This window comes from Phycodurus eques, chromosome 1 (assembly GCF_024500275.1).
Source record: "Phycodurus eques isolate BA_2022a chromosome 1, UOR_Pequ_1.1, whole genome shotgun sequence".
Taxonomy (NCBI): domain Eukaryota; kingdom Metazoa; phylum Chordata; class Actinopteri; order Syngnathiformes; family Syngnathidae; genus Phycodurus; species Phycodurus eques.
This window is the reverse complement of record NC_084525.1, coordinates 43,488,394-43,776,751: the sequence shown is the minus strand read 5'-3', so window position 1 is coordinate 43,776,751 and position 288,358 is coordinate 43,488,394. Positions and strand designations below refer to the sequence as shown.

The window sequence follows — 288,358 nt, the reverse complement described above, 5'->3', positions numbered from 1 at the left end:
CAGAAAATAAAAACCCATTGAGAGTGAGCGCTTTTTCTATAGGGGGATCTGGCCAAAAAGGCTGGGCACAATTCACGTCATAACAATACAATGTATACATAAAGCAATTACGAACAAAAAACTAGAAACTCGATAGACTACCATTCACGCAGAGTGTAGCGCAGTAACTACTAATCAAATGTACAAAATGCGACCATAACAAAATAACAGCAGTCTTGCATTTGACAACACAATGAGGAAGGTTTGCAAAGTCAATGTGCAAAGAAAAGTGCTACTGTGAGTTGACAGGGTATAGGGAAACTAGGGATGCAGTGGCTAAAATGACAATGACAAAGTGGCCTTCATAAACAACTACGATCCCTACAGAATTCAAACATCTTTCACCGCTTGACTGTGTATGAAGACAAGAAGAAGAAAAAAAACCAGACTGTTTCACTTAATGACCCAGAAAAGTTGACAGCTTGCTTACTTTGGCTAAAAAAAAAAAAAAAAAGCCTTGATTTTGCCTAACGTTACTCTGAAGGCTAGATAGGAGTTAGCATGGCGGGACGCAACTGCCATTTCAGTCATCAAAGAATCCTTCATTTCTGATGTGTATGCACATTTAATATACCTCTGCAACAATCGACTGATATCCAATATAAATTATAAATCTGTGTTACTTACAAGCACTAAACTAAAATGTAAATTATGATGATTTACGTATAATCTGATGATTATACGTAAATGTGTATGGCTTGTATATTTAGTATATATGTAACCACCCTATGACTGATTACAGCTACCAATGTTTGTAACTCTGTTACGGTGATGATAAATATTGAAAAAATAATAGTAAATTAATAGTAAATATCCCAATCCCAGCTATAATCGGGCAGGAAGCGGGGTACACCCTGAACAACCATTCGCACTCACATTCACACCTATGAGCAATTTAGAGTTTTCAATGAACCTACCATGCATGTTTTTGGGATGTGGGAGGAAACCGGAGTGCCCGAAGAAAACCCACACAGGCACAGGGAGAACATGCAAACTCCACACAGCCGGGATTGAAACCACGGTCCTCAGAACTGTGATGCAGACGCTCTAACCAGTCGTCCACCGTGCTGCTGATTTATATCAATTTAACATAATCATTGGAGATGGACTAGCAGAAAACCCTTCTGACAGTTTTTGTCTTGTTTACTATTGCTTTCTAAGTCATTTATCTATGGGAAAACCTACTTGGTATGAGAAAGGTTAGCTCAGCAACGAACAACAAAGAGTAGTTCACTCAAGGGCAATTTAGTTTAATAGTAAGGACTTTGTTCGTTTCACCTCTGGAATTCTATAATGGCCAAACACAATGACCACAGAGTCAACACAATTCATGCTCAAAACGATGTCATAATTGACTAAAGCATTGAAAAGTAATTTTTTAGTCTTACCTGGGAAAGGTAATCCCATGAGATCTAGCTATGAGTGTAAATCAATTGGTACATCTCCATGCAACAGATGATGCATCTTCACCGATCACTCCACTTTGCCACATCCAATATGGCGCCAACATTGCCGACGTACTATTTAGCGCTCAAGGCAGCTTTTACCTATATACGTTATGTCTATGGTCTGGTCTGCTCCTATTTCGCGCTCAAGGCGGCATTTAACGAGCTGAAATGACTCTATGTCCAATCATATACATCAAGTGTGTCTTGCAAGTCATCAAAGCAGGAGTGACATCACTGGACAATAAAGTCAGTTCTCATCTCTCTGCGTCTCAGCTCAGGCAGGAATTTCCCAGCATGCCCTGAGGGCTCAGGGGTCAGCAGGTGCACGACATCAATGGACACTGTGGCCTTCAATACTTACACGGAGTTCTTCACGCACGCCCATGCCATTTGTCACTTCCTCCAGTCTGAAGCCTGGCACAACCGAGCTGAGAACACCATGCACAGGTAAGGGTGTAGGGGAGTAGTAACGATTGAACTACAGGTGCAACAATTAATAATCGACAGCTAATTGATTATCAAATTAATTTACTACTTTGATACTTGATTTTTAGAGACCTTGTTCAACTTAAAATTGTTAAAATCCTCAAAATTTCAGCTTCTCAACCGTGAATATTCTCCGATTTCTGTAGTCATTCATGAAAGCAGACTGATTATTGTTGTGAGTAATCAAAATGATATGTGGAAAAATCTGCTTTTACTTTGGAAAAAAATGATCTGAAATGATTTTCTGACATTTTACGGCCCAAACCAGTAACTCATAATCAAATTATGTGTGTGCCTTTTCTGCACTTTCCATTTGAAATAATGTCCTATTTTTGACTTAAAGGGATGGATTTTTAAGTTTTTTTTAAATCCGATAAATCGAAAAAAAATTATCAAAAGATTAATCGATGATTGAAATCATTAGTTGCAGTGCTAATTTGGACACATGATATTGACAACTAGTGATACGATGAATTGTGTCGAGGCTTCGGAGCGTGTCAAGAAATCCAGGATGTGTTCAGGAGTGTGTATTGAGATGTGATTTGACATCGGCAGTGTCCGTAGCTGTGAATGTGAGTTTGAAGGGTTGTTTGTCTATACTGCGTGTGGCTGGCGACCAGTCCAGGTGTACCCTGCCTCCCGCCTGACGTCAGCTGAGCTACGCACCAGCACACCCGCGACCCTAGTGAGGATAAGTGGTTTAGAAAATGGATAGATAGATAACGTGTTACTGAAAAAAAAAAAAAAATGCAGTTAGTATTGCTGTTTATTAATAATGCCATTAGTCCCATCACTGGTTATGGGCGAATGACACCACTGATGGTGTGTGAAGGCTCACTGGTAGAGGAAGTGGTGTGTCCGCAGATTTGTTTTTTTTTAACAGACCTGCAAAGTTTGTTAGTAGCCATTTTGGAGCTTTGCCATTTCCCGTGCCAAAGACAACTGTTTATTTGTGGAGTCTCCCCCCCCCAAAAAAAACAAAAAAACAAGGGGGTGTTTCCCTTGTATGGCAACACTATGAGTAGCTCTATCTAAATAAGACAGTATTACAAATAATATGCCTTTATGTTGTGATATGTTACTTACTCCTATAATTCACAAGTTTCTTTCATTCCACTTTTTGTTATGCTCCAATTCAGTTTTGGAGTTTAGTTCTGTGACTTTATCAAAAAAAAAATTCTTCTCAGAAAAAAAATAATTGTTTCATTTAGAACTGTCGTGATAACTTGTAGAACGGAACATTGGCAGAATTGTTTAATATCAGGATAATAAGTAAAAATGTTCTTTCTTTTTAAAAACAAAACAAAAAAAAAGACGTGCAGGGATAGCCTGCAGAACTGACCATTGGAAGAATATTTCGTTCTGAGTAAAATAAATTAAAATTAAATAAAATATTAATTGAGGGACAGGTGCGTGTATGCAAGCCTATACAGACTTGCTGCTGCCTGAGTACCAAGGATTTTCTCCAAAGCCTGGGACATTATTTCCAAACAAGAGAAACACAGTTAAATAACAGTAGCGAAAATATTGTTTCTTCATTTAAAAACAGAGAAAACAATTAAGTCTCAGCGCTCATGAGCACACAATCAATGTGTCATCTTATGAAAACAAGTAGTTTTTATTTCAGTGATTATTCCCATGTGGACAGTGACACTGTTGCAAGACAGCCAAAAGGCTGTCACAAATAGTTCAAATGACAAACATGTTTTGGCAAGCAGCGGGATTTGTGTGCACATGAAGCCTCAATAAATGAACCTTTTTTTTTAACCAATTGGTTGGAAAATTTCAAGGCTTCATCTGGCCATCACCACTGAACGGGACACACACTAATGACTGAGAGGGCCTGTTGAGGCATTCGAGCAGTGTTGCCAAGTTTGACTGTGTGTGTGTGTGTTTGTGTGTGTGCGCATCTGTATGTAGGCTAACGGAGAGTTCTGAAGGTGTTGTCGAACAGCTTGAGTCCACAAAACAGATGGCTGAGAAGCTTATAGAGGCCCAGAGTACTGCCTTGCAGGTGCAGAAGGAGGTCCTGGATAGTGGGGAAGAGCTTAAAGTCACCCTGAGAGACTCGACCCACGGCAAGAGCAAAACACACACACACACACACCTGGTTGAACAATGTTTTGTCACACTGCCACTTCCAGGATGTTGTAGACAGAATGTGATACATCAACACCATTCAGTTGTACCTTCAAGTTGGAACCCCCAAAAGGTGTACAAATTGAGTTGAGTTGAATCAGAATTATCCTGAGCGAAAATACACTCTAAAGTTCAAACCCTTTGGAGTTGGATGTGCCATCATGCATCACCATTTCAAACAGTAAGGGACTCCTCTATCACATCCATAGCACATCTCACCACTGTCCTACAGCTCTCATACATGTCTCCACTCCACTACTCTTTCCCATAACTTAATTGTATGACTCATCAACCTTATTTCTCTAAAGCAGTGATTCCCAACCTTTTTTGTCTTGTGTACCTCCTGAACCTCTTTGTCATACCACGAGTACCCCCTCACTCATACTTGATTATTCTCCAAAAGTAGAACGTAACGCAACGGATTATTAACGCCTTAATTTGAAGATTTAATTCCCAGGTATTGTCTCCTTGTTTAACTCTTATTAAACATAAAAATAAATATATTCCCTTGAAAATAAATACAAACTCAAAATAAGTAATAAACCTGCCTTTGTTATGTATAACTCTTAAGCATTTAAACTTTGACTATCAGGAATAACATCCAGACTCAGTATAGCAGTTTAAAGGTACCATATTTTACCAAAGCAACTTTTTCTAGTATTCGGGATGTTATATTGTCTCTATGGTGCCTCAGTAAACATTTGAAATATGAATGAAAATTGTACACTCATTCTAGGGTTCCAACGTTTTTCTGCCTTGAGGCGTGAAATCAGGTCATTCGAATTTCTCAAGCTTATCTATGTCACTAGTGAAGATCTCTGCCTACCTCTCCTCTCCTGAGCCAGCGCTGTCAACATAACAAACACGTGCGCTCTCACAAGTGGGTCTTCTACACGGAGGCAACCAATCAGAGGAAAGGTCTTAGCCAAATATGGACAAAGCGGATACAAAACTGGGTCAAAGAGAAGTAGCTGTCAGATGGGCCTTTTCTGGCCAAGCGTATGACAAAACCAAGGTGTTTTTTTTTTTTTTAAATGAACTTGACACTTTTATACTGTCGATGTTAAAGAGTGTCTCTATGGAGGTCTAAATAGTCAAAATATGGGCCCTTTAACCTTCTTTTTTAAATTATCAGTAATCTGATCTTTAGTGAGACACTTGAGCTTGCTTGTCTTTCATAAGCATGAATAGTTCTGGGGTCAGTGTGGACAAAGCTGTTCTCGACATTCAGCCTGTTCCTCTGGTTGGTTCTAATGTGTGTCAAAGCTCAGAAGGTCACCTCACACATAAGTAGAACCAAAAGGTAAAAGTTCAGTCAGTGCATGTTTTCTCAGTTCAGGATACTCCTCCACATCACACCAAAACTCAAGTCAATGTCTCCCCAGCATCTACCATTTTCAGCCCCCAGTCGAATTATAAGTTGCAGGAAGGTTGTTGCGGCCCTCAATCACAGTAAATGGGTGCCTCCCCCAATCCAGTCTTTCTGACTTTTCTTCAATGTCCTGAAAATACTAGCTGAAATCAGTGCAGAATTTGAACAGATGTACCTGCACCTTTTTGACCATTGGACCCCTGGCACCATCAGTGGTGACAAGATGGGCATCAAGTAGTGGGAAAGGGCTCACGTCTCCCTCATCACATTTCCTCTCCCATAGTTTGAGCTTTTTTGTGACTCTTAACTTTGTCAGACAGTTTCAGGATGTGTGACCCTGCAGTGATAAGTTGAGCTTATTAAATTTGGTAAACATATCAGAGAGATATGCCAGATGCACCACCCACTTGGCATCCTCACACACCACAGCAAGACGATGCAGATGGTTTGTCAAAAACATAAAAACCTCACTACGAAGTTCATGAAGTCTCTGTCATGTTTCCTCACGAGACAGCCAGCGGACTTCTGTGCTTCTAGCTGTTTGTGGTCTGTGCTGCTCTCATGACAGAGTTTCAAACAGTCTGTGATTCAATGGCCGGGATTGGATGCCATTTACTGCATCATCTTCGCAGCATTATCCATAACAGTTGATGCATCATACACTGCATCCATTCAATGTCAGGATTTACCTTTTTTACGTGTTCAAACAGTGCCCTCACACTTCCCGTCATTGCAGCCGCGTCATCAGTACAGAAGTGGCTGCAGGTTTTCCACTGCAGATCATGTTCTTTGAAAAAGCTGTCTATAACCTGGGGCACTTCTTCCCTGGTTCTCTTTCTCGGCTGCCTTTTGCAAACTAAAATATGCTTGTTTATGTCTTACACAGCTTTGTCACGAACGAAGGCCAGGAGCTGAGCATTTCCACTCACAACTGTCATTTCATCCAGCTGCAAAGCGAACTGACTGGCTTGTTTTATTTTGTTCACCACTTTTCCAATAATATTCATCGACATGTCATCAATCCAATGGGGCACTGTGTTGTTCGACAGGGAAACTTTCTTTAGTGCTTCGGCTGCTTTCTTGTCAATCATAATTTCAGCTATAACAGTCGCTTTAAGGAGAATGACGCTGCAAAAGAAATGCTGAGGCTGCGGTGGGTCCACAGTGAATCCATATCAAATATAGTTTTCAGTGTACTGCCTTGGTTTGGGTAGCGTTTCTTGGCAGGCTCCTCTGAACTCTCTCCTGAATCCAGAGCAACTGGATGTTCCATCCATCCATCCAGTTCCTTCCGCTTATCCAAGGTTGCGCCGTGGGGGCAGCAGCTTAAGCAGGGAGGCCCAGACTTCCGTCTCCCCAGCCAATTCTTCCAGCGCTTCCGAGGGGATCCCGAGGCGTTCCCAGGCCAGCCGAGAAACATAGCCTCTCCAGCGTGTCCTGGGTCGTACCTGGGGCCTCCTTCCGGTGGGACGTCCCTGGAACACCTGCCTGTCGATCTCCCGCTCCATTCTTCCTTCACTTGTGAATAAGACCCTGAGATACTTGAATTCCTCCACTTGGGGCAGGACTCTTCTCTGACCCAGAGAGGGCACTCCACCCTTTTCTGACTGAGGACTGTGGCCTCAGATTTGGTGTTGATTTTCATCCCAGCTGCTTCGCACTCAGCTGCGAACCCAGCAGGGCTTCAAATCACCACGAAAGACGGTAATAAAAAAGGGTTTTCCTCTATCGAAGAACCCACTGCTTTCCTGAAATCCACATCCGCTTTATAATTCTACTTCCACGGCTGGGCGGCCTTTGGTCGGGCTAAATAGCTAACGGCTAGCGTCAGCACCGTTGTTATCACAGACCTTTTGACGGCCCGCCTCGCTGCAAAAAATATGAGTTTTGACGTGTTAATGTCCCATTTTCAGACTTGTGTTTGACTATGGTTGTTATAAGATGCCTTTGGGACGTTCTACTTTCCTTCCATTTGTACAAATGCAGCTGGACCAGTGAGACTGATTTTGTGTGTCAATTTGGAGTAAGTTTTATTATTTGTTTAAATGACAACAATGCCAAGAAGTGAAAAGAGGGTTACTTTTAGTCTTGCGGGACCAAAGAAGGTATGGGAGTGGCTCAGTTGGTAGGTATGCATAAAAACTGGAACCTATACAGATGTGTGCTGCTTCTGTTGTTAATTTTTTTTTTTGTCTGTTTTTTTCCCTCCCACTTCCATACCCATTCCCACAGGGCATTGTCGCTCTTCATTCGCCTACAAGTAGGTGACTAATGTCTAAAACATTCACACCACAAAACTAGGGCTGCAAGTTTGTGTCATGGAACATCAAGGGTGTGGATAACAGCGTGGGACAAAGTGTTTTCACACACAGCTTAAAAGGGATGTTTATTTGATCCAACAAACTCACCTTAAGAGTTCTGAGGTTGCTCACCTTAAGAGATCCTGGATGGGTCACGTGTTCCATTCAAAGTTCTCCGCCCGGCTTTATTATTGGCAAAAATACATATTTTGATCCTACAAAATCCGAATGGCTGCTTCATCGCCGTTTCAGGCAAGCTGTTTGATATTCCAGTCATCCTGGTGAGCGTCTGTGCTCCTGTGTGGGATGCTGACCAATTTATTTCCCACCTTTTCTTTTCTCTTCCTGACATAGATTCCCATTACCCGATCGTAGGCGGTGATTTTAACCTCATCCAGGATCCTGTTTTGGATAGGTCCTTTCCTAATTCCTTCATCTAATTCCGCCAACACACTGAAAGCATTTGCTGACAAACTTGGCCTAAGTCATCCTTGGAGGTTCCGCCATCCATCCAACAAAGTTTTTTCATTCTGTGCTATTCAGACTACTGCCATGAAATCTTGCCGTATCTCTGGCAGACAGTGGCAACACTACACGACATGTATTCCGATACCACCCATCCTTTATCTTGTCAAATCAAGCACGGTCGGAGAGGCGCAACCGGAGAACATATTACTGGTCAATACGACCGGATACACTCATTACCATGGCGATGACAATAATAATGTGCCGCACCACTGTATTGTGTCGGGGGGAAAAAAGAACAAAATGAGGGAAAATGTGGTCATCACCGGTGCTCGGGAGAGGCCGTTCATTCAAGGATTGCTGGAGGTATGTTCACATACTTTTAATATGATACAGCTCCCAAGCAGGCAACAAAACGAAATGTAACCTAGCAAGCTAGTGCTAGCACTAACGGTTATATGTAAACATGCCGGCATTCTGTCGAATCGAGCTCTAAAACGTCAGTAAACATTGGTTCGTGCGCATTAATACATTTTGACAACGGCAACCATGAGAGGTGATGCACCGGTCAAAATTTGCAATCCTGTTGGTCGACGTCAAGGTGCGCTGTCGGAGAGTTGTCGTTGATATGTCACACTACACGGAAGATATAAAAAGAAATCAAGCATGCTAGACTTTTCATTTTGCTGGGCTATCGTTGGGCCAAATCGTTGCTCATGGATTATGTTAAAAGAAATTTTGTCGTTCCATGAAATCGGCTGCGATAGTTAATCGGGCCAATATTGGGGCTAAAATCCTGTATTCTGATCTATGCAAAAACACTAGTAAGTATCCCACTTCGGTTGACATAAAATTCCTTTTTTTTTTTGTCCACCCCAAAAATTCCAAACTCCATTGTTCCAAATACCCAATGCTAATTCTCTTACTTTCTAATGAATGACTAACATTTTAAACATCCAAAGTGTACGTGAGGGGGCAAGCTATTTTGTTTGCCGCTGGGCTAAGAAAAGCAGGGACGGGTAGCATGATCTGGCTATCTAGAACTGATACACAATTTGTCATTGCCCCTACACCCGCTCTTTATGACAAACGCCTTAAAGGGCTAGGCTGAATATGAGCTTCTCTCAACAGCAAGGGTGGGGGCAAAGCTGCTAAAGTCCAAGCAACATTACTTTGAAACGGGAGACAAAGCTGGAAGACTTCTTGCTCATCAGGCCAGAACTACAGCCCTCTGGTGACAAAGTCCTAGGATAAAATCATCGTCAGGTGCAGTAGTTCGACCCTGTTGTTGATTGATACTTTTAGAGTTTTATTCAAACCTGTACAACCCAGAAATTTGGGAGAGCCACAAACTCCTGGAGAGACTTACTTACCCTAAGGTTAACACAGACTTGGCTGACAGAATGGGGGTTCCGATCATGATATTGGAAGTATGAGAGGCAGTTGGACAGCTACAGACTAGCAAATCGCAGGGCCCTGATGGGTTTATGATAGAATTCTATAAAACCTACTCAGATCTCGTAATTCCCCTTCTGGTAAATGCCTATAACGGAGCTTTTTCTACCGGTAACTTCCCAACTTTGACTGAGGCCAATATCTCCCTTTTGTTAAAAAAAAGATAAAGATCCTCTTGATTGGAGCAACTGTAGGCCCATGAGCTTGTTAAATGTAGACCAAAAAAATTCTCTTTAAGGTCTTAGCCATATGTCTGGAACAAGCCTTCCCCGCCCAAATTGCAGTAGGCCAGATGGGTTCATGGCGGGACGGAACTCCTCGTTTAATACCAGATTACTTATTATTATTGGTTTCCCTAATCCGGACATGTCTGAGGTTGTTATTTCGTTGGATGCAGAGAAAGTGTTTGATAGGGCCGAGTGGAAATATTGGTTCTACATCTTACAAAACTCACTGACATCTGCAGGGTCTTTTCCAGAATAAGTCAGACCCCTATGGCGATGAGGCATTTTTCATCCCTGTAATTACAAGGGACAGAAAGTTAGTCAAAGAAATATGGCACAAAAACAGTAAAACTACAAACTTATGTGAATCTATCAAACCATTGTCTCCAATTATCTCTGCGTGACTAGCTCTTTTCAGTCTCAGGTCACTGGGTAATAAATCAATGTTGATTAATGATATCATCACAACCTATGATCTGCTATTAAATGAAACATGGTTAACAGAAAGTAGCTGCAATACAATTTGTAAATGAGGCAACACCAGCAAAGTTTAGTTTTATGAACAAGTGTCAAATATGGAAAAAAAGGTGGTGGTATTGCTGTTATTTTTAAGTCATGAATTCCTTCTGTTTTTTAAGTTAAAGGTGATCCAAAGGTTATTGTTTTAATAATTGATAGACCTCCGAGATATAATTAGAAAATTTATGGAGGATTTTACAGAACTGCTGTCAGTTATTTGTACTGACTACAACTACTATGTCATAACGGGAGACTTTAAAATTCATGTTGACAATAGCATGGAAAAAAATATCTAAAGAACTCTCTGCTATACTGGACAGATTTGACCTCTCTTAACATATTAAGAGTCCAACCCACACTTAAGGTCACATCTTAGACCTGGTCATCTCGCAGGGTGTTGAAATTCTCTTAGTTGACATTAAGGATATGGCTATTTCTGACCATTTTTGTATATTCTTTGAATTACAGATTCTCCCAAAAGTTCAGACAACCTCTATGTCCACTAAGAAAATGAGAGTACTGCCACGAGGTTTATGGAGACCATAGCTGTGCCACAATCTCGGAATGCTGAGATAGTTTAACTTTTGCATAATTTCACCTGGAAATTAAATGTCATGAATGCTGTCGCTCCTATTAAAACTAAAATAATCTTGAGGCGACCTAGAACACTGTGGAGGAGCACAATGATGGTGAAGACATCTAAATCAAAGTGTTGGAAAGCAGAACGTAAGTGAAGAAAAACTAAACTCCAAATTGACTATGACCTCTGCAGACAAAGTCTTTGTAATTTTAACCAAGAGTTAGTCAGGGCTAGAGAGCAACACGTTTCTGAACTCTTCAGTAAGACCTTCAACAATACTCGCACTCTGTTAGCTGTGGTTGACAAGCTCACAACCCCCCTCCGAATCAGATAGCTCCAGAACTCCTAACAACAGATAAATGCAATGAATTTGCTTGTTATTTTAGTGAAAAAATACAGTCCATCATCTTAAATATCAGCACAAATCAGCCAAGGGATAAAATGACCCTACATCTGAAGCCACCCAGGAAAAACTCTAGTCCCATGTCAGAATTTGATCCAGTTGAGCAAAAAACATTAAACGCCATTGTCAACAACAACGCTGTCTAGCGAGCGCCTGCCTCACCTCTTCTCTGAAAACTGCACAACACAACAGCTTCCACCACATGGTTCTCTGCTCTGCCTTTGTCTTTTTCATCTTCTTCACCACCAGAGTCATCTTACACACCACCATCCTATGCTGTCTGGCTACACTCTCCCTACCACAACCTCACAGTCACTGATCTCCTTCAGAATACATCATATGCACTCGATTCTGCTCAGCTCTCTTTGCTTCTACCTCCACACTTGTAGCTCACCATATGTTCCTGCCACTTCTGGAAAAATAATAGTTCACTTCAGCCATTTTATCCTTTTGGAAAAGTGTACCACCATCTGTCCCTCTAAGTTCCTGTCCTGGATCCTAAATCTGCCTATCACTTCTTCATTACTCGTTATCAATATGTATGTTAAAATCTGACCAAATTACTATTCGCTCTCTGCCTGTGATGCTCTGAGAATGTCTTGATCTTCTAGTTTAAATCCCACCTGAGTGGTGAAATCACTACTAAATTAAACATAACGTACATTTCATTTCAAGATTCATCCTCATCACTTAATCTGAAACTTCACCTCCAGGGTATTCTTAAATGGTAAATGGACAGCACTTATATAGTGCTTTATCTACACCATCACAGTGCCCAAAGCACTTTACAAAGCTTCACATTCACCCACTCACACACACATTCATACACCAATGGGGGACTGCTGCCATGCAAGGTGCTGCCGGCCCACTGGGTGCAAATTAGGGTTCAGTGTCCTGCCCAAGAACACTTCGACATGCGGAAAGTCGCAGCCGGGATTTGAACCAACGGCCCTTCGGTCACTGGACAACCCCCTCTGCCTACTGAGCCATAGCCGCCCCCTTAACACACTGTTCCTTCAGGATAACCCAACTCCATGTCTCTTCCTTTCTAGACCATGGTAAAATAATTTTAACCTTTCTCCCTGCGCTTCTAGTTTTATTGCCCTTCACCCTGCTTTCCTGGACACACCTTTGTCCAAATCTCCATGTCAACCAACTCCCTCTGTTTTCCTGTTATAGTCCCAACATTCAAAGTCCCTACTTTCAGTTTTAGATTTTGTTTTCTTCTTCTCTCTGTCTATGGACACACTTCACTTCTTTCCTTCGTCTTCGATCCACAGTAACTGAAATTCCATTGAAATTCCACCATGACTGCTTTTATTTTGGTAGTTTTCTACTTCCTGTTTTGGCTCTATTGCTTTGGGCTTATTAGGAATCTTAACCAGCTTTTTGTGTACAAAGTACTTTTATTTGGGTTTTGTGTGACTCACCAGTGCCATGTAGGCTACTGGGTTAGCTTGCAACGTTTTGCATGACATTGGTGGTTGATTTCATTTTTTACTATACTTATGTGACTGTTAATGGTAAAACGTGTGGTTTATTAGCCCTCCTCATTTGTCATTAAAGGAGCTCTTTAATGTGAACTTTGGCACTTTTTTCATAGTTCTGGACTTAAAAACAGTCTGCAAAAAGAATTCCTATCAAAAAAGTTTCAGTATTTTCTGAAGGTTTTTAACAAAGCTTGGCCCGCCCACATTTCGGTCGAAACCCTACTTGACTTAAACGCAGAAGCAGGTCTTATTTCCCCATACAAGTTAATGTACTCTGTTGGCTCACAAGCAAACCTAGGGCGCCTATATTCAAAGTCTGGATGTTTTTATTAGACAATAACGAGTGAAAATAGTGAGGTTAAATAAATGTGTAGGCTTGTTTTGTTGCAATCGATCGCTGAAATGCACCTTGTTGAGACCATCCACTTCCGTTAAGTAATTCATTTCCGCCTATATTCACTGATTTTATGAGCGGTTTCTTGGGATGATTGCGTCACTCACCTTTGAAAAACATTTTTGGAAGATGACATAACACAGGCGTTAGCGTTTATAAAGTTTTCGTATCATCGGTGATATGTTACCGCGGACCTTGGTGGGGACTGCTGGTTGTCATCACGTCGAACACGTGGCATTACGCCGCCAGTTGTGTGAGATCTAGACTGGTGTAGCTGAGGAGAAGGAACAGAAAAGATTGACTTTATATACGCAAGCCTAAGTCATTTGTCTGAGCTTTTTTCTGAAGGTTTAACATCTGTTTTTTGCCCCTATAAGGAGTGGAATTTTCTGGCACCTTCCACCCTACCCCCTACTCAGAGTATAAGATAGTCAGCACCCCTTTGTTTAGGCAGACACATGGTTGCACCATTCCGGAAACGATCTGTCTCCAACGTGTTATTACTTCATGCCAATAAAAGACAGACAACTGTCCATTTGGTCTCCTGGAACTTCATTGGCTTTTCCTCACATAAAATAACTCACAATTGGTTGGTAAAAATATTTTTGGCTCCCCAACTTTAACCGTTTTTATGTGAGAGACTGGTGCAATGGCAGGCGCCAAGATGGCGCCGAGATGGCGCCTACCAGTGTGGTCGCCTAGATGGCGCCTATATGGCGCCTACCAGTGTGGTCGCCTCGGTATGGTGGCGACCACACACACGGTATGGTGGCGACCACCACACTCGGTATGGCGCCTACCAGTGTGGTCGCCTCGGTAACGCGCTCTCTAGTATTGTCTTTGTTTTTGTGTTTTTCGTCCTTCTTTGGAGACCTTACACGACTCACTTACACAAGGGGAGACCTACTAACCATCAAGGAGGCTACTTCGGACTTTCTGTCACCAAATTTCGAATATCCGCTGAGTGTTTTCCCCCCCGAGTTACTCACCGGAGCGGCGTCCGCGGTTTTCGGCGCATGGAGACGGAAGCGGCGCCACAGAGGGAAGCGAGCCGGCATTCACGTGAAACTCCGCAAGAGAGGACACAGATCGGCGTTCCCGTCGATCCACCTCGTGAATGTACGCTCCCTACCCAACAAAATGGACGAGGTTCATCTTCTGTTAAAGACCAGTAAAGACTTCGGACGTTCCGCAGCCATGTGCTTCACGGAGACCTGGCTTTGCGACGCTGTACCCGATGGGCGGAAAAAAAAAAGCGAGCGAACCAAAGGGCGGCGGGATATGCCTCCATATCAACGAAAAATGGTGTACGGACGTCACGGTGCTCAGTACACACTGCAGTCCACATTTGGAGTCGCTATTCTTAAACTGTAAACCATTCTACTCGCCATGTGAGTTCGCATCGTTCATACTGGCTGCAGCCTACATCCCGCCTCAAGCTAACACGAACGCCGCATTGCTAACGCTCGCCGAACAAGTCAACGAAATTGAAAAAAAACACCCGGACTCACCCCTCATTATTCTCGGGGACTTTAACAAAGCTAAACTCAACCACAAACTCCTTAAATACAAGCAGCACATCGACTTTCCTACCAGGGAAAATAATACTTTAGATCACTGCTACACTACGGAAAAAACGCATACCGTGCTATACCTCGTGCAGCCCTGGGCTCGTCTGATCACTGCTTACTTCACTTAATACCGACGTACAGGCAAGAACTTAAATGTGCAAAGCCTACAGTGAAAACAGTCAAAAAGTGGACCAATGAAGCCAAGATGGAACTTCAAAGCTGTTTAGACTGCACAGACTGGAGTGTCTTTGAAAATTCAGCTGGCAGCCTGGATGAATACGGACACTGTCAGATCCTATATCAGTTTCTGTGAAGAGGTTTGTGTACCAACAAAATCATTTCGCACATTCAACAACAACAACAAGCCGTGGTTCACTGCTAAACTTAAGCAGCTTCGCCAAGCTAAGGAGGACGCATATCAGAGCGGGGACAGGGCCCTGTATAATCGAGCTAGAAACCAGCTTACTAAAGAAATTAACATTGCAAAGAGGATCTATGCAGCAAAGTTGGAAAAACAGTTTAGCGCAAACGACTCTAAATCAGTCTGGCATGCATTCCAATCGCTGACTAATTACAAGCGACGATCCCCCCAAGCTGAGAAAAATAGCACACTAGCCAACGACTTGAATACCTTCTACTGCAGATTTGAAAAGGACAGTTTCACACCACACACCCACCCGGCCGCACCCGCGACCACAACCACACCTCTGACTTCTGCGTTAACCATCCATGAACATGATGTGAGACGCATCTTCAAACAACAGAAGATTAACAAAGCGGCAGGCCCGGACCATGTGTCCCCATCCTGCCTCAAAGTCTGCGCGGACCAGCTCGTTCCAGTCTTCACTCAGATCTTCAACAGATCGTTGGAAATGTGCGAAGTTCCATCCTGTTTCAAACGCTCCACCATCATTCCAGTCCCCAAGAAACCTGCAATCTTGGGTCTGAATGACTACAGGCCTGTCGCTTTGACATCTGTGGTCATGAAGTCCTTTGAACGTCTCGTGCTGGACCACCTCAAGAGTGTCACAGGCCCCCTGCAGTTTGTCTACCAAGCGAACAGGTCTGCGGATGATGCAGTCAACATGGGACTGCACTTCATCCTAGAACACCTCGACAGTGCAGGGACCTACGCGAGGATCCTGTTTGTGGACTTCAGCTCAGCGTTCAACACCATCATCCCTGAACTCCTTTCAACCAAGCTTCTCCAGCTCAGCGTCTCACCTGCCATCTGCCAGTGGATTTACAGCTTTCTGACGGGCAGGACACAGCAGGTCAGTCTGAGGGAGGCCACCTCATCCACACGCAGCATCAGCACTGGGGCGCCCCAAGATTGTGTCCTCTCTCTACACGAACGACTGCACCTCAGCGAACCAGACTGTCAAACTCCTGAAGTTTGCAGATGACACCACTGTCATCGGCCTCATCAAGGACGGTGACGAGTCTGCATATCGACAGGAAGCGGAGCGGCTGGAGCTGTGGTGCGGCCGACACAACCTGGAGCTGAACACGCTCAAGACTGTAGAGATGATCGTGGACTTCAGGAGGCATCCTTCGCCACAGCTGCCCCTCACGTTGTCCAGCTGCCTTGTGTCAACCGTCGAGACCTTCAAGTTCCTGGGAATTACAATCTCTCAGGACCTGAAGTGGGCGACCAACATCAACTCCGTCCTCAAAAAGGCCCAGCAGAGGATGTACTTCCTGCGGCTTCTGAGAAAGCACGGCCTGCCACCGGAGCTGCTGAGACAGTTCTACACAGCGGTCATCGAATCAGTCCTGTGTTCTTCCATCACAGTCTGGTTTGGTGCTGGTACAAAAAAGGACAAACTCCGACTGCAACGGACAATCAAAACTGCTGAAAGGATTGTCGGTACCCCCCTACCCACCATTGAGGACTTGCACGCTGCCAGAACTAAGACAAGGGCTTGCAAAATCCTCTCGGACCGTCTGCACCCCGGTCACCAGCTCTTCCAGCTCCTTCCCTCAGGTAGGCGCTACCGATCAACGCAAACTAGAACTAGTAGACATTCCAACAGCTTCTTCCCTCTTGCGATCAACTTCTTAAACACCTAACCTATAATTCCATTACAATAAGCTGGCAATTTTTTGACTTGAGTTCGTTGTCACATTTCTGTAGGGCCAATTATGTATTACTCGTGCACTCACTGTAGTTGTCTTTCCATGCTGCACTATTTGCATATACTGGCCACTCATGCCATAGTAGCATCTGCTCCATTTGCACACTGATTGAGGAGTATCTGTAACATTTGCACAACCAACATTGTCCCAGATGATCGCACTACTTGTCACTTTAAACCGCATACACTCCTTGAAGTCTCAGCGCCCTTTGCACAATGGTCATTGCACCGGACTATTGCAATATTAGTCATTCGAACTGCTCAAAGTGCTAGAGGACTCTGGATCTTTTTGCACAATTGTTTTTTGTCAATGTCTTTATGTCTCCAAAGTGTTCTGTAAATTGACTGTCTGTTGTACTAGAGCGGCTCCAACTACCGGAGACAAATTCCTTGTGTGTTTTGGACATACTTGGCAAATAAAGATGATTCTGATTCTGATATGATTGCTTGGCTGTGACGAGGATGTCTCGCGGCCTCTGCGCTGTATTTACCATTTAAATCAGTGAGACCCTAATGAATTCGCGATTTTTCTCAGCGTATTAATTCATTTTGCTTTAGCTCTTGTTTTCATGTCAGAGTGCAAAGCAACGGTATGATTCCTTGGGTTCATGAGGCTTGCAAGGATGTTTAGCAATCACCGCCGTGTTTGTATATTTTAACTGACGTGAGTGCATATGAAGAGGGAAGTCCTTGACGTCCATAAAATCTAAAATATTATCTGGATTGTTGTAATATTTTCAAATGTTGAAGCTGCCATGAGTAGAGATGTCCACGCACATTGTGGTGATTATTGGTGACACTTTTGGGATATTAAGCCATTGACAGTATATGACTGCAATATAAGGTTGAACAAAGCGGCATTTGGAAACTCCTACAAGCTGTCTTTTTTTTCTGAAAAGTTGTAATTTTTTTAGGTGAGCAGATTCCACCCAACAGCTACAATATATAAAATATGACTAAATACTGCCATGTTATTGTACAGTACTCCCCAGTCCATCCATCCATCCATCCATCCATTTTCCTCTGCTTATCTGAGGTCGGGTGGCAGGGGAAGTAGCTTGAGCAGGAAGGCCCAGACTTCCCTTTCTCCAGCCACTTCATCCAGCTCTTCCGAGGGGATCCCGAGGCGTTCCCAGGCCAGCCGATAGACGTGTCCTGGGTCGTCCCCGGAGTCATTCCCGGACACCTCACCAGGGATGCATCCTAATCAGATGCCCCAGCCACCTCATCTCAATGCGGAGGAGCAGTGGCTCTACTCTGAGCCCCTCCCGGATGACCGAGCTTCTCAACCTCTCTCTAAGGGAGAGCCCGGACACCCTGCGGAGGAAGCTCATTTCGGCCGCTTGTATGCGGGATCTTGTTCTTTCGGTAACGACGCACAGCTCGTGACCATAGGTGAGGGTAGGAACGTAGATCAACCGGTAAAATGAGACTTTTCGGCTTAGCTGCTCCTTCATTACAACGGACCGATACAAAGTCACTGCAGACACAGCATCGCTCCACCTGTCGATCTCCCGTTCCATTCTCCCCTCACTCGTGAACAAGACCCCAAGATATTTGAACTCCTCCACTTGGGGTAAGATCTCATCCCTGATCTGGAGAGGGCACTCCACCCTTTTCCGACTGAAGACCATGGTCTCAGATTTGGAGGTGCTGATTCTCATCCCAGCCGCTTCACAGTCTGCTGGGAACTGCTCCAGAGAGAGTTGGAGATCATGGCTTGATGAAGCCAACAGAACCACATCATCTGCAAAAAGCAGAGATGCAATACTGATGCCACCAAACTACCCCCTCTATGGCTCGGCTGCGCCCAGAAATTCTGACCATAATAGTTATGAACAGAATTGGTGACAAAGTGCAGCCTTGAGGGAGTCCAACACTCACCGGAAACGAGTCCGACTTACTGTCAACAATACGGACCAAACTCTGACACTGGGCGTACAGGAACCGAACAGCCCGTATCAGGGGGTTCGGTACCCCATACTCCCGAAGCATCCCCCACAGGACTCCCCAAGGGACATTGTTGAACGCCTTCTCCAAGTCCACAAAACACATGTAGACTGGTTGGGCGAACTCCCATGCACCCTCGAGGACCCTGGTGTAGAGCTGGTCCACTGTTCCACGACCAGGACGAAGACCACACTGCTCCTCCTGAATCTCGAATCGTCGACTTCTGGACGGACCCTCCTCTCCAGCACCCCTGAATAGACCTTACCAGGGAGGCTGAGGAGTGTGATCCCCCTGTAGTTGGAACACACCCTCTGGTCCTCCTTCTTAAAAAGGGGGACCACCACCCCAGTCTGCCAATCCAGAGGCACTGTCCCCGATGTCCACGTGATGTTGCAGAGGCGTGTCAACCAGGACAGCCCCACAACATCCAGAGCCTTTAGAAACTCCGGGCGAATCTCATCCACCCCCGGGGCCTTGCCACCGAGGAGCTTTTTAGCCACCTTGGTGACCTCAACCCGAGAGATAGGAGGGCCTCAGAGACCCCAGACTCTGCTTCCTCATGGGAAGTTGAGTCGGTGGAATTGAGGAGGTTTTCGAAGTATTCTCCCCACCGGCTCACAACGTCCCGTCGTCCCTCCCTCTACACAGTGTTGATTGTGCACTGCTTCCCCTTCCTGAGATGGTGGACCAGAATTTCCACGCAGCCGTCCCGAAGTCTTTCTCCATGGCCTCATCGACCACCAAAGCCGCATTCCGCTTGGCCAGCCGGTACCCATCTGCTGCCTCAGGAATCCAACAGGACAAAATGGCCCGATAGGACTCCTCCTTCAGCTTGACTGCATCCCTTACCGCTGGCGTCCACCAACGGGTTCGGGGATTGCCGCCACAACAGGCACCTACTACCTTACGGCCACAGTTCGGGTCGGCCGCCTCTGCAATCGAGGCGCGGAACATGGTCCTTGGTCCATGGTCCTTTCGGACTCTATGTCCCCTGGGAAATGGGTGAAGTTCTGCCGGAGGTGGGAGTTGAACCTCCTTCTGATGGGTGATTCTGTCGGACTTCCCCAGCAGACCCTCACAATACGTTTGGGCCTGCCAGGTCGGACCGGCATCTTCCCCCACCAACAGCGCCAATTCACCACCAGGTGGTGATCGGTTGACAGCTCTGCCTCTCTCTTCACCCGAGTGTCCAAGACATGCGGCCACAAGTCCGATGACACAACCACAAAGTTGATCATCGAACTGCGACCTAGCGTGTCCTGGTGCCAAGTGCACGTGTAGACACCCTTATGCTTGAACATGGTGTTCGTTATGGACAATCCATGGTGAGCAGAGAAGTCCAATAACAGAACACCACTCAGGTTCATTCCTCCCAATCACGCTCTTCCAGGTCTGACTGTCATTTCCCACATGAGCATTGCAGTCCCCCAGCAGAACGATGGAGTCCCTGGCGGGAACGCTCTCTAGCACCCACTCCAAGGACTCCAAACTCCCACCCCCTCCAAGGTACTCTGAACTGCTGTTTGGTGCATAGGCACAAACAACAGTCAGGACCCATCCCCCCACCCGAAGGCGGAGGGAGGCTACCTTCTCGTCCACCGGGGTGAACCCCAATGTACAGGCGCCAAGCTGGGGAGAAGTAAATTTAACTGCACCTGCTCTTCGCCTCTCAGCGTGGGCAACTCCAGAGTGGAAGAGAGTCCAACCCCTCTCAAGAGGACTGCTACCAGAGCCCAAGCCGTGTGTGGAGGCGAGCCCGACTATATCTAGTCGGAACTTACCAACCTCACAGACCAACTCGGGCTCCTTCCCAGCCAAAGAGGTGACATTCCACGTCCCTAGAGCCATCTTCTGTAGCCGGGGATCGGATCGGCAAGGTCCCCACCTTCAGCCACCGCCCAGCTCACATTTGAACCCGACCCCTATGGCCCCTCCCAAAGGTGGTGAGCCCATTGGAAGGGGGACCCACGTTACCCTTTCCGGCTGTCCCCGGCTGGGCCCCATGGGTGCAGGCCCGGCCACCAGGCGCTCGCCTTTGAGTCCCACCTCCAGGCCTAGCTCCAGAGGGGGGCCCCGGTGACCAGTGTCTGGGCAAGAGAAACCTATTTCCATTTATTGTATTTATCATAGAGGTTTTTGGAGCCATTCTTTGTCTGGTCCCTCACTTAGAACTCGTTTGCCATGGGTGACCCTACCGGGGGTGTGAAGCCCCAGACAACTTAGCTCCTTGGATCAGTGGGACACACAAACCCCTCCACCACGATAAGGTGACGGCTCAAGGAGGGCCACACCCCCAGTCGTTTTTTTGTTTTTCTTTCCCCTCAAAAGTTGTAATTATGGAAGTGGGAGGTATTCCACCCATCCATCCATCCATTTTCTGAGCCGCTTCTCCTCACTAGGGTCGCGGGCGTGCTGGAGCCTATCCCAGCTGTCATCGGGCAGGAGGCGGGGTACACCCTGAACTGGTTGCCAGCCAATCGCAGGGCACATACAAACAAACAATCATTCGCACTCACATTCACACCTACGGGCAATTTAGAGTCTCCAATTAATGCATGTTTTTGGGATGTGGGAGGAAACCGGAGTGCCCGGAGAAAATCCACGCAGGCACGGGGAGAACATGTAAACTCCACACAGGCGGGGCCGGGGATTGAACCCGGGTCCTCAGAACTGTGTGGCTGACACTCTAACCAGTCGTCCACCGTGCCGCCTATTCCACCCAACAGCGATAATATATAAAATATGACTAATTACTTCCACTTTATCGTATAGTTCATTCTTTTTTCCACACTGGCTATGTAGTGAATTTGGTCTCCACTTCTGCCAGTGATGTCACACAAAGACGGGGATTGGGTGGGGTGGGGGTAAATTTTCATGTCAAAGGTGTGTTCCAAAGGCAATTCATTATTTACCAGTTTCCCCAAAATGGATTTATATTATTGGCCATGACTGTCAGTTTCATTTTCTTGAGCAAAAAAACACATAAAATCAACTTGTTACGGAAATATGGACCATTAAGACACCATGTCTCCTTTAAGGTTAACTGAATGTACATGTTTTGTCTTGTTTTTAACAATTGTTGGGATGAGATAGATTAATACTAACCAGTTAACATCTTTTTACTTGTGTGATAACACTGATTGATGATTTTTTTTAGCTGATTTAGGAACATTTTGACGTGCTGAGCCCAAATTTTACAATGCTTTTGCTCAGTCAGGTCAACCTTTAGAACTATGGCCACGTTTTTGTTTACATTTACACGTAATTTTGCTTTAGAGGTTCAAATAAACGGAGATACAGCTCAGAAATTTGAACAATGACGTAACACTCAATTTACCAGTACTTTTATCAATTCTACTATTCAATTAATGGTAAGCAAAGTTTGTAACGTTTGATTAATTAATTAACAACTTGGCATAAAAAACAGACCTGAACAAGAGAAACAGATGTCATTTACGGATTTAGCAATTAAAAATTGTCCCAAATCAGTTGAAAAAATAGAAGATATATATATATATATATATATATATATATATATATATATTTATAATCCAGTGTAATTAATAATGTTACAAAGTAACTTAACAATAATAAACATTTTATGATTTTACATTTGATGATTTTACATAGAAAAGAATCCAGCAAAATGTTGAACTTCGTGGTACCACTGCGTCTTCTGTCCGCTAGAGGCCACTTTCCGATGTCTCGCAGCTCAATGTCACATGACATCCACAGGTCTTCGGTCAATGTTCTCCGAGCTGAGCAGTGTCTCTAAGGAGCAGCAGGTGGCGCTCTCTGAACTCTTTAGCAGAGTTTCCTTCCTGCAGAATTTCCTGATGATGGAGGCACACAGTGTCACTTCTTGTTTGTACAATGCTGCCGCCCTCTGTGCCTCCTTCCTTCTCACCTCCAGCCAGCGGTCCTCCAGAGCCAGGTTGGGTGTTTTTATAGTCATATTGCCAACTAGTGGCCTGGCATGCATATGCTCTTGTACATGGTTGCAGGTTGGCGTTGATGGGTCTGGTGTGTTTGAACTTCTATTTGGAGAGGAAGATCTACCAATTTGTGACAACATCTGATCATCCTGAACACAAACACATGGTGAGTGTGTCTCCTGATGTGTGCCCATGCGTGTGTAACCAGCGATTTGCGTGTGCAGGAGATGGTGAGTGTTTATGTCGCCGTGTTGAGGAGGTGCATGATGGTCATCGCAGTGCTGCTTCTGCTCTGGGTGTGTGCGCACTACATGGACCCCAGCCAGCAAAGTCTTCTGGTCCTGCAGCAGCTCCAAGATACACAATGTCGCCTGCAGGAGGCGCTGCAGCAAGCAGGTCAGTCTGTGAACTACACAGTGGTCCCCAACCAATAAACATATCAACAACATAACATAAAAGAGGCCTCGCGACGCCACTACGTCACGGCACTAGTAAACAACAGTGGCCAATTCAGGAACTAACAGACTTTGTCAACAGCATTTTAAGTAACAACTGGAAACTATTTTTGGACACGTACTGTCCAGACGGTCCGTTACTTCCGATATCCGTTAAATTGAGGTTCCACTGTATATATTAAAAAGAATTAGTTCCCTAAGTATATTTTTAAACATTCTAACTGAAGAAGTATTTGGGGGTCACTATTGATGTTAGGCCTGTCACGATATTTTTTTTAAGACGATATATTTTCCGAAAAACTATCACGAGAAACAATTAGGTTTTTTTTCTGCCTCTGAAATCATAAAAAATAAGGCCCGCACATGAGTTTCAAGACTACTGTATGTCGTTGGTCCGCTTAAGACGAGCCCTTCACCAGTCAGTCAAATACATGTTGGTGTTCACTGTAGTCAACTGCTGGCTGAATAACTTGTGCCACTGAGGTTACGCTTAACTCATTTACTGCCAGCAGTTTCCTGAGCAGGGAACCCCTAGACTGCCAGGCATTTTCAAGCAATTTCACTCATTTTTCAAGCCCCACAGAACATTGTGTACTATGACTATGTAAACACCAAAACCAACAAAAGAAAGATCAGAGACTCTCTTCTGTCATCAGAAAAAAGTTTGTCTCTATCTTATACCGTTCTTTAGTAATCAGCAGTCAAATATAGGCTAGTTTCAGCCAAATCTGTTTCTGAAGGGGGAAAAAAACTGAAAAAACAGCCTTTTTGTAAAAGCAGACACATCAAGCAGAACATTTTTTTTTCTTTTATGAAAATCTCAAACATCTGAACATAAAACAACACTGATAAAGTACTTTTGACAGAAAAATATTTTATTTACAAGTATAACTATGTACAGAATTTACATTAGACAAAAATGCATGAACAAATGGGGCTCCCACACTTGCACTTTCTTCCTCCACCATTTGCTCAATAGTCCAGGTTTTTATTACCTTGCGCATAAAATCTAGCTAAATTTTATCCACATCTGGATTTTATTCTTTGATGGTGGTGATTGGGATTTTGTGTGGTTGTCATTGTCCTTGAAACCAGTCCCTACTTCTGCTCGAAGCACAACCTGTGCAGTTTAGAAATATAACTATTACTATAAAAATACTTTGTTGAAAATGCTGTAGTGGGACGTGGAGAAAAAAAATTTGTTTGCACTGCGTACTGGAATAGGAGTCGAACGTCTGCTGGATGCATAACCTGTAAGTTTTAAAAAATACATACGATTACGAGAGAATACTTATTGATGACATGTTTCGCAAAGGTATATATAAAAATAAAAAAACGAATTTTCTTCGTCACAATCCTAAAAGACGTTCAACTCGCGGGTGTTGAATTACTGAGTTGGAAATGGAAAATTCAAATCAGTACTGGCAACAGATGCGACATTGTAATGTGAACTAGTGAGACGAAATGATGTTTATGTAACAAGGATTAAAGGAGGGTGTTTGCTCGCTAAATGTAATTAACGCAAGCTGCAAACGAGTTACCTTCGTCTCCCCTCCGGATGAAGCTCAGCCGCTTCCAGGCAGAGGGAATTCACTCATCGCGATTCTGGATCCCATTTACTCAAATCCTGGTCGGCAGACGATCAGCTGGCAAGCGTTCGAGAGCATCTCCCCATATGGCCCGGCATTTTCGGTGATATCTAAACTAAAAAGGGAGCGGCTCGGAGCGTCATCCTTTATTCCCCCGCATGATCTAAGGCGTCATTCCTGTCGGTTGCAGGAATATTTTTCCTGTCTTGGCGCAATAAATTTCTAGTACCGAAAACTTTTTTTTTTTTTTTTTTTTTATAAAAATATATTTTTCATTTCGCCTGCTCTCTTTTCCGCCATCATGCTTGCCTCTTTTCATTGTCTTCTTTGTCCTCTTCAATTTGAGGGTGGGACGTTCACATCAAGGCATTGTTGCCCTCTACAGGGTGCCATGCCTCATTGCAGTTATCCAGAGGCTTGACGACATACATAAACTGGACAAGATCCTCCCCGACCCATCCCCGTTAAAAAATGCCATTGACGTCTTTAGATGGAATTGACAGGGAATAGCTTGATTCTGAATGACGTCTTTGAACGGCATTAGCAGAGAATGAGTTAATAAACAGTTAACTTTCCCGTGTTTGTATTAATTGGGGACGAACGCAACAACTCAAAGAGAGGCGCTGACATTTTAAAAGACTTCGCTGTGGTGAAGTGAGCTGTTTAGCTCTTTAGCTCGTGGGTTAGCGAACATAATAAACAGTTAACTTCCCCATGTGTGTTAATTGGGGACTCAGACAACTGACCAAAGCACTGCCTTTTTAAATGATGTTGTCGCTGTTTAGCTCTGAAATTAATTAGCTCGTGGGTAAGCTTGCTAGCTCATGGGCTAACTTGTTAGCTCACGAGTTAGCGAACATAATAAACAGTTAACTTTCCCGTGTGTTGGTTAATTGGGGACCAACACACACACAACATCTTGGAGCAAAGCGCTGTCGTTTTACGCGACATCGTAACTCACGCGCTAGCTTGTTAGCTCCCGGGCTAGCTAAACAGTTAACTTTCCCTTAAATGTCTCTGCTGTGTGAATCTATGCACCGCACGAGGAGCAAGGCTGTGGAGTACTGGATGGAACTTATACGGCCAAGAGTGTACCGGTCCGCCGGCGTTCCATCAGACCATTAGTGGCTAATGACACAGCCATCCGACTCTTTGTCGGCTCACTGTGTGAGCCGCATGCTGACTCACCACAACGACAATTTAGCGAGTCCAGAAACTCTTATCGTGTCCATTTTATTTATCAAACGATAAGTCGATATTGTAATTATCGTGACAGGCCTAGTTGGTGTGTTTGCTATTCCTGGCAGAATATAAAACACACACAATCACCCACATGAAAATTATTTTGCTGTTGTTTGTGTTTGCACTTTAAAGTTTGTTTTTGCCTGGTTCCACTTTTTTTCGCAGCAGGATGATAAAAATTTGTGGTCACGTTTGTTGTATTTCCACCAATGTAGTTTAGCATTGTGTGACCATCTATCCATCCATATTCTTCCGCTTATCCAAGGTCGGGTCACGGGGGCAGTAGCTTTAGCAGGGACGCCCAGACTTCCTTCTCCCCAGCCACTTCATCTAGCTCTTCCGGCGGGATCCCGGGACATTTCGAGGCCAGCCGGAAGACATAGTCTCTCCAGCTTGTCCTGCGTCGTCCCCGGGGTCTCCTCCCGGGTGGGAAGTGCCCGGAACACTTCACCAGGTAGCGCCCAGGTGCCTTCCGAATCAGATGCCTGAGCCACCTCATCTGGCTTCTACAATGCGGAGCTCCTCTCTCGGTTGACCGAGTTTCTCACCCTATCTCTAAGGGAGAGCCCGGACACCCTACAGAGAAACTCATTTCGGCTGCTTGTATCCAGCATCTTGTTCTTTCGGTCACGACCCACAGCTCGTGACCATTGGTGAGGGTAGGAACGTAGATCAACCGGTAAATTGAGAGCCTCGCCTTTCGGCTTAGCTCCTTCTTAATCACAACTGATCGAGACAAAGTCTGCATCCCTGCAGACACTGTACCGACCCGCCAATCGATCTCTCGTTCCATTCTTCCCTCACTCGTGAACAAGACCACAAGATACTTGAACTCCTCCACTTGGGGCAGGATCTCATCCCCGACCTGGTAAGGGCACACCACCCTTTTCCGACTGAAGGCCATGGTCTCACATTTGGAGGTGGTGATTTTCATCCAAACCGCTTCACACTCTGCTGCGAACTGCTACAGTGTGCATTGGAGATCACGGCTTGATGAAGCCATCAGAACCACATCATCTGCAAAAAGCAGAGATGCAATACTGAGGCCACCAAACCGGACCTCCTCTATGGCTCAGCTGCACCTAGAAATTCTGTACATAAAAGTAATGAACAGAATTGGTGACAAAGGGCAGCCTTGGCGGAGTCTAACCCTCACCGGAAATGAGTCCGACTTACAGCCGGCAATGTGGCCCAAACTCTGACTCCGGTCGTACAGGGACCGAACAGCCCGTATCAGTGGGTTCGGTACCCCATAATCCCAAAGCACCCCCCACAGGACTCCGCGAAGGACACAGTCGAACGCCATCTCCAAGTCCACAAAACACATGTAGACTGGTTGGGTGAACTCCCATGTACCCTCAAGGACCCTGCCGAGGGTGTAGAGCTGGTCCACTGTTCCACGACCAGGACGAAAACCACACTGCTCCTCCTGAATCTCAGATTCGACTTCCCGGTGGACCCTGCTCTCCAGCACGCCTGAATAGACCTTACCAGGGAGGCTGAGGGGTGTGATCCCCCTATAGTTGGAACACACACTCCGGTCCCCCTTCTTAAAAAGGGGGACCAGCACCCCAGTCTGTCAATCCAGAGGCACTGTCCCCGATGTCCCTGCGATGTTGCAGAGGCGTGTCAACCAGCACAGCCCTATTACATCCAGAGCCTTTAGGAACTCCAGGCGAATCTCATCCACCCCCGGGGCCTTGCCACCAAGGAGCTTTTTAACCTCGGTGACCCCAACCCCAGCGATAGGATAGCCTTCCTCATGGGAAAGCATGTCGGTGGAATTTAGGAGGTCTTCGACGTATTCTCCCCACCGACTCACAACGTACCGAGTCGAGGTCAGCAGCGCCCCATCCTCACAATACACCTTGTTGATGGTGCACTGCTTTCCTCTCCTGAGACCCCGGATGGTGTACCAGAAGTTCCTCAAAGCCATCCGGAGGTCATGGCCTCACCGAACTCCTCACATGCGCGTGTTTTTGCATCAGCGACCACCAAAGCTGCATTCTGCATGGCCAGCCATTACCCATCAGCCCCGGTGACCCGTGTCCGGGCAAAGGAAACCTAAATCCATTTATAATATTCATCATAGGGGTCTTTTGCCGTGCTTTGTCTGGCCTCTCGCCTAGGACCTGTTTGCCATGGACACCTACCAGGGGCGTGAAGCCCCAGACACCTTAGCTCCTAGGATCATTGGGACACAAACCCCTCCACCACGATAAGGTGACGGCTCCAGGAGGGGGCATTGTGTGACACTTGAGACAAACCATTGTGCTTTTGTCCCAATACGCTTGCCGTCAGGGTCAGACTTAATCCGAAAACTAAAGTATTTCCAAAAGCCAGATCTGAAGGATGTTGGAGGAGCTTAGATTTCAGGTACAATTAAGGCATTAGCCATGTTATAGACATGTAGCTGTCTCAGCAGCTAGGTCTGAATGAATGTGGGAGGGGCAGTTTAGTGAACCTACGCTCCACAATGAGCAGTCAAACGCAGATCCTTACCGTCAGAAGTAAATATAAAATTGCATCTTGTTTGATACAGTGGTCTCAGTTCGGTACGCCACTATATTGAATACGATGATACAGAGGAGTGTATTGTTGCACCCCTGCTGTATACAAATACATGGTTGTTCTTTTGTGAGCCAGACATCCAGAAAGTATAGTGTTTGTGTCCACAGAAAGTTTTGGGCGATTGAAGAAGACTGACGACCGTCAACTCGAAGTGAAGGTGAGAAGTGGCCAGAGGTCAAAAGTATGTAAAAACCCAACAGGAAGTGAAGCATGGCTGTTGGTTTTAGGGAAGACGAAGAGAGACAAAGAAGAAAGACAGAAGTAAAGAAGAAGAGAGCAACACGTCGGTGTCTCCAAGCACAGAAACCTCTGACCTCTCACACCTGTCAATCATTGGTCAGTTTAAAAACACCCACTTGATAATTTAGAAACCCTCTTTTGTTCGTGGGCTGAGCCACAACCAAGGTGTGTGTGTGCATGTGCGTATGTGTGCATACAGGTTGGAGTTCTGATCATCTCACAAGTCCGCTGGTCACAACGGTGACAGACACCTCAGTGGAGCCTGTCATTACTCATGATTCCTCAGTGACTCCAGGCCGACGCCCTCGCCGGCGCTCTGCCTTTTCCTTCTCCTCCCCTCTAATGTACAGCATCCTGGTGGAGGACAAGCAGTGTGACCAAGTCCAACCTCGTTACAACCTCAGGAGCAGAAGATCTCAGGACCTCTGAGTTGAACTTTATTTTGTATTCTTCACATCATTTTTTAAATCATCAAATTCAATAAAACTGATTATAATTCTTAAATTTTTTTAAAACTCTGTTTAAAATGTCAAATTATCTCTTTTGAATACTCGATGGTGTAATCAAAGAAATTCATGAATTGAGTTGAAAGTCACCAAGTTAATTAGTGATTCAGTAAACATGATCGGAATGCCACTGTAACACACAAGTCAATGACGTCACAGTCAGTTTCATGAAATAAACTCACAAATACCAACCTAGCCTGACAAAAGGCTAATGCACACACTCGTAACAATATGGATAGAAACAAATACAAGAGCAACATCTAGCTTGATTTTCCCCAACTACAGTACTGTAGTTATAAAGAGCACCGCAAAGAATTCTGGGATGCAGCCAGGATCTGCCGGCCTACACACAGAGACTGTCACTGTGGAACCTGCCTCATGCTTTAGGCAGGAAATCACCCGTTTATACTATGTCTGCATGGCCTGTTGTTCACGGAACTCAAGCAGAGCACGCCTGCCTTTTATAGGCATGTGCTCATGTACTGTGTAGATGGCGGCCTCAAGTGGACAAATAGAATAACTCCCTTGCTGACATTGAAGTGCACACGACACGTGGACAAAATTGTTGGAAACTGTTAATGAAAGAAACCCCCACAGTGGTCACAGAAATAACTTGAATCTGGCAGAAGTAATAATAAATACAAATTTAATGAAAAACAACCAATGAAAATCAGACATTGCTTTTGAATTGTAGTTCAACATAATTATTTTAAAAAACAAACTCATGAAACAGGCTGAGAAAATAATAATGGTACCCCTAGAAAAGTGAAAATAATTTTAAAATATGGACATGTTCAAACAAGGTGTGTCCTCTAATTAGCATCACAGGTGTCTTCAAACTTGTAATCAGTCAGTCGGCCTACTGAAAAGGTGACAAGTAATCACTGTGCTGTTTGGTGACATAGTGTGTACCACACTAAACATGGACCAGAGGAAGGGAAGTCGAGAGTTGCCTCAGGAGATTAGAAAGAAAAGTATAGACAAGCATGATAAAGGTAAAAGCTATAAGACTATCTCCAAGCAGCTTGATGTTCCTGTGACTATTTTTCAGAAATGTAAAATCCACGGGATTGTAGCCAACCTCCCTGGACCTGGCTGCAGGAGAAAAATTGATGACAAATTGAGCCCAGAACAACCGCCAAAGAAATTAAAGGTGAACTACAAGGTCAAATTACATCAGTGTCAGATTGCACCATCTGTCATTGTTTGAGCCAAAGTGGACGACCAAGGAGGCCACCACTGTTGAAAATAAAGCATAAAAAAGGAGGACTGGAATTGGCCAAACTGCATGTCGAAAAGCCACAAGACTTCTGGGAGAATATCCTATGGACAGATAAGACAAAATTGGAAGTTTTTGGCAGATCACATCAGCTCTATGTTCACAGATGCAAAAATGAAGCATACCAAGAAAAGAACACTGTCCCTACTGTGAAACATGGAGGAGGCTCTGTTATGTTCTGGGGCTGGTTTGCTACACCTGGCACAGGGTTTCTTGAATCTGTGCAGGCTATAATGAAATCTAGAGACTATCAAGGTATCCCTTGAGCGAAATGTGCTGCCCAGTGACAGAAAGCTCGGTCTCAGTTGCAGGTCATGGGTCTTGCAACAGGATAATGACCCAAAACACACAGCAAAAAACACCAAAGAATGACTGAGAGCAAAACATTGGACTATTCCAAACTGACCTTCTATGAGAAAATCCTATTGAACATCTGTGGAAGGAGCAGAAACATACCGTCTGGAGAAAACACCCTTAAAACCTAAGACAAATGGAGCGGTTTGCTCATGACGAGTGCGCCGAAATACCTGCTGAGAGGTGCAGAAGTCTCATTGAAAGTTACAAAAATCGTTTTGATTGTGGTGATTGCCTCAATAGGTTGTGCAGCAAAATATTAAGTTCAGGGTACCATCATTTTGTGCAGGCCTATTTCATTAGTTTAAATAATTCTGTTAAACTACAATTCAAAACCAATATCTGGTTTCATTGGCTTAAAGAAGCATTACATTTTGCTGATCCTAGCAGTGTCACATTCTCTATTATTTGCTTCTTTTTAGCTGACCAAAATCTCATTTACTGTTAATGAATTTTTCGATGACCTCTATATTGAAGTGTTTGTTTTAACTTCAAATCCACACACTGGAGCATTTGAATCAGTATTCAGAACGGCTCTTTTTACTGTTTCCACTTGTTTAAACCTGGTGTAAGTAACTATGTTTTTTAAAACATTTCACCCAAGGCACTACTAGAGGAGATGACCCAATGAACCGAACCGCACCGAACAATGCATGCACGAACACAGCAATAATAGGTAATGACTCACTGTCTGCTTGGTACTGCCTGGGATATTCCCACATGAGCATTGTTTATCCATAATGCCTGGGTGTACCCCGCCTCTCAGCTAAAGTCAGCTGGGTTAGGCTATAGCATACCCACAACCTTTGTGAGGATAAGCGGTAGAGTGAATGGATGGATATTTTCTCTGCTTTGTGGAAACGATTAGAACGGCTATATATATATATATTAGAAATGTCTGTAGTAATAGTAACTGTATAGTAGTACTAGTACTAATAGTAATAGTACTGTAAATGTCCCACAAACAATTATCCTAAAACACTCTTCTTCTTCTTCTTTTAATCCTAAAACACTATCATTTCAAAATTCTTACATTGCCCTTAAAAAAAAAACATAGCTTACAGAGGATTTGATTTAGAAAAAAAATGCAAAAAGTGTGCATGTTCATGACCATGGGGCAAAGACTCTTGTATCTTCCACTAACTACCCAGGCTAATTTTAGAGTAATCCTTGCTGAATACACTGGAACTGTCTCCGCTTCAAACTTCTTTGACTCCGTTGTGATTTGTTTGGTTGGACACCGTTTACTTCCCCAACAACATACGGCACTGCACAGTTACAGGTTAGGTTCTTATTGGCACACTTGGTCATGACGCTCATGAACTGGCCATATTGATGACATAAAACATACAATAACAAATGAACACATAACTGAAAAGGAACAGGATATGCACTGATGAGCACTCGTTTGGTTCTTACTGGCACGCTGTAAAAGACAAGCCACATTAGCCTCCTGGTTAATTAGCTAACCAGCAAGTGCATTGAGCAACGTCCCTAACTCACCACATGACCAGTGGTGGGTAGAGTAGTCAAAAATTGGACTCGAGTACTGTTACTTTAGGTAATATTACTCTAGTAAAAGTTAAAAGTATTCCTCAAAATAATTGTAACTACTCAATGAATAAACTATTCAATTACTGAGTTACTGGTGAATAACTTCTGATAAACACTCCGATGTCCTCCCACATCCCAAAAACATGCGTGGTAGGTTGATTGAAGACTCTAAATTGCCCGTAGGTGTGAATGTGAGTGCGAATGGTTTGTTTGTTTCGATGTGCCCTGCGATTGGCTGGCGACTGGTTCAGGGTGTACCCAGCCTCCCGCCCGAAGATGGCTGGGATACCCTAGTGAGGATCAGCAGTACAGAAAATGGATGGATGTTGCTGACTGGCTATTACCCTCAAAATACTGGCATTTCATTTCCCCATTGTTGCCACCCATTCAGTCCACACTTGTTACGAGGTGCAGCTTTCACCCTACATTCTAAAAAATATGAGGAAAAAGTTGTTGCTTGAATGGTCTTTTTTATAATGAGGACTTAAAAAAAAAAACAGGATTTTTGTCCAAACAAAAACACGCAACACAGTATGACAGGAAGGGTGGTGAAAGGACATTAATAACTTTGCATTCCTAGCAGCTCTGGCTGACTATATTTCCAAAATATTTCATTTTATCTAGTCTTAAATTACGAAACAAAATAAATTCTATAAGAGTATGATCGCACAGTGTTTGAACTAAAACATCCATCCATCCATCTTCTACCGCTTATCCGAGGTATGGTCGCGGGGGCAGTAGCTTTAAGGACGCCCAGACTTCCCTTTCCCCAGCCACTTCATCCATCACTTCCGGGGGGATCCCGAGGCATTCCCAGGCCAGCTGAAGGACGTAGTCTCTCCAGCGTGTCCTGGGTCGTCCACGGGGTCTCCTCCCGGTGGAACGTGCCTGGAACACCTCACAAGGGAGGCGTCCGGGAGGCAGCCGAATCAGATGCCCCAGCCACCTCATCTGGCTCCTCTCCATGTGGAGGAGCAGCGGCTGTACTCTGAAATCCTCCCGGATGACCGAGCTTCTCACCCTCTCTCTAAGGGAGAGCCCGGACACCCTGCGGAGGAAACTAATTTCGGCCGCTTGTATCCGGGATCTTGTTCTTTCGGTCACGACCCACAGCTCGTGACCATAGGTGAGTGTAGGAACGTAGATCCACTGGTAAATCAAGAGCTTCGCCTGAGCTCCTTCTTTAGCACAACGGATTGATACAAGGTCCGCATCACTGCAGACGCTCCACCGATCCGCCTGTCGATCTCTTGTTCCATTCTTCCCTCACTCGTGAACAAGACCCCAAGATACTTGAACTCCTCCACTTTGGGCAGGATCTCATGCCTGTAGAGGGCACGCCACCCTTTTCCGCTTGAGGACCATGGTTTCAGATTTGGAGGTGCTGATTGACTGTTGTGATCACAAAAGTGGAAATACTACTAATTGTAGCCTGTTGAACACAATGCTGTGAGAAACTATTTTACACTAGTTCTAATCTGCTACCTCTCTCTCTCGTTACATTACAACACACTGATTTTGATAGAAATTACTGGCTGCATACTGACACACCGCTGCATACTTTTTGTTTGATACATCTCATTACAGATACACGCCCAGATCTCCTTACAAACATATAGTTGCATAACACTTGGTCGCACGGACACAACAAATGCACAAAATATAAACACCAGGTATGTTCGGAAATTCAGTCCGACGCTCTCACCGTGCCCCAAGATTGTGGTACACAGAGACAGAGCGAGCTCCATTTTCTGTAACTTTATTTATGAACGTATTGGCTATTGGCAGGGATATGTCAGTAACTATAAACTATGCTTATAGAAAGGTCTGGGTCTGTATCTGTAATGGGATGTATCGAACAAAAGTGTATGCAGTGTTGTGTATGCATACAGCCAGTAATTTATTCAGGTAAAGGCAAAGCAACATCAGTTCTCTTTCAGTAACTGTGTAGAGAGTAGAGAGTAATTGCCTCTTTACAGAACAATTGTGACAAGTTGGTGAAGAATGGTGAAAAAACGAGCCAGCCCTTTGTGCATGCAAATTAGAAAAGCCAAATTTCTGGGCTGTTCACACCTGAGTTGGGATATTAGTTCAAACTAATCCAGCCACTCGGCTCCTCCGGAGGCATTATAGGTAGAAAAGACAAATGTCTGGGCTTTGGGTATTCTAGTGTTAAAGTTACTAGTAGTGCGATAATCTGGGACAATGTCGATTGTGCAAATGTTGCTGATGCTACTCAGGCACATGAGTGGCCAGTATTGGTCAACAACAGATATGCAAATAGTGCAGCGTGGCGAGACTACTACAGTGAGTGCACGGCTAATGTATAATTGGCCCGACAGAAATGTGACAACAAACTCAAAGACAAAATTGGCAGCATGCTGCAATGGAATTGTAAGTTAGCTGCTTAAGAAGTTGATGGCAAGAGGGAAGAAGCTGTTGGAATGTCTGCTAGTTCTAGTTTGTATTGTTTGGGAGCTCCGGGTCCAAGAGGATTTTGCATTCTCTTGTCCTAGTTCCAAGTCCTCAAGGGTGGGTAGGGGCGTACTGACATCTTTTCAGCAGTTTTTATTTTAATTGTCCGTTGCAGTTTGTCCTTTTTTTGTAGCAGCACCAAACCTTATGGAAGAACACAGGACTGATTCAATAACTGCCATGTAGAACTGCCTCAACAGCTCCTGTGGCAGGCCGTGCTTCCTCAGAAACCGCAGGAAGTACATCCTGTGCTGGGCCTTTTTGAGGATGGAGTTGATGTTGATCTCCCACTTCAGGTCCCGAGAGACTGTAATTCCCAGGAACTTGAAGGTCTCGACGGTTGACACAGATCAGTTGGACAGCGTGAGGGGCAGCTGTGGCGAAGGATGCCTCCTGAAGTCCACGATCATCTCTACAGTCTTGAGCGTGTTCAGCTCCAGGTTGCATCGGCCGCACCACAGCTCCAGCCGCTCCACTTCCTGTTGATACTGAAGGGAATATAGAATACTTTATATTCTAATATGTAATTCTAACTAGTTTGGAAGAGAATGTGTATTGGAGTATAGGAGTATACTGCAGGAAGGCCCCCAGCGGGGGGTATGTGGCCCTCATCAGGGGGTATTTGGAGACAGATGGCAAAGAAGAAAGGAACTGCGGGGAGCCACTATAAACATTGAATGCAGGAGACATCGGCAGGCGACGTCTGGACCCAGATCAAATAGTCATCATTTGGCCGAATAACGATGACGTCAGATTACGGACCAATCAGACGACAGCGATTCCACACCGGCCTGTTTGAAACATTGTATAAATCTGGGGGAGAGTCAGATAGTTTTGTTCTACTACTGTATCTGCTAAGAATAAGTTAGGGTAGTTACGAACCCAGAGCTCTGCAAAATGTATAGACTCCTCTGTCAGGAATAAATTGGTTGCTTTTTATACATTGTTGTGAACGACGTTCTTTCACGAAAACGAACACGTTTGGAACCACGGAAGTTGGGAGATTTTAAAACACAGGTTCCTTCAAATGGTGACCCCGACGTGATCCTGAAGGAACAATAGATAAAAAGACAGAGGAGCGGACAGGAATTCAGTTGGACTGCAAATCTCCCCGGTGCACCGAAATAAAAAAGGTGAGCGGAAGCCTGTTTGAGTATATCACGAATTCTGCGCATTGGAAATTACGAAATTTGGGAGACTTGTGGTACAGTTGTTTTGTTGTCTATAGTTAATAAGACGTTGTGTTGTTAAAATTGCATAATTAAAGTCAGGGTAACGGAGGACCTGACGTCAGGGTAACAAGGGACCTGACAGACCAGGATCAGAGAAAATCCTGGAAGTAGGGTAACAAGGTACCTACTTGTCCCGTCGTAGACTGACTTGAAATCGGACGCGGTTTCAAATTGTAACGTTTCGGTAGACGTTGGGGATTTTGGGACCCCCAAAAACCGATTTAGAATAAGATGAGTGTGCCACCAAAACTCGGGGTTGTGAATTGGACAGTCGAGTGTCGAGGTAATGAATGTGATATGTGTCGGATTTGTGGATTGAAAGAGAAAGGCAGAACAAGAAACCAACAGGATTAAGAAGTGTGTGGAAAAGAAAAAGGAATGCAAGTTGTTTCACTTAACAGAGAGGTTATTCTGAAAGGAAAAAGATGAAGGAAAAGTTGGATGCTGCAGGGTGGAGAGAGAATTGAAAGTTGAATAAGAAAAAAGAAGAGTGAAAAATTGAGAAGAAAACTTATGAGATTTGTCTGGTGTGCCCTGCCATGGCAGCTGTTACAGCTGTTCAGAAAAAAAAGAGCGACAAATTCCCCCGCTAAATACAATTTACGGACCTTTCCGAAAACGGCCCCAGTAACGTCACCGCATTCAAAGAGGTGGGTAAATATACAAATTGACTTTAAAAAAATGTTGAGTTTTTACAGAAGCGGCTTCCCGGACTGGCTGCTGTTGGTGTAATTTGGATCCAGGGGCTGAAAAGTTTGACGGACGGCATGAGCCTGGCGTGTGGTGACATCGTGAGACTGATACGCGCCTGTTGCATTTCGGTTCACCAATCGGATGATATTTTGACACGGTCGGGTCTGAATAATGTCGAACCTGAAATTGTATTTGCCCCTTTTGCTCCTATAGTGTTTGCAGTCATCCGCGACATGTTCCCGTCCTCTTCCCCAACGGTGCCGAAGCTTCTGGACGTCAAACCTCTCATGGATCCCAGTTCTCACTTCGAAAATTGTATAACTATTTGGACAGATGAGACCGGGTCACATCCCTCCCGTTTAAGGGAGGCAAATGTTATTTATTGAATAGCTTTACTTGACACCTTGCCGGTGGAAGTTAGGACTGAACTTATTAAAGATCCTGACCTTATGGAAGGGGAAGATAGTTATTTTAATCGTCATGTGTCACACCATTTGAAACTTTTTGTCGACAGACAACACAAATCATCAGACGAGGTAAAAGATATGCAGGAACAACTTTTGAAGTTGCAATTAGCCCAAGCCTGTAAATTGGCCACTGACAACAAACAAGAAGAAAAAAAGGACAGAAAAATGGAAGCAGAGAAACAGATGTGGATGGCGCAGGGGTCCACGAGGAGACGAGGCGAAAGTCGTGACAGGGGATTCACCAAAGGGGGCAGGGGAAGCCCTTGCCGACCTCCAACGGACCAAGCGTGCTTCAATTGAGTGGAACCCGGAGAGGCCACACCTCAAAGAGGAGGCTACAAAGCTTCACGAGGGAGAGTTGGGCGCGGCCCGGCAACAGCGTCCGCAGCAGGCTCCACAGCAACAAGAGCCATCTCGCCAGTACTACTGCGATGAGGACTGGTCTGAATGCCCAATGAGCCTGGAGCCAGGGGACGGAGGAAAGACGGAGCCTCTGAACCCGTTAAGGGAAGACAACCACCTGAATGAGCTGTGCAGGGGTGCCCATGAGTCTGCCGATTACGACACCATTAAAGACTGAAATTGCTGGACAGACACATGAACATCAGTTTGTCCTCATGAAAAAAGGGCTCCAGTGAACCTGATGGGCAGAGATCTGCTTTATCAAGACCAGGGCTACCATCCTTTGTAGCCCGGATGTACTGACGATACGGTTCCCCGATGGGACCATGATGAACTGTGGACAGAAGTTGTCCTCCGGATGGAACATGATACAACATGAACTTCCGGAAACAACTGCTGACATATATTGCGCCCGACTAAAACCTGAAACAAAGGAGGGAGGCGGAGTTTACTCGGCCTTCCTGCGGTGGAAGCCCTGAATCGACTCTCTTGCCCCCTATCGTCCTCCAAGTGACCCACTCCATCTCACACGGTTTTATGATAAAAATGACGATTTTGTTTATAGGGAAGCTTTTGAGTCGATACAGGAAGAAAATTGGAGGCTCAATAGTACAGGAATTTACATAGGGAAACAAGGTGTGGTGGCTGCGTCCACCTTGGCACCAGAGCAGAGTGAGTGGTTTATGATAAACTTGACATCTTTTCCACACATCACTTGCCACTAGCATTAGGTCATAAAGCCAGAGAACTGGGACCCATGGTGAGAAAATGCCATTTGGCAAATGATTGGCAACAAGATCAAATACCCAATGTGTTGTACTCTCCTAGTACTGAATGTTTTTGCATTCAAGGTACCATGGTGGACGGAGGGGTGTTGGAGCATGTGACTTTAGCGCGATTCCATGGCAGAGAACTCTCGGACCATGAGGACGCCGCACAGCTGTGGAGCTCGCTGCCGGACTCACTGTGGTCCGAGGGGTCTGTGTACATCCGTGACTCCGGTAACATTCGAGGTAAACCCAACTGCTTTTGTTAACGTGCCGTAGTATCTTTGTAAGCAAGAGGCCATAGAAGATATCACTGAAACCCAAATTCTGAAATCCCAACGCTTTGGTCCATAAATGATGTTATGAAACCCTCCGCTCAAGCTGCGGAACTGCTGGCCATGTGCAGGGCACTAGAGTTATCTGAAGGTCAGTGTGTTACAATTTATTCTGATTCGGCGTATGTGGTAGGATGTTTGTTTGTTGATCTGGCTGCATGGAGGCGACAGGGTTTTGTTACGACCACTGGTGACCCAGTGGCCCACGCAGAGCTGATTCAACGACTGAGTGAGGCTATTGATAGGCCGGTGGAGGTGGCTGTGGTCAAGTGTCCAGGACAGGCGAAAGCGGGCACTCTGGTAGCCCGGGGGAATGGCGCAGCGGATGCGGCGGCGAAAGAAATAGCAGGCTATCGAAAGGATGATGAAGGAGGAGGCGCCAAAGGAAGACAAGCGTAAGTGGCAAGAGACAGGTGCTGAGTATAATGACAAGGAGAAGCTGTGGTTTGTATGATGACAAGGAGAACCTAGGAGACTGATGTTACCTACAGGAAAGTTATGTGTCAATGCTGAACAAGCTGTGCTTTTGGTGGCACCCTGATCGTCTGTGTAAGGTAAAAGATTTTTGTGTTTTTTTTGTGATATATGTCAAGATTTCAGTGTTTGCCCTACAACGAAGAGGGAATTGACACACTGAGATGGGCCAAGGCCCGAATTTATGTGGTGGTAATGGACCGAACCGACAATGGTGGTCCCAGTCCAAAGCATAAGGTACTTATTAATAATTGTCGGCACTTTTTCCGGATGGCCCAAAGGCTATCCTTGTGCAAAAGAAAACGTGCCGTCTGTCGACAAAGCGCTGGTTAACCATTATATTTCGACGTATGAGTTTCCACTAGTCATCAGATCGGACAAGTGATTCTACTTGTCCCAAACATGTCCTGCGCAGGCCTCTATTGTAAAAAAAAAAAAACGTGGACTAAATGTCAATGGTATAAATATTCAGTGCGATACGTTTTATAAATTGTGTACACAATATAAAGTAAACCTTAGAACTTTGATGAATGAAATTATATGACTATATATGTAAAAAGTTATAAAGTGCTTCGAAGGGTACCCATTATATTTATTAACTAAATAAATAAGGCATACATATTGTATGTATAAATAGGTATGCATATGATATTCTGGAAGATAAATTAAATAATAGATAAATTCAGGCGTGTACCCGGCGGATGGGATCAAGCCAGAGTAGCATCGTGACTTTCTTTTCCCGGGTCAGCAGAGCGGACCAGAGCGGCTCTGCGTGCCTGGGATAAAAGCCTGAAAACAGTACGGGAGGGTTTTGGTGTAAGAAAACGCTTCGGAGTTTGAATAAATGACGTCCAAGTTGCTATCTGAGCTGGTGAATGGGATTTGATATATTGCTTAGAGAGTGGCGGCACGGTGTACGACTGGTTAGAGGGTCAGCCTCACAGTTCTGAGGACTGAGGTTCAATCAGCGGCCCCGCCTGTGTGGAGTTTGCATGTTCTCCCAGTGCCTGCGTGGCTTTTCTCCGGTTTCCTCCCACATCCCAATAACATGCATGGTAGATTAATTGGAGACTCTAAATTGCACGTAAGTGTGAATGTGAGTGCGAATGGTTGTTTGTTTGTAGGTGCCCTATTGGCTAGCAACCAGTTCAGGGTGTACCCCGCCTCCTGCCCGATGACAGCTGGGATAGGCTCCAGCACGCCCGCGACCCTAGTGAGGAGAAGCGGCTCAGAAAATGGATGAGTGCTTAAAAGAGCACTTGAAGTGAGGGTGCACCAAATGGTTTATGACAGGACACAGGCGTCCTCAGCTGGGGGATGGGGGCAGCTTTATGACAGGCGTGTGTGAGTTTTACGAGTTTATGGTATTGCAAAGGCCAAGGAGATTTACAATAGGATCGTTTAATTAATGATATGGATAGAAGCCTGGTCTGTAGTGGTTTAGGTGTTATGGTTCAACCAATAAGTGTGCTGTGTTCAGTTTTGTCTGTGTGGTGTATGTGAGAGGACATTCACTCCTGGGTCCAGGTTAATGTTATTGTCTGTGAAGTCTCGCTTGTCATGTCATGTTAATTGTTTATGTTTTGTGTTTGTGTCGTCTTAATTAAAAGCAGAAATGGAGCACTACTGAGCTGGCTGACAGGAGTAGTGAAGGATGTGATCACGTGAAAGAGACTATAGACCTTTAGTTACCAAGGACCGTGTGACTGACTAGAGAATACGGTCTACAGACTGTTGAATGACTGATTTGTTGAAATAACATTATTTTACAGGACGCCCAGGAGGATGGAGCTTGATAGTGTTATTGTTGTATTGCAGGATGTTGGTGTGCTGACTTAACGCTGATTTTATGTGATTCTTGGTTTAATGACATTTACACTTTTGTGAGACAAATTAACAATTGGTTGGGGAATAATATCAATGTTGGGTGACAATTGCCGACTTGTCCCTTCTCTGGAGTATGTATACAGGAATGATGTAGTCAATTGGCACGGGTATCGTTTGCAGAGTAGTGATTAATTTAATGTTTGCAGGTCTGGTCAGGGGCCTCTCCGACGGAAGGAGACGACCTGCTGATTTGTGTATGGGGTTGTGTGTGGATACTGTGTTTTGGTGTAAAATTAGTCATTTAACATAGTGGGAAATATGTACATCCTGTATGTCTGGTCAAAGGTTATAATAATGACTCTGGTGATCTCCCTGATTATAGTTACAGGAATCTATTTTGGAATGCCTTCAATACAAGGAGAACGAGTAACAAAGAGGGCCGTGAAGCCAACAGGGGCCCTAGAATTACACATTGGGGGAAAAGACGGTATACCAATTTGAATTGTGTAAGGTGGTAAATTGTGCACGCTGGGGCGACCCGGCGGGATACGATATTTACTTGTGCGCTTTGAGTACAGGACATGCAGGAGCTGGCCGGTATCCGGTGAACCGTAGGTTCAAAGCGAACCAGCAGGTGGATTTGTGTTACAGTTGCAAGCAGGTGATTACCCACTCGAAACCGGGATACTGGGAGCCGACGAAGAATAGAAATTGGCGGTGGAAGGACAGGATCAAATTGGAAAGGGGTAGTATGCACTCGGTTACCCCGGGGGACAGACATCCCGTACTGTTGACCTTGGGTATAGATGTCTCGGGGGCCGATCCCCTAGGACAGATTATTATTAATTGACTACGTCCGACACAAAGTTCATCTTGTCCGATAATGAGAAAATTTGCAAAAGTACCAGTATAAAAAAAAATGCAGATCCAGTGGTTTTTCGAACCTCCAAAGTTACGAGATATGACCTGAATAATGAATTAATCTAGGTAATTATTGGTTTAAGGAAATTACTATGGAAGGTAGGGACGCAGTCAAAATCTATCAAAAAGACTGTCTTGTTTGTGCTACGATGAATAACCTCAATTGGATTGTAAACCCTGTGGTCCAGGAGAATTATACTGCTGCAACTAAGTTCAAATTGACCTGTGCCTACCAGCTGATGACTAATGACAACCTGGAGGGTGAGTGCCAGCACTTGGATCAGGTTTATCCTCTGACGAAGGTGAAAGGTGCTCCCCTCTATGATGTCAATATGGTCCCTTCCCTTCCCTGTATCACACAAAATAAGAGTAAGGTAACTTTGGGCCCAAATAACAAACTTTCCCGATCAATGGGCCACCTAGATCCACAGTTTTGTAATTTCACGCCTTTCATTGAATATTATGATGCGGCCCGATTAAGTAAGATGAGGTCTGATTTGTGGTGGATGTGTGGAGGTGGTTTGTTGTGGGACTTCCTACCCGGGGAATGGACAGGCACTTGTGCGTTGGTCTCTATGATAGCTCCCACAGTGATTAAGCCCCTCTCTGAGCAGGAACTCACTCAAATGGCGGATTTCACATGGGAGCGTGACTGGTGTGGGGAAGCTTGAACTGTTTCCGCCGTATGGTCAGTGGCTTTAATGTGGGCGGAAATGCTTGGGAAGAAGGTGAAGACCCCACCTACCTGGATGCCATTGGAATTCCCAGAGGTGTCCCGGATGAGTATAAAGCTCGCTGCCAAATTTCCGCAGGACTTGAGTGTATTTTTTTATATGGGTAACTCCGAATAAAAATGTTGATTTCATAAATTACCACCATTACCAAATTCAAAGATTGGTGAATTTCACCTCCCAACTAGCGGAGGGCATCCATGAGCAACTATCAGCTACATCTCTCATGGCATTCCAAAATAGGTGGGTCCTGGATAGTATGTTACCGGAATAAGGGGGTGCCTGCTCTCGAATTAAAGGACATTGCTGTACAATGATCCCCAATAACACGGCGCCGAACGGAAAGATCACCAGAGCCATGAAAGGTTTGCAAGCCATGTCTGTTAAACTTAAATCAATGTCTGGAGTGGAGGACAACCCCTTCTACAGCCTGCTTAATAGGATGTTTGGTAAATGGAGAGGTCTCATACTGCCGTTGGCAACAACAACCATAATTTTCATGGATGTGCTTGCTATTTGTGGATGTTGTATTATCCCTTGTCTCAGGAACCTGGTTCTCAGAATTGTCCTCAAGACCTTTGTGGGTAAGGACCCCTACGGCCAATATCAGCTGCTGTGCCTGGACGAGGACAGCGTGGCCATGGAATCGCTCGCTCCATTGAACGATACCGGTATATCCTCTGAATTGTTTAGTTTTGATGTGCTTAGAATAGAATAATGAGTATTGTAGTGAAATAGTTAGTAGGTATAGAGGTTGTTGATCTTCTGATTATCAGAAGATCAACTTGGGGGATTGAAGGGAATATAGAATACTTTATATTCTAGTATGTAATTCTAACTAGTTTGGAAGAGAATGTGTATTGGAGTATAGGAGTATACTGCAGGAAGGCCCCCAGCGGGGGGTATGTGGCCCTCATCAGGGGGTATTTGGAGACAGATGGCAAAGAAGAAAGGAACTGCGGGGAGCCACTATAAACATTGAATGCAGGAGACATCGGCAGGCGACGTCTGGACCTAGATCAAATAGTCATCATTTGGCCGAACAACGATGACGTCAGATTACGGACCAATCAGACGACAGCGATTCCACACCGGCCTGTTTGAAACATTGTATAATTCTGGGGGAGAGTCAGATAGTTTTGTTCTACTACTGTATCTGCTAAGAATAAGTTAGGGTAGTTACGAACCCAGAGCTCTGCAAAATGTATAGACTCCTCTGTCAGGAATAAATTGGTTGCTTTTTATACATTGTTGTGAACGACGTTCTTTCACGAAAACGAACACGCTTGGAACCGCGGAAGTTAGGAGATTTTAAAACACAGGTTCCTTCAAAACGCAGACCCGTCACCATCTTTGATGAGGCCGATGACTGTGGTGTCGTCTACAAACTTCAGGAGTTTGACAGCCGGGTGTGTTGAGGTGCAGTCGTTCATGTAGAGAGACAAGAGCAGCGGAGAGAGGACACAACTTTGGGGCGCCCAGTGCTGGTGATGCGTGTAGATGAGGTGGTGTCCCCCAGCCTCACCTGCTGTGTCCTGCCCGTCAGGAAGCTGTAAATCCACTGGCAGATGGCAGGCGTCACGCATTTAAGTTATTGCCTGTATGTTGGTATTAAGTGAATTAAGCAGTGATCAGACGAGCCCAGAGCTGCACGAGGTATGGACCGGTGTGCGTTACTTAGCGTAGCATAGCAGTGTTCTAAATTGTTATTTTCCCTGGTAGGACAGTCAATGTGCTGCTTGTGTTTAGGGAGTTCGTGGTTGAGTTTAGCTTTGTTACAGTCCCCAAGACTAATGATGGGTGAAACTGAGTGCTTTTTTTCAAATTCGTTTACTTGTTCAGCGAGCATTAGCAGTGCAGCATTCGTGTTAGCTTGAAGAGGAATGTAAACACCGGTGAGAATGAAAGATGTGAACTCACGAGGCGAGTAATGGCTTACAGTTCAAAAAACAGCGACTCTTAATCCGGGCTGCAGTGTGTGCTGAGCTCCGTCACGTCGGTAAACCATTTCTCGTTGATATAGAAGCATATCCGGCCACCTTTTGTTTTCCCCGATAACTGCATGATGCAGTCTGCCCAGTGTAAATGGAAACCCAGAAGCATTACGGCGCCATCGGGGACGCGTTCACTAAGTCATGTCTCCGTAAAGCACAGGGCGGCGGAACGTCCGAAGTCTTTACTGGTCTTTGTCAAAATATGAAGCTCGTCCATTTTGTTGGGTAGGGAGTGTGATTCACGAGGTGGATCGACGGGAACGCCAATCTATATCCTCCCTTGAGGAGCTTCACTTGGATGCCGGAGCGCTTCCCCCTTCGTCTCCATGTGCCATAGACCACAGGCCACCCCCACCACCACCACATAGCTCGATAAAGACCAAAAAAAGAGCTTGCTGTTCTCCACAAGATGCCTGGCTAAGCAAATTGGACACACTGGAGTGAGTTATGGAACAACAAGAAAATACACATTGAAGAATACATTAAACCAGGGCTGTCAAACTCAAATCGCACAGGGGGCCAAAACTCAAAGCACACAGGTCACGGGCCGAACAGGATAAAGATTTATTGAGCAGACTAAAACTTTTTGAACATGAATATGTATTGAAACAGTTGGGATGCAATATTATTGAAAAAATAAATCAACTTTAACTTAAATGACTTAAAATAAGTTGTACTGCATAAACATATCTTGTCAAAATTATACATTCAAAATAGGCATGTGCACTTTGCAAAATTATTAAAAAAAAAAAAAGGTGCTTTGGAGTAAAACTAAAAATGAAAACTTGAAATTTTCATATGCAATTTTGGCCGAGGTGGATACTTGGCATATTTTATTTTCATTGATGTTTGGGGTAAGGTTATTTGCTGTTGAGACTCTCAGGATTGATCGCAAGTGTTCATCTGTGAAACGACTCCTGTGTGATGTTTTATTCATCTTCGTCACAGAGAACAGTTGCTCGCACACATACTGTATGTGCTTCAAAATAAAGACAGCGTTTGAGCTATATTCAAACGGAGCTGGAGCATTGCTTCAGGTATGAAGTGAGTGAACTGTGCAGGCCCCACAGTGTCGGACTTTGCCTTTAGTGCCCCATTATGCTGCAGTTGTATCAGCTCCATCGGAATCTGTAGTTTATTTGTACAGCCTTTAATCACAAGAGTCTCAAAAGGGCTTCACAGGCCCACAGTTGGCAATGATTGACGATATCGCCTAACCTTAACCACCCAATCGGGCAAGGAAAAACTCAAAACGCCATTTGGGGAAAAAAGAAACCTTGAGAAGTAACCGCAGATGGGGGAGATCCTCCTTCCAGGAGGACCAGGCTGCAATAGATGTAGAGTGGGCAACATCTATCACATAATCTGGTGCTGTACAATGTTAATTATGATGGCAAGATCCTATACAACAGACATGTCAAGCTCCTGGCCCGCGGGCTGGATGGAAGCATGAAATTGGCCTGCACAACGTCATGACCCAAAGGTGCACATAATTCCACGAGCAGCATCTTGATACAAATTACTGGCCGCACGCTTACACAACATACATACACTTTTGTCTGATACATCCCATTACAGATACACACCCAGTTCTTCTTATAGACATAGTTGCATTACTCTTAGTCACACTGACACAACAGCCGCATAAAATATCAACTGATGGTACGTTGGGAAATTCACTCCGGGCGCGCTCTCCGTACCCCGGAACGTTGGGAAACCGGGGCGTTGTTGGAGTGTGCCGTTCGATACATGCAAAACTGACACATTCAATATGGCAGCTGGACTGACATATCCCTGCTAATAGCCAACATGTTCATTAGTAAAGTTATAGAAAATGGAGCGCGCTCTGTCTCTTGAGTACCGCAATCCCGTAGGAGCGTCGTACTGAATTTCCGAACGTACCCCGAGACCGAAGCAAAGCTAGAATTGGTCTGAGACTGCACAACGTCACGACAGGCAGCAGTCTTTGGCTTACAAAAGACGAGGACTATAAACTGAAACCGAACAAAGAAAAGTCACGGCACGGGTTTAGCCTGCTCACCATTCAAACCTCTATTACCCGTTTTTTTTATTCTGGTCGAGGTGATTCTTAAATGATTAGGCCGGATGAAAGGTCTTCGAAAATACTGAGTCAAACAATAAGGTTGTTCTGCTCAGTCCTCCCCCCTGAGTTACTCACGGGGGGCTGCGGTCTTGGGCGCATGGAGGCGTAGGTGACGAAGGGGGAAGCGCGCCAGCATCCAAGTGAAGCTCCGCAAGAAAGTATACAGATTGGCGTTCCTGTCGATCCACCTTGTGAATCTACGCTCTCTACCCAACAAAATAGACGAGCTTCATCTTCTGACAAAGACCGGTAAAGACTTCGGACGTTCCGCCGCCCTGTACTTTACGGAAACTTGGCTTTGTCAGGCTGTCCCCGATGGCGCCGTAATGCTTCCGGGCTTCCATCTACACCGGGCAAATTGTGTCCTGGAGTTATCGGGGAAAACAAAAGGCGGCAGGATATGCTTCTATATCAATGGAAAATGGTGTACTGACGTGACGGAGCTCAGCACACACTGCAGCGCGTATTTAGAGTCGCTGTTTTTGAACTGTAAGCCATTCTACTCGCCGCGTGAGTTCGCATCTTTCATTCTCCCCGGTGTTTACATTCCGCCTCAAGCTAAAATGAACGCCGCACTGCTAATGCTCGCTGAACAAGTAAACGAAATTGAAAAAAAAGCACCCAGACTCACCCCTCATTATTCTCGGGGACTTTAACAAAGCTAAATTCAACCACGAACTCCCTAAATACAAGCAGCACATCAACTGTCCTACCAGGGAAAGTAACATATTAGACCACTGCTATACTACGCTAAATAACGCATACCTTGTGCAGCCCTGGGCTCGTCTGATCACTGCGTATTTCACTTCATACCAACACACAGGAAAGAACTTAAATGCGCGACGCCTACGGTGAAAACAGTGAAAAAGTGGACCAACGAAGCAAAGACAGAACTTCAAAGCTGTTTAGACTGCACAGACTGGAGCGTCTTTGAAAAGTCTGGATGAATGTACGGCCACTGTCACATCCTACATCAGTTTATGTGAAGAGGAGTGTGTACCAACAAAGTCATCTCGCACATTCAATAACAACAAACCGTGGTTCACTGTCAAACTTAAGCAACTTCGCCAGTTTAAAGAGGACGCATATCAAAGTGATTGCCCTCAAAGTGGTACCCCGCTACCCACCCTTGAGGACTTGCACGCTGCCAGAACTAAAACAAGAGCATGGAAAATCCTCTTGGACCCTCCACATGCTGGTCACCACCTCTTGCAGCTTCTTCCCTTAGGTAGGCACTATCAAACATCCATCCATCCATCCATTTTCTGAGCCGCTTCTCCTCACTAGGGTCGCGGGCGTGCTGGAGCCTATCCCAGCTGTCATCGGGCAGGAGGCGGGGTACACCCTGAACTGGTTGGCAGCCAATCGCAGGGCACATACAAACAAACAACCATTCACACTCACATTCACACCTACGGGCAATAGAGTTTTCAATTAACGTGCATGTTTGTTGGATGCGGGAGGAAACCGGAGTGCCCGGAGAAAACCCACGCAGGCACGGGGAGAACATGCAAACTCCACACAGGCGGGGCCGGGGATTGAACCCCGCTCCTCAGAACTGTGAGGCTGACGCTCTAACCAGTCGGCCACTGTGCCAATCACTATCAAACAATGCAAACTAAAAAAAGGCAGACATTCCAACAGCTTCTTCCCTCTTGCCATTAACTACTTAAGCAGTTAACTTAAAATTCAACATGCAACATGCTGCCAATTTTGTCTTGAGTTCGTTGTCTTTGTCGGGCCAATTATACATTACTCGTGCACTCACTAGTCGTCTCGCCACGCTACACTATTTGCATATCTGTTGTTAACCAATACTGGCCACTCGTGTGCCGGAGTAGTATCTGCAACATTTGCGCAATCGACACTGTACACAACAAATAATTGTACCGGCATTACCACATTACTGGTAACCTTTTATTGCTCAGTGACTGTGTTTCTTATGTCTTTATGTCTCAAAAGTATTCTGTCAATTGACTGTCAGTTGTCGTACTAGAGCGGCTCAAACTACTGGAAACATGTACATTGGTTGCACATGATTAAAATGTGTTAAAATTTAAAAAAATTTTAGGAGGGGTAAATTATGTAATTTTAACACATTTTAATCATGTGCAACCCATGTACATGTTCAAATTGAGTAAATTCAAAGGACTCTTTTTATCAGTCTGCACAGGTGCAGCAGCAGCCAGTTGTTGGGAGCATAATTGCATCAGAGACCCTGGGGATGCCGGAGGAGACGGGGACGTGGACGAATAATAATAATAATAAATTGAGTCATCAAAAAGGACTCAAAGTTGTTGATATCCTCTTTGATATGCTTCTAAAATACCATACATACATTGACGCATGAACCTTTATCTCACAGGGCTGAGTGTAGGTTACTGTATGGACACATTTGTTATGAATTCTAAAAATAGCTAACCTTGTGAGTTGATCAGTCAGCCACATGTGAGAGCAGTGTCACCCATGATCGCAACGATTCTGTCCTCGAAAGGGGTGAGGCCCTCCGCGCGGGTTCTTCCGCCTTTTTTTTGTCCACACTTTGGCAGTGGGCAGCTGTTCTCCGCTTCATATCCACCTTAATGTCTGACCAGTCCCAGTGTCACCTCTTTCGCGTGTTGTTAACGCCGGAGGACAGCGTGCCAAGAGGATTTTCTTGCGCACCTCTACTTCATCGAGCAACTTCACATTCAGAAAAATTATTTTTCTTCATTACCTTGTTCATTGTCCTTTTCACCTGATCATGCAGAGCTTGGGATCTCAGGTGCAGGGTTCATTTAAATATGATTTGACTATTTAAATGTCGGCGTGGACAGGGAGGGAGGAGTCGGCTACAACATGTGCGCTCATTTCCACCTAGGTCTTTTCGCGGTCTCAGACTGGCCGGACTCTGGATTTTCTGTTGAGACCGGTCGTGACCAGCACTGATATGCTGTTCTTGAATTTCATTGTTATAATAAGAAGCATTTGGTAAAACAACAAAACTAGCTTTATTCTCGCATTTCATTTTTAAATACTTTCAAAGATGTATTTTTGCAAGAATTGGATTTTAAAAAATTTAGATTTTTGAATGTTGCGCTTTGAAAGATCGGTTGACAGCTTTGGATGGCCTGGGAACGCCTCAGGATCCCTCCGTTAGAGCTGGATGAGGTGGCTGGGGAGAGGGAAGTCTGGGCATCCCTGCTAAAGCTACTGCCCCCGCAACCCGACCTCGGATAAGCGGTAGAAAATGGATGGATGGATGGACAATTCAATCTTGTCATGGTTTTTTTAAACTGATATATATTTTATTTTTTTGTTATTGGTCTTTTCAGTCTCGGTTTGTTTCGATCTTGATCTTGTCTCGGTCTCCACTCCCAAAAGTCTTGGTCTAGTTGGTCTTGGTCTCATTGAGTTCTGGTTTCGGGCAACTCTTGGTCTTGAGCACAACACTACATTTTTATGTTATGGTTGGCGGGCAGGCATTAAATATCCAACGCAGTGCCAAACAAAATTTTTTATTTAGGTATTAAAATGTAAAGCAATTTTTTTCTGAATATCAACAATGTACCAATTGACAGAAAAGCAAAACTACAAACTTATCTCTCTGTAGCATGAGTAAGCTCCCCTCCTGCTTCCTCCTTATTCACATATAATGCATAGAAATGTTTACACAGTAGCTTTTGCAAAACTACAATCCTGTGTCCAAATAGATCTGTTGGTCCCTTAAACAGAAAAGATAACAAAAACTTAAATGCATGTAATGACAAAATGTATCACAAAGCCAAGCAGGTTACTGCACTTAAGCGGGTTTCACACGTACCGATAATTAGGCCAAATTTGCCCGCTTCCTCCAATCAAAGTCCACAAAGCCCCCATTCTCTGTCTGTAAAATGTTATCCTTAGCAAATATCCTGTAGTGTGGTAAGTGTTCAAGTGGTTTTTCTTCCGATCTGCTTGGAAAACGGTCAGCCCCGCTGTGAACGTTTGAACCAATTTGCTGTATACGCTTTCAAATCCTTGTGTGGTCAATACAACTTAGGGCTGCATGATTATGGCCAAAATGCTAATCGTGATTATTTTGATCAATATTGTAATCACGGTTATGAATCACAATTATTCATGTTAGAAAATACGTCTATTTTGAATGCATTGCTTTTCAACAAACAGTAAATATTTCAGTGCAAAATTAAACCTTAAAATGTGTTATAATAGAATAATCAATACAAAAATTACATTTACTCAATAGATTTTAAATTTACCAATATGCTTGCCCTGACTCCAAAACCAAGTCCGGACAACGAATGTTGATCCCTTTCGAGGCAGTAGCTCCTTGCTCCTCATCTCCAATTTTTGCTGTACTTTCTTCTCTCAACATGACTCTCACTCCTCAGTGAATGACTTTAGGACTCCGTTGCAGGGTGTGCTTGTTTGCCCCAAGCTTGCCCTGACTCCAAAACCAAGTCCGGACAACGAATGTTGATCCCTTTCGAGGCAGTAGCTCCTTGCTCCTCATCTCCAATTTTTGCTGTACTTTCTTCTCTCAACATGACTCTCACTCCTCAGTGAATGACTTTAGGACTCCGTTGCAGGGTGTGCTTGTTTGCCCCAAGCCCCCCCCCCCCCCCCCCGCACAAACCACCCCGTCGATAATGAGCGTCTGATAGGGACACTCAGTCTACCCCACTTTGCCCACCCACCATTGACAATTAGCTTCCGACTCAGTCGCCACCAACCCCACCTTGGCCAGTGTGCGATTAGCTTCCGTAAAGTCCCTCGACACGTCTCATTTTGTCAACATCAGTAAAGATGTTACAAATCGGTACGTGTGTAACTCGCTTCAGCAACGCGGTTTGATACATGGAACTGTGACTCCCTCCGCTACAAATATTAGCAATTTAGCAAACAACACAGAAATACACCCACAACATACTTTGCTTCCATTCATATCTAATGGCATGCTCAAATTTTTAACCAAAGTGAGTATCAGAAAAGGCACAACAAAATCCACACCATAAAAATTCTAAATATTTGCTCCCAAGTTTTTTTTTTATAATTTCCTCCAACTGTGTATCACAGATCATCAATCCAGATAAACGTATTTACAACAGTAGTCTCATTTTAAATGAGAGCTTCATCAGGCAAATCTCCCAGTTTGACAGGGACAGAGGCATAGATTTGATTTTCTTTAAAGAGCCTTTGTGCCTTTGATTTGGTTTAGTGGCTTGTATGCCCTTCATATTTGACATCGTCATAAATCTGGAAACGCGTCATTAGATGAGCACACAGTACTAATAACTACGGTCATATGGGCCCAATGCCTGTGAGACAACTTGGAATAACATGGGTGACCCATGGATTAAAAAGCCACATCATTGAATTCATACACTCCCTATTTTAGTTCAAGATGGGACACGGGGAATACAAATCATCGCAAACGAGTGTTCTGAACTAATGACATCAAGCAACTAGACTGCTGCTGCTCCTGCTGGTAAAAAAAAGAAAAAGGAAAGAGGAAGAGATGGGTGGGTGGGAAAAAAAGTGCTCACAAGTGCTTTAGATTGCAAATTCTTTTTTTTTTTTAGCAATGCTATTCTGTCATCTGGCAAAGGATGAACTCTCCGAAACTAATTAAAAAATGAGAGCAGAAACATTCAAACAAAAAATCATCTTCATGACAGCAAGAGTTACTTCCTAAAAAAATATGAAGCATGTGCAACAAGTGCTTTTGCCATGGCAAACGGGCGGAGGATCGTGAGATAGCGTGAAAACGAGCTGCACTCACGCTCCCCTTCCGCACTGAGCTGAAGCCAACACAAGTGGGAGCACACTGACATGGACTCTGTTGCAGCAGCCACCTGTCCGCTGAGGGCCCGCTGCCAACCTTCAAAGGACGTCTTGACACAACAACCTGGAACCCTCTTACCATGACATACACGCCATCAAGTCATGCAAACACCTGAAGGTCTTTCACTTCAGTCCACGGTGATGCCTTTTTCTCGCAGCTCCTCTGTCACGCGCACCAGGTAAGTGGGATCTGGGTAACCAAAACTGGAAGGGAAGAAAAAATAATCATCATTCTGGGGCTGCACGAATATGGCCAAGATAATAATCACAATGACTTTGATCAAAATTGTACTCACGATTATTAATCATGATTATTCCTCATGTTAGGGATAAACCTTTACTTTGATTGCACATGTCAACAAACTATGTAAACAGATTTCAGTTGAAAATGAATCCTTAAATAAGAATAAATTATGGACAATTAAGAATGCAGTTGTAAATGGCAAAGAACGGGACAGCTGTGATTTCCTTCTGTATTTACTCCCGGCGTTTTTCACTGCGGTCAGGCCAGCCTCCAATCAAGGCAGCCGCTGCAGTGATTGTTTATAGAACTATGCATTCCAGAAAACGCCGCCTCTCCGTCAACGTGCTTCCAGGGCCAACTTCAAAATAATGCCCTCACATATTAATAATACCTTGGACATCAATGCCATTTTAGGCTTATGTTTTGAAGTTGGCACCGGAGCACGTTGCTGGCGTGTTACTGGAATGCTTAGTAAGAAGAATCGCTGTGGTGGCTAGCTTGACTTAGAACTTTTCAACTGCAGGCTGGCAGGACCACAGTCAATATTAATAGTGTATTTAATGCCACTTTGGAGAAATAATTGCACGAGGTGATCACATTCCTTGTCCAGCGTTTTGCGGTCTTTCTGCCGTTTTTTTTCAGATGGCTGCACAGTATGGGCTGAAATATGTGCCAGCAGGAATGGAATTAGAAGCATTTATATTTGAATTTGAATTGCTTTACCTGAATTTTTCTTTTTAAAAACTAAACGAATTTGAAAATTTGAATTTTGTTTAATTTGAAAAATTGCATTTAAAACTTAATCTGAATAGTATAATTTGAAATTGAATTGAACTGAAGTCCAATAAACTTGTGAATGTAAGATTATTGTCCGCAATGAAAATTCAAATTATATATTTTCACATTCAGTTTGATCATTTCAGATTCCCTTATAAAAAGGTGCTTCCTTTCGAACATAGGCGCCATTGTAAAGTTTAACTTGTTCAAAACTGTGTGGCCAAATTTTAGCCTTTGATTTTAACAGGTTGGTCTTTGATGGAAAACATGAACGTCCCAAAAAATGGACAAGGGTGCATAAAGGCTATAGTCACATCCTCAAAAACAAAAGTGCTGATTTGCCAAAGAGGACATCTGCTTATCGCCGATCGATCGCTATTCCTACAGTACCCACGTCTGTTGCAGTTAATTTGAAATTGAATTCGTCGAACTGCATCGGAAAAGAATGAATGAATGTGACAATACGTAATTTTTATTTTCATTGCGGATCCAATAATCTTACATTCACTTTCAAGTTTACTGGACTTCAGTGTCAACTAATAAATTCAATTTCAAATTACACTATTCAGATTCAGTTTTTAAATGCAACGTTTCGAATTAAACACGACAAATTGAAATAGTTTTCAAATTAGGTTTTTTCAAGCAATTATTCAAGTTTAGCAATTTAAATATAAATGATTCAAATTCAGTTCCTGCTGGCACACATTTCAGCCCGTAGAACAGATTAGGTGTGTTACCTTGCATGGCTGACAACTCTGCTGCACTCTTTAACATTGGGCTTCTTGTTTAAAGTCTCTTGCTTGGAATCAAAACATGTCCAGAAAATGGATGTCGATTCCCTTTCTGAAGCACTAGTTCCAATCTTTGCTGTACTTGCTTCTCTAGGCATGATTCACTGCCCGCCCTGCTCGCTTGTTTAGGGCGCTCAATGAAGCGTTGGTCCCCTGGTGGCTGCCTGACTATGTTGAGAAAGCGCTTCATATGCCACAGGGTCCACATTTTAAAGATAAAAAAAATTCCAATGTTCAGGCTCATGGCAGCTAAAATCGCATTCACAATCAAAATTTGATTAATTGTACATTCATTTGCATCATCATCCTCTATGCTGCCATGAAAAATTTGCCCCCAAATCAAATTTCTATTTATTGCATCATTTCCCCACTTTAATGTTCAAGATCAAACAAGTGTAAACATCAGATAAAGATAACCCAAGTGAGTATAAAATGCAGTTTTTAAAATGGTGATTTTATTTATTAAGGGGGAAAAAAAAATAAAGCTACCTGGTCCTGTGTCAAAAAAATAATTATCACCATTGTTGAATCGTTATTTCAGACATGCAAACACTAAAGGAATGAAAAAGGTGACATTGTAGGGTGGGTCTGGGGATTCCCCCGGGCCCTCGCAGATAATTGTTTATTTATTTTTTTAAACATAAATTAAGCAATCTGGAAGACTCCGAAGCGTATATATTTAAGATTTAAATTAAATTTGCCTAATTTCTTTGCTTTTTTGTTTTGGCCTCCAACTTGAGCCAGGCCCATCTCATGCATGATGCCTGCTTCAAGCATCCTCCTCTTTAAGCAATCTCATTCTGGAAAAGAATTGACCAAAATCCTTGCCTGTTACACTTCATTTTTCACTATTACCAACTTCAAAGGCTAATCCCAAACAAATCCTCCAGGAAAATATTAAGTACAACATTTTTCAGTTTTTATTGGCCATTTCTGAATTTGAAGTTAGTTCATTCTGTATTGCGACATAATCCCAAACATCGCTCCCTCGCTTAATACATTTAACATTAACATCCGTAAACTAATTAGATAATTGTAGGCGCATTTCCTAATTAATACAAGATGTACTAGTGGATCAGCTCTTGTCACAAATGTTACGAGTGCTTTGCGGTTCCGCTGCGACTGCAACCAGGTCCATGACCCGCAGCTCCTCAACGCGAAAATACAAAAAGACCAGTGCAACAAATACGACACTGGCTGATCTGATGAGCAAAAATGTTGCTTAAATGTAGCAATAGAGGATTTCTGCTCCAGAGGTGGGTAGAGTAGCCAAACATTGTACTTAAGTAAGAGTACTGTTACTTAATAATGTGACTCAAGTCAAAAGTAGTCCTCCAAAAAAGTACACAGTGAAATAATTATTCAAGTACTGAGTAAATAGCACAAACAAATAACAAAAAAAAAAATAAAAAAAAATAATTAGGGGGCGGGGGGGGGGAACATTCGAATGATTCCCAAGACTCTGGGGAGAATATTCTATGGACTGATGAGACAAGTGTTAGCGAGGCTGCTTTGTTCCTTCAAGACCTGGACAACTTGCTGTGATTGATGGAACCATGATTTCTGCTCTTTACCAGAAAATCCTGAAGGAGAACATTCGACCATCAGTTCATAACCTCAAGCTGAAGCACACTTTGGTCCGTAGGAAGACAATGATCCAAAACAAACCGGCAAGTCAAATTCTGTATGGCTTTAAAAAAATAAAATTAAAGTGAAGGTTTTGGAGTGGCCTAGTCAAAGTCTGGACTTTGAATCCAATTGAAATGCTGTGATATGACTTTAAAAGGGCCATGCTCGAAATCCCTCTCGTGTTGCTGAATTTCTGCCAAAACATCTCCAGGTGCCAGTTATAGAAAACGCTTGCTTTCAGTTGTTGCTGCAGAAAGTGGCACAACCAGATATTATATTAAAGGGGAAATTACTTTTTCACAGGACCAGGGAGCTTTGAATAGGGTTTTTTCCCCTTCATAAATGAAATTACCATTTTAAAAAAATGATTTTACGCTCACTTGGGTTATCTTTTACATTTACATTTGTTTGATGATCTTAAACATTAAAGTAGGGAAAATATGCAAAAGAATAACCCCCCAAAAATTGAGAAGGGGGAAAATACTTTTTCGCGGCACTGTATTGTGTGCTGTGATTGGCCAGTATGCCTTTGCAGCGTGTGGTTTAGCGAAGATTCTACTGAGCCAGGGGTGTCAAACTCATTTTTGTCGCAGAGTAGATCGTAGTTAAGGTTTCCTTCGGGGGGCCATTATGCGTGTGAACCCTGATAAATGCATATTACAGACAACTAGTTTTGAAAATCAGAAGCCAGTAAAAACCTGTTGGTTCAACTATTATTCAATTTATTTCAAATACGGGCTTGTTAACAAAAGATGCTTGCAATATCTCAACGGTATTAAAAGAAGACAATTTACAACTTTTATATTTTAGCAAAAAACATTAAGGCACGTGATTTGCTTGCACAGGCCAAATAAAATGATGTGCCGGGCTGGATCTTGCCTTGAGTTTGACACCTGCGGTCTACTGCATTTATCAGTGGTATCAGTTCACAAAAGACAGATGTTGCTTCGTACCAGTGGGGCCCGCCCCATATTGAGGTCTTGTGATGGATGTCATTCCAGGTGATGACATTTTGCAAGCCTGTCGTCATGGAGGTACCGATCGTGAAGGTAAGGCGCTGTTCAAAGGCCCGGCGCAGCAGGCCTAGCACACGGTTCCCGTCGGGGCTGTCGGGGAGGTAGGCCAAACGGTCTGTTCCTGGGTACCGCACGCCCGGGTTGGGATGCTCTGGCTGTTGGCATCAAGATTTCACAACATGCTCCATAAATAACATCTGGGCCGTGTGGCTAACACACAAAAAGTAAAACTATAGATGAAGCTGGAAGCAAGCAATTCACATCCCTCACACTCGGGCTGTGCTATGACACACACACACACACATCTATTGTTTTGATTGATATTGCATGACTATTCATTGATTTTAAAACTTGAGTTTTAATTGAACAACAAAAACTCAACTGTAAAACTATAATCCAAGATTTCTGTCTCTCCGACTGCTGGATTTCAGCATTACAATAAAGCCTAGGTCGCGTCAATGGCTGTGCCTATTGTCCCCGTCTCCCCACCCATCGCGGATGAATATACAAAGTGTAATAAAGCTGTTGAAAGTCGCGAGCCGCGAGGTAAATAAAAGTCCCCCCCAAACCATTCAAATAATGTATATTATAAAGTATACATATTATTGTGTTTTACAACAATACTTAACTACATACATACTACTTTTTCCCAAAATGTACGCGGGAGAATACATGTGTACCTCTTAGCAGCTCTAGCACTTACAGCAGTTCGAATGACTAATCTCGCAATAGTCCGGTGCAATGACCATTGTGCATAGGGCGCCGAGACTTCAAGGAGTGTATGCGGTTTAAAGTGACGTGTAGTGCGATAATCTGGGCCAATGTTGATTGTGCAAATGTTGCAGATACTCCTCAGTCAGTGTGCAAATGGAGCAGATGCTGCTCTGGCATAACTGTATGTATAAAATACATACATACAATAACAAATAACTGTATCACACTCCTCCTGTTCATGTAGCAACCCACTTCTTCCTTAACTAATAATCGTTCACTTTGGTAGAGGTTCATCTTGGTCTCATCAGTCCATAAAAGCTTGTTCCAAAACTTTTGTGGCTCATCTCTGTACTTCTTTGCAACATCCAATCTGGCCTTCCGATTCTTTTTGCTGATGAGTGGTTCGCATCTTCTGATATGCCTTGTATATTTATTCTCTCGAAGTGTTTGGACAGTGGATTGTGATACATTCACCCCTGCTCTGTGGAGGTTGGTAGTGATGTCACTGACCGTTGTCTTTGGGTGTTTCTTCACAGCTCTCACAATGTTTCTGTCATCGACTGCTCTTAATACCCTTGGCCGACCTGTTCGATGTCTGTTGCTCAGTCCACCAGTAGTTTCTTTCTTTTTCAGGACATTCCAAATTGTTGTATCGGCTATGCCCAATGTTTGTGCAATAACTCTTCATCGCTTTTCCCTCTTCGCTCAGCTTCAAAAGGGTTTACTTTTCTCCAATAGACAGCTCTCTGGCCTCATCTTCTGTCTTTTTTGTGTGTACATTCAAAACTACAACAAAACATCTGCAATTTACTGCACGGTGTTTTCTAAAGTTATGAGTGAGCTGAAATATCCACATTTGGGCAGACAGTGGCAGACAATACTACAATACATGAAAGCTGTTGTTTTTGTTCGTATAAATGTAAACACGATTAGCGCGCCGTTGCCTTCATGGTAACGACAACCTTCCCAAAATGTTTGTCAAAACTAACTATTTTTAGTTCAAAACGGCAAATTTCTGATTTGCATGTATGGTAAGTCAATTAGGCAGCACGGTGGACGACTGGTTAGAGCGTCAACCTCGCAGTTCTGAGGACCCGGGTTCAATCCCCGGCCCCGACTGTGTGGAGTTTGCATGTTCTCCCCGTTCCTGCGTGGGTTTTCTCCGGGGCACTCCGATTTCCTCCCACATCCCAAAAACATGCATTAATTGGAGACTCTAAATTGCCCGTAGGCATGACTGTGAGTGTGAATGGTTGTTTGTTTCTATGTGCTCTGCGATTGGCTGGCAACCAGTTCAGGGTGTACCCCGCCTCCTGCCCGATGACAGCTGGGATAGGCTCCAGCACGCCCGCAACCCTAGTGAGGAGAAGCGGCTCAGAAAATGGATGGATGGATGGATGGATGGTAAGTCAATTAGGTTAGTTCCACACACACATTGCCTTTTAGTTCATGGGTTTGATATTGATACTGGTTATGAAGAACCCCGAGCCAAATGTTCATTTTAGTCTATGCTGCAGGCTGCTAAGAAAATGGATGGTCATAATTTTTACACCCTTTATTTAAACCATGCAAACTTCTTTGACCGAGCCCTCTAAAAGAATTTGAATCGAGAATCGTTTGGAACCGGAATCTGGCCCGGAATCGTTCCAATTCAAATGATGCCCAACCCTAATCATCACATGATTGACTGTGTAATTCCCACCCCTAAGGTGCACCACCATGTTTTTCTATCAAGGAGAGTTTGTGTACTCACCGTCTGTAAACCAGGAGGGAAACTGTAGATGATGCAGATACACCCATAGCCCTCATGACCCGGTAGCTGCAGGGCGGGATCCCGCTCAACAATCATGGTGCCATTGGCAGGCTGGTTACCTATTAGCTGGCCGTAAACAAGACGACACACAGGGCAGGCCCTCTTCACCTTGAACGCTTGATCCAGGCAGCAGCGGCAGAAGGAGTGGCCGCACTTCTCCAAGGTGGTCTTGTCTACAATGTCACCCATGCAGATGGAGCAAGAAGTGTTGTCATCAGCCTCGCTGTGGGAAGTTGTTCCACAGTCTTTCCGGTGGGCTGCCTCGTGAACCACGGAGAAGGCCTCTTCGTCCGCAGCCTTCCGGAACTTCTGCTGCTGCTGTCGCTGGGAGCGGCGGGGCTGGGGGGGCGGCTGGAGCAAGTTCCCCTCGCCGTTTGGCTCCAGGACCCCCACGCAGGGCAGCAGGGCCCGCTTCCTTTTGGGGCCACCTTCCTGCTTGCTCATCTCCTTGCGGGCACAGCGGCACAGATCGATGAAGGCTTTACGTGTCTCACTGGAAACGGGTGCATCCGACACGCTGGCGAGCCTGGCGCCTGGCACCGGCTGAAGCCTCACGGCGCAGCAGCCCCCTCTCTCACCACGCCGGACGATGCCAGCGTTCATGCCCTGCTCGTGCTGGAAGTCGAGGAGCCAGGGCCTGCCTGCAGCGGCCAGGTAATCCCACACAGCCTGTGACACCAGCACCTCATCACTCCCCTGGCCAGCACGCACGCTCATCTCATCAGATGAAACTGCAGACACACAAGTCAAACAAAATTAAGTGTCACAACAAGAACAATTGTTCAGCACACGCTGCATTTGGAACCAACAGTCGTCAGGGCTTATCACCACGTCACATTTTCGGGGCTGTGCGTGGCGCCACGTAATAAACAATCGACACGCAACATCGAGCTGCGGTCAGCTGATCATTAATGGAAGAGGCTGTTAACAATAGGTAATCCAATGGCGTCACAACACAGAGACTAGACAGTGTGGTTACCCTGTGAGCCCATAAATCCCCTCAATGGCAACGCAGGCGTCCAGGGGGTGAGAAAAGGCGAGCAAGACGAGATGACTGTGCGGAGAAGCCAATGTTATCCCAGCTGCTCGGCGGTCCCCCATTCTCCGACGGGAGATTCAGCAATTTTGCGACATCGGTTTTTACGTCGATTTGTTTCCTGGCGAAATTTAACAATTTAAAAAAATAATAACTTTTATCTCCCCTCGTCTTATGCTTGCTAGCTGAGCTCCCCCGTCATTTGTTTTGAACCTAAAGCTAGCAGCGAGCCTTGTTAGCAGCTTGGACAGGGAGGAGGAGGAAGAAGAGCAAAGGGCAGTATGGTGGTGCGGCTTAAAAAGCAGGTTGCCTCGTCGTCTCACGACATTGCAACCAAAGCGAGCACTTCAGCAATCCGGCAAATGCTTCCCAAAAATGGAGATCGTCACTTCTCTTAGTAATGTCCTTCGATTTTTTCCCCCACCGACTGCCCTGACGATGTTACACCTCGCCCCAGCTACATACATTAGTTTTTCTTTTGTTTAAAAAAAATATTTGTAGTCTCTTGTTTTCTCTGTTGTAACTAAAAAGGCAGTGCCTCTGAAGAGCGGCCAGCCACAGAATACAAATGAAAATGTAACCCGGAAGTTCGTCAGTGTTGACGTGATTGGCTGGAGGGACGGGTTTTCCGTGAGAGCTAGAAACGACAAATGGCACACTTTATGACAGTACTGTATGAACCTAATGACGTGAATGTACTGCAATTGCCGCGTATCTAAACCACCAATAAAAACACGTTTTATTATTTTATTCTCCCCCCCCCCCCCCTCATTCCAAACATTTCCACAATTCCTGATTTGCACACCCTCCAGTCCCAAAACACACACGCACACTCATTAGACATTCATTAGATTATAATTTTTTTGTTGTTGTGCCATCTAGGAACACGTAATCAGTCTTTTATCAGAGTTGCACAAAGCAAAGTTGGATTGGCATCAGTCTGATGGATCCAAACTTTTTAAGATGACCAAACACAGATAATATGTGTTCTAAATTAGACTGCATATCACACTAAAGGCTACTAAGTGTGCTCGCGAGGATAAGAAGTTCGGGAAATGGATTGATGTTTCTGTCAGCCGAATCTGTACATCTGCTCTTTCAGTTTCTCGTTTAAGAAGTTGCCTATTGGCATCATCATCTTTGTTTGACGTTTTAAGCCTTTTTTTTACTTCCCATTGTAGTGGTTACTGTTTCTTACACAGTAACAGGACTGAGAACAAGAATCAGTTTCCTCTGCATCAATGGGAAAGTGAGTCAGTTCAGTGGACGACTGGTTAGAGCGTCAGCCTCACAGTTCTGAGGACCCGGGTTCAATCCCCGGCCCCGCCTGTGTGGAATTTGCATGTTCTCCCCGTGCCTGTGTGAGTTTTCTCCGGGCACTCCGGTTTCCTCCCACATCCCAAAAACATGCATTAATTGGTGACTCTAAATTGCCCGTAGGTGTGACTGTGAGTGCGAATGGTTGTTTGTTTCTATGTGCTCTGCGATTGGCTGGCAACCAGTTCAGGGTGTACCCCGCCTCCTGCCCGATGATAGCTGGGATAGGCTCCAGCACTCCTGCGACCTTTGTGAGGGTAAGCGGCTCAGAAAATGGATGGATGGATGAATACAAATGGTTTGTGCAAAAATTTTCAATCAGGGTTTCGAACAAATCACAGTACAGACAGCACTGATCAAAGTTTCAAACAATATTTGAATTAACATGAACAAGAGAAAACTCTTTCCTCGCCTTACTGGATCTGGGTGCAACCTTTGATACGTTAGACCACAATATTCTTTTAATCGTTGTATTATGTTGAAAAAAAATTACCTTGATTATGTTGCGGGTCATTTTGACCCGTACTGTGTAAATCCACTTCAAACAGTCAAAAAACAGGTCTAACCAATTACAACTTTATTTTAGATTGTATCAACATTCAGAAAAGAGACGGGGTACACCCTGAACTGGTTGCCATCCAATCGCAGGGCACATAGAAACAGACAACCATTCGCACTCACAGTCATGCCTATGGGCAATTTAGAGTCTCCAATGAATGCATGTTTTTGGGATGTGGGAGGAAACCGGAGTGCCCGGAGAAAACCCACGCAGGCACGGGGAGAACATGCAAACTCCACACAGGCGGGGCCGGGGATTGAACCCCGGTCCTCAGAACTGTGAGGCAGACGCTCTAACCAGTCGTCCACCGTGCCGCTAAAAAAATAAATAAAATTCACACACACACACACACACACACACACACACACACACACACACACACACACACACACACACACACACACACACACACACACACACACACACACACACACACACACACACACACACACACACACACACACACACACACACACACACACACACACACACACACACACACATTTTCTGAGCCGCTTCTCCTCACGAGGGTCGCGCTGGAGCCTATCCCAGCTGTCATCGGGCAGGTGGCGGGGTACACCCTGAACTGGTTGCCAGCCAATCGCAGGGCACATACAAACAAACAACCATTTGCACTCACAGTCACACCTACGGGCAATTTAGAGACTCCAATTAATGCATGTTTTTTGGGATGTGGGAGGAAACCGGAGTGCCCGGAGAAAACCCACGCAGGCACGGGGAGAACATGCAAACTCCACACAGGCGGGGACGGGGATTGAACCCGGGTCCCCAGAAATGCGAGGCTGACGCTCTAACCAGTCGTACACCGTGCCGCTATATATATATTTATATATATATATAAATTATATATGTATAAATCCATCCATCCATCCATTTTCTGAGCCGCTTATCCTCACTAGGGTCGCAGGCGTGCTGGAGCCTATCCCAGCTGTCATCGGGCAGGAGGCGGGGTACACCCTGAACTGGTTGCCATCCAATCGCAGGGCACATACAAACAGACAACCATTCGCACTCACAGTCATGCCTACGGGCAATTTAGAGTCTCCAATGAATGCATGTTTTTGGGATGTGGGAGGAAACCGGAGTGCCCGGAGAAAACCCACGCAGGCACGGGGAGAACATGCAAACTCCACACAGTCGGGGCCGGGGATTGAACCCGGGTCCTCAGAACTGTGAGGCTGACGCTCTAACCAGTCGTACACCGTGCCGCTATATATATATTTATATATATATATATATATATATATAAATTATATATGTATAAATGTTAAATGTAAATATATTAAATATATGTCTAAATGTTAAATATATATGTAAATGTAAATACTAAATCTAAATGTTAAATACATCCATCCATCCATTATCTGAGCCGCTTATCCTCACAAGGGTCACGGGAGTGCCGGAGCCTATGCCAGATATCTTCCGGCAGGAGGCGGGGTACAGCCTGAACCGGTCGCCAGCCAATCGCATGGTACATGGAAACAAACAACCATTCGCACACACATTCACACTTACAGGCAATTTAGAGTCTTCAATGAACCTAGCATGCGTGTTTTGGGGATGTGGGAGGAAACCGGAGTGCCCAGAGAAAAAGCAACGCAGGCACGGGGATAACATGCAAACTCCACATAGGCGAGGCTGGGATTATTACAATAAGGCAAAACAAATTATTTGTTCATGCAGAAAAAATTATTTACACTGCTCAAGCACATGTTGATGTACAAATTTAAGATTAAAATAAAATTTGCCCAATTTTTTTTCCTTTTTTGTTTTGGTCTCCAACTTGAGCCAGGCCCATCTCCACCTGCACCTGATGCCTGCTTCAAGATGTACCACATGAATAGCATCCTCCTCTTTAAGCACTCTCATTCTGGAAAAGAATTGACTAAAATCATTCTCTGTTTCACTTAATTTTTCACTATTACCAACTTCAAAGGCTAATTCCAAATGCATCCTCCAAAAAATATTAAATACAATATTTTTCTGTTTTTATTGGCCATTCCTGAATTTGAAGTTAGTTCATTCTGTGTTGTGACATAATCCCTAACATCGCTCCGTCGCTTAATACATTGAACATTAACATTCGTAAACTAATTAGATAATTGTTGGCTTGTGTCCTAATTAATACAAGATGTACTAGCGGATCAGCCCTTGTCGCCGATGTTACGTGTGCTTCGCGGTTCCGTTGTGACCACAACCAGGGCCACGACCCACAGCACCTCAACATATACATATACAAATATAAAAGACCAGTGCAACAACTACGACACCGGCTGATCTGATGAACAAAAATATTGCTTAAACGTAAGAGTAGCAATAGAGGATGTCCGCTTCAGAGGTGGGTAGAGTAGCCAAATATTGTACTCAAGTAAGAGTACTGTTAATTGACAATAATGTGACTCAAGTAAAAGTAAAAAGTCCTCCAAATAATTACTTGAGTAAAAGGTACACAGTGATATAATTACGCAAGTACTCAGTAAATAGTGAGTAACTTCTGTTTTTTTCCCCAGCACAAGTAATTAAAGTCTATTGTGCTTCTATCAAACTTATTAGAGAATGAACACCATATTACATGCATGTTAGTCAACTCGTGTACTGAGTTCCTGAGCCGGCACATCGAGGAAGGGTGAGCCCAGCCTTATCTCCTAATATTAACACGTTAGGTTTGGAGCGTATATTGGTCAAATAAAATAATTAATTTAGGAGAAAAGAATAAGCCAGAAGCGACGCTTGCGTTACTTCCTGTTTACCGTAATTTTAAATTTAATTGTTACACCCTGAACTGGTTGCCAGCCAATCGCAGGGCACATACAAACAAACAACCATTCGCACACACATTCACACCTACGAGCAAATTAGAGTCTCCAATTCATGCATGTTTTTGGGATGTGGGAGGAAACCAGAGTTCCCAGAGAAAACCCACGCAGGCACGGGTAGAACATGCAAACTCCACACAGGTGGGGCCGGGGATTGAACCCAGGTCCTCAGAACTGTGAGGCTGATGCTCTAACCATTCGGCACCGTGCTGCCAGATATAACTACAAAAAGAAAATAACACTAATGGTAAAAGAAAGAAAGAGAAATTTAGGCGTACGAAAATAGAAAAGAGGACATCATGTGTGTGGTTGCTGGGCTAAAATAAATGAGTGTGTGAGCGTTTAATGCGTTAAGTCAGAGCGAGAAAAGGCAAAGTTGGGATTTCGTGTGAAGCTAGTTATTTCCCCAAAACTATGAGGCACTGATGTTGACCATCATAGTAAGGATTGGAGTGTCGACTCACGAACGCAGATCAGCTGGTCTTTGGGGAGTGGTCTTCCTTTCCCGCTGAGGCTCCGCAAACCGATCATGGCTAGGAAAAGCGATCGAACCCGCATGGCCGGCTTCTTCGATCGAAAACTTTGATGGAGGAGTGGGGTTATCAAGTGGTTGGGAGTCCCTGTGGCACCTCGGTTTGTGGAGCGCATGTCCGCTACAAGTTCACGGATTGATCAAGTATGTCCTCAGTTTGTGGCTGAGAGTTCCCCTTCCGTTATGGTGGAGTCACCTACTGATGCGTCATCTCTCCTTGTTCCTAGCGATCCCAGCACACGAGAACCCATTATACTGCACCCAGCCCGTTATTCTGGGGAACTTGGCTTGTGTGCACAGTTTATTCATCAGTGCACCTTTGTGTTTGACCAGCAACCGTCCACATACGCACAGGATAGATCCAAGGTCGCGTTCATTATGAGTTTACTTACAGCCAAAGCTGCGGCATGGGCGATAGCAATGAGCAATACTAAACCTGCAGTTCGGGCGTCACGTGACACCTTTTTAACCGAGATGCGCAGAGTTTTTGATCATACCGTTAAAGGTAAAGTAGCTGGTAGTAGGTTGCTGGATTTTGCGCAAGGGGATTTGCCGGTGGCAGAATATTCTGTTTCCTTCCGCATTCTTGCTGCTGAAAGCAGTTATGATGATGTTGCCCTGAGTGGCATTTTTTGCCGGGGACTGAATGCTCGAGCTATGGACGAGGTGGCCGCTCGAGACAAGTCATCGGGGCTGGAAGAACTGGTCGCACTTGCCATCAGTCTTGACATCCGGCTGCGTGAGCGGGAGAGAGAATGCGCAGCTGAATCCTGGGACTCGTCACTCGCTGCCGCCCCGTCGGGGAGATCTGTGGACAAAGTGGACGTCTTACCCCCTTTTGACGCCTTGTCCCTTACTCGGTCCTCTCCAGTGGGGTAACCCATGCAGCTTGGAGGGGGCTGACTGACTCGTGCTGAATGGGACAGACAGATGAGACAGCGCCTGTGTCTGTACTGCTCCCTGCCTGGAATAAGGTATCCGCCCACCCTAAGAGACTGCTTCCAAAAACTATTAATGCTTCAATTCCTTATGGAAGAGTGTCATCTACTCGTCTGTCATCGGGCCACACCATTAGTCCCAATACGCCTTGAGTACGCCGCTGTTGCTGAGACCAATCGTGGGGTTAGTGGTTCGTCCCCTAAGCGTATGCAACTGCAGGGACAAATTCTCCTTTGGTGTTCACAGGATAAATATCACCACATTCTTTGACTATGGAGCTGATAACAACTTTGTGGATATTTCTATAGTTAAAACATTAATTTATCCTTTGTTTAATTTGGAGGTTCCCAAGGAATGTTTCTGACCTTGATGGGCGCCCTCTGGCGGTGGTCACTCATCGTACTGATACCGTATCGCTTAAAATGTCGGGCAAACACCACAAAACCATACGCTTGATTGTGATGCCCTTACATTGCACGCCGGTAATTTTAGGTCTCCCATGATTGAAACTTCATAATCCACATATTAATTGGGAGAAACGGGGTATTGAAAATTGGAGTGTTTTTTGTCATGCTAACTGCCTTCATTCCACGAGTAGCTGTCAGTCGCCTTCTAACGAGGTGATTGATCAGATTAATCTGGTCAATGTACCTACCGAGTACCTTCACTTGCGAAAGGTCTTTAGCAAGGATGGGGCTCAGTCACTTCCGCCACGATTGACGATTGACCTTATATCGGGCTCACCATTACCTAATGCTAAACTGTACCAAGTTTGTCAACCTGAACAGAAAGCCCTCAAGGAGTATATCTCTTTGTCTTTGGCTTTGGGCCTCTTTCGTACCTCATCTTCCGACTATTTTTACGAAACTCGACCTGCACAATGCATACCACCTGGTGAGAATTAGGGAAGAAGATGAGTGGAAAACCACATTTAACACCCCATTGGGTCACTTTGAATGTCCTGTTATGCCATTCGGGTTGACTAATGCACCGGCTGTTTTTCAGAGTTTAATTAACGATGTCCTCCGTGACATGATCAACCGTTTTTGTTTTGTCTATCTGGATGACATTTTGATTTTTTTCCAGAAACCGCTGTGAACACATTCTGCACATCCGCCTTGTTGAAAACCGATTGTATGGAAAAGCGGAGAAGTGTGAATTCCATTCTAACTCTGTTTGTTTTTTGGGGTTCATCCTGGTGAATGGCCAATTTAGAGCCGATTCAGCCAAAATACAGGCTGTGGTGGATTGGCCTACTCCTGCATCAAGGAAGCAACTGCAGAGATTTCTGGGTTTCACCAACTTCTACAGGCGATTTATTCACAACCTCAGTAGTAAGGCGGAACCTCTAACGAACCTTACATCCTCAAAAGTCCTTTTTGGGTGGACCTGTAATGCTGAATCGGCCTTTGATACACGTAAGCGAGTGTGTACTAGTGCGCCCATTCTGATTTACCCTAACTCTGAATTGCAATTTTTTGTTGAGGTTGACCCTTCGGATTCAGGAGTGGGGGAGTGTCCCAGAGATCCCTGGTCGACGGAAGACTCCACCCCTGCGCTTTCTTCTCGCGTCGCCTCAGTCCGGCTGAGCGGAATTATGATGTGGGTAATAGGGAGCTGCTGGACATCGTCCTCGCGCTGCAGGAGTGGAGGCAATGGCTGAGGGGTGAAGGAACCTGAATTTTATAATCACCTATTACTCTCGAGGTTCCATTCGTGCTCGTTTTCGTGAAAGAACTACAATTATAACGACGTGTTAAAAGTCAACCAATTTATTCCTGACAGAGGAGTCTATACATTTTACAGAGCTCTGGGTCAGCAGCTACGCTTATCCTAGCCTCAGCAGAGACAGCGCAGACTGAACAAAGCTATCTGTTCTTGCCCCCGACTTATACAATGTTTGAAAGCGGAAGTATGGAATCGCTGTCGTCTGATTGGTCAATGGTCCCATCTGACGTCATCATTGCTCTGCAGAATGATGACCATTTGCCGCTGGCTCCAGGCGCCGTCTCCACAGTCTTGCATCTCATGTTTACAGTGACACCCCACAGCCATTGTCTTCTCCAAGATCGGTTCTTTGTGGCCTCCACATGGACCCTGCTGGGAGATTTCCTGCAACACACTCCCGCACCCTTATCTGATTTCCATTTTATACTATACTGAAATAAACACCCTTGTTTACCCCCAGACCAGTTACACCATAAAACCCTATATATCCTTTAATCCCCCTATTGATCTCTGGTAATCAGAGATCAACATCCTCTAAACATGCAGCCAAGTTCACTACAATACTCAATAAAGCCTAAACTAAATACAGCAAATATCCCAAAAACTTAAGAAGAGGATACAAAGGCGTTGTTCAACGGAGGGAGCGCACGCATAGTCTCCACGCCCTCTTTCAGTGGCAGCTACAGATATCGGCCGTGGGGGTCCTTCCCTTAAAAGGCCTTGAGAGCAATCCTGAGGACAAGACTCCTGAGAAAATGAATAATACACCCCCCACACCAGTCACGCTCCCAGGTGAAATCCGCTATATGGTTGATTTGGAGCTGAGAGAGAGGCTTGATCACTGGGGGGGTTATCATAGAAACCAATGCACAAGTGCCTGTCCATCCACTGGGTCGCAAGTCCCACAACAGACCATCACCACACATCCACCACAATCAAACAGCTCGTCTTCTCTGTCGCAGAGGCCCAGCTGACAAGACCTGCAAACAAACCCTTACATAAATTAATCACAACTCTGCAAAAGATACTCCTGCCAAAGGGGTGGTCTACATAATTCCTGTATACATACTCCAGAGAAGGGACAAGTTGGCAATTGTCACCCAACATTAACCTTATTCCCCAATTAATCATTAACCTGTTTCACAAAAGTGTTAATGTCAATAGACCAAGAATCACATAAAAATCAGCGTTATGTCAGCACACCAACAACCTGCAATACAACAACACTATCAAGCTGCATCCTCCTGGGCGTCCTGTAAAATAATGTTATTTCAACAAATCAGTCACCCCCTCTTCATCATGTACACAGTTGCAAAGGTCAGTCATTCAACAGTCTGTGTAGACCAGGGGTGCCCAAACTTTTTGGCTCAGGGGCCACATTGCCGTAAATAAATTGTCATGCGGGCCAGCATTAATTTTACATGCTACCGACGAGGGGAATGCTTTTTTGTATTTTTATTTTACTGTTTTACTAGGCTGTCTGCTGCTAGGTAGATCTTATAACTGGCTGACCTGGATGAATGAAGGTTAAAATAAAAATTAATTAAATGCAAAATAAAGTATTTTTATGAAATTTGACTCAAACTCAAACTTTATACATCAGAATCAACAAACAACATGTTTGCATTAATGTGAAGGGTGATACTGAGATCTCGACTGCAGTAAATGGGGCAGGTCCGGCTCAAAAGCGGTGGTTTTAATGCGCAAGATGTCACACAGGTAGGAGTCACTTAGTCTTGTCCTCACGCGGTTCTTATTCATGATCATGACTGAGAATGTCTTCTCATACAAGTATGTCGAGCCAAACAAGCTCAACATTTTCTTAGCAAATGTACGCATTTCTTGGAACCTGTCTTTATCCAGCTGCTGGTAAAAGTTGACAAGAGGGAGTTGTTGGTACCGGCTGCCACACTCTGTGTCACACTGCAGCTCAATGAGATCCAGCTGCAGGTGGGCTGGAACGTCACTGAGATCCACGGAAACGGTTTGGCACATAGAACTTTTTGGTGAATAATACAATGGAGTTTTGTAGCTTTACCTCCTTCCTCGCTTACTTTGTTACACACTAGGGTTGATAATCCACTGTGCTCGCCAACCATGGCAGGTGCGCCATCCGTAATAATTCCCGTGATTTTATTCCACTTTAATTTTATGTCATGTACGGCGGAACAAACAGAAGCAAATAAATCTTTCCCTCTTGTTTGGTCCTTAAGGCTCTGGAGGTAAAGTAGCTCTTCACGCATGTTTATTTCACTGTCCACTCCTCTAAAAAAAATCAGCAACTGTGTGCGCTGTCGGATGCATCCGTGCTTTCGTCACAGGCTCACGAAAAAAATTCAAACTCCACTCCTTTTGCGTCCAACTGTCTCTTAATATCAGAAGAAACTTCTTCGATCCTTCGTGACACAGTGCTACGAGCCAGGAAAACATTGGCGAACTGTTGCTTTTTCTCAGGACAAATGTTCTCCACCATTTTCATCACACAGTCTTTAATAAATTCACCCTCAGTAAAAGGTTTGCAGTGCTTGGCAATCACCGTTGCCACCTCATAGCTTGCCTTTGTTGTATTTTCATTCGACTCACTGGCTCTTGTGAAAAAGTGTTGCTGTGCCGTTAAACCAGCTTCCAGTTGCTTAAATTTTTCACTGCGTTTGTTCCCAGTTAGCTTGTCATAATTAGCATGTTCTGTCTGGTAGTGCCTCTTTATATTGAACTCCTTGAACACAGCCACAGTCTCTTGGCAAATTAGGCAGACGCAGTTGTTTCTAAACTCAGTGAAAAAATATTCAGACTTCCATTTGTCCTGGAAACGTCGGGCCTCGCTATCAACTTTCCTTTTCTTACTTCCAGTTGCCATTTTAGAAATGGGCAAAAAACAGATCATGCGCAAAACGGCCCCGCGAGAGTTCAGCCGCAAGTTTACTGCCATCCTGTGGTGAAATATAAAATTGCACGTGTATTTTGTACTGCTGGGCCACATATTATTGGTTTTATGTCAGAGGCTTCGGGCCAGTGGAAATATGAACACGGGCCGGATTTGGCCCAGGGGCCGGACTTTGGGCATGTCTGGTGTAGACCGTATTCTCTTGTCAGTCACACTGTCCTTAGTAACTAAAGGTCTATAGTGTCTTGCACGTGATCACATCCTTCATTACTTCTGTTAGCCGGCTTCATTAGTGTCTCATTTCTGCTTTAAATTAAGATGACACAAACGTTAGACACAAAACATTAACATTTAACACAAAACATAAACAATTAACATGACATGACAAGCGAGGGCACGGTGGACGACTGGTTAGAGCGTCTGCCTCACAGTTCTGAGGAGCGGGGTTCAATCCCCGGCCCCGCCTGTGTGGAGTGTGCATGTTCTCTCGTGCCTGCGTGGGTTTTCTCCGGGCACTCCGTTTCCTCCCAAATCCCAAAAACATGCATGGTAGGTTAATTGACAATTCTAAATTGCCCGTAGGTGTGACTGTGACTGTGAGTGCGAATGGTCGTTTGTTTGTATCTGCCCTGCGATTGACTGGCGACCAGTTCAGGGTTTACCCTGCCTCCTGCCCGATGATACCTGTGATAGGCTCCAGCACACCCGCGACCCTAGTGAGGAGAAGCGTCTTGGAAAATGGATGGATGGATGGATGGATGGATGACAAGCGAGACTTCTCAAACAATAACATTGACCTGGACCCAGGAGTAAATGTCCTCCGAAGTACACCACACAGACACAACTGAACACAGAACACTTATTGGTAGAACCATAACACCTAACCATCCCATTTTGAAGCAGTAGCGTTCTTACTCAGTTGCGGATCCACATCCATAATTTTAGAGTTTTGAAACTTGTACATGATGCAAATTACACACAGTCTCATGGCGTATGTAGCAACTCACTTGACACCTGTGGCACATCCGTCCACTTCTGTGAATGGAAAGGATTGCATTCGCTATGCTGTATTAATATTCACTATACCGTATCAACTCAATATTGTAAGGATGTCTTGAGTCAACTGATGTCCCTTGTGTAATTTTCTTCATCCGGTTTGCCACAAACAGGAACTTCTATGTATATCTACTTACAAAAATTACAGACTGTGTATATTCCCAATTACAGTCTTGCAGCCGCTTACTTGTGTGCCACTCTGTAAAAACGAAAAATGACTCCCTCTGACACACAAGTTAACACTTTCATTAATTTGCAACCAAAGCACGGCACAAACAAGACTAAAGCCATTGTATGCGTTAATGTGCTTCTCACGATCCTCTATCATTTTAAGTGCTCTCTAAGCATCCATCCATCCATTTTCTGAGGCACTTCTCCTCACAAGGGTCACAGGAGTGCTGGAGCCCATCCCAGCTATCATCGGGCAGGAGGCGGGGTACACCCTGAACTGGTTGTCAGCCAATCGCAGGGCACAAACAAACAAACAACCATTCGCACTCACATTCACACCTACGGGCAATTTAGAGTCTCCAATTAATGCATGTTTTTGGGATGTGGGAGGAAACCGGAGGAATCCCTCCAGGATTAATGTTTTTTATTTTTGTCAGACGATGCCGTTAAGATGCCTTTATCTCAGGAATGTAGACATTTATGCACCATCAACTTATTTTCCTTTCGGCTTGTCCCGTTAGTGGTCACCACAGCATGTCATCCTTTTCAATGTAAGCCCATTTCCTGCATCCTCCTCTCTAACACCAACTGCCCTCATGTTTCCCCTCACTACATCTATCTACCTTCTCTTTGGTCTTCTTCTAGTTCTCTTGCCTGGCCACTCCATCCTCATCACCCTTCTACCAATATACTCACTTCCTCTCTTTGGAGTTGTCCAAACCATCGAAGTCTGCTCTCTCTAACTTTGTCTCCAAAACATCTAACCTTGGCTGTCCCTCTGATGAGCTCATTTCTAATTTTATCCAACCTGGTCACTTCTAGAACGAATGTCAACATCTTCATTTCCGCCACCTCCAGCTCTGCTTCCTGTTGTCTCTTCAGTGCCACTGTCTCTAATCCGTCCATCATGGCAAGCCTCACCACTGTTTTATAAACTTTGCCCTTCATCCTAGCATAGACTCTTCTGTCCCATAACACACCTGACACCTTCCTCCACCCGTTCCAACCTGCTTAAACCCGTTTCTTCACTTCCTTACCATAATCACTATTGCTCGGGACTGTTGACCCCAAGTATTTAAAGTCATCCATCCTTGCTATCTCTTCTCCCTGTACCCTGACTCTTCCCCCACCCCTCCTCTCATTCATGCACATACATTCTGTTTTACTTCGGCTAATCTTCATTCCTCTCCTTTCCAGTGTATGCCTCCATCTTTCTAACTGTTCCTCCACCTGCTCCCTGCTTTCACTGCAGATCACAATGTCATCTGCAAACATCATGGTCCACAGGGATTCAAGTGTAACCTCATCTGTCAGCCTATCCATCACCACTGCAAACAGGAAAGGGCTCTGGGCTGATCCCTGATGCAGTCCCACCTCCACCTTAAACTCCTCCGTCACACCTACAGCACACCTCACTACTGTTCTGCTGCCCTCATATATGTCCTGTATTATTTTAACATACTTCTCTGCCACTCCAGACGTCCGCATGCAGTACTACAGTTGTTCTCTGGGTAATCTGTCATAGGCTTTCTCTAGATCTACAAAGACACAATATAGCTCCTTCTGACCTTCTCTGTACTTTTCCATCAACATCCTCAAGGCAAATAATGCATCTGTGGTACTCTTTCTAGGCATGAAAACATACTGTTGCTCGCAAATATTCACTTCTCTCCTGAGTCTAGCCTCCACTACTCTTTCCCATAACTTCATTGTGTGGCTCATCAACTTTATTCCTCTATAGTTCCCACAGCTCTGCACATCATCCTTGTTCTTAAAAATGGGCACCAGCACACTTTTCCTCCATTCCTCAAGCATCTTCTCACCCGCTAGAATTCTGTTGAACAAGCTGGTCAAAAACTCCACAGCCACCTCTCCTAGATGCTTCCATACCTCAACAGGAATGTCATCAGGACCAACTGCCTTTCCATTTTTCATCATCTTTAATCCCTTTCTAACTTCCCCCTTCCTAATCATTGCCACTTCCTGGTTCATCATACCTCTACTCTTCCTTCTCTCTCATTTTCCTCATTCATCAACTCCTCAAAGTATTATTTACATCTATCCAGCACACTACTGACACCAGTCAACAAATTTCCATCTCTATCCTTAATCACCCTAACCTGCAGCACATCCTTCCCATCTCTATCCCTCTGTCTGGCCAACCTGTATAGAACCTTTTCTCCTTCTTTATTGTCCAATCTGGCATACATGTCATCATATGCCTCTTGTTTGGCCTTTGCCACATCTACCTTTGGCCTACGTCGCTTCTCAATGTATTCTTTTCGCCTCTCCTCGGTCCTCTCAGTGTCCCACTTCTTCTGAGCGAACCTCCTTCCTTGTATGATTGCCTATACTTTGAGGTTCCACCACCAAGTCTCCTTCTCTCCTTTCCTGCCAGAAGATACACCATACACCAATTACTCTCCTGCCTGTCTCTCTGATCACCTTGGCTGTCGTGGTCCAATCTTCTGGAAGCTCCTCCTGTCCACCGAGAGCCTGTCTCAACTCTTCCCGAAAAGCCGCACAACACTCTTCCTTTCTCATCTTCCACCACATGGTTCTCTGCTCTGCCTTTGTCTTCTTAATCTTCCTCCCCACCACCAGAGTCATCTTACACACCACCATCCTATGCTGTCTAGCCACACTCTCCCCTACCACTACCTTACAGTCAGTAACCACCTTCAGATGACATTATCTGCACAAGATATAATCCACCTGCGTGCTTCTACCTCTGCTCTTGTAGGTCACCCTATGTTCGTGCCTCTTCTGGGAAAAAAAGTGTTCACTACAGCCATTTGCATCCTTTTTGCAAAGTCTACCACCCTCTGTCCCTCCAATTTCCTTTCCTGGATGCCGTACTTACCCATTACGTCTTCATAAACCCTGTTTCCTTCACCAACATGTGCATTACAATCTGCACCAATCACGACTCTCTCTCTGTCTGGGATGCTCAGAACTACTTCGTCTAGCTCCTTCCAGAATTTTTCATTCACCTCTAGCTCACATCCTACCTGTGGGGCATAGCCGCTAATCACATTATACATAACACCGTCAATTTCAAGTTTCAGCCTCATCACTCGATCTGATACTCTTTTCACCTCCAAGACATCCTTAGCTAACCCCTACTCTATTTCATTTCCCATCTACACCATGGTAAAATTATTTAAACCCTGCCCCTAAACATCTAGCCTTACTGCCTTTCCACCTGGTCTCCTGGACACACAATATATCAACTTTCTCCTAATCATCATGTCATCATGCATTAGAAATAACTCATTTTCTTTGCAGATACTGGGGTTGTGACCTTGCAAAGACCTGGACATGACAGCCTAACATCTCAGATACTTGCTGTTGCGTGCACAGGCCACATGACAACCTCATTATTTGCAGATCCTGGGGTTTTGCATAGGCATTAAACCTTGGCATGTCTCCTGGGGAAAGGTCACACGTATCAGATGCAGGGCATGGGCGGAAGGGACAATATTCACTGGTATGATCAGAAATTCCTTACCACCTTATATAATCTGTAAATGTTGTTGTGTGACTTTAATGAGCGCGCCGCTTGACTGACTGGGAGCATTTCCTGCCGACACGCCGGAGGAAGGCGGACGTGACTGAGGACAGTATGCGGATGTAAAGGGGGAAGGGTGCGCATGACAGAGGACGTTAAAGACACGCCTCCAGTAGGTATATACAGTGTTCCCTCGCCACTTCACGCGTCACGTTTTGCGACTTCAGTGTTTTGCGGGTTTTTCCAAAATATTCATAAAAAAAAAATCAATTCATCAAAAAATACAAATGAAAAAATACAGCCATATCAGCAGCCATATTGCAGAGAGACGCGTTCTTTCATGTTGATGCACGAAAGAGAAGGTTTCCCTGCATGCCAAACAAAGAGATGAGTTGACTCAGAGGCTTTGTACATGCCTGTACTGTACTGTACATACCACAGGCACTCATACAAGGCACATGATTGGTTCCCGGCGCGACATCGACCAATGAGAGCACGAGTGGATTTATCCTGTGAGCTGATTGGCTGCGCATCATCACAGCCTCACCCAGCATCTTCCATTGTTGTGTCTCGCCAGTCTCGTCCACGTTGTTGACTGTCTTGCATACTGTATCTTAGTGTTGTATTCGTGCTAACTTTTTTTGTTTAAGCGATAACTTTTTTTTATTAGTTAAGCCCTTACAATGCCGCCTAAGCGCTGTGCCCCTGCGAAAGCTTCCTCCGGGGTGCCCAAGAGGAAGAAGAAGATGATGACCATCAGCGAAAAAGTGAAACTTTTAGATATGATCAAAGAGGGCAGAAGTTATGCATCTGTGGCACACCATTATGGCGTGAATGAATCTACAGTGCCGTACATCAAGAAAGTAGAAGCAAACATCCACAAAACTGCTTCAATAAGGAAGCGAAACGTGTGGTAACTCTGCGTAATAAGAGACGGGGTTATGTCCTTGTACAGGGGAATTTTGAAGCAAAAGAAAAAACACAGACAACTACCCATCACCATGTTTTTCTCCAAGGTAAAACCCCAGCTACACCATCAGCGCCTCCAGCAGAAGAGCCTCAGAGTGAATCTAAAGCCTCTACGAGTCAAGTGAGAGCCTCTCCTCCGCCACCAACGCAAGCCTCTTCGACTCTCTCAGAAGGCAATGTTGATGAATGTTAATTACTGTATAAGGTTTTATAATTAAAGAGGGCAAATCCTACTTCGTGATTTTTCACCTTTCGCGTGGGGTTCTGGTCCCCATTAACCGCAAAAAATGAGGGATCACTGTAGTTCCGGTATGTGCATCAGTTTGGCTAAGGACCCCCTAAAATGGCACCTACGAGGAGACACGCTTACGAAGCACAGTTTAATCTGCAAGCTATTAGTTACGCGGAGGAACATGGGAATCGAGCAGCCGAGAGAGAATTCAAGATCAACGAATCCATGGTTCGCAAGTGGAGGAAGCAGGAAAACAAGCTTCACCAAGTCAAGAAGACAAAGCTGAGTTTCCGCGGGAACAAGGCGAGGTGGCCCGAGTTGGAAGACCAACTCGAGCAATGGATTAATGAGCAAAGAACAGCTGGGAGAAGCGTCTCTACAGTCACCATTCGACTGAGTGCAATAATTCGGAGCGTGCCATCATTCCGGGAGGCTTAACGAAGGAAATCTAACTGCTGGACATCTGTGTAAACCGGGCATTCAAAGAAGTTGTGAGTGGCGTGGGAGCAATGGATGACAGATGGCGAACACATCTTTACTAAGACTAGGAGGCAGCGCCGGGCGAGTTACGCCACAATTTGTGAATGGATTGTGGATGCTTGGGCTAACATGTCTGCTTGCACAGTTGTTCGAGCTTTCGTAAAAGCCGGCATCATTTCTGAGGAGCCGCAAGGCAACGATACTGACTCCGACAATGACGAGAGGTAACCTGGCGTGTTTGATTGAGAACTTGCCAAGTTGTTCATTTTAGATACAGAAGATGAGGACTTTGATGGATTTGTGGATGAGGATTGATCAAAAAATAACGTGAGTACATTGTTAAATACTTCAATAAAGTACAACTGAACTCAGTTTTGCTCCCGCTGCCTTTTTAAAAACATTGTTTTAGCGTGCATGCATGCTACCGTATGTTTTAAGCTAGCGTATGTTTTACCATGCCCAATAATACCATGCGCCTTATGTACGTGTTAAATACAGAAATAGACCCCGTAACTGAGACTGCACCTTTTAATACGGTGCGCCTTATGGTTGTGAAAATACGGTACTCACACACACACACAATTACCCACTCATAATTACTCACGCACACACACAAGCTATTCACTCACACGTTCTCTGTCCACCTTACCATTGCCTGACTTGCTTCTCTTTAAAAAGAAGTTAGATATCTTGTCACCCTGTCTTTCCATTTCTCCACGGACCCTATGAAAAAAAGGCCTGTTTTGTTACTCTCAGCGTCACTTACAATTGCACAATGTTATAAAATCCCCACTTCAAGCCTAAACAATGTCAGGAGAAATAAACCACTACAGATGAAAGTTTAATATTCAAACTTTCAGCTACTCAGTGGTTCCCAATTGGTTTTACCTCAGGACCAAAAATGTAACTTAGTCATTAAGTCACAACCCAAATTTTTGACATTCTTTAGCAACTCAAATTTATTTCACAAAAAAATAGCGCAGTAATACAAAAGTCTTTATGCACTGTTAAAAACAGTATATATATATATGACAAACATCCATCCATTTTGTACCGCTTATCCCAATTCGGGTCGCGGGACCCATAGCTTTAGCAGGGACGCCCAGACTTCACTCTCCCCAGCCACTTCATCCAGCTCTTCCGGGGGGATCCCGAGGCGTTCCCAGGCCAGCCAAAGGAGGTAGTCTCTCCAGCATGTCCTGGGTCGTCCCCAGGGTCTCCTCCTGGTGGGACGTGGCCGGAACTCCTCACCAGGGAGGTGTCCGGGAGGCATCCGAATCAGGTGCCCCAACCACCTCATCTGGCTGCTCCCGATGTGGAGGGGCAGCGGCTCGATTCTGAGATCCTCCCGGATGACCGAGCTTCACACCCTATCTCTCAGGGAGAGCCCGGACACCCTTCGGAGGAAACTCATTTCGGCCACTTGTATCCGGGATTTTGTTCTTTCGGTCACGACCCACAGCTTGTGACCATAGGTGAGTGTAGGAACGTAGATTGTCCGGTAAATTGAGAACAGCTCGTATCAGGGGGTTCGGTACCCCATACTCCCGAAGCACCCCCCACAGGACTCCCTGAGGGACATGGTCGAATGCCTTCTCCAAGTCCACAAAACCGCATGTAGACTGGTTGGGGGAACTACCATGCACCCTCGAGGACCCTGCCGAAGGTGTAGAGCTGGTCCACTGTTCCACAGGCAGGACGAAAACCACACTGCTCCTCCTGAATCTGAATCTTCATCTCCTGAAATGACGAGTAAGAGTCTTCAATTCACCGAGCATGCATGTTTGGGAATGTGGAATGAAACTGAAGTACGTGGAGGAAACCCACACAGGCATGGGGAGAACATGCAAACTTGTTGAGAGACACTGTATTTATGTCCTCAGTTGATGTGTAGTATTATGCTTGGGCAATGGTGAGGTGCTAAGACACATGCTATAGGACGTATCCCTGTGTCATCATGTCTTTGTTATTTGCTTCCCCCCTGTGTCAACAGAGTTCTTAGATGCTTTAATTCTTTGATGGCTGTTGTCTCTGAGAGACAGTTCCTTAATAAATTTGCCATTCTTGGATATATATACTAATGTTCTCCATCATTCATTCATCCAAATGCAATGGTAAGCTGTGATAATTTAACAAAACTCCACACAGGAAGGCCACAGCCAGACTGTGAAGTGGATTTGCTAACCAATTGACCACCGCTATACAAATGTAGTGCTATTTCTGTCATTGTTTTTAATCCATACATCAATTTCCTTCCGCTTATCTGAGGTCAGGTCACGGGGGCAGTAGCTTTAGTAGGGAAGCCCAGACTTCCCTCTCTCCAGCCATTTCATTCAGCTCTTCCATGGGGCTCCCGAGGCATGTAATCAGATGCCCGAGCCACCTCATCTGGCTCCTCTCAATGCGGAGGAGCAGCGGCTCTACTCTGAGCCCCTCCCGGATGACCAAGCTTCTCAATATTCCTAAGGGAGAGCCCGGACACCCTGGGGAGGAAACTAATTTCGGCTGCTTGTATCCGGGATCTTGTTCTTTCGGTCACAACCCACAGCTCGTGACCTTAGGTGAGGGTAGGAACATAGATTGACTGGTAAAGAGAGAGCTTTGCCTTTCGGCTTAGCTCTTTCTTCACCACAACGGACCGATACAAAGTCCGCATAACTGCAGACGCTACACCGATCCGCCTGTTGATCTCCCGTTCCATTCTTGCCTCACTTGTGAACAGGACCCCAAGATATTTGAACTCCTCCCCTGGGGCAGGATCTCATTCCCGACTTGGAGAGGGCACTACAGCCTTTTTCGACTGAGGACCATGGTCTCATATTTGGAGGTGCTTCTCCTCCGCATTGAGAGGAGCCAGATGTGGTGAATATAAATAAATATTCAATATTGACAGCTTAATTTTGTTTTAAATTTCAGTTTTGAGTGTCTTGGAATTGTATCGCTCTTCGAACATACAATAATGTCGTGAGAAACTCCTAACCGCAATTTGTGTTTGAAATCGAGCAGCCAAATATCTCAATCTGAAACGTGAACATTGAATATTTTGATGGTGAAATACATTTTGGTTGGAAAAGGGGTCTGAGAAGTACTGAAATTATGAAATAAATGTAATTAATTTGCACAAAATCGAGAAAATACCATTCGCAATGAACTAACAACAGCACAAATAACCTTTTCAAAGTAAATTCACACAAAAAGAGAAACAATCTGCAATACACTGAGTGAGACAATGAGTTCAATTCAGTGAAAACACAGGTGTCATGAGTCATCTTGCAGTTCTACTGTTGGAGCCTGGGTGGCGCTTTGCGCCCTCTCGCTCTTTCTCTCTCCCCTCCCCTCTCTCTTTCCAGCACCTTCCTCCGCCGCGCACCTGTCACCAATCAGCCCTCGTTACCACCTCCATTTAAGCCTGCCTGATCCTGGAAAACCTTGCCAGAGTATTGCAGTTTCTCCAGCAGTACAACGGTTCCCCAGTCTCTACGTAAGCTACAGAATTCCTCGTCTCCTTTCTGACCTCCGTGTCTCTCCTTGTCCTCAGTGTTCCCTCTGTGGTCCTCACCAAGTGAATTGCTACCGCCAAGCCAGTCGCCTGCCACGCATTCCCTGCTTCCACAACCCGCCAGCGCACCTCAAGGACCATCTACATTTCCCTTTTTCAATAAACTGTACATCACAATCTCTCAGCCTCCGTCTGCTCTTGGGTCCAGTCTCCATCCATTCAGGACAACAGGAATTCTTATGCAAACGACAACTCCAGTCCGGACTTTACCACGACATAAACAAACAAACAAAAAACACCTTACAAAAAAAATCAGCATCTCTTGCAGTGGTTATAATACAAGAAAACAATTCATACAAAAGAGGTGCAAGTCATTAAAGTCACCGAGTTGGCACTTCTGCAGGAAGAGAGCGTCTTCCCGGAATTCTCCTCCTGAGGGTGTTCTCTACATGAACAAGTGGAACCGATTCGATAACACAGTGGGGCTCCCAATAGTAGCCTCTTGGGGCTCATCCACAATGAAGTGAAGACAAACCCTCATATTTATGATCATATTTAAGGTAATAATGACAGATTATGATTCCATCCATCCATCCATTTTTCCGTACTGCTTACCCTCACTAGGGTCGCGGGCGTGCTGGCGCCCCGCCCCCCTTCACTACTCTGCCGGTCCGCCAGTTTAAATGCATCAAACACCCGTCTGTGGGGGAGGGGCAGGGTCGGGCTGGGGAGGACACTTGGCTGGGTGTCCCGGCAATCCAGCCTGCTCTCTGGCCCGCCATGCTTCTCTCCCACAGATTTTGAATGCACTACATACATTCGCATATCCTTTGGAGAGCCGGTTGGCCTGGGTGGGGGTGACGGTGGCGGGTAAATGTTTGCACACACACTGGAGCTCTGCCCCAGTGTGTGTGCGTCTGTGTGTGTGAGAGGTCCCCACTCTCAAGATCTCTGCTACCACCTGCTGGAATAACTTGTCGTTGCCCGTCTTTGCCTGAGTAGATTCCGGACCAGATGAGAATCTAATTGAACGCTGACTAGTAGAACAATTAGTAATTAATCTGCAAACTCTAACCACTCCAAAGAAGGCCAACTGCTCTCATTGGACAGATGATTTCTCGTGTCAAAGAAACATGTTTTTGATCACCTGCAGGTTCCGGTTGTCCTTGACTTGCCATGGCTGAAGGTCCACAACCCCGACATCAACTGGACAGTGCCGAAGATATCTTCCTGTAGCAATTTCTGTTATGAGAACTGTTTGTTGACAGCTGCGTGGCCTCCTGATCGTCTAAGTCAAAGTGGTGAATCTGATTTGTCTTGTGTCCCAATAATTTACCATGACTTAGCTCAAGTATTTAGTAAACACCAGGCCACTTCTCTGCACCCCCACACAGACCTTACGATTGTGCTATTGAGCTCCAGCCCGGTGCATCACTTCCCAGCAGCCGGCTCTTTAACATCTCCCGTCCTGACTGGGAGGCCATGGAAACTTATATCAGCGAGTCGTTGGCAGCAGGTATAATTCGGCATTCCTCTTCCCCGGTGAGAGCAGGTTTTTTCTTTGTGGACAAAAAGGCCCTCCGCCCGTGTGTTGATTATTGTGGTCTTAACAAGATCAGCATAAAGAACAGGTGCCCCTTGCCCCTGATTGATTCCGTCTTTCCCCCCCCTTCACGGAGCAACAATCTCGACCTCTGCCAGGCATATCATCTTGTCCGGATTCGGGAGTGGCCTGTCAGGGCTGCTGTTTCAGCACCCTGAGTCCAGCCCGTGTGTCATGAGTGCTTTGCAGGGTTGACGTGTTGGAGTGTAGTAGCTGAACCTTGTCATCCTAATTACACCTGACTGCTCTTAAGACGCTGTGGGACTCCAACTCGTCGCCAGACTATCAACGCTCTATGTCGCATTCGTAGCCTAGCCACCTTGCCTATCTTTTTGCTTCCTGAAGACCTAGTGAATTACCTCTACCTAATTCATGTTCTTTGTCCCCAGTCTACCATCTGCCCTTGCTCCCTGCAAACCAGTGCTCACCTCTTGCGGCCCACCAACAACACAGACTCCTACCCTGCCAGACCGGTCCTTGTTGGAACCCTGCCAATCCCGGATTTAGTTCTCAGTGTTCCTTTGTTCGCTTCCAAGCTGCAATAAACCGTTATTCACAAACTAACCTCCATGTCCTCTCTGCATCTGGGTCCAACTTGCAACCGGAATCCTGACAGAGACGAGTGGAAGACGGCATTCAATACTCATAGAGGGCACTACGAATACAACCCCAATTCCAATGAAGTTGGGACGTTGTGTTAAACATAAATAAAAACAGAATACAATGATTTCCAAACTATGTTCAACCTATATTTAATTGTTCAAACTGATAAACCTTGTTGTTTTTAGCAAATAATCATTAACTTAGAATTTTATGGTTTCCACACGTTCCGAAAAAACTGGGAGAGGTGACAAAAAAGACTGAGAAAGTTGAGGAATGCTCATCAAACACATCCCACAGGTGAACAGCCTAATTGAAAACAGGTGGGTGCCATAATTTGGTATAAAAGGAGCTTACCTGAATTGCTCAGTCATTCACAAGCAAAGATGGGGCGAGGTTCACCTCTTTGTGAACAAGTGGGTGAGAAAATAGGCGAACAGGACAATGTTCCTCAACATACAATTGCAAGGAATTTAGGGATTTCATCATCTACGGTCCATAATATCATCAAAAGGTTCAGAGAATCTGGAGACATCACTGCATGTAAGCGGCAAGGCCGAAAACCAACATTGAATGCCCGTGACCTTCGATTCTTCAGGCGGCACTGCATCAAAAAACGACATCAATGTGTAAAGGATATCACCACATGGGCTCAGGAACACTTCAGACAACCAATGTCAGTCAATACAGTTCGGCGCTTCATCCGTCAGTGCAACTTGAAACTCTACTATGCAAAGCTAAAGTGATTTATCAACAACACCCCGAAACGCCGCTGGCTTCTCTGGGCCCGAGCTCATCTAAGATGAACTGATGCAAAGTGGAAAAGTGTTCGGTGGTCCAACGAGTCCACATTTCAAATTGTTTTTGGAAATTGTGGACGTCGTGTCCAACGGGCCAAAGAGGGAAAGAACCATCAGGATTGTTATGGACGCAAAGTTCAAAAGCCAGCATCTGTTATGGTATGGGGCTGTGTTAGTGCCAATGGCATGGGTAACTTACACATCTGTGAAGGCACCATTAATGCTGAAAGGTACATACAGGTTTTGGAGAAACATATGCTGCCATCCAAGCAACGTCTTTTATGGATGCCCCTGGTTATTTCAGCAAGACAATGCCAAACCACATTCTGCACATGTTACAAAAGCATGGCTTCGAAGTAAAAGAGTGCAGGCACGAGACTGGCCTGCCTGCAGTCAAGACCTGTCTCCCATTGACAATGTGTGGAGCATTATGAAGCGTAAAATACGACAACGGAGACCCCGGACTGTTGAACAGCTGAAGCTGTACATTAAGCAAGAATGGGAAAGAATTCCACAGAAAAAGCTTCAACAATTAGTGTCCTCATTTCCCAAACGTTTATTGAATATTGTTAGAAGTAAAGGTGATGTAACTCAGTAGTAAACATTAACCTGTCCCAGCTTTTTTGGAACGTGTTGCAGCCATAAAATTCGAAGTTAATGATTATTTGCTAAAAACAATAAATTTTATAATTTTGAACATTAAATATCTTGTCTTTGTAGTGTATTCAATTAAATATAGGTCGAGCATGATTTGCAAATCATTGTATTCTGTTTCTTTTTATGTTTAACACAACGTCCAAACTTCATTGGAATTGGGGTTGTACCTTGTCATGCCTTTCAGCTTGACCGACGCCCCTGCTGTCTTCCAAGTCTTGCTCAATGACGTCCTGCTTGACATGATTGGGAAATTTGTGTTTGTGTACATTGATGACATCTTGATCTTCTCCAGTTCCAGCGCAGATCACAAACAACATGTTCGCCAGGTTCTCCAGAGGCTTCTTGAGAACAAGCTCTTCGTGAAGGCGGTTAAATGTGAGTTCCAAGGACCACCTTCCTGGGCTACGTCATCGCTGAAGGGCAGCTCCAGATGGACGCAGCCAAAGTAACCGCGGTCACTGAACGACCAAAACCATCGACGCGAAAAGAGCTGCAACAGCTCCTCGGCTTTGCCAATTTTTACAGACGGTTCATTCGAAACTACAGTCAAGTTGCAGCCCCCTTCACCTCTCTCGCATCAACCTTGACACCTTCCGTTGGTCAGACGGGGCTGACCTAGCTTTCTCTCAACTAAAGAGCTTTCTGTCAACTGATGTGGTACTCGTCCACCCAGACCTGCATAGACAATTTATTGTTGAGGCGATGCATCGGAGGAAGGAGTTGGCGCAGTGCCGGGGGATGGTAAGGTCCAGCCCTGCGCTTTCTTTTCTCGAAGACTGTCTGAGGTAGAGAGGAATTATGGGATTGGAGACAGGGAACTCTTAGCGGTGAAGATGGCATTGGAGGAATGGCAGCATTTTCTAGAAGGAGCAGAACACCCATTCGTTGTGTGGACTGATCACAAGAATTTGGAATACATCTGCTCTGCTAAGAGACTGAGCGCCCGTCAAGCCAGGTGGGTATTATTTTTTTATCGTTTCACTTTCACCTTGTCCCATTGCCGAGGTGCCTGAAATGCTAAGCCTAATGCCCTGTCCTGCCAGTCTGCGACAGAGGGCTCCAAAACCGATCCTGGTCCCATTCTGTCCTCCACTTGTTTTGTAGTCTCACTGGCATTTGAGATTGAAACTCTTGTAAAGGGTCACTGATGGTGTAGTGGTACACTCGCCTGACTTTGGTGTGGGCAGCGTGGGTTCGGTTCACACTCAGTGATGGTGTGAATGTGTGTGCGAATGGTTGTCTATGTCTATATGTGCCCTGTGACTGACTGGAGACCACTTCAGGGTGTCGTCTGCCTTTCGCCCAAAGTCAGCTGGGATAGGCTCCAGCGCCCTACGACCCGAGCCAGGATAAGCGGTGTTGAAAACGGACGGACACTTGTAAAGGAGGCCCAAATTGAGCAATATGATCCTGGTGGGGGTCCCTGGAACTCTTTGTTTGTCCCTGATTCTGTCCACTATCAGGTGCTGTCATGAACGGAACAAAGGACAGGACCCCAAATGCACGACTCCAATACAATGGACAGCTTAAAAAAAGAGTAGTTTAATAAACGGGAAGGGGTCGGTACACAGACAGGTCAGCCGCAAAGGCAACAGTATCCAAAAACAAGAGGCAAAAGGCAAGGTCAATAATCAAAACAGGGTCTAGGCTTACTATGAGTCAGTGACGTGGACTGCTGGAACGTGACAACGAGGTACAACGACCTGGCGACCAGAAAGAATGAGACGCGAGGTTAGATGCATGGGGTAATTAGGGTAAATAAGGCAGAGGCGGGGAAGATGCTCTCAGGAGCAGGTATGTACGAGGCAGGGGGAAGACAACAACCATAACACACACCCATGACAGGTACTGCCGTGGACCCACTCCTCACTGCTTACCTGTCACCCTGGAATCCGCAGAACGTTGGCCTTCATCCATTAACGCTTCTGGTGGCCCAGCATGGAGGACAACACTCGTTTTTTTGTGACGGTATGCGCCCAGAATAAAACATCCTCTAAACCAAGCTCTGGTCTGCTTCGTCCACTCCCTATTTCCAAACACCCTTGGTCACACATCGCCCTAGATTTTGTTACCGGACTCTCCCTGTCAAAGGGAGACACTGTCATTCTCACTGTGGTGGATAGGTTTTCAAGGGCAGCACACTTTTATTTCGCTTCCCAAGCTCCCGTCAGCCAAAGAAACCGCTGACCTATTGGTCCAGCACGTTTTTTGTTTGCACGGCATCCCTTCTGACATTCCTTTTCTTTCTTTTTGTTGTCCTGTTCGGCTGTTAGGTCAAGCAGAATGGAAGATCTGTATCTATTTTATGGCGGAACAGTTTCCAATCAATCGAGGTACGGGATCGGGCCCAGGGGTTCATCCGAGAGCAGCCCAATGGACAGGTCATGTCCCACGCCGAGGGACCCAGGGTGGTCTGCCGGCCCCTCAATCCCCACCTCCCCAAAATGTGGGGATGAGTGTGTGTGATGCATTTAAAATCCAGGGGGCAGGCAGGGCGGAGGGGCAGGGTGCACGGACCGGGAAACAGCACAGACGGGTGCCCGTGGCCCTCCCCTTGAGACTGATCGGAGGTACTTTGGTCGGGCTCGGGACCTCCCTGGGTCCTGGGTGATCGGTGGTGCACCCCTGGTTGGGTCCCCTGCTGGATGGGCTCACCCCTCCTCAATGTGCCGGCTCAGCAACTCCGTACACCAGCAACATGCATGTGATATGGTGTTCATTCACTAATAAGTTCGATAGAAACACTATAGACTGCTGGGATCACTAATAACAACACAGGTTATACTAATACTGTATATCAACTCACAGGTTCTTACAGGTGTTTAGACACTAAAAAAAGAATCCCACCACACCACTCTAGAGTAGCACTGCCTTGCTCATTTTCTCACATCCTGTCCTGCCCTTTTCTGTCCTCTCTTATCTGGTTCTCTTGGTGAGTTATTGCATGTCCTCACATCAGAATAATTCAAAAAATAAAAAATAAGCAGACCGTGACCCTAGTGAGGATAAGTGGTACAAAAAATGAATGGAAAAATAAGCAGAGGAATTATTTCAAACTCACCTGTTGCACAGAAAAACTGTTCCAGCACAAAGTCATACAGATCCACCATTCTGCAAGGCCATGCAGCTAAACAGGACAGGTTTAAAAAAAAAAAAAAAAAAGATTCACAACTTTCAACTTTTCAAAAAGACCTCTTTTGAACAGTTCAGAATCACGAAATACTGACAATTTAAATGAGGACCCGGGTTCAATCCCTGACCCCGCCTATGTGGAGTTTGCATGTTCTCCCCGTGCCTGCGTGGGTTTTCTCCGGGCACTCCGGTTTCCCCCCACATCCCAAAAACATGCATTAGTTGGAGACTCTAAAATTGCCCGTAGGTGTGACTGTGAGTGCGAATGGCTGGCAACCCTGAACTGGTTGCCAGCCAATCGCAGGGCACATACAAACTAACAACCATTCGCACTCACATTCACATCTACGGCAATTTAGAGTTTTCAATTGACATACCATGCTGTGGATATTCCCAATTACAGTCTTGCAGCCGCTTACTTGTGTGCCACTCTGTAAAAACGAAAAATGACTCCCTCTGACACACAAGCTAACACTTTCATTAATTTGCAACCTATGTCAAAGCACGGCACAAACAAGACTAAAGCCATTGTATGCGTTAATGTGCTTCTCACGATCCTCTATCATTTTAAGTGCTCTCTAAGCATCCATCCATCCATTTTCTGAGGCGCTTCTCCTCACAAGGGTCACAGGAGTGCTGGAGCCCATCCCAGCTATCATCGGGCAGGAGGCGGGGTACACCCTGAACTGGTTGTCAGCCAATCGCAGGGCACATACAAACAAACAACCAGTTGTCAATTACCATGCATGTTTTTGGGATGTGGGAGGAAACCGGAGTGCCCGGAGAAAACCCACGCAGGCACGGGGAGAACATGCAAACTCCACACAGGCGGGGCCGGGGATTGAACCTCATAACTGTGAGGCTGATGCTCTAACCAGTCGGCCACCGTGCCGCGTTTGAAATGGAGCAGCCAAATATTTCAAGCTGAAATGTGAACATTGAATATTTTGATGGTAAAAAAAAATTGTATAAGAATTACCATGATTACCATTGAATTATAATTCATGACTAAAAATAAATAAATAAATAAATAAATAAATAATCAGTGTCAGTTATTCGAATTCCGAATCTGATGGCACATATATACTTCCATCTCTCCTTCAGTTTTCCACACTTGCTAGCTTTTCCTGAATGTATCTTCAATATTGTTAAAAAAATAATAATAATATGCAATCTATACGTAATCTATAGATGTCTACGACAAGGCTTCATCACGTGCACATCACGCGAGAACATGAAAATCACGCGATTGTATTTATCATTTATTCGGAGGCATAACTGAGTTAGACTTTATAACAGTAGGTGGCGGTAATTCACATAAACCTTTGTTGCCAACCCTTATTAAAAACAAGACAAGAAGAAGAAGAAAGAAAAAAAAAAAAAAACGATGAAGAAGATGAAGTTGATGATCACGATCACGCGATATTTGGACAGGCTCCGTGTCATCCCGCTAGCGATTTGGATTTATGTCTCACTAATCTTTTTGCTAGGCAACACAGCTTAGCTAGATAGCATTTACTGTCGATATCGCGGTGCGACGGGCGAGTTACATTGAAACACAGGGAAGATGTAAGTCTTGTGTATACTATGTAGGCGTAATTTCTTACCACAATTAGTTATTGCGTACATTGCGGCTCAAGTAGCTAATGGGGCTAGTGCATGATTTAGCTGCTTCTGTATATTTATACGAAACGCACGTGCCTGTCAAGACACAAAAAGCAAAATATATTTTATGTGTAAATCAGCCTTTCTCGAATGAACCCCATTGATGCATAACCGCATTCTTAGGAAAAGTTTTTTTGTGTTAGCTCTGAAAAAGTGTAGTTTTAGTTCCCTTCCAAAGCATGAAATTAAAACACCTCTGCTTCTGAAGGGCATCCAATAAAGGGAATGAAAAAGATGATGATTTTGTAAAGCAAGCACTTCAACGAGAAGAATGGTAGGGAATATCTTTTGGGATGGGTGAGGTCAAGGCTTATGTTAAACACATAATCAAAACAGAATTTCAAAAACTTTGGAATGGAGGTCACACTGGATGGCATTTCTGTAAAATACAGTGGACTGTGGGGGGCATGAAGGCAGTGGATAGAAACACAAGGACACAAACAATTATATGATTAAGATTAGGACCTACAGGGCTAAAGGGGTCAATGCATTTAATTTGGAAGCATGGTACAGGTTTGGGCGGCACGGTGGATGACTGGTTAGAGCGTCAGCCTCACAGTTCTGAGGACCGGGGTTCAATCCCCGGCCCCGCCAGCTGGGATAGGCTCCAGCACGCCCGCGACCCTAGTGAGGAGAAGCGGCTCAGAAAATGGATGGATGGTACAAGTTTGTGTGAATGTGGAGTGGAGGAGGAGAGTGTGGAACATGTCAAATTTTGGTAAGAAATAAGTCGAAGGACGCCAAGAGATGAATCTTAGAAATATACTGAACAGAATAAATTAAGATAACAAGAAAACAAACAAGAAAAAGAAGAAGACTGGCATCTGAAAAGAAATTACCTAATTTCCAAAATGGCTGACAGGAAGAGGACAGGCTAAAACAAAGCTTTTTGAATAATTTAAATTAAAAGTTCAAACAAGTATTTAAGTACAAATTTTAGTTGGTTAAATTGAATTTGGAAAATCTTTTTGACTGCCCCCTGTAAAATGCAATGCACATGAAGCAACCTCTTATTGTTATTTTGTGTGTGCGCTATCTAGGCAGACTGCAACAGCCAAGTGGTACGACAGACGGGACTCTGTCTTTATAGAGTTCTGCGTGGAGGGCAGTAAAGATGTGCGTGTGCGTTTTGACAAGACTAAACTTGATTTCAGGTGAGTCTTTTCCAGTACTTCTAAAATGCTGATCATGTCCAAATTTATTCCGCTCTTAAAATGATCTATTCTCATTCTATCACAGTTGTGCCAATGGAACAAATAACATCAAACATCAGAATACAGTGGAACTATATGGGGAGATTGACCCTAAAGTGAGTGAGTCACATGTATGTATTGAGTGGACGCTGGGCCATATATTGAATGTCTTGCATGATTCCAAGCCTGGCTCTTTGTCTTTACACAGGAATCCAAACACAGACGTACAGACAGGTCTGTGTTGTGTTGTTTACGAAAAGCAGAAACTGGGAAAGCATGGCCTCGACTGACCAAAGACAAGACAAGGGTAACGCTTGGCAACTTGGACTTGTTTTACACAGATACAGTGCAACACTAAGGTGCAACACAATTGGGTCCCACATGCGTCCCCGTCCCCCCCCCCCCCCCCCTCCATATTATTCAATCACTTTTCTGACTTTCTGGCAAAAAACAAAAATTTCCCCCTTCAAAAAAGTGACTAGCAACCAGCCATCCATCCATTTTCTGAGCTGCTTATCCTCACTGGGCATTGAATGGGAATTGGGCACTTGACCTACAGTGTAAATCCAGCCTTAGATGCTCACTGACCTGTTGTCTCACAAGATTTGCTCATGTGTGATGGTGGTTTGAATTTGAGGTTTTGCATGACTTTTAAAGTATTCTTCAACAATTTGGTTCAAATTATTTGCTATTTTTGGTAGGTATTTTTCTCTAAACATATTCAACTGCTTTTGGGGGGACGTCTTCTTTTTCTTTAAACATATTCAACTGCTGGGCATGGCATGACCTATATTGGCATGTTAACTAGAAGCCAAGGAGTGCTGATAGCGACACGGGGTGATGCCCATATATGGGGATGAGGGACTAACTTGGATAACAGTTATCATTTCTCATCGAGACTTATCTAGTGAATCGGAAACACTATATGCAATATCAATATCATGACCAACAGACACACTTAACGCCTCTCTTGAAGCTGCTCCTAGTGAGCAGCCCTGACTCACGTACGACAAACCGAAAGTACACATTACGTATTAGTAAGCTAAAAAAAATAAATAAAGACGATTAATAACCAATTAATTAATTAATCACCATACTGACCAAGAATAATTAAGCGCACAAACCATGCAAGTACATTTTCGCTTAACGTCAGTTTGTTTGACAGTTTGACAATTTTCCGGATCCGGTTTTCTCTCGTTTCCTCATAGGCCGCTGCGGATAAAACTTCCCAACGTATCAGTTTTATCCACTTGAAGTTGAGACTTTAATCCAATTTTATCCATGTATGCGTTTGACAATGCGGGCACTTGGGTACACGAAGCTAAGTTTTCTGACTGCGAACTGGTATCTGCAGAGTTAATGGAATCCAAAGCCTAACACCACTGCGACGATGTGGGAACATTTTGGATTCAAGCCAGATGAACACAGCCATCCCACCAACGGCAATCAGCTGGTATGTCAAATTCGTGTGAAGTCGTGACAAAGACAACAACCTCAAAGCCTCAAAAGTGACAAAATAAATTTTCAAAACCATCCCACCCAATTTCTTCAGTTAGGAACAAAAAACATGGTGGGACATCTCCTGTTTCCTGTCAGCTTGCAATTATGGAACCTCGAGAAGCTTGGAGGAGAGGAGTTCCGGGATGATGATGTTGAATTCAGAGCTGAAGTCCACAAAGAGGATCCTTGCGTAGGTGTTCTAGGATGAAGTGCAGTCCCATGTTGACTGGGTCCTACACAGACCTGTTTGTGTAACTCTTGAGATGTTCCAGCACAAGGCTTTCAAAGGACTTCATGACACAGATGTCAGGGCGACAGGCCTGTTGTCATTCAGACCCGAGATTGCAGGTTTCTTGGGGACTGGAATAATGGTGGCGCTTTTGAAACAGGATGGTACTTCACGCAGTTGTTATCTATTGAAGATCTGTGTGAAGACTGTAGCGAGCTGGTCCGCACAGACTTTGAGGCAGGATGGGGTCACTGTGTGTGTTGTCATTAATGTTGCTTCTTGGCACTTTTTCTTAACCAACGGGAAACTTGATTTTCACTATATTGGCTGTTAAAGCTTTAATGACTGTTTATAACTCTGTGCCAAATTTTAATTTGTAGAATTGCAATTTTTGTCAATGGAGCCTCAGTCTGTTTTTTTTAAATCCAATTTTATCCATCCATCCATTTTCTGAGCCGCTTCTCCTCACTAGGGTCGCGGGCGTGCTGGAGCCTAGCCCAGCTATCATCGGGCAGGAGGCGGGGTACACCCTGAACTGGTTGCCAGCCAATCGCAGGGCACATACAAACAAACAACCACGTTCAAGCAACGCAGCGTGGGAAAAAAAAAGGAAAAGCCAAACCGACCCAAACTCTGGAAAACACTCGTCCGTATAGCCGGGACAGTGCGAAAGTTAGAGGAAGCATGTCAATAACAGTATTAGTCAAAGTAATTTAATTACAGTAAGTTAGCACCCATTATTTCTGTCATGTTGTAATGTTGATTTAAACTAAAGGTATGTCAGTGGCCAATCCTTGAATGCCCCCGAGAGGTCATTGTTTTAACTTTTGTCTAAAATGCTAGAGAATAAATTTGAACAGTACTCAGTATACAGTACAAAAGTGTGTGCTCCATCTTGTGATCGGATCGGTAATCTGTTATCATTTTTTTAAACTTCCTGATCGGTGATCGACCCCAAAAATCCTGATCGTGTAAAGCCTATTTTTTGATTTATTGTTCTACATTACAATGTCAATGTTCATTATTCTTAAAATTAGAATTAAGTGAATTGTTTTTTAAAAAGATGTACTTGAATTATTATGCTCTAATATAATAATATCAAGTGGCATAAAAAACAAACGATACTATAGTTTGTCATGATACTTTTTGGGAAAATACTGTATATTGTCCTAAATAATTTGCTATCATGACAGGGCTAAACACATATGGTATTCTGAGAGAGAACATGTTATTGTACATATAAATATTGTACAAACAGTATAAAAAAAATTGAGTAACGCCTGTAATAAAAATCTGCAATATAGCGAGACCTCAAAGCAAGAACCGTGATATAGCGGAGGATTACTGTATGTGTATTCCGTGATTAGTTGCAGGGAATCATTGTTCCTGGGTTGGGACTCCTTGTTTCCATGACATGTGCACCCCGGAATTCACATAGTCTTAAGTGTAAAATGATCTATCGTTATGAGAGATTTTCGGAGACTCTTGAGACTCACTCCAGAACAGATGTTCACCCCTCAGTGTCCACACTGTAATTAAATGGTGCTTGCGTGAAGTCACCACAGTCCATAAAGATTTGATTATTATTCCTGGTGGAAGCAGCACTTTATTTATCACCAAGCCGCTAAATTACACTTTTCCAAATAGTGTACGACAAACCACGCATTTGGCGTATGGCATTGCTAAACACAGATAGCCTCTCATGTTGCTAACTTACCCGGACATTGGTGATTGTGTTGATTCTCCAACGCTAATGCTGGTTATACAATTGATATAAATAGTCGCCACACCCCTGTTCAAATGTGGTTTTTGTGACAAAAAAAATTAGACCAGGATAATACATTTCCAAACAAATCAGTGTGACCTATTACCTGCGTAGCGGCACGGTAGATGACTGGTTAGCACAGCTACCTCACAGTTCTGAGGATGCAAGTTCAAATCCGGTCTCCTGTGTGAAGTTTGCATGTTCTTCCCGTGCCTGCGTGGCTTATCACAGGTTACTCCAGTTTTCTCCCACGTTCCAAAAACATGCATGGTAGGTTGATTGAAGACTCTAAGTTGACCGTATTTGTGAATGTGAGTGTGAATGGTTGTTTGTCTATATATACCCTGCAATTGGCTGGCGACCAGTCCAGGTCGTACCCCGCCTCTCGCCCAGAGTCAGCTGAGATAGGCTCCAGCACGGCCGCGACCCTAGTGAGGATAAAACTAAACAAAAGGCATACTGCGGTTACACAAATGTACACACCCTCTAATAACTGGGGATGTGGCTGTGTTTTAAGAATTAACCAATCACATTCAAACTCTGGTTAAATTGCAGCCAGCACACACCTGCCAGCTTTTAAAGCATCTATGTTTAACCCCAAATAAAGTTCAGATGTTCTATTATGAATTTCCGGACATTTTTGTCCACATGGTGGAGACAGATATCATCAAATGGAAGACAATATGGTACAGCAGTGAATTACCAAGAAATGTATGTCCCTCTAAAATTGATGAAAATATTTAAAGAAAATTAAAAAAATATATATTTCAATTATCATTTATTAAGTTGGAATTATTTGCTCATCAATTCTAGTGACATAAAGTGGGTATGGAAAGTATTCAGATTTGTATGTATAACATTTCTGTGTTCCTTTTGAGATAAACAGAAGCATATTCGGTTGGCAAACTAACCAGCAGACATTCAAACTCTGTGAAATACAATCACTAATGACATTGGTGTGGTGGTAGGCACTGTGAGCATTCATGCAAAGTTCTTAAAATGTCACACAACTTTCAAATCCGGTGAAGCTAGTCCCTAGTGGTGTCACCGTTGGCAAGAACCCTCCACCGCCAGTGGTGTCGCTGGGCTCCATCAATTGTCCCAGAGGTCTCGAGTTGGGTGAATGGTCCTTTGAACTTTTACCTTGGCATGCGGAACCAGTGGATTTTCAAAATGTTTGGGGTCGGTATCTTGAGCCCTGTACACAATCAGTCTTCTGATGACTGGGAGCCCAGGTTTGTGGGGTAACTTTTAATTAATTTAAAGTCCGGGTGAGAAGTCAGGATTCTCTGGTGTCCGCTTTAATGAGCTCCTTCAGACTGGCTGGTAATTCATTTAGCGTCCGTATGAGATAAACCAGGCATCCCCGTGACCGTCTGTCTCGGCGGGTGAGCGAAGACAGGTATGCAGTGCCAGTCCGAGATTGGGGGTGATGGTGCCATCTGGCGAGAGCATGACCATTGCAGAGGTGAAGAAGAACCCAAATATCACTGTGGCTGAGCTCCAGAGATGTAGTCAGAGATGGGAGAAAGTTCTAGAAAGTCATCCATCACTGCAGCCATCCACCAGTCAGGGCTTTATGGCAAAGTGGCCCAACGGAAGCCTGTCCTCAGTGCAAGACACATGAAAACCTGCAGGGAGTTTGCTAAAAAAACACCTGAAGCACTCCAAGATGGTGAGAAATAAGATTCTCTGTTCTGATGAGACCAAGATAGAACCTTTTGGCCTTAATTCTAAGCGGTATGTGTGGAAAAAAACAGGCACTGCTCATTACCTGTCCAATACAGTCCCAACAGTGAAGCATGGTGGTAGCAGCATCATGCTGTGGGTGTTTTTTTCAGCTGCAGGGACAGTACGACTTGTTGCAATCAAAGGAAAGATGAATCCGGCCACGTCCAGGGAAATCCTGGACGAAAACCTTCTCCGGAGTGCTCAGGACCTCAACTGGGGCGAAGGTTCACCTTTCAACAAGACAATGACCCTAAGCACTAAGCTAAAATAACGAAGGAGTGGCTTCAGAACAACCATGTAGAACCATCTCAAGGATGATCAGAAGAAACGGACAACACCCGAGTTAAATATGAGTGTCACAGCAAAGGGTCTGAATACTTATGGCTGTGTGATATTTCAACTTTTCTTTTTTTTATAAATCTGCAAAAATGTCAACAATTCCGTTTTTTTGTGTCAATATGGGGTGCTGTGTGTACATTAATGAGGAAAAAAATTAACTTAAATGATTTTAGTAAATGTCTGCATTATAACAGTGAAAATTTTAAGGGGTCTGAATGCTTTCCGTACCCACTGTTGTGATGCAATGACAAACAGAACAATTAAAGAGTCTTCCCAAGACAGCAGAACAGTAAATAAACCTTGTAAGGGATTTGAGTTTGGGAAAGGGGTGCAGGTCAGCGTCATGTCTGGGATCCCCCCAGACCCCACCACAATGTTTTTTTTTTTTTTCACCTTTTTCATGCCTTTGGTGTTTGCATGTCTAATAAGTGGAACGGGTTCGATAACACAGTGGGGCTCCCAATAGTTCCTGTCGGGGCTCATCCACAATGCAGGGAAGAGTCACCGGCAGATTTATTATATTATTATTATTTTATTATTATATTATATTTAAGGGAATAATGATTCCATCCATCCATTCTCTGTACTGCTTATCCTCACTGGGGTTGTGGGCGTGCTGGCGCCCATCCCAGCTGACTGCAGGCGAGAGTGGAGTACACCCTGGACTGGTCGCTAGCCAATTGCAGAAATTATGATTATTTTATTATATAAATTGACATTCTGGGCCCCTTATATTGACTTTGTGAATACTTATTTTGGTAAAAAAAAATAAACTGGAAAAAAAAAAAAATAATTGTCAGGGTTTAGAAAATTTTAGAGGGGCTGAAGCTATGAATCTATACATTATGAATTTACAGCAACCGCTATATGTTGCTACCAGTTCACAATTTCAAGGTTTAAAGGCCGTTAAGGGCTATCAGTCGTCATAATGGCTGCCTCGGAACTGCAAGCAATGTTTGGGAAAGTAAACCATGCTCATGTACTGTAAGGGATACCAGCATTGTAGGTATTTTTCTTGCTTTTTTTTTTAGCTTTAGAGAGGATGCTTTCGACTAAGCTGAGGGCTCCAAGTATGGAGGAATTCTACCCATTGCTAAGTTGTCTATGGAGGGAGCAATTTCACATAGCCTGTCATTCATCAACCTGTTAGCAGTCTGTGTGTGAGCTTAAACCGTTATTGCATATTTTGTTTTAGGGTTGCAGTGCAAGCGTCGGGAACTAAAATGGCTTCTCTTAGTATGTTGCTTAGCGACCAGGAATTGTTTACTTCGTTAGCCATGCCTTGTCATGGGTTGGGGATTTCAGACTGGAATTCCCGAGGTTGTGTCTCGATGGTACTAGGGCGACAAGCGTCACCAGTGGAGGCGCTGCGGATACATGTTATTTCGGTCGTTATGTTTTTGGTTTGTGGCAGAGCAGCGCGTTCGGTTTCACCGGTGTCTTGGACGGGCGTCTGTATTGGTGGACTTGGTGCAGTCCTTGGCGTAGCAAGGATGCTGTCACAGAGGTTGGACCTGCTTGACCGGTCCGGTCTCAGTGTGTTGACCATCCTCCGTTTCGTGCATGGTGCATCGTGGGTGGATGCTCGTGTGACACCCCCCCCCCCCACCTTTTGCTACGTGAGGCCACGACTGGCTGTGAAGTGCGCTTCACAGAGGCGTAATAACAAAAGCCCACGATAATGCAAACGAGCAGGTGCAAAGCCATGGAGAAACCGAAGTCAAGCTTGTGCGGCGCGCAGGGAGGAAGAATTGAAAGAGTGGTGGCCAAGGCGAGCCACCGAAAGATCAAACAAAAAGCAGGCAACTTGGACATCATGAACGACGCAGAATAGAGGAGGAAGCCTGGGAACCAGGACAGAAGGAGGCGTTCATCACCAGTGGTCGCTGCAGATGCAGTAGAAGAGGCGTTGCCTGAGGGAGAAAAGGGTTGGCAGGGTGGGTAAAATGGCACAGAGGTGCACTTTGCCAGATCCAGAGAGGAAGTGCACGGGATGTCAGAGGACTCTGAGAAGAGAGAGAACCCACAAGTCATGTGCTGTTGAAGCCCTGCATGTGTGAAAGTCACGAGAGAAGCAAGATGACTCAGCGGCCATTGAAGGAGCGGGCCAGCTATGTAGAGAAGTCACTGAAGCTCAGCGTGATGACTGAAAATGCGGTCCATTGATTAGGGACAGAGTCAACAAAATGTGTTTTCTCCTTTTCCTCCTCATATTTCATGCTCACCATGTCCTTGATGGCCTAAAAATAACCATACAAATACTGTCATACCAATATAATATATATATATCATGACGGTACTCATTCATTAATTCAACCATACATTTCTTAAACATACCTTCCTGCTTGGTAGAACATATGAGGGTGCAATAAGCTTCAGGAGGTTCCTGAATCCTTCATTATCAACGTTGGTGAGTGGCTGACAGTCTTTGAACATGTTGACCAAATTAAAAAAAAATTGTGAGAATTTCAACCTACCTGGGATAGTCAGACAAGTATCTGCCAATTCTTCATTGCCATGCTGAAAATGCCAAAATCCCAAATCCAACAGCAAAACTCCATCCAACAAATCTGCAACATGTCGATACAATTTGTTTCCTTATAAACACAATTTGGCGCGGCACATCCAAGTGACACACTTCCTGTATCGGTCACAATTTTTTTTTCTTAAAGCGATTTACGCACCAATACGGGGTTTCACTATTGTGCGCTCAGCACAGTGCTGACGCACCAGTGTTGTTCGTCCCATCACTAGTGTGTCATGCAGTGACAAACCCAGGTCGTTAATCTCCCTGGCGAAGGCTGAAATAACGCATGGGGACCGGTTACTGATTGGTTAGCGTGCGCGACCAGTCGAATAGGGAAGTTAACAGTCGACGCTTTTACTATAACTTGGTCTTCGCTCAAAATTTCGCAAGCGTCGGGGACGGTTTGTCCCGACTTGAGTGTTAATGGTTGAAAAACACGGTTAGCGGAGTCGCTATTAGCGCGACCACAAAACATTGGTGTCGACTTGAACGGCCAGTCGGACAAATACATCCACGTCTACATAAGTTTTATGCGGCAAATTGGGGACTACTAGGGAACAGTGAGTTAACGAGCGATGGTTCCATTGCAGGTTCAGGGCGCATGCGCCCACTGCAGTGACGGAAGACGGCGGCACATTATTAACAGGAAAGCAAAATGTTTTCAGCGTTAATTGAAGGTCAGGATGTTTAAGTCGTAGGGTGTCAAACAGTGCCTGAGAAATTGCAGATTTGTCCGCAAGGCACAAGGTCAGGGTGACGTCGTCTGTCGGGTAGTCATGCAAATTAATCCTACCAGCAACATTGGGAACAGTACCTTTCTTCGTGCGGTGGTTGGACAAGATGGCAGAGAAACGTGTCGAGTTCTCTTAAATCGATTCAGCGCTGGTGAGTTGGCTACAGGGGACTCGGCGGTGTCGTCAATGGGGGTGGTATCACTTGAAGGAGTGCGGTCTGACAGGTCGCAGTCCTCCGAGTGGTCCAACACCAGGCACCAATCTGAGGACAGTTCCCGAGTTGGTGGTGGTAACGCCTGTTCCACCTGCACCCACAGCTGAAGATTTTTGTCATCAATTAGTGGCTCGAAGCAGCAGAGCAGGTCTTGGCCAATGACCAGGGGGATGGATTCAATTGGAGAAACGTAGACTGGATGGACTAACGTCATGGGGCCAATTGTCCAATGAAGTATGTTAAGGTGTTTAGCGCGGTGTTAGTCACTGAAAATGTGCGGATAGTTAGTGCGCAGCGTTGCAGTTGAAGGTTACGGCCACTGGCTTGTAGCAATGTCAGAAGTTGTTTGAACACAGCGTGGGACATAACAGTGATGTCTGCTGCGGGGTCAATCAGAGCTTCGCAGACAAGGTCATGCTCGAGTGTAACGGTTAAATAGAACTTCCGAGAAGTACCTTTAGCGGTTAGTTCACCCAAAAGTGTCAGAATGGCAGAACATTATTCAGTAGTGTAATGTCATACGAGTCAAGGGCCTCGCCTGGGTCTGGTCGGACGATTAGGACAGCATGAGAGGGGTCCAGGGATTGGCCATCACAAAGTGGTCCGCAAAGGTTATGGCGAGGTGAGGTCGTCGTGGAGTCGACCGGGGTCACAGAGGCACTTGGCAGGTCATTGGGGGAACAATGGAGGTTACCTGGTTGACCTATCTTCTCCTCTGTGGCTTTGTTTGACTCAGTCAGGCCTGGTCCTACTTGTGGGTCACGCTTTTTGTCTTTGGACAGGCTGCGGAGCACCTCAAGTAATTCTTATGCCATGGCACAAAGTTCCCTTTGGGAGCTGTTAGTTCAGGACCCCTTCTCCCCTTTGTCACTAGTCGTTTTTAGGGTCTCGGTTAGACGAGTCAGGTTTAGGCTGGTCGTTGCGTGTACCCTGTTTCGGCAAGTTTGGCGGGAATTTGCGTTGCGGTCATTCTATGATTTTGGTTTATCATTGGAGTGGCGTTGTTGGTTACGAGGACCACTGTTGTATGCAGGCCGAGATTGGTTGCCAAGATTGTTTTTTTGGATTAAACAACTTCTTTTGATTGTCAGGTTTAACATCGCCAGAATATTGTGTGTCAGTCGCACACGTGTTACACGTAACTCCCTCTAATTCCATCTGTGGTGGTTCGTTTATGAAGAAGACGTCCGAGTCTTGTGCTTAAGAGTTTTTGTGTGTTTTTGGTTTGTGTTTTTTTTTTTTGTGTTTTTTGTGTTTTTGTTTTGCAAAACCTTTTGCGGCCAGTTCACGCAGTTGGGAACTGGACAGTTGGTGGCTGGTGTTTGGATGTAGGTTTTCGCCAAATAGTGTTTTGAAATTTTTGTCCTCTTCCATATTCGGTTCATTTACATTTCTGAAGTACGCTATACGCAAACCGGCAGTAATAAGCTTCTGGTGTCTGAAGTCTCCCCTGTAAAACTGTGACGGCTGCAGATATGCCGGTTGCGGCCTCCGGATCATCAAATTCTTGAGACAATTCCTGGCAGAGAGCCGGGTAATCGGCCAGCACATGAGCCGGTTGTCGTTCAATTAAGCTACTTACTTCTCGGCTAGACGTAACTTTAAGGTACAATCTGTCGTCAGTAGTAGCGGAAGGGAATCGTTTACGGTGAAATTCGAGGTCTCTAAGGTACGCAATTGTGTCGTGTGACCCGTTTGGCTTAGGTTCGAACCTCGGAATGTTGCACGCAACTTTGTCTGTTTTTTAGAGTCATACTAGGACCGGCGCTGGGTTGAGGGAGAGTCGGGGGTTGAGTCGAAAAGGTAAGCTGCAACTGGTGTGGCCGCCACCTGTGAGGAGGTCGCACGGCGCCCCCTGCCAGCACAATTTATTTTTTATTTTCTGACAATTGTGCAAAAGGATGCAGAGTCCTCTACCAATTAGAGCAGTTTGAGTGACTAATAGAACAATAGTCCGGCGCAATGACCATTGTGCAAAGGGCGCCGAGACTTCAAGAAATGTATGCAGTTTAAAGTGACTCATAGTGCGATAATATGGGACAATGTCGATTGTACAAATGTTGCAGATACTACACAGTCGATTGTGTAAATGGTGCAGATGCTACTCAGGCACATGTGTGGCCAGTACTGGTCAACAACAGATATGCAAATCGTACAGCGTGGCAGAACTCTACAGTGAGTGCACGAGTAATGTATAATTGGCCCGACAGAAATGTGACAACAAACTCAAACAGAAAATTGGCAGCATGTTGCAATGAAATTGTAAGTTAACTGTTTAAGAAGTTAATGGCTAGAGGGAAGAAGCTGTTGGAATGTCTGCTAGTTTTACTTTTCATTGTTCGCCCGTTCTACCTAAGGGAAGGAGCTGGAAGAGCTGGTGACCAGGATGTGGAGGGTCGAAGAGGATTTTGCATGCTTTTAGTTCTGGCTCGCTGCCAGAACTAAAAGCCCCCACCCTACCCACCCTAAGTTCTTAAGGGTGGGTAGGGGGGAACCGACAATCTTTTCAGCAGTTTTTTTAGCAGTTTTGATTGTCCGTTGGAGTCGGAATTTGTCCTTTTTGGTAGCAGCACCAAACCAGACTGTGATGGAAGAACACAGTACTGATTCGATGACTGTTGTGTAGAACTGCCTCAACATCTCCTGTGGCAGTCCGTACTTCCTCAGAAGCCGCAGGAAGTATATCCTCTGCTGGATCTTTTTGAGGATGGAGTTGATGTTGAACTCCAACTTCAGGTCCTGAGAGACTGTAATTACCAGGAACTTGAAGGTCTCGACGGTTGGCACAAGGCAGTTGGAGAGCGTGAGGGGCAGCTGTGGCGAAGGATGCCTCCTGAAGTCCACAATCATCTCTACAGTCTTGAGCGTGTTCAGCTCCAGGTTGTGTCGGCCGCACCACAGCTCCAGCCGCTCCACTTCCTGTCGATATGCAGACTCGTAACCGTCTTTGATGAGGCAGATGACGATGGTGTCGTCTGAAAACATCAGGAGTTTGACAGACTGGTGCGTTGAGGTGCAGTCGTTTGTGCAGAGCGAGAAGAGCAGCGGAGAGGACACAACCTTGGGGCGCCCCGGTGCTGATGGTACGTGTAGTTGAGGTGGCCTCCCCCAGCCTCACCTCCTGTGTTCTGCCCGTCAGGAAGCTGTAAATCCACTGGCATATGGCAGGCGAGACGCTGACCTGGAGAAGCTTGGAGGAGAGGAGTTCGGGGATGATGGTGTTGAACGCAGAGCCGAAGTCCACGAACAGGATCCGCACGTGGCTCCCCGCGCCGTCGAGGTGTCCTAGGATGAAGTGCAGTCCCATGTTGACTGCATCATCCGCAGACCTGTTTGCTCGGTAGGCAAACTGCAGGGAGTCCAGTAGGGGACCTGTCACGCTCTTGAGGTGGTCCAGCAGGAGGCGTTCAAAGGACTTCATGACCACAGATGTCAAGGCGACAGGCCTATAGTCAGTCAGACCCAAGACTGCAGGTTTCTTGGGACTGGGATGATGGTGGAGCGTTTGAAACAAGATGGTACTTCGCACAGTTCCAGAGATCTATTGAAGATCTGTGTGAAGACTGGAACAAGCTGGTCCGCGCAGATTTTGAGGCAGGATGGGGAGACAAGGTCTGGGCCTGCCGCTTTGTTAATCTTTTGTTGTTTGAAGATGCGTCTCACATCCTGTTGGTCAACGCAAAAGTCAATGGTGCGATGGTGGTCGGTAGTGCAGCTGAGTGGGTGTGGGATGTGAAAGTGTCCTTTTCAAATCTGCAGTAGAAGGTGTTCAGGTCGTCGGCTAGTCTACTATTGTTCTCAGCTTGGGGGGGATCATCGGTTAGTGATAGCAATGCATGCCAAACTGATTTAGAGTTGTTAGCGCTAAACAGTTTTTCTAACTTTACTGCATAGTTTCTCCTTGCAAAGTTAATTTCTTTCGTCAGCTGGTTTCTAGTAGATTTTACAGGGCCCTGTCCCCACTTCGACATGCATCCTCTTTAGCCTGGTGAAGTTTTTTTAAATTTTGTTGACTTGTTCACCAAACATTAGCAGTGCGGCGTTTGTGTTAGCTTGAGGCGGAATGTAAACACCGGCGAGAATGAAAGATGCAAACTCACGCGGCGAGTAGGATGGCTTACAGTTCAAAAACAGCGACTCTAAATGCGGGCCGCAGTGTGTGCTGAGCTCTGTGATGTCCGTACACCATTTGTCATTGATATAGAAGCATATCCGTCGCCTTTTGTTTTCCCCGATAATTCCATGACGCGATCTGCGCGTCATGGATCTGGAAGCCGGTAAGCATAACGGTGCCATCGGGGACAGCCTCACAAAACCGAGTCTCCGTAAAACACAGGGCGACGGAACATCCGAAGTCATTACTGGTCTTTATCAGACGATGAAGCTCGTCCATTTTGTTGGGTAGGTTAGCTCTCTTCCCTCTGTGGCATCGCCTTCGCCTCCATGCGCCATATACTGCAGCCCCCCCGGTGAGTAACTCAGGGGGGAAAAAATAAACAGATTTGCGAAAGTTGGTGAAAGAAAGTCCGGGGTAGACTCCCTGATGTTGAGCAAGTCTTGCCTTTTGTAGGTGAGTCGCGTAATGTCTCCAAAGACGAACGAAAAACACAATAACATAGACAATACTAGAGAGCACGTAACAGAGGCGTCCACACAGGTAGGCGCCATCTTGGAAAACTCTTGGTTGCTGTTGCTGGAGGCGGGACAGTCTCCAGGGCTGCCATCTGTGTCTTGAGCTCGTAGCACTGTACCATCTCTTTGGAGCGTTCTGCTTTGAGCGTTTCAGTGAGTTCGGTGAGCCGCTGGATGTCACCGGAAGCTTGACGCAGCAGAAGAGTTGCTCGCTGATGTTCGGCCCGTAATTCAAGCACTTGGTCATGAGACGGTCGGTCGGCTACTTCTACCAATTTAGCTTTTAAGTGGGCAATCTCGACATAAGCTTCTTGTTGTTGTTTTTGTTGAACTCCGGACGTTAGAGATAGGGGCCTTTATCATATTCCCAGTTTAATTAACCGCTGTCTTTAGACTGCAACTGTGCAGCCTCAGCTGCAGCAGTTAGGTCGGCTATCCGAGCCTCCTTCAAGGCCAGCATTTTTGACAGACTCTGTATAGCCCGGATAACGTCCCTAGTTAAGTTACGGATAAGCTCTTCCAATGTGTCAAGATTGTCATATTGACTGGGACTTTCTGAGAGTTCCGCCATGCTTGCGTTGCGTGTGCAGTAGCTGTACACGGTAGGCGACTGAATTGTTTGTAATGTAAGCTTGTTTGAGCTGTGTGCCTAATTTGGAATAGAGGCACAATTTAAGCGATGCAATTAATTGTTAAACATTTAAATTTGTGTTCGCAAATTATGGTGTGAGGGTTTATCACGTAACTGTGAAGGTGTTCGAAAATGTGCGTAGAAGCAGTAATCGAATAGTGCACAATTGTTGACGGCGTCAAGTTATGCGCACAAAATGTATTTGATCAAATTAATATTGCTGCATGAGAGTTGGCAATTTAATTATTTAAAATATTTGCGAAGGGCACTTGGTTAAAATAGTTGTGAAAGGCACTTGGTGCAGTGAAACGAATCAGCTTGTGAACTCAATTTGAGGCTAATTTAACCAATTAATTTATTTAGATTTTTAAAACAAAGTTATGATTTAGTTAAACAAATTGATTTGACTGTGTGTGATGGCTATCACTGCAAGTCAATTCAATTTCTGAAAGCAATTTAGGACTTCAGCACAAAATTCACAAGTTTTATTTAACTTTGGTAAAAGTCAAATGGACTTATATTCAGGCTTGTGAATTAATTAATTGCTTGTATGGTTAGCATTGGTGTAGGCTTTAGGCAGAGGGAAAAGCCAACAACAACAAAAACAGAGAAAAACGATTTGAAGAAAAGGAAAAAAAAATTCAAAAAACATTTTCCAAAAAAACAAAACATTTTCAAATGTTTTTGTTTGTTTCTGGAAAAAAATGTAATCAAATCAGGTTTTTCCTTTATTTTTTATTAAAAATTAAAACCTGAAATGGTTAAAAATTAAACAAGCAATTCATTAATAGCTCCCCTTCGGAAACAAAACCATTAAGTAATTGTTTACAATTAAGGTGAGGCGGTGTATAAATCAGGTTGTTGTGTAGGGAACGTCTGCGAACGGAAGGTGGCGCCACTGCGTTAGCAATGCAGCACCTCTTGTTAGCACAGCTTGTTGTAATCGTTGCGTTGTAAATCGCAAAAGTGGTTAAAAAATACCAGGCATAAAGCTTTAAAACACAATCGTGGCGTCAGCGTTTCGAAAAAAGAGCGAAAATGGAGGCTTTTAGATTAATAAGAGCACTTTAATCACGATCGTGGATTGATGAGGGTAAGTTAGCCGTGCTCTCGAGGGGTGTTCTGTTGTTAGGCGACGTGTGATGCAAGATCGCTCGTCACTCGCAGCAAGCACTCGTGGGAGATCAGCGCACAATGAAAGCTTAAAACCAGCAGGAGAAAGCACTCGGCGGTGCTGTAGGCAAGGTAAAGTTTATGATTTCACCAGCAGTGATCAAGAGGGGACACGCTGTCTCGATGCGTGTTCGCTAACGGATTCCTAGTGGTTGAACAGCGGCCAGGCAACAGCTTCCGGTTTACAGTTGGACTGCGTAATGGTATGAGCGTCCGCGAGGGGGCAAACCGATGCCTGTGCAACGGTTCAAAACCACAAAGTAATGAACCAATGAGGCGACGTCATGATGATGTCACGTTTTCCGTCTTCCACGGTTCAAAGCATGCCGCGCACGAAACACGGATGTCCAAATAGTTCTCGATAACCAGAGGTCTGTTGTCGAACCCAAACACACACAATGATACAGGTAGTGAATTTTTATAGAAAATGTAATAATATAACATGGGGAATCTACAGGGAAAAAACACAGAAAAACACAAAACAAAGTACAGATGAACATTGGCAAAGGAAACTGACTTGTGATGTGAGATTTGTAGAATGAGCGTGTAGTGAATGCATATAGCTGGGGATTCCTGTTCTCGTTAATTTAAACCAAAATATGCACTAATTTGTACTTTTAGTAGACCGCAATGTTGGACTTACGTGTCTTGAACACGTTTGTGGCAGGCGGGTCAAGCCTCAGAGTGTTCGGCCGACCCGATCCGTACCGGGAACAGGTCGATTTTGCGGAAAGGAAGAAGAAAAAGGAAAAAAGGAGCCCAAAAATTTGAGATCTAACGGGGAATCTACAGGGAAACAATGCAGGGAAAAGCAAACAGAGGACAGACGAACATTGGCAAAGGAGACTGACTTGTGATGTTACAATGAGCAAGGGATGACAATGCATATAGCTGGGGGTTCCTGTTCTCGTTAATTTAAACCCAAATATGCACTAATCTGTACTTTTAGTAGACCACAAGTTGAATTTATGGTGTGTGGAACAGAATTTAGGCAGGCTGGTCGATCTCACAAATGTTTGGTCGGTCCAGTCCGCACGGGCAACAGGTGGATATGGCGGAAAAGGAGGAAGGGAAAGACAAAGGAGCTGGAAAAAGAGTTCCCAGGCTGGGCAGCCGGAGCCCGTAGGTGGCTGTTCGCAAGACGCTCGGCGCGGACGCGCGCTGCCTGGTTCCTTCCCAACGGAGTTTGCCCAGGCACCCAAAAGGGTAGCTCGGAGCGCTGGCAGGATGCCCTGGGGCGGGGAAGGGGCCGATGTGTCCTCGCCACCTCGTGGTGCGAGGTGGGGTTTCCTTGCTGAGCCAGTCTTCAGCAAGTTGGTCGAACGAGCATCGGCACTCAACAAAGCTCCCGCCTTTATGCCCACCCAAAAAGAGGTGGTTCCCCCACTTGCCCCTGCCCCTCCGGGGCCAACAGGGAAGATAGGCCCCCTCTTCATGTTACTTTTCCTTCCTAGGATTATTTTGTGGTTTAAAACCAGAGGGATAAAATATTAATTGTTGGATTTAAGATAATGAGACCATTTTCCATCTTTGCATTGTCACTCGCACATCCTCTTTAATCCCTGTAACAAATGTTTCAATTGTTGTTGAGAACACTGTAATATTTGCAATGTGGCATTTGGGTTGTGTGGGGTGAAATGGTTCAGTTGACAAACAGATTTGACATCAGACATACAATCACTAGTGGCGCTATTGTATTGGTAACACTGGGAACGTTCATGTAACGTTCTTAAAATATCATACATCATTCAAATTCGGTGCAGATTGTGATTAGTTCCTCCGGAGTTGTAGTAGCTTTCCACCACTGTGGGTGACGCTAGTGTTCCATCCATTGTCCCAGACAGAAGGAACAAATGTCACCGAAAACAGCGGGAAAAATAAGTCTTTGTTGGTGAGACTCTTCAGGTTGGTTGAGGGTGGAAAGTTAATTAATTTAGCGTCCGAGTGAGAAACCAGTTGTCTGTGTCTCACTTTGATGAGCTCCTTCGGACTGGCTGGCAATTAATTTAGCATCCGTGTGCGAAATTAAATATCCCGTGCTTCTCCTTTGATAAGTAGACCAGGCTTTCTTTAGATGCCCTGTGTACGCAGACTGGCTCAGCGGGGCAGCCGAAGCAGGTATGCAGAACAGCACGAGACTGGGGGTTGCTGGGCATCATCTTGAATGGTGTGTCCGTTTCAACAGCATGTCTAAAATTAAAATTATTATTTAGTACATAAGACAGCATTATCAGACAGCTCTTTTAAAGATTCACAACTTTCAACTTTTCATAAAAACCCATTTTGAACAGTTCAAAATCACAAAATACTGAATTTAAATATTGACATCTTTTTTCTAATTTTGTCTCTCATAGGTGAGGTATACCTATGATGAAAATTACAGGCCTTTCTCATCTTTTTAAGTGGGAGAACTTTCACAATTGGTGGCTGACTGAATACTTTTTTTCCCCACTGTATTCACATTGTGAAACCCTCTTTTGCACAATATAATTTTAATGTTGCACTGAGGTGACTGGTCATTTATTTTAACAAAGTTAAAACACACTTTTGTTCGCTGCTGCCGTTGGGCACAAGCATGTCTTTGTGCTCTTTATTCTTCGTTGGTTTTTGCACTTTCTCCTTCGGGGTCGGTGGACTGTAGGCATCAAAACTGGGAACCGATATTTTTTAATTTGAACAGTTCCGGGAGGACCGGAACATTAGTACTGGTTCCTATAAATTCTCGATGCATAACCCTACACGCTAATGGTCATAATTCTATATTAATGATATCCTGCTAGTATGAATGTTTGCAGTAGAGATTCCACCACATGACATTACCTTTCTATAATAAATAAATAAAAAATAACACAAAATAATTAACGTGCCAAGGATCACAAGGCCCCCTTTAATTAAATAGCATTGAAGACATTGAAATGAGAGTACAACATTCAACACTTTATTGACCACTTTCAAAAGCAAGTCATTGATAAACACTCACGACGCCCGACCTGCTCCCCAGTATGCCTCAGGGAGCTGGCTCAAGGGTCGAAGGTGGAAGTGAAGCAATCGGTAATCGGTTCAAACAGTAACAATTAATCTGCACACACAATCAGTAAAAATCCCAGAGGGTACATAGGGAGAATCATCATACTTCCATTTTCTTTCTTTTTTTTTTTGGTACTATGTTTAGAAGTGAACCCGATCATAAACTCTTAAATTCCAACGAGTTTATACGCAATCAATACACTAATATAATAAGCAAAAATGCATTAATAATTTTTAAACCAGTACATAGAAAAAATAATCAAAATCATATAGGCCAACAATGTACAAAATCCAACAGGAATGGGAAACTATTTTATTTTTTGACTGCAACAGGCATTTAGTTGTATGCTGTTAAACATATTAACATACTGAATATGGACCACTATCAAAAACAAGTCGTAAACACATATGACGCCCGACTCCGAGCTGCTTCCTAATACAGGAAGTCCTCGATTTACGAATGAGTTCCGTTCCTACGCTGGCGACGTAACCCGAATTTCCGCGTAAGTCGGATTTCACCGTTAAAGTCGAAATTTACGTTCAAATACTTCTGTTACGGGTATTGTCCCACGTGATTGTTACAGCAAGCTCAGTGTGTGTGCTCGCGTGCGTCGATGTGTGGGTGAGACGGGACTGTAAAGGAGGAAGGAGTGCGCACAAGTGCGAGTGTTTACAGTGGCAAGTGTAGTGACGGCGACCGGGGAAGAGTAACGATTAGCGGAGGACACGTTGGCGTTGAATGTGCAGAGGAGCTAATAAAGCCATTAAAGCAGCAAATCGGTGCTTCGTGCCTTTATTGTTGCCACCACCCAGCTCAGCTGTGCAACAAGAGAACTCCGAGGAGTACAACCTCGGCACTGGAGAAGGCGTCTCCCGACCATAGTCAGGTGACCGTAGCAGGAAAGGTTAAAACTTCGTATAAAGAAACTAAAATACACTAAAATAAAAAAATAAGAGGCTGCACTTACCATTACTGCTGAGAGTGTGAAAAAAGGAGGGCGAAAAAGGCAAAGATACTCCCGGCGCACAAACACAGACAAGCACTATGCACTCGCGAAGCAGAAACACTATGGTGCTGGGGACAAAATGGCGGACGTCGCACGGGAGTCGTAAAGTCGAAACGTCGTAGGTCAAGTACGTCGTAACTCGAGGACTTCCTGTATGCCTCGGGGAGCTGCCTCCAGGCTCGGAAGTGATGCAATAGCTGCCTCGTCTGTCGGTGGCAGCTCAAACAGTAACAATTCATCTGCACACAAAATCAACAAAACCCCAAAAGCAACGTAGGGCCCATGATCAGCCTGCCACTTTTGATTTTTTTCTGTACTGTACTCTTTAATTCTAGACACTTTATGCACAATTGATACAATAAAGTAATAAGTTATACATATTAACATACTGCGTATTGACCACAAACAAAAACAAGCCGTTTTATAAACACATGCGATGCTGTGGTACGAGAAAAGCCATCGGCAGCTGCTTCAGCAGGTCGAATGGGGCCGACGCATCTGCGATGGCTGCCTCAACACACAGTGGGTAGTGTCGTAGGACTTTCCTCGTTTTAGCAGCTGCCTCAGAAGTGACATAGGAACTGCCTCGTTTGAAGCAGCTGCCTCGGAAGTGACATAGGACCTGCCTCGTTTGAGGCAGCTGCCTTGGAAGTGACAGCACCTGCCTCGACCTCATGCCGTTCCAACAAAATCCGCTAGGCCTTTCTCAATTTTTTATTTTTTTTAAAATGAAAAGCCTATTAAGACAGCTAAACTTTATTTGGGGTTAATCAGAGGTACTCTGAATGGTGACAGGTGTGTGTTGACTTCCATTGAACAACTTTGAATGTGATTTTTTAAATTTATTTTATTTTTTTTAAATTGTGAACATGGCCAGTTTTAAAAGGGTGTGGACACTTGTGCAACCACATTATCACAGTTTTTTTTAAATTCCCCTCTTGAAAAGGTTTCTCATTCTTCAATTGTTCAGGTTAGAGGTAGTGCTGGGTGATACGGTGAAAAACTTGATTAGATCGATATTTTATTAATGCTCTCTGGAAAAAGGGGATCATCGATTTCATTTTCCTGTACTTTTCGCCACGAGACTTCCGCTAGCATTGAGTAGATGCTAGCAATTAGCGAGCCATAAATGGTCCCAAAAAAGCACACGTCTGTCATTTGGAAACATCAAAGTCTCCAAAACATGTATAAAAGATGTTACGACAAAAACAGGCATATACGTGTAAAATCACCTGAAGATGAAGGATGTCATCAAGTGCGATGCTTGTATCACGTTAAAGAGTGCTGCGACTTTTGTAACATAAACAAAACAACAGCGCGGAGCAATCATAGTGGCAGTTGAAGCTCTTGTGTTTTCGTGTTGCGCCTAGAGTGAACTCCCCGACACACCCAATGTTGGTAAATTGTGCGTTTGTTGTGTCGGTGCGACTGTGTAATGCAATTATGTTTATAAGGATATCTGGGTGTCTATCTGTAATGGGATGTCCATCCATCACTTTTCTTCTTAGTATCTTCTTGATTTCCAGCAGACTGGGCCCATTTAGTGCATTGCTGCCACCTATTCTTTTTTTTTCTTTTTTTTTTATTCTTTTAATTCTTTTTATCCTATTACATATACTGAAATAACTGTCCAGCAGTAATGTTATTGACATAATTAAAAAAATATGGAAATTCAGACAAGTTGTTCTGGAAGGGAATTTCTATAGGTTAGCAGCTCTGCAGTCATAAATGGAGTTTTACTAATAATTGGCATAATAATTTCTTCCGGCGCCACGGTGGACGACTGGTTAGAGCGTCAGCCTCACAGTTCTGAGGACCCGGGTTCAATCCCCAGCCTGTGTGGAGTTTGCATGTTCTCCCCGTGGGTTTTCTCCGGGCACTCCGGTTTCCTCCCACATCCCAAAAACATGCATTAATTGGGGACTCTAAATTGCCCCTAGGTGTGACTGTGAGTGCGACTGGTTGTTTGTTTGTATGTGCCCTGTGATTGGCTGGCAACCAGTTCAGGGTGTACCCCGCCTCCTGCCCGATGACAGCTGGGATAGGCTCCAGCACGCCCGCGACCCTAGAGAGGATAAGCGGCTCAGAAAATGGATGGATGGATGGAATTTCTTCCGCTTTTTCAGTTTTCGGCCTTGGGTTTCTCATTTTTGTTTCTTTGGTTTCAGTTAATTTTCATTTCGGTGCATTACTAATTAGGTCCCGAGCAGTGACCTGCGAGGTCCCTATTGTTTTTGTAGAAATTATTCCTATTATTATGAGGGCCAGAGCAGATAGACCTGCGAGGTCCCATCCATCCATCCATTTTCTACCGCTTATCCAAGGTCGGGTCACGGGGGCAATAGCTTTAACAGGGACGCCCAGACTTCCCTCTCCCCAGCCACTTCATCCATCTCTTCCGGGGGGATCCCGAGGCGTTCCCAGGCCAGCCGAAGGATGTAGTTTCTCCAGCGTGTCACGGGTCGTCCCCGGGGTCTCCTCCCGGTGGGACGTGCCCGGAACACCTCACCGGGGAGGCGTTCGGGAGGCATCCGAATCAGATGCCCCAGCCACCTCATCTGGCTCCTCTCGATGTGAAGGAGCAGCGGCTCTCCTCTGAGATCTTCCCGGATGACTGAGCTTCTCACCCTATCTCTAAGGGAGAGCCCGGACACCCTGCGGAGGAAACTCATTTTACGTTTTTATTTTACAGCCTCTCATCATGCTACGCAGAGCTGGTTGGTTCACCTCTCTCTAAATTGTTTAGGAAATACTCTCCATTTTGAAGAGTATTACTGTGTTTATTTACAGGCACTGTGTGGTGTGATAGATTTAATTTAAACACCTAAGATTGTGACCTATATTTCCGAAAATCTCAAAGGGTTGTTGGGCAATGATGCATTATCAAAGTTTAATAGTTTTACTCAACATACATGACTTGGTTGGAAAGATTTGTGAAAGACTTTTGGAGTTAATTTGACTCAAACAAAAGTAAAAAGTAGTCCTCCTAACAATTACGTGAGTAAAAGTAGCAACGTATTCAGTGAAATAACTTCTCAAGTACTGAGTAATTTCTCTGCTAACTAATTATTTATTTTAGTGCCTGGGGGCCATCCCCCATTTTTGTATGCCCCGCATGTTCACATTATAACTTGTTACACAGCTTTGCGCTTCTGACAGCAGTGGTGTTCAACGTATGGCCAAGGGGCCATTTGCGGGTCAGCCTCCATATTTGTGTGGCCCACATTTACTCAATATGGGCCATAACTTTGCATATGTCCTAAAGCGTGGTGTCCATCCTACCGCCCGGGGGCAATTTGTAGCTCTTCATCGTGTCAATACCCCAACCTGCCAGGACCTCAAACTGCAAGTACCCCAACGGTGCGAGGGCCCGATTATAGCTGCGCACAGCTCTAGTTTTAAGATTATATTTTTAAATAAATGTAGGGTAAAGCAATTTATTCCTTTATGTTTATAATTTTAAATGTTCTTCTTTATAATGTAAATCAATTTGGTTTCGGTTTTATACATTTAGAAACTTGAATACAATAAATATTGAGTCACATCAAGTGTTGACATTCGGGGGTAAAATTGTGATATCAAATTGAGTATTCAGACCTTAAATATTTAACTCTTTGTTATATTGCAGCCGTTTGTTGCAATAATTTAAGTAATTTTTTTTCCTCGTTAATGTACATACAGCACCCCATATTGACAGAAAAAAACAGAATTTTTGAAATCTTTGTAGCTTTATTAAAAAAGAAAAACTGAAATATCACACAGCCATATTTATTCAGACCCTTTTCTCAGTATTTAGTAGAAGCACCCTTTTGAGCTAATACAGCCATGAGTATTTTTGGGATGCATAAGTTTTTCACACCTGGATTTGGGGATCCTGTGCCATTCCTCCTTCCAGATCCTCTCCAGTTCTGTCAGGTTGGATGGTGAACGTTGGTGGACAGCCATTTTCAGGTCTCTCCAGAGATGCTCAATTACGTTTGTCAGAATCTTATTTCTCACCATCTTGGAGTCCTTCAGGTGTTTTTTTTTTTTTTAGAAAATTCAATGTGGGCTTCCATATGTCTTGCACTGAGAAGAGGCTTCCGTCGGGCCACTCTGCCATAAAGCCCGACTGGTGGAGGGCTACAGTGATGGTTGACTTTCTCGAACTTTCTCCCATCTCCTGACTGCATCTCTGGAGCTCAGCCACAGTGATCTTTGGGTTCTTCTTAACCTCTCTCACCAAGCCTCTTCTCCGTCGATTTCTCAGTTTGGCCGGACGGACAGCTCTCGTAAGGGTTCTGGTCGTCCCAAACGTCTTCCATTTCAGGATTATGGAGGCCACTGTGCTCTTAGGATCCTTAAGTGCAGCAGAAATGTTTTTGTAACCTTGGCTAAATCAGTGCCTTGCCACAATTCAGTCTCTGAGCTCTTCAGGCAGTTCCTTTGACCTCAACATTCTCATTTGCTCTGACATGCACTATGAGCTGTAAGGTCATATATAGAGAAGGGTGTGGCTTTCCTTATCAAGTCCAACCAGTATAATCAAACACATCTGGACTCCAATGAAAGTGTGGAACCATTTTAAGGATGATCAGAAGAAATGGACAGCACTCGAGTTAAATATGAGGGGACACAGCAAAGGGTCTGAATACTTATGGCTCTGTGATATTCCAGTTTTTCTTTTTTAATAAATCAGCAAAGATTTCAACAATAAATATTTTGTTCTGTCAATATGGGGTGCTGTGTGTACATTAATGAGAACAAAAATGAACTTACGTGATTTTAACAAATGGCTGCACTATAACAAAGAGTGAAAAATTTAAGGGGGTCTGAAAACTTTCCGTACCCACAGTATATTTATTGTCACACACACACACTCACGCATGCACACACACACAATTGGACAAATTAATATTATTGCTTCAAATATAATTACAAAATTATTAAAACAATTTACATCGCACTGACATTGTAACAATGCACAATGTAAAATAAAAGCGGTCCTCAAACCTTTTAGCACCACTAACCGTTTTCACATGAAGACATATTTTGAAGGCACAGAATAGAAACAAAAACAAATAACACAGACTTACGCTTCAATTAGATGGTCTTATGATATCTCCACAGCACAGCGTTTTGTAAGACGCTGCGACGTCATCTGCCTACAAACAATTCTGCATTTCTGTTTCACTGTTGCTATTCATCTTGTGCTTTTTTACTACTCATTGCCTGTTTCATGGCCGTAAATTACAGAACAGTGTCTGGAAGTGTCATTATGCATTGGTGCGCTATGTGTCCTTTGAACTTTGATGATGAATGAAGTTCTCGTTAGCCCACGTTTATTGGACATAATAATCTGGCAACAAAGCTGGCATGGAGACGGTTATTAGCGACTTAGTGACGCGATGATCAGTGACTCTGAATCTGTCGCACAGGCAGCTCCACTCTGGCATTTCCGTGGCTGTGTGCGACGTGGTTTACTCCAGGGACATTCCGCGCTACCGTGTTTTGCCAGCAACGAAGCCGCCATGGAGGCGATGATTAGCGACGCTAGCTAGCGAGCCTGGCTAATCACATTGTAGAGCCACGAAGCTGGTCGTGTGATAAAATCTCGTGTCGCACTGCCGTTTTGCATGTATTATTGGACATAATAATCTGCCGACGAGTGACGCTGCTAGATAGCTAGCCTGGCTAATCACGGTGCAGAGCCGTGAGGCAGATAAACAGTGGAGCTTTTCCTGTGTCAGTACAGTATAATCTTGTCTTTTGAGTCCTCTAGCACTTAGAGCAGTTCTAATGACTAATATTGCAATAGTCCGGTGCACTGACCATTGTGCACAGGGCGCCAAGACTTCAAGCGAGTTAAAGTGACGAGTAGCGCGATAATCTGGGACAATGTTGATTGTGCAAATGTTGCAGATACTCCTCAATCAGTGTGCAAATGGAGCAGATGCTACTCTGGCATGAGTGGCCAGTATTGGTCAACAACAGATATGCAAATAGTGCAGCGTGGTGAGACTACTACAGTGAGTGCACGAGTAATATATAATTGGCCCGACAGAAATGTGACAACAAACTCTTTTTTTTTTTTTTTTTTTTTTTTTTGGTGGTGAGTGCGTTTTAGTTTCTTCATCTTGGGCGGCTGTCAATTTAGTTGAGTGGTCTGCCAAGTAAAGTATGTAGAGGAAACACTACAAATGTCCTGGCAATGTGGGGAGCAAAAGAACTCTAGTACCCAACATGCACTGCGCACCTCATTCCACCAATCACAATCGTACTGTGAAGAGTTTCAGCTTGCAAAACAATATCCAAATAAGAGCCAAAACGTTGTTGCTGTTATTTGTCATTCCCAGATGTAGTTTACTGTAAACATTGTAAATAAGAAACTGTTCTTAATGTTCTATCTGGATAAATAAAGATTAAATAAAAAATAAATAATGTAATTGTGAACAAAGCACGACCTGACCCTGATGATGTGCCAACTTTCAGGAATTGTGACGACATCAATGGTAAAGACGGCACTGTAAATGGTCTGTTTTTCTCTCTGTCAGTGCAACTGCCTCAGTGTGGACTTCAATAACTGGAAAGACTGGGAAGATGACTCCGATGAAGACTTGAACAGTTTTGACAAGTTCTCAGAGGTAAGAGCCTGTAGATGGAATAAACCCACACCCGAACACACACACACACACACACACATTCACTGTGGCTGCACAATATTGGAAAAAAATGACATTGCGATATTTCTTTAACCCTGCGAGAGATATTGCGATGTTAAAAAATACAGGATAACATACATGTAATGTGAAAACCAGAACGCATGTTTATTTCCATCTAGAAAAACTACGCCCAGTCGAGCACAAAAGTATACAGTCATTTATATGAAGTCTACCTGTACTTAAACGCACTAGTGTTGAGCAATAGTCCAGCCCGACATTAGGTTAATTTCTTTTGATGCCCACTTATACTGTAGTGTCATTAGCACATTTCTAACACTATTCATTTGTTTTTACTAAATGTTATTTTACACCAATAGTTTAACATATGCATTAGTATTTCTATATTTGAGTGCATTACTTCAAGCAAAACATGTTGTTGTATATACCTGAAGTTTGTCTCTTCAATACTGCCGTGGCTCTCCCCCTTTCCTCCAAGTGTAATCTGTTGCGACATGTATTTGTTCGTTACATTATGAAGAGAGATACAGTAAATGCAGGCGTGTAATTGTTTCCCGTGTCCTCGTTAATACTTACCATTACAAAAATCCAACTATGTAACACTCTGGGCTGCTCCGTGTGTATTTTTTGGTGGGTTATAATTTACCGTGACATCGGTGCTAATATTATTAGTATGTCCAACCAGGTCCCCCTGTTGGTCACTTGTTAATATTAATTGATTTACTGCATATCAACACAGCAACTTCTCCTACAATGTGAATATTGCACATGCGTACATGCTCAAACGATATACTATCCCCTCTAAAAGTGTTGGAATGGCAAGGTCAATTCCTTTGTTTTTGTTGTATACCGAAGACATTTGGGTTTCAGATCAAAAGATGAAAATGAGACAAAAGTTCAGAATTCCAGTTTTTATTTCATGGTAGTTACATCTACAGTGGGTATAGAAAGTATTCAGACCCCCTTAAATTTCTCTCTCTCTGTGATAGTGTAGACATTTGCGAAAATCTTTTTTTCATTTTTTTCCTCATTGTGTACACAGCACCCCATATTGACAGAACAAAAGGAATTGTTGAAATGTTTGCAGATCTATTCAAAAAGAAAAACTGAAATATCACACAGCCATAAGTATTCAGACCCTTTGGTGTGACACTCATATTTAGCTCGGGTGCTGTCCATTTCTTCTGATTATCCTTGAGATGGTTCTACACCTTTATTGGAGTCCAGTTGTTTTTGATTATACTGATTGAACTTGATTAGGAAAGCCACACACCTATCTATATGAGACCCTACAGTTTACAGTGCATGTCAGAGCAAATGAGAATCATGAGGTCAAAGGAACTGCATGAAGAGCTCAGAGACAGAATTGCGGCAAGGCACAGATCTGGCCAAGGTTACAAAAAATTTTCTGCTGCACTCAAGGTTCCTAAGAGCACATTGGCCTCCATAATCCTTAGATGGAATACGTTTGGGACGACCAGAAACCTTCCTAGAGCTGGCCGTCCGGCCAAACTGAGCAATCGGGGTAGAAGACCCTTGGTGAGAGAGGTAAAGAAGAACCCAAAGATCACTGTGGCTGAGCTCCAGAGATGGAGATGAGAGAAAGTTCTAAAAGGTCAACCATCAAGCAGCCCTCCACCAGTCGGGGCTTTATGGGAGAGTGGCCCGACGGAAGCCTCTCCTCAGTGCAAGACACATGGAGTTTGCTAAAAAACACCTGAAGGACTCCAAGATGGTGAGAAATAAGATTCTCTGGTTTGATGAGACCAAGATAGAACTTTTTGGCTTTAATTCTGAGCGGTATGTGTTGAGAAAACCAGGCACGGCTCATCACCTGTCCAATACAGTCCCAACAGTGAAGCATGGTGGTGGCAGCATCATGCTGTGGGGGTGTTTTTCAGCTGCAGGGACAGGGCGACTAGTTACAATCGAAAGAAAGATGAATGCGGCCAAGTACAGGGATATCCTGGACGAAAACCTTCTCCAGGGTGCTCAGGACCTCAGACTGGGCCGAAGGTTCACCTTCCAGGAAGACAATGACCCTAAGCACACAGCTAAAATAACAAAGGTGTGGCTTCAGAACAACTCTGTGACTGTTCTTGAATGGCCCACCCAGAGCCCTGACTTAAACCAATTGAGCATCTCTGGAGAGACCTGCAAATGGCTGTCCACCAACCTTTACCATCCAACCTGACAGAACTGGAGAGGATCTGCAAGGAGGAATGGCAGAGGATCCCCAAATCCAGGTGTGGAAAAAATTGTTGCATCATTCCCAAAAAGACTCATGGCTGCATTAGCTCAATTACTAAAACTGCCTTGTACCATGTGAAGAACATATCCAGAGCGAAGGCTTGCATGTGTCAAGTTCATTAATGCTTTTTATCTCAAGTAGACTTGACTATCGTAATGGTCTTCTGACTGAACTCCTCTAAAAGAGCATTAAACAGCTGCAGCTCATTCAGAATGCTGCAGCTCGGGTTCTCACCAGAAAAAAGAGGTCAGAGCATATTACTCCAATTTTATTTACACCGGCTTCCAGTCATCTTAAGAATAAATTTTAAAGTTCTGCTACTGGTCTATAAATAACTAAATGGTTTAGGTACCCTCCTTGAGCAGTCACCTTGTCGTGGTGGAGGGGTTTGTGTGTCCCAGTGATCCTAGGAGCTAAGTTGTCTGTGGCTTCATGCCCCTGGCAGGGTCACCCATGACAAACAGGTCCTAGGTGAGGGACCAGACAAAGCACGGCTCAAAGACCCCTAATGATGACGACAAACAATGGACTTCGTTTTCCCTTGCCCGGACGCGGGTCACCGGGGCCCCCCACTGGAGCCAGGCCTGGTGGTGGGGCTCGAAGGCGAGCACCTGGTGGCCGGGCCTGCACCCATGGGGCCCGGCCGGGCACAGCCCGAAAGGGTAACGTGGGTCCCCCTTCCCATGGGCTCACCACCTGTGGGAGGGGCCATAGGGGTAGGGTGCAGTGTGAGCTGGGCGGTGGCCGAAGGCGGGGACATTGGCGATCCGATCCCCGGCTACAGAAGCTTGCTCTAGGGACGTGGAATGTCACCTCTCTGGCAGGGAAGGAGCCCGAGCTGGTGTGTGAGGTCGAGAAGTTCCGACTAGATATAGTCGGACTCGCCTCCACACACAGCTTGGGCTCTGGTACCAGTCCTCTCGAGAGGGGTTGGACTCTCTTCCACTCTGGAGTTGCCCACGGTGAGAGGCGCCGAGCAGGTGTGGGTATACTTATTGCCCCCCGGCTCGGCGCCTGTACGTTGAGGTTCACCCCGGTGGACGAGAGGGTAGCCTCCCTCCGCCTTCGGGTGGGGGGACGGGTCCTGACTGTTGTTTGTGCCTATGCACCAAACAGCATTTCAGAGTACCCACCCTTTTTGGAGTTCTTGGAGGGGGTGCTGGAGAGCGCTCCCGCTGGGGATTCCATTGTTCTGTTGGGGGACTTCAATGCTCACGTGGGCAATGACAGTGAGACCTGGAAGGGCGTGATTGGGAGGAACGGCCCCCCCGATCAGAACCCGAGCGGTGTTCTGTTATTGGACTTCTGTGCTCGTCATGGATTGTCCATAACGAACACCATGTTCAAGCATAAGGGTGTCCACACGTGCACTTGGCACCAGGACACCCTAGGTCGCAGTTCGATGATCGACTTTGTGGTCGTGTCATCGGACTTGCGGCCACATGTCTTGGACACTCGGGTGAAGAGAGGGGCGGAGCTGTCAACTGATCACCACCTGGTGGTGAGTTGGCAGAATCCCCTGTCAGAAGGAGTTTCAACTCCCACCTCCGACAGAACTTCCGGTCCCCCTTTTTAAGAAGGGGGACCGGAAGGTGTGTTCCAACTACAGGGGGATCACACTGCTCAGCCTCCCTGGTAAGGTCTATTCAGGGGTGCTGGAGAGGAGGTTCCGTCGGGAAGTCGAATCTCAGATTCAGGAGGAGCAGTGTGGTTTTCGTCCTGGCCGTGGAACAGTGGACCAGCTCTACACCCTCGGCAGGGTCCTCGAGGGTGCATGGGAGTTCGCCCAACCAGTCTACATGTGTTTTGTGGACTTGGAGAAGGCGTTCGACCGTGTCCCTCGGGGAGTCCTGTGGAGGGTGCTTCAGGAGTATGGGGTACCGAACCCCCTGATACGGGCTGTTCGGTCCCTGTACGACCGGAGTCAGAGTTTGGTCCGCATTTCCGGCAGTAAGTCGGACTCGTTCCCGGTGAGGGTTGGACTCCACCAAGGCTGCCCTTTGTCGCCGATTCTGTTCATAACTTTTATGGACAGAATTTCTAGGTGCAGCCAAGGCGTAGAGGGGGTCCGGTTTGGTGGCCTCAGTATTGCATCTCTGCTTTTTGCTGATGATGTGGTTCTGTTGGCTTCATCAAACCGTGAGCTCCAACTCTCACTGGAGCAGTTCGCAGCCGAGTGTGAAGCGGCTGGGATGAGAATCAGCACCTCCAAATCTGAGACCATGGTCCTCAGTCGGAAAAGGGTGGCATGCCCTCTCCAGGTCGGGGATGAGATCCTGCCCCAAGTGGAGGAGTTCAAGTATCTTGGGGTCTTGTTCACGAGTGAGGGAAGAATGGAACGGGAGATCGACAGACGGATCGGTGCAGCGTCTGCAGTGATGCAGACTTTGTATCGGTCCGTTGTGGTAAAGAAGGAGCTAAGCCGAAAGGCGAAGCTCTCAATTTACCGGTCGATCTTCGTTCCTACCCTCACCTATGGTCATGAGCTGTGGGTCGTGACCGAAAGAACGAGATCCCGGATACCAGCGGCCGAAATGAGTTTCCGCCGCAGGGTGTCCGGGCTCTCCTTTAGAGATAGGGTGAGAAGCTCGGTCATCCGGGAGGATCTCAGAGTAGAGCCGCTGCTCCTCCGCATTGAGAGGAGCCAGATGAGGTGGCTGGGGCATCTGATTCGGATGCCTCCCGGACGCCTCCCTGGTGAGGTGTTCCGGGCACGTCCCACCGGGAGGAGACCCCGGGGACGACCCAGGACACGCTGGAGAGACTACGTCCTTCGGCTGGCCTGGGAACGCCTCAGGATCCCTCCGGAAGAGCTGGATGAAGTGGCTGGAGAGAGAGAAGTCTGGGCGTCCCTGCTAAAGCTACTGCCCCCGCGACCCGACCCGGATAAGCGGTAGAAAATGCATCCATTGGATGGGTTTAGGTACTGTCTACATGAAAGAAATGCTCCTGAGATCGACAGACTCATGTCAAATAGTGGCGCACAGAGTCCAAAGCAAACATGGTGAAGCAGCATTTAGCGATTATGCTCTAGGCGTGAATGTTTTTCAGTCCAGGTTAAAAACTCCTCTTTTTTCTCATGCTTTTAAGAGCATTTCCACTTTTAAATTATATTTCCTGCACTGTACACTGTTTTAATTGTACTTTTTTTTCTTTGTTTAAAATGTTCATAAGCTGTTTTTTGTTCATTGTTTTAAAAATGCTTTTAATCATGTAACGCACATTGTTACCTTGTGTATGATATGCGCTATATAAATTATTCTACTAAATACTGAGCAAAGGGTCTGAATACTTATGACATTTCAGTTTTTCTTTATTCATAAATCTGCAAAAATAACAATTCGTTTTTTTTCTTTCAATATAAGGTGCTGTGTGTATATTAGTGAGGAAAAAAATTAACAAATGATTTTAGCAAATGGCTGCAATATAACAAGGAGTGAAAAATTTAAGGGGCTCTGAATACTTTCCGTATCCACTGTATATCCACTCTATATCCACTGTAGCTGTCCCTTAGCTCAATGAACAGATGAGATGTTTTGTGCTTCATTTCATTTGCTCATTGGTATCATCAGACAGGATAGTGCTGGGTGATGTGGAAAAAATATATTATGATATAAGCCATTTTATAACATGATAACAATCTACCACAATATAGTATGTTTTAATTTATCTTATAAAATATGTGTGGAGGGTCCCCTTCCGGTTGGGCAAGCAAATGACGTGACGCGGTTCCCAGAATTAGTGATTTTTTTATTTTTCAGAGCCGATATCAATTATTCGTAGTCAAGGAGGCTGATATCCGATAATTGGAGCTGACATTCGTCTTGCGATGGAAAGGAAAATATTGACATCAAAATTTGAAATGATAAAATAATTAAAAGATTTTAGCAAATGGCTGCACTGTAACAAAGAGTGAACATTTTAAGGGGGTCTGAATACTTTCCGTACCCACTGTAGATGTGTGAAACAACTCAGGACAGAGCACCTTTTGTCTGAAGCCAGTCACTTTTCAAGTGAGCAAAAGTATTGTATCAGACATTATCAAATTAACTGAAAGTGAATAACATTTAGTATTTGGTGGCATAACCCTTACTTGCAATAACTGCAGCAAGCCTGTGCCTTTACTGCAGCCTCTTTCAGTTCTTGTTAGTTTCCCCTCTTCAGGAGGTAAAATGTATGCTCTTTTGGGTTAAGGTCAAGTGATTGACCTTCCCCCCTGATGTAGTTCTTGGGTTAGGGTTAGTTTTGGGTCATTGTCTTGTTGCAGGATGAAGGTTCTGCCGATTAGCTTGGATGCATTTTTCTGTAAATTGTCAGAACAGAATGGTTTTATAGACTCCATAATCATTCTGCTGCTACCATCATGAGTTAAATCATCAATAAAGACAAGTGAGCCCAGCCTGTTCCAGAAGCAGCCATGGAAGCCCAAGCCATGAGATTACCTCCACCATGCTTCACAGATGAGCTTGTGTGTTTTGGATCATAGGCAGATCCTTTATTTCTCCATATTTTGGCCTTTCCATCAATTTGGTAGAGGTTACTCTTGGTCTCATTCGTCCATAAACGTTTGTGGCTCATCTCTGAACGTCTTTTCAAAATCCAATCTGGCCTTCTGATTCTTTTTGCTGATGATTGGTTTACATCTTGTGGTATGGCCTGTATCTTTCTTCACTCGAAGTCTTCTTCGTACAGTGGATTGTGATACCTTCATCCCTGCCCTGTGGAGGTTGGCATTGATGTCACTAACTGTTGTCTTTGGGTCTTTCTTCACAGCTCTCAAAATGTTTCTGACATCAGGTGCTGTTGATACCCTTGGCCGACCTGTTCAATGTCTGTTGCTCTGTCCACCAGTAGTTTCTTTTTCAGGACATTCTAAATTGTTGTATCAGCTATGCCCAAAGGTTGTGCACTAGCTCTGATCGATTTTCCCCTTTCTCTCAGCTTCAAAATGGTTCGCTTTTCTCCCATAGACTCCTGTCAGTTTTCACAGTTGAACCCCAAAACCAAAAACAGGCACTATCTAATTTTTAAGCAATCAATGTAAAAGGCAACACTTGAGCAACTAGAAACACCCATCAGTCACGTTACAATACTTTTGCTCACTTGAAAAGTGGGTGCCTTCAAACAAGAGGTGATGTGTCCTGAGTTGTTTAACACATCTAGATGTAAATACCATGAAATAAAAGCTGGAATTCTGAACCTTAGTCTCATATTCATCTTTTGATCTGAAACCCAAATGTCTTGAGTATGTAACAAAAACAAAGGAATTGACCTTGCCGTTCCAATACTTTTGGAGGGAATTGTATTGTTCAGCCCTAAAACACATATACATGATTAGTGTTGTAGCTGAACAAGTTCAATGAACGAAAGTTCATGAACTAGTTTTGTGCGAACGTGAACGGAACTTAATTCATTTCTGCCTGATGAACGTAATTGAGAACGCACTCATTCTGGTGTCAAAGTACGGTTTTCGAATGAAAGTTAATTTTAATTCAAGTGTGCCAGGTTTTGTTAGGGACTTCCAGGACAAACCTGTCTGAACACACAGTATAGGAGCCTTAATATATCGGCGGATAAACGCTGTATTTGGCAACCGATTCAGTGTGTCCATGGCCGCCATTCATGGCAGGCACGTCGCAGCTGCGTAATAATGCGAGGTGCATTCAGTGTTTGACATAAATTGGAGTGAATGTATTCTTTTGTAATATAGTAAATAATTGTAAAATTGATGGATAGGAAAAATATTTGTATCAGAGTGATTTAGTCAAACTTCTGTATGATCAAACTCATGATATGGAATTTATTTTGTTTTTCAATTTAGGAATATATAAATAAAATATGTTGTTAATATATTCAGCAAGAGCTGTGAGGAATGTAGTTATCAATGTCCTCTCACCATCGTTTCTGTCATACCGTGTTGCAGGTTTTTGTTTGCACATTAAGGAAAGAAAAAAAAAAGACCATTCAAGCAACAAGTTTTTCCATATGTTTTTTATACTGTAGGGTGAAAGCTGCTGCTGGCTACTAGTATGGACGTTTAAGGGGAATAGCCCGTTAGTAACTAGGCTTTAAACGATCAAGATTTTTGGGGCCGATCTCTGATCTGCGAGTTTAAAAAAACAATAACCGATCACCGATCCGATCACAAGATAGAGCAATGTGTCCATTTAAATGACTTGTTCATTTACTGTATATACTTGTGTACTGTATAATAAGTATCTTCAAAAGTATTCCGTGAGATTTTCCAATTGTAAAATATGTGCCTGCGCTCCATAAAGGTTGAAGATCACTGCTCGAGTCACGTCATGTATAATAATCAGTCAGGTCAAACCAACATTACAGCATGACAGAAATAATGGGAACTAACGTACTGTAATTTCATTACTTTGTCATTAAATTACTTCACACATACCAAAACTTTTAGCGCATGATTCCACATAACCCCGGCATGTTTACGTAAAACCGTTAGTGCTCGCACTTGCTTGCTAGAGTACATAACGTTTTGTTGCCTGCATGCGAGTGGTATCGTATTAAAAGTAAATGAACATACCTCATGAATCCTTAAATGAACGTAATCACCCAAGCACCGGTGACCACCAGCACGTTTTCCCCCATTTTGTTCTTATAATACATGCGTCGCGATGTCGTCGCCATGGTAACGTGTATCCGGTGGCTTTTGAGTTGACAAGAGAAAGCCCAGTGATCGTAAAACAGGATGCGGTGGTATCGGAATACAATATTTTATTGCATTAGTCTGATCGTGAAAGACCAATCGTGAAAGTCAATCGTGAAAGACCAAATTTGTCTTGTAGTCTGATCCACGCATTACGTGTTGTCTGTCTCAGACGTGTTGTCTGTCCCATACTGCCGACATGTTTTAAAAAAAAAAAAAAACTTTTATTGGATATCAGAAATTTCCAGTACTACGTCAAAAGACACGTAACAAGGCTAAAAATAAACTAGCTTTTGGATTCAAATATACTGCACACGATGGCGACGCGGAGTAAATGTCTTTTGCGGAGAACTGATCGGATCGGCGAATTATGACATTAAAGCCGATCAGCATAAAATGCCAATTATCAGCCGATACCGATCAAGCCGATTAGATCGTTGTGAAGTCTATCAGTAACATATTGAAGAAGAAAATTAAAAATAACCATAAACTACCGTAATTTCTCGTGTATAAATGCGCACCCATGTACAGTGGGGCAAAAAAGTATTTAGTCAGCCGCCAATTGTGCAAGTTCTCCCACTTAAAAAGATGAGAGGCCTGTAATTTTCATCATAGGTATACCTCACCGATGAGACACAAAATAACCAGAAAATCAAATTGTGATTTTTAAAGAATTTATGTCCAAATTATGGTGGAAAATAAGTATTTGGTCACCTACAAACAAGCAAGATTTCTGGCAGACCTGTAACTTCTTCTTTAAGAGGCTCCTCTGTCCTCCACTCATTACCTGTATTAATGGCACCTGTTTGAACTCGTTATCAGTATAAAAGACACCTGCCCACAACCTCAAACACTCACACTCCAAACTCCACTATGGCCAAGACCAAAGAGCTTTCAAAGGACACCAGAAACAAAATTGAGGGAAGACTCAATCTGCAATAGGTAAGATGTTCGGTGTGAAGAAATTAACTGTGGGAGCTTTTGGAAAATGGAGGACATACAAGACTACTGATAATCTCCCTCGATCTGGGGCTCCATGCGAGATCTTACCCCGTGAGGTCAAAATGATCACAAGAACAGTGAGCAAAAATCCCAAAACCACACGGGGGGGACCAAGTGAATGACCTACAGAGAGCTGGCACCAAAGTAACAAAAGCTACCATCAATAACACACTACACCACCAGGGGCTCAAATCCTGCAGTGCCAGACCTGTCCCCCTGCTCAAGCCAGTACATGTCCAGGCCCGTCTGAAGTTTGCTTGAGAGCATTTGGATTATCCAGAAGAGGATTTGGATAGTGTCATATGGTCAGATGAAACCAAAATAGAACCTTTTGGTAAAAACTCAACTTGTCGTGTTTGGAGGAGAAAGAATGCTGAGTTGCATCCAAAGAATACCATACATGCTGTGAAGCATGGGGGTGGGAACATCATGCTTTGGGGCTGTTTTCTGCAAAGGGACCAGGATGACTGATCAGTTTAAAGGAAAGAATGAATGGGGCCATGTATCGTGACATTTTGAGTGAAAACCTCCTTCCATCAGCAAGGGCATTGAAGATGAAACGTGGCTTGGTCTTTCAGCATGACAATGATCCCAAACACACCTCCCGGGCAATGAAGGAGTGGCTTCGTAAGAAGCATTTCAAGGTCCTGGAGTGGCCTAGCCAGTCTCCAGAGCTCAACCTCAGAGAAAATCTTTGGAGGGAGTTGAAAGTCTCCGTTTCCCAGCGACAGCCCCAAAACATCACTGCTCAAGAGGAGATCTGCATGGAGGAATGGGCCAAAATACCAGCAACACTGTGTGAAAACCTTGTGAAGACTTACAGAAAACGTTTGACCTCTGTCATTACCAACAAATGGTACATAAAAGTATTGAGAGGAACTTTTGTTATTGACCAAATACTTATATTCCACCATAATTTGCTAATAAATTCTTGAAAAATCAATGTGATTTTCTTTTTTTTAAAATTTATTATTATTTTTTTTATTATTATCTATTTTATTTATTTTTCTCATTTTGTCTCTCATAGGTGAGGTATACATATGATGAAAATTACAGGCCTCTCTCATCTTTTTAATTGGGAGAACTTTCACAATATGTGGCTGACTAAATACTTTTTTGCCCCACTGTATAATACCCACCCCCAATGTTGACCTCAAAATTCTGGAAAACCCTTCTACCCATGTATAATGCATTTTTACAATGCATGATTTTGCTTCTACCCATATGATCAAAACATGAAGTATTATCTGTATTTTGTTAGTTTTTTTCGACGAATTATTCTGAAGTTAAGCACTTTATTTGAACACTTATTTACTTATTTTGAAATTCACAGCCCTACTTTTATTTAGTAAATGAGAAAACACACAGTTGTGCTCATATGTTTGATTACCCAGGCAGAATTTGTAAGATGGGTGCAATTCTTTAAAGAAAACTAGTTTTTAAATCAGAAGACAACGATAATAGTTTGTTGAACTATTGTTCGAGTTACTGTAAAAAGGGGCTTGGTAAGAGAAAAATGCTCTAGATGGTGGCATGCATTTATAAAATGTGAAAGCTTTTACCCCCATTTTCCCCGATACCGATGTATAATGTGCACGATTGACTTTTGACAAAAAAAAACTTTGGGGGGGGATGCGCATTACACACAAGAAATTATGGTAGTTCATTTTTTGAATGGTGAATTTGGTTAAAAATTCTGTATGATGAAATGAACTACTTCATTTTTGGAACGGTGAACTGAACTTTGAAGTAATTGACGTAGAAAATGAACTTTCCCAACACTGCACACGATGATGGATTGTGTTGTTTCTAGATGATGAACAACATGGGCGGTGATAATCTACCTGACCTAGATTGTGCTGATGAAGGGGTGAGTTTTTTTACATGTAGTGATTTCTCCATATTCTCTGAACCTTTTAATTTTATGGACCGTAGATGATGAAATCCCTAAATTCCTTGCAATCAGAATCATCTTTATTTGCCAAGTATGTCCAAAAGACACACAAGGAATTTGTCTCTGTTAGTTGGAGCCGCTCTAGTACGGCAACAGACAGTCAATTGACAGAGAACACTTTTGAGACATTGACCAAAAAAAAAAAAAAAACAGTCACTGAGCAGTAAAGGGTTGCTAGTTATCTGGTAATCTGGTAATGCCGGTACATTTTTTTTTTTTTGACAATTGTGCAAAAAGATGCAGATTCCTCAAGCACTTAGAGCAGTTCGAATGACTAATATTGCAATACTCCGGTGCCATGACCATTGTACAAAGGGCGCCGAGACTTCAAGGAGTGTATGCGGTTTAAAGTGACGAGTAGTGCGATAATCTGGGACAATGTTGGTTGTGCAAATGTTGCAGATACTCCTCAATCAGTGTGCAAATGGAGCAGATGCTACTCTGGCATGAGTGGCCAGTATTGGTCAACAACAGATATGCAAATAGTGCAGCATGGCGAGACAACTACAGTGAGTGCACGAGTAATGTATAATTGGCCCCACATAAATGTGACAACGAGCTCAAGTCAAAAAATTGCCAGCATGCTGTAATGGAATTGTAGGTTAGGTGTTTAAAAAGTTGATTGCAAGAGGGAAGAAGCTGTTGGAATGTCTGCTAGTTTGCATTGATCGGTAGTGCCTACCTGAGGGAAGGAGCTGGAAGAGCTGGTGACCGGGATGCGGAGGGTCCGAGAGCATTTTGCACGCTCTTGTCTTAGTTCTGGCAGCGTGCAAGTCCTCAAGGGTGGGTAGGGGGGTACCGACAATCCTTTCAGCAGTTTTGATTGTCTGTTGCAGTCGCAGTTTGTCCTTTTTTGTAGCAGCACCAAACCAGACTGTGATGGAAGAACACAGGACTGATTCGATGACCGCTGTGTAGAACTGCCTCAGCAGCTCCTGTGGCAGGCCGTGCTTTCTCAGAGGAAGTACATCCTCTGCTGGGCCTTTTTGAGGACGAAGTTGATGTTGGTCACCCACTTCAGGTCCTGAGAGACTGTAATTCCCAGGAACTTGAAGGTCTCGACACAAGGCAGCTGGACAACGTGAGGGGCAGCTGTGGCCAAGGATGCCTCCTGAAGTCCACGATCATCTCTACAGTCTTGAGCGTGTTCAGCTCCAGGTTGTGTCGGCCGCACCACAGCTCCAGCCGCTCCACTTCCTGTCGATATGCAGACTCGTCACTGTCCTTGATGAAGCCGATGACAGTGGTGTCATCTGCAAACTTCAGGAGTTTGACAGTCGGGTTCGCTGAGGTGCAGTCGTTCGTGTAGAGAGAGAAGAGCAGCGGAGAGAGGACACAACCTTGGGGCGCCCCAGTGCTGATGCTGCGTGTGGATGAGGTGGCCTCCCCCAGCCTGACCTGCTGTGTCCTGCCTGTCAGAAAGCTGTAAATCCACTGGCAGATGGCAGGTGAGACGCTGAGCTGGAGAAGCTTGGATGAAAGGAGTTCAGGGATGATGGTTTTGAACGCTGAGCTGAAGTCCACGAACAGTATCCTCGTGTAGGTCCCTGCACTGTCGAGGTGTTCTAGGATGAAGTGCAGTCCCATGTTGACTGCATCATCCGCAGACCAGTTCGCTCGGTAGGCAAACTGCAGGGGGTCCGGCAGGGGACCTGTGACGCTCTTGAGGTGGTCCAGCACGAAACGTTCAAAGGACTTCATTACCACAGATGTCAAGGCGACAGGCCTGTAGGCATTTAGACCCGAGATTGGAGCGTTTGAAAGAGGATGGTACTTCGCACAGTTCCAGAGATCAATTGAAGATCTGAGTGAAGACTGGCGCAAACTGGTCTGCGCAGACTTTGAGGCAGGATGAGAACACATGGTCTGGGCCTGCCGCTTTGTTAATCTTTTGTTGTTTGAAGATCCATCTCACATCCTGTTCATGGATGGTTAATGCAGAAGTCCGAGGTGTGATTGTGGTCGGGCGTGCGGCCGGATAAGTGGGTGTGAAAGTGTCCTTTGTACGTTGAGGAACATTGTCCTTAAACTGTCCTTAAACTTAAACTGTTCGACTATTCTCTCACACACTTGTTCACAAAGAGGTGAACCTCGCCCCATCTTTGCTTGTGAATGACAGAGCAATTCAGGGAAACTCCTTTTATACCCAATCGTGGCACCCACCTGTTCCCAATTAGCCTGTTTGGGATGTTCCAAACAGGTGTTTGATGAGCATTCCTCAACTTTCTCAGTCTTTTTTGCCATGTTGCAGCCATAAAATTAATAAAAAGTTAAGGATTATTTGCTAAAAACAATAAAGTTTAACAGTTTGAAAATTAAATGTCTTTGTAGTGTATTCAATTAAATATAGGTTGAACATGATTTGCAAATCATTGTATTCTGTTTTTATTTATGTTTAACAGAACGTGCCAACTTCTTTGTAATTGGGGTTGTACATAGACTATAATTGTGCCAATGCTGGCTGGAGAGCATTAATTTAATGTCATCTTGCACCAAAATTATTTATTATGAACCTGCTTGCAAAGCAAGTGCTGCCTTTACTGACAGCGGTTACGAATAAGCTCCTATTGGAAAGGAATGATGCACTGTCGAAAGGGTGACCATGTGTGCCTTTTTCCCAGGCATCATGCTCTGGCCATCATTTTTCAACAAATGTTAACTCTGGCTTCTTTCTCGATGGGAAGAGGATGAGCAAATCTGGCAAAAAAGCCCTGGCAGAGCAGGTTGTCCAGTGACTGAAGGGTTGGTGGTTCGAATCCCGGCTCCGGCTATCTGCTGTGGAAGTGTCCTTGAGCAAGATACTGAACCCTAATTTGCTGTCAGTCAGTCACTGTAGTGCAGTTACTCACCCGCACATCTTTGATACAGTTATCTTAATTGGGTATATGATTTTAATGTGGCAGCAATGACTCACGCACGGTCAATTGGGCTCTTATTCTTAGCAGAAAAAGAAACCTTACTACTAATAATAATAATCTCAATTCATACATTTGGTAAGTCACATTTGGTAAGTCACCAAATTGCCGGAGAATACAAAGAACTTTACCAGAAATCCACTGTTTAAAACACAAGCCATAGTCAGAGATTTATGAAATATATTCACAAATACCAAACTTAGCCCGACAAATAGATAATGCACACACACATAACAATATCAACAGAAACAAATGCAAGAGCAAAATTTAGCTTGATATTCTACAAATACAGTACTGTAGTAAATCACCGCAATTGATTCTGGGTTCCCTTAATGCTTTTCGCTGACTTCATTGTCAGGACTATCAGTGTGAAGAACGGTGCCAATGCTTAAAGCAGAAAATCAAGTTTTCACACCATGCCCGGATGCACTGTTGTTCATGTCATTCAAGCAAAGCACACCGTCCTTTAAGCATGTTCTTATGTGTGGATGGTGACCTCAAGTGGACAAGTAATTTACCTGCACCTCACTAAAGTATCACCGATAGGGATATTCGCGATACCACGGTATCTCGAAATTAGGTGCCTCAATATCGTAGCCACACCGCTTACCCAGGCTGCTACAGCCAGACTACAGCGCTGCACTTCCTCATTAAGAGTATAAATTCACCTGATTGAACGCATAACCTAACCATGTGGGTTCGTCACAAAAAATACACTGATTGGCTGACTTGCCCACGTAACCAAAAGGCTGCGTTGGGAGGGATGGAGAAACAACTTGGTGCCCCGAGTCCCTCCCAAGGCTATAGCGTAGCCGTTATGCCGGTCTGAGAGTCACTTTGCAATCGATTGGGTGAGAGGCGCCTTGTTGGCCGCGCTCCGTCCCAGCAAACGGGCCAGCATCGGCTGCTAATGGACCTACACTTCGCGAAGCCGCATCCCGGCTGGTGGCGGCCGTCACCAAGTAGCCCTACTTGTCGGCCCTCCACGGGCAGCCATTACCGCTCCCCCTCAAAAAGATGATCCACCGAATTATTTAAGCATATTGTAACAGCAGCACTCTTTAGTGATATACTAGTGAGTGTTTATCTCAAGTCGTGTGTGAAAGAACATCACATGGAGAGAGAGAATGATTCCGACTTCCCATTACAACATATCACTCTGCCAATACATTAAAGTTGTCCCAATAATGAAATAGGTTCACTCCATACAGATATCAATCCAAACATAAATCTGACACACTTTCCTCTCTTCAAATGAAAACATATTGCAGAGGCTGCTCAGAAAACTAAATCATTTTACAATATCACTAAGCGGTGGAAAAGTAATTTAGGATTTTTCTGCCTTTAAGAGTGTTCCTGCGTTTATGCCTTCACTTGAATTGTGGGACTCAAGCAAAGAAATCAGACACTATCCAATTTCTAATGTTATAAATACAAAATATGACAATATAGTAAATACTGTTAAATTACTGTTAAACAATTTCTCAATAGGCAGTTTTGTTATTGTGAGCATCTATTATTGCTGCAGCAATAATACTGTTTGGGAGGTCAGAGAATATGAATGTAGACATCGGAAGGACGGGGATAGAAGTGCATGGTAGTATATGATTTGAAGCTGTGTTTTTTCACAAAAAGCTGTGGGAAAACAGACATAAACGACTAAAACCTATTGAGAAGGACTCGGCAAGAGTCTAGAAGGAGCAAGAAAAAGAGGTTTTTTGGTTCTCCTTCTTTCGCATCTTTGCCCTACCTGTACCGTGAACCTTCCTGCAATACCGTGAGGTTTCCCACGATATCGCAATAATTATCGCACCGTGAGATTAACACTGTAATAAAACAGAACCGTGAGGTATAGATATCATATCCCTAATATATGAAAATGAATACATTTATAGCGGCTGAAATAAATATTTAACACGTCACCATTTTTCTCACGAAATATATTTCCAAAGGTGCTATTGACACAACATTTTCACAAGCTATTGGGAACAACCCAAGTAATCCATACATATAAAGAAAGTAGAGCAAATAAGAGCAGAAATTAAGTTGTGTGTAATAATGTGAAATGACGCAGGGAAAAAGTATTGAACACATGAAGAAAGGGAGCTGCAAAAAGGCATGGAAAGCCAAGACGTTTGAAATCTATCAATAATCAAACAGCAATGCAGCCCCTTGTCATTGCAAATAAATATGGCCTCCAAAAAGGTCTCATTGCCAAGGTGTGAGTCAAGACACATCTCATGATGGGTAAGAGCAAAGAGCTGTCTCAAGACCATCGCAAACTAATTGTTGCAAAACATAACGATGGCATTGGTTACAGGTGCATATCTAAGCTTCTTATTGTTCCAGTGAGCACAGTTGGGGCCATAATACGTAAGTGGAAAATCATACCACCATAGGTTTGCCTCGATCAGGTGCTCCTCGCAAGATTTCTGACAGAGGAGTGCAAAGAAGAATCAGAAGAGTTGTCCAAGAGCCTCGGACCCCCTGTGGAGAGCTTCAGAAAGACCTGGAATTAGCAGGTACTGTTGTCACAAAGAAAACAGTGAGTTATGCACTCCACCCCCATGGCCTGTATGCACGCTCACCGCGCAAGACCCCATTGCTGGGAAAAGAAAGCATGTCAAAACTTGTTTAAAGTTTGCTGAACAACATTTGGACAAGCCAGTTAAATACTGGGAGAATATAGTCTGGTCTGATGAGAGCAAAATTGAACTGTTTGGATGCCATAATGCACACCACTTTTGGAAGAGAAATGACACTGCACATCACCCTAAAAACACCATACCAACAGTGAAGTTCGGAGGTGGGAACATGATGATGTGGGGCCGATTTTCAGCAAAGGGTACTGGTCAACTTCACATTAGTGAAGGAAGGATGAATGGGCAAATCTACCGAGACATTCTTGACAAAAGTCTACTGCCATCTAGGATGATGAAAATGAAACAAGGGTGGAAATTTCATCAGGATAATGATCCAAAACATACTGCCAAGGAAACTCTCAATTGGTTTCAAAGAAAAAAAATAAAGCTGCGAGAATGGCCCAGCCAATCACCTGACTTGAATCCAATCAAAAATCTATGGAAAGAACTGAAACTCAAGGTCCATAAAAGAAGCCCATGGAACCTTCAAGATTTGAAGACTGCTTGTGTGGAGGAATGAGCCAAAATCACACCAGAGCAATGCATGTGACTAGTTTCTCCATACAGGAGGTGTAAATACCAGTTGGCGTCTTCAATAGTTTCCCCCTGTGTCATTTCACATTATTACACACAACTTGATTTCTGATCTTATTTGTTCTACTTTCTTAATGTATGGATTACTTGGGTTGTTCCCAACAAGCTCGCTCCATTCTTCACACAGATCTTCAATAGATCTCTGGAACTGTGCGAAGTACCATCCTGTTTCAAACGCTCCACCATCATTCCAGTCCCCAAGAATCCTGCAATCTCGGGTGTAAATGCCTACAGGCCTGTCGCCTCGACATCTGTGGTCATGAAGTCCTTTGAACGTCTCGTGCTGGACCACCTCAAGAGTGTCACAGGCCCCCTGCAGTTTGCCTACCAAGCGAACAGGTCTGCGGATGATGCAGTCAACATGGGACTGCACTTCATCCTAGAACACCTCGACAGTGCAGGGACCTACACGAGGATACTGTTCGTGGACTTCAGCTCAGCGTTCAACACCATCATCCCTGAACTCCTTTCATCCAAGCTTCTCCAGCTCAGCGTCTCACCTGCCATCTGCCAGTGGATTTACAGCTTTCTGACGGGCAGGACACAGCAGGTCAGGCTGGGGGAGGCCACCTCATCCACACGCAGCATCAGCGCTGAGGCGCCCCAAGGTTGTGTCCTCTCTCCGCTGCTCTTCTCTCTCTACATGAACGACTGCACCTCAGCGCACCCGACTGTCAAACTCCTGAAGTTTGCAGATGACACCACTGTCATCGTCCTCATCAAGGACTGTGACGGGTCTGCATATCGACAGGAAGTGGAGCGGCTGGAGCTGTGGTGCGGCCGACACAACCTGGAGCTGAACACGCTCAAGACTGTAGAGATGATCATGGACTTCAGGAGGCATCCTTCGCCACAGCTGCCCCTCACGTTGTCCAGCTGCCTTGTGTCAACCGTTGAGACCTTCAAGTTCCTGGGAATTACAGTCTCTCAGGACCTGAAGTGGGTGACCAACATCAACTCCGTCCTCAAAAAGGCCCAGCAGAGGATGTACTTCCTGCGGCTTCTGAGAAAGCACGGCCTGCCAGACGAGCTGCTGAGGCAGTTCTACACAGCGAATCAGTCCTGTGTTCTTCCATCACAGTCTGGTTTGGTGCTGCTACAAAAAATGACAAACTCTGACTGCAACGGACAATCAAAACTGCTGAAAGGATTGTCGGTACCCCCCTACCCACCCTTGAGGACTTGCACGCTGCCAGAACTAAGACAAGGGCGTGCAAAATCCTCTCAGACCCTCCGCATCCCGCTCACTAGCTCTTCCAGCGCCTTCCCTCAGGCAGGTGCTACCGATCAATGCAAACTAGAACTAGCAGACATTCCAACAGCTTCTTCCCTCTTGCAATCAACTTCGTAAACACCTAACCTACAATTCCATTGCAACATCCTGGCAATTTTTTGACTTGAGCTCGTTGTCACATTTCTGTGGGGCCAATTATACATTACTCGTGCACTCACTGTAGTTGTCTCGCCACGCTGCACTATTTGCATATCTGTTGTTGACCAATACTGCCCACTCATGCCAGAGTAGCATCTGCTCCATTTGCACACTGATTGAGGAGTATCTGTAACATTTGCACAACCAACATTGTCCCAGATGATCGCACTACTCGTCACTTTAAACCGCATACAATCCTTGAAGTCTCGGCGCCCTTTGCACAATGGTCATTGTACTGGACTATTGCAATATTAGTCATTCGAACTGCTCTAAGTGCTAGAGGACTCTGCATCTTTTTGCACAATTGTCAAAAAAAAAAAAAAACTACCGGCATTACCAGATAACTAGCAACCCTTTACTGCTCAGTGACTTTTTGTTGTTGTTGTCAATGTCTTTATGTCGCAAAAGTGTTCTCTGTCAATTGACTGTCTGTTGTCGTACTAGAGCGGCTCCAACTACCAGAGACAAATTCCTTGTGTGTTTTTTGGACATACTTGGCAAATAAAGAGGATTCTTATTCTGAACATCTGGTGAAATGTTAATTTCAATAGCTCCTTTGGAAATATATGTAGTGAGAAAAATGATGTTAAATACTTATTTCTGCTGCTGTATATAGTAAATTAACTGGGTGCTACTTCTCAGATTTCATTTATTGCTGAGTTTTCTGGAACGTAACCTTTGCGAAAAACGTGGGCTTTACTGTACACCGAAATTGGGATTTGTGTTCATGGCTATTATTTCTTGCAGCACGACACTGCAGACAGCGACAATGAAAGTATGTATTGTTTTTAATCATTACTTCAGGCATCAGTGTTTCACATTAATAGACTTTTTACCAATCTCAAAAGTGTTTTCCTTGGTGTTACCTATGAGTTGTAGAATACAGCTCCTATTAAAACGGCCGTTTTTGTTTGTCCCCTCACCAAGAAATGCCTGACCTTGAATAGGAGACTGCACATTGTGAGTTCAGTGAGTTCTAAAGCAAAGAAGGCCCTGTCGGGGTTGGAAACAACTGCAACACAGGAGGTGCTCCTCTTCTCTTCAACTGCATGGACTTGTATTGTTGTGTTACATTCTTCTCCATTCACTTACATGAGTGCACAGCGATGTTTTTTAACTTTTCAGTCAAAATGCTCCTTTTCCAAAGGATGTTTTTTTAAAGGATACATTTTTCTTTCTTATTTTGTAAATCAAATTGCACTTATTTTGTTTGATAATGGAACAATATTTTCCACATTTGTGTGGCAACATCTAAGAATATTTAACAATAATAACATAAGTTAAGTTCATGTCAGCCAATGAAATAAGTTCTTGTGCAAATGACATCCTGTGTTGTGAGTGGTAAAGTTTTGGCAAACTTTTTTTCAAAATGTTGTACTTTGTAACCAGTAAAAAAAACAACAACTTCCATTTGCCTTGTAAACTGAAATAATTAGGAGTCGTGGAGGTTTAATCAAGGTGTGTGCATTTGAAACACTACGACAACGCTTTGGAGCCTTGTGTGCGTTTGTCTTCAGCGTTGTTTGTACTTAACTGCTGGATTTTTTTTTTTGTTCGCAATTTTATAATAAACCTTGGTCACGCTCTTTAACCTGTCTCATTGACTAAAATACCTTCTCTGCGCGTCATATCATGTCCAGTGATGACAGACGTGTCACACTCATTGGAGAATGTTCATGACGTGTGTGTGGGGGGGGGGGTTTACGCACAAACTGGGCGCATAGCAGAATTGGCCTAACTTGAAAACACGCAAGCCAGGCGCGGAAAATTCTGATTTACACACCAACGGGAGAATATGGCGCAATGTGGATAAAAGATGAGGCAATTTTAAAAAAGCATTAAGAGCCTTTGTGCGTCTTCAATTAAGCAGGTGGCAATTTAGCATTTTGTGTCCAAATATTCTTTGTAGTTGCAAGTTTTGGAAGTGTACAAGGTTTTCAAACTAAAGTGAAGAAACCTCAGAAAATTATTTCCTTCATCTGACTTCACCAAAACCCTCCTCTGTTTGTGTACATGACCCATTTTATTATCCCATTTCTGGCCATATTTGCCAATTTTTTTCACCTACTTGACTTAAAGTTTTGCTACTTACAGATCATCAGATGGTAGTATACTATACTGGACATATGTCACACATTGACTACACTGAGCAAAAGCACCTGTAAGTAATGTTATGGTTGCGTACTGTACTGGTCACCTTCGTAATAAACAAAGCCACACACAGTGTTAAGTTAATTTTCTAGTTCAAAGTTCCGTTACCTGTTCCAAAAATTAACTAGTTCCGTTCATAGTTCATAATTAAAAATTTTGAACTACGTTCACCGTCTAAAATGAGGAGTTCATAATTCTTGTTTTTCCCAATACGTATATGTATGTTGCTAACGAGCTATTACACTCAAAATAATACCGGCATTTCATTTCCCCATTATTGGCACCCATTCAGTCCACACTAGTAACCAGCTGCAGCTTTCACCCTACAATCTCAAAAACATGAGGAAAAACTTTAATGGTCTTTTTTTAAAATGAGGAATTGAAACAAAAACAGGACTTTTGTCCTTAGTGTGCAAACAAAACACGCAACACATTTTGACAGGAACAATGGTGAAAGGACGTTGATAACTTTGCATTCCTAGCAGGTCTGCCTGACTATATTAACAAAATAGTTTAGCTTATCTCGTCCAATATTGCAAAACTAAATAAATTCCATATTATGTGAGTGTGATCATACAGTGTTTTAACTAAAGAATTCTGATATAAATAATTTTCCGAACAAAGAACACATTCTCTCCCATTTACGGAGTGTTGATGAACGCACTTTGCGCAAGTAAACATGAAACATGTGCAGTTGCACACAGTGTGTGTGTGTCAGAAATCATTAGGGTAGAACCGGCCTACCTTGAAATTGTGCATGCCAGGTGTGTTTATAAAAAAAAAAAAAAAAGGAATTGCACGTACGTTAACTCAGCTCACACATAATCAGTGTTGAGCATAATATAACAGTTTCCTCTTTAGCACAGCACCTCTGTGCCGGACTTTCAGACATGACCAATCAACCCACCCATAATCCAACTGTTAGATTCGTGTAACATTTGGCTTGAGTGTAAATTGATTAGTCATGCCCAGCGTGAGGAACAAGACTGACATAGTTGAAAGGTGACTGCTGTGTTACTGTCTTTGATGCTACTTCAGTGTAGGAGCTGAGCTAACACAATATCCACTAGTGGTGTCACAATACCAAAATTCTGACTTCGATACTGTCCAGTGCCGTGAAAACGTATTGGCCCCCTTCTCAAATTCTTACATTTTTGCATAATCTCCCCACATTACTTAAGATCAACAAACAAGTGTAACTGTCAGATATATAACCCAAGTGAACTAAAAATACTCTTTTTAAATTATTTCATTTATAAAGGAAACAAAAACTATTCAAAGTTACCTGGCCATGTGTAAAAAAATATTAACCCCCTCGTAAAATCATGTATTAATTGTTGAATCAAGAAATCACTTAAACAGAATCTGTCCCGACAAAATAAAGTCTGACAAAGGAACTAAAAAAGCTGCAAAAAATGACAAATTACACAACAGTTGAGAAATTAAATAATTGACATCGACTGTATTAGTCTGGAAAGGGTTGCAAAAGCAATTTCTCAAGCTTTAGGTTTCCAGGGTACCATAAGGAGAGCCATTATCCTCAGATGGAGAAAGCATGGAACAGTGGTGAACCTTCCCAGGAGTGGCCGGCCTACAAAGACTATCCCAAGAGAACAGCAATGACTCATCCAGGAGGCTAAAAAGGAACTCCGGACAACTTCTAAAGAACTCCCTTGCCTTAGTTACGGTCAGTGTTCATGACACAACAATAAGGAAGAGCCTGGGCAAAAATGGCATCCATGGCAGAGTTCCAAGGCGAAAACCACTGCTGACCAAAAAGAAAAGGCTCGTCTTATTTTTGCAAAAAAAACATCTGAATGATTCCCAAGACTTTTTGGAGAATATTATATAGACTGACGAGATTAAAGTTGAGCTTTTTGGAAGGTGTGTGTCGTTATATCTGGGGTACATTTAGCACAGCATTTCAGAAAAAGAACATCATGCAAGTAGTCAACCATGGTGGTGCTAGTGTGATGGTCTTGGGCTGCTTAGCTCCTTTAGGACCTGGACAACTTGTTGTGATTGATGGAACCGTGGAATTCTGTTCTTTAACAGAAAATCCTGAAGGAGAATGTTCAGCCATCAGTTTGTGACCTCAAGATGAAGCGCACTTGGGTTTTGCAGCAGGATAACGATCCAAAACACACAAGCATGTCAACTTCTGAATGGCTTAAGAAAACTAAATAAAGTTTTTGGAGTGGCCTAGTCCAAGTCCAGACTTGAATCCAATTGAAATGCAGTGGCATGACCTTAAAAGGGCCGTTCATGCTCGAAAACCATCCATTGTTGCTCAATTAAAACAAATCTGCAAGGAAGAGTGGGCCAAAATATCTCTACAGAGATGTAAAAGACTCATTGCCAGTTATAGAAAACGCTTGATTTCAGTTGTTGAGGGTGGCCCAAACAGTTATTAGGTTTAGGGAGCCATTACTTTTTCAACTTTATTATTTTTTTCATTATTAATAAATTGAAATCACCATTTAAAACGGCATTAAAAGTTCACTTGGGTGATATTTGTCTGATATTTACATTTGTTTGATGATCTTAAAGTGGGGAAACTGTGCAGAAATATGCGTATTAAAGAAGGGGGTCAATACTTTTTCATGGCACTGTACCTGCACAAAGTACCTCAATACTGGTACTGAATCCATACCATGACAAAATACAAAAACAGTAAAAGCAGTGGAATAAAAACTGAAAAAAATAACAAATTAATTCAAAACTTTATGATAGACTTGAAAAATTATGTAATAATGGAATTAGCCTATTCTTAACATGAGTCATTTTTTTTAAATTAGATCAATGCCTGCATTATCATATATATTATAGGACGAATATGTGTGTGTTTGTGTGTATATAAAAATTGTACATCTGCAGTATTTACAGTATATGTATGATATGAAAAAATACTAGACCGCCTTTGTTTCTTCTATTTCTTGTTCATTATAATACGTGGTACCACAAAAGGCATTTTACCTGAAGAATAAAAAAGCTTAATTATATTATTAAATGTCATTTTGGTTATTATCAAGAAAACCATGGACAATGGCGAGCGTCAGATATCACCTCTTATATTAAACTCTTATGAGCTATTTTCATTGTCAACATTATATTTGTCCAAACAAAGGTACCTTTAGTGGCACCTGGCATTAAAAATTAATAATAAACTGAAGAAACAAGAGGTCTAATATTTTATCCATGACGATACAGTGTAGCGTATATGGGTCAAATAAAAATGTAATTAATTTAGGAGAAAAGAATTGGCTGGAAGCAATGCCTGTGTTACTTCCGGTTTAGCGTAATTGTAAATTACAGCGTTATAAATCAAGCTATTTTAGCTATTAAGAGGAACACCACGTCGCTTTTTATGTGGATAAAATTTAGGAAAAACGACAAGAAACCTTTTTATCAGTCTCGTAATCTGAAGGTTGCTACACTTTATGAAATTTTGATAAGAGTTCTAGACGGCCAAAGGTTTCTTTCCTCGAACCCAAACACACAACAATGCAGGTAGTGAATTTAATTGAAAATGTAATGATCTAACACGGGGAATCTACAGGGAAAGAACACAGAAAAACACAAAACAAACAAAGTACAAACGAACATTGGCAAAGGAAACTGACTTGTGATGCGAGATTGGTAGAATGAGCGTGTCGTGAATGCATATAGCTGGGGATTCCTGTTGTCGTTAATTTAAACCCAAATATGCACTAATCTGTATTTTTAGTCGGCCGCAATGTTGGATTTACGTGTCTTGAACATGTTTGAGCCGGGCGCGTCTAGCTTCCGAGTATTCGGCCGGCCCGGTCCGCACCAGGAACAGGTGGTTTTGTGGAAAGAATGAAGAAAAAGGAAAAAGGGAGCCCAAAAAGTTCCCAGGCAGGACGGCTGGAGCCCGGGTGTCTCGGCTCACAAGACATTCGGAACGGGCGCGTTGTGCCCGCTTCCGTCCCCCCCGATGTGAGCTCAGGCCCCCAAAAAGGGTAGCTCGGAGCGCTTGCAGGATGCTCTGCAGTCGGGGATGGCCCACCACCCCACTTTCTTTCCCACCACCTTCGTCACCAAAAGGGGAGCGGGACCGACTCCGAGTGTTAATTTTCCATTTTGGGATAATTTTGTGGTTTAAAACCAGTGTAATAAAATATTAATTATTGGATTTGAGGTTAACAAGACCATTTTCCCCGCTTTGCATTGTCCCACGCACATCCTCTTTAATACCTGTAACGAATGTTTCAAATGTTATGTGATTGTTGAGAACACTACTATTTTCAATGTGGCATTTGTGTGGTGTCGAATGAAACATTTCATCTGGTTCAGTTGACAACATATTCGACAGACATTCAAGTTTGCAGCCATACAGTCACCAGTGGCGTTCATGTAAAGTTCTTAAAATATTAACTCCCAGCCAATTCCGGTACAGACTGTGTTTCATGAACCCGCGTCTGTAGTGGCGTTTTGTCCCCTGTGGGTGTCGCTGTTGCTCTGTCCAAACCCCCAGCTTGACTGACCAAGTGGCGCGGTACCCAGCAGGGTGGAGACGCCTTTGTTGGTGAAATCCTGTGGGCTGGCTGGTGGTGGTAGTTAATTAATTTAGTGCTCTAGTGCGACCTCTGTATCTTTGGTTTCCGCTTTGATGCTCTGGGTGCTGGTCATACACTTAGCGTCAGAATTTGCCAAAGCAAATGTCTGTGTCTTGCGTCTGATGATCATGGCTGGTGATTTGCTTAACGTCTGTATGTGAAGTTGAGTCTCGCCACCCGTGGTTATCTATCTCGGCGGGAAGAGCGACTCTCGCCGGAGACTGGGGTGCTGGGTGTCCGCAGGAGGCAGGAGCTAGCTGGCTCCCGAGCTGGCTCTGAAGCCATTTCATTCTCCCGGCTCCCACACAGTCGCGCGCACACAATTTGTCGGAACACAGCCAATTAATGGCTGACTGTCAGCTGTTTGGCTCCAGGCCTTTAAGACACCATATAAATTGAACGTTGTCGTGTGTTTTTTGCATACAATTTTTGTTTGTTTGTTTTTAACTACCGGTACTGAAAAAAACTGGCACCGTGCTATTATTATTATTATTTATTATTATTTTTTTACGTCAAATACCTCTGTATGGTGCTGGTTTCGGTACTTGGTGCAACATTATACCCCACACATCAAAATAAACTAAACTACAATACTAAGGGTATATCTTACGGTGGAACGCACAACAATATATTTTGTCATATCACACTATGATATAGACATTGTAATATCGCAGACTATTGCCGCCCTCTCAAAATAGACCAATGTGCAACCTTTGCGGCGTTGGAGTTTGGCGATACCAGTGTATGCTGTGCTTGGCATCAGCAGTTTTGAGCTCGAGCAGTGAGAAAATCCAATGCAAGCACCTTTTTAACCCCCTAACCTCCCTTGTCCAACTAAACTGAGGGTTTAAAGCCACAATAGGTGGTTTAGCACTGCTGCTGTTGTGTAAGAGAGACAGTCTGCATCAAGAAATCATTTGTGTTAAAATCTCCCTTTCCTGTGTTGTTAATAGGACAATGATGAAATCATCAAAGAAACTATATGCAGGTATAATCTGAAGCCCCCAAGATAAAATAATCCTTTTTTGACCCCTAAAAGGGGAAATTCAAGTGTTACAGTAATGCAGGATAAAGCTGCACACAGGAAGAAAAAAAACAAAAACAAAGTGGTGATATTCAGGCAAATTAAAAACAAAAAGGACGCTGGTGCGTTTGGCTGCTGCTTTTTCATCCGCAAGTTAAGTTTTAATTGGCTATACCATGACCGAAATTGGAACTCAGGCAGACTTTCACTTGTCTCAGTGTGGTACCCCTCATTGGCTAGCACCATTGCCTCCTTCTCGGGCCAATTAGCTAGCCACCCAGCTCCCTTCATCTTAATTCCATCTTGATGGGCCAAGGGGGACTACAGTCTTCATCTGCCATGCTGTGGTTGATCCTGCTCCACCTTTTTCCCTCCTTCTGTTGCGGTCATCATCCACCTCCAGCGTTGGCTCCTTCCTGGCTTGGGTAGTAGCACTGGCATTCACACCTGTGCAGCTCCCGTTTTCCTCGCTGTCCCTTTCTGTGTCCTGTCTTGTCTCTGTGGTATTACCGCCGCATGGACACAGACTCCTACACTTTCTCTTACACACTCACCCCCTATTAGTTATCTGCTTTTTGTGTAAAGTTTCTTTGAGTGTTTAGAAATGTACTCAAGTAATCGAGGGCTGTGAGGGGAAAAAAAAGTTAAAAAGTCGAGTACAAAAACTGGTCGACGCAATAATTTCTGCCTCAAGGCAATAAAAAGTATTATTAAAAGCATATATGCGCCGCCTGGAACCAATTTGCGCCACCCGACCCATATGGCCGCTGTCTATGACATTTGTTGCAAATGGACGAACCATTGGCAAAAAAAAAAAAAAAAAAAGCATTGTCAATAATGACAGAGGAGCGTCTGTAATGTATTTTTAAGACACTTTTCGATGTGTAATGTAGATATAGCATGATGTATGAGTGAGCTGAAAGGTAGTTCTTTTTTTATTTTTTACCTAAAATGGAAATCACTAGTGTTCTAATGCTAACCGTTTCATGGCTGATTTGGTTGTCACAAATTCTGGACCGAGTTTATACCATACACTCCGTACCAACATATGTAGCTTAAGGATAGAAGTCCAGCCCTCATAAATGAGAATAAAATACGTTGGAACTACTGAACTACTGTATCTATAGGATGGTCAATTCTAAAAAGATTCGATAGTGACAGCCCTACACAAAGCTGTCAAATGTTTCGGAACATCCGTATTTTGTTCCGGAAATCACTGAACACTGACTCGTCACGGCTTTAACGCAGATTGTTCCGGATATTGAGGGGTAAAAAATCCAGCGTCCGACATTACCAGCCAGTACGGCACTTTCTCCGGCCACTGTGATGAAAATTACATAAATTTAATTTGATGAAATAAAACGATATATTGTTTAAAAAAGCTGCTTGGGGCACGCTATTTTATTACATCCCTCTCCCCGCCTGCCAAGCCACGGAGGCAAAAGTTCTCTTTGCGTCCAGTGTCAACGCGTTGTAAGTCACTAATCATCACCTCTATGGTAGAGAATCAACTGCACTTCTTACCATGCTTCTTACACGTATCATTTACATTATCACGAAAGGGGGTGTGAAGAGTGGGCAGGAAAAGAAAGAAAAGCATGATGCTAATTGCTAAGCTATCGTGTTATAAAATCGCAAAACACCAAAATAAATGATTGGGTGATACAGTACACTTGTCACATACAGCGGCTGAAATAAGTATTTAACACGTCACAATTTTTCCCACAAAATACATTTCCAAAGTTGCTATTGACACGCCATTTTCACCAAATGTTGGGAGCAACCCAAGTAATCCATACATCCAAAGAAAGTAGAACAAATAAGATCAGAAATTAAGTTGTGTGTAATAATGTGAAATGACACAGGGAAAAAGTATTGAACACATGAAGAAAGGGTGGTGCAAAAAGGCATGGAAAGCCAAGACAACACCGAAAATCTATCAATAATCAAACAGCAATCCAACCCCTTGTCAGTTTAAATGAATATCAGCTGGTTCAGTCCTCATTGATGGCCTACAAAAAGGTCTCATTACCAAGGTGTGAGTCAAGACACATCTCATCTGGGTAAGAGCAGAGAGCCGTCTCAAGACCATCGCAAACTAATTGTTGCAAAACATAACGATAGCATTGGTCACAGGCGCATATCTAAGCTTCTGAATGTTCCAGTGAGCACAGTTGGGGCCATAATACGTAAGAAGAAAGCCAATCATACCACCATAGATTTGCCTTGATCAGGTGCTCCTCGCAAGATTTTTGACAGAGGAGTGAAAAAAAGGTCTCATCGCCAAAGTATGAGTCAAGACATATCTCATGATGGGCAAGAGCAAAGAGCTCTCTCAAGAACATCGCAAACTAATTGTTGCAAAACATAACGATGGCATTGGTTATAGGCACATATCTGAGCTTCTGAATGTTCCAGTGAGCACATAATACATAAGTGGAAAGCCAAATATACCACCATAAATTTGCCTCGATCAGGTGCTCCTCGCAAGATTTCAGTGGAGTGCCAAGAATAATCAGAAGAGTTGTCCAATAGCCAAGGACCACCTGTAGAGAGCTTCAAAAAGACCTGGAATTAGCAGGTACTGTTGTCACAAAGACCCCATTGCTGGGAAAAGAAAGCATGTCAAAACTTGTTTAAAGTTTGCTGAACAACATTTGGACAAGCCAGTTAAATACTGGGAGAATATAGTCTGGTCTGATGAGAGCAAAATTGAACTGTTTGGATGCCATAATGCACACCACTTTTGGAAGAGAAATGACACTGCACATCACTCTAAAAACACCATACCAACAGTGAAGTTCGGAGGTGGGAACATGATGATGTGGGGCTGATTTTCAGCAAAGGGTACTGGTCAACTTCACATTTAAAGGAAGGTACCGAGACATTCGTGACATTAATCTGCTGCCATGGACGATGAAAATGAAATGAGGGTGGACATTTCAGCAGGATAATGATTCAAAACATACTGCCAAGGAAACTCACAATAGGTTTCAAAGAAAGAAAAATAAAGCTGATAGAATGGCCCAGCCAATCACCTGACTTGAATCCAATCGAAAAGCTATGGAAAGAACTGAAATTCAAAATCCATAAAAGAAGCTCATGGAAGCTTCAAGATTTGAAGACTGCTTGTGTGGAGGAATGTGCCAAAATCACACCAAAGGAATGCATGCCACTAGTTTCTCCATACAGGAGGCGTCTTGAACCAACCAACAAAGGCTTTTGTGCAATGTATTAAATAAATTCCAGTTGGCGTGTTAAATACTCTATCCGTTTCACAATATTGCACACAACTTAATTTCTGATATTATTTGTTCCACTTTCTTTGTATGTATGGATTACTTGGGTTGTTCCCAACATCTGGTGAACATTTCATGTCAATAGCACCTTTGGAAATATATTTAGTGAGAAAAATGGTGACGTGTTAAATACTTATTTCAGCCGCTGTAGGTCTGGCTGGAACTGTGTTATTGCAGAAAGTAACCAAGTTTGAATGACAAAATAACAAGCCAATTAATACGCATCTGGAGATATAAATGTAAAATAATTCACAGCCTTACAAGACGTGAACCGGGTCAGGTTAAAAGTATCTATCCATCTATTTTCTTTACCGCTTATTCTCACTAGGGTGTGCTGGAGCCTATCCCAGCTATCTTCGGGTCAGAGGCGGGGTAAACCCTGAACCGGTCGCCAGCCAATCCCAGGACACCTACAAACGAACAACCATTCGCACTCACACTCACACCTACAGGCAATTTAGAGTATTCAATCAACCTACCATGCATGTTTTTGGAATGTGGGAGGAAACCGGAGTAGCTGGAGAAAACCCACGCAGGCACAGGTAGAACATGCAAACTCCACACATGCCGGGATTTGAACACAGCTCCTCAGATCTGTGAGACAGATGTGCTAAAGAGTCATCCACTGTGCAGAGTTTGAAAGTATATTATTATTAATAATAAATATTTGTAATATAAGATAACCTTTATTAGTCCCACAATGGGGAGTTTTTCATTATTTCATAGCAATAGCGGATATACGAACTATAAATACATCATATAAATAGCAAAGCAAAGCAAATTTATTTATATAGCGCATTTCATACACAAGGTAACAATGTGTTTTACATGATTAAAAGCATTAACATTAAAAGCAAACAGCTTATAAACATTTAAAACAAAGAGAAAAAAATAAAAGTACAATTAAAACAGCATACAGTGCGAGAAATAGCATTTAAAAGTGGAAATGCTCTAAAAAGCATGAGGAAAAAAGAAGAGGTTTTAACCTGGACTTAAAAACATTCACACTGACGTCACTTCTGTTGGCAACTTATTCCATTTGTGTGCAGGTAAATGCTGCTTCATCATGTTTGCTTTGGACTCTGTGCTCCATTATTTGACCTGAGTCTGTCGATCTCAGAGCCTTACTGGGTTTATAACCCATTAGCATTTCTTTCATGTATTCAGGACCGAAACCATCCATCCATCCATTTTCTACCGCTTATCCGAGGTCGGGTCGCGGGGGCAGTAGTTTTAGCAGGGACGCCCAGACTTCCCTCTCCCCAGCCACTTCATCCATCTCTTCCGGGGGGATCCCGAGGCGTTTCCAGGCCAGCCGAAGGATGTAGTCTCTCCAGTGTGTCCTGGGTCGTCCCCGGGGTCTCCTCCCCAGTGGGACGTGCCTGGAACACCTCACCAGGGAGGCGTCCGGGAGGCATCCGAATCAGATGCCCCAGCCACCTCATCTGGAGCAGTGGCCTGAGATCCTCCCGGATGGCCGAGCTTCTCACCCTATCTCTAAGGGAGAGCCTGGGCACCCTGCGAAGGAAACTCATTTCGGCCGCTTGTATCCTGGATCTTGTTCTTTCGGTCACGACCCACAGCTCGTGACCATAGGTGAGGGTAGGAACGTAGATCGACCGGTAAATCGAGAGCTTCGCCTTTCGGCTTAGCTCCTTCTTTACCACTACGGATCGATAAAAAGGCCGCGTCACTGCAGACACTGCACCGATCCGCCTGTCGATCTCCCGTTCCATTCTTCCCTCACTCGTGAACAAGACCCCAAGATACTTGGACTCCTCCACTTGGGGCAGGATCTCATCCCCTGGAGACGGCACGCCACCCTTTTCCGACCAAAACCGTTTAGTGATTTATAGACCAGTAGCAGAACTTTAAAATCAATTCTAAAGCTGACTGGAATCCAGTGTAAAGACTTTAGAATTGGAGTAATATGCTCTGACCTCTTTGTTCTGGTCAGAACCCGAGCTGCAGCATTCTGAATGAGCTGCAGCTGTTTAATACTCTTTTTGGGGAGCCCAGTCAGTCTACTTGAGATAAAAGCATGGCTGAGCTTCTCCTGGTCTGCTTGACACATGCAAGCCTTCACTCTGGATATGTTCTTCAGATGGTAGAAGGCAGTTTTAGTAATTGATTTGATGTAAATGTTGAAAGTCAGGTCGGAATCTATCAGAACACCAAGGTTTCGGTCTTGGTCAATGGTTTTTAAAGAGAGTGACTCCAGGTATTTACTAACAGCAATCCTCTTTATTGCCAAAAACAATTCTCTCAGTTTTGTTGTGGTTTAATTCAAGTAAATTTTGGCTCATCCAGATATTTATCTGTTTTAGACAGTGACACAACACCTCAATTGAACTCTAGTCATCTGGAGACACTGTTAGATATAACTGTGTCATCTGCATAGCTATTATAGTAAAAATTAAAGTTCTGAAGAATTTGACTTCAGGGTAGCATATACAGGCTGAACAGGAGGTGTCCAAGAACTGACCCTTGAGGGACCCCATAGGTCATTGCCATTCGATGAGATTGAACACTTAAAATGGTTACAAAAGAACTCATTTCCTCCAGGTAGGACCTAAACCATTTAAGGACTGTTCCATTTAGTCCTACCCACGTTTCCAACCTGTTTAGCAGTATATTATGAGCTACCGTATCAAAAGCCACACTGAGGTTCAACACGACCAGAATTGAAACCTTTCCTGAATCTGTATTCAACCTTATATAATTTAGCACTTTGATAAGAGCAGATTCTGTACTGTGATGAATTCGGAAACCTGTTTTAAATTTTTTCAAAAAGTCCATTTAAGTTCAAGAAATTGCTGAGTTGATTCAAAATAACATTCTCAACAATCTTGGCTATGAAAGGGAGATTTGGGATGGGTCTATAGCTTGCTAACATGGAAGTGTCCAGCGTTCTATTTTATTTTTTATTTTATTTTATTTATTTATTTTTTAAGCAGAGGCTTAATGGCAGCTAATTTAAGAGCTTTAGGAAACTCGCCTGACTGAAGTGAGCAATTTATTATTTGCTGCAAATCAGGTAGCACAGACTTCGCAATCGCTTTGAAAAGTCAGATGGTATTGAGTCATTGATGGTTTCAGCTGCTGAACTGTTTTCTCTACAGTTTTTTGGTCAACTGTATCAAATTCTGACATGGTAAAAGAGTTTTTCCTGGGTGGCTTCAGATGTAGTATAATTTGCTCATTTTGCTCATTTGTGCTGATATTTAACCTGATGGACTGTATTTTTTCATTGCATTTATCTGCTGTTAGGAGTTCTGGACCTATCTGATTTGGAGGGGGGTTGTGAGCTTGTCAACAACAGCAAACAGAGTGTGAGTATTGTTGAAGTTCTTAATGATTATTTCAGAAAGGTGTTGCTGTCTAGCCCTGACTAACGCTTGGTTAAAATTACAAAGACTCTTCTGTAGAGGTCATAGTCAATTTGGAGTTTAGTTTTTCTCCAATTATGTTCTGCTTTCCTACACTTTGATTTAGAGGTCTTTACCATCATTGTGCTCCTCCATGGTGTTCTAGGTCGCCTCAAGATTGTCTTAGTTTTAATAGGAGCGAGAGTATTCATGACATTTGAGATTTTCCAGGTGAAATTATCCAAAAGTTCAACTGTCTCAGGATTCACAGTTTCTGGCACAGCTATGGTCTCCATAAACTTAGTGGCGGTACTCTCATTTATGTACCTTTTCTTAATAGACAGAGGTTGTCTGAACTTTTGGAAGAATCTGTAATTCAAAGAATACACAAAAATGGTCAGAAATAGCCATATCCTTAATGTCAATTGATAGAATTTCAACATCCTTAGAAATGACCAGGTCTAAGATGTTACTTTGAGTGTGTTTTGGACTGTGTCTAGTATAGCATAGAGTTCTTTAGATTTTTTTTCCCACGTCATTGTCTGCACGAATGTTAAAGTCTCCCGTTATGACAAAATAGTTGTCAGTACAAACAACAGCAGTTCTGAAAAGTCCTCAATACATTTTCTATTGTATCTTGGAGGCCTAAAAATTATTAAAACAATAACCTTTGGGTCACCCTTAACTAAAAAACTGAGATATTCAAAAGAGCTAGAATCACCCAGTATAATTTCTTTAAACTGAAATAATGACTTAAAAATAACAGCAATACCACCGCCTTTTTCCCCTATTCGACACTTGTTCATAAAATAAAAATTTGCTGGTGTTGCATCATTTAAAATGGTATTACAGCTACTTTCTGTTACCCACGTTTCATTTTGTAGCAAAAGGTCCAGATCATAGGTTGTAATTATATCATTAATCAACATTGATTTATTACCCAGTGACCTGATATTGAAAAGAGCTAGTCTCGCAGAGATAATTGGAGACAATGGTTTGATAGATTCACATTTTATCCTCACTAAGTTTGTAGTTCTAGTTTTTTTGTGCCATATTTCTCTGACCAACCTTCTGTCCCTTGTAATTATAGGGATGAAAAATGCCTGATCTCCATTGGGGTCTGACTTATTCTGGAAAAGACCCCGCAGATATCAGTCAGATTCGCAGATAAGATTCTTCATGGGTGGAGAAGGGGCCCTTCGCATCTTAGTGGATGGTGGTTTCAGGCGAGGGAGGATAGGACTTCGGAAGGTCTTGGCGTGGTGTGCTTTGGATTCCAATATTCACAATAGTCTTCATCCTGTCTGTCACACCTAACAGAGAATTCAGGCTAGTAGAGAGTGAGTTTTGGGTTGGGCTTTGCTCCAATGGGGCAGGGAGGGGTGTGGGATATTCAACGTGCTGGTTCATCTCATTTGTCATTTGCTCCTCCGATTGTTTGAATGACACTGATGAATCCGTCTGCGCCTCGTGTCGCCTTATCTCTTGTTCCTCCGATTGTTTGGGAACAACTGCAACTTTTTGTCCTTCAGCCGTGTCAACAAGGCCAGTGTTTTCTTTTTGGGCTGCTGAATGACGTAGACAGTAAAAATGTTGGCAGCCAATAACTTAACCCCTTGTCTATCTAGACAGAAACCGTCTGCCTTGTAAACATTTCTGTGCCCACCAAAATGTGGGAGAGGTCCACTTATGAAAACCTCAGCACCCAAACATTGCACTTTTGTTAGGAGATCAATGAAATCTCGCTTCAGTACCTCTGATTGCTGCTTGAGAACATCCAGGGCCCCTGTGTATAATGACAGATTTCACAGTTGGGTGCTGATAAGTGAGCTCCAGGATTTTTTTTTAGAGATATCATTGGTAAAACACAGTACTTTGGTGTTCTTCTCACTGCAAATGTTGTCACATATCTTTGGGCTTTGCTCCCAGTAAATTCCAGGGAGAACTCCTGGATGGTCCATTACCGTTTCCACAGTCCACATCCTACCTCTTTGTTGCGATAAGTGGCTGTCTGTTAGCACACTTCAACTCATCATTCCCCGACTGTCCATTTACATCCACATACACTTCAAGACGGTTGATTTTCGTTTCCAGGATTGACATCCTCTGCAGCAGTCTGTGATAGTCGTGATAGAAAAAGGGAGGCATCTTGATTGCTGGTCTTGTTGCTAATAGCAGGCTTGTGCTTATTAGCAGGCCACGCTCACGTAATGGTGAGAGGGTATCATAAAATATTGGAATATAGCAAGAACTGACTGTATCTACAAAAAAAAGTACAGTCCCACAGTTTTAAAAATATCCAGGAGTCGCCGCTTCTAATTTTTCTTTAGAAGAAAAACAGGCTTATCAGGAAGAAAAAATGTAAACAGAAGCGAAGCAAACTGTGCGAGCAAAAAAGAATCTGGAGTGTACGAGAGCGAGAGACACGTTTAGCCACATAAACACACGTGATTTTTGTGGCTAACTACACACAAGATTTTGTGGCTAACTACACACAAGCCACATTGGCTAAGAGGTTTCATGACCCAGTGCCAACCCTGAACAAACCAATTGAAAGTGCACCAGTGGCTGTGTATCCTTCTCTATTCTACCCACCTTTGGAAGAGTTACAATTTGTTTTAACTACCAATCGTAGGCTATATTAAATTAGCTAACAATGTTTACTTTACCGTAGACCTGCAGATGTGTAACTTATGCCAGTTGCACTTCCTTTATTACGTGTGTAATGATCCCAAAGTTTGGACATTCACTATTTCTATGCACTCTTTCCTTCTGGCTCATGCTTTTTGCTATGTGAGTCTGCAAGAACAGTCTGTGTTGAAAAATAATCACCGCAAGATCCCGCGATATATCAACTAATCCACGATATCAGTAAGATAAAAAAAATCAGTGACGCAGTGAAGCCGCAAAAAGTGAAAGTTATTATTATTAATATTATTATGAATGTTGTTGTTATTAATTTTAAAATGGGTGGAGTCACAGGTGCCGGGCGTTGTTTGTTAGAGGTTGATCTGGAGGGTACTGCAGTTGTAGAGTCAGATGGGAACAAAGCTTACTAAAACAACAACAGCAATTTAAACATCATGGAGAAAGCAGTAGAAAGTGCAGCTGCCAGCAAGCAGTTTTGGTAGCAAGACAAAAGCATCAGTGAGCTCAGCACAATTCTTTCATACACGCCGCCAGCATCCAAGCGTGTCAGCAACACGCTCAATGCCCGCTGTCACTGCTCCCTCACCGCCTGTAGAATTTCCAGCGCTTTATGCGGAGCCTGCAGCGCTGTCCAGCATGCCAAACGCAAACATCTACCTAATCACTTCTGCTGCCATGTGGACCGTTTATGAGCATCCAACCCATAAAACCCAAACATTAATAGCTTATCGCTTGACTATAAAAGTATTAATATTTGCTATTATTTTTTTTTCATTTTTTAATATTCCTGTTGATTGTTTCTTTGGTACTCCGAAAATAGTCATGGGTCAAGTGACCCGCTCCATGTTTAGTTAGCCCCCAAAATTTTTAAAAATAAATATATAATGAAACGAAAGCAAATAAAACATTTTTTACATTTGAAAAATATTTAGTTTAATTGAAGAATAATCTGACCAATTTGACCCCCAACAAAACAAGAGTGCTAACAAAAATGAAATCACAATTTAATAGTATGAATCAATACATCATGATTATTATCCAACCCTCCTGTTAGGTAGATTTCATAGTAACAGAAATAATGTTTCTGGGTCTATTTGACATGTTTAATAATCCAAAAGTGTCACAAAAAAAAAAACATTTCAATAAACATTTTTCTGTAATTGATTATTTACTCCATTAATTCATTTTAAAAAATGCATATGGAGCATTTTCATCGTATATGTTGATTACAGTCATTCAACCAAATAGGGAAAGAAACCTCAAACCTGTCTAGCCCTATGTGGAAAAGTAATTGTTAAATTATGAGTTAACTGTGATTAATGACTGTTTTGCAAAGCTGAGTTCACTTTCACTGGCCCACACCAAGGCCTGACTACCACCAGATTTGTTGAATCAAGAAATCATCAAAAAAGAAACACTACCCAAATAGATTCAAGAACAAATGAGAACCAAAGTGATTGAAATCGATCAGTCTGGAAAAGGTTATCAAGCCATTTCCAAGGCTTAGGGACTCCAGCAAACCACAGTCAGAGCCATTATTTACAAATGGAAAAAACTGGGAACAGCGGTGAACCTTACGAGTGATCGGCCAGCCAAAATTACTCCAAGAGTGCAATGACCACTCATCCAGAAGGTCACAAAAGAACCCAGAACGAAGTCTAAAGAACTTCAGGCCTTACTAGCCACTCAGCCATAAGAAAGACACTGGGCAAAAATGGCATCTCTGGAAGAGTTCCAAGGTAAAAACCACTGCTAACAAAAAGAACACCAAGGCCTGTCTCACATTTGCCAAGAAATATCTTGATGATCCCCAAGACCTTTGTAGAAATATTCTATGGACTGACGTGACAAAAGTTGGGCTTCGAAAAGTTGGTCTGTGGCCCGTTACATCTTGTGTAAAAATAACAGTATTAGATACAAAGAAAATCATGCCAACAGTCATTTATGATCGGAGCAGGGTGATGGACTAGGGCTGCTTGTTATCTAGGTCCTGGACGACTTGCGGTGATTAATGGAACAATGAATTCTGCTTCATGCCCTTAAGTTCAATATTTCTTGGGTTATACAGCAAGACAATGACCTGAAACATACCAGCAAGTCCACCTTTGAATGACTAAAAAAAATGCAGGTTTTGGAGTAGCCAAGTCAAATTACAGACTTAAAACCAATTTTGAGATATTTTGGCATGACCTTAAATGTGGAGTTGATCATTGCCAATTCTCCAATATAATTCAGTTAAAACAATTCTGCAAATAAGAGTGGGCCAAAATTCCTCCATGGTGATGCAAAAAGTTCACGAGTTATCGCAAATGCTTGATTTCTGTTATTGCTGCTCCAACCAGTTATTAGGTTCAGAGGGCAATTACTTTTTCACATAAGGCCAAATAAATTTTAATTACCCCCTTGAAAACTTAAATCATTTTGAAAATTTATTTTATTTATTTACACGGGTTGTCTTTGTGAAATATTAAAATTGATTTGATCTGAAACATTTAACTGATGTATGAAATCAGGAATAGGGAAAATACTTTTTCATGGCACTTTTCATCCGAGGTGCAACTTGGTGCTTAAAACCAATCCTTTCATAATACCTGTAGTTATTATTTATGGAATTATAATAGAGACTGAGAAGATGTTAAACCATTAAAGCGTTTGTTGCTGTCCACTGCAAAAAAGCATCCGCATCCTATCATTTGTTATCATTTATATTCAGCACATAGCTAAGGACAGCTTCCACAGAAAACTATGAGAATAGATTAATTTGTGAAAATCGAACCGGGAATAGGCGGGGGTTAAAGCATTGTCCCTGTCCAATGCAAAAGATTTATGAAAATGTATCTCCCGTATTATTTAATTATGAAAAAAGGGGAATCAAAATTATTAATACATAATACAACATGATTAACATCCATCCATTTATTCTCCTCCTCTTATCCAGGGCCAGGTTGCGAGGGCAGCAGCTTAAGAAGGGAAGTCTGGGCTTCGCTCTCCCCAGCCACTTCCTCCAGCTCTTCCGGGGGAATCCCGATGCGTTCCCAGGCCAGCTGGGAGACATAGTCCCTGCAGCGTGTCCTGGGTCGTCCCCCGGATCTCCTCCCAGTGGGACGTGCCCGAAACACCTTACCAAGGAGGTGTCCAGGGGCATCCGAACCAGATGCCCCAGCCACCTCATCTGACTCTTCTCAATGCAGAGGAGCAGCGGATCGACTCCGAGCCCCTCCCAGATGACCGAGCTTCTCACCCAATCGCTAAGAGAGAGTCCGGACACCCTGCAGAGGAAACTCATTTCGGCCGGTTGTATCCACGACCTTTCGGTACTTTCGGTCAAGACCCACAGATTGACCGGTAAATTGAGAACTTTGCCTTTCGACTTGGCTCCTTCACCACGACAGACCGATACAGAGTCCACATCACTGCAGATGCTGCACCAATCCAGTTGTCAATCTCCTGCTCCATTCTTACGTCACTCGTGAACGAGACCCTGAGATACTTAATCTCTTCCACTTGGGGCAGGATCTCCTCCTCGACCCAGAGTGGGCACTCCACTCTTTTCCAACTGAGCACCATGGCTTCAGACTTGGAGGTGCTAATTTTCATCTCAGCCGCTTCATACTCTGGAAAACCACTCCAGCGAGATTTGAAGACAGCAGCTTGATAAAGCCAGCAGAACCACATCATCTGCAAAAAGCAGAGATGCAACGCTTAGGTCACCAAACTGGACCCCCTCAATGCCTCGGCTGCATCTAGAAATTCTGTCCATAAAGGTAATGAACAGAATTGATGACAAAGGGAAGCCTTAACATAGCTTATTAAAACATTGATATCCCTCCATCCATCCATTTTCTGTACCGCTTCTCCTCACTTCTCCTTATTCTCACTAGGGTGTGCTGGAGCCTATCCCAGCTATCTTCGGGCGAGAGGCGGGGTACAGCCTGAACTGGTCGCCAGCCAATCGCAGGGCACATATAGACAAACAACCATTTGCACTCACATTCACACTGACGGGCAATTTAGAGTCTTCAAACATCCGGAAAAAACCCACACAGGCACGGGGAGAACAGGCAAACTCCACACAGGCGGGGCCGGGATTTGAAACCCGGTCCTCAGAACTGTGAGGCAGACGCTCTAACCAGTCGTCCACCCTGCCTCCTTAAACATTGATATATTTATGTATTTTTTAATATTTAAAGTTTTACTTTTGCACTACTGTATATACATCTCATTGCACAGTACTGTATATTCAATTGGAAGCGACCCAATAAAGCCTCTTTCTGGTTCATTTCTAGACAGACCCTTTGCTCTCATCAGCCAAAGAGCTGTGTGCGCTGGTGCAGGTGTGGCAAGGGTTAAGGATGTTATTTCCAATGGCCCAATTGTACACTGACCACTCCCCTAGGCTCAGTGAAGCTCTTATAAAAAGGCCTCCAAGTTCCCCCCGGCCTGGTAAAGGGGTTGAATGTGTGCAGTGCGTGCTTCCGCTGTATCTGTCTCAGTGTTCTGCTAACTACTCTGGCGTTGGCCCGTTGATGCGAGCAGACTGGTGCGGTGCTCCACTCAGGAGCTCTCCATGACAGACATTCCCAAAGTATCCCAAGTTTGGTTCGAGTCACTACTTTTTCCTGTTGAAGGGCAGATTTGAACAAGGTGTTAGTGTTCAGGGAGGGGTAGGTCTCCATTTAGTTGACTGATAGTTTGTGTTTAGTCCACTTTCGGGTCACCATGTGGGAAATCCGGTCCATGTCCTTCTGGCGGGCGGTGTTCGCCGAGTTCTATGGCACCATGTTCTTTGTCTTCTTCGGCTTGGGGGCCGCCCTCCGCTGGACCACGGGGCCCCACAACGTCCTGCACGTGGCCTTCTGCTTTGGCCTGGCGGCTGCCACGCTCATCCAGTCCATCGGCCACATCAGCGGCGGACACATCAACCCGGCTGTGACCTTCGCCTTCCTGATTGGCTCCCAGATGTCGCTGTTCCGCGCCTTCTTCTACATAGTCGCCCAATGTCTGGGAGCCCTGGCCGGCGCAGCCGTACTCTACGGGGTCACGCCCACCAACATGAGGGGCAACTTGGTCCTGAACACGGTAAGACCACCTGGAACCCACTCCATTTAAGTATTTGGCTTCAGCCAATGAAAATAATGTCTGTTTCTTTTTTTCTTGGATTATGAAAAGCAGCTAAATGATTGTCAAAGTACCAAAATATTTTTGTTTTGTTAAATCTGAGATGGTGGGGTTTTCAACGCACTTGGCATGAACTTGATAAATATGAACACAAAAGCATATTGGTCATTTTCATATGATTTCATCAATAAATATAATTTGATCCCCCAAAAAAATCTAATTTAGCTATCTTTTTTTAAATACAACCTTGGTTTTATGTATAAATGTCTCATGCTAAAACAGCCACACTTAGTTTTATTTTCGAAGTTATTATTTATATATTTTTTTATTTTAGGCATGCATAGTAATGGCATTCCTTATAGACAGAACAAATGGTGGTGGCCCATTGAAATACACTCCTTGGATAACAGTAAAGACATTAACAGCTTCATAAAAATTGTGAGAGTTGCACAATTGACGTGTTGCCCTTCAATCTCTGTGGATGTAAGTGCATAAATGATCTTAATTACTCATTAAATCCATTAGACTCTTGTCTTTATATAGTCATAATAACGGTAAAGACATACAATAGTTCCGACACTTTCACATTCATGTCTCAGAAATAACACCATTTATTTTGCTGTCTGCTATTGTGTGAATGCAAAATGGCTGCCTCATTCTGGCTCTTCAGCTCGCAGGTCCCTCTGGTGTATTGCAACAACATAATGAGGGTCTCTCCAGTGGCATCAATGGTACAGTCAGCTCAACTGACAAAGGAGGACTTTTTATAACACCCCCCCCCCCCCAACAAAAAAAAAAAGTAACTGAAGACACTAGTTTTCATGGAAAAGGCATATTAAGCAAAATGAGAAAAATCCTATACAGATCAACAGTCGATCCAAAAATGTAATTAGCATATTCAGAAAACATGTTGCAAATCATCCAACTTCATTTTGGGACACATAACGGAAAATACTTTAGGCATAAAAAAAAAATTGAAAACATATATTATAATAGTATTGTGTATGTTTTTCTCCTTAGAAACAATTATGACTGTTTGAATGATAACTGCTAATAATTCAAATACTCTTCTCAGTAACATTGATTTTGAGTGGTCCATGTCGTTACCATTATTGAGCAAATGACTATATATGAAAATGACCCATGATTCAAGCATTGTTAGTTGCTGTTGGTTTTTATATATTATTTTTAAATGAAAAACAATGCAAATTCGTTTTTAAATATTTAATAAATAATACATTTTCAATTCAAATATATAATAAAAAAAATTGCCGTACATGTCTGAATTGAACCTTGAGTGTCAGAAACAGCTGTGGTAAAGGTAATTTCTCCCCACATTGCCTCGGTAGCTGCAGCCAGGCATCAGCCTGGGGATGGCCACCACTGTGGAGGTCTTCCTCACCCTGCAGCTGGTGGTCTGCATCTTTGCTGTGACAGACGAGCGTCGCAACGGACGCTTGGGATCCGCTGCCCTGGCTATCGGTTTTTCCGTGCTGATGGGACATCTTGTTGGGGTGAGATTTTGAGAACAACTCGCGCATTTATCAGTGTCCACGTTCAAGACCTTGAATATTTCATCTTTTGCCCACTTAGATTTACTACACCGGAGCGGGAATGAACCCAGCAAGATCCTTCGCCCCAGCTGTTCTGGTCAGGAATTTTGTCAACCATTGGGTAAGAAGATCACATACATACTATAGGCCTACAGCAGGGATGTCAAACTCATTTTAGTTTGCAGGCCACATTGACCCCAATTTGATCTCACATGGGCCGGACCAGTATATTCATGCCCCAATAAGCTATAAATAAGGACAATTCAATTTATTTAGCATTGTTTTTGGTGCACATAATTACAACTACATTTTGGAAAAGAGTCACATTTACTGATTATTGTTGGAAATCTTGTTTCAAATAGACTTTACACCGATTTTATTGGGCTGATCGGTATTGGCCGATATTTAGCATTTTATGCTGATCGGCTTTAATGTCATAATTTGCCGATCAATGACGTCATTTGATCGGTTCTGCAAAAGACATTTACTCTGCTTCGCCGCGTGCACAGTATATTTGAATCCAAAAGCTAGTTTATTTTTAGACTTGTTGCGTATCTTTTGACGTAGTATTGGAAATATCTGATGGCCAATAAAGTTATTAAAAAAAAGAAACATGTCGGCGGTGTGGAACAGACAACACGTAATGCCCGGATCAAACGACAAGACACATTTGCTCTTTCACGATTGCACTGTCAGACTACTGCAATAAAATTTTGTATTCCGATACCACCGCATCCCGTTTTTTACGATCATTGGGCTTAACTTGTCAACTCAAATGCGATCGGATACACTCATACCGTGGCGACGACAACAAGAGTGGAGCGAGCCGACTGTATTATAAGGACAAAATGGGGAAACGCGTGTGTTGGTGGTCACCGGTGCTCAGGTTCATTTAAGGCTTGCTTGAGATATGGTCCCGTACTTTTAATACGATACGGGTCGCAAGCAGGCAATAAAATGTTATGTAGCCTAGCAAGCTAGTGGTATCACGAACGGTTGGACGTAAACAAGCCACCGTTCTGTCGAATCATGCTCTAAAGTTTCGGTCTGGGTGAAGTAATTTAATTACAGTAAGTTAGCACCCATTATTTCTGTCATGTTGTAATGTTCGTTTGATTTGACTGATTAGAATACACAATCTGACTAGAGCAGTGATTTCCAACCTTTATGGAGCCAAGGAACATATTTTACAATTGAAAAATCTCACGGCACACCAACAAACAAAAGTCACAAAAAGTGGATACGTTAATTACTGTATTTACTTCCTTCCATCTAATAGAAGACCATTCATTAGTTCTGTCTGTCACTATGCCTCACTGGCATAAATAGAGGAACAAAGATACATTATTTATGGTAAATATAATTTTTGGAGCTATTAAGTACACAAGTATATACAGTAAATGAACAAGTCATTTAAATAGACACATTCCTCCATCTTGTGATCGGATCGGTGATCGGTTATCGTTTTTTTAAACTCTCTGATTGGTGATCGGACACAAAAATCCTGATTGTGTAAAGCCTAGTTTCAAATCATATGAGCAATCTCAAATACAACAAAAATGTGTGCAATTTCAACATTATGAATCAGTTTTTATTCTCAGTTGCAAGACACATAAGAGTAGATCTATAAACTGTATGTACCTTTTATAAAACATTTTATTTAGAAATATTTTAAAATGTACTTACATTTCCACATCCATCTGGAAATCTTGAAAGGCTCAATTGACTCATCACACCATACAAACTAAAGTGGGAACTTTTGAGAATGAAAGTGCAGTTATCACCCGACCTTGGAAATTTAAATCAGGCAGATTGACAGACTCTAACTAAAGAAATCAAGACAAACTAAATGTATTAGCCAAGTCTATTGAGGACATACATATCCACAGTATGTGCAAAATAGAAACTTAAATTAGCTGTTAATTTAACAGTCACCCAGTAGCTTGCCATAAAAAGTTGAAAACACAAACAATGAATCTATATGAGGTTAGCATTAGTCTGCACAATCAATTAGCAAGTAATCTCCAACTATTAGCATGCATAAAATTAGCTTGTAGCCTACGTCTCACTAAAGAAGTGACTTGCAGGTTTTCCCTGTCGGGGGTCGCCACCGCCACAGCGAGTCACTCACATGATTCATTTGTCTGACGTAACCCAACCATTTTTATCCTAGCTTTAATAAACCCATGTCTCAAACTCGTTTTTAACTGCACTTGTACACAATTGCAAGTGAAATTGCTTATCAAACAATATATGATATATATGTATTTATTTGATTTCGGGCACTTTTGATTTTCGTTTCTGTCATCACCACCACACTGCACTATGTGATGACATGAATTGGTAATGACAAGTTTTTAGCTAGCTGTGCTATGCTGGTAGTTAGCTTAAATTTTCCTTTTAGCTAGCTAGTCCTGCACAACATTTTTATATGATTATCAGGTTTTTACAGGAAAATCTTTAAACATATTAACACTACAAGTCGTTTGGTAATGACATGCAATACAAATATTATGTGACTTAAGGGTACAAATGAGGAAAATACTTACTCTTCCAGTTATCAAAATGTCTGACTTCTGTCTGCCCTAGCATGTGCTTGAGTGACGACAAAATGACACAGAGAATTAAAGAATCAGATTTTGAAAAAAACTTTATTGATTTGAAAATGGCCATTGTGGTGGTAATGGGACTGACATATTTTAGTAAAAATTTGAAATGTTTTGTATATATGATGAGAAATCATTAATTCTATTATATTTTAAGGAATTTAAGCTAAAAGTTACACCATTTTAGCATTTTTTTAGTAGAAAGATAGAGCTTCATTATCCAAACCCTGTGCTAGGGGACAGGGTGAAAACAGTAAAATACCACCATAATTGAAATTTTACACAACGCTTATTATTAGGCACGTCCACTGCTGGATATTGAAAAAAATCTAGTTAAATATATTTTTTCTTTCAATTTTACATCAAGGACACAAAAAGGCCCGTAATCAAATAAACACCCATATATATTAACATATATAGGCGCTGCTTCACAATCTCACACAGTCTCACTCTCTTACTGCATATGGATTGAAGATGTGCCCCGCCGCGCGGATCTTTTCTCTCTCTCGGGTTCGTGCGTCATGTCACGCAACTCACAGCACTTCCGGTTCTACAGCGCTTGGGTCAAAATAAAAGCTCGAGTTTCAAAATAGAGTATGTTTAAATGAATTTAAATGTAATTGTCCTGACGAGCAGAACAATGCCCGCAGGCCCGATTGGACCCCGTCGGGCCGTACTTTTGATGTCACTGGCCTACAGCATTTATTGCGTTATACTATATACTGTCCAAATAAATTATATTGATTGGCTTGAATGTGAGGCAATTCAGGGATGGCACAGCATCCTGAGAAAAAAAAGAGAAAATCATGGTTTTTGCTAACCTGCTAAGCTAACGCCAGCAAGGTTAAAGGCAAAATCTTTTAGTAGCAAGTCATTGGGATTGATGTTTAAAAAAGTCTACCGACATTAAATTTTGCCACAAGCGTTAAAATTGTTCAAATGCGATGATTGTATTTGGGCTGCTTTTAAGCTTGTCTTTAAATGTTAATTACAAACAGATCAAAATAGAGGTGATTGTGGAAACCAGGGGTGGTACTAGACCACCCTAGGGTTCCCTGGCAAGAAGGAGCATGGAGACCCCCCCGGTAGGTAGTTTACAGGGGTTTCCAGTTGTCGTTGATATGGACCAATATCAGCCATCTTTCTGGGCCCCCTAATAGCCAGCAACAACTAGTAAGGGCCCGATGTGGGGGATTCCTGACATGCTGTCCTTGCAGTGTCTAAAGTGGTGGCATTAATTTATTTCATAAAGTGGAAGAGACACAACTCTTCTTCCATTCAAATGCTTTTATAACTAATTTAGTTATTTCTCGTTACTCAAATGACTAATGGCAAGACCGAACACAAAAATGCAGTAAAATATGGTTGTCACCAGCTGCTTATTGCACACAAAATGGAAAGGAAGTGTCGTTTGTGAGCCACGTTTTAAATATTTTTAAAAGTCGAAATCCTGATTTCAATCAAATGTGAATACTTTCTGATTTCCTTAGTCCCCCATGAAAGCAAACAAATGATCTCTGTTTTCAGAAAAACAAGACATTCATGGAGATCAGACTTAAGAAAAATGATCAACAATTTTCCCCATTTTCTGACATTTTGAATCGACCTCAGATTTTGTTCGATTGTGACCAATTTTGAATGATCCTGCACTATACACCTTGAAGCTCCCCCAATTTCTTTTACCACCTGGGCAATTGTATGCAGTTTTTGTGCAAACGGTTTCGTTTGCCACTCCCAGCCCACACATTAAGGTCCGCAAAGGTGTGCTTAGATGAATTAGTAATTCCTAATGTATTTTGAATTCACCAATGTGCACCACAGCAGAACACATTTTCTTTTCTTTGTTCCCGGCAGGTGTACTGGGTGGGGCCTTTGATTGGCGGCGCTGTTGGCGCTCTGCTCTATGACTTCATACTCTTTCCACGAATGCGTGGCCTCTCCGAGAGGCTCGCCACACTGAAGGGCATTCGGCCCCCAGAGGCCGAGGGTCAGCAGGAGACCAGAGAGCCCATGGAGCTCAAAACGCAAGCGCTATAAGGCCGCAGACGAACAGCGAGGTGCTCGTCAAACCCCTCTTTCCATTTCAACCCTTGTTCTGACACAAGAACTGGGCCTCTTGCCCCCTTTTTGGACTGCAGAACAAAGATGAAGGCTTCAGACCAAGTCACCTTCTTTCTTTTCTCGTTTTTTTTTTTTTTTTTTTTTTTTTTTTGCTAGGAGTGAAGCTACCATAGACTTCAGCATGCTTTTCCTTTTTCAGCCGCCACGATTTTGCCATTTGCTTTGCTCCGCTTAACATGTATTGTACTTCACCAGAATGAATTCCATTTTTTTAAAGTGTGTGTCAGAGAATGCTTTTTGTCTGTGTATGTGTGTGCATGTATGCTTTTGTGCTTGTTTTCAATTTCTCTTTAAAAAAAACAAACAAAAAAAAAAACCTTTTACTTCATTGATCCATGTGTAACCTAATTTTAAATCATCCAAACTTATTTTCAATAAGGGTGCTGATGCAACAATGTAACATTTACAAATAGTCACTGTTCAATGCGAAGCATGTGTGTTTATTTTCCTTTTTTTCATTGTTGGTGTTTTTTGGATTTAAAAAAAACAATGTGGAGATCCATGCTTTTTATTGGACAGATGAAATGCCAAAGATGCCATAAGGAATATTTCTTTACCAATAATTGAGGCCTTATTTTGGAGTATTGGAACGCACACAACACGCACACATTGATATTGTGGCTGTCCAATAAAAAAAAAAGCATGGATCTCCAAATCCCTTTAGCCAAATCAAAAGGAAAATTATTGTTGGTTATTACACAGCGAAGCTACAGATCATCATTGTGAATTTAACACTTGCTCCATGGTTGATAAGCAGGTGTGTATAACTAAGAAACTAAGAAAAAAGGCCTATATTACATGTAAATTTGATCCCCTTTCAAATTTTAGACTGTTGGTTTGCATTTCCTTGTTTTTGTCAAAGGTGAGCAGTTAGAGCACAGACACAGGCTGCTGTTGCGTGACATCAGCATGGAGGTCAGGACTCATAAAAACAAGAGTGTATGAGGTGTGCTGGCTTGAAAGTTGCGTGGTCAATGTTATGTTGAATGTTGATCACATTAATAACATTGTGACATTGACCAGACATGTAAGCAGCTTTCTGCTTTTTCTTTTCTTGTGTGGTTTCCCTGATAAGCAGCTGGTTGAGTAGATTTTAGTGACATGTTCGGATTTGTTTTTCTTTTTTTGTTTTTGTTGTGATGTACAGTGTAAAGTTGTCTTTTTTTTTTTTTTTTTTTTTTTTTTAAACGACGTTTGAGGATTCTTGAAGCTAATAATACAGTAATCATCATATACACCCCGTGATGCAATTGTGTTCTCTTGGGCAGGTGGAAGCGATGCAAAGCAGCAATTGACACGGCGATATGCTCACAGTTCAGGCATGTCTGCACAATTCAATGGCACTGATTGGTTTTATGTCCCCCGCTCCCTAACACTCGTGTCTGCCATCTTTTCTTCTTGCCTGTTTATCTACTGTTGAAAAGAACACAACAATTTAATATGTAAAGCACACGAACACAAGACGTTCTTATGAAAGGTATGGAACAATTACTGTAAAGTTAGTACCTAAACCTAGTTCCTCGACCCAAGAACACCACGTGCTCGTCTATTTTTAGCTTCTTCTTAACTTACTAAATCGTTTAGTGTTCATTAATTCTTCAATTAGCTTGATGTTGAAGTTTTAAGTGTTCACTTTTTTAAAAATCAAATCTGCACACACTGAAGCATTCTGATCGGTTTGAAAATCTGTTCTGCTCACATGTACACCCTCATGTCGAAAATATGATTTGACGTGCGTATTTTGTTGTGGCACTTTCACTTCTGTGTTACTTTGTGCTTTCCACTCGCTTATTTCCCACATTAAGGTTGGCAGCTTTTGTTTCCTCTCGTATTTGTATTTATTGGACCCTACCTGAACATGCATTGTTTAATTCAGCATATCACTAGCAGTTCACCAAATAACAAGCAAGGTGTTCTTGCTTCAAGCTTTTTATTTGAATAAATATTCATTCGAAGTACGATTTTCAACACAGCATCACGAATATTATAGCCTAACATAAACATACGTCCCCTAGCTTAATGCTAACAAAATGCGAAATGCTAGCTGAAATTAGCATCATCGCTATTGGTGGGGATTTTAAAACATCAAACCAGTTACTTACAATATTCACAGCCCTATATTATCTGCTCTGTAGATACTATTAAAACTGCTGAAGTTTAGCTTATATCTTATAAACCAAAGTTCAGATTTTTTAATTAAATGGTCGCAGCTTATATATAGCAGTCACTCAGACACATTTTTGTGGTACTATTTGCTGCTAAATTGTTATGTCTGACAACATGTCACTTCCACTATCCTTGCAATATATTTGTTTTACACAGCTGCAGGCATAATGGTTTGCAGTATGCCTTTGATGGTTACATCAATCATAAAAAAAGTGGCACAAGGAAATGAGGCAAAACAAGTAAAAAATGGAAGCCAACACCAGAGATGGTTCCAAAAAAATGTATTTTTTTAAGTAAACGTTTTGGGGGAAACATTTGCGCCAACCTGGCAAAACAGTCTGTGTTGTTGCGTACTTGCCGATGTGACGCAGCCACCTGCATGAACAACAATGGAAGGCGTGCCAAAGATAATACAATTTGGATTTAAGGATTTTATGTTGTCGATTAAGTCTGTAAAAAGAGGATGGTAACCTGAATGGCTTGCAACTCGCGCATTAAAGACACAACAACAATGATGTCAAACTTCATCTGTCACTACAAAACTCACAAAGACAGGTAAACTAATTTAACAGTTTAACAAGCTGGTCAAGCATTAAGTTTCATAGACTGGTTTTGTGACGATTAAAAATAAAAAGGATGTTATTGTGAACGTTTTAGTACAGCTAAGTAACGTACAGTAACTAGGGCTGGGACGGTTTATGATATCTGACCAAACCTTTCGTTTTGGTTCAGATAGGCACGCAAAACTCAATCTTTTTCTCGCTCTCTCATGCACTCTTGAGCAGAAAGTAGTCTCTAAAATATAATGCCAACCGAAGAAAGCAGGAGAAGTGAAAGCAGCATTGCTAGCGTTGTGATTTAAAACAAATACAAGTGTGGAGACGTTTGCGGTATAGGCCTGCTATATGGAATTACTTTGCGTCACAATCACGGCGATAAAAATATTGACAAAAGTGAGTTCCACTATTAGTAAGTACAGTACAAATTGTGAGTAGCTTCGTGTGAATATAGTTTTCACACTACTGAACATGTTTATTGAAGTTTCACCATTAAAATGTCATCTGCTGGGGTGTGAATACGTTTTTTAGTGTTACGATTTATTGGGGGGGGGATTGTGATTTTTTATGTTTTTTTAATTACCACTCCAATATTGTTGCGACTGGAGCAAGACTTTATGACTTGATTTGCTTAAACCAAGTAACTTGACTTGCTTAAACCTTTTTCTTCCCCCACAGTGACTTGAGACTTCAAAGTTATGACTTGAGACTGACTCACGCCCAGCTCTGGCTAATGCACACTGTTCTTGTAAAACAGACATACAGCTTGATAGTCATTAAGCCTCATTAGCATAGCATTACCATTTTTGGCAAATGCTAACAACAGAATAGCTGACATTGTTTTCCAGATGATACAAGTCCATGAGTTATATTGGAGCAGAAAAAAAACAATGTGCCTGACAATATTTAGGTGGTTCAAACGACGATGCGGAGGACCATATATTAAAAATTAGGGATGGACGATAACAGTTTTTCATTGATACCGATAACTTGTTGCTTTTCTAAGCCGATGCCAATCTCTCTCTCTCTCTCTCTCTCTCTCTCTCTCTCTCTCTCTCTCTCTCTCTCTCTCTCTCTCTCTCTCTCTCTATATATATATATATATATATATATATTATATTTATTTTTAATGGTTTACATCAGGGGACTTCAACAATTTCAAGGCCAAGGACCCAAAATGGAAAGCTGGAGTAGGAACCCCTACTTATGTATATTGTATCTAACTGTGCTTTATATTAAACTGGTCCTATAATACAACCCCAATTCCAATGAAGTTGGGACGTTGTGTTAAACATAAATAAAAACAGAATACAATGATTTGCAATTCATGTTCAAGCTATATTTAATTGAATACACTACAAAGACACTATTTAATGTTCAAACTGATAAGCTTTGTTTTTAGCAAATAATCATTAACTTGGACTTTTATGGCTGCAATACACTATAATTGCCTTGATTGATGGCCTACATCCAAACCTAAATGCTAAGGTTACTACTTTTGCTCCTTTATACAAGTATTTGTTTAAGAAAGCTTTACTTTGGAACTCAAGTAGAAATTACTTTTCACAAATAATTGGTCATTTTTCCAATATGAACACATTATTTAGAAATACAGCTTTGAGTGGATGAATGAATTAAGCTAAAGCTACCACCTTTCACACAACATCTCATTCACATATCTAGAACCAAATTCAGTTCAGCTAGTACTGATTGAATCTGTCTGCGAGCAGTGGTTTACATGCTAGCGTGGACAACAGGGTGGAAATTCAAACATTGTTTTTTCCTTAAACATCTTAAAATAAATTTCACTGCCATGATATTTTCAAAAGGGACACAAGTTGTATACAGTAATAAATGTTGCTAAAGTGGACACGCGAAGAAGTCAAAATCAAATCACCTGGGATATATGTTCTGAAAAAAATCACGACTTGTGTTGAACCTGTCGCGTTCTGAATGTCGCTCAAAGGGAAAACGAGGCACGTAGAATGGATCTTCAAGGAAAGTTCAGAAGACTATTCAAGACGAGGTCCATGTCCCCTGTGGCCCTGGTAGATGGACAGAAATGTGATGTTACCATGTGTGTCACACCATCAGCAGAAGCTAAAAACAGACAACCTACTCGTCACTGAAGACAGCGGGGTCTGGACTAAATTCTACTGCGGGCGAATCCGAGGTTTCCATTTGCTCTCGTGTGATAGCTTCTTGAGGAGTGAACTGCTGGAACTGAGGCCTAAGAAAACAGATGGAAAACATCACAAAGCTTACAGGAAATATGAAACTTCAAGTTCCAATTCCCCAAAAGTTGTAGGGTTTGAAGTTCCACCAAAACGTTGGTGGAAAATCTGGCCCAAAGTTGAAACAACTTCTGGGGATGGAAAACTCTCATTATACATGAGACCATCAGATCATGATACCAAAATTCGGACTTGTATACTATACCTGCATAAAGTATCTTGATACGTGTCAAGACCATTTCATTTTTGGGGGTGCTGAAGCACCCCTACAGTGAATAAAAGCTGAAATTTGAGATCGCTTATTTATTTATTTTTATTAACTGTGTGTGATCGTCCAGATAGAATTAGATAGAATGAGGGAGAGAGAGAGAGAGAGAAAACGTTATATTAGTACTCCATCCATCCATCCATTTTCTGTACCGCTTATCCTCACAAAGGTCGCGAGCGTGCTGGAGCTGGCGGGGTACACCCTGAACTGGTCGCCAAAATTCGTAGCTTCTCTTTCTACAGCTACATTCGTCACTTGTTGTTATACGAAAGGAAAGTATGAAGAGTGAAAACATAATGCTGCGCATCTTACTGTTTATTTATTAGGTCTAAGTGTACAATGCTATTATTGCTATAGTTAGGTCTTATTATCTTATATAAGCAAGATGGCGCCTACCAGTGTGGTCGCCTCGGTAACGTGCTCGCTAGTATTGTTTTTGTGTTTTTCGTCCGTCTTTGGAGACCTTACACGGCTCACTGACACAAGGGGAGAACTGCTAACCATCAAGGAGGCTACTCCGGACTTTCTGTCACCAACTTTCGCAAATCCACTCAGTTTTTTCCCCGAATTACTCACCGGAGTGGCGTCCGCGGTTTTCGGCGCATGGAGACGGAAACGGCGCCACAGAGGGAAGCGTGGCGGCATTCAGGTGAAACTCCGCAAGAGAGGACACAGATTGGCGTTCCCGTCGATCCACCTAGCGAATGTACGCTCCCTACCCAACAAAATGGACGAGCTTCATCTTCTGTTAAAGACCAGTAAAGTCTTCGGACGTTCCGGGGCCATGTGCTTCACGGAGACCTGGCTTTGCGATGGCGCCGTCATGCTTCCCGGCTTCCACATTCATCGAGCGGACCGCGATATGGAATCATCGGGGGAAACAAAGGGCGGCGGGTTATGCCTCTATATCAACAATGGTGTACGGACGTCACGGAGCTCAGCACACACTGCAGCCCGCATTTGGAGTCGCTGTTTTTGAACTGTAAGCCATTGGACTCGCCACGTGAGTTCGCATCATTCATACTGGCTGGAGTATACATTCCGCCTCAAGCTAACACGAACGCCGCATTGCTAACGCTCGCCGAACCATTCAACGAAATTGAAAAAAAACACCCGGACTCACCTCTCATTATTCTCGGGGACTTTAACAAAGCTAAACTCAACCACGAACTCCCTAAATACAAGCAGCACATCGACTGTCCTACCAGGGAAAATAATATTTTAGACCACTGCCACACTACGATAAAAAACGCATACCGTGCTATACCTCGTGCAGCCCTGGGCTCGTCTGATCACTGCTTAATTCACTTAATACCGACGTACAAGCAAGAACTTAAATGCGCGAAGCCTACAGTGAAAACAGTCAAAAAGTGGACCAATGAAGCCAAGATGGAACTTCGAAGCTGTTCAGACTGCACAGACTGGAGTGTCTTTGAAAATTCAGCTGACAGCCTGGATGAATATACGGACACTGTTACATCCTATATCAGTTTCTGTGAAGATCTATGTGTACCAACAAAATCATTTCGCACATTCAACAACAACAAGCTGTGGTTCTCTGCTAAACTTAAGCAGCTTCGCCAAGCTAAGGAGGACGCATATCAGAGCGGGGACAGGGCCCTGTATAATCGAGCTAGAAACCAGCTGACTAAAGAAATTAACATTGCAAAGAGGAACTATGCAGCAAAGTTGGAAAAACAGTTTAGCGCTAACGACTCAAACCAGTCTGGCATGCATTCCAATCGCTGACTAATTACAAGCGACGATCCCCCCAAGCTGAGAACAATAGCACACTAGCCCAACGACTTGAATACCTTCTACTGCAGATTTGAAAAGGACAGTTAACTGATTCTTAAGACAGTTACGCCCTGATGGGTACACTCCTGTAAAGGAATTGACCAAGAGGTCATTGTTTCACACTAGGCTTGACACAATCAGGATTTATGGGGCCGATAACCGATCACCGATCCGATCACAAGATGGAGCAATCTGTCTATTTAAATGACTTTTTCATTTACTGTGCACTGTACACTGAGTATCTTCAAAAGTATTCTAGTCTAGTCAGGTCAAACCAACATTAAAACATGACAGAAATAATGGGTGCTAACGTACTGTAATAGAATTATCCATCCATCCATTTTGTACCGCTTATCCGAGGTCGTGTCGCGGGGGCAGGAGCTTTACCAGGGACGCCCAGACTTCCCTCTCCCCAACAACTTCATCCAGCTCTCCCAGGGGGATCCCGAGGCGTTCCCAGGCCAGCCGAAAGACGTAGTCTCTCCAGCTTGTCCTGGGTCGTCCCCGGGGTCTCCTCCCGCTGGGACGTGCCCAGAACACCTCACCAGGGAGGCGTCCGGGAGGCATCGCAATCAGATGCCCCAGCCACCTCATCTGGCTCCTCTCGATGTGGAGGAGCAGCGGCTCTACTCTTGAGATCCTCCGAGCTTCTCACCCTCTCTAAGGGAGAGCCCGGACACCCTGCGGAGGAAACTAATTTCGGCCGCTTGTATCCGGGATCTTGCTCTTTCGGTTACGACCCACAGCTCGTGACCATAGGTGAGGGTAGAAACGTAGATCGACCAGTAAATCGAGAGTTTCGGCTTAGCTCCTTCTTTACCACAACGGACCGATACAAAGTCCGCATCACTGCAGACGCAGCACTGATCCGTCTGTCGGTCTCCCGTTCCATTCTTCGCTTACTTGTGAACAAGACCCCAAGATACTTGAACTCCTCCACTTGGGGCAGGATCTCATCCCCGACCTGGAGAGGGCACGCCACCATTTTCCGACTGAGGCCACCAAACCGGACCGCCTCTACACCTCGGCTGCGCCTAAAAATCCTGTCCATAAAAGTTATGAACAGAATCAGTGACAAAGGGCAGCCTTGGCAGAGTCCAACCCTCACTGGAAACGAGTCAGACTTACTGCCGGATATGCGGACCAAATCTGACACCGGTCGTACCGGGACCGAAGAGCCCGTATCAGGGGGCAGGTACCCCATGTTCCCAAAGCACCCCCCACAGGACTCCCTGAAGGACACAGTCGAACGCCTTCTCCGAGTCCACAAAACAAATGTAGACTGGTTGGGCGAACTCCCATGCACCCTCGAGGCCCTGCCGAGGGTGTAGAGCTGGTCCAGTGATCCACGGCCAGGACGAAAACCACACTGCTCCTCCTGGATCTGAAATTTGACTTCCCGACGGACCCTCGTCTACAGCACCCCTGAATAGACCTTACCAGGGAGGCTGAGGAGTGTGATCCCCCTGTAGTTAGAACACACCCTACGGCCCCCCTTCTTAAAAAGGGGGACCACCACACCAGTCTGCCAATCCAGATGCATTGTCCCCGATGTCCACACGATGTTGCAGAGGCGTGTCAACCAGGACAGTCCAACAACATCCAGAGCCTTTAGGAACGCCGGGCGAATCTCATCCACCCCCGGGGCCTTGCCACCCAGGAGCTTTTTAACCACCTCGGTGACCTCAACCCCAGAGATAGGAGAGCCCGCCTCAGAGAACCCAGACTCTCCTTCCTCATGGGAAGGCGTGTCGGTGGAATTGAGGAGGTCCAATACCCGTGTTTTTGCTTCAGCGACCACCAAAGCTGCATTCTGCTTGGCCAGCCGGTACCCATCAGCTGCCTCAGGAGTCCCACAGGCATGATAGGCCGTCAGGCTTCTTCAGCCTGACGGCATCCCTCACCGTTGGTGTCCACTAACGGGTTTGGAGATTGCCGCCACGACAGGCACCGTCCACCTTATGGCCACAGCTTCGGTCGGCCGCCTCAGCAATGGAGGCACGGAACATGGTCCACTCAGACTCGATGTCCCCCCGCCTCCCCCGGAACATGAGCAAAGTTCTGTCGGAGGTGGGAATTGATACTCCTTCTGAAAGAGGATTCTGCAAGACGTTCCCAGCAGACCCTCACAATACGTTTGGGTCTGCCAGGTCGGACCGGCATTTTCCCCCACCATCGGAGCCAACTCACCACCAGGTGGGATCACTTGTTGACAGCTCCACCCCTCTCTTCACCTGAGTGTCCAAGATGTCCTGGTGCCAAGTGCACGTGTTGACACCGTTATGCTTGAACATGGTGTTCGGGATGGACAATCCGTGATGAGCAATAACAGAACACCGCTTGGGTTCTGATCAGGGGGGCCGTTCCTCCCAATCACTCCCTTCCAGGTCTCACTGTCATTGCTCACGTGAGCATTGAAGTCCCCCAGCAGAACGATGGAGTCCCCAGTGGGAGCTCCCCCCAGAACCCCCTCCAAGGACTCCAAAAAGGTTGGGGACTCTGAACTGCTGTTTGGTGCATAGGCACAAAAAACAGTCAGGACCCGTCCCCCCACCCGAAGGCGGAGAGAGGCTACCCTCTCGTCCACCGGGTTGAACCCCAACGTACAGGCGCCGAGCCGGGGAGCAATAAGCATACCCACACCTGCTCGGCGCCTCTCACCGTGGGCAACTCCAGAGTGGAAGAGACTCCAACCCCTCTCGAGAGGACTGGTACCAGAACCCAAGCTGTGTGTGGAGGCGAGTCCGACTATATCTAGTCGGAACTTCTCGACCTCACACACCAGCTCGGGCTCCTTCCCTGCCAGAGAGGTGACATTCCACGTCTCTAGAGCCAGTTTCTGTAGCCGGGGATCGGATCGCCAAGGTCCCCGCCTTCGGCCACCGCCCGGCTCACACTGCACCCGACCCCTTTGGCCCCTCCCACAGGTGGTGAGCCCATGACTTTATTGTAATTAAATTAATTCACACACACACCGAAAATTTAGAGCGTGATTCAACATAACGCTGGCATGGTAACGTACAACTGTTAGTGCTAGCACTAGCTTGCTCAGCTACATAAAGTTTTTTTGCCTGCTTGCGAGCCGTATCGTATTAAAAGTACGTGAACATACCTCAACCAATTCTTGAATGAACGTTCTCTCCCGAGCACCGGTGACCACCACCACACGTCTTTCCCCATTTTGTACTTACAATACACGTGCGATCCATTGTTGTTGTCATTGCCATGGTAACGAGTGTATCCGGACCCTATTGAGTTGAGTTTTTAAAAAAAAAATAACTTTATTGGCGGTCAGATATTTACAGTACTACGTCAAAAGACACGCGACAAGGCTAAAAATAAACTAGCTTTTGGATTGAAATATACTGCACATGATGGCGATGCGGAGTAAATGTCTTTTGCAGAGCCGATCAATGACGCCATTGATCGGATTGGCGAATTATGACATTAAAGGCGATCAGCACAAAATGCTAATTATTGGCTGATCAAGCCGATCAGATCGGTGTAAAGTGTATTTCACATACTACCTAAAGTAATTGAATGAAATGAAAAATAAAAGATATAAATAGAATAAATCAGCAATACATTTGACAACAAAATAATGTATTCATTCCAAGCACCACTGTTAACATACACAGAAACGACAATGACAAATAACTTAACAATAAGGATGTTAATTATTGCAAAAAAACAACAACAACAAAATCCACATTGCATTGTGGGAATCGTGCGGCTTGACGTCACATATGCTTGTTTTCGGTAGCATTAGCAGCTGGCTTTGTGAGCAATCATGGAAATAGCTGTTCATTACAGTCTGGTTTAGTCAGTGCAGTTTTCTCAAGAATCAATATATATACTTTTAATTCACTTTATTTACTGATCAATAAGCACACAGCTAGAATCTATTCGACATGAAACTACGTTCTTAATTCTTCTTCGTGTCCTTTTCTTCCATGCCTCTTTTTGACCTAATATTTTTACTTAGTGCCCCGTAGTGTTCCAACTGAGATACCACAGTTGGATACAATTGTGCCTTTATAACAAGACGACATGTTCCTCTTCTATTACGTTGCCTTGTGGTTTTGATACATCCATCCATCCATTTTCTGAGCCGCTTCTCCTCACTAGGGTCGCGGGCCTGCTGGAGCCTATCCCAGCTATCATCGGGCAGGAGGCGGGGTACACCCTGAACTGGTTGCCAGCCAATTGCAGGGCACATACAAACAAACAACCATTCGCACTCACATTCACACCTACGGGCAATTTAGAGTGTCCAATTAATGCATGTTTTGGGGATGTGGGAGGAAACCGGAGTGCCCGGAGAAAACCCACATAGGCACGGGGAGAACATGCAAACTCCACACAGGCGGGGTCGGGGATTGAACCCCGCTCCTCAGAACTGTGAGGCCGACGCTCTAACCAGTTGTCCACTGTGCCGTTTTTGTTAAAAGAAATGCTTATTTATATTTATGTTTGAAATTGCCTAGAAATGTTTGTAGACAAGAACATGCAGCTTCCTGCTATATGCACAATGTGAATTTCAGGAAAATAGTATTGATTATTTAAAAGAGGAAACCAATTGCTATTTAATTCAATAATACTTTACATATACTTTATTACTCAAGTAATTATTTGAAGGACTACTTTTTACTTTTACTTGAGTCATATTATTCTAAAGTAGCAGTACTTGTACTTGAGTACAATATTTGGCGACTCTACGCACCTATGGTTCTTTCCCAAGGAGTTCTTCTCATCCCATTCAGTTTTTGTCAGGTTTTTCTTTTCCTGATCCCTGTGAGTCTACAGCCAATTCTTTTTCCTCTGACCTTCACTTGGGCACCCGTTTGGCCATCTATTCAGGACCTCACGTTTTTCCGCCCTAGTTTCTCAGAGTAAAGATTTCATGTGATTGCACTTTTGCGAGTGCATGTTTTAATACTCCCTTAACAGAGTCTCACTATATAAAGACATGTTTGAAAGTCGCTGTCTTTTTCATTGCTTTCGTCTCCTGCACATGCACGCTCTCCTTTCTGAAGCTAGATAGAGCGCAGTCTTGTTTTGTTATTAATGTCAAATGTGCGCGTTTGGCCCCCTTGCCACGACGAGAGCGAGCCTCGCGTGGCGGAGCGGTCACGAGCTGGAGAAAGTCGGTGCTCTGAGGGTCCCTTCTATCGTTTGGCGAGGAGATACCGCTGACAAGGGCGCAGATAGCACTGGTACCTAGTTAGATTCTAAATGACATCTATCTGTCCCTTCCACTTTTTATTCACCCCTTCTTCCTGAAGTCGGATGTCCAACTCGGCAAGGCAGACCAAACTTACAAGCCCAACATGGAACTCATGCTTCTCGAGTAAAAACACAACCTGTACAGTTACATGTTTTGTTGTATGTTTGTAAGGCTGACTCTGGCCTTACGTGTCACGAGTTTTACATTGTAAATTCCGACTCTCATTGGAAACTGTACACACCGTCACCGCACCTCACTCCCCACACTGTAAAACAAGAGGTGTTTGCTCAACTTAAAATTAAGTAGCAGTTCACACTGATATGAAACGAGGGTTATCAGTTCTTTCCGTAGATTTTCGATTGGATTCAAGTCAGGTAATTGGCTGGGGCATTCTAGCAGCTTTATTATTTTTCTTTGAAACCAACTGAGAGATTCCTTAGCCGTATGTGTTGGATCATTATCCTGCTGAAATGTGAATCCAAAGAAACTCAATAAATCTGACTCCAACAAATAGAACGTTCTCATTGACCGTTAGGTAACTCCACGACCACTTCACAACTAAATGGAATATCAACGATGGAGTTTCCACCCATCGATTCTGGTGGGCGGACAATGGCCTCTCGCCCTTTTTGCAATCCAAAAGAATGATTCCATACGTGGTGTGGGGCATGCCTCGAAGTTGGAGCATAAATAGTTGAGTTATTCAGCACAAACACTGGCTAGTGCGTCCTAACTAAGCCTTGTCGCATGAACTCATGAACCCTGCTCGGATAAGAGGCGAAACATCTTCAAAGACAAACAGAACAGTCCAGTTGCGATCCATTCAATTCCCTGAAAATGAAATGACCTGGATGAATGAGAATATTCACAGGCACGACTTAAAGCGGCACGGTGGACGACTGGTTAGCACATCTGCCTCACAGTTCTGAGGACCGGAGTTAAAATCCCGACCCCGCCTGTGTGGAGTTTGCATGTTCTCCCCGTGCCTGCGTGGGTTTTCTCCGGGTACTCCGGTTTCCTCCCACATCCCTAAAACATGCGTGGTAGGTTGATTGAAGACTCTAAATTGCCCGTAGGTGTGAATCTGACTGCGAATGGTTGTTTGTTAATATGTGCCCTGCAATTGGCTGGCAACCAGTTCAGGGTGTACCCTGCCTCTCGCCCGAAGATAGCTGGGATAGGCTCCAGCACACCCGTAACCCTTGTGAGGATAAGCGGTACAGAAGATGGATGGATGGATGGATGGACTTACAGAGTGCGAGCTGGGCGGTGGCCGAAGGCGGGGACCTTGGCTATCCGATGCCCGGCTACAGAAGCTGGCTCTAGGAACGTGGAATGTCGAGAAGTTCCGACTAGATATAGTCAGACTTGCCTCCACGCACAGCTTGTGCTCTGGTACCAGTCCTCTCGAGAGGGGTTGGGCTCTCTTCCACTCTGGAGTTGCCCATGGTGGGAGGCGCCGAGCAGGTGTGGGTATACTTATTGCTCCCCGGCTTGGCGCCTGTACGTTGGGGTTAACCCCGGTGGACGAGAGGGTAGCCTCCCTCCGCCTTCGGGTAGGGCGGACGGGTCCTGACTGTTATTTGTGCCTATGCACCAAACAGCAGTTCAGAGTATCCACCCTTTTTGGAATCCTTGGAGGGGGTGCTGGGGGGCGCTCCGCTGGGGACTCCATCGTTCTGCTGGGGGACTTCAATGCTCACGTGGGCAATGACAGTGAGACCTGCAAGGGCGTGATTGGGAGCAACGGTCCCCCCCCCCCCCCCAAGCAGAACCCGAGCGGGTGTTCTGTTATTGGACTTCTGTGCTCATCACGGATTGTCCATAACGAACACCATGTTCAAGCATAAGGGTGTACACACGTGCACTTGGCACCAGGACACCCTAGGTCGCAGTTCGATGATCGACTTTGTGGTCGTGTCATCGGAGGGAGGCGGGCTACATCGAGTCCGAGTAGATCATGTTCCGCGCATCCATTGCTGAGGCGGCCGACCGCAGCTGTTGGCCGTAAGGTGGTTGGTGCCTGTCGTGGTGGCAATCCCCGAACCCGTTGGTGGACACCAACGGTGAGGGATGCCGTCAAGCTGAAGAAGGAGTCCTATCGGCCAACTGGTTTGGCCTGTGGGACTCCTGAGGGAGCTGATGGGTACCGGCAGCATTGGTGGTCACTAAAGCAAAAACTCGGGCATGGGAGGAGTTCGGTGAGGCCATGGAGAAAGACTTCTGGACGGCTTCGAGGAAATTCTGGTCCCACATCCGGCGTCTCAGGAGGGGGAAGCAGTGCACCATCAACACTGTGTATAGTGGGAATGGGGCGCTGCTGACCTCGACTCAGGACGTCGTGAGCCGGTGGGGAGAATACTTCGAAGACCTCCAGCTCTACACCCTTGGGAGGGTCCTTGAGGGGTGTATGGGAGTTCGCCCAACCAGTCTACATGCGGTTTTGTGGACTTGGAAAAGGTGTTCGACCGTGTCCCTCGGTGGGGGGGGGGGGGGGGGGGGGGGGTCGTGTGGGCGGTGCTTCGGGAGTATGGGGTACTGAACCCCCTGATACGGGCTGTTCGCTCCCTGTACGACCGGAGTCAGAGTTTGGTCCGCATAAGTCGGACTCGTTTCCGGTGAGGGTTGGACTCCGCCAAGGCTGCCCTTTGTCACCGATTCTGTTCATAACTTTTATCGACAGAATTTCTAGGCGCAGCCGGGGCATAGAGGGGGTCCGGTTTGGTGGCCTCAGTATTGCATCTCTGCTTTTTGGAGATGATGTGGTTCTGTTGGCTTCATCATCCCGTGATCTCCAATTCTCACTGGAGCGGTTCGCAGCCGAGTGTGAAGCGGCTGGGATGAGAATCAGCACATCCAAATCTGAGAGCATGGTCCACAGTCGGAAAAGGGTGGCGTGCCCTCTCCAGGTCGGGGATAAGATCCTGCCCCAAGTGGAGGAGTTCAAGTATCTTGGGGTCTTGTTCACAAGTGAGGGAAGAATGGAACGGGAGATCGACAGGCGGATCGGTGCAGCGTCTGCAGTGATTTGGACTTTGTATCGAGCCGTTGTAGTAAAGAAGGTGCTAAGCCGAAAGGCAAAGCTCTCGATTTACCAGTTGATCTACGTTCCTACCCTCACCCATGGTCACGAGCTGTGGATCGTGACTGAAAGAACAAGATTTATTCTACCGAAATTAGTTTTCTCCGCAGGGTGTCCGGGCTCTCCCTTAGAGATAGGGTGAGAAGCTTGATCATCCAGGAGGGGCTCAGAGTAGAGATGCTGCTCCTCCGCATTGAGAGGAGCCAGATGAGGTGGCTCGGGCATCTAATTAGGTTGTACCGGGCACGTCCCACTGGGAGGAGACCCCGGGGAGGACCCAGGACACGCTGGAGAGACTATGCCTCCCGGCTGGCCTGGGAACCCCTCAGGATCCCCCTGGAAGAGTTTGACGAAGTGGCTGGGAAGAGGAAAGTCTGGGCCTCCCTGCTAAATCTACTACCCCCGTGACCTGACCTCGGATAAGCGGAAGAAAATGGATGGATGGATGGATGAATGAAGTTGCAACAGAGATACAGAGGAACTGGAAGAGTCACAGAAAGGCATAGCAGTGGACATGCTTGGAAATGTATTGGTTGATTCGTGGCTCAAACACCTACTGTGAACTTTTTTGTTCAGCTTTTTGTTAGAGAACAGCTAGTACAGAAACGAACATTTGTATGTGCATTCAAAAGTTTCGTGAAGGTCCACTTAAATCACCTGTAAAGGTTACAGTGCGTTTTTAGGTTTATCCTAAAATTTCACTTAGAAGCCAAACATCCCTAACTTTCTGTGTGTATTTTATGTTGGTTTAGATGCTAGAATTCAGAGTTTTGTTTGCCGCTGATGTAATACATCAGCTACTGTGTGGATCAAAAGTGACCTACACTTGATATATGGCAGCATTGTGGTGGCTTTCAGTATGATGTGCCACACTGGTAACATTAGTTGCAAGTGAGCCAGTCTCCCTGCAAAAAAAGAGAGTGAAAGTCACACAAACACACATAAATATCTCAAAATCACATTAATTAATATTGGCTGGAGCATTTAGGCTCAACACTTTCTTACATGCCCACTTTAGTATGGAGTGATACTGGGATGTAGCCACCACTGGTGGATGTTTGGGGCTCTAAAAAAAAAAAAAAAAAAAAAAAGCATTTAAAAAAGTAAAATAAAATGGATACACTCTGATGATTATTTGTCAGTTTTCAGTTTAAAAAAAAATTAGATGAGATGAAGGGATTACCTGAATAGTACATTTTGAAAACGTCATGTTTAGGAAAGTCAGGGTAGAGGAATGTGATGTCACTGATATCTCGGATGCGGTCGCCAAGGCTCCGGATGTCCAGATCTCTCTTGGTGAAGGGCTGGATATTCTTGATGATCTGTTTGTGTTCACCCACTAGGGGAAGCAAAATTAAATGATTTCAACAGCAATAACATCTATAAAAAATATGTGGGCCCTTTGGTATAACCTGGATTTCTGCATAAATTGGTAATAAAATGTGATCTGATCTTCATCCAAATCACAACAATAGACAAACACAGTTTTCTTAAATAAAACACAATTACAGTGCTGCCTTGAGATATTAGTTTGATTCGTTCCGTGACCATGCACTTATCTCAAAACTAATTTCCCCATTAAAATGAATGGAAATGCAATTAATCCATTCCAGTCACCACAATTTGTTAAAAACGTTTGTTAAAATTAAAAGTAGCAGTATATGGTAAAATATTGACATTAAAACTGGTAATATGAAGTGTAATCAATCCAAAAGTCTCTCTCTTTCTGACACACACGCACACACTTGCCAGCCAATCGCAGGGCACATACAAACAAACAACCATCCGCAATCACACATTGACACCTACGGGCAATTTAGAGTCTTCAATTAACCTACTGTGCATGTTTTTGGGATGTGGGAGGAAACCGAAGAGCCCAGAGAAAACCCACACAGGCACGGGAGAACATGCAAACTCCACACAGGCGGGGCCGGGGATTGAACCCCGGTCCTCAGAAGTGTGAGGCAGACGCGCTAACCTGTCATTCACCATGCCGTTATTGTAATTACATGACTTTATTTTTAATTAAATTACTTCACCCACACCGAAACTTCCACAGAACGTCGGCATGTTTTAAGTACAACCGTTCGTGCTACCAGTAGCTTGCTAGGATACATAACGTTTTTGTTGCCTGCTTGCGAGCCGTATCGTATTAAAAGTACGTGGACATAGCTGAAGCAAGCCTTAAACGAACGTCCTCTCCTGAGCACCGGTGACCACCAACACACGTTTTCCCCCATTTGTTCTTACAAACACACGGCGCGATCCATTATTGTTGTCGTCGCCATGGTAACGAGTGTATCCGGTCGCCTTTGCGTTGAGACGATGAAGCCCAGTGATGCAGTGGTATTAGAATACAAGATTTCATTGCAGTAGTCTGTCATAGTGCAATTGTGAAAGAGCAAATTTGTCTTGTAGTCTGATCCGGGCATTACGTGTTGTCTGTTCCACACCGCCGACGTTTTTTTCTCTTCTTTTTTTAATAACTATTGGCCTTCAGATATTTACAGGTAAACGCCAAAAGACACGTGACAAGGCTAAAAATAAACTAGCTTTTGGATTCAAATATACTGTGCACAACGGCGACGCCGAAGAAATGTCTTTTGCGGAGCCGATCAACGACGTCATTGATCGGATCGGCAAATTATGTCATTAAAGCCGATCAGCATAAAATGCTAATTATCGGCCGATAAAATCGGTGTAAAGCCTACTGAAAACCCATCTGTCCCCCTGTTACTATGACTGCCATGTCATTGGCCCTACATGCATCAGTGCACTCCCGAGTGGTGTAGTGCATGAAAATGCTGCTGGCTAACAGCCAAACCCACCAGAACTGTCCAAGCAACTCACATCGGAGGTTCAAAGTAACAAAGAAACAATGCGCAAATCTTTAACCGCCATTGCCGCCGAAAGACATCAATTGTGTTTTTCCAATGGGGCTGAGCGGGAAGAGGCTCTGTTGCAGTTAATATGTGAATATCAGGCTTCTGGACAACTGCAATGACAAGTAGTCGCCTAAGTCGATACTTTGAGATTATGCTACTGTCCAAACAACTGCCTGAGGTTTGAAGAATGAAGAATCCCCCCAAAATACTGAGAATAATTCCCCTTAAATGTTAACAAGTTACCAATGTAATCAAAATCAAATTAGCAGCTGCAATCGCCAGCTACTTAGTGGGTGGCAGCATCAACCAATGTTGTCTGTTTTTAAGGGTGGAAAATCAGTCTATCACTCTGGGGTGACTCAGATGCTGAAGTGTGTCTTTTTCGATTGACATTACTGCAAGACTGAATTCTTCCCCTTCAAGATACATCCATCAATTTTCTGTACCGCTTATCCTCACTAGGATCGTGGGCGTGTTGGAGCCTATCCCAGCTGACTCTGGGTGAGAAGCGGGGTGCACCCTGAACTGGTCGCCAGTCAATTGCGGGGAACATATAAACAAACAACCATTCGCACTCACATTCACGCCTATGGGCAATTTAGAGTTTTCAATTAACCTGTTTTGGGGATGTGGGAGGAAACCCGAGTACCCAGAGGACGCACGCAGGCACGGGGAGAACATGCAGACTCCACACAGGCAAGGCCGGATTTGAACCCAGGTCCTCAGAACTGTGAGGCAGAAGTGCTAACTAGTCGGCCACTGTGCTGACCCCTTCAAGATACACTGAAACACTTAATAACTGATTAATATAGGGGCTAATGACATGGCTTTGGATAACACCACAATAACTGTTTGCTCCCAAATACTTCTGACTTGGCTTATATTTATCTCTTGGCTCTCTCCACTTTCTAAACATTACTCTTCTAAATAAAAATTCAAATATTTTACGATTTACCTTGTAGAGTGTCATGGCATAATAAGAAAAGATAGAACATGTGATAGATGAAGAAATGTATGCCTATATTGTTAATCGGATACAGGTCCAAAGGTCCATTATTAGAATTGGTCAAAAGGATGGAGGTTTAATGAGGTCATGTGTGTGGTAAGGATAAATTAGCCTTACACCACAGGGTCCCTGGAACACTTTCTATACCTGTGTGTACCAAAAACGCCCACAAGCTGGAGCCAAAGTAAAGGTAAACAGGACAAGCAGACAGGCAAATGCAGACACTTTTGCTTGAAGAGTGCATATTAGCAAACATATAGTATATCCAGTAACAGCATCCAGGAGCAATTTACATTATAAATATATATATTATATAAATATATATATAATATAAATATAAATATAAAAAATAAATAAGAATTTATTTCCAAGAATTAGGACCCACAATCGTTAGTGCCAACACTACGAAGGGTGAGTTTAGATGATTAAGTGATTGGACCTTTTCATTGTACAGTGGGAGTTTGCAATGGAATGTTGTTTATTACACAAATTGTTTCATGTTGTAGGTTTTCAATGTCATTGGTTATCAACGTACAGGCGCCGAGCCGGGGGTCAATAAGTATACCCACACCTGCTCGGCGCCTCTAACCGTGGGCAACTCCAGAGTGGAAGAGAGTCCAACTCTTCTCGAGAGGACTGGTACCAGACCCCAAGCTGTGTGTGGAGGCGAGTCCGACTATATCTAGTCGGAACTTCTCGACCTCACACACCAGCTCGGGCTTCTTCCCTGCCAGAGAGGTGACATTCCACATCCCTAGAGCCAGCTTCTGTAGCCGGGGATCGGATCGCCAAGGTACCCGCCTTCGGCCACCGCCCAGCTCACACTGCACCCGACCCCCATGGCCCCTCCCACAGGTGGTGAGCCCATGGGAAGGGGGACCCACGTTACCCTTTCGGGCTGTGCCCGGCCGGGCCCCATGGGTGCAGGTCCGGCCACCAGGCGCTCGCCTTCGAGCCCCCCCACCAGGCCTGGCTCTAGTGGGGGACCCCGGTGAAAACGAAGTCCATTGTTTGTCCTCATCATTAGGGGTCTTTGAGCCGTGCATTGTCTGGTCACTCACTTAGGACCTGTTTTTCATGGGTGACCCTGCCAGGGGCATAAAGCCCCAGGTAACTTAGCTCCTAGGATCACTGGGACACGCAAACCCCTCCACCACGACAAGGTGATGGCTCAAGGAGGGGCCATGCTAAATTCTATTCATTACAGCCTTTTTCTAATTATAGAAAAATGTCCCTTCCTTTCATTTTAAGAATGATAGGCATTGTGCCAACCATGTTGGCAGACATAAGAGCACTATACCAACAAAGCCTATAATAATTTTACTCCTGTTCTTGAAAGGCTATTTTGGCTACAACATAAATAATGGGTCCTGAATGTCGTATAAAGACCGTCGAACCATCCTTGGTCAGTACCAAGAGCAACTCCTCAATAAGAGTAGGAGCAGCTTTCAGGGAATGTGGTTTAACATCTGTTAAAGTTACTATGTCGAGGCGGGGGCTAACTTGAATGGGGCTGGCATTTCACAGGTGGCTGTTAAACCTAGGTGAATCTTTTTTGACACCGGCTTGAGCAACTTCCCCTTGCCGTTTATGGTCCATTGGGTAATACGCAAGGACAACGAGGAGCTTCAACCCCTTAAACGGAAATCCGGTCAGGACTCCCTTAAAGGTCAGAGGACAAAGATTAAAAAATAATTCTTGATAACTCTAGAACCTCTTTACAAACCACATCTGCCATTTCGAAGTGATTATATGGCAAATATACAGCAGTTAAATCGATAAATATGATGCAGAATGCGCCTTCAGCTTTTTGCATCCCGTGCTTTCCGGTCTTCGTCTCTTTCCGGCGCTGTGACCTCACACAAGCCAAACATCCTGTTCATTTGGCGTTGTGTGCTATTGTTCCATGCTGTTTTTCACTTCCTTGTATATTTGTTGTCGTATGATTTAACGATGTCACGATGGTTTATTGTGTGGCATTTGGTTGTACAAATGGTTCAGGCAGCAGCAAGGTTCTTTGGGGGGGCTTTCCAAGTGAAGAAGGAATACGTGACCAGTGGATTGTGAAAGTCACGCGACAGGGGAAGAAATGTGCTCAGAGCTATGGATGCCTAGCAAGCATGCCAAACTCTGTCGATCACTTCGAACCAGCGTGTTTTGAGAAAGCATTGGATACACAGGTGTAGTTAGGCAGAGGCTGAAACCAGCTGTGGTGCCAACTATTTTTCCTATGGCCATCGGGACCTCCACCGCCAACAAGAGAACTAAATCTCCCAGCCGCCACGATGCACCAGCGAAGCAGCGCAGACAAGAAGTGAGTATTTGCTTGTATATACCTACGACTCTATTATGGTTACTACACACTGGGGAGGAGGGGAACAAAGACCCACGAAGTACCTTTCAGTACTGTTGTCTGTACTTTTGCCTATATGACAAGCCAACAGACACACGGCAAAGACTTTGTGTGCGGCGTGTTATAACACAACTCAAGCGAGGGGCACACAATATATAGGAATACTGCATCCTATGTAAAAGCTTCTGCCGTATCTCTGAAACATATATGAATATATAATGCCTATAGTCGTGCTAAAAAATATTGGCACCCCTGGGGTGGCATTATTTCAAGCAATGAGTGTATAAAAAGACATGCTTTTGACATACCGTCACATCGAGCCAGTGGTCACTCTCTTTTTCTGTCGTACAGCTGCTACTTGGCTGCTCGTTGTCGTCACTGTCAGGTTACGACCTCCTGATCGGCTATAACGTATGCTTTGACGATCCCAAGTTCAGTTGGGTGCTCCTGTACGTCGAAATGCTCCTCCTCCACATACTCCAACACATTGCTCGCAATGGCGTATAGTGTGTAGCGCGCTGTGTTTGTCAATTGCAACGTCACTTCTGGTAGCCCTTGCGGTGGATAGAGTAACAACACCCCATTGTCTTGAGCTTCGGGTATGTTCGGGGAGGACTCAATATCCGTCATAAAAAACGAATTTTTAGCTAAACTATGGTTGCAAACTTGCTGGATGTTACGTGTATGTATTACATAACATATAAACAATGCAAATGTGAATTTTAACTGACCCCATAACATCTTTGTCATCTGACCTTTAATACCATAGGTGCAGGGGAGTCTGGGCTAAGCGAGATCTGACACAACCTTGACTGAAAAGTTTCATATTTCATATCCATATTGAGTTCCAGATGATTCCTAGACTACGTCACAAATGGCTTTATTCTGTGAAATCCTTTAAACTTACATTTCCAGTAGATGTCACTTCCTTGTTACGCTCTCTACTCATCTATCCTGATTCCTACAGTTCAATATGGGTGATGTAGTGATTAATATTATGTCTATTATTATCATTATCCACTGATGACAACTATAAGTGAATGAGCTCAGCTCCTGTTTCATGGTGTGAATTCATGCATAAAGTTCACTCTGTAACTTCCTTCAACAGTCAGGAGCTTCACAACAAATGATAAGATGTTGCTTCACAATGTAAGCAGCCAGCAGCTTCACAATACAGGGCTAGGCAGGAGAATAGCGAAGGATGGACAAAGTTTTTCAAGAAGGTAGGTCTTCATCAATCCTGGCAGGAACAATTAGCTCCGGCGCCAAGCTAACAGCATAAAGTCCAAAGCTACTATTAACAAGCTTGTCAATTACGGTGGACCTCAGCATACTTGCCATTCGGCACTCACAGATTCACCTATCTGCTGATTTCACCCTCCCACATTTTTGCCTTTTTTTTTGTTTTATTTTTGCGGGGGAGGCTCCCAAAACACTTATTGGTGGTTTATCCCTGCTTATTCATGAATGTTCTGGGTTAAAAAAAAATAATTTAAGCAACCAAATCCTTTAGGAGGGGCTTAAGAACATTTTAGGCCTAACGACACCACCGAATGAGACGGAGACAAGAGGAGAGAATTTTTCATTTTTTATTTTTTTTTTTAAATGGGGAACTTGGACAACATGCATCTTACACTCTAAGATTATATTTTGCATAACAGTAAGAATAGAAATAATTCCTGTGATTGTCAGAAATGATGACAGAGGAAGGATGGCCGCTTGTTTAAAAAAAAGCCATCAGGATTGAGCCTGTCATGAAATGAGGCCCCGTGTGGCTCAACTCGTGGTGGCTCATTACATATGGCAAGCCAACCCAGCTCATCGGACGAAGTGGAGTTGGTTGAAGTAAGCAAATTTATCTGGTTTAATCTGATGAGAGTTTGCAGTCACTGATCACTTGAAAGCAGCCATGATTCGTCAGCAGAAGCCACATCAACATACGTGATGTTTTGGCTAATGACACACAAGTGTGGCTAGGATATTTTTATACTGTTTAGCCACATTGGCTTAGAGTTTTCATGACCCAGCGCCAACCCTGAGATATACAGTGTGTACGGAAAGTATTCAGACCCCTGAAAATGTTCACTCTTTGTTATATTACAGCCATATGCTAAAATAATATAACTTCATTTTTTCCCTCATTAATGTACACACAGCACCCCATATTGACAGAAAAAAAACTGAATTGTTGCAGATTTATTAAAAAAAGAAAAACTGAAATATCACAGCCATAAGTATTCAGACCCTTTGCTGTGACACTCATATTTAACTCAGGTGCTGTCCATTTCTTCTGCTCATGCTTGAGATTGTTCTACACCTTCATTGGAGTCCAGCTGTGTTTGATTATACTGATTGGACTTGATTAGGGAAGCCACACCCCTCTCTATATATGACCTTACAGCTCACAGTGCACGCCAGAGCAAATGAGAATCATGAGGTCAAAGGAACTGCCTGAAGACCTCAGAGACAGAATTGTGGCAAGGCACAGATCTGGCCAAGGTTACAAAAAAAATTCTGCTGCACTTAAGGTTCCTAAGAGCACAGTGGCCGCCATAATCCTTAAATGGAAGACCTTTGGGATGACCAGAACCCTTCCTAGAGCTGGCCGTCCGGCCAAACTGGGCAATCGGGAGAGAAGAGCCTTTGTGAGAAAGGTAAAGAAGAACCCAAAGATCACTGTGGCTTAGTTCCAGAAATGCAGTCGGAAGATAGGAGAAAGTTCTCGAAAGTCAACCATCACTGCAGCCAGTTGGGGTTTTATGGCAGAGTGGCCCAACGTAAGTCTCTCCTCAGTCTAAGACACATGAAAGCCCGCATGGAGTTTGCTAAAAAACACCTGAAGGGCTCCAAGATGGTGAGAAATAAGATTCTCTGGTCTGATGAGACCAAGGTAGAACTTTTTGGCCTTAATTCTAAGCGGTATGTGTGTAGAAAACCAGGCACTGCTCATCACCTGTCCAATACAGTCCCAACAGTGAAACATGGTGGTGGCAGCATCATGGTGTGAGGTTTTTTTGGTTGTTTTTTTTCACTCAGCTAAAATAATGAAGGAGTGGCCTCAGAACAACTCCGTGACTGTTCTTGAATGGCGCAGCCAGAACCCTGACTTAAACCCAATTGAGCATCTCTGGAGAGACCTGAAAATGGCTGTCCACCAACTTCACAATTTAAACTGACAGAATTGGAGAGGATCTGGAGGATTGGCAGAGGATCCGCAAATCCAGGTGTGAAAAACTTGTTGCATCATTCCCAAAAAGACTCATGGCTGTATTAGCTCAAAGGGGTGCTTCTACTAAATACTGAGCAAAGAGTCTGAATACTCATGGCTGTGTGATATTTCAGTTTTTCATTTTTAAATCTGTAAAAAATTCAACAATTCATTTTTTTTTCTATCAATATGGGGTGCTGTGTGTACATTAATGAGAGAAAAATTTTCCTTTATGATTTTAGCAAATGGCTGCAATATAACAAAGAGTGAACATTTTAAGGGGGTCTGAATACTTTCACCCTGGACTGGTCGCCAGCCAATTGCAGGGCACATATAAACAAACAACCATTCGCACCCACATTTACACCTACGGGCAATTTAGAGTCTTCAATTAACCTACCCTGCATGTTTTTGGGACGTGGGAGGAACCCGGAGTACCCGGAGAAAACCCAAGCAGGCACGGGGAGAACATGCAAACTCCACACAGGTGGGGCCGGGATTTGAACCCCGGTCCTCAGAAATGTGAGGCAGTCACCACCGTGCCGCCAAATTCCAAATTGTCATATGTAATAAAAATGTTGAGATATTGCATTTTTCTGTTACCAAACTCATTTTTACAGTAACTTGCACAATAGTTGAACCAACTATTTTCCTTGTCTTTTGATTTCAAAACTATTTATCCTTCAATTTGTTGTGTATATGTAAGAATATGATGAGGCTATTAAACATATATATGGTTTAACTCTCATAACGGCCCTCTGAGGGAAATCGTAACAACAATGTGGCCCGTGACAAAAAAAATTTTGACACCCCTGCAATAAAAAAAAAACATTCACATTGTAAGTCGCCCAACCTCGCTGCTTTCCTCTGTTGGGGTACTAAGGGGGAATGCTTGTTACACGCTATTTAGTGGCTCACCTCAGATACCTACGAGCTACAGCTAGTGTGGCTAAATACAATGCCGAAACACAGAGGCAAACGTTCACTGCATGTCCGGTATCAATGCAGCAGGTCACTAAAGGGGCAATGCTAGTTGCATGCTATTTTAGCCGCTCCAGCTACATATGAATGACAGCTAACGCAGCTAAATATGATGCTAAGGTGTGGAGGCTAACCTTCGCGTTACGTCCAATGTCATCACAGCATAAGTCACTAATCTTCACCTCCATGGCAGCGAATAAGCGACACTTCTGACAAGTATCAATATCACGAAGGGAGGACGAGGAGTAATTAAGAAAAAGAAGAAGACAGGAAAAAAGGAAAACAGGAAAAATATGGCATGCTAATTACTAAGCTATCTTGACATGTAGTTGCAAAACACCAAAATAAGTGATTGGGTGATACAGTAGACGTCACATACCTTAGGACTGGCTGGAACTGCGTTATAGCGGAGATTAGCCAACTTTGAAGAGCAAAATAGCAGGCAAATTAATAAGGGTCTGGAAATAAAATAATATACAGCCACACAGGATGCCAACTGAACCGGAAATTAATTCGTATATATCATGACGCAAATGTAAATATAAGACAAGTGAACTTGGTGATAAATGGGGATTTCATTTATTCAGGAAAAAATAAAACTGTAGCGTATATTGGTTTGGGAAAAAAACTGTTAATTTAGGAGAAAAGAATAAGTCGCTTCCGGCTTAGCGTGATTTTAAGTTTTAGCATTAAAATCAAATCTCTTTTTATCTCACAAAGGGGAACCACTTCTCTTTTTAGACGTGTAAAACATCAGGACTAAGTGACGAAAAACCTCTATGTCTCATAATGTGAAGGTTGCTAGAGGAATTAGATAAGCGTTCTCGATAACCAGAGATCTGTTGTCGAACCCAAACACACACAAATGATACAGGAAGACTTTTTATATAAAATTTTATGAGATCTAACTGGGGAATCTATAAGGGAACAATGCAGGAAAAAACACACAAAGGACAGACAAACATTGGCAAAGCAGACTGACTTGTTATGTGAGGGTGGAATGAGCGTGTAGTGACAATGCATATAGTTGGGGGTTCCTGTTCTCGTTCATTTAAACCCAAATATGCACTAATCTATACTTTAGTAGACCCCAAGTTGTACTTACCCGTGTGGAACACAATTTAGGCAGGCTGGTCGATATGAATGTTTGGCCGGTCCGGTCCACACGGGGAACAGGTGGATTTGGCAGAAAAAGGAGGAAGGAAACAGGGAAAAAACAAGAAGTGTTCCAGGGCAGGGCGGCCGGAGCCAGGGTGTCGCTCTTCGCAAGATGCGGAGCGGGCGTGCGCTGCCTGCTTCCTTCCCAACGGAGATTGCAAGGGCACCCAAAAGGGTAGCGCGGGGCGTGCTGGCAGGGAAGGGTCCGATGTGTCCTCGCCACCTCGTGGTGAGAAGTGGGGCTTACTTTTTTGGGTCCTGCACACCCAAGGGGTCTCCTGATGACTGGAAACGCAGCTTTCTGAGGTGACTGCTAATTAACTTAAGGTCCGGGTGAGGAGTCAGGATTCCTCGTCTCCGCTTTGATGAACTCCTTCGGACTGGCTGGTAATTCATTTATTGTCCGTGTGAGATAAACCAGGCATCCTTGTGGTTGCCTGTCACGGCAGGGGAGCGGAGACAGTGAAGCAGCTCAGTCCAGGGTTGGGGGTCACAGTGCTATCGGTGAGGCCATGTTCGTTCCAAAACTATTCAAAGTTATCTGGCCTTGTGTGAAAAAGTAATGCCCGCCTAAACCTAATAACTGGTTGGGCCATCCTCTGCAGCAACAACTGAAATCAAGCATTTTCTATAACTGGCAATGAGTCTTTCACATCTCTGGAGATATTTTGGCACACTCTTCAGAATTGAGAATTCAAAATTGTTTTAATTCAGCAAAAATTTAGAGTTTTTGAGCATGAACGGCCTTTTTAAGGTAATGCCACTGCATTTCAATCGGATTCAAGTGTGGACTTTGACTAGGCCACTCCAAAATCTTCATTTTGCTGTTTTAAGCCATTCAGAAGTTGACTTGCTGGTGTGTTTTGTATTGCTATCCTGCTGCAGAACCCAAGTGTGCTTCAGCTTAAGGTCACAAACTGATGGCTGAAAGTTGTCCTTCAGGATTTTCTGTTAAAAAGCAGAATTCATGGTTCCATCAATCACGGCAAGGTGTCCAAGGCCTGAAGGGGCAACGTAGCCCAAGACCATCACACTACCACCACCATGTTTGACCGTTGGTATGATGTTCTTTTTCTGAAATGCTGTGCTACATTTACGCCAGATGTAACTAGACACACAGCTTCCAAAAACCTAAACTTTCATCTCGGCGTTCCATATAATATTCTTCCAAAAGTCTTGGGAATCACTCAGATGTTTTTTTGCAAAGGTAAGATGAGCCTTTATATTCTTTTTGGTCAGTAGTGGTTTTCGCCTTGGAACTCGGCCATGGCCATTTTTGGCCAGTCTCTTATTGTTGTGTCATGAACACTGACCTTAACTGAGGCAAGGCATGCCTACAGTTCTTTAGAGGTTGTCCTGAGTTCCTTTTTGGCCTCCGGGATGAGTCATTGCTGTTCTACTGGGGTAATCTTTGTATAGTCCGGCCATTCCAGGGAAGGTTCACCACTGTTCCCTGTTTTCTCAATGTGAGGACAATGGTTCTCCCAATGGTTCACTGAAATCCTAAAGCTTTAAAAATGGCTTTTGTAAGCCTTTCCAGACTTATAGATGCCAATTACTTTATTTGTCGACTCTTCTGGAATTTCTTTAAATCGTGTCATTTTGTTGCAGCTTTTTTAGATCTTTTGACTGACTTCGATTTTGTTGGGACAGATTCGGTTTAACATTCACTCCAAGTCCTCCATGTTAACATGAATATTTGAATTCAACAGCCGTCAATGGCAGTGAATAAGAGTGATTTCTTAAATGAACAGGTCTGGAGGTAATTAGGTTTGGGTGTGATCAGTGAAAATTAACCAAAAATTGTCATTAGCCACAATACATTTATGATTAAACAAGGAGGGGGGGTAATTACATTTTCACACGGGGCCTGGTATTTGTCTGAAATTTGTTTGATGATCTTAAACATTAAAGTGGAGAAACTATGCAAAAGTATAAGAATTTGAGAGGGGGCCAATACTTTGTCACAGCACTGTAATATTAGTGCTCTTTTTAGAATTGATTATCCTATAGATATTCGCCCACACTCCCAAAAAAATGTTTTTTTTTTTTTGTTTTTTTTACTTATAATCGGGTCATCGGCTGTGGGTGTGTGTGTGTGTGTGTATACAGTTCATATATATAAACTTTCGCTGGCAACATCAAATTATGTGGTGGGCCGGATGTGGCCCCCGGGCTGGAGATGCTTGCTATTTGGTTTTATTATATCCACTAGACACTCTTTTCATCTGAGAGGTGTTTGGTTTAAGAGTAACTGATTTCATATCTTATCAAATTATTAATTGGTGTCTTTTGTGTAAATGTTGTTTACTTGTTCGACTACATAATATACTTCTATAACTGTCCTGTGGGAATGTTCTGGACATAATTTCAAAACTGTTCTGGAAATGAATTTATAGGTTAGCAGCGCTGCAGTCTTAGCCATATATACAGTTTTACGAATAATTGTCATAGTTTTATGATAAATTGGCGGGTTTGATTTATTTTTTCATTTTAATTAATGTAAAGTGCTTTGTGTTTCATTTTTTGCATGAAAGGTGCTTGCAAATGAAGTTTGACTGATTGATTGATTATTTCCTTCACTGTTTCAGCTTTAGGTTTTCGGCCTTGGGTTCCTAGTTTTCGGTTTTGGTCAAGAGTTTTGGCCATTTTCATGTGAGTGCATCACTAGTTATCATCTTTGTAAAGGCTGAGTTTGTGAAACAGCATCACAGCCTGTACTCACTCTCCGCCGCACCCACATAAGCGATGGTGATGCCTCCAATCTCAGAGTCGCTAAAGCGCAGCAAGAATGTTCCGTTGGGCCTCTCTTTAAGAATCAGATGTAGATGCTGCTTGCCAATGAAACCAAATATGAGCCTTGGGGAGAAAGCAGAGCAACATTTTGTTATTACTAACGGCAGGTTGATAATATTTACTGCAAAAAGAAGAAGAGTTTTTCTACCCATCACTCCAGTATGTCCTCAGGTGTTTTTTTGTCAGGTCTATCACTCCCTCAAACCACTGCCAGAACGTAAACAGTCGACCTGGGAGGACTTCCTAAAAGATTGACACATAATCATACTTAGGAGTGTCTGCAGTATCTATCAGTGTGTGTGAATACAAAGACATATCGAGGAAGGGGTGGGAGAAAAAAGTTTGCATGTGCTAAAACAGGCGGAAACTTGATTGCTAACACAAACGGATATGGAAGCTGATCTACTAGCTGGGCACACCCAGGATTGCATGTGGCCAAATGGACAATATTGCTGCTGAGTTTATTTTGCACATTCTGGAAGGAGCATCTGCAAATACAGTTGAACCTTGGGTTACGAACTTAATTCGTTCCATGACCCCGTTTGTAACCTGAAATGTTCTTAAACCAAGGTAATGTTTCCCATTAAAATGAATGGAAATGCAATAAATTTGTTCCAGCCCCAAAATGAAGTATACTTTTTAAATACTTTTTTATCACTGTGAGGTAAAAAGTACTGTAAATATAGTGTGATATTGATATAAGTGAAAACACACTATTAAAATGAAATACCACGAAATAAACATGATAACGGTTTATGGCTCATTAACTTTAACTGAGGAGAAAAAGGGGAGGAGGACAACAGCTCCTTCATTGAAGAGTCTTCTTCCTTAATAACACAGGGAAATTGTGATTCAGATTTTTTTTTTTGTCTCTCTTTTCCAATTCATAGAAATTCTAATTCATTCTGATTCTGGCACAACAACCCGATTCAGGGAAACTTGTGTTTTCTGTTCAGAAAGAAAATCTGAAAGTTTGAAGTCACATTGTCATTTAAAAGATTAATTGTTTTGTTGGCCAATTCGCTGTCACATTTCTTTCGATCATTTTTGGATTGCCTGCCTCACGGTATCATCAGCGAGCACTTTATCTTTTGGTCAGTCTAATAAAACAAAAAAAACCAACAACAAAGACACAGTGCCGAAACAGTCAATGACGGTTGCACAACACGAGAAGCACAGAACAGATCTTTCCTTTCATCTATGACAAGTGCTTCCTAACACTATCTTTAGCACTTTCTATTTTCTTTTGAGCCATTCTGATTGTTTAGCAATTTGTTTCGTTTTTTAACATGTTCAGCACGATGATATCGTTCATCGTGTTAATTCATAAGTGAATTAAAAGCGTCAAATTTACAAGAAATGTATTTTCACTTTACAGGGACTTCAAGTTGAACTATGTAATGTGACATAAATGTCAGTGTTGTCCTCTAAATTCTGGCAACACTGCATATCTAAATCGCCAATCAAAACATCTTTTATTACACTGTCCTTTTAATATTTAGCTGCTCTTGTGTACTTTAAACAAATTAAACGTACAGTGGGTACGTAAAGTATTCAGAGCCCCTTAAATTTGTCACTTTGTTATATTGCAGCCATTTGCTAAAATCATTTAAGTTATTTTTCCCCCTCATTAGTATACACAGCACCCCATATTCACAGGAATATGGGGTGCTTATTTTTGCAGATTTATTAAAAAAAGAAAAATTGAAATATCACACAGCCATAAGTATGTAGGAGAAACACCCTTTTGAGCTAATACAGCCATGAGTCTTTTTGGGAATGAGTTTTTCACACCAGGATTTGGGGATTCTCTGCCATTCCTCCTTGCAGATCCTCTAAAGTTCTGTGAATTTGGATGGTGAACGTTGGTGGACAGACATTTTAAGGTCTCTTGAGAGGTGCTCAATTGGGTTTAAGTCAGGGCTCTGGCTGGGCCATTCAAGGACAGTCACAGAGTTGTTTTGAAGCCGCTGTGTGCTTTGGGTCATTGTCTTGTTGGAAGGTGAACCTTCGGCCCAATCTGAGGTCCTGAGCACTCTGGAGAAGCTTTTCATCCAGGATATCCCTGTACTTGGCTGCATTCATCTTTCCTTCCTTTCCTTGCAACCAGTCATCCTGTCCCTGCAGCTGAAAACCACCCCCACAGCATGATGCTGCCACCACCATGCTTCACTGTTGGGACTATATTGGACAGGTTTTCTCCACACATACCGCTTAGAATTAAGGACAAAAAGTTCTATCTTGGTCTCATCAGACCAGAGAATCTTATTTCTCACAACCTTGGAGTCCTTCAGGTGTTTTTTTAGCAAGCTCCATGCGGGCTTTCATGTGTCTTCCACTGAGGAGAGGCTTCCGTATATCATGCTGCCAGTGTTGGTAGTATACGGGGCATATGTCACACAGGGACTACACTGAGCAAAACATTTAAGCAGCCTGTATGCAAGTAATGTCAGTGTGGGGAAAGGTCTTTTTCCACACGAAATAGTTAAAAAAAAAAATAAATAAATAAATAAAACAAAGTTCAGTTCACTGTTCCAAAAATGAACTAGTTCAGAATCAGAATCAGAATCATCTTTATTTGCCAAGTATGTCCAAAACACACAAGGAATTTGTCTCCGGTAGTTGGAGCCGCTCTAGTACAACAGACAGTCAATTTACAGAACACTTTGGGGACATCAAGACATTGACAAAAAACAATTGTCCAAAAAGATGCAGAGTCCTCTAGCACTTAGAGCAGTTCGAATGACTAATATTGCAATAGTCAGGTGCAATGACCATTGTGCAAAGGGCGCCGAGACTTCAAGGAGTGTATGCGGTTTAAAGTGACGAGTAGTGCGATCATCTGGGACAATGTTGGTTGTGCAAATGTTACAGATACTCCTCAATCAGTGTGCAAATGGAGCAGATGCTACTCTGGCATGAGTGGCCAGTATATGCAAATAGTGCAGCGTGGCGAGACAACTACAGTGAGTGCACGAGTAATACATAATTGGCCCCACAGAAATGTGACAACGAACTCAAGTCAAAAAATTGCCAGCTTGTTGTAATGGAATTATAGGTTAGGTGTTTAAGAAGTTGATCGCAAGAGGGAAGAAGCTGTTGGAATGTCTACTAGTTCTAGTTTGCGTTGATCGGTAGCGCCTACCTGAGGGAAGGAGCTGGAAGAGCTGGTGACCGGGGTGCAGACGGTCCGAGAGGATTTTGCACGCCCTTGTCTTAGTTCTGGCAGCGTGCAAGTCCTCAATGGTGGGTAGGGGGGTACCGACAATCCTTTCAGCAGTTTTGATTGTTCGTTGCTGTCGGAGTTTGTCCTTTTTTGTAGCAGCACCAAACCAAACTGTGATGGAAGAACGCAGGACTGATTTGATGACCGCTGTGTAGAACTGTCTCAGCAGCTCCGGTGGCAGGCCGTGCTTTCTCAGAAGCCGCAGGAAGTACATCCTCTGCTGGGCCTTGTTGAGGACGGAGTTGATGTTGGTCGCCCACTTCAGGTCCTGAGAGATTGTAATTCCCAGGAACTTGAAGGTCTCGACGGTTGACACAAGGCAGCTGGACAACGTGAGGGGCAGCTGTGGCGAAGGATGCCTCCTGAAGTATCTACAGTCTTGAGCGTGTTCAGCTCCAGGTTGTGTCGCCCGCACCACAGCTCCAGCCGCTCCGCTTCCTGTCGATATGCAGACTCGTCACCGTCCTTGATGAGGCCGATGACAGTGGTGTCATCTGCAAACTTCAGGAGCTTGACAGTCGGGTTCGCTGAGGTGCAGTCGTTCGTGTAGAGAGAGAAGAGCACCGGAGAGACGAGCTTCATCTTTAACAGATGAAGCTCGTCCATTTTGTTGGGTAGGGAGCGTACATTCGCGAGGTGGATCGACGGGAACGCCAATCTGTGTCCTCTCTTGCGGAGTTTCACCTGAATGCCTGCTCGTTTCCCTCTGTGGCGCCGCTTCCGCCTCCATGTGCCGAAAACCGCGGACGCCGCTCCGGTGAGTAACTCGGGGAAAAAACTGAGCGGATTTTCGAAAGTTGGTGACAGAAAGTCCGGAGTAGCCTCCTTGATGGTTAGCAGGTCTCCCCTTGTGTAAGTGAGTCGTGTAAGGTCTCCAAAGACGGACGAAAAACACAAAAACAAAGACAATACTAGAGAGCGCGTTACCGAGGCGACCACACTGGTAGGCGCCATCTTGAATAATTCAGTTCATAATTCAACATTTTTAACCAAATTCACCGTTCCAAAAATTAACTAATTCATCGTTCTTTTTTTTTAACTCAATATGTTACTGACAGGCTATTACCCTCAAAATACTGCCATTTAATTTCCCCCACGTTGCCACCCATTCAGTCAATACGAGTAGCCATCTGCAGCTTTCACCCTACAATCTCAAAAACATGAGGAAAAACTTGCTGATTGACTGGTCTTTTTTTTTTTTTTTTTTTTTAAATGAGGGTTGAAAACAAAAACGGGGCGTTTGTCCTTAATGTGAAAATAAAAACACGCAACACAGTATGGCAGGAACGATAGTCAAAGGGGATTGATAACTTTGCATTCGTTGCAGCTCTGGCTGATATTAACAAAATATTTGATCTGATGTATACTTACATTACAAAACAAAGTCCATTTTATGACAGTGTGATTGTACAGTAGTAAAAGCATTTCGATACACATACTTTTCCTAGTAATCAATTTTTACAATTATGTACTGTATCACAAAAGAACATATTCATTCCCATTCACGCAGTGTGCTTGAACTAGTGCATTCTGTCTCTTTTTAGAGAACTGATTCTTTTGGATTGGCTCACTAAAAAGAGCCGGCTCGAACGGCTCGAGATTTTTTGTTACTTAAATTCTTTTATGCAAATGTAAAATTATACATACTAATGTAAAAAAAAAAAAAAACATGCAGTATTTTTTACATTACATTAATTATAAAAATATGCCTTTATTTATTCACTGTACTTGGTGCTACAAAAAAATAAAATACAAAAACAAACAACTATTTGCAATTGAACTATTAAACATTTTAAGCTTTAAATTATTTTCTAGTAAACAAATTTAAAGTGAACCAACAGAATCACTGCAAAACACAACAAAACAAAATAGAAACTAAAATATGTAAAAAAAACTTTTAAAAAAATCTGCATTCAGGTAACACCTATAGTTAAGATTGGCATTGAGAAACCAAGTGTCTCAGCTTTGAGGAGCTGATCCAGTTTCTTCTGTCGGAAATTATTTGCGGTCTTCTGTTTTGGAGAAGGTTCTCTCAGAAGTGACTGACAATGCTATCACACACTGGAACCTTCATTAATATCAGGTTCAAATGCTTGTCTTTATTCTTCTCTTTGCACGGATGGGTGCCAGTTGTGCAGCCAGCCAGATAAGAGTTTTTACAGATTTTTACTTCTTTTCCTTCTATCACTAATTTTCCGAACTATTCCTTAGCAGCACGTTTGTGTTTTCTCTTATGGCTCCTTGCTCTGTTTCTCACTCGCCTTCCTTCCTCATCTGTGTGCTGCTCCTGCCCCTCCCCATCTCTGCTCCACACAGTCAGAGTGAGAGAGAAATTGGGAGAGCGAGCGAGAGAGAGAGAGAGAGAGAGAGAGAGAGAGATGACGCAACAAATATTGACCAATCATGTGCGGGCTCTCTCTTAAGTGAACAACGAAAGCGGCTTCCAATCATGAACAGGTTCTCATTGTTTGCGCCAAAGATCCAGATTTTAGAGCTGCTTCATTCGTGACAGACACATCACTACCCTGAACGCACATTGCGCACTCACCAGCTGCGATGTAAACATGTATAGCAGCAGCGCTGCAGCACTGAATCGGTTGCCAAATACGGTGTTTGTGATAAATAAAGATGCAGAGTATCCCTGACATATGAATGCTACCACACTTGTCATTTTCCTTCTTTTGCTCTTGCACTTTTCTTATCAAATCAGCTTTGCCATTCCCACACCAGCAACCAGGCTTCGCTTCACTTTCGCCTTTTCGGTGACGACGTAATCACTTGGTCACATCCGTTCATGTGACTCGCAGTTTTGGTTTTCAATGTGTTTTTTGAGGCACAAAATGTGAATTTTGACCCGCAAATAGCGATACGAGACTGCTTAATTTGAGCCTTTATCTATCGATTTATATTTCTACAATCCAACTGGATCGATCTGTGCTCGGCAAGTTAGCCTTCCGGATGTAAATATATCTATTTAAAAAGGTAATCAATTGATGGTATCAATACTAGGGAATAACAGACTGGATTGAAGCATGGCAGGCTTGTTGTATTTCCAAGAAAAAATGCTTGGAATTCCTTCCGTTAGCACATTGCAGTTAGCACCATAGATATGAATAGGTAGATACGCCAGCGCAATGAATCAGGCCGGCTAACCAACGTGCCTGTATAGCGGCCATGCTGGGGAAGTAGACATTCCCACAAAAGCCAATGCATACACACTGAAATTAAGTTGTAACTTGCTTATTCCTTCAATCGACTGGAGGTGACGGTTTTTTAAACTCCAAAGCGTATGCTATCAATAAACAACATTTTTTAAAAGGCAAAAAAAAAGAATATAATTAAATAGATTTTTTCATGAGAAAGGGACTCCCAGTGGCGATACGGTGCTCGACTGGCTTAGGTTTAGGACTGGTTGTTTGTCTATATGTACCCTGCGATTTGCTGGCGACCAGTTCAGGGTGTACCCCGCCTTTCGCCCAGAGTCAGCTGGGATAGGTTCCAGCACGCCTGCGACCCTAGTGAGGATAAGTGGTATGGAAAAATGGCAGGATGGATTTTTTTGCATGTGAAAGGGACTCCCAGTGGCAGTACAGTGCTCGACTGGTTTAGCACATCTGCCTCACAGTTCTGAGGTCCTGGGTTCAGATCCGGCCTCCCTGTGTGGAGTTTGGATGTTCGCCCCGTGCCTGCGTGGGCTTTCGCCGGGTACTCCGGTTTCCTCCCACATTCCAAAAACATGCATTGTAGGTTAATTGAAGACTCTAAATTGTGAATGTGAGTGTGAATGGTTGTTTGTCTATATGTGCCCTGCGACTGGCTGACAACCAGTTCAGGGTGTACCCCACCTCTCGCCCAAAGTAAGATGAGATTGGCACCAGCATACCGCAACCCTAGTGAGGATAAGCGACTCAGAAAATGGATGGATGGCCCTTATCGTAAATGTATGCCGTTTTACGCAACCGTATGCAGCACAATGGACCAGCATCATTGGTCGTGTTCTACCTACCAATACATACCGTCCCCTCCAAAAGTATTGGAATGGCAATGGCTTGTGATACCTTCACCACTGCCCTGTGGTGGTTGGGATTGATGTCACTGACTGTTGTCTTTGGGTGTTTCTTCACAGCTCTCACAATGTTTCTGTCATCAACTGCAGTTGATACCCTTAGCCGACCTGTTTGATGTTTGTTGCTCAGTACAGAAGTAGGTTCTTTCTTTTTCAGGACATACCAAATGGTTGTACTGGCTATGCCTAATGTTTGTGCAATAGCTCTGATCGATTTTCCCTCTTTTCTCTGCTTCAAAATGGTTTGCTTTTCTCCCATAGACAGCTCTCTGGTCTTCATGTTTGCTTAACTCATTCCTTGCCAATGCGATCCAAAGACGTCATTCAGAATCGAGCTATTCCCTGCCGATGCCGTCTAAAGATGTCAATGGCGTTTTTTTTAACGGGGATGGGTGGGGCAGGGTCTTGTGCAGTTTTTGTGTGATCGTCAAGCCTCTGGATAACTGCAGTGAGGAATAGCACCCCCTTGAGGGCAACAATGCCTTGAGGTGAACGTCCATCCCTCAGATTGAAAGAGGAGGAGGCGGGAAGGAGGACACAATGAGAAGAGGCAAGTATAATGGGAGAAAAGAGAGAGAAGACAAAATGAAAAAAATATTAAAAAAGCTTTTCGTACTAGAAATTTATTGCGCCAAGGCAATAAAAATATTCCTGCAACTGACAGGAATGATGCCTTAGTTGATGCGGGGGAATAAAGGATGACGCTCCGAGCCGATCCCTTTGCAGCAAAGCTATCACCGAAAATGCCGGGCCATTTGCTGAGATGCTCTTGGCCACTTGCCAGCTGTAAGTAATTGGGATCCGGAATCGTCAGATGAGTGAACTCCATCTGGATCGCCTGGAAGCAGCCGCGCTTCATCCCAAGATGATATGGATGATATGGACACAAAGGCAACTCGTTTTCAGGTAGCGTGAGCTACATTTAGCGATCAAACAATTCTCCCTTCTCCTCTCCTTCGATCATTGTTACATAAACATAATTTAGTTCCACTAGTTCATGTTACAATGTAACATCTGTTGCCAGTACTGATTTGAATTTTCTATTTACAACTTGTCCATCTTGCAGTAATGCAACACCCGAGAGTCGAATGTCTTTTAGGATTGCGATGAAGAAAAGTAAGAATTTTTTTTACCTTTGCAAAACACGTCATCAATAAAAAGTATTCTCTAGTAATTGTATGTATTTTTTAAAACTTACAGGTTATGCATCCAGCATATGTTCGACTCCCATTCCAGTATGCAGAGCAAACAAAAAACGTAATTTAAAGCTTTTTTTCCTCCACATTACACTACAGAAATTTCAACAATGTATTGTTATAGTAATAGTTATATTTCTAAACTGCACTGGTTGTGCTTCGAGCACTGGTTTCAAGGACAATGGCAACCACACAAGGTCCCATTCACTGCCACCAAAGAATAAAATCAAGATATGGCTAAAATGTTGCTAGATATTATGCGCAAGGTAATAAAAACCTGGACTATTGAGCAAACGGTGGAGGAGGAAGAAAGTGCAGGTGTGGGAGCCCCGTTTGTGCATGCATTTTTGTCTAATGTAAATCCTATACATAGTTATACTTGTAAATACATTATTTGTCTGTCCAAAGCACTCTCTCTTTATGTTCTGATATTTGAGCTTTTCACAAAAGAAAAAAAAATATTGTTGTCAAAGTCATTGTTCTGCTTGATCTGTCTGCTTTCACACAAAGGCTGTTTTCTGATTTCTTCCTTCAGAAACAGATTTGGCTGAACTAGCCTATATTTGACTGGTGATTACTAAAGAACGGTATAAGCTAGAGACAAACTTTTTTTTCTGATCAAGAGAGTCTGATCTTTCTTTTGGTGGTTTTGGTGTTTACATAGTCATAGTACAACCCCAATTCCAATGAAGTTGGGACATTGTGTTAAACAAATAAAAACATAATACAATGATTTGGAAATCATGTTCAACCTGTATTTAATTGAATACACTACAAAGACAAGATATTTAATGTAAAAAATGATAAACTTTATTGTTTTTAGCAAATAATCATTAACTTAGAATTTTAGGGCTCCAACACGTTCCAAAAAAGCTGGGACAGGTGGCAAAAAAGACTGAGAAAGTTGAGGAACACTCATCAAACACCTGTTTGGAAAATCCCACAGGTGAACAGGCTAATTGGGAACAGGTGGGTGCCATGATTGGGTATAAAAGGAGATTCCCTGAATTGCTCAGTCATTCACAAGCAAAGATGGGGCGAGGTTCACCTCTTTGTGAACAAGAGCGTGAGCTGCCATCCAAGCAACGTCTTTTTCATTCCCTGCTTATTTCAGCAAGACAATGCCAAACCACATTCTGCACGTGTTACAACAGTGTAGGTTCGTAGTAAAAGAGTGCGGGTACTGGACTCGCCTGCCTGCAGTCCAGACCTGTCTCCCATTGAAAATGTGTGGCGCATTATGAAGCGTAAAATACGGAGACTCAGGACCGTTGAACAGCTGAAGCTGTACATCAAGCAAGAATGGGAAATAATTCCACATACAAAGCTTCAACAATTAGTGTCCTCAGTTCCCAAACATTTATTGAATGTTATTAAAAGAAAAGGTGATGTATCACAGTGGTAAACATGACCCTGTCCCAGCTTTTTTGGAATGTGTTGTAGCCATAAAATTCTAAGTTAATGATTATTTGCTCAAAACAATAAAGTTTATAAGTTTGAACATTAAATATCTTGCCTTTGTAGTGTATTCAATTAAATATAGGTCGAACATGATTTGTAAATCATTGTATTCTGTTTTTATTTATGTTTAACAGAATTTCATTGAAATTGGGATTGTAAATCAGCAAGACTTAAGGCTTCTTTATACTCACGCGGATGGCGACCGCGTTGACGTCTCTGCATTTTTTTGGCCATTTCCGGTAGCCATTTTTACTTTCCTTTCAGTAACAAGGAACAAAGCAACAACAATGGCGACCGTGGAACAGTGTCTGCTAGAACAAATGGGACCTAGAAGACCAGATGATACGATTTCTTTGCTGTAAAACCGATCGAGAAGGCGACGGCATAGATGGTATGTAGAATCAAGGGGCACGCTGAGTACGTCATCACAGCATGTGACTAAAATGGACCAATCACGAGAGATCATCTCCACGGCGTTCGACGCGCAGCAACAAATTTTGCCGTGTGCACGTCAAGCTACGCAGAGGGGCCACACAGGCCAATTCGTCGGTCACGTGATGCAATGTGGGGGTTGTCGGCGAGAGTATAAAGAGGCCTTTAGTTTAGCAGTAAGCCTTATACTGCATATGAACTGTGAGGCTCCTTAGCAGGCTAACATTATTGCTTCGGTATGCAGGCCTTAATAAGCACTTCAATGACTGACACGATATTAAAGCTGCACGTATATTACGTTTGGTCGACATCTAGGAGTGACACTATAATCTGTCTGTACACTTTAACTGACACGCAGGCCCCAAACTTTTTTCCCCAAAACTCAACGCTGCATTTTCTTTTTTTTCATGAGTGAAATATATTTCGTGTCAGTCGCAACCTTCTCAAAGGAAATCATACTTTTATTGATTTGCATCTGTATGAAGTATGGTATTACTTAGTTAATGATTATTTGCTAAAAACAAAGTTTATCAGTTTGAACAGTAAATATATTGTCTTTGTAGTGTAATTAATTAAATATAGGTTGAATATGATTTGCAAATCATTGTATTCTGTTTTTAATTATGTTTAACACAACGTCCCAACTTCATTGGAATTGGGGTTTTAGATATCCATCCATCCATTTTCTGAGCCGCTTCTCCTCACTAAGGTCGCAGGCGTGCTGGAGCCGGGCAGGAGGCGGGGTACACCCTGAACTGGTTGCCAGCCAATCGCAGGGCACATACAAACAAACAACCATTCACACTCACGGGCAATTTAGAGTCTCCAATTCATGCATGTTTTTGGGATGTGGGAGGAAACCGGAGTGCCCGGAGAAATCCCACGCAGGGGAGAACATGCAAACTCCACACAGGCGGGGCCGGGGATTGAACCCGAGTCCTCAGAACTGTGAGGCTGACGCTCTAACCAGTCGTCCACCGTGCCGCCAGGTTTTATTTATATATATATATATATATATATATATATATATATATATATATATATACATACACACATATATATATATATATATATATATATATATATATATATATATATAAATAATGGATCCTGCACAACATGAGGCATTTATATTGCTGTCAAAAACTCGCGGCAAAATCTGAAGTGCTTTGCGAATCGGTCACTTGATACAGCTGGGCAGTGAGGCTTCAGACGTCATCACTTCACTCCTCCCGTAAATGAAGCAAGCCTTGATACACGCTTTGAGGAAATGCTCCTTTCATGACCCAATACTACTGTTTCTCCCTTTGTTTTATTGCAAAGCAATACAGTCAATCTATCAACTTTCATTAAGCTTACTCATAGTCCATTAGAAAACACATACAGTACACTCACTACACCAAGAAGCTGTTCACACCTGACACATGAGCACATGAGAATCATTTAACTCCCACATTTCAAAACCACCTGTCGCCCAAATTCAGCTAGGAGTGACTCCATTATCCACTGCTATGAAGAAGTAGTAAATTAATGAATTATTTTATCTGATATTTGCATGTCTATATACATTTTCACTTCTTCACTGTTGTGAATTCAATGTGTTAATTATCATACATTTCCTGTAATATTATAGCGCGTGTGTGTGCATGTGTGTACTGTGTGTGTGTGTATGTACCTTATTAAACTGAGTCCAGGAAACCATCATGTTGCTGAAGTCATCGTTGAAGTCTGGTTTGTCAAATATCTTCTGGGCCAGGAAGTGTTGGTTGTAGTGGTCGAGGTTGTGATGCGTCGGGACCTCTGAGGTGAATTTACTGTTGAGAGTGCTGCACATGAGCTTCCATGGCACACGCTCCGGCACCACAAACGGTAGTCTGTCCTAACGGCAGCAATAGAGGTGACAATTTTTGTGGAGAATGAACAAAGGTAAGTTTTTCACAACATTCAAATATTTTTGGGAGTTGGAACAGTCATTATACATGACGTCTTCAGTACACCTCACTTAACCTCATTTGAGCCATTCGTCATGTGAATGACTGAGCAGACGTGTGCTTCTGTTGCGGCAATGTTTGCTGTTGCCTGAATAGTAGAGCCTGTTTTTACCAACCATTTAGCAACTTTTTGTGAATAAAGGAATTTGGGGATTTTGATCGGTGAGTGGTGTGGTGTATTTTATTAAGATTCAGCTGGGCAATTCAGGGAGTAGTGATATTGATACGTTTACAACAAAACAAAACAAATTGGCATAAAATGTAAATCACAATGTCCCATCAGTGGCGAGCTATTTTTATTTTTTTATTTTAGACCAGGCACCATGTTGGTGATCCCTGCTCTTACATAGTGCTACAAAAAATATATATAAAATACAAAAACATATGTATTTACTAGTAAACTTAACTATTTTAGTCTTTGAACTATTTTGTACAAAACAAATTTAAAGTGGAAAAAAAGGATCACTACAAAACACACAACAAGAAAAAAAAAAAAAAAAAAAAAAAAAAAAATATATATATATATATATATAAATATAAAATAAATAAAAAAATCAGCATCCCGATAACTGTAGTTATAACTAAGATTTGCATTGAGAAACACCAAGTGCCTCAAGCTTTGAGGAACTGATCTGGTTTCTTCTGTCTATCTAGATATGATCTGCCCTGTTTTGGAGAAGATTCTCTCAGAAGGGACTGAATTCATTGTTTGAGCTGCAAGTTAGCAACAGTTCCAATAAGACACACTGCCACCTTCTGCTGCTGTTACTCATACTTCACGTTTTACTACAGTCAGATATTAGCACCATTCGTCTCACATCTTAACCCTCTCTGCCTCAAAGTGTGTTGGACTGACTGTTTAGCGCTTGACAGTCTCGTCTTTGCAAGCAGCCAATCATATTGCAGCGCCCCTAATGCCCTGATCACACTAAGAGCTAATTACTGGTAATGGACAGTGAAGAGGTTATTGAGGGGTATACCTTCAACACGGTAATCGGCCCATGCCAAGTGGTGGAACTTTAAGGTACTACTGTATGGGGAAAAGGTTGAAAAAAATTCACTTACTGGCTCAGAAAAAGCACAATCCCATATGATTGTTGCCAGCGCATTGTTGTCTTGGCTGCCATGGACAATGACGACGACCGGCAATGAGATAATCTGCAATGACACAATTCAACGTGATAGTTACACTAGTAATCACTGCAAGATTGAGGTTTACAGTAGTATAGGTTCACTTAAGTATCCAGTACAGTTGAATGAGTAATAGGATGTAAAGCACATTTAAAAAACAAACCTGGATTCTGTAGGCAGTGTCACAACCTGTGATGGTGATCTCTGTTGAGAAGAGGAGGGCAAATTTTTCTTCAGTCACAGACTCGGATCCCTTTCTGTCTGCTCGCTTGATCTTCTTGATGGACTGTTGCATAGAAGTTAAAATTTCAATTTGTTACTAGTATGCACTCATTTCAAAACTGCAGGCTAGTAGCACAGTACATACCATATTCCTGAAGGTGGCACATGTGCTCTTGCTGGTTGTGTTATGCTCAAGGATGGCTGTGTTATTGATCACTTCCCCAACATTGTCACTGCAAATAATGCCACATGTCGTATGTTTCCTGGCCTCAAAATCCCTTTTAATGTATTAACATCTACAATATCAATATCATTTAGTCCAGGGGTGTCCAAACTACAGCCCACCAGCCATTAGCGACCGTCCAGCCATTTTTTTGTGGCCCCATAATAAAAATAACATTGAACACAGGCTGTAACGCGACCCTTGTGAGGGTAAGAGGCTCAGAAAATGGATGGATGGATGATAAAAAAGCTCAATTAAATAGAAGAGAATGATGAGAATTTGTTTAGTAAACACTGTACAGTTATGTTAATAACAGCGCTGTCACTGAATTAGTCCAAGAACTTGCAGTGGTGATAAGAAGCATAATTATCAAAAGAGTTTTGAATTAAGTGTTCACTGATACCCCAATACAATTACAAAAATTTTAAATTGTAGTTTTTGTTGTAGAGGCTCGACCAAATTGAAGTAGCTTTGATCTAGTTAGCTACTTGTCATTTTACTGTAATACTGTTTATAAAATGTGTAATATTTAAATATGTAATATTTATATCAGCTCTTAAATGTATAAACAGTCCTTAGGATTGGACATGTTCAATGTTTTGAGTTCAAATGTTCAAAAGTGTTTACATTTTCACATACAAAGATTTTTAAGTTTTTCGTCAGCTATTATTCCACTGCTTTTACTGATTAAGGTTTTTGCAGTGGTATCCTTTCAGTACTGGTATCGAGGTACGATTAAAGTCAGAATTTTGGTACAGTCAAATGCAAAGCATTCATTAACAGCTGTATCATATGTGTTTACGGCTCTGGATGTGAGGGCTATGACATCTCATCATCACCCCATTGATCGCTAGGGTTAATTTGTTTACGAGTTTCAAAGAACATGTTGGTAATTGTGTCTGTGGAATTTTTAAGACCTTTGAATTGAAGATAAAGTGTCATTTGTAAGCATAATTAAAGCCTTATTTTGGATTTGGAAATTAAATGCAAGACTTAGGATCTGCGGCAGACACCTACTAGAGCACATGCTTGGTTTAGTGTGTGTGACTACAGAATGAGTAAATTGAAAGTGTTACTCACCTGGGTGTGATGTTCAGGCTTCTGGCCTGGAGTTCATTAATGATTTGTGCCCTTACCACCACGGGCTTCCCGGGTGCTACCTTCTCTCCTAGCAGGTAGCGCACAGTTGTGGAGAACTTGGACTGAGTCTTAATAACCTGAGGTGGCTGCTTGTCCACCACAAGAGAGCTGAAGGGAAAAAATATCACATGGAAAAGTAAAAACATTTTTTTTGACAAATAATAAAAATATGTCCAGTACTGTTGTTGCAGCGGAGGAGAGCTGTAGTGCATCATATTGAGAGCTACTGTATGGCTAAAATTTTGACCCTGTCATGTATCTAAATGGGGTAAATGAAACTACCTTTGAATCAGAAGCTGCAGTAGTTGCCCGAGCCTTTCCTGCAGCTCTGGGATTGGGTCGACGATCAGCATTAATTCCTGTCTCAGCTTCCCATTCACACCAAGAAGCTGCTCACACCTGAAACATGAGAATCATTTAACTCAACAGTCTTAAAAAGTTGAATTTTTTGTTTAATAAATATTTGTTGTTATAACAGAATGATAGGTAACTTCCTCTACAACTGTGAAGTGATGGGCCAATAGCGTCACAGAACAGGGGCCTGAGACTTTCCTAGCGACAAGAAGCAATCTCTCAACGATTTGTTTGTTCTTATAATACACACGACACGATCGATTGTTGTTGTTGTGGCCGTGGTAACAAGTGTATCCGGTCGCGTTTGAGTTGACAAGATAAAGCCCAATGATCGTAAAAGACGGGATGCGGTGGTATCGGAATACAAGATTTTATTGCCGACATAGTGCTGACATAGTGCAATCGTTCACCAAAGGCTATTCTCTATATTAAATAAGGTAACTGACCCAGACGGCCGATAATTAATCATCCAGGCCTCAGTATTTAGCAAATTATACAAACTTGTTATCCCTCCCTGAGCCGTTACCTTATCGTGGTGGAGGGGTTTGTGTGTCCCGATGATCGTAGGAGCTAAGTTGTCTGGGGCTTTACGCCCTTGGTAGGGTCACCCATGGCACACAGGTCCTAGATGAGGGTTAACCTAACCCTAAACCAGACAAAGTACAGCTCATAGAGCCCTAATGATGTTAAATATAAATGGACCTGGATTTCCCTTGCCCGGACGCGGGTCACTGGGCCCCGCCCCCCTCTGGAGCCAGGCCTGGAGGTGGGGCTCAAAGGTGAACGCATCGTGGCCGGGCCTGCGCCCATGGGCACAGCTCGAAGGGGAACGCAGGTTTCCCTTTCCAATGGGCTCATCACCTGTGGGAGGGGCCAAAGGGATAAGATGCATAGTGAGCTGGGTGGTGGCCGAAGGCAGGGACCTTGGCGGTCTGATGCCCAGCTACAGAAGCTGTCTCGAGGGACGTGGAATGTCACCTCTCTAGCAGGGCAAGAGCCCAAGCTGGTGTGAGATGTTGACTAGATATAGTCAAGCTCACCTCCACACACAGCTTGGGTTCTGGTACCAGTCCTCTTAAGAGGGGTTGGACTCTTGCCCACTGTGAGAAGCGCCGAGCAGGTGTGGGTATACTTATTGCCCCCTGACTCGGTGCCTGTACGTTGGGGTTTACACCGGTGGACGAGAGGGTAGCCTCCCTCCGCCTTCGGTGGGGGGGGGAACAGGTCCTGACTGTTGCTTGCGTCTATGCACAAAACATCAGTTCAGCAGACCCATCCTTTTTAGAGTCCTTGGAGGGGGTGCTGGAGAGCTCTCACACTGGGGACTCCCTAATTCTGCTTGGGGACTCTAACGCTCACGTGAGCAATGACAGTGAGACCTCAAGGGGCATGATTGGGTGAAGAGAGGGGCGGAGCTGTCAATCTATCACCACCTGATGGTGCGTTGGCTCCATTGGTGGGGAAGATGCCAGTCCGATCTGGCAGACCAAAACATTTTGTGAGACCTTCCCAACATTCCCTGGCTGAGTCACCTGTCAGAACGAGCTTCAACTCCCACCTCCGACACAACTTCGCCTACGTCCCGGGGGGGAAGGGGGACATTGAGTCTGAGTGGACCATGTTCCATGCCATTGTTGAGGTGACTGACCGAAGCTGTGGCTAGGTTTGGGCGCCGTTTGTATTTGAACGATCCTGATTCCGGTTCCTTATTTCGATTCTCGATTCAGATTCTTTTAGGGGGCTGGGTCAAAAAAGTTTGCATTGTTTAAATAACCCAAAAACCCCTATGACGAGTACAATAAATGGATTCAGGTTTCCCTTGCCCGGACGCGGGTCACCGGGGCCCCCCCCCTCTGGAGTCAGACCCGGAGGTGGGGCTCGAAAGCGAGCGCCTGGTGGCCGGGCACAGCCCGAAAGGGTAACGTGGGTCACCCTTCCCATGGGCTCACCACCTGTGGGAGGGGCCATAGGGGTCGGGTGCAGTGCGAGCTGGGCGGTGGCCGAAGGCGGGGACCTTGGCGATCCAATCCCCGGCTACAGAAGCTGTCACCTCTCTGGCAGGGAAGGAGCCCGAGCTGGTGTGTGAGGTCGAGAAGTTCCGACTAGATATAGTCGGACTCGCCTCCACGCACAGCTTGGGCTCTGGTACCAGTCCTCTCGAGAGGGGTTGGACTCTCTTCCACTCTGGAGTTGCCCACGGTGAGAGGCGCCGAGCAGGTGTGGGTATGCTTGTTGCTCCCCGGCTCGGCGCCTGTATGCTGGGGTTCACCCCGGTGGACGAGAGGGTAGCCTCCCTCCGCCTTCGGGTGGGGGACGGGTCCTGACTGTTGTTTGTGCCTATGCACCAAACAGCAGTTCAGAGTACCCACCCTTTTTGGAGTCCTTGGAGAGGGTGCTGGAGAGCGCTCCCGCTGGGGACTCCATCGTTCTGCTGGGGGACTTCAATACTCACGTGGGCAATGACAGTGAGACCTGGAAAGGCGTGATTGGGAGGAACGGCCCCCCCGATCAGAACCCGAGCGGTGTTCTGTTATTGGACATCTGTGCTCATCACGGATTGTCCATAACGAACACCATGTTCAAGCATAAGGGTGTCCACACGTGCACTTGGCACCAGGGCACCCTAGGTCGCAGTTCGATGATCGACTTTGTGGTCGTGTGATCGGACTTGCGGCCGCATGTCTTGGACACTCGGGTAAAGAGAGGGGTGGAGCTGTCAACTGATCACCACCTGGTGGTGAGTTGGCTCCGATGGTGGGGGACGATGCCGGTCCGACGTGGCAGGCCCAAACGTATTGTGAGGGTCTGCTGGGAACGTCTGGCGGATTCCCCTGTCAGAAGGAGTTTCAACTCCCACCCCCGACAGAACTTTGCTCATGTTACGGGGGAGGGGGGGTGACATCGAGTCTGAGTGGACCATGTTTAGCGCCTCCATTGCTGAGGCGGCCGACCGGAGCTGTGGCCGTAAGGTGGTTGGTCCACCTTACGACCTCCTCAATTCCACCGACACGCCTTCCCATGAGGGAGCAGAGTCTGGGTTCTCTGAGGCGGGCTCTCCTATCTCTGGGGTTGAGGTCACCGAGGTGGTTAAAAAGCTCCTCAGTGGCGGATGAGATTCGCCCGGAGTTCCTCAAGGCTCTGGATGTTGTAGGGCTGTCCAGGTTGACACGCCTCTGCAACATCGCGTGGACATCGGGGACAGTGCCTCTGGATTGGCAGACTGGGGTGGTGGTCCCCCTTTTTAAGAAGTGGGACCGGAGGGTGCGTTCCAACTACAGGGGGATCACACTCCTCAGCCTCCCTGGTAAGGTCTATTCAGGGGTGCTGGAGAGGAGGGTCCGTGGGGAAGTTGAATCTCAGATTCAGGAGGAGCAGTGTGGTTTTCGTCCTGGCCGTGGAACAGTGGACCAGCTCTACACCCTCGGCAGGGTCGTCGTGGGTGCATGGGAGTTCGCCAAACCAGTCTACATGTGTTTTGTGGACTTGGAGAAGGCGTTCGACTGTGTCCCTCGGGGGGTCCTGTGGGGGGTGCTTCGGGAGTATGGGGTACCGAACCCCCTGATACGGGCTGTTCGGTCCCTGTACGACCGGAGTCAGAGTTTGGTTCGCATATCCGGCAGTAAGTCGGACTCGTTCTCGGTGACGGTTGGACTCCGCCAAGGCTGCCCTTTGTCACCGATTCTGTTCATAACTTTTATGGACAGAATTTCTAGGCGCAGCCGAGGCGTAGAGGGGGTCCGGTTTGGTGGCCTCAGTATTGCATCTCTGCTTTTTGCTGATGATGTGGTTCTGTTGGCTTCATCAAGCCGTGACCTCCAACTCTCACTGGAGCAGTTTGCAGCCGAGTGTGAAGTGGCTGGGATGAGAATTAGCACCTCCAAATCTGAGAGCATGGTCCTCAGTCGGAAAAGGGTGGCGTGCCCTCTCCAGGTCAGGGATGAGATCCTGCCCCAAGTGGAGGAGTTCAAGTATCTTGTTCACGAGTTAGGAAAGAATGGAACGGGAGATTGACAGGCAGATCGGTGCAGCGTCTGCAGTCTGTACCGATCTGCTAAGCCGAAAGGCGAAGCTCACGATTTACCGGTCGATCTATGTTCCTACCCTCACCTATGGTCACGAGCTGTGGGCCGTGACCGAAAGAACAAGATCCAGGATACGAGCGGCTGAAATTAGTTTCCTCCGCATGGTGTCCGACCACCTCAAAAAGGAGGGAGACCCTTGCCTGCCTCCTTGGCAGTTGTTTGCCGCGCACCAGGATTCACTTGTGTGTATTCAAACCTGCACAAAAGGTCCAGACCATGGGGGAACTGTGGTTCTTTTAAAGCGGACCAAATGTAGCATGTGTGAATACACCCTAAACTTACACACAAATGGAATAAGTTCCCAACACAAGCAAAGTCAGCCCTGTCAAAGTTTTTAAAACTCATTCACTGCCATTGACACCTGTTGAATTCAAATATCCATGGAGGCCTGGCAGTGAATGAGTTTAAGACCAGGTTAAAAACTCAGAGCATTTCCACTTTTAAATTATCTTTAATTTCTTTCATTTTTTTTCTTTGTTTTCGAATGCTTTTACGCTGTCTTTTAGTCTCCTCTTTATTTTAAAATACTTTTAATAATGTTAAAGCACATTGAGTTATCTTGTGTATGAAATTTGCTATATAAATGAATTTGCTTTGCAGAGTATTATCTTTGGGTCTTATTATCTTTAATTAGGGTATTTGCTTTTGTATAGTCAGTTGGAAGTATTGACTTATCCAGGTGCACTTGCGTGGTATCCACCTGACATTTAACCAAACCCAAGCACCAGCCATTCTCGGATAAGTCCTACAGAGAGTGGTAGCAAGGTTGCAACAATTGTAATCATAAGCAGTAATAAAGCAGACATCTTACCACATCTGCAGGACATTGAGGTTGTCATTAAAAGGATGTCCAATGGTTGCCTTGTACTGCTCCCCTCTCCAGGCCTTCAGCCTGCTGAGGAGTTGCGTCTGACACTGGTCCAGACAGTCCACACACTCACGAAGCAACTGAAAACGCTTCTGGAACAATCAGCAATCCAGTATTTACACTGACGTGCGTGGTTTGCCTATTGACACATCTCAAGCCTTTATCAGGTAAGGAACATGATCATATATGTGTCATTATGAAGCCAAGTCAAGTTTATTTATATCGCTCTTAATCACAAGAGTCTCAAAGGCCCACGGTTAAAGATCCATGACATCTCCTGAGGTAAACCCCCGAATCGGGCAAGGAAAAGCCAATTAAAAAATGAATGACAACTTTTTGATGAAATCTAATGAGAATATAATGAAATGTTACTTTAGAAAGTTTAAAAAAAAAAAGTCTCTCCCAATATACTGAATTGTAATTTTTCACTGCCTTCCCATCAAGCATTAACAGGTCTTCACAAAATAAATACAATATAGGGATATTTAGTTTGGCATATACAGGTACAGTTTTGTTCAAAATAATAGCAGTATTCTTTATAACATCAGTAAATCTCAAAATACATATTTACAAAATCCAAATGTATCATTTTCATTCATTAAATTTTACATTAAAACATGACAAAAAAATTTAACAATATTTTAATTACAGAAAATGACAGAAAAAAAATATATTGGGCTGCTCACAAAAATGACAGACATAACACTACCCAAACAGCCTGTTCATTCGGCCTTATGTGCTATTGTTCCATGCTGTTGTTCCTTTGACTTGTATAAATTCTTTGTGTGTTTTGGACATACTTGGCAAATAAAGATGCTTCTGATTCTGATTCTGATATTTGTTGTCGTATGATTTAGCGATTTCACAATGGTTTATTGTGTAGCATTTGGTTGTAGAAATGGTTTAGGTAGTGGCAAGAGTTTCTTTGGCTTTCCAAGTGAATACGGAATACGTGACCAGTGGATAGGGAAAGTCAATCGACAGGGGAAGGAACGTGGTTAGCTATGTGTACCTAGCAAGCATTCCAAACTCTGTGCTGATCACTTCGAACCGGCGTGTTTTGACAAAGACTTAGCAGAAAGCATTGGTACACAAGTGTTGTTAGGCAGAGGCTGAAACCAGCTGCGGTGCCAAATATTTTTCCTACGGCCATCGGGACCTCAACAGCCAGCAAGAGAACTAAATCTCGCAGCTGCCATGGTACAGCGGCGAAGCGGCTCAGACAAGCGGTAAGTATTTCCTTGTACCGACGACTCTATTATGGTTAGCATGCACTGAGCAGTAGGAAAAACAGACCCATGCAGTACTTTTCAATACTGTCGTCTGTACTTTTGCCTATATGACAAGCCACAGACACGGCAAAGACTTTCTGTGCAGCGTGTTATAAAGCCACTTGAGCGAGGGGCACACAATATGTAGGAATAATGCATACTATGTACAGTGACTACAGAAAGTATCCAGACCCCCTTAAATTTTTCACTCTTTGTTATATTGCAGCCATTTGCTAAAACCATTTACTTTTTTTTAATTTTTTTTACCTCAATGTACACACAGCACCCCATATTGACAGAGAAAACGGAATTGTTGACATTTTTGCAGATTTAGTAAAAAAGGAATACTGAAATATCACACAGCCATAAGTATTCAGACCCTTTGCTCATTATTTAGTAGAAACACCCTTTTGAGCTAATACAGCCATGAGTCTTTTTGGGAATAATGCAATAAGTTTTTCACACCTGGATTTAGGAATCCTCTGCCATTCCTCCTTGCAGATCGTCTCCACTTCTGACAAGTTGGATGGTGAACATTGGTGGACAGCCATTTTCAGGTCTCTCCAGAGATGCTCAATTGGGTTTAAGTCAGGGTTCTGGCGGCGCCATTCAAGAACAGTCATGGAGTTCTTCTGAAGCCACTCCTTTGTTATTTTAGCTGTGTGCTTAGGGTCATTGTCTTGTTGGAAAGTGAACCTTTGGCCCAGTCTGAGGTCCTGAGCACTCTGGAGAAGGTTTTCGTCCAGGATATCCTTGTACTTGGCCGGATTTATCGTTCCTTTAATTGCAACCAGTCGTCCTGTCCCTGCAGCTGAAAAACACTCCCACAGCATGATGCTGCCACCACCATGCTTCACTGTTGGGACTGTATTGGACAGGATGAGCAGTGCCTGGTTTTCTCTACACATACCGCTTAGAATTAAGCGGTATAAGTGGCCGTCTGGCCGTCCGGCCACTCTGCCATAAAGCCCCGACTTCATCAATGGAGCTCAGCCACAGTAATCTTTGGGTTCACACAAATAATTTGTCTCCGGTAATTGGAGCCGTTCTAGTACGACAACAGACAGTCAATTGACAGAGAACACTTTTGAGACATAAGGTCATTGACAAAAACAGTCACTGAGCAATAAAGAGTTATCTGGTAACGCCGGTACAAATTATTATTTTTTTTTTGACAATTACGCAAAAAGATGCAGAGTCCTTTAGCACTTAGAGCAGTTCGAATGACTAATATAGCAATAGTCCGGTCCAATGACCATTGTGCAAAGGGCGCCGAGATTTCAAGCGAGTAATGCGATATTCTGGGACAATGTTGATTGTGCAAATGTTGCAGGTACTCCTCAATCAGTGTGCAAATGGAGCAGATGCTACTCTGGCATGAGTGGTCAGTATTGGTCAACAACAGATATGCAAATAGTGCAGCGTGGCAAGACTACTACAGTGAGTGCACGAGTAATATATAATTGGCCCGACAGAAATGTGACAGCAAACTCAAGACAAAAAAATTGGCAGCATTTTGCAATGGAATTGTAGGTTAGGTGTTTAAGAAATTGATTGCAAGAGGGAAGAAGCTGTTAGAGTGTCTACTAGTTCTAGTTTGCATTGATCGGTAGCGCCTACCTGAGGGAAGGATGTGGAGGGTACGAGAGGATTTTGCACACTCTTGTCTTAGTTCTGGCAGCATGCAAGTCCTCAAGGGTGGGTAGGGGGTTACCGACAATCCTTTCAGCAGTTTTGATTGTCCATTGCAGTCGGAGTTTGTCCTTTTTTGTAGCAGCACCAAACCAAACTGTGATGGAAGAACACAAGACTGATTCAATGACTGCTGTGTAGAACTGCCTCAGCAGCTCCTGTGGCAGGCCGTGCTTTCTCAGAAGCTGCAGGAAGTACAACCTCTGCTGGGCCTTTTTGAGGACGGAGTTGATGTTGATCGCCCACTTCAGGTCCTGAGAGACTGTAATTCCCAGGAACTTGAAGGTCTCGACGGTTGACACAAGGCAGCTGGACAGCGTGAGGGCCAGCTGTGGCAAAGGATGTCTCCTGAAGTCCACGATCATCTCTACAGTCTTGAGCGTGTTCAGCTCCAGGTTGTGTTGGCCGCACCACAGCTCCAGCCGCTCCACTTCCTGTCGATATGCAGACTCGTCACCGTCCTTGATGAGGCCGATGACAGTGATGTCATCGGCAAACTTCAGGAGTTTGACAGCCGGGTGCGCTGAGGTGCAGTCATTCGTGTAGAGAGAGAAGAGCAGTGGAGAGCGGACACAACCTTGGGGCGTCGCAGTGCTGATGCTGCGTGTGGATGAGGTGGCTTCCCCCAGCCTCACCTGCTTTATCCTGCCCGTCAGGAAGCTGTAAATCCACTGGCAGATGGCAGGCGAGACGCTGAGCTGGAGAAGCTTGGAGGAAAGGAGTTTGGGGATGATGGTGTTGAACGGTGAGCCAAAGGTTCCCCTTCCAACAAGACAATGACCCGAAGCACACAGCTAAAATAATAGAGTGGCTTCAGAACAACTCCGTGACTGTTCTTGAATGGCCCAGCCAGAGCCCTGACTTGAGCATCTCTGGAGAGACCTGAAAATGGCTGTCCACCATCGTCCACCATCCAACCTGACAGTACTGGAGAGGATCAGCAAGGAGGAATGGCAGACTATCCCCAAATCCAGGTTTGAAAAACCTGTTGCATCATTCCCAAAAAGACTCATGGCTGTATTAGGTCAAAAGGGTGCTTCAACTAAATACTGAGCAAAGGGTCTGAATACTTATGACTGTGTGATATTTCAGTTTTTCTTTTTTTAATAAATCTGCAAAAATTTCAGCAATTAAATTTTTTTCCGTCAATATGGGGTGATGTGTGTACATTAATGAGGAAAAACATGAACTTAAATGATTTTGGTAAATGGCTACAATATATAAAAAAAAAGTGAAAAATTTAAGGGGGTCTGAATACTTTCTGTACCCACTGTATTTCCAAAGGTGCTGTAGACCTGGAAATTTCACCAGATGTTGGGAACAACCCAAGTAATCCATACATACAAAGAAAGTAGAACAAATAAGCTCAGAAATTAAGTTGTGTGTAAAACTGTGAAATGACGCAGGGAAAAAGTATTGAACACACGAAGAAAGGGAGGTGCAAAAAGGCATGGAAAGAAAGCCAAGACAACACCAAACATGTATTAATAATTAAACAGGAATCCAACCCCCCTTGTCAGTGCAAATCAATACCAGCTGGTTCAGTCCAAGGTGTGAGTCAAGACACATCTCATGATGGGTAAGAGCAAAGACCTAATGGCAAACTAATTCTTGCAAAACATGACGATGGCATTGGTTACAGGGGCATCTCAAAGCTTCTGAACGTTCCAGTGAGCATGGTTAGAGCGATAATACGTAAGTGGAAAGCCAATCATACAACCATAAATTTGCCTCGATCAGGTGCTCCTCGCAAGATTTCTGACAGAGGAGTGCAAAGAATAATCAGACGAGTTCTCCAAGCGCCAAGGAGCACCTGTGCAGAGCTTCAAAAAGACCTGGAATTAGCAGGTACTGTTGTCAAAAGGAAAACAATGAGTAATGTACTCCTCCGCCATGGCCTGTATGCATGCTCACCACGTAAGACCCCATTGCTGGAAAAAAAAGCATGTCAAAGCTTGTTTAAAGTTTGCTGAACAACATTTGGACAAGCCAGTAAAATACTGGGAGAATATAGTCTGGTCGGATGAGAGCAAAATTTAACTGTTTGGATGCCATAATGCACACCACGTTTGGAGGAGAAAAGGCACTGCACATCACCCTAAAAACACCATGATGATGAAACTGAAAACGAGGGTGGACATTTCAACAGGATAAACATCCAAACATACTGCCAAGGAACCTCTCAATTGGTTTCAGAGAAACAAAATAAAGCTGCTAGAATTGCCCAGCCAATCACCTGACTCGAATCCAATCGAAAATCTATGGAAAGAACTGAAACTCAAGGTCCATAAAAGAAGCCCACGGAACCTTCAAGATTTGAAGACTGCTTGTGTGGAGGAATGGACCAAAATCACACCAGAGCAATGCATGCGACTAATTTCTCCATGCAGGAGTCGTCTTGAAGCTGTCATTGCAAGCAAAGGCTTTTGTACAAAATAATTAAATATTGAATAAATACCAGTTGGCATGTTCAATACTTTTCCCCTGTGTTGTTTCACATTATTAAACACAACTTAACTTCTGAGCTTATTTGTTCTACGTTCTTCGTATGTATGGATTAGCTGGGTTGTTCCCAACATCTGGTGATATTTTCATGTCAATAGCACCTTTGGAAATATATTTAATGAGAAAAATGGTGACGTGTTAATTAAATACTTATTTCAGCCGCTGGACATGTGTGCAAAAGTCACATCGCAGGGTCTGCTGCGATGTTGGTAGACTGTAGTTAACAGTTAATCAACTGTAATATTAAAAGTGACCAGCAGAGGGACCTGTTTGGCCATGCCAATAAGATTAGCACCCATGTGACAGTTAATTATGACGCTTCAAACAACACATGGAGAAGCCCAGAGTGTTGTATATTTATATCCTTGTATGATAACTATGAATGAGGACATGGGAAAGAATGTACCCCTGCTGCATTTCCTATTTCGCTCTTTAGAATGAAACGAGTCGTTTCATTCTAAAGAGCGAAATAGCTATGTGAGTGTGCAAGGTGCATTCAGGAACACTGTGTAAATGGGAGTGAATGTGTTCTTTTGTAATACAATACATAATTGCAAAAATGGATAGGTAGAAAAAATATTTGTATCAAAATGCTTTCGATAAAACACTATAATCAAACTGTGATAATATGGAATTTTGTTTTGTAATATAAGAATAGATACATTATTTTGTTAATTTAGTCAGCCAGAGCTGCGAGGAATGCAAAGTTATCAATATCCTTGCACCACATTACTGTCATACTGTGTTCCATTATTTTGTTTGCACATTAAGGACAAAAGTCCTTATTTTGTTTTAATTCCTCATTTTAAAAAACACCATTCAAGCAACAAGTTTTTCCTCATGTTTTTGAGATTGTAGGGTGAAAGCTCCAGCTGGCTGCTCGTGTTGACTGAATGGGTGGCAACAATGGGAAAATGTAATGCCAGTATTGTGAGGGTAATAGCCCGTCAGCAACATATTTGAAAACAAAAAAAGAACTATGAACTAGGGTTTTTTTTTTTTTTTTTTGGACAGGTGAACTTGAGCTATGAACTTATATTCTTATGGGAAATACTTATTTTCCACCATAATTTGCTAATAAATTATTTAAAAATCAGACAATGTGATTTTCTGGATTATTTTTTTTTCTCATTTTGTCTCTCATAGATGAGGTATACCTATGATGAAAATTACAGGCCTCTCTCATCTTTTTAAGTGAGAGAACTTGCACAATTGATGGCTGACTACCTACTTTTTTACCCCACTGTATGCCACACCTTGACAGCCAGTCCGTGAGAAAAAATGCCTACTCTATACCGGTCCGTGGCGCAAAAAAGGTTGTGGAACACTGAATTAAAGCACACTGTCCTTCTGAACAATGTCTGGAATCATTAGGGAGTCTACCCTGGACTTACTTTCACCAACCATTGCAAATTCGCTCAGTTTTTTCTCCGAGTTACTCACCGGGGGTGCGGCTACGGTCTATGGCGCATGGAGGCGAAGGCAACGAAGGTGGAAGCGCGCCGGCATCCAAGTGAAGCTCGGCAAGAGAGGATACAGATTGGCATTCCCGTCGATCCACCTCACGAATCTACGCTCCCTTCCCAACAAAATGGACAAGCTTCATCTTCTGACAAAGACCACTAAAGACTTTGGATGTTCCGCTGCGCGGCACGGTGGACGACTGGTTAGAGCGTCTGCCTCACAGTTCTGACGACCGGGGTTCAATCCCCGGCCCCGCCTGTGTGTAGTTTGCATGTTCTCCCCATGCCTGCGTGTGTTTTCTCCGGGCACTCCGGTTTCCTCCCATATCCCAAAAACATGCATGGTAGGTTAATTGACAACTCTAAATTGCCCGTCGGTGTGAATGTGAGTGCGAATGGTTGTTTGTTTGTATGTGCCCTGCGATTGGCTGGCAACCAGCTCAGGGTGTACTCCGCCTCCTGCCCGAAGATAGCTGGGATAGGCTCCAGCATGCCCGCGACCCTAGTGAGGAGAAGCGGCTCAGAAAATGGATGGAAGGATGTTCCGCTGCCCCGCTGCCCTGCTGCCCTGTGCTTTACGGAGACATGGCTTTGTGAACGCGTCCCCGATGGCGCCGTAATGCTTCTGGGGTTCCAACTACACCGGGCAGATCGCGTCACGGGGTTATCGGGGAAAACAAAAGGTGGCGGGATATATCAACGAAAAATGGTGTACTGACGTCACGGAGCTCAGCACACACTGCAGCCCGGATTTGGAGTCGCTGTTTTTGAACTGTAAGCCATTGTACTCGCCTCGCGAGTTTGCGTCTTTCATTCTCTCTGGTGTTTATATTCCTCCTCAAGCTAACACAAATGTCGCACTGCTTACGCTCACTGAACAAGTAAACGAAATGGAAAAAATAAATAAATAAAAAACAGACTCACCCCTCATTATTCTTGAGGACTTTAACGAAGCTAAACTTAACCACGACCTTCCTAAATACAAGCAGCACATCGACTGTCCCACGAGGGAAAAAATAAAATTTTACTACTCTAAATAACGCATACCGTGCCATACCTCTTGCTGCTCTGGGCTCGTCTGAGCACTGCTTAATTCACTTAATACCAACATACAGGCAAGAACTTAAATGCGCGAAGCCTACGTTGAAAACAGCGAAAAAGTGGACCAATGAAGCAAAGATAGAACTTCAGAGCTGTCTAAACTGAAAAGGCTGGAGTGTCTTTGAAAATTCAGCTGACAGCCTGGATGAATATATGGACACTGTTACATCCTATATCAGTTTGTGTGAAGAGGTGTGTACCAACAAAGTCATTTCGCACATTCAATAACAACAAGCTGTGGTTCACTGCCAAACTTAAGCAACTTCGCCAGGCTAAAAAGGGATAGGGCCCTGTATAATCGCGCTAGAAACCAGCTGACTATAGAAATTAACATTGCAAAGAGAAATTATGCAGTAAAGTTAGAAAAACACTGTACCGCTAACGACTCGAAATCAGTCTGGCATGCATTGCGATCGCTAACCAATTACAAGCAACCAACCCCCCAAGCTGAGAACAATAAAGGACTAGCAAACGACTTGAACAGCTTCTACTGCACATTTGAAAAGGACACTTTCACACCCCACACCAGCCCAGTTGCACCACTGACCACCATCAGACCTCTAACTCCTCCTCCTTCATTGACCACCCACAAACAGGAGGTGAGACGCATCTTCTAACAACAAAAGATCAACAAAGCGGCTTGTGTCCCCATCGTGCCTCAAAGTCTGCGAGGACCAGCTACTTTGAAAGGTTTTATCCTTTTAACTTCATTTTATTTTCAATATTTTCAATGTTTTATTTCTATTTCCTAGTCTTAGGTTTTTACTGAAGGCTGGGTTTTTGCAAGATGTGTGTGTGTTTTTTTTATGTATGTCTGTGATTATTTGTAGCATCTTTCACTGTCCTAAGAGGGAGCCATCTGCAGTGGGAGCTGTAATTGATTGCGACCATGGTCTTGCCTCATGGAGTCTTCAGTCGCCATTTGTGGCTTTCCCTACACCACTACAATGCCGTGAAAAAGTATTCCCCCCCCTTCTCAAATTCTTATATTTTTTAATAGTTTTAATAATTTAATAGTTTCCCCACCTGGCCTTATCTGAAAAAATAATTACCTCCCCTTGTTAAATCATGAATTAATTGTGGCTAATCACAATTTTGGGTTAGTTTTCACTGATCACACCTAAGCCTGATTACCTCCAGACTTGTTCAATCAAGAAATCACTTAAAAGAATCCGCCGGATCTAAAAAAGCTGCAACAAAATGACACGATCCAAAGAAATTCCAGAACAGCCAAAAAATAAGGTAATTGCCATATATCCGTCTGGAAAAGGTCACAAAAGCCATTCCTAAAGCTTTAGGATTCCAGCAAAACAAGAATTCTCCTCTTTAACAGAAAATCCTGGAGGAGAATGTTAAGCCTTCAATTTGTGACCTCCAGCTGAAACGCACTTTGGTGCTGTAGCAGGATAACGATACAAAACACACTCGCAAGTCAACTTCTGAATGGCTTTAAAAAATAAAAATGCAGGTATTGGAGTGGCCTAGTCAAAGTCCAGACTTCAATCCGATTGAAATGCAGTGGCATGACCTGAAAAAGGCAGTTCATGCTTGAAAAACCTAAATTTTTGCTGAATTCAAACAATTCTGCAAGGAAGGAAGAGTGGGCCAAAATATTCCCTTCGAGTTGTGAAAACCTCATTGCCAGTTATAGAAAACGCTTTATTTCAGTTGTTCCTGCTGAGGATATCCCAAGCAGTTATTAGGTTTAGGGGACCAGTACTTTTTCCACACAGGGCCAGGTAATTTTGAAGTTTTTTGCTAAAAAATAAAAATATAAGAATTAGAGGAGGCGGCCTATACTATACTGTATACCAAGGCTCCATGTGCAGACAGCAGCTTGGGATGGCGTTTCCCACTAACTGGCAATGAGTCTTTCACATCTCTGTATTTTGGCTCACTCGTTCTGGAGGAATTGTGTAAATTCAGTAAAAATCGAGGGTTTTCGAGCATAAATGGAATTCTGAAGGTCACACCACTGTATTTCAACCAGATTCAAGTCTGAATTTTGACTAGGCTACTCCAAAACCTTCATTTTGTTTTTTTAACCCATTCAGAAGTTGACTTGCTAGTGTTTTTGTATCGTTATCCTGCTGCAGAGCTCAAGCGTGCTTTAGCCTGAGGTCACAAACTGATGGCTGAACATTCTCTTTCAGGATTTTCTGTTAAAGAGCAGAATTCATGGTTCCATCAATCACAGCAAGATGTCCAGGAGCGAAGTAGCCCAAAACAGTCACACAATCACCAAGACGTTTGATTGTTGGTATGATGTTTGTTTTCTGAAATGCTGTGCTCCATTTACGCCACCTTAACTGAGGCAAGGGAGGCCTGCAGTTCCTGTTGTTGTCCTGAGTTCCTTTGTGGCCTCTGGATGAATCATTGCTGTTCTCTTCGGGTCATTTTTGTAGGCCGGCCACTCCTGGGAAGGTTCACCACTGTTTCATGTTTTCTCCATGTGAGGATAATGGCTCTCCCTATGGTTCGCTGGAATCCTAAAGCTTTAGAATGGGCTTTTGTAACCCTTTCCAGACTGATAGATGTCAATTACTTTATTTCTTGACTGTTCTGGAATTTCTCTGGATCGTATCATTTTGAAACTTAATTTTGTCGGAACAGGTTCTGTTCAAGTGATTTCTTGATTGAACAGGCCTGGAGGTAATCAGGCTTGGGAGTGATCAGTGAAAATTAACCCAAAAATGTGATTAGCCACAATTAATCATGATTAAACAAGGTGGGTAATTACTTTTTCACACAGGGCCAGGTAACTTTGAATAGTTTTTTTTTCTTAGTAAACGGAATCACCATTTAAAACTAGCATTTTAAGTTCACTTGAGTTATATTTGTCTATTTACATTTGTTTGATGATCTTAAACATTAAAGTGGGGAAGCCATGCAAAAATATAAGAATTTTGAGAAGGGGGCCAACACTTTTTCACAGCATTGTACATACATACATGCATATAAACATAGTGTTGGGGAGTAAGTAATTACATGTAACAAGATTATGTAATTTAATTCCAAAATGTACGTAATTGTAATCCATTACATTACTGAGAGAACGTAAATAAATTAGTTGCTTTTGGATATTTGCAATATGAATGATGATACCGTTTCATCTCTAACTTTAACTTTGTTTACAGTTGTGCCCTTGTGTACTACCGCCCGCCCCTCAAGTGATCATCTGGGGTCATGAAGCAGAAAAAAAAAAACGCTGCTCACAGTTGCCATTGTGTTGAAATTATACTCCAGCTGCTGGATGTGGTTTTGCAGTCTGGTGACTTCCGACACCGTGGTATCCATGGTTCCTGTGCCACCACCAAATAACACAACATGTTGAATCCATCTTTCAGTACAATGAAGCATCAACACACATACCTAATTATGCGCCCTATCCCTAAAGCAAAGTTATTGTCAAACGCACTAAATACGGACCGCCTGATACAGGGTATGTCATTTGAAGGTGAAAGATATTGAATTAGTACCATTTTACAATAAGGGTAGCCTTACAAACAGAGGTGGGTAGTAACACGCTACATTTACTCAAATAACATTTTGAATAAATTGTACATGTCAGGGCGGCACGGTGGAAGACTGCCTCACAGAACCAGGGTTCAAATCCGGCCTCGCCTGCGTGGGTTTTGTCCAGGTACTCTGGTTTCCTCCCACATCCCAAAAGGATGCATGGTAAGTTAATTGAATACTCTAAATTGTCTCTAGGTGTGAATGTGAGTCCGAATTGTTGTTTGTTTATATGTGCCCTGAGATTGGCTGTACCCCGCCTCTCGTCCGAAGCTCCAGCACACCCGCGACCCTAGTGAGGATAAGCGGAATGTAAAATTATGAATGAATGTACTTAGAGTATTTTGAATGCACTTTTTACTTTTACTTGAGTATTTATGTTAAGAAGAGTCAATACTTTTACTCGGTTACAATGATCTCCTTCGGCTTCCGCATAGCGCGCCGTTGTGCCAATCCAACGTGATCACGAGTGTCATTTGACTCCAATTCACCACGGCACAAGGCAGTCACATAACTGTGCACAAAGCCTTCGCCGGCCAATCAAAGTGATTCATTTTGAAAACAAAACAAAAAAAACAGCAGCACGACTGTTTACAGACTCCGAAAAACAACAGCTTTATGATGCTGTGTAGTTTTGCGTCTGCCCAAACACTGATAGTTCAGCCCGATTTTAACTTGAGAAAACACCTCGCGGTAAATTACATATGTTTCTATTGGTGTTTTGGCAGTGCATCTGGCAATATTAGCCCTATTTTATGGTCATAAATTACTGTAAAACATGCTTCAATGCTGTAATATCTCTTTCTCTCGCTTTCTCGTGCGTGCTCAGACTCACCCGCTCTCTAGTTCTGTCATGTGCGCTCAGACACACACACACACACACACACACACACACACATTTTTAAAATCAGAAGATACTCTCCAGTTACTCTTAAGTAGTTTTTTTCACAGTGTACTTTCTTACTTGAAAGTAAATATTTGGAGGACTACTTTTTACTTTTACTTGAGACATATTCCTCTAAAGCAGTGCTTCTCAAATAGTGGGGCGCGACCCTCTAGGGCACAGGTGTCAATCTGGTGGCCCGGAGGCCAGATCCGGCCCGCCACATCATTTTATGTGGCCCGCCAAAGCAAATCAAAATCGCTAATTGTGTTCTGGTGTAATAACATTGAGATATTTGCAAACTTTTATTTGTTACCAATACCCCTTTGTAATAGTTGAAAAACATGTTTTTATAGGCTTCTGATTTCAAAACTGGTTATTCATCAATGTGTTGTGTATACTGTAATTACAGTATATGAGGTAATCTTTCATTAATATGGGTCCACAGTCGAACGGCCCTCCGAGGGAAGTCATAACTGCGATGTGGCCCGTGACAAAAATGAGTTTGACACCCCTGTCCTAGGGGGTCGCGTTGCGATGCCAGGAGGGGCGTGTGAGACCCTGAAGAACATGATTTGCCGTACTAGAATAAAGTGTAATTAGAATAAAGTAAAGAATAAAATAAAGTGTAATTAGAATAAAGTGTAATTGCACATCCACTGCAGTAGATGGCAGTGTATATATATATATATATATACACATATATATATATATATATATATATATATATATATATATATATATATATATATATATATATATATATATATATATATATATATACATATATATATATATATATATATACATATATATATATATATATATACATATATATATATATATATATATATATACATATATATATATATATATATATATACATATATATATATATATATACATATATATATATATATATACATACACTGCCATCTACTGCAGTGGATGTGCAATTACACTTTATTCTAGTACGGCAAATCATGTTCTTCAGGGTCTCACACGCCACACATATATATATATATATATATATATATATATATATATATATATATATATATATATATATCTATATATATATCTTTCTTTTGTACTTTCTTCAATGTTTATAAGTTATAAGTAAATTAGATTATCCTTTATATATATATATATATTTATATACAATGTTATATAGAGGTGTACTCGCGGGGGCTGCAGGTGGGGGTCCCAAATTTTTTTCTTCTTCCTGGGGGGGGGGGGGTCGTAACAGAAAACAATTGAGAAGCACTGCTCTAAAGTAACAGGACTCTTACTTGAGTATAATATTTGGCTACTCTACCCACCTCTGCTTATGAAGGGTTTGTACAATGTTATTGACTACTTTGTTCATGCCTCATATAGACATAATAAATCAAATCAATTCCCTAATGATGTTAATGTCACAGTTGACATGAGACCTCAGGAAGTGGCATCCTAATCATCTTAACTGGACTGACGACACCATTTAGAGACGAGTAATAATGAGTGACTGTAATGCCAACAGAGCCAAAGGGGAGGGTGGTCTAGGACAAGACTATTACAGTGCATTCTGGGAATTGCAGCGTCAACTTTGGCTGGGCAATCTGGCAAAATGTTTTTAGATCGTATCGATCTCGATTATTATTACGATTTTTTTAGATTGTTTTTAAACCCGTTTAAACAGCCAGTTGTAAAGCATCTGTACTGCAAACTAAAGAAGCTAACGAGTAGTTAAACATTTTATTAACACACTTTCTATAACAACACTCCTCATGGTCAATATTTAAAACAGTAACCCCAACATTATAGTTGCATACTAAGCAAAGAAGATAAAATATAGAAAAATATAAGAACAATTTTCACTGAACAGTGCAATAAAATACAATAACAGTACAGGGCGGCACGGTGGACGACTGGTTAGAGCGTCAGCCTCACAGTCCTGAGGACCCGGGTTCAATCCCCGGCCCCGCCTGTGTGGAGTTTGCATGTTCTCCCCGTGCCTGCGTGGGTTTTCTCCGGGCACTCCGGTTTCCTCCCACATCCCAAAAACATGCATTAATTGGAGACTCTAAATTGCCTGTAGGTGTGAATGTGAGTGCGCATGGTTGTTTGTTTGCATGTGCCCTGCAATTGGCTGGCAACCAGTTCAGGGTATACCCCACCTCCTGCCCGATGACAGCTTTTTGGCTCAGGGGCCACATAGACGTAAAAAGAATTGTCATGCGGGCCAGCATTAATTTTACATGCTACCGACGAGGGAAATGCTTTTTTGTATTTATTTTTATTTTACTTTGTTTTACTATGCTGTCTGCTGCTAGGTAGATCTGATAACTGCCTGACCTGGATAAATGAAGGTTAAAATAAAAATTAATGAAATGCAAAATAAAGTATTTTTATTAAATTTGACTAAAACTTTATTCATCAGAATCAACATGTTTGCATTAATGTGAAGGGTGATACTGAGATCTCGACTGCAGCAAATGGGGCAGGTCTGGCTCAAAAGCGGTGGTTTTAACGCGCAAGATGTCACGCAGGTGGGAGTCACTTCGTCTTGTCCTCACGCGGTTCTTAATCATGTTCATGACTGAGAATGTCTTCTCACACAAGTATGTCCAGCCAAACAAGCTCAAAATTTTCTTAGCAAATGTACGAATCTCTTGGAACCTGTCTTTATCCAGCTGCTGGTAAAAGTTGACAAGAGGGAGTTGTTGGTACCGGCTGCGACACTCCGTGTCACACTGCAGCACAATGAGCTCAAACTACAGGTGGGCCGGAACGTCACTGAGATCCACGGAAATGGGAGAAGAAAAAAGCGTGATCTCCTTTTCAATAGTTGCAAAATCCCTGAAACGCTGTTGAAACTCCTCAGTCAGAGATTAGATGTTTGCGGCATACCTCCTCATTTGCGCACTGATATTGTGCGCTGGAAAACAGGTCATTATTTCTTGCAGGGATTGGAGATGTGTAGTATTGGGCTGCGTTTGTGACAGGTGGGTTTTGAAAAGTAGCAGCTTGGTCCGAAAGGCTTTAATATGTGAATACAGTTAGCTTATCAATGCATTTTGCTCCTGAAGGCTCGTGTTCAGGGTGTTAAGATGTCCGGTTATGTCAAATAAAAATCCATAATCAGACAGCCAAACAGGATCGGTTAGTTCTGGCATCGGTTGTTTTTTTTTTTCTTGTTTTTTGCCAAGAATTGTCCAATTTCCTCTTTGAGTGAGTAGAAACGCTGCAGTGCAGACCCCGACTGAGCCATCTTACACCAGTGTGATACACAACATCTCCGTATTCAGCGTGGATATCCAGTAGAAATTGTTGAAACTGGCGGTGGCACGGGGCTTTGGCGCGAATATAATTAATAGCCTTTATCACCGGTTTCATAACGTGATCATATTTCAGATGTTTGGCACATAGAACTTGTTGGTGAATAATACAATGGAGTTTTATAGCTTTACCTCCTTTTTCGCTTACTTTGTTATACACTAGTGTTGATAATCCACTGTGCTCGCCAACCATGGGCAGGTGCGCCATCCGTAATAATCCCCATGATTTTATTCCACTGTAATTTTACGTCATCTATGGCGGAACAAACAGAAGCAAATAAATCTTTCCCTCTTGTTTGGTCCTTAAGGCTCTGGAGGTCAAGTAGCTCTTCACGTACGTTCATTTCACTGTCCTCTCCTCTAAAAAAAATCAGTAACTGAGCGCTGTCGGATGCATCCGTGCTTTCGTCACAGACTAACGAAAAAAATTCAAACTCCACTACTTTTGCGTCCAACTGTCTCTTAATATCAGAAGAAACTTCTTCGATCCTTCGTGACACAGAGCTACGAGCCAGGAAAACATTGGCGAACTGTTGCTTTTTCTCAGGACAAATGTTCTCCACCATTTTCATCACACAGTCTTTAATAAATTCACCCTCAGTAAAAGGTTTGCAGTGCTTGGCAATCAGCGTTGCCACCTCATAGCTTGCCTTAGTTGCATTTTCATTCGACTCACTGGCTCTTGTGAAAAAGTGTTGCTGTGCCGTTAAACCAGCTTCCAGTTGCTTCAATTTTTCACTGCGTTCGTTCCCAGTTACCTTGTCGTAATTAGCATGTTCCGTCTGGTAGTGCCTCTTTATATTGAACTCCTTGAACACAGCCACAGTCTCTTGGCAAATTAGGCAGACGCAGTTGTTTCTAAACTCAGTGAAAAAATATTCAGACTTCCATTTGTCCTGGAAACGTCGGCCCTCGCTATCAACTTTCCTTTTCTTACTTCCAGTTGCCATTTTAGGAATGGGCAAAAAACAGAACGGCCCCCGCGAGAGTTCAGCCACAAGTTTACTGCCATCCTGTGGTGAAATATAAAATTGCACGTGTATTTTGTACTGCCGGCCACATATTATTGGTTTTATGACAGAGGCTTCGGGCCAGTGGAAATATGAACACGGGCCGGATTTGGCCCGGGGGCCGGACTTTGGGCATGTCTGGTCAACATCATTCTCCAGTTGTGATGCTACATACCCTGTTAACATTGCTACATTCAAATGTTCACGATCTTTAATAACAATACAGATTAACTACTTTTTGCAATTTTACAAACCGTTTAAATAATGATGAGGACACGATTGATTGCTGCTTTGGTCTGGTAGCCTCACCGCTAGCAGTGGCTAATTGCTAAGCTACATGTGCTGGCAGCATGTGAGTGACAAGCTGTGCTGACTCCGCTCACATTTTTATGCTTTCCACACAATCACTTGGGTGGTACTTCTTCAAATGAATAAACATAGTGTCTGTTTTTGAAGGCACCGACATACCTTGCGCATCAGCTAGTTAATAGCATTGCACCACCTCGCTTGGGAGACACCGCCAAACAACTGACTTTGGGAGCTCGCTGAGCCAAGAGGCCAACTCCGTCGCCAGACCGAAGACGGATGATGTGGCGAGATACGTGGGAGGACAGTTGAGTCGGACGCGGCATCTCGATATCGCTGTGGGACGTGCGATCCGAGGAGGCATGGTTTCTGTTTACTCCCACAACTTGCAAATGGAAGTGGAGCCGGAAACGGAGGACTCTGATTGGCTGTTGTCATGTACGCGCCATGTTTGATCGAGGAAATACGCACACAGCTGATCACCATGATTGACGGGAAATTAATCGCTATCACTAAGAGTGATCATATTGCCCAGCCCTAGTCAAGTGTCATAAAAAAATGCTGTCCAAATAAAAGTACAATTACTCCGTAAACTTATTGTTGGAAGGCAATGTTAGAAATCGATGATAAAATACATATACAAACTTATCCACAACTGTGCATTTTTTTGTATTACCTTGCAAAGACTCATAGTTCTGCCTTTCCCAGTTGAGCTCTTCCTGCACCTGGTGTATGTTTTGTCGTAAGTCCTGTACCTCCAGTACTTTGAGAACCAGGTGGTCCACCTCCTGCATGCTGGGAAATGCAGATTCTCTGGTGATATACTGTTGATGCTGTTGTGGGTTGTTTACTTGCGGCATCTGCACACATAACACACCACTTAAAACACGTACTGTCACACCGCTGAGTTCAGGACGTTACATCTAAAAGGGACATAATAAAAATAACCAGTATAAAATGTTTTATCAGATAATATGAAATGCGAAGACCTTTTGTCATACAATGGTAGCTTGAAGTCTGTAAAAAACATGCCCCAAAGTTCAAACTAGTTGTGTTGTTGTAACCACCGTTCATTACGTCATCATATCACGCAAACCGTCAATGCACCTCACTAGACCTTAATTCAGCAACTATACGAGGATAAATGCCAAATGTGTGTTTTATCTTTTTCTTTGGCTTTTTGTCAAGCTAATTCTGAAAGGCGGAAGGCAGTAAGAGAAGAAAAATACCCACAGGATGTTAGCGCGATCACACTCTAAGCCAAAGGCTCTTAACCTAGGTTTGTTCAACCCTCAGGGGCTCGATGAGGCAGTCGCAGGGGTTAGACGGTGGACAAGACACAAACACTGTGCGTGCGAGCGTGTCTGTAAAAGCCTTTTTTTTCCCTTTTTTTTTTGGTCGTGTTTGGCTGTTAGGTCAAGCAGAATGGAGGATCTGTATCCCTTTTATGCTGGAACAGTTTTACTGTGTCACAGTGGAGGTTTTAAGCTGTTGCTGTGGTTTCTTAGTAGTATAATGGATATTTTTTGAGAATCAGAGTCGATCAGTCAAACAGAATTTACCGTTGCGGCAAGTTCTCCTACTTATAATGTAATTTTCATCATAGGAATCCCTCACCTATGAGAGACAAAATTAGAAAAATAAATCCAGAAATTCACATTGTCTGATTTTTAAAGAATTTATTAACAAATTATAGTGGAAAATAAGTATTTGGTCACCGACAAACAAGCAAGATTTCTGGCTCTCACAGACCTGTAACTTCTTTAAGAGGCTCCTCTGTCCTCCACTTTTTATCTGTATTAATGGCACCTGTTTGAACTCTTTATCAGTATAAAAGACACCTGTCCACAACCACAGTCACACTCCAAAATGGCCAAGACCAAAGATCTGTCAAAGGACACCAGAAACACAATTGTAGACCTGCACCAGGATGGGAAGACTAAAATCTGCAATATGTAAGCAGCTTGGTGTGAAGAAATCAACTGTGGGAGCAATTACAACCCCAATTCGATTTAAAGTTGGGACGCTGTGTTAAACATAAATAAAAACAGAATACAATGATTTGCAAATCATGTTCAACCTATATTTAATTAAATACACTACAACAACAATATATTTAATGTTCAAACTAATAAACTTAATTGTTTTTAGCAAATAATCATTAACTTAGAATTTTATGGCTACAACATGTTCCAAAAAAGCTGGACCAGGTGGCAAAAAAGACAGAAAGTTGAGGAAATCTCATCAAACACCTGTTTGGAACATCCCACAGATGAACGGGCTCATTGGGAACAGGTGGGTGCCATGATTGGGTATAAAAGGAGCTTCCCTGTATTGCTCGATCATTCACAAGCAAAGATGGGGCGAGGTTCACCTCTTTGTGAACAAGTGCGTGAGAAAATAGTCTAACATTTTAAGGTCAATGTTCCTCAACGTACAATTACAAGGAATTTAGGGATTTCATCATCTACGCTACATAATATCATCAAAAGGTTCAGAGAATCTGGAGAAATCACTGCATGTAAGGCCGAAAACCAATATTGAATGGCCGTGACCTTCGATCCCTCAGGCGGCACTGCATCAAAAACCGACATCAATGTGTAATGGATATCACCACATGGGATCATGAACACTTCAGAAAACCAATGTTAGTAAATACAGTTCGGTGCTACATCCGTAAGTGCAACTTGAAACTCTACTATGCAGAGCAAAAACCATTCATCAACAACACCCAGAAACGCCACCGGCTTCTCTGGGCCAGAGCTCATCTAAGATGGACTGATGCAAAGTGGAAAAGTGTTCTGTGGTCCGACGAGTCCACATTTAAAATTGTTTTGGGAAATTGTGGACGTCGTGTCCTCCGGACCAAAGAGGAAAAGAACCATCCGGACTATTATGGAGGCAAAGTTCAAAAGCCAGCATCTGTGATAGTATGTGGCTGTGTTAGTGGCAATGGCATGGGTAACTTACACATCTGTGAAGGCACCATTAATGCTTTGGGTTTTGGAGAAACGTATGCTACCATGCAAGCAACGTGTTTTTCATGGACGCGCCTGTTTATTTCAGCAAGACAATGCCAAACCACATTCTGCACATGTTACAACAGTGTAGCTTCGTAGTAAAAGAGTGCGGGTACTAGACTGGCCTGCCTGCAGTCCAGACCTGTCTCCCATTGAAAATGTGTGGCGCATTATGAAGCATAAAATACGATAACGGAAACCACGGACTGTTGAACAGCCGAAGCTGTAAATAAAGAGAGAATGGGAAAGAATCCAGATTCAAAACTTCAATCATTAGTGTCTTCAGTTCCCAAACGTTTATTGAATGTTGTTAAAAGAAAAGGTGATGTAACACAGTGGTAAACATGACCATGTCCCAGCTTTTTTGGAACGTGTTGCACCCATAAAATTCTAAGTTAATGATTATTTGCTCAAAACAATAAAGTTTATCAGTTTGAACATTAAATATCTTGTCTTTGAAGTGTATTCAATTAAATATAGGTTGAACATGATTTGCAAATCATTGTATTCTGTTTTTATTTATGTTTAACACAACGTCCCAACTTCATTGGAATTGGGGTTGTATTAGAAAATGGAAGACATACAAGACCACTGATAAGCTCCCTTGACCTGGGGCTCCACGCAAGATCAAAATGATCACAAGAACAATGAGCAAAAATCCCAGAACCACATGCGGGGACCTAGTGAATGACCTGCAGCGAGCTGGAACCAAAGTAACAAAGGCTACCATCAGTAACACACTACGCCGCCAGGGACTCAAATCCTGCCGTGCCAGACGTGTCCCCCTGCTTAAGCCAGTACATGTCCAGGCCCGTCTGAAGTTTGCTAGAGAGCATTTGGATGATCCAGAAGAGGATTGGGAGAATGTCATATGGTCAGATGAAATCAAAATAGAACTTTTTGGGAAAAACTCAACTTGTCGTGTTTGGAGGAGAAAGAATGCTGAGTTGCATCCAAAGAACACCATACCTACTGTGAAGCATGGGGTTGGAAACATCATGCTTTGGGGCTGTTTTTCTGCAAACGGACCAGGACGACTGATCAGTGTAAAGGAAAGAAAGAATGGGGCCATGTATCGTGAGATTTTGAGTGAAAACCTCCTTCCATCAGCAAGGGCTTTGATGATGAAACGTGGCTGGGTCTTTCAGCATGACAATGATCCCAAACACAATGCCTGGGCAACGAAGGAGTGGCTTCGAAAGAAGCATTTCAAGGTCCTGGGGTGATCTCAACCCCATGAAAAATCTTTGGAGGGAGTTGAAAGTCTGTGTTGCCCAGCGACAGCCCCAAAACATCACTGCTCTGTAGAGGATATCTGCATGGAGGAATGGACTAAAATACCAGCAACAGTGTGTGAAAACCTTGTGAAGACTTACAGAAAATGTTTGACCTCTGTCATTACCAACAAATGCAGCCCTATGGGGGGCACAAGCCAGTGCAAACTGTAGGCCGGTCCCAAGCCCGGATAAATGCAGAGGGCTGTGTCAGGAAGGGCATCCGGCTTAAAACTTTGCCAAACAAATATGAGCGTTCATCCAAAGAATTCCATACCGGATCGGTCGTGGCCCGGGATAACAACGTCCGCCACCGGCGCCGTCAACCTGCAGGGCGCCGTTGGAAATTCAGCTACTGTGGGTTGAAGTCGAAGAAGAAGAAGGTGGAAAGCAGGTTCTTCGGCAGAAAGAGAAGAGGAAAGCACAGAGCCTAGAACTGAATGTGGGGACTTTGAATGTTGGGACTATGACAGGAAAATCTCGGGAGTTGGTTGACATGATGATCAGGAGAAAGGTTGATATATTGTGTGTCCAGGAGACCAGGTGGAAAGGCAGTAAGGCTCGAAGTTTAGGGGCAGGGTTTAAATTATTTTACCATGGTGTAGATGGGAAGAGAAATGGAGTCCGGGTTATTTTAAAAGAAGAGTTAGCTAAGAATGTCTGGGAGGTGAAAAAAGTATGAGAACGAGTGATGAGGCTGAAACTTGAAATTGAGGGTGTTATGTTAATGTGATTAGTGGCTATGCCCCACAGTTAGGATGTGACCAAGAGGTGAAAGAGAAATTCTGGAAGGAGCTAGACGAAGTAATTCCGAGCATCCCAGACTGAGAGAGAGTCGTAATTTGTGCAGATTGTAATGGACATGTTGGTATAGGAAATAGGGGTGATGAAGAAGTGATGGGTAAGTATGGCATCCAGGAAATGAACTTGGAGGGACAGATGGTGGTAGACTTTGCAACAAGGATGCAAATGGCTGTAGTGAACACTTTTTTCCAGAACAGGCACGAACATAGGGTGACCTACAAGAGCGGAGTTAGAAGCACGCAGGTGGGTTACATCTTGTGCAGACGATGTAATCTGCAGGAGGTTATCGACTGTAAGGTAGTGGTAGAGGAGAGTGTGGCTAGACAGCATAGGATGGTGGTGTTTAAAATGACTATGGTGGTGGGGAGGCAGATTAGGAAGACACAGGCAGAGCAGAGAACCATGTGGTGGAAGCTGAGACAGGACGAGTGTTGTGCAGCTTTTCGGGAAGAGGTGAGACAGGCTATCGGTGGACAGGAGGAGCTTCCAGAAGACTGGACCACTGCAGCCAAGGTGGCAGGAAAGTACTTGGTGTATGTTCTGGTAGGGAAAGAGAGAAGGAGACTTGGTGTTGGAACCTCACAGCACAGGAACTCATACAAGGAAAAGGGTTAGCTGAGAAGAAGTGGGACACTGAGAGGACCGAGGAGAGGCGAAACGTATATATTGAGATGCGACACAGGGCAAAGGCCAAACAAGAGGCATATGATGACATGTATGGCAGGTTGGACACTAAAGAAGGAGAAAATTATCTATACAGGCTGGCCAGACTGAGGGATAGAGATGGGAAGGATGTGCAGCAGGTTAGGGTGATTAAGAATAGAGATGGAAATATGTTGACTGGTGCCAGCAGTGTGCTAGCTAGATGGAAAGAATACTTCGAGGAGTTGATGAATGAGGAAAATGAGAGGGAAGGGAGAGTAGAAGAGGCAAGTGTGGTGGACCAGGAAGTGGCAATGATTAGTAAGGGGGAAGTTAGAAAGGCATTAAAGAGGATGAAAAATGGAAAGGCAGTTGGTTCTGATGACATTCCTGTGGAGGTATGGAAGCATCTAGGAGAGGAGGTGGTTGTGGAGTTTTTGACCAGCTTGTTCAATAGAATTCTAGCGTGTGAGAAGATGCCTGAGGAATGCAGGAAAAGTGTACCAACAAAGGGTATATAACACATTTTTTAGATGAACTTTTGTTATTGACCAAATACTTATTTCCCACCTTAATTTGCTCATAAATTCTTTAAAAATCAGACAATGTGATTTTCTGGATTTTTCTCTCATTTTGTCTCTCATAGGTGAGGTATACCTATGATAGTAGGGCTGCACGTTATTTTGTTCAAGCATCGACATCGCGATTTACGTGTGCGCAATGGTCACATCGCAGGGTCTGCTGTGATGTTGGTGTACTGTAAAATACAGTGAATCAACTGCAATACTAAAAGTAACAAGCAGAGGAACCTGTTTCGACCTGCTGCATTTCCTATTTTGCTCTTTAAAATGGAACGGCTGGAGGCAGGCACGTGGCAGCTGCGTGAGTGCACGAGGTGCATTCAGGGACACTGTGTAAATAGGAGTGAATGTGTTCTTTACAGTCATCCATCCATCCATTTTCTGTTATCCTCAGTAGTATCGCGGGCATGCTGGAGCCTATTCCAGCTGACTCTGGGTGAGAGGCGGGGTACACCCTGAACTGGTCCCCAGCCAATCAGAGGGCACATAGAAACAAACAACCATTCACACTCACATTTACATCTACGGGCAATTTAGTTTTCAATTCATGCATGTTTTAGGGATGTGGGAGGAAACTGGAGTACCTGGAGAAAAACACACGCAGGCACGGGGAGAACATGCAAACTCTACACAGGCAAGGCTGGATTTGAACTGTGAGGCAGCTGTGCTAACTAGTCGTCCACCGTGTCACCCTAATAGAGTACATCATTGTAAAAATGGATCACTCGGAAAATTATTTGTATCAGAATGCTTTCGTTATAACACTGTACAATCAGACTGTAATAATATGGAATTTATTTTGTTTTGTAATATAAGAATAGATAAATTATTTTGTTAATATAGTCCGCCAGAGCAGTGGGAAATGCAAAGTTATGAATGTCCTTTCACCATCGTTCCTGTAATAGTGTGGTGCATTTTTTTGCTTGGAAATTTAGGATAAAAGTCATTTTTTTTGTTTGAATTCTTCATTTTAAAAAAAGACCAAAAAAAATGTTTCCTCACGTTTTTGAGATTGTAGGGTGAAAGCTGCAGCTGGCTACTAGTGTGGACTGAATGGGTCACAACAATGGGAAAATGAAATATTATTGTGAGGCTAATAGCCCGTCAGCAACATCCATCCGTCCATTTTCTGAGCCGCTTATCCTCACAAGGGTCGTGGGAGTGCTGGAGCCTATCCCAGCTATCACCATGCAGGAGGCGGGGTACACCCTGAACTGGTTGCCAGCTAATCGCAGGGCAGGTCACTGCTTAATTCACTTAATACCCACAAAGGCAAAAACTTAAATGTGTGAAGCCTACGGTGAAAACAGTGAAGAAGTGGACCAATGATGCAAAGATAGAACGTCAAAGCTGTTTAGACTGCACAGACTGGAGTGTCTTTGAAACTTCAACTGGCAGCCTGGATGAAAATACGGACACTGCTACATCCTATATCAGTTTCTGTAAAGAGGTGCGTGTACCAACAAAGTCATTTCGCACGTTCAATAACAACAAGGTATGGTTCACCGCCAAACGTAAGCAACTTCGCCAGGCTAAAGAGGACGCCTATCGAAGTGGGGATAGAGCCCTGTATAATTGCGCGAGAAACCAGCTGACTAAAGAAATTAACATCGCAAAGAAAAATTAAGCAGTAGAGAAAAGTAGTTCACTGCTAACGACTCAGTCTGGCGTGGATTACAATTGCTAACCAATTACAAGCGACCATCCCACCAAGCTGAGAACAATAAAGGAGTAGCTGACGACTTGAACACCTACTGCAGATTTGAAAAGGACACTTTCACATCCCACACCCACCCAGCCGCACCACCGACCACCATTATACCTCTGACTCCCCCTCCTGCGTTGACCATCCACGAACAGGATGTGAGACGTATTTTCATACAACAAAAGATCAACAAAGCGGCAGGCCCAGAACTTGTGTCCCCATCCTGCCTCATCGTCTGCACGGACCAGCTCGCTCCAGTCTTCACACAAATCTTCAATACATCTCTAGAACTGTTTCAAACGCTCCACCATCATCCCAGTCCCCAAGAAACCTACAATCTCTGGTCTGAATTACTACAGGCCTGTCGCCCTGACATCTGTGGTCATGTAGACCTTTGAACGCCTCGTGCTGGACCATTTCAAGAGCGTCACAGGATCTCTGCTGGACCCTCTGCAGTTTGCCTACCGAGCAAACAGGATGACGCAGGATCCTGTTCGTGGACTTTAGCTCTGCGTTCAACACCATCATCCCTGTACTCCTCTCCTCCAAGCCTCTCGCTCAGCGTCTCGCCTGCTATCTCCCAGAGGATTTACAGCTTCATGACGGGCAAGGACACAGCAGGTGAGGTTGGGGGACACCACCTCATCTACACGCACCACCAGCACTGGGGCGCCCCAAGGATGTGTCCTCTCTCAAAATGTATCGCATTACCACATTACTTATTACATTATGTTTTTATTGTCTCAAAAGTATTCACTGTCAATTGGCTGTCTGTTGTCGTACTAGAGCAGCTCCAACTACCGGAAACAAATTCCTTGTTTTTGACATACTTGGCAAATGAATATGATTCATAGTCTGAGGAATTTGAACTACCATATTTTCAAGACCATAAGGTGCACCGTATTAAAAGGCGCAGTCTCAGTTACGGGGTCTATTTCTGTATTTAACACATACATAAGGCGCACAGTATTATTGGGCGCAGGCATGGTAAAACATACGCTAGCTTAAAACATACGGTAGCATGCATGCACGCTAAAACAATGTTTTTAAAAAGGCAGTGGGAGCAAAACTGAGTTCGGTTGTACTTTATTGAAGTATTTAACAATGTACTCACGGTATTTTTTGATAATAATAATGAACAGCTGGCCAATTTCGCCATCAAACACGCCAGGTTCCCTCTCGTCATTGTCGGAGTCAGTCTCTTGCCGGGGGGCTGTTAAGCAATGATGCCGGCTTTCGCGAAAGTCAAAGCAGATACCTTAGTCCAAGCATCCACAATCCATTCACAAATAGTGGCGTAACTCGCCCGGCGTTGCCTCCCAGTCTTAGTTGTACTTGGTTTTTCACAGCAGCTGTGAGATGGGCGCGCATGGAGTCACAGATCAACAGGGACGGTGACGCATGGAAAAAACCATCCGGTCTCTTTACGTACACCTAACTAAGCCACTCTCTCATTTTCTCCTCGTCCATCCAGCCCTTTTGATTGGCCTTAACAATGACTTCAGCTGGGAAACCTTTCTTTAGGCAGCGTCTTCCTCTTAAAAATCACCATAGGTGTCAGTTTCTGTCCATTACCATCGCAACCAAACACAACAGTAAAAGCCAACTTCTCGTGCGTACATACATATATATATATGTATATATATATGTATGTATATATATATATATATATATATATATATATATATATATATATATATATATATATATATATATATGTATATATGCACACCACGTTCAGAGGAGAAATGGCACTGCACATCACCCTAAAAACACCATACTTACAGTAAAGTTCAGAGGTGGGAACATGATGTTATGAGGCTGCTTTTCAGCAAATGGTACTTCTACACTTCACATTACTGAAGGAAGGAAGAATTGGCAAATGTCCCGAGACATTCTTGACAAAAATCTACTGCCATCTACGAGGGTGATGAAAATGAAACGAGGGTGAACATTTCATCAGGATAATGATCCAAAACATACTGCCAAGGAAACTCTCAATTGGTTTCAAAGAAAAAATAATAAAGCTGCTAGAATGGCCCAGCCAATCACCTGACTTGAATCCAATAAAGAATCTTTGGAAAGAACTGAAACTCAAGGTCCATAAAAGAAGCCCACGGAACTTTCAAGATTTGAAGACTCCTTGTGTGGCGGAATGAGCGAAAATCACACCAGAGCAATGCATGTGACTAGTTTCTCCATATAGGAGGTGTCTTGAAGCTGTCATTGTCGTATTAAATAAATACCAGTTGGCGTGTTCAATACCCTGTGCCATTTCACATTTTAACAAACATCTTAATTTCTGATCTTATTTGTTCTACTTTCTTTGCATATATGGATTACCTGGCTTGTTCCCAACATCTGGTGAAATTTTCATGTCAATAGCACCTATGGAAATACAGTTAATGAGAAAAATGGTGATGTGTTAAATACTTATTTCAGCCGCTGTATTTATACACACACACACACACACACACACACACGTATATTGGGGATGGATGGTTTTTGAAAAACGTCCAAACTGTTCGGTTCAACTTTTTTCATTTTGAACCGCATCTGTCTCATTCGATTCATAGGCATGTGCTTTCTTTTTCTCATTTCCTAATGTGGCGAAGCGGTAAGCAGTGGCGCTAATGCAAGCCAAGATGGCGGCGCATGGCTACAGCGCCGTGTATAAGATGTGTTCGGAAATTCAATCTGACTTTTTTGACTGGATTCACAGAACAAAACCATGTTAGCTGTATGTAAAACATGAAGAACAGGTACTTTGGGGATGAGGAATGAAGTTACAGAAGAAAAGTAAGAAATGTCCTTACAGCCCTGAGCAGGACCCTCTCTTTGCGAAGCGTGTCCCTCACCATCACTGCAAACTGCAGCGGCTGATGCTGAAACATGCTCTGGAAGACATCATCCATTGCACAGTTATTACTTAGTACAGTGCACTCTTGTCTTGCGTTTATCTAAATAAAAGTCTGGTGTGGCAACATTGGGATAACCTTCTGAAAGCAAAGTGTATGAGGTATTTGTTTTTTTAGTTTGTGAGCGGTTAAAGGGTTCTTGATTTGTTTCGGATAGTCAAAATTTCACCAACAATACATTCAAGTTTAACGTCATGTACTGGACCCAATCACCTCACTTTCAGTTTAGTTGTGGCGGATTCTGCTGGCCTCCCTACCATGTTCTTGCTAATCTGCATCAGCTTCATTTTATCCACCACGTTAGCATTTTGCTGAGACGACGACTGTAGCAGCATGATGATCTCGTCCAAAAGAGCGCGGGCATTTGCTTCCTGCTCCACGTTCTCAAGGGCAAAATCCTCCCTAAGAAAACACACACATACGTATACCACAAGCCATTATGTGAGTTTTTAGGTATAAGATGTTCCTATCGTTTATAATGAGTATGTGCATGTGTGTGCATGTTTGTGTACATGTGTATGTGTGTGTGGATGTGCACTACCATGTCTTGTATCCCTACAATTGACTATAGATGTGACTGTGTGTGTGTTGGGGGGGGGGGTCTGTGTCTTACCATCTTTGCTTCTCAATCCACTCAGACAAAAAGTGTCGCACTTCAATAGCAAAGGTGACTGTAGGGTAGAAGTCGTTGATGGTCTCGTCAGGCAGGTACTGTATCAGCTGGCTGATGCGACTCCACTGGGCCATGGTCAACCTGGGCTACATTGTAGATTGATAAAATCAGGAGAACTATTCAAATGAAACCCTGTCCTTGATTGGCAGACATAAATCCAGCTGAAGGTCAAATATTAACAACAATCCATTCCATGACTCTGGTCAAACCTGTATTGCTGTTTGATTATAAATCGATTTTAGGTGTTGCCTTAGCTTTCCATGCCTTTTTGCAACTCCCTTTCTTCATGTGTTCAATATTTTTTCCCTGTGTCATTTCACATTACGACACACAACCTAATTTCTGATCTTATTTGTTCTACATTCTTTGTATGTACGGATTACTTGAGTTGTTCCCAAAATCTGGTGAAAATTTCATGTCAATAGCACCTTTGGAAATATATTTCGTGAGAAGAATGGTAACGTGTTACTTATTTCAGCTGCTGTATATATGAATAATATTTTTTTTTAAATGTGGTGGCTACTTCGCAGAGTTCACCTATTGCAGGGGTGGTCCATAACCTAACACCCATGATAAACGAGGAATTACTGTACACCTATGTACTGTAACAGAAAAATCTAATTAATAATACATTTAATTTTTTACTGGCTGTCCACAACCCCCTTAAAATGGGTTGAGAGTTGAGAATAACTATTAGATAACCTTTATTAGCACCACAATGGGGGAATTTGCAACGCTTCAAGCATCAATAGTGGTTATAGGAATAGTGGCAGTGTTTGTGCTGTCTATTCATCACCTCACCAATGACTACTCGAAACAGGGTATGATGATGCATATATTGCCCACGTTAGGCTGGCGAATCAAAAGCCATGCCTGATGAACGTTGAAGTGAGCTCATTCTGGGATGTGTGAATGGTGTTAGTGGTTTAATTTTCCCCCGCTTCGTATATTGCTTCAATTCCTCACAAGTGCGAACTCAGGAAAGCCGCTGTCCAGCCGCTGCTGGCTAAGCAGCCTTTCCCAGCTGGGGGGAGATGGGCATCAAGGAAAAATAGACGCGATGCCACTTGGCTTCGAATTTAAGCATATTACCACACCATACGTTTGAAGTGTCGATGGTCAATGTGTCCTCCAATTCACATTAGTTCTCCCAACTAGGTCGCTGCCTTCTTCGTCAATGCACGAGCCGCTAATCCCATTTTGGTTGTAATGCCGAGTCAGAGGAGCGGCTGGCTCGGCCCAGAGCTGTAGCTCATTTGGAGGCCATTTGGAGGCCCAGGGAAAACACTGTCACGATGCCCCCCAACACAGTGTCCGAAATGAACTTTTTGACTCACCTGCCAAGTTGGCCGGTAAATGAAAAAAATAAAAATAAAAATCCACTGACTCCGCATATTTTTTACCGGCCAAAATATTAAATCATGTTACACATTTCTGTAATATGGCATTATAAAATATTCACAAACAGCTAACATGTAATAAATAATTGATCAATATAGAGGCTAATAACATAAGAGATGATCGTGGACTTCAGAGGCATCCTTCCCCACAGCTGCCCCTCACGTTGTCCAGCTGCCTTGTGTCAACCGTCGAGACCTTCAAGTTCCTGGGAATTACAATCTCTCAGGACCTGAAGTGGGCAAACAACATCAACTCCGTCCTCAAAAAGGCCCAGCAGAGGATGTACTTCCTGCGGCTTCTGAGATAGCACGGCCTGCCACCGGAGCTGCTGAGACAGTTCTACACAGCGGTCATCGAATCAGTCCTGTGTTCTTCCATCACAGTCTGGTTTGGTGCTGCTACAAAAAAGGACAAACTCCGACTGCAACGGACAATCAAAACTGCTGAAAGGATTGTCGGTACCCCCCTACCCACCATTGAGGACTTGCACGCTGCCAGAACTAAGACAAGGGCGTGCAAAATCCTCTCGGACCGTCTGCACCCCGGTCACCAGCTCTTCCAGCTCCTTCCCTCAGGTAGGCGCTACCGATCAACGCAAACTAGAACTAGTAGACATTCCAACAGCTTCTTCCCTCTTGCGATCAACTTCTTAAACACCTAACCTATAATTCCATTACAACAAGCTGGCAATTTTTTGACTTGAGTTCGTTGTCACATTTCTGTGGGGCCAATTATGTATTACTCGTGCACTCACTGTAGTTGTCTTTCCATGCTGCACTATTTGCATATACTGGCCACTCATGCCATAGTAGCATCTGCTCCATTTGCACACTGATTGAGGAGTATCTGTAACATTTGCACAACCAACATTGTCCCAGATGATCGCACTACTCGTCACTTTAAACCGCATACACTCCTTGAAGTCTCAGCGCCCTTTGCACAATGGTCATTGCACCGGACTATTGCAATATTAGTCGTTCGAACTGCTCTAAGTGCTAGAGGACTCTGCATCTTTTTGCACAATTGTTTTTTGTCAATGTCTTTATGTCCCCAAAGTGTTCTGTAAATCTGTTGTACTAGAGCGGCTCCAACTACCGGAGACAAATTCCTTGTGTGTTTTGGACATACTTGGCAAATAAAGATGATTCTGATTCTGATTCTGATAATCTTGGCTCACAACACAATAGCTGTTTATTTTATTTTTTCCATCCATCCAACCATTTTCTGAGCCACTTATCCTCACGAGGGTCGCGGGCGTGCTGGAGCCTATCCCAGCTGTCATCAGGCAGGAGGCGGGGTACACCCTGAAGTGGTTGCCAGCCAATCGCAGGGCACATACAAACAGAAAAACCATTCGCACTCACAGTCACACCTACGAGCAATTTAGAGTCTCCAATTTATGCATTTTTGGGATGTGGGAGGAAACCGGAGTGCCCGGAGAAAACCCACGCAGGCACGGGGAGAACATGCAAACTCCACACAGTCGGGGCCGGGGATTGAGCCCGGGTCCTCAGAACTGTGAGGCTGACGCTCTAACCAGTCGTCCACCGTGCCGCTTTATTTTTTCCATTTCATAAATGTTTTTGTTTAGTTTTTTTCTTTTTAGGGGGGGAACCAACCCTGAATTTTTTAAATTAATTTATTTATTTTTTAAAACAAAGTCATTCAGGGGGGGGCTTTGGTATATTTTAGGGGTGCTGAAGCACTACTAAAATAGGCCTAACGACGCCAGTGGCTTACACACAGCCCATGAAGTCTGGCTCTTGCTCCTGACACAGTCCTTGTGCCACAGTACTACAGCCTCAGTGGGATCGCATTCGTACACGTCACGCCTGACACAGATGTCAGAAGGCGAAGACATTTCATCATTGAAATTTGACATATTCTGCAGTGTAATTGTTGCCTATATTGAAAGTCTAGATAATGAGTGACATTAGTGGGTGTGAAACATGTTGTAAGGCTTGTTGTTTAAAAAAAAATTTGACCGTTGAAATGCCTCCTTGAGGAAAGAAGATAGCCACATCATTCCACATGAAGTAATTGTTGCCGATTCATTTCCGTACACGTCATCTTAATTTTGGATTGATTCCATCACTAATGCCTCCCTTTTTATGCCCAAGTACACGTATGAAAATATCAGACTGATCGGCCTGGTATTTATGGTTTAATGGATACATTTCCATGTCAACCACGTTGATCTTCCCACAAGGAAGTGCTTTGCAGATTGATTTCCGCATACAGTATATACACAGCTTTCCATCCATCCATCCATCCATTTTCTGAGCCGCTTATCTTCACAAGGGTCGCGGGAGTGCTGGAGCCTATCCCACCTATCATCGGGCAGAAGGCGGGGTAATCCCCGGAACTGGTTGCCAGCCAATCTCAGGGCACATACAAACAAACAACCATTCACACTCACATTAAAACCTAGGGGCAATTTAGAGACTTCAATTAACCTACCATGCATGTTTTTGGGATGTGGGAGGAATCCGGAGTTCCCGGATAAAACCCACGCAGGCACGGGAAGAACATGCAAACTCCACACAGGTGGGGCCAAGGATTTAACCCCAGTCCTCAGAACTGTGAGGCAGACGCTCTAACCAGTCGACCAATACACGGCTTTCGTCAGCTCAATTTTGTATTGATTACACAACAAATGCCTCCAAGATGCTTCAATACAGTTCTTATAGATCACAAAAGTGTTTATGTAGGTAGCAATGTGCAACAGATGCTAACTATGGTTGGCTGTCATAATGTGGGATGATGAGCATATGACGAGTTACATCGTGTTGAGTGGTGACACAATGTAACAATTATTGCATCAGATTGGTGTCACAAATATGCTTAAAAAGGGCATAATGCAATAAATAAAATGTATGATTGATATTACAAAATAATATAATTAAATTGTTTACTGGATACATGGTCAAAAATGTATTAGTACAATTGACTAGAAATGTGTTACTACAAATGTCCACCAGACGGTGCCAGATATGCTACTCTAAATGTCCACCGGAGGGAGCCAGAAGTGAAGGTCAACCAGTAATGTACAACCACAAATTGTCCATTGTATGGTACGGAAGCGTATTGATTTCACTTGGATTTTAAAAAAAAAAAAATTCCTGTTTTTCTGAGTAATTTTTTTGAGGGCTTTGTTTTTCTGACTATTTTTTTCTGTTTTTCTGACAATTTTTTTCCGTTTTTCAGACAAATTTTCTTTCCACCTGTTTTTTCGACTATTTTTGTTTCTGTTTTTCTGACTATTTTTTTCCACCTGTTTTTCTGACTATTTTTTTTTTTTCTGTTTTTCTGACAATTTTCTTTCCGTTTTTCAGACAAATTTTCTTTCCACCTGTTTTTTCGACTATTTTTGTTTCTGTTTTTCGGGCTATTTTTTTCCACCTGTTTTTCTGACTATTTTTTTTTTTCTGTTTTTCGGACAAATTTTTTTCCACCTGTTTTTCTGACAAAAAAAATTCTGATTTATCGGGACACATCGAACTCACACGAGAACCTGCGAACTGCAAGTGACTCTTTGCGGACTCACTAATGGCGGATTACTGCTCGCACACCTTCAACCTGCCCATACGCGTTTACATTACCGCTTCAATTAAGGTAAGTTACATAATGAGTAACACACATTGTATAATACTGTAAATAGTTTAGTTTTAGACTGCATATTATTATTCTAATGTAAGCCAATATTTACTATATGGTTTTATGTAGCAAGTAAGTAATAGATGAAGTCGAACGTCTCCTCGGCATGATTTCAGTAAGGTAACAGTTACTATATGTTTAGCTGATGCTGTTCATTGCTCGTCCTTGACTTGACAACGTGCTTTTCATCATAACGTTAGTATACAATAACATTACGCTTTCGTAAGTAGAACGAGACATTCGTTGTAACGTTAGTATAGATACACTACAGAGGCATAGTAACAGTGTTAATTGTTTAACATGGGGCACGTAAGCATGTAAACAACACGGAACGTTGCCAGTAGACTATTGAAATACTGTTAACAACAACAACAAAACTGATAAAAGCCCACATTGAGCTGCTGAGTTTAGTCTTTTGCACTATTAGAGTGCCGTAATGTTATTATTTTTGAATAACCAATCAAGGCTTTCATTACACAAGGACACAACACAAATCAGTTTTGGTGGTGATTTGAGTAAGCACATTAAAATGCTTGATGACAGGTTGAGTTTCCAATGATTACACATATAGGGTTTTCCTACATTTTTTCATTGCCAGCATTGCAATGGCTACATCCTCAACCCCTGGCCTCCCACAAGATGATGATGGTCTGTGGGAATTTCTACGCAACAGAGGTGTTCATGAGGAGAGTATTCAGAAAATTAAACAAGATCATGTAAGTCATAGGAAATTTGTTCCTGCTGGTATATATTAATTTTTAAATTATTTTCTCAACTATATTTTACATTCAAATTAATTTATGATTATACTTTTACCAATACATTTTAGACCAGGGGTGTCAAACATTCAGCCCGCAGGCCAAAACCTGACCGCTGGGGGGCTACAATTGGGCCCGCAGCGTGAATTTTAAAATGAAAAAATACAGAAGACATTGTGGCGGTGGGGACTAAGTAGAAGTTTGAGAATTGTTATGCTCATCTAAAAAAAGGAGTTGTAATAATTCCTAGCTCTTCAGTAGTTGATTTATCTTAAAACTGAAATACTATACTGTATTTTTCAGTTCCAAATACCTGTGACTTATATTTGCAAAATCCTTTTTTTAAACTTGCAAAAAAAGGTGAACCTCTGCAAACTGTTGTAGACTTGACTCTTTATCTGGAGTGAACAAGATGTTTCACATGGAGGGTCATCAGGTTCTCTAAGATATGGTCTGAGCATTCTCTATTAGAAACTTAGCTGTAAACTTAAATGTCTGATGTTATAGAAGCGCACTCACATTATTGCCAGCTTCCAAATCTGTTTTTGTCTTACACTGTCCATTGTGTTATCATCTGCATTAGGCATTTGTAATTTGTTGTCCGAGAATTAAACTATGAAGTAAATAGTCTTGGAGATAATAGTTTGTTTCATCATGTCTAATGTTTTCTTTTTTTTTTTCTTTTTTTTTTAAATGTAGATTGACAACTCGATAATTGGAGAAATAGATTATGCTGCTTTGGCCTCTTACATTCCAGCCTATGGTGATAGGATTGCAACAAGGCGTTTCTCAGTGGAAAAACAGAGAAGAGGTGGAGATGATACAAAAAGACTTTCCTTATTCCAAAAACTTAGTAAGAAAATGGGCACAATGGGTAACAAAGCCTGTGATCATGGTTTTAAGGGAAAGAGAGAATACAGTGAAACCAACAAATGTGTACCTAAAAAATAATCAGCAAGCCTGGAAGACAACCAGAAAAATAGAATTAGGGTGGATACATGACAACAAACAAGTCAGAAAACGCAGCGGTGGAGGAACCAGAGTTCTGGATATTAACAAGAATGCCACTAAAACTGAGATCCTATCTCAAGCAAAACAACTGATCTTGATGATACACTCATTCATGATCCAAACCTTGCAATAGAAGATGAACAACTAAACATCCCCACTTACACCTCAACTCCTAATGATGCTGAGACAGCTTTTGGTAGACCACCAAGTCCTGTCTTTGCACTTTTACATGTGAATGTGAAACTTCACCGAGTAACTCTCTTCGATGAACTTATTACCCAATTCAAGGATGAAGCAGTGATGACAAACTCTGTGAAATAAAGCTTTATTGATGAAATGGGGGCAGATGCTGATGGTGTGTCTAGGGATGTATACGCTGCCTTCTGGACTGAATTCCTAGATAACTTGAGAGCTGTGCTTATCCAGGTTGCCCACAAGCAAATCATCCAGCATCCAAAATATGCATTGGATAATATTGCAGAGGTTGCAGGACCAACACTCAGGAAGTTTGTCCCCAATGTAGAGGATATGAAGAAGCTGTATGAGGACATTAAACCGACAACACGAAAGGTGATTAAAATGATGACAGCTTTTCCAGCAACTTCAGCAGAGAACCAAAGTTTGCGATTTTTACATAAGTACATAAGTACATTGGATCAAATAAGTCTCCGGAAGCTGATGAGATTTCTGACTGGGTCGGATGTTATCTGTGTAAAAGAAATTCAAATCACTTTCACCTCTTTGGAAGGGCTAGCACGGCGGCCAATTGCCCATACTTTTGGCCCAACAGTGGAGCTGCCATCAATTTACAGTAGCTATCCTGAGCTTCGAGCTGAAATGGAGGCAATATTGTCCAGCAACACTCATGCAATGGACATAGCATAAGAGTAAGTGACTGATGTTCACATACACATTTTTCTGTTCCCCATTCAGCCAGCTATGATTGTTTAGATTGTGAATGTGGGCCATAGCATAAAAGCTTAGGGTCTGTGTAAGTAATGCAAGAAACAATAATTCACACAAGCACAGATTGATTGAAAATGTTCTTTCTACCCTATCAACAATTCACTTTTGTTATCAGTCTAGGATGGATGGGAATGTTTGTACGTTAGAAACACCATTGTATATTTGCTGTTAAATTATAATAGAATTTGAATCTCTACACCTCATGTCAAATGTTAATACGACAGTGTTTGTGAGTCTGGTACAAGGTGGTTTGGGATTTTATGTTTGTTTTGCAAACAGATTATGTGTTACCTGTTTAGTCATGTAGTTCAAGAGTCCTGCTCTGTGAGACATGATATGTTTCAACCTGCAATCTTTAAATTGGACATGTTTATTTTCCATGCTTGCATTGTTAAATGTTACGGGTATTAAATATGTGCAAACTCAAGTAAAGAACTTGCTATATTAAAATATATTCATAAGTGTGCTTCATTTGCTGAAAGTTTAATGACAACTGCATTTTAACATAAATGTAGAGTGACATGGCATTCAAATACCTAAAAATACAGTAGTTGATCTGATCAGTTTATGTTTGAGAGATGACATGATAAGCAAATACTAATATTCACCAAATTTTGTTACGTCTCACTGTTTTGCTGCAGATTACACACACAGCCAATTCACAAGAGAACCCCCCCCCCACCCCCCCCAGAAAAAAAAGATAAAAATAAAAAATCAGGAAGGTATCCTTCCTTAGTGCTATAATAAACAAAAACTAAGTATCAAAAAAGAAAAAGGTTTCACTGCTCAGTATCAGCAGATATTGTGTAAGAGCTACATTTGACATTAAGCATACACACCATTATAGACACAATGTATTAGAAACCTTTATTTATAAATGATGAACACAATGCACCCAAGATTCCCCATGTTTTTTCATGCATACATTGGACGTTTGCTTTTCTGGAATAGAAAGAAGATATATGAGGCACAACGTGGAGATGTCCATTTGGAGCAAATTCACAGTAATTTAATTTACTGTTTTAATACCCTTTACAGTTAAATTCATGGTCCGTAAGGTCATATAACCCTCCATTTTTGGAGGGTTACATGATCCTGTCATTTGATCCTGTAGTGTTCATGAAATCTGCGCTCGTATGTAAGCATGTAAGAACATGTAAAGCTCGATGGCTTCCTCTGGAAAGGTGGGTGGATGAAGACTGTTTTCTGCCATGGCGAGACAACAAATGTCAAACACTATCATCACAGGGGTACGGTCCTCTCTGAAGGCATTCTCCTCTGCAGATCTCTATCTTTTCTCGAGATACCTCTTTCAAGTACACTCTGGCTCCAAAAACTTCGGGTAGGGTGTACATCATCACTGGGCGCCCACCTGGAGATGCAGCATTTCTGCATGGGCGAATTCTGTGAGGGTTCCAGAGGTGAACAACTTCCTGCAGTTCTCGCTAAAGAAAAATAGTGATAAAATCAGCTTGCACATTTTATATACCAACTGCAGTACATATGTTGCACTTAACTAGCCAATGTGTAGTACAAATCAGCTCCTATTTAAACATCTGCGCAATAGTAGTCTTAACTGTATTAATTAAAACATCAAGATTCAGACATAAACATTTTATTTCATTTTACAATTTTCATTTAACTAATTCTAATATTTTATGCTGACAATACTGTCTGATTAAGGTTTTGAATATAGCATACAAAGAGTGAGCTCTTGAGACTCATTTCTAAGTATTAGTACCACACCAAAACTAACCCACAGGGTGGTATTCTACTTCTTTTTGTGAAGTACAATATGGAAGTAGGTAGAAAATTGGCAGGAGGGGGGTTGCAGTTCTTACCTCTATTATTTCAAGACATGTGAACTGAATGATACTTTTGTCCAGGAAGTCACCAGAAAAAAAGTCTGAGTCTTTTAAATCTTGGAACAGGGTCATCCAAAACTGTGCATCCTTAAAAAGCCCCACCAGTTCTCTATTCTTTGGTGGTGATTGCTCGATCCATACAGATAACATCTGTGCGAAACGTTGTCCAGATGGTCGTGCCTCAAGAATATCTGCAATTGCTCAATAAAGCAGTTCTCGGTGCAAAGGTCCGAACGAATTCGGGCAGAAGTCCCATTCCTTGATGACACCTCATTAATAAAGTATCCAGCAATTATCTTCAGATCACGGTTTGTCGAGTAAGCATGTAGCCATATCACCATTCGTGAAAAACCATCTATTGCACCATTGATACAGATCCCATATGGTTTGAGTTTGTCATAAGAGTCTACATGCCACCAAAAGGTTTGGGCCGGGATTGTGGTACATACGCCGGTGAAGCCGATTCCGGCGCCTTATTTGCACACCGTGCGGGTTCAGTATTTTCATCAGTCTGCTGATCGTCTCTTGAGTCACCACGTAGTCACCACGTAGTGGTGACTCAAGTGTCAACCAACTCCTGAGATTTTCCCGTCATAGTCCCAACATTCAAAGTCCCCATATTCAGTGGCTCTGTGCTTTCCTCTTCTCTTTCTGCCGAAGAACCCGCTTTCCACCTCTTCTTCTTCGACCCACAGTAGATGAATTTCCACCGGCGCCCTGCAGGTTGACGATGCCGGTGGCGGACATTGTTAACCCGGGCCACGACCGATCCGGGATGGAATTCTTTGGATGAACGCTCATATTTGTTTGGCGAAGGTTTAAGCCGGATGCCCTTCCTGACGCAACCCTCTGCATTTATCCGGGCTTGGGACCGGCCTAAAGTTTGCACTGGCTTGTGCCCCGCATAGGGCTGGATTATTTAACTTTTAAGTACAATGCAGTTCCATTTAATCTTTTCGAACTTTGTTTTCAAAAACTATTTATGTAATTTGTTTTATTTATCGTAACTTGTGTTTTAAGTAATCATTATTTAAGGGCTTTTTTTTTTTTTTAATCTTATATTTCAGCGCAATGTTAATGTTCAAACTAGGCTTTACACGATCAGGATTTTTGGGGCCGATCACAGAGTTTAAAAAAAACGATAACCGATCACCGATCCGATCACATGATGGAGGACGTAATTGATGGAGGACGTCATTGACCGGATTGGCAAATTATGACAAAGCCGATCAGCATAAAATGCTAATTATCGATACAGATAAGGCCGATAAAATCGGTGTAAAGTCTAGTTCAAACTGTGCATAATGTTACATTGCCTTACAATAATTACATATACTTTTTTAGTATTTTAATGTTAGTCATGATACTGGTTCTTGGAGAGCTAAACACATTTTTTTTAGGTGGTACTTGGTGCAAAAAGCAAAGAAAATCAGGCGGACTAAACAAAATGCAATGATATGTTGACTGTCATAATGGTGTATAGTGAAAGGACAGAATTTAACTGTGTTTGCATTAAGCGTGAGGAGCCGTGATGAAGTGCTCTAAGGGAGTTTTAACTGCTAAGTAGCTGGGAGGAAGCCCATCAGTGAGCTCTTACTGACAGGAAATGACAAACTCCATCCCCCCACCTCGTGCATTGTGGCTGCAACTACTGAATGCCTGTTTATTCCTACCAAGTTCAGCCTTGAACAAAAACAACAAAAAGTAAAACTGCTCCCCCTGACAGATCCCTGACAGACACATAACGGAGAGGGAACAAGAAACAATCATCAAGTTTCTCTTCTCATTTCAATGCAAGTAATTTATCAACAGGAAGACTGGCCCTACTGAGCTGTTGTGCAAAAAGATGAGTGAATGAATTCAGGGTGGTTGTTTCACTAACCACAATGGGCAGCAACAACAACAATAGAACCCTATTGTTGACCACCCATAGGGGACACACCCACGGAGACATAAATAGGGAGGCTACACACCTAAAATTTAGAACTGCACTAGCCTTTTGCATTAAAGGTGAAACATCTTCAACAAACAAGAAAAGTACAGTTGTCTTGTTTCAACTAGACTTTACACCGATCTGATCGGACTGATCGTATCGGCCGATAATTAGCATTTTATGCTTATCGGCTTTAATAACCTGGACAAAAGGCAATGCCTGCATCAGATTACAAGACCAATTTGGTCTTTCACGATTGCACTATGTCAGACTACCGCAATAAAATCTTGTATTCCGATACCACTGCATCCCATCTTTTACGATCACTCGGCTTTATCTTGTCAACTCAAACGCAAACATTTACCATGGCGACGATAACAACAATGGATCACGTCGTGTGTATTATAAGAAAAAAATGGGGAAAAACGTGTCCTGGTGGTCACCGGTGCTCGGGACATTATGTTCATTTAAGGCTTGCTTGAGGTATGTTCACATACTTTTTATACGATTTGGCTCGCAAGCAGGCAACAAAACGTTATGTAGCCTAGCAAGATAGTGCTAGCACTACCGGTTGTACCGGCGTTAAGTCGAATCATGCTCTAAAGTTTCGGTGTGTGTGAAGTAATTTAATTACAATAAAGTAATTCAACGACAGTGTATCCATTATTTCTGTCATGTTGTAATGTTGGTTTGACCTGACTGATTAGAATCTGACAAGAGCAGTGATTTCCAACTTTTATGCCGCGAAGGCACATATTTTACAAGTGGAAAATCTCACGGCACACCAACAAACAAAAATGTCACAAAAAGTAGAAACAGTAATTATTGTATGTACTTCCTGCCATCTAATAGAAGAGCATTTATTTGTTCGGTCTGTCACTATGCCTCACTGGCATAAATCGAGGAATAAAGATACATTATTTCTTGTAAATGAATATTTTTTTAAGCAGTTAAGTAAACTTTGATAATTTCCCACGGCACACCTGAAGATTGCTCATGGCAGACTAATGTGCCACAGCACACTGGTTGGGAATCACTGGACTAGAGAATGAATAATGTGGAAGATATTCATATACAGTCCACAAGTATATCCAGTAAATGACCAAGTCATTTAAATAGACACATTGTTCGATCTTGTGATCGGATCAGTGATCGGTTATCGTTTTTTTTAAACTCGTTGATCGGCTACAAAAATCCTGATCGTGTAAAGTTTAGTTTCAACCTTTGCAGATTACCATGACCTGGATGACTGAGAATCTGCACAGACTTCATTACAAGTAATTAGTCACTGCACTTTAAGATACAAGCAAATTAAGTAAGCCCCCCTTTGGTAAGATTAATGAATTGACCTAGGCCCCTTCCTATGTCACATTAATTACTGTTTCTTGTTCAAAAGTTATCACCCTTCTGTGGTGAATGTCACAAGAAAGCCAAAGAAAAACATCATACACTTGTGGAGATAATCATTTAGCCAGTATTTCCACTGCATGGTTCAGGTGACAAAATTCCTATTTTTTTGCTCTGAAACTTTCAATTGTGATAGGCGTTATGGCAGCGAAAAGAGAAAAAAGAATGCATGGAATCGGCAATCTTCAGATTGGAATCAGGCCTCTTTCAAATGAGGGTAAAAATACATTAAGTATCAGAAGATATCTGCCAAAGCGAGTGCAGTGTAAACACAGAGATGAGCTGTAGCCGCCAAAACCAGTTTGACCAACTATACCGATTGCTGAAATGTACATGCTTGCATCCGCCCAAAGAACATAAATATTTTTTAAACAGCTGCAGTAAATCTAAACTACAGCAAAAGCACATACAATTAAATATTATATAAATATGCTACATAATAAAGAGTCCAACATTAAATAAGCAGTATAATTGCAAACAGCGACCAGTCCCCAGTGTTGTAATGCCCAAGTTACTCTTATTTAAATCAATGAGTCAGCCCCAGCCAACTAAACGCCACATAATGTTTAATATTTGTATTAATTCTGTATTATGTATTATTTCTCAATCCATCTTGTCACTGCCACATGTTGATGCTAGTAGTTATTTACTTCCAATTTGGGGGTCTGCATACAAGTTGTTTTGTGTGTGCCATGAATGTAGTGAAAAGTCATACATGGGATATGTATCACTTATAATGTATAGTGCATATAAATACACAGTCAAAGAAATCCGACAGGCATTGAATGGGAATTGGGCACTTGACCTACAGTGTAAATCCAGCCTTAGATGCTCACTGAGCTGTTGTCTCACAAGATTTGCTCATGTGTGATGGTGGTTTGAATTTGAGGTTTTGCATGACTTTTAAAGTATAATTCTCTTCAAAGATTTGGTTCAAATTGTTTGCTCTTTTTGGGAAGTCTTCTTTTTCTCTAAACATATTCAACTGCTTTTTGGGGGAGGTCTTTTTCTTTGAACATATTCAACTGCTGAACATGGTATGGCATGTATTGGCGTGTTAACTAGAAGCCTTGGAGTGCTGAGAGCGACACGGGGTGATACCCATGTATGGGGATGAGGGACTAACTTGGAAAACAATTTTCATTTCTCATCGAGACTTATCTAAGGAATCGGAAACACTATATGCAATATCAATATCATCACCAACAGCCACACTTAACGCCTCTCTTGAAGATGCTCCTAGTGGGCAGCCCTGGCTCACGTACGACAAACCGAAAGTACACATTACGTATTAGTAAGCTAAAAAAATAAATAAACACGATTAATAACCAATTAATTGATTAATCACCATACTGACCCAGATTAATTATGCGCACAAACCATGCAAGTATATTTTCGCTTACCGTCAGTTTGTTTGACAGTTTGACAGTTTTCCGGATCCGGTTTTCTCTCGTTTCCTCATAGGCCGCTGCGGATAAAACTTCCCAACGTGTACGCGTTGTTTCGTTCTTCTTAGTATCAGTTTTATCCACTTGAAGTTGAGACTTAGGGAGGGCGTCTTTTTTTTTTTTTTTAACTTGCCTGTTGAAGAAACTCTCGCTCCCTGCCGTCCCGTGACAGATGCAGCGAGTGCTCGTGGGCCCACGTGACGTAAGATGTCGTCGCACCCGCACACCTCCTGAGGTCTCAGGAGTGGTTCGAGTCAGTTTGTCAGTCGTCCCAGCTGGACTCTGCGTGCCGCCACCGTGAGTGAGCTGATTCAACTCCCAGTGAAAAGAGAAAGGGGCGGGGCAATGACAAACGCGCCCACACAACCACACACACACACACACACACCCACCCACACACACACACACATACACACACACACACACACACACACCACACACACACTTCCAGGAAATTCTTCTCCACACAGATAGCATCTTTGACCCCACATTGAGTACAACATTGTACGCCAACGTCACCGCCATATTGGATGCGGCAAAGTAGAGTGATCACTAATCCTTTCCTATCCAGTACGGCTGTACTGAATCACTAGAATCAGTTCGTTCAAAAGATTTGTTGAAAATATTTGTTCACCGACTCATTCATCTCTTTTTCACAGAATCGTTCAAGTGCTCATGCAGTTAATGATTAAGCCCTTGAAGTTCACGTTCCCTCAACACGTTCACGGAAGGACTATGCGTTGTTGTTGTCTCGTATTGTAAACTAGGGAAGGTGGGGAGATTTAAAAAAACAACAACAAAATGATCAGTTACCCATCTCTCGCTCAGCATGCTCTCGAACACATCCACAGGCTGTGCCTGCATTCCACCGCAGTGGCCATTGTCATTGACACCAACACCCAAGCTTACTGCTCACCAACCTTATTGTTATTGTCATCTGATTAATGTAAAGCATCTTTGAGTGTCCTGAGAAGCGCTATATAAGTTTAATATTATTTATTATTTTTTATTATTATTATTAAACAAAACGCTTTAATAATCGCATTGGAGGCACAGACGGGTGATATCTATATGTACCTATATACATTTATTACAGTGACGGGCGGTGAGGTTAATGATTGTTGAGGCACTGACCACGTGTCAGTCACGTGACGTCTGAAGTTCGATGAACCTCAACTCAGCACTGCCACATGCTGGTTGTGGCACCGTACATACCAGACTCCACTGTGCACTTTTAGTGGCTTTTCTGGTCGATAAGAAAGACTAGATGTCACATAATTTCATTAAATATATTAGACAGTCTGTTAAACGTCAGTAAGTGCAGTACATGTGTGATAAAACATATATTATTGGCGATGTAATGAGGAAACACCAATGTCTCTTGTGTGAACCCACGGACCAATCACAGCCTGCCTGAATGGATGTGTGCGTAGTCTCTTGAAGCATCATGGGAGCGATGACTCAACGTGACTCGTAGCTGTGCTTCCGATGCATTTGAACAGGAAATATGAAAATTCAGCTATTTTAATGATGAAATCATAGAAATTATTGGATTGAGAAAGAAAATCGATGTAAAGCACTAAAATGAAACATCCATCCATCCATTTTCTGAGCCGCTTCTCCTCACTCACAAGGGTTTAGAAGAAATTGAAGAAAATGTAACATGTGTGGAAAGGTGGTTGACTGTTAGATTTAGATGCGAACAGGGATAGAAGTTTTCAGAGAAAAACTACATGTAGGGCATGTGACTGATAACTGTGTATCGCCTGTGGTCTAATCTGCCCGAGTTGGCCTAGGGGAGGATGTGAGGTTGCGATCGCGAGCTGGATTTCACAATGGCCTCCACAAATCCATCGCCCCATGACAAAGATCAAGGAGAATGCAAACTGGAAGAAGACCAACACCACAACGGCCTCCTGCGACCCACACCATGGCCCTTTCACACACATCACTTCTGCAGTCCCCTATTCTCCTTACAGAGAGGGCTGCAGTATCCCACAAGAGCAGCCACCTCACTCCAACACCGCCTGGCCTTGTAGAATGGACTCAATGACAGCGTCATGGACAGTAAAGCATCACTGAACCAGATTTGAGGAGGTTGAGGCCAGACACTGAACAAGGGAGGGGGTAGAAGATGCTTCCATTGTGGAAAGATGGCACATTGGATGGACACTGGATAATAGACTGTCTGAAGAAGAAGAAAAAAAAGACTTTTGCGCTTATGGTTGAAATCGATGGTGGGGGACCCAGTTCATTGGACCTCTGGCTGACAGAGACAGTGCGACGCTTAACTGGTGATATACAAACATGCACTGCATCAACATTCGCTGTTTATTTTTGTTGTTGTTTGCAATGAAGACGTGCTTGGCACTGATAACATTGCTTCGCTTAGGCTAGTTATTTAATTTACAGTCACCACCAGATATTCATTTACACACTTAAGTAGTTAATGTATGCAACTATGCAGTATAATTGATAGATCCCTTTGAATTAAAAAGATGTCCTCCCATCACAACAATATTGAACTACCTGAAATGTAGTCATTACTTGTAATTGTCTGAGGATCTATTCCCCGCGTAGATGTTTGGTCTGGGACCTAAGGTGTAGCAGTTTGAAACTGCTGGAACAAATCTACAGGAGACCGGGGATGGTGACCTTGGCCTGGGGCCTCAGGGAAGGTAATTGAGGAATCACCTAAAATGTAGGACGGTTATTTGTTATTTAGTTTTGAGAAACTATCTCGCTAGTGGACATTTGGTTTGGGAAAAAGAATGAAAATGCATTAATTGATCATTGAAAATTTTAAATAAACCAAGGTTTATTTTTTGGGGGGTATTAGATAAATCAAAATCCTGGTTAAACTCATGGTTAATTCCATTGATATAAATACATGATGAACACAAATGTGAAAAGCAATATGTTAACTAATTACTGTGAGGGGTGAGAATATCGGTTTTGTGAAAATGCGCAATTCACAACAATTTATTTGCACTCAAAGGGTTAACAGTTTTGCTTGAAACAATGTGAGCAGAGCAAATTTATTTATACAGCACCTTTTAAATAAAAATATAACACCAAGTGGTTTACAGAAATTAAAATGACATGAGAAGCTTTAATGATGTTTGAGACAGAAGACAAGATTATATGACTGACAAGACGTGTGTTCAACCTACGGACGAAAACGACTTGGTGTGAGTGACTGTGAGGTCTGGTGATTACTGGTGTGCTGGTGTGTTTATGTATGTGTGTGGAGTTTGAGAGACAAATAGTGCCATCTTGGCCAAATGTTTTGTGAAAGTTGTTTTGGAAATTAAATCAGGAAAGAATCTTGTCTTTTGTAGTTTTAATAATATCTTTGCAAAGAGAGAGAGTGTAGCAACACTGGTCCTGCAATAAGGCCACGATTCGTACTGATGTCCAGAGTTTCATTTATTTCGCCTTCTCCACCGATGACATCACAAAATCACGCGACACTGTGAAAACTACGGGTAAAACAGAAGTCCAAATGAGGCAAATGCTAAAACACTGGACAATAAATTAAATACACATGAAATGTCCATTATATGCCCAAAGCATATTGTAAACAATTAAGCATGAAACACAAATAAGCAAAGGTACAATTACAGTGTGCACCTCCTGAACACTGTAAATGTCTCTGTCCGTATATACCATGCATTCCTGCTTCCACATCTGTCCTTAATGTCTTCCCGCTTCTTACCCACAATTCCACACTGCCTCAAACTAGACCAGGGTCATGTGACCGTACACTATCACAATAAAATGTTTTCACAAAGGTTTTATACAACAAAACCATTTTGTATGGCACATTTCACAAGTTATTTATAACAAACTTGTTTGTCTTATTTATTGTCGTATATATGAAATCAAATCTATTTTGTATTTTGAAACGTGAAACATAAATTTACATATACAATGAAATCTGTCTTTCTGACAGTTACACTCCCACCAAATTACTATGATTTATGGTCACGTCTCATTTTGAATAAATCTAGTAATTTCTAAAACAATACTCAATAACTGGTAGGAAGAACTCTGAAACTAATGCTGTTTGGAAATCTCAACACATCTATGTTATTTTCCATTAACACAACAAGTTTGTGAATAGGACGCTCAAGAATGGATGGATTAGTGAGCTTTTGACCGTTTTTCCCATTTGTATGGTGGCTTTTCGCACCAGACCAACATCATCTGTATGGACATTGAGCACTCTTCCCAGTCTCCATACATTGCGGGGAGTTGCTTTTTCTTTGAGAATGTCAACATCTACAATTTTCACATTACGTTGTGGAGATTGCCACCGTTGCCTGACAGTGATGTTTGCCAGATATTCTTTCTTCTACCTACTCCAGAATTGTTCTGACAAGTACTGTACTCTGCGCCACCTTTTCTTGGCGTAGATGTCTTCTGCCACAAGTTTTCCTGGGGGAGGCGGAGGAACAGAAAGTTTTCATGGTGAGCAAATGGTTTGGTGTAAGTGGCTCTTCAGAATCAGAATCAGAATCAGAATCAGAATCATCTTTATTTGCCAAGTATGTCCAAAACACACAAGGAATTTGTCTCCGGTAGTTGGAGCCGCTCTAGTACAACAAACAGTCAATTTACAGAACACTTTGGGGACATAAAGACATTGACAAAAAACAATTGTGCAAAAAGATGCAGAGTCCTCTAGCACTTAGAGCAGTTCGAACGACTAATATTGCAATAGTCCGGTGCAATGACCATTGTGCAAAGGGCGCTGAGACTTCAAGGAGTGTATGCGGTTTAAAGTGACAAGTAGTGCGATCATCTGGGACAATGTCGGTTGTGCAAATGTTACAGATACTCCTCAATCAGTGTGCAAATGGAGCAGATGCTACTCTGGCATGAGTGGCCAGTATATGCAAATAGTGCAGCATGGCGAGACAACTACAGTGAGTGCACAAGTAATAAATAATTGGCCCCACAGAAATGTGACAACGAACTCAAGTCAAAAAATTGCCAGCTTGTTGTAATGGAATTATAGGTTAGGTGTTTAAGAAGTTGATCGCAAGAGGGAAGAAGCTGTTGGAATGTCTACTAGTTCTAGTTAGCGTTGATCGGTAGCGCCTACCTGAGGGAAGGAGCTGGAAGAGCTGGTGACCGGGGTGCAGACGGTCCGAGAGGATTTTGCACGCCCTTGTCTTAGTTCTGGCAGCGTGCAAGTCCTCAATGGTGGGTAGGGGGTTACCGACAATCCTTTCAGCAGTTTTGATTGTCCGTTGCAGTCGGAGCTTGTCCTTTTTTGTAGCAGCACCAAACCAGACTGTGATGGAAGAACACAGGACCGATTCGATGACCGCTGTGTAGTATTGAGTGGCTGACTGTTTATTATTGACATGGCTTCATAGAAAATTTTTCTCAAGGAAACATCATCCAATCTTCCAGAATTCTTGGACAGGACCCAAGTCATCACACTTCTCACTGTCCTAATCTGTCGCTCCCATACACCTCCCAGAACAAAGCCACACTGATTCTCTGCTAAATAAGTAGCAACTCTGTCTTTGTCTACTTCTGTTAAAGCTTTTGAGAGTTGATTCTTGTCCCCTACAAGATTTGTCCCTGGATCAGATCTGATCTCCCTTACAGCTCCTTGGATAGCTATAAAACATTTCAGCACATTAATGAAGGCATCTGATGTTAGATCTTCCAGCATTTCTATGTGGATCTCTCTTGATGACAAACAAGTGAATATCAGGCCATATCTCTTAGATTCCCTCTGACCCTCGTCACTGGTAGAGTCGCCACTTCTGCATGAAACCCATTGTCTGATGTGATTTGCCAAAACCTTACTACCACCAACAACCCAGTAGCCATTTGCTCTCAATTCATTCGGGGTTTGACCTCGGCCTAGATATTGGGTTTTCTCATAACAGTAATCCAAAATTAGGCTTGTGACTACGCCATCTTTTGGTAGAATGGCAGAATGTTTCAGGTCAAGAGGTAAAGAAGCTGCTTTTAATCTTCCTCCCAACCTAAGTACGCCCTCTTGCAGCACCGGATCAAGCTGGTACAACCGATTGTGTGACAGTTTTCCCTGCTTTAACTCGTGCAACTCTTCTTTGAAAACATCTTTCTGTGCTAATCTCACAAGCACCAAACCAGCCTTTCTTCTTTTCCCAACTGTTATGAACTGTGATGATTTGTATTTTTGTGCCAACCGTAGGTTCCGAGCCACTACATTCAACGCATTATGCCATTAGAGAATTGCTTGACTCTGTCTAAGAAAGTCTCCATGATTACACTGATTTGCGGTGTTTTTACCTCAGGATATCCTACCATAAGTCTGGGTTTGTTTTTGGCGTGACAATTTCTCTCTCCCAGAGGAACTTTGGTCCAGTGAACCAGTTGGAATTTATTTGTCACGGACGGCAATGCCGTAAGGGCAGATCCCAAAAGAGAGACTCTAGGTAAGAGGTAAGAAAAATTTTAATTCAATGACAGAGCATGTTATGGCGAGACATACGAAGCTAAAGGGACTCACAACCAGAGAGAATCAAAAAACAGATAACGCAGGGAGACGCGACAAAAGGTCCGTGTGGTATAACCGTAGAGAACCTTAATTTGGACAGTGGTTAGAACGGCGGCAAACACGGGGCAAATACGAGTGAATATTCCGACGCCCACACACTGTCACGGCCCCCTAGAAAGCCTGATGATTACAATGCATGACAGGTGCGTCACCGATGTCAACGCCCACCTTCGCTCACCCACCACAAAGAAATAAAATTTGAAACACACAGGGTCATGACAATATCCCCCCCCCCCCCAAAGGATGCCCCCTGGCGGACCACCCGGCTTCTGCGGGTGGAGAGAGTGGAAGGCCCGGAGCAGAGACGGATCTAAGATCCAAGAGCGGGGAACCCAGGAACGCTCCTCAGGGCCGTAACCCTCCCAGTCGACCAAATACTGCACACCCCTGCCCCTTCTTCTGGAATCCAACATTTCACCCACCGTGTACACTGGCTAGCCGAAGTTTCACTGCCACCGGGTTAACAACAGAGTCAATTTCGAAAGGACCAATATACCGAGGACCCAGTTTTTTACAACCCCCAGCCAAATGCAAATCTTGCGTGGACAACCAGACCTTCTCACCAGGATGGTAGGAAGGAGCTGAGATCGGATCAGCTAACTGCCGGTTGCGAGCCTCAGTATGGGACAAGGCCGCCTTTGCATCCCGACACACCCGATGAGCCCTTTGGAGATGGACCTGTACAGACGGGACGACCACCTCCCTCTCCTGAGAAGGGAACAACGGCGGCTGATAACCGTATGCAGTCATGAACAGCGACCGTCCAGTGGCAGAGCAAACAATGGTGTTATGCGCATATTCCACCCAAGGCAGGTGAGAAGACCACGAGGAGCGGTGCTGATGGCAAACACAGCGAAGAGCAGCCTCCACATCTTGATTCGCCCTCTCAGCCAGGCCGTTGCTCTGCGGGTGGAAACCAGACGAACGACTGGAGGAAGCCCCCAGTGCTTTGCAGAACAACCTCCAGACCCAAGAGATGAACTGTGGCCCCCTGTCAGACACCAGATCAGCAGGAATACCATGAACTCGGAAGACATGGTCGACAAGGAGATTAGCAGTCTCAAAGGAGGACGGCAGCTTCGGCAGAGCAACGAAATGGGCCATCTTGGAGAATCTGTCGACAACACTTAGGATGACCGAGTTCCCTCCGGACAGCGGAAGGCCCGTGATGAAGTCCAAGGCGACGTGGGACCAGGGGCGGGAAGGAATGGAAGAAGACCAGCTGGAGGACGATGGGACATCTTGCTACGGGCACACACTGAGCATGCCGAAACATATTCATTAACATCCCTGCGTAGTCCCTGCCACCAGAACCGTTGGGAAATGAGGAAAAATGTCCGACTGACCCCAGGATGGCAAGCGACTCTAGAAGTGTGTCCCCACCTCAACACCTCTGGACGTAAAACGACCGGAACAAACAACTTGCCATCAGGAGCCTGGACGTCCCTCCCTACCTCCACCACCTTCTTCTCAACCTCCCACTGAAGCACTCCCACCACCCGGGTCCCAGGTAGAATGGTCTCCACAACAGGCTGAACAGCAGACCCGCCATGCAGCCTAGACAAGGCGTCAGGTTTGCTGTTCTTCAACCCAGGGCGGTAAGTGATGATGAAATTGAAATGGGTAAGGAACAGGGCCCAACGTGCTTGACGGGGGTTGAGTCTCTTAGCAGTCCGGAGGAAAGACAGGTTCTTGTGGTCGGTGAAAACTTGAAAAGGTTCCCTAGTACCCTCCAGCCAGTGTCTCCACTCCTGCAGCGCCAGGACAATGGCCAGCAGCACTCTATTTCCCACATCGTAATTGGCCTCTGCTGAGCTCAGGCGCCTAGAGAAGAAGGCACAAGGGTGCAGCCTCTGGTCGACCGGGGACCTCTGGGACAGGACCACCCCACACCTGAATCAGATGCGTCCACCTCGGCAACAAAAGGAAGGTCAGGATTAGGATGATTTAACACAGGAGCCTTCACAAACAATTGTTTAATATGATCAAAAGTCACATCTGCCTTAGGGGTCCATACAAATGGTATTTTATTGAAGTAAGTCTAGTCAGAGGTCCCACTTTAAGGCTGTAATCCCGTATAAATCGCCTATAAAAATTAGCAAAACCCAAAAACCTCTGCAACTGCTTCCTAGACGTTGGAGTTGGCCAATCAACCACAGCCTGGATCTTGGCTGGATTGGCCCGAAGCTGTCCCTTCTCCATGATGAACCCCAAAAACTGTAATGACTCGCATGGAACTCACACTTCTCAGCCTTGATGTAAAGACGGTTTTTCATCAAGCGCTGCAACACCATGCGGACATGTTGGCGATGTTCATGTAGAGCACGGGAAAAGATAAAGATGTCGTCCAAGTACACAAAACAGAATACATTTATCATGTCCCGGAGCACATCATTAATAAGACACTGAAACACAGCGGGTGCATTCGTGAGTCCAAAAGGCATGACTAAATACTAAAAATGACCAAATGGAGTATAGAACGCAGTCTTGCACTCATCTCCCTCCTTCATCCTCACCAGGTGATAGGCATTGTGCAGATCTAATTTTGTGAACACCTTTGCAGACTGCAAAGGGGCAAACGCCGAGTCCAACAGTGGGAGAGGATACTTATTCTTTATCGTGATGTCGTTGAGACCCCGGAAATCGACACGGTCGCAGGGTCTCGTCCTTTTTATCGATAAAGAAAAATCCGGCACCAACTGGCGACGACGAGGGACGAATCAACCCGGCAGCTAGCGAAGTCAAAATATAATTCTTTAATGCCTCTTGCTCTGGCTTGGAAATCTGATACAGCCTCGCACATGGTAGTGGAGCCTCGGGAATCAACTCTATGGAACAGTCGTATGGACGATGCGGAGGCAAAGACTGGGCACAATCCTTACTGAACACTAGTTGCAAATCATGGTACTCAGCTGGTACATTATCCAAATCGATGTGCTCGTCTTGAACACGGGGGGTAGTAGTCAACATGGCAGACAATGAGAATGACAAAATAGGCTCCAATTCACAATCTGTAGTTGATCCCAATTAATATCTGGATTATAAAGTTTTAACCACGTTAATCCCAGCACAACTGGAGCAGATTGACAGGGCATTACAAAAAAATCATCGCGATTCAATGTGGTTACCCGAAAGCTTTAAACACAGTCGAGCCATAATATGTGTTGTAACCGCCAGGAGACGCCCATCCAAATCAAATACTTTTCTAGGTTTGCTAAGTCTGTACAGTGGACAATTTAGAGTCTCTATCACACAGGAGACCACTCATCAAACACTCATCAGCTCCAGAGTCAATTAACGCGGAAACTTTCACACTGTCGCCAAATCCCAATACTTCGCCCGGCAATTGAAGTCTCTTGTTGTTCGATCCAGTTCTCAATTCACTGGGTACCATGTCCTCATCAAAATACTCACACGTTGAGGCGTTCTTTCCGGAGGGAGAAGGCGCTCTCACCACCACATGGCCGCTCTGTTGGAACGTGTATTGTCACTTCCCCGTGAAGGTCTCGCCATGCAGGTGGATACCTTGTGTCCTGGTCGGCCGCAGTACAGACACGCCCCCGCTCTCATGCGTCTCCGACGTTCCGTCTCCGTCAGTCGCCCCCCGCCGAGTTGCATCGGCTCCTCCACGGCCAGGCCCTGCTCCATCGTTGATGCCGAGGTGGATGGGGGAACACAAGTGGAGTCTTCCTTGGCGGACGAAGAATGTCCCGGGGAAGCGGACCCAAAAAAAATGCGCCGTTCAACCGCCCGCTCGTGCTGCCGTTCCCTCAGTCGATTGTCCAGTCTAATGGCTAGTCCGATCAACTCTACCAAATTAGTGATCTCGTCCCGGGCGGCCAACTCATCTTTGACAGCAGGACAGAGTGCCCGACGAAAAATGCCGCTCAACGCAACATCATCGAATCCACTCTCTGCTGCCAGGATGCGGAACGAAATGGAGTATTCGGCTACTGACAAGTCCCCCTGGGAATGGTCCAACAACCTGCTACCGGCCTCCTTGTCCTTGACTGGGTGATCAAAAACTCGCCTCAGTTCAGATTCGAATGCCGGGAAGGAGGAACGTAACGCTGGGTTGGCACTGCTGACCGCCATCGCCCACGATGCCGCCTGACCCGTAAGTAGACTCATTATAAAAGCAACCTTCGTCTTATCCTGGGCATACGTGACCGGTTGTTGGTCAAATACTAGGGTACATTGATAAATAAATTGACCGCAGCCGCCGAGGTGGATTTGGGAGACAAGCTTCCCTGGCGGGTGGCACTGCAGCCATTGTGTTGGTGGCGGGTGCTTCTGCCAGAACCGGAGGTGATCCAAGTGCACACACCTGATCAACCCGAGAACTCACCGTACTGAGATGGGTCTTTAACACAGTAATTGCCTCCCTGAGCTCGTGCAACAATGTCTCGTGTCTTCCTACCAAATGTCCCTGACTTGCCGACTCTTGGCGAAAAGAGTCTGAGTCTGTGGGATCCATTTTGGTCGGAATATTCTGTCACGGGCAGCAATGCCGTAAGGGCAGATCCCAAAAGAGACTCCAGTTAAGAGGTCCGAAAAATGTTAATTCATGACAGAGCATGTGATGGCGAGACATACGAAGCTAAAGGGACTCACAACCAGAGAGAATCAAAAAACAGATAACGCAGGGAGACACGACAAAAGGTCCGTGTGGTAAAACCGTAGAGAACCTAAAATTGGACAGCAGTCAGAACGGCGGCAAACACGGGGCAAAAACGAGTGAATATTCCGACGCCCACACACTGTCACGGTGTCCCCTAAAAAGGCTGATGATTACAATGCATGACAGGTGCGCTACCTTCGCTCACCCAGACACTGCAACACAAAGAAAAACAATTTGAAACACAGGGCCATGACATTATTAAGTCTGACACCTTGAGACCTCTGGAGGCATGATCAGCTGGATTTTTATCAGTATCAATGTAACACCACTGGTCTGGATTGGTTGTATCTCAAATTTTCTGGACTCTGTTCGCAACAAAAACATGAAACCTACGGGCTTCATTAGCAATGTAGCCGAGAACTACTTTTGAGTCTGCCCAAAAATAATCCTGATCGATTTTGAGTTCCAGCTCCTCTTTTAACATGCTACTGACTGCTGCAGGTACCACCGATGCTGTTAACTCCAATCTTGGTATGGTTACTACTAGGCTCTACACGATCAGGATTTTTGGGGCCAATCACCGATCAGCGAATTTAAAAAAACGATAACAAACCATCACAAGATGGAGGAATGTGTCTATTTAAATGACCTGTTCATTTACTTTATATACTTGTGTACGTAATTGCTCAAAAAATTATATTTACAATAAATAATGTAGGCGGCACGGTGGACGACTGGTTAGAGCGTCAGCCTCACAGTTCTGAGGACCCGGGTTCAATCCCCGGTCCTGCCTGTGTGGAGTTTGTATGTTCTCCCCGTGCCTGCGTGGGTTTTCTCCGGGCGCTCCGGTTTCCTCCCACATCCCAAAAACATGCCTTAATTGGAGACTCCAAATTGCCCGAAGGTGTGAATGTGAGTGCGAATGGTTGTTTGTTTGTATGTGCCCTGCGATTGGCTGGCAACGAGTTCAGGGTGTACCCCATCCCCTGCCCGATGACAGCTGGGATAGGCTCCAGCACGCCCGCGACCCTAGTGAGGAGAAGCGGCTCAGAAAATGGATGGTTGGAGGGATAAATAATCTTTTTTCCTCTATTTATGCCAGTGAGGCATAGTGACAGACAGAACAAATGAATTGTCTTCTATTAGATGGGAGGAAGTAAATACAGTAATTAATGTATCCACCTTTTGTGGCATTTTTGTTTGTTGGTGTGCCGTGAGATTTTTCAATTGTAAAATATTTTCCTTGACTCCATAAGGTTGGAAATCACTGCTCTATTCAGATCGTGTATTCTAATCAGTCAGGTCAAACCAACATTACATGACATAAATAATGGGTGCTAACTTACTGTAATTAAATTACTTTATTTTTAATTAAATTACTTCACCAACACCGGAACTTTGGAGCATGATTCGACAGAACGGCGGCATGTTTACGTACAACCTTTCGTGCTACCGCTAGCTTGTGAAATTGATTTTTTCGCCTATGGTTCTGAGTCGATTGTACCCCTGGAGAACACCGGCTTCCTTTGGGCACGAATGACGTCGAGACACTTGGCTTTTGGGCTAATTCAATTTATTGAACAAGCCGTAATGTCATAGCAGCTGGTTACAAAGCCAGAACAATAAAAAAGCCCCGAAACTCCTGGATGCCAGTTTATAAAGGTTTAATTATCTGGGCGTGGAATTAACCCAGCCCCTGGGTTTACCCTCCTTGAGCCGTCACCTTATCGTGGTGGAGGGGTTTGTGTGTCCCAATGATCCTAGGAGCTAAGTTGTCTGGGGCTTTATGGCAGGGTCACCCATGGCAAACAGGTCCTAGGTGAGGGACCAGACAAAGCATGGCTTCAAAAACCCCTACGACGAGTACAATAAATGCTTTCAGGTTTCTCTTGCCCGGACGCGAGCCCCCCTTCGAAGGCAAGCGCTTGGTGGCCGGGCCTGCACCCTTGCGGCCCGGCTGGGCACTGCCCGAAAGGGTAACGTGGGTCCCACTTCCCATGGGCTCACCACCTGTGGGAGGGACCATAGGGGTCGGGTGCAGTGCGAGCTGGGCAGTGGCCGAAGGCGGGTACCTTGGCGATCCGATCCCCGGCTACAGCAGCTGGCTCCAGGGACGTGGAATGTCACCTTTCTGGCAGGGAAGGAGCCCAAGCTGGTGTGTGAGGTCGTGAAGTTCCGACTAGATATAGTCGGACTCGCATCCACGCACAGCTTGGACTCTGGTACCAACTTTGCTCATGTTCCGCGGGGGACATCGAGTCCGAGTGGACCATGTTCCGCGCTTCCATTGCTGAGGCGGCCGACCAGAGCTGTGGCCGTAAGGTGGTTGGTTCCTGTCGTGGCGGCAGTCCCCGAACCCGTTGGTGGACACCAACGGTGAGGGATGCCGTCAAGCTGAAAGACATCCGGACGGCTTCGAGGAATTTCTGGTTCATCATCCGGGATCTCAGGAGGGGGGAAGCAGTGCACCATCAACACTGTGTATAGCGGGGATGGGGCGCTGCTGACCTCGACTCGGGACATTGTGAGCCGGTGGGGAGAATACTTTGAAGACCTCCTCAATTCCACCGACACGCCTTCCCATGAGGGAGCAGAGTCTGGGTTCTCTGAGGCGGGCTCTCCTATCTCTGGGGTTGAGGTCACTGTTAGATATATTGTAGAAGTTATCATTTATTTGCTTAGCTTGCATTAGTATTATGGACAATGTTTAGAAAGAAAGATGTCTCGCCTTCAAGAAGATGACTCAGCAGGAATCATCTGAGAGAAGGACGTGGCCGGGACGTGGCAGGTGCCATGTTTTCAGCTTGAAACCCTACCCTTAGTGTGTTGTGTCTTGTAGCTTAGTACGTTATGTCTTGTAAACTTAGAAACCTCCCTATTTTAAAATAAATGCAGGAGCGACGGGAGAGATTGTTTAGAGCGTGTTGAGAGGCTGTAACCTGAACAATCTCCCATGCGCCCTCCTCATGAGTAAAATGACCAACGTCTTCATTCCTTTTGTGTTTATTCATTATAATGTTTGGTGAGATAAATCCAACAGTCACTGAGGTGGTTAAAAAGCTCCTCGGTGGCAAGGTTCCTCAAGGCTCTGGATGTTGTAGGGCTGTCGTGGTTGACACGCCTCTGCAACATCGCATGGACATCGTGGACAGTGCCTCTGGATTGGCAGACTGGGGTGGTGGTCCCCCGTTTTAAGAAGGGGGACCGGAGGGTTTGTTCCAACTCCAGGGGGAACGCACTTCTCAGCCTCCCTGGTATTTTAATTACAGGCCTCTCTCATCTTTTTAAGTGCGAGAACTTTCACAATTGGTGACTGACTCAATACTTTTGTGCACCACTGTACATATCCTATGAATTAACAACCAAGTGGGGTATTTTTCAAATTTAAGAATATGATCTTTACCAGTTTTATATGAAAAGTACCATCACAGCATGTTGCTGCATGTTTTTTTCTTGGTTGTTGTTGTTTTTTTAAACACTTCTATGAAAGCAGCAACTTGATACTACCTTCATACTGGAAGAACTAAAGAGGCGACGTGTCCATACAATATCATGGCAATATTTTGCTGATAATATCACATTGTAACAATGAATTGATCTGAAGAAACCCGTGATCGAATGTTACTAAAGTCAAAATATGACTTGAGAAAAAGTACAAAAATATTTTTAAGTAATCAAGTATTTTGTATTACAATATAATTTAACCTGTTACAGTAGTTAAGAGAATCTGACTGTATAATGTTGCATATTTATGGTTTTGGACTGAAAATAATGGCCTGTGAAGTGAAATGTGTAGAAAATAATTGAAACTAACCAAAGCACCAACACGAGTTAGTTGATGAACATGAAAATAAATGTTTAAATATTGTAATATCCTACTGCAGTAAAGTGAATGGTTTAAATGCTGAAGCAGTAAAGTAACTCACTCTTCATTCATTTGTTATGTTTAAATAATGTAATGTAATATCCCACATACTATGCCATCGCTGTGTTAGCTCAAGACTGAGCATGCGCAGACATATCTTTGAGGGCGACCCTCTAGAAAGTTTAAGATGATGTGTTTGCTATGGTTTATAAGAACAGAGAGTACAAGGCTGAAAAGTAATGTTGTTTCTAAAGGATGACTTCCAGTAAACATAAGGAGAGGAATCCCCTTTGGATTTTAACACTCAGTTTTCTATGCTCAACACGGCATGGGAAGAAGTCACCTACATATGGCTAGACGATGACATCACTGTGACGGGTCAAGACTGAACATGTCTAGAAATGCCTTTAGTGGAGTTGATATGACAATTTATGATTGTTTATAAGAACATATATGTTTATTGATGTAAACAGACCACCCTCAGATGTTGTGGGAGCAAGGGATTTTCACATGGGAATATAATGAATCTTGCTGACATAAGTGAATCCTTCAGGTCTATGTTATATCGATAGGGTCCTTGGGGCATGGCGGAGAACGTGCGAGGGGTTAGGTGTGAGGCTGTGACTGGAAGAGAGAGGGCCCACTTGGGGGCACACTTGGGGGCCCACTTGGGGGGAAAAGGCCTCCTGCAGGTGGTAGGGGTCTATGGAATTTCTGAAGGGGGGGCCTCTTGGGGACTTGTTCACTCCCAGAAGGCATAAATCTATAGACAAGTGTGTTACCAATCTGTGTTTGGACAGGTGACTGGATGTGAGGAACCACAGTGGGGGACCTTAGGGGACCTGTCTATTCCCTAAGGTCGTAAATAATTTCCCTGGGAATTCCGGTGGGGGTCCGGCAACTGATGATGCCACATCCAGTGATATCACTTCCGGTTTCTGGCAACACTCCTGGGAACTACCAGTGATGTCATTACGTCACTTCCGGCCATCCATCAATTTGACAGAAAGTGGATACGATACTTTGCTCTGATAGATTCACACCTGACTTTCAATAGTCATATTAAATACTAAAACTGTGTTCTACCATCTGAAGAACATATCCAGAGTGAAGGCTTGCATTTGCCAAGCAGACGAGGAGAAGCTCATCCATGTTTTTATCTCAAGTAGACTTGACTACTGCGTACTAGATCTGCTCCAATTACCGGGCACAAATTCCTTGTGTGTTTTTTGGACATACTTGGCAAATAAAGATGATTCTGAGCTCATTCAGAATGCCTCAGCTCGGGTTCTGACCAGAACAAAGAGGTTAGAGCATATTACTCCAATTCTAAAGTCTTTACACTGGCTCCCAGTCAGCTTTAGAATAGATTTTAAAGTTCTGCTACTGGTCTATAAATCACTAAATGGTATTGGTCCTCAATACATGAAAGAAATGCTAATGGGATACAAACCCAGAAGGGCTCTGAGATCGCCAGACTATGGTCAAAAAGTGGAGCAAAGTCCTAAGCAAATGTGGTGAAGCAGTATTTAGCTATTATGCTGCCCACAACCCACACCAGGATTGCTTGCTGGGGTTGTACTTTCTTTTGTGCCACAGTACCTGACGAAGTCAGCACAAAAAAAGACAATCTGCCCGTCAAAGTTGGCAATACAGTGTGCCCATACCCTGTGGACATCAACAGAAAAAGGGCGTACAATGCATTGAACACACAAACATAACATACCTGATGAAGTCAGCACAAAAAAATGACAATTCTCCCTTCAAAGGTGGCGCTATAATGTGCCCCTACACAAAATAAATGGCACAGGAAGACACTGAAATACTTAAATAAGCTTGTAAATGAAAACAAACAAAAGTTTCTTTGCCCATAATGGTGCTTACCTCCCCGATGAACATCAACAGAAAAAGGGCAGAATTCTAGGACCCAACTTAAAGAAGACAGTGTCACTAATTTGAGTAGGGGAACACAGAACAAACAAAAAACTGTTCCTCCTACTGATACATATATACACATTGGAGACTGAATTCACACATCAGGCAATATAACATTAAACATATTTTGTGTAATTATAATACAAAAATACTACAATAATACAAAATATTTCTAAGTGTTTAACTGACCCTGTTACCTTACATTAGTAGTTGATTTAATTTAATCATGTTAAAATGATACATAAAGCATTGCCTGTACATTCATTCATTCATTAATTTTCCATACCGCTTATCCTCACTAGGGTCGCAGGTGAGCTGGAGCCTATCCCAGCTATCTTCGGGTGAGAGGCGGGGTACACCCTGAACTGGTAGCCAGCCAATCGGAGGGCACATAGAAACGAACAACCATTCGCACTCACATTCATACCTCAGGGCAATTTAGAGTCTTCAATTAACCTACCATGCATGTTTTTTGGGGGTGTGGGAGGAAACCGGAGAACCTCGATAAAACCCACGCAGGCACAGGGAGAACATGCAAACTCCACACAGGCGAGGCCGGATTTTAACCGAGCCTGTAAAGCAGATGTGCTAACCAGTCTTCCACCGTGCACCCAGAGTATATACAATTTTCTGAAATTAAAACTTTTAAGTTAAATATAAACATGAATATTCTATAGCTTTGTTGGTAAAAATTACTAAGATAACTTTAACTGTCAGATCATTCTAACAGATTTCAAAACCAGGACACAGTAGTCTAAATTGCATACCCCAAATGATTAGCTAGCTGTGCCCTGGTTTGAGCCAGAGTCGCCTCCGCTCAGCACGACAAACAAAGTGGGATTAGCACCATGTGCATTGATGAAGAAGGCAGCCAGCTAGCTGCGAGAACTAATGTGAATTGTAGGACACATTGACCATCGACACTTCAAACATACGTCGTGGTAATAAATATGTACAGTTAATTAGATTTCCATCTTGGTAGGACTTTGTCTTTCATAGATTTCCTCTCTGGGGTCAATAAAGGATATCTTAAATTATTTAATGGCAACAGAATGATTACAAATATAACTGCTCCCAGTGAGAAATCTTGTTTTGAAAGTCTACTAAATGAAAGATCGACCAGCGGAATGTAGCACCACTGCATCACATAGTCCCAGTTGTAGGTGGATAGAGGCAGAAGAGTTGCTAGTGGATTGTCTTGCGAACTAGTTTAAGCGGGGTACAAAGTGAAGCTCATGGCTGGTGAGGCACTGGTGAGTGGTGTGGCAGCCTGACATTAAAAACTGGTAATAAAATAAATATATCAGCATTCTTTTCACACACTTAATATTTGGTCAGTTTAGAGTGAGTTTATTAGAAATTTATTTTCATCAATAGACATGCTGCGGCGGCATGGTGGACAAATGGTTAGAGCATCAGCCTCACAGTTCTGAGGACCCGGGTTCAATCCCCATCCCCAACTCTGTGGAGTTTGCATGTTCTCCCCGTGCCTGCGAGGGTTTTCTCCGGGCACTCCGGTTTCCTCCCACATCCCAAAAACGTGCATTAATTGGAGACTCTAAATTGCCCGTAGGTGTGACTGTGAGTGCGAATAGTTGTTTGTTTGTTAGTGCCCTGCGATTGGCTGGCAACCAGTTCAGGTTGTACCCCGCCTCCCGCCCGATGCTAGCTGGGATAGGCTCCAGCACGCCCGCAACCCTAGTGAGGAGAAGCGGCTCAGAAAATGGATGGTTGGAGGGATAAATCATCTTTTTTCCTCTATTTATGCCAGTGAGGCATAATGACAGACAGAACAAATGAATTGTCTTCTATTAGATGGGAGGAAGTAAATACAGTAATTAATGTATCCACTTTTTGTGGCATTTTTGTTTGTTGGTGTGCCGTGAGATTTTTCAGTTGTAAAATATTTTCCTTGACTCCATAAGGTTGGAAATCACTGCTCTATTCAGATCGTGTATTCTAATCAGTCAGGTCAAACCAACATTACATGACATAAATAATGGGTGCTAACTTACTGTAATTAAATTACTTTATTTTTAATTAAATTACTTCACCAACACCGGAACTTTGGAGCATGATTCGACAGAACGGCGGCATGTTTACGTACAACCTTTCGTGCTACCGCTAGCTTGTGAAATGGATTTTTCCGCCTATGGTTCTGAGTCGATTGTACCCCTGGAGAACACCGGCTTCCTTTGGTCACGAATGACGTCGAGACACTTGGCTTTTGGGCTAATTCAATTTATTGAACAAGCCATAGTGTCATAGCAGCTGGTTACAAAGCCAGAACAATAAAAAAGCCCCGAAACTCCTGGATGCCAGTTTATAAAGGTTTAATTATCTGGGCGTGGAATTAACCCAGCCCCTGGGTTTACCCTCCTTGAGCCGTCACCTTATCGTGGTGGAGGGGTTTGTGTGTCCCAATGATCCTAGGAGCTAAGTTGTCTGGGGCTTTATGGCAGGGTCACCCATGGCAAACAGGTCCTAGGTGAGGGACCAGACAAAGCACGGCTTCAAAAACCCCTATGACGAGTACAATAAATGCTTTCAGGTTTCTCTTGCCCGGACGCAGGCCCCACTTCGAAGGCAAGCGCTTGGTGCACCCATGCGGCCCGGCTGGGCACTGCCCGAAAGGGTAACGTGGGTCCCACTTCCCATGGGCTCACCACCTGTGGGAGGGAGCATAGGGGTCGGGTGCAGTGCGAGCTGGGCGGTGGCCGAAGGCGGGTACCTTGGCGATCCGATCCCCGGCTAGAGCAGCTGGCTCCAGGGACGTGGAATGTCACCTCTCTGGCAGGGAAGGAGCCCGAGCTGGTGTGTGAGGTCGTGAAGTTCCGACTAGATATAGTCTATACGCCCGCGACCCTTGTGAGGAGAAGCGGCTCAGAAAATGGATGGATGGATGGACATGCTGCTGTACTAAACTATAGCCCAGACTAGCAAGAATTTACTACATGAAAAAAAAAGGTGAAAAATAAGAGCGTCAAAACAATAAATGAAAAAAAAAAAAAAACAATGAAACTGACACAGCCATGCATACTGTAAAAGTTACCTGCAACAGTGAAATGTTGTGATTGTAAATGGAGTGCACTTATATTACACTATAACACTGCCAAAAGTGCTTTACAGAGGTTCACATTCACACACCTATTCGGGGTGCAGTGTTTTGTCAAAGGACAATTCGACAGCAGACAATTAGAGTTGAGATCTGAACCATTGACCCTTCCGTCACAAGACAACCCACGCTACTAACTGAGCACAGCCACCCATGATGAAAGCAGTGGTGGTGTTTTCTTAAACGGGGGACGCTATGTAATTTATTAGTGAATTTGTTAGGAGTGAACTTTGCCGTGCTTGATTCAGACATGGTACCACACAATGCGAATAAATGGAGATAGGCTCTTCATTGTTTATGCAGACTAATGCTTACCTTTAATAGATTAATAGTTTGTGTTTTGGTTAAAATATGCAAACTTTTTTATGGCAAGCTAAGTTTCTTTTTTAATTTATCCATCCATTTATTTACCACTTATCCTCACAAAGGCTGCAGGCCGCTGGAGCCTATCCCAGCTATCTTCGGGCGTTAACCGGTCGCCAGCCAATCGCAGGGCACATAGAAACAAACAATTATTCGCACTCACATTCACACCTACGGGCAATTTAGAGTCCTCAATCAACCTACCACGCATGTTTTTGGGATGTGGGAGGAAACCGCAGTGCCCGGAGAAAACCCACCAAGGCATGGGGAGAACATGCAAATTCCACACAGGGATTTAAACCCCGTTCCCCAGAACTGTGAGGCAGATTTGCTAACAAGTTGTCCCCCGTGCCGGCTTTTTGAATTTATGTAAATTTAAAAGGCTTTCTAAACTATATCATAACAAGTTGTTTTATAAAATGTACATACAGTAGCCTGTATAGATCCACTGTGGTCTGTAAGTTGCACGTGTAAATGAAAACATTGATTCATAATGCAATTCTGATGAGATTGCACTCATTTTTGTGAAGAAACTTCAGATTGCTCATAAGATTTGAAACAAATTTGCAGCAAGATGATAATCAACTTTCCTAATGCACTTGTAATTATTTGCACCAAAAAACAGGAAAAATATGTAACTGTCATTATTTTTAGCTTATTAGGCCACATTTTACACTACATGGTAAAATACTAAATATGAACACTTAATTATTTTAATAAATATTGATCAAGAAACATGACTCAAGCTCACCTCAGTTCACATTTCTCAGTACTGTAGCGTACATTGGTTTTGGATAAAAGTGTAATTAATTTTGGAAAAGAATACGCCGGAAAGCAAATGCCGGGCTTTACTTCTGGTTTAGTTTGACGTACGTTTAATGTTACAATCGAACTATATTTTGTCTCATATAAGGCACCACGTCTGTTTTTATATTTGTAAAATTTAGGAAAAGTGACGAAAAACCTCGATCAATCTCAGTACTTAGAAGGCTCGCTACATTAATAAAAATGAATGGTTCTCGATTACACCGGTTATAATATTTCACTCAAACACACAAAGGACGAAACAGGCAGTGGAATTATATGGAAAATTTAATGAAATTTACAGGGAACTATATGGAAAAATACAGTGGGACTTTTCTAAAAAAAGAAAATAATAATACTGGTTATAAAAAGAAAATAGGCATACGTAACGAACAATAGGACATCTTGTTTGGCTGGACTCAAAATGGGAGCGTGAAATTAGTTGAATCATAGTGAGGGAAAGTAAAGTTGGGACTCGTGTGAGCTCGCTAACTTTAACCCAGACTATTATGCACCAATTTGTACTTTCGAGTACTCACTGCAATGTTTTACTCATGACGTAAGTCACCTGGTCTGGTCTTTCTCAGTTGTCTCAGGAGGAACGGAGGCAGGTTTAGTTGGAGAAGATGCACAAAAAGTGAAAAAAAAAGAGATGCAAAAAGGAAGTTGTTGTCCCGTTGGGGTGTGCTCGTAACTTTTACTGCCGTTCGAACTTGTTGCGTGCCCCGCCCTTGCTCTCAACTGTGGGTGTAACTGGTAGGGGTGCCAGTAGTGGTTTCCTTGGGGGCCCCGACAACAGATCAAGGCTGGTAAAACAGATCGAAGCCGCATGGCAGGCTGTTTTGATCGGACAGCGACGCCGTCATGGTCTGGGGTCCTTGCCCACTATGGTGACAACAAAGGAAAAATAAAAAGGGGAGGGGGAAGGGGTTGCGCAGCACGGCAGAGCCGTGGCTTAGGTAACTTTCAGCATGAAGTTGAGAAGAGCAGAGCTGAGAAGAGAGAGAGAGGAAGTGGACGCCACAGGGTGAAAGTCTTGTAGCTGGACCTGTAAAACTGAAACATTAATGACACAGACATCAAGGCGTACATTTAGAATATTCCTGATGGTTTGTTTGTTTATTACAAACGTGGGATATCTTCAATTTTATTTTAATGTCCACAGGCAGTGTCTCTAACCACCACTGGGGGTTGATCGTGTTCCATTGTTCAACAGTCATCAATCACTCCCCCCCCTCCCCGCCAACCATGCTGTGCCAGTCATGAGGAGACTTGCAATCAGTTTTATGGCTCCAGATGATATAAACCAGGTTTCCTGTGTCTTGTAAAACAAACCGGCTGGTTGAGGTTCAGGAAGCAGGAATGCATAAGTTTATCAGTTCTTGGGGTTGCCGTTGACAACCGGGCCATAGGGCATAGTCACGACAGTGCTGTTTCCTGCAGCAGCCTGCACATACTACTCTGTGCCAGTGATGGTGCTGTTTCACTATTTCTGTCATCACCCAATATATTTTACCTGCATAGAAGAACGGCACTGAGAAACCAGCAGTGTAGGTACTTTATGCAATCAGTAAAACTAAATATAAAATATAAATATAAAAAAAATATAAAAAAATATATAAATATAAATATTTTTATTGTATTTATATATAGTATAAATACAATAAAATATTAAATACTTTAGCCCAGTGATTCCCGACCAGTGTGCTGTGAGAACTCTTCAGGTGTGCAGCGGGAAATGATCAAATTTCACTTAACTCATTCACTGCCAACCTTCCCAGTTAACATGGATATTTGACTTTGGTCAGAAAATTCTTATTTATGAAAAATAATGGATCTTCGTTCATCTATCCATGCCAGCGATGTAGAGTGACAGAAAAAATAAATGCTCTTCTTTTAGATGGCAAAAAGTACATAATTGACAGGTGAATCAAGTTTTTGTAGCATTTTAGTTTGTCGGTATGCGGTGAGATTTGTCAAATATAATTTATGTGCCCTGGCCCAATAAAGGTTCAAAATCACTGGATTTGGCTGACTAGGGAAATGTAGCGTGCATATCAAAAGTGTCTAAAAACATTTTATTGGAGATGTGAAGAGAGACAGAAACAGGCACTTGCCAATTACAGGCCTCCTCAACTCATATTGTGAGGGATTGGGCAATATGAGGAGAGGTGAGGCTGCTCGCTGCTGCAGTTTGCATCTCCCCTGTGTATTTGAACAGAAAATACGCCAATTCAGCAATTTTAACAATGGAGTCATGGACTTTATTGGATTAAAAAAAGAAAAAAAAAACAATATAAAGGACAGGCCAGAGAACTAAAATTTAAAATAATTTTATTTAATTATTATTTGTTTATCTTTTACTCTTGGATGCAGGTGAGGCTCTGCCTCCCTTGACTGCACGTTCCTGGTGGTACACACATAGCTGACCCATAATTGAGCATCTCCGACCCCCATCCAGTCAAAGTTAGCAAAGACCTAACAATTTTACGATGGCAAATCCTTATGTGTCGTCAATACAGAGTTTAGATGAGCCACAGGCTCCGTGACTGTGATGTTAAATGGAACAAGAGCCAAGTAGGAAGCTTGCTAAAGCTCATACTATCATCAGACACACATAGATGATAAACATGTCTCAGTTAGTCAAATAGCACAATAAAAATGACAAGGAGAAGAGTTTGCACCTGCAATGTAGTTACCAGACAAGCTGACAGTTAGCCTAGCTTCTTCTATTTCATCTTCTACCACTACTTTCTCTCCTTCTTAGCCTTTTCCTGCAGTCTGGATGTCCTGCGTAACCGTGCTGCATCTCACAGGTCAGTCTTGGCAATATGACAGACATCTGGTTTGTGGGAAGAGATGCAAAATTGTGGTTTGCGATATGGGTATGTCTGTGGTTTGCTGTGCTGGTCATCGTCAGTACATTACATGGCAAAAGAGCAAGTAAAAACACACTTTCCTTGCCATGTACATGGTCTCTCACATTTTAAAAATGATTTAAGATGTTAAAAAACAATGTGTGTACCCAGCTCAAGTTACTATGCAAGGGACTGATAGAGGTACCACGGTGCAACACAGTCCCACTTGCAAGAGCTCCTTCCAGGAACCCCTCCTTCCAGGAATGGTCTGAAAGGGAAGGTAACTTGACTTTAATCCAACCCTCTGTATGCCATCTGCAGTGGTTCATATCCCATGATGCAACAGCCTTTTTACTAAGGTTTGGTCACACTTCTTATCTCTCTAGAAATGCGTGTTTTCAGCGGTCACCACAGCTTTGTCTTCATTGCTCTGAGGAAAAAAGACTGCAACATCTGGAACTAATACAAGCTGGCATTCAGTGGGACCATAGGGCTAGGAGGGTAGAAGCTGGGGGTGGTGGATAGCTTTGGCCCTGGGGGGTTCATGTGTCCATGACTAGAAAATGGACTTGATTGCTAACAGCTGGCAGTCCTAACTCACCCTGTATCAGAGCTCACCTCTGATGTCAACCTTGTCAGGATCAAGGCCCGGCCAACAGCAGCCCATCACCTACGGCCAAGTGGGGGACATACTGAACGTCAGAGCACTTTCAGGGTGTATATTTACTTCCACATATCTGTTGTTATGAAATAAGGTTATGTTATTAACTGGGGGAACATCAGTGCAGCCGGTTGTCAGCTCATAGTGACGAGTGTAATTCATTATTTTGTCTTAACCCTTCTCCATTGTGGGTCAAGTAGTTTTTCGATAAAAAAAAAACCCTTCTGCTTGGTTTAATGACTCTAACACATATGATTAATTAATTCATTCATCTTCCGTTCCGCTTATGCTCACTAGGGTCGCAGGTGTGCTGGAGCCTATCCCAGCTATCTCCGGGCGAGAGGCGAGGTACACTCTGAACTAGTCACCAGCTAATCGCAGGGCACATATAAACAAACCATTCACACTCACATTTATACCGACGGGCAATTTAGAGTCTTCAATTAACCTACCCTCCATGCTTTGGGGATGTGGGAGGAAACCGGAGTACCTGGAGAAAACCCACGCAGGCATGCGGAGAACATGGAAACTCCACACAGGTGGGGCCGGGATTTGAACCCCGGTCCCCAGAACTGTGAGGCAGATGTGCTAACCAGTTGCTCACCATGCCTCCAAAGTTTAACATACATTTTAAAATTAAAACAAGTGAATTATCCTCCTTGATCTTCGATCTGTGAGAATGAACTAAATATGAATTGAAAATTTTTGTTAATAATAACACTAGGGCCGTCACTATTGAAAAATTTTAGAATTGATTGTTCTATCGATCATTCCATCGATACATCGAATAATCAGATAAAAATGTATTTCGTATTAAAGCTTGTTCTTTCGGTCACGACCCACACCCGGATACAAACAGCCAAAATGAGTTTCTTCTGCAGGGTGTCGGGGCTCTCCCTTAGAGATAGGGTGAGAAGCTCTGTCATCCGGGAGGGGCTCAGATTAGGGGTGCTGCTCCTCCACATTGAGAGGAGCCAGATGAGGTGGCTTGGGCATCTGATTCGGACGCCTCCCTTGTGAGGTGTTCGGGCTCGTCCCACCGGGAGGAGACCCCGGGGATGACCCAGGAGACGCTGCAGAGACTACGTCTTTCGGCTGGCCTGGGAATGCCTCGGGATCACCCCGGAAGAGCTGAATGAAGTGGCTGGGGAGAGGGAAGTCTGGGCGTCCCTGCTAAAGCTACTGCCCCCGTGACCCGACTTCGGATAAGCGGAAGAAAATGGATGGATGGATGGCATTAAAGCTTATTGCAAATATTTTTTTCCGATTATTTCTTAACCAATTATTGTTGTTCATTTTCTTATTGTTTAATGATTAAACAAAACCAAATAAAAATGAAGCAATATCACATGAGAGGGAGTGATGTACTCATCAACCTTTTTGAAACTGAGAGCCACTTCTTGCATACTGATTAATGCGAAGGGCTACTAGTTTGATCTTGTTTTCTGAAGTTGCTTCAGGTTCAAATACATGTCGATTTGGACAATTTTAATTTTTTACTATTTTAATTTTGTTAAAGTTAACCAATGGCTCTAAACAATTAATCGATTCTCAAAATTGTTGTTGATTAATTTGATGATTGCTTGTCGACTAATCGATTAATTGTGAAACCTCTAAATGATCAAGAAAAACAATGTTTATCGTAAATTGGAAAAGAAAACAATTGTGATATTTTTTTGATAGTTAAACATACCCCGTTCAATTTGACCCAGGAACATTATTACTGTTCCTGAGAAAAAAAGATACGTTGCATCCAGAAACTACATCGCTTCAGTTTTTCCACAATCTGTTATATTACGGTTTGTGAATTAAATTAACTTTTTTTTTTTTTTTTTTTGACGCAAAACCCCAGAATGACAACATGAAAAAACATTGTTTGTGAAATATCTGTAATTGTATTGCTTTTCAAAAAAGAATAAACAACACACAACTCCTAATTTCAATGAAGTTGAGACGTTGTGAAAACCTAAATAAAACGGTGATCTAAATTAATTAATAAAACGGTGAAATAAAAACAATGATTTGAAAATCCTTTTGAACTTATATTTAATTGAATACACTACAAAGACAAGATATTTAATGTTTGAACTTTTTTTTTGTTCAAATATTTACTCATTTTGAATGTGATGCTTGGAACACATTCAGGGACCTTGTTTGAGGCATGGCAGATGCACAGCATTGCTATCTCCGGTGTGTGTGTGTGTTGCTAAAGTGCTTCAGCGAATCATTATCTACTAAAAGTATGAGTCCTGTCTTAGTGCTAGCCAATCAGAGGAAGAGTAGGGTGTGTTATCGTTCCATTCAGACAATGGACATGATACTTTTTTCCGGACTAGATAAATTTACATTGTTGTGGTAACACAACAGCCGCAGTGACGACGCAGTGAGCCGCTGGCTCTGTAGATGCAAACAACTGGGACATTTTAGGGAAAATTAACTATTTATTACTAGCTAGTGTGCTAAGGAGCTAAATAGCTTGCCCTGGCTTGCTCGATTGCGATCAACTTCTTTAACACCTAACCTACAATTCCATTACAACATGTTATACATGTTGTAATGGAATTTATTATACATTACTCGTGCACTCGCTGTCGTAGTCTCGCCACACTGCACTATTTGCATATCTGTTGTTGACCGATACTGGTCACTCATGCCAGAGTAGCATCGGCTCCATTTGCACACTGATTGAGGAGTATCTGCAACATTTGCACAACCAACATTGTCCCAGATTATCGCGATACTCGTCACTTTAAACCGCATACAGTCCTTGAAGTCTCGGCGCCCTTTGCACAATGGTCATTGCACCGGACTATTGCAATATTAGTCATTCGAACCGCTCTAAGTGCTGGAGGACTCTGCATCTTTTGTACAATTGTCAAAAAAAAAAAATGTTTTTGCACTGGCATTACCAGACAACTATTAACCCTATATTGCTCAGTGACTGTTTTTGTCCATGTCTTTATGTCTCAAAAGTGTTCTCTGTCAATTGACTGTCTGTTGTTATACTAGAGCGGCTCCAACTACCGGAGACAAATTCCTTGTGTGTTTTTCGGACAAACTTGGCAAGTAAAGATGATTATTTTTCTGATTCTGAGAACAACCTTAAATTATGAGACTGAGGAAAAAAGGGTTTGTCGTCTAAATTCCCAAAATTTTATTCACATAAAAAGTGATGTGGTTCCCCTTTACTAGATAAAATAGCTTGATTTATAACGTTGTAACTTAAAATTAAAAAAATAAAATTAAAATTTAACTTAAACCAGAAGTATCACAGGCGTCGCTTCCGGGTTATTCTTTACTGCTAAATTAATTACATTTTTATTTAACTCATATAGGCTACATTAGTAAAGACCTTCGCCAGCTGGAGCTGGTCAAAAAACAATGACATGAGGGGCAGAGGGTAACGGTTTTTAATAGTGATATCATTAAGGGGACCGTAGTCTATGCATGGCCTTTGGGTCCCGTCCTTCTTGGCCGAAAAGAAAATCTGGCAGCTGATGAAGAGGGGTGAATAAGTCCCACCTTCAGAGAGGTTTCTATGTACTCGGTCTGCTCTCTCTGGACCGGAGGCTGTGTACAGTCAGCCCTTAGGGACCTCAAACTTCCCCCAAGCTTTCCATCCATCCATCCATTTTCTGAGCCGCTTCTCCTCACTAGGGTCGCGGGCGTGCTGGAGCCTATCCCAGCTGTCATCGGGCAGGAGGCGGGGTACACCCTCAACTGGTTGCCAGCCAATCGCAGGGCACATACAAACAAACAACCAACCATTCGAAATCACAGTCACACCTACGGGTAATTTTTAGAGTCTCCAACCAATGCATGTTTTTGGGATGTGGGAGGAAACCGGAGTGCCTGGAGAAAACCCACGCAGGTACGGGGAGAACATGCAAACTCCACACAGGCCGGACCGGGGATTGAACCAGGGTCCTCAGAACTGTGAGGCTGACGCTCTAACCAGTCGGGCACCGTGCCCCCTCAGGCTTTCCAGTTTTTGCAAATAGTGGTGTATCTTGGTGAAAATGTCTGCACCAACATGACCCCCCAAAACTCACTCGATATCACCCCCTAAAAGTTAGCAAATTAGCCCACAACACCAGTTTCACCGATCAACATCAAATTTAACGAAAATGGTTATCATAACAGGACGCAGCAAGGCAGGGGTTTGACTTTGGCAAACTCGTACAAGACAATTGGCTCAAAAAAGATTTTTTATTTTTTTTGCCTACGCAATTTAAAGCTATAATCTGCGATTTGGCACCCCATACTGCTGTAATTCAGCATTACAACAAAGCGGCCCGTCACTTCGATATGATTTAGACAATGTTGAGTTAAACTGTCACCGTCTCTCCCACTCCCAACTCCTCCCGGGTGAATATACACCAACGTAGTGTATGATAGAGCTGTTTAAACCCAAGAAGTGAATAAAGCAGGCAAGAGAAACTGTCAATAGTTCAATATCCAGCGTACATATACTGTATGTTCTTTAACCACTGCGGTGTTACAGTTGATGTAGAGACACAAACAAACATTTCCGGCTTCCTTCTAAATCTTTCAAATAATGTACCGGTACAGTTTAAAATAAACATTGTGTTTTACAATAATACTTCAACTATATTTATAATGTACCTGTGGATAAGAAAAGCAAAGCCTATGACAAAAATGTATGCGGGCAGTATACGGACATACATTTGTGCCTCTCACCGGCTGCTCAAGCATCTTTTAAAACAATCTATTGCTCCCGCGTCCTGATTCTGTAGCAACCTGCTTCTTCCAACTACTCTGTCTTTTTATGGTTTACTAAATGTAATAAAGTAGAACATACTGTTTGTGCATCATTTCATGGAGACATCTATTAAAGATGATGTCACGTCATTAACGTGTCACAAATGAACCGTCTG

At 43.5% G+C, this 288,358-nt stretch overlaps 4 protein-coding genes across 8 annotated transcripts; 2 read left to right on the top strand and 2 right to left on the bottom strand.

Moving 5' to 3' along the window:
• Positions 1–45,777: 45,777 nt before the first annotated feature.
• On the bottom strand, positions 45,778–61,521 carry dtx3 (deltex E3 ubiquitin ligase 3). Its single transcript, XM_061693584.1, has 4 exons — positions 60,910–61,521; positions 59,871–60,661; positions 57,341–57,558; positions 45,778–53,150 (listed from the first exon to the last, which is right to left on the bottom strand). Exons 1-4 carry the CDS (start codon positions 60,920–60,922, stop codon positions 53,075–53,077), a joined length of 1,098 nt encoding a protein of 365 aa, XP_061549568.1. The 5' UTR covers positions 60,923–61,521; the 3' UTR covers positions 45,778–53,074.
• Positions 61,522–89,868: 28,347 nt separating this feature from the next.
• On the top strand, positions 89,869–157,304 carry ptges3a (prostaglandin E synthase 3a (cytosolic)). 2 transcript variants are annotated; one of them, XM_061693566.1, is made up of 8 exons: positions 89,869–90,041; positions 91,178–91,291; positions 91,377–91,446; positions 91,539–91,637; positions 117,373–117,462; positions 129,238–129,294; positions 151,286–151,347; positions 156,971–157,304. In XM_061693566.1, coding segments are annotated over exons 1-8 (732 nt in total). In that variant the 5' UTR covers positions 89,869–90,039; the 3' UTR covers positions 157,209–157,304. The 2 variants fall into 2 exon arrangements, with proteins under 2 accessions (XP_061549550.1, XP_061549555.1); XM_061693571.1 differs by lacking the exons at positions 151,286–151,347; positions 156,971–157,304 and adding exons at positions 137,709–137,736; positions 137,889–138,513 and having other exon boundaries at positions 89,874–90,041.
• A 150-nt stretch (positions 157,305–157,454) lies between these two features.
• On the top strand, positions 157,455–166,586 carry mipa (major intrinsic protein of lens fiber a). Its single transcript, XM_061693553.1, has 4 exons — positions 157,455–159,111; positions 160,500–160,664; positions 160,744–160,824; positions 165,164–166,586. Exons 1-4 carry the CDS (start codon positions 158,752–158,754, stop codon positions 165,344–165,346), a joined length of 789 nt encoding a protein of 262 aa, XP_061549537.1. The 5' UTR covers positions 157,455–158,751; the 3' UTR covers positions 165,347–166,586.
• Positions 162,018–259,024, bottom strand: stat6 (signal transducer and activator of transcription 6, interleukin-4 induced). 4 transcript variants are annotated; one of them, XM_061693529.1, is made up of 20 exons: positions 258,804–259,024; positions 244,165–244,310; positions 243,809–243,953; positions 243,450–243,530; positions 233,284–233,467; positions 226,789–226,874; positions 215,484–215,632; positions 210,519–210,635; positions 210,177–210,344; positions 209,019–209,106; positions 208,815–208,937; positions 208,586–208,678; positions 207,205–207,408; positions 195,297–195,391; positions 195,078–195,211; positions 181,945–182,100; positions 181,767–181,827; positions 181,586–181,666; positions 170,273–170,383; positions 162,018–170,198 (listed from the first exon to the last, which is right to left on the bottom strand). In XM_061693529.1, exons 2-20 carry the CDS (start codon positions 244,296–244,298, stop codon positions 170,147–170,149), a joined length of 2,262 nt encoding a protein of 753 aa, XP_061549513.1. In that variant the 5' UTR covers positions 244,299–244,310; positions 258,804–259,024; the 3' UTR covers positions 162,018–170,146. The 4 variants fall into 4 exon arrangements, with proteins under 4 accessions (XP_061549513.1, XP_061549522.1, XP_061549503.1 ...); XM_061693538.1 differs by having other exon boundaries at positions 215,484–215,629; positions 258,626–259,023; XM_061693519.1 differs by having other exon boundaries at positions 244,165–244,305; positions 258,626–259,023.
• Positions 259,025–288,358: the final 29,334 nt, after the last annotated feature.

Bases quoted from the DNA above. Each gene is read 5' to 3' on its own strand.
- dtx3 (XM_061693584.1), bottom strand. The intron at 57,559-59,870 runs GTGAGTACACAA...TGATGCCAACAG, and splicing joins TCCCTCCTGGTTTACAGACG to CCAGAGCATCCCAACCCGGG. The intron at 53,151-57,340 runs GTACGAAGCAAC...CTTCCCTTCCAG, and splicing joins ATATGGGGCGGGCCCCACTG to TTTTGGTTACCCAGATCCCA.
- stat6 (XM_061693529.1), bottom strand. From the start codon at position 244,298: ATGGCCCAGTGGAGTCGCATCAGCCAGCTGATACAGTACCTGCCTGAC. The intron at 226,875-233,283 runs GTAATACAAAAA...GTGGTGGCACAG, and splicing joins GAACTATGAGTCTTTGCAAG to GAACCATGGATACCACGGTG. The intron at 181,828-181,944 runs GTAATCCCTTCA...TTTTTTTTTTAG, and splicing joins TTTCAAAATGTACTATTCAG to AGCCCCAAACATCCACCAGT.
- mipa (XM_061693553.1), top strand. From the start codon at position 158,752: ATGTGGGAAATCCGGTCCATGTCCTTCTGGCGGGCGGTGTTCGCCGAG. The intron at 160,665-160,743 runs GTGAGATTTTGA...TTGCCCACTTAG, and splicing joins TGATGGGACATCTTGTTGGG to ATTTACTACACCGGAGCGGG. The intron at 160,825-165,163 runs GTAAGAAGATCA...TGTTCCCGGCAG, and splicing joins GGAATTTTGTCAACCATTGG to GTGTACTGGGTGGGGCCTTT.
- ptges3a (XM_061693566.1), top strand. The intron at 117,463-129,237 runs GTAAGAGCCTGT...TGTTGTTTCTAG, and splicing joins GTTTTGACAAGTTCTCAGAG to ATGATGAACAACATGGGCGG. The intron at 151,348-156,970 runs GTGAGTATTGTT...CCTCTTATCCAG, and splicing joins TCAACAACAGCAAACAGAGT to GGCCAGGTTGCGAGGGCAGC.